Here is a 280,394-nt window from a genome sequence, read left to right as displayed (position 1 = left end):
TGATTTGAGGGATGATATGCTGATATCAAAAGAATACGATGAATGAATGAATCTAGTGGCCCGGTTTTGAACTGCTTCAATTGAATTACAGAGATATGCTTGCTTTGGAGACCCGCGGCCTGTCAATATCTTTGCATCTGAGAATAAAAGATTTATTTACTGCTGGGCGGTCATGCGGTAGCGCCTCGTTACCTACGCTGTGAATCTGCAGTGCTTGTATTTCGCGGGCTTCCTTTTTAGGCTGATACAGAAAGCTACGCGACACGCACTTTGTTGCCGCAACTCCAGCCGTTTTTTTTTTCCAAGGAGGCTCATACTTTTCAACTGTCTATTTGTTCCTACAGCACTGCAAGCGGTCTACAACAGTGGTCAGTTGAGTTTCAGTCGCATAGGGCGCTCTGCTTTTCTTAAAACCTTGATGACTTTTATGAGCTACTTTCTGAAGCCACGGTTAATAAATTGGGTTCAAAATTATACTTCCTTGGTTGTTTAAACATACGTCAGGAGCAGTACACCAAAGCTGCTTGCGCTGGGCGGTAATGCGACCAAGCGAGCACAGGATGTGAGGACTGAGCACACAAAAATGTTTTCATCGGGCTAAACCAGCCCAAGCTTCAAAATGGGGCAGATAGTACTGCCATTCTAAAGGAAAGTTGCATCGAGGTACCCTAACACAAACGTCTTCATGGCGTGACGCTCCTGTTGCGCTTGGCGTTGAGCCTGCAGAAGGTGTACTGCTACCAGCGAAGATGTTGACTGTTTTCCGTTAACTATAGGCTAACGAAATGGATTAAACGCTTCATGGTATACTTACGTTACATTAGGAAGAAACGTAATGTCGATGGTCATCGCCTTGAATGCCTAATTAGTCGGACTGAGTTGAAACTACGCGTACGAATACTGCCGAGCACGTGTTTGCTGGGGTAATTCTACCAAATGAAGTAATCTAGGAATGCGACCACCGCTTAATTTCCGACATAAACATGCCCGCTAACTTAAGCAGCTAAAATATTTAATAATTCATTTTAATTCATTAGCTGGTCGCCAACGACTTTATTTTCGCTCATCGGCAAGTTCACCATAAGAGTTGCTTAACTCTGAATACTAGTTTCTCACATAGCAAGGCATATGATGTGTATTCTATATTTTTATTCTCTCAGTTTTAATGAATATATTACGTATGTTTTGTGAATTTTCGAGCGAGTCTCAAATTTTTAGTACAACTTATTTTTCCTTTCAAGCAGTGCATATCCTGCTTTTTATTGTTAGAAAGCGACCTCTATTAGCTACTCTATTATATACTGCAATAAGGAAAGGTTTTTAATTTTTATGTGAATTAATTTTTGTGTACTCCGCCGTGAAATCGTCTCTTTTCCTGCTCTGAGGAAATAGTTAAACTGCATGCGTTAACGACCTCCATGTACTGGTCTTGGTACGTTTGGAAAGCAAAAAAAAAGTATCGGCGTAATCCGTGCTCCGCTCAGCCCATCGCACTGCAAGAACTCATGCCTGCTTACCCGTGTTCATTTGTCATGGTTTAGAGAGGCAAGCCAAATTTGTCCGTCCATCTCAAGCGTCGGGCGAAACCTCGGACAGTTGCGATCAGCGGGAGCGTAGGCATCGAGCTCTACCCCCCCCCCCCCCCCCACCCATTCACCTTTTTCTTTACAATTACTACCAAACCATATGGCTCCGCCTTCAGTCGCGAACACTCTCATCCCCTTATATTACGTCTCGCTACCATGGAACTTCCACCAACCCCTCTTTCACCCGCTGCAACCACCCCACGGCCACCCTTGCCCACATTCTATTCCAATGCCCGGTGGATCCTCCTCCGCATGGCCTGTAGTACCTCATCAGCAGGGAGGTCTGGGAGGCCCTGCTACGCTCTGAGGACCCGGCCCGGCAGGCGACCGCCACGGACCTGGCTGCCGATGTCATGGACCGTAGGAACATGAACGTTTGAGTTTAGTGGGGTCGTGCGGGGGCCCAGGGGCCTGCGTGCCCTAAACTCCTCTGTGTAAATAGAAATTGTTACCAGCAGCAGGCATCGAGTGCAGGTTCGGAAAGAGCGCATCATGTGCGGAGAGCCTGCTGGAAGAGCGTCACAGAACGTGCGCTAGAGGTGGGTCTTGACATGGAGCGCGTCTGGACGTGCGTGGTCGAGGAAAAAAAATTATTCCTGCGCGCTCAAGCGCAGCATGGAATTGAAAAGCATACATGCATGGGAAGACATTTGTACTCCGTCTACTCGAGGGAATGCCGCCTGATTGACTGGCAAGGGAACGCAGTAATTAATAAAGAGTGAAAAGAAAATCTATGCTTTCAACTTTTTGCGCACGTCACTTTTTCCAATAAATGGCACAGCGATGTCAGCGGCTTTTATTACATTAGCCAGAACAGCAACAAACTCGAGCTTCGGGAACACCAAACTGCCCCTTGTTTGGTGGCTATTGTGTCCATCAGTGTTCATACCCAACAATTCTGGACGAAAGCATTTTTGAGCAGGAAAACGTTTATGAGCGCGATTTTTCGTATAATGTAAGATTTCGCTATAACAATCAATATATCCCCACATCATTCGATGGCAGTCTTGTATTTTTTGTTCTATTGACGATTTTGCTATCGTAAAAGGTGTTCCCCATTGGTTTTTTATGGCAGTCAACTGTTCAATGCGATCGACGGAAACTCTCAAAAGAAAGATTTTGGTTCATCTCAGAAAAATGGACCATTAAATTCAATATTTCCATGAGGGTATCGTACAGTTATCCAGTTTTCAAAATTTTTCTCCCAGAATGTTGGACATGGATGCAGATGTGTTTGATTTATGTAGTCTTGGACAGGCGCTGCATGTCCTCCGTTCTTCGGCTGCCTTTTTAAGGAAACCGGCGATGTTTTCTATTGCAGCTTTTCCAACAGTTGAAGGTGGTTACGCTGAAAAAAAAAAGAAAATGTTCACATCAGATTTCTAATTAAGGTATACGGTGCTCAGTTCTGTCTGAAACAAAAAACTGCATGTGCAAAATTCACAAAAACTAATGTGCTCCTACTTACAAGATATTTGCTTTCAAGGGCGCCAGCACACTGATGACGTCATGACGTCATCCAAAAACTGGGTGGTTCAAGAAAGTTGAAAAAAAAATGCTGTATAAAAAGTATACGTAAATGACCAGCATGTCACACCTACAAAGGTCAGAAAGCGGAGAAAAGCAGTCCTACACTTTGAAAAGCTCATTTTCACCAAATGTCTTTTGGGGTCATGCATACCCGGGCAGTGCATTGCAATTTGCACGAAGACACTGTTTTCATCATCCACAATACAGGGTTGTTCACGTAAGCAAAAGAACAAAACAGTGCACAAACTATAAGTCGGTAACCAGTACTCGACACATGCAGAGATCAAAGCGCCAATAGAAAACAGCACTGATTCTCAAAAAACACACAATTACCAAATAATGTAAAGCGGTCATGCATACTTGGGTAGTTCACTGCTGCTAGCAACCAAGATGGTTTGAATCATGTTCGTTGTTTCTGATTCTGAACACATGCTTATGGATATGTCCGGAACAATGTCGTTCAAAGAGGCTGATGTAGCGGCAGTGTACACCCGTGCGCAAAAGTGGAGAGACCACGCGAACTGACAGAACTGCGCGCCAGCGCTTTTTCACGGCGCAGCGCCTGCTTTCGAGATATGCATAGGGTGCCTGACCAAATAAGTTAACCCGTCTTTCTACCCATTTCTTCCAGACACGCCTTTATACACAGACAAATCGCAACCACCGCCATTCCCGTGGTCTCTGCACTTTCGCGCACGACTGTACATGGTCACAAGAAGCGTTTAAGAAAAAAGGCAACTGACTCGCCAGAATACATAACTCAAGGCGCATGCAACGCACCACACAATGTCGCAGCAACGGCAAACGTCATCCCTGGTGTCGAATTTCTGCTAGTAACACTTCGTCCTCAACCATCTAGCCCTAGCCTCGAAAAGTAAACCACTCCCTGAGGAACCGCAAAAAAAAGTTTTCCCTTTTAGTTTTCGAATTACCCGTCCTATAGAGCTAAGGCGTCGTCTTACCCAGCATTTTCTTTTGCCAGTGAGTATTTTTTTTTTGTGATCGTACTTTGTTTTAAGCAGGGGGGTAAGAGCACAGCGCCGCCTCGCGGCACGCGGGGGAAGTTCCTCAATTAGGTTTTTTGAATGGGGCGCGCTTGGAATGGGACGGCCGGGGCAATCCCGGTCCGCGCTCGCTGATCAGGGTGGCCGTGTTCTGACGGACGGACAACAATTTGCGGACAAGGAGAGGTAAAAATGTAGTCCTTAAATGCATTCCTGCACTAGAAACGGCTGTAGGATCCTAATATAGCTGTCAAGTAGGCTGACGACTGGTAAAATACAAAATAAAACATCGACTAGGATAGGTTCTCTTTATGGCAATGAATTGCAGGACAGAGCAGTTTGGAGTGTTTCCAATGAAATGTTTCAGCAAACATGTTTGCATCTCGGTTTTTGCAGTCATGCCGCAGAGCTCACTACTGCTGATTTCATTCGGTGTCATCAACTTCTTCATTACGTGGATTTCCGTCTTCTACTGCTGCGTCAAGAGTGCCCTGTCGAGGAAGAAGGTGCGTAGACATGCATCTGCTGCAGGCTGACGTTGCGTATCTATGCACATGTGTGAAACTCCAACAAAAGCGCATACAAAATTTAAGAGACTTCATGTTTAGCTACTCCATTCTGTGCCACCCTCAGAAATCAAGTGCACAAGCGAATAGGACGTTTTCAGGGTATTTCCCGTCCTAACAACAATAAGATGTTTATGTTGCTTCTGCACGGAAGCAGAGGAACGTTATGAATGAAAATGAGTGAAAACGTTGATGATAGAATAATGTGCAAGTCGAAATTCATGCACATAATTTCATGGGGAATAACAGGGTTACCTACATATGAACGAATTTCTAGAACAACGCTGTTGTGCGTAACTTTAATATGTGCAATATAAACGAAACACACTTTACGTCAAAATAACATGAAACAGTAAGAAAAAAATTATTTTGCTTAAAATAAAACACATCCCCCCCCCTCTGAAATAAAGCAACATTTTTAATGCTAAATAACCTCTTCGGTTGTGCTGTTTGAGGGTGGTGGTGCAGCTTCCCGCTTTTTTTTATGCTTCTTTGATCGTTTTTTAGCCCCCTGGTTATCATAGTTCAATTTAGGTCGATATCTAGCGCCTCTTCAAATCAGTGGATAGCTGGGCATGCGCATTTGATTCCTCAAGCACATCATTTCTCTTTTTATTCTTTCACTTGCCAGCTAGCGCTCGTCCTGAGTCCCTCTCAAGTTCTTGTTTCTCGCACTATGCCTCACCACATATCAAATCCTAACGCAAGACTTTGGTTCTCGTTTAGTTTTCGTAGTTTAAGCACAGTGTGCAGTCTTTAGATAAGTGAAAAGCAGGCGCACTCCTTGTTAAAAGTCCTCGGGACACATGGTTCGCTTTCCAGCCGTGTAGTGGCGCACTTATAGCATTTCTCAATCTATAAAGCTTTGTATGGTGTAGAGAAACAGTCTCTCTAGCATTCAAGCCATTTTGTTGTTTAGAAGTGCCGTAAGGTCTTCCGCATTCAGATTAAGAGAAACCCTACGGCCCAAAACTTCTGTTCAGGGTTGTATACCTCTTACATGTTTAACTGTTCAGGGTTGTATACCTCTTACATGTTTAACACCGGTGCTGCGAAAAATTGTGTTAGCCAACACTAAAAATCGCAGTATTTTTTTTTTTTTGGAAGAGTCGAGTTTTTGTCACTTGACGTATTGCGGCCTACATGAGGCTGCGGCGCATAATTTGTTCAGAAAATCAGTAGCATTCCAGTGCGTAGTTCGAAAGCTTTCCCGCAAAAGCTTTCAGAAAGCTTTCCTGCAAGGAGGTTTCCATGTGTTTTTTGTGACAGGCTCATGTGGGAAAAAATGCCGCTCCTAAGGGCCGACGGTCTGCGGTAGATGTTATAGAAGCTTATCATCATATCTTCAGCTTGAAACAAATTTATCGCTGGCTGCTCCTAAAATACTCTCAAAATAATTTCCTGCTTATCGTATCGCTGCTATGTCTGATCAGGCGTTGCGGGAGGATCGCTTCGGCTCTGCCACGCCACCCATCGGCAGCGGCTCGGCCAGCGCTGGAGACGGAGCCACGGCTCAAGAGGTGTCCGCAGAGGACGACGGGTCACCAGACCTGCTCACCACCGGCGCCATGCGGTCGGAGAACGTCACGAGGGTAAGGCGCTGGCGGTTCCCGCGTACACTCCCACTGTCACGCTGAGTGCTTCAGCGTGTTTAAAGGGGACCACCTTAAATAGGGGGCAGTAGCTGACGTACTACCGTTGACAAATTATATGCATAGGGGACATTTTAGGCTGACAGAAGAAACAAACGTTGATTACGCAAGATATACAAACAAGTTACATATTATGACATAAGGGTCATGGAAATTTTAAAAAGCTAATTAGTCCAGTCGGTATTTGCTTCTTTGAGCCCTACATTATGATCTTGTTATTTTGCCGTTAGCAGCAAGAGCCCAAATGCAGCACGGCTAGGATGTAAAGAAGTACATCTGAATAGCGAAGCGAAAATCAACAACGATCAAGCGTGGACCGTATATCTGGAAAGGAAAAAAAAAAGGTGTTTAATTATGGAAAGTAAAAGCTGGTATAGGCATGCTTGTTCTCTTAAGCTGGTTTCTATTATTGTTCCCGCAGAATTTCAGTTCCCTTTCGAAGTTGCCGTCGAGCCAAATGTAAACGACTTACGACAAGTGTACGCCTGTGTACAAAGTTCGGCTAATAAGTGAAGAGATTGCTGCAATCTTGCAATTTAATTGTTGTCGCCTTCAACTTACTCCGCTTCTCTCTCTGTGCACCATTCACGACGAATTTTCTATTGTTGAACAAAGAGCTTAATGTATTCATATGTCGCCTAAATCAGGACAGGCGTCTTTTTCATCTTAACGTTATCTATAGACGGATACAATTTAAGTCTGCAGTGAAGCTTCGCCCTCATTCAGCCTCCGCGCACAGAATTCATCCACGACAAAAGAGTAGTCCGCTGCTTAAACGTTTCTTGTTACCTAAGCAAGAAGCTTATCACAAGAAAAAAAATTAGGAGCTCCAGAGTTTTTATACGGGGATTATTTGATACAGTCAAACAATAAAAACATGATTTCCTTTACTGTTGCAATCGTCCAGCGGAGTAATACAAGACGCCGCGGACCGCGGCCCAGATTTAGCAACTGCTGTTGTTTTTTAAAAAAAGACATCACGAGATAGTTGGTTTTCCATCACAACGAAAACAGCGCCTCTGTCTCGTCTCCACTTTTTGCGTCCTTCGTGAAGTTAGCGCTGTTTTCGTTGTGTTTTTTTAAAGTTGTATCCTACTATAGAGTCTGAAAGTTAGTTCTGTTCAATGAAGATTACTTTGGGAAACAGGTACTCAGACAACTAATTTTGGAGCCTAAGGAGGATGGTCGAGCACTGCGATCCTCTTTTCTGCCAGAAATTGCTATGTGGGCACAGAACTGTGAGCGGAGGCATTGTCATGGTGAAGAATACAAGCGTTGTCTTTCATATTTCCAGCCTATTCCTTCTCACTAATTCTTTAGCTTCACCAGAACCTCATGTAGTATTACTGACCGACTGTCTGTCCCGGTGACAGCCATCCTTCCATTGGTAGGCCATTGCCATTAATGAAAACAATCAGCATTGCCTTATCTTTTAACTTACTCATCGCCGCCTTTTTCATTCTCGGTGTCGTCACAGTTTTCCGGTGGATAGAGTGCCAAAACTTCCTCGTCTCGTCGCATTTGATCACCTTTTTCAGGAATATAGTATCAGCGGAGAACCCTTCCATAACCCATGCGCGCATGCGCTCCCCACCACTATTTGCATCCTGCCTACAGTGCACCCGCTCGTTCTTTATTAGCCGCACCTTGTTTACATATCTCAAGGCAAAAGATGTACGTATTCAGTGAGACTGTTTTTGCTTTTAAAGGAAGAAACAGAGCGACGAAACACGGACACACGAAGAAACGACACACACACGACCGCTGTTTCTGTCGTTTCTTCGTGTGTCCGTGTTTCGGCGCGCTGTTTCTTCCTTTAAATGCATTACCAACTAGCCCGGAACCTTGCTTTTCTGTTTTTGCTTGTACATTTAGAGGTTTGCTGAGCGATAAGTGCAGTGATCGCGAGTTTTAAACTTCTATCGTTCTTCCATGTGTTTTGAACTCCGTAGCGCTTTCAAATCGAACTCTTGTTTATAATAAAAAACCATCCACATGCATACTAATTACACTAATCTAATGCAATTCTAATCTTTGACGTTGCCGTCTTTGTTAATTAGCATAAACCGCCGTACTGTGTCTCAGGTAAGCCTGCTCTAAGGCATGTTGTCTCCACTGCTCTTTGCAGGGCGGGAGCTCCAACCGCGATCCGCTGGTGGCCTCGGTCAAAAAGAGGGACGCCGACGATTCTTCCTTCGCAGGCGGAGAATAATGCGCAGTGCAACCTCCGTCACCGAAACGGGGATCACTGTGTAGCGCCGGTGTTGTCGACGCCGCCCTTGGCCCTCTCCCCTCCTGCGGCTCATCAATATAAAGGGCTTTGTTACAACACTCGCATTATACACGTTTTAAGTAAAATGATCTGAATTTATTGCTGCTTTCATATCTACTATGCACACAGGACCTAAATAGAGCCTGCGTGGAAGATAATATTTAACCGCAACAAAACACAAACTATGTACTATGAGACAAAAACCAATAGTCAAAGCGCACTATTAAGTGTCTTACTGAAACATTTTGAAAACGGAGAACAACTGCTCGCAACGTACCAAAGCGCAAAGTCAATAGTGACACAACAGAACTTGCAACAATATGAAAATGCATGATCATCTACGCGCACCACTTAGAATGCGTCAGGCGCGAGAAAAACATGTTTAAAACTCCCTGACAAAACTGTCATGGCACACATTCGAAAAGCAGGTCGTTTTCTAAAAGGTTCTCGCAGTCTTCCGCTGTGAGCAGACAGAATATTTGCGGGAATCTTTAGGAATCATTTTTTTATTTCACACGCCGGCGATGCCTAGTTCGAGTGATGGAGATAGACTAAAATTGCGATGGAGAGCAGTTTTGTTGTGGGTTCACTTATTTCAGAATGCATATTCACCACATGGCAGCATGGTCGAACCCGTCCGTGTGTTATAGGCAGAATTTTACATACTGCAGCGAAGTGAAACTTGGCTGCCATTACTTTCAGCATCTCGTGTACGCAGTGGTGAAATGTTCAAGTTAATGTTGAAAACGGATGTAAATACTTTGTCGATATAGGTGTCCGAAACTTCAGGACCACCTCACAAAGGCGTTTATACGAAATGAGCGTCAATGCTGTTGAAGATAATGACGACCGAAGGACCGGCGATGAAAGATCCCGTGAGGAGATAAGCCTGGCATGCTTCTACTGGGCGTCCAGGCTGAATTTAGCGAAGGGTTTAAAGATAAAATATTTGAGGTAGGTCAGCGAAACCACTTACATACATTTACCAGCCAGCTTGTGCATCATAGGCAATTAATTTTTTTTTGCAATTAATTAGAAATTAAGATAATTTTTCTAACCGCGTAAATATTGACTTTAGACAGCAAATGTGAATAGCAAAGTTCGAGAGCACTTTCAGAACCCCCATTTTATTTATTTGCGACAAAGAAAGCCTCACGTGTATCGTTTTTCCGTGCTCCAAAGAAAACAGACACGTACAGTGGTGAGCAGCCTTGTCTAGAGCGCTTGAGCAGTGCGCATTTGGTAACAAAAACCGAAATTAGAGAGCAGCCCCTCATTACAGGGCAAAGTTTTCGTGCCTGCTTTGTTTACGAGGCTATCTGGCGCTACTTCCGTGCAAGCGTTGCAGCTGGACCCTAGAGGCTGCCACAAAATCTGGATTTGTTTGCAAGGAAGTGCACCGCCCGAGCGCTCTAGACAAGGCTGCTCACCACTGTACAAGTGCTAAAAAAACACGGACCGTATTTTTTAGCGCTTGTCTGTCCGTGGTTTTTTAGCGCTTGTAGTACGTGTCTGCTATGAACCAACTAGCCCAAAGGTCTGTGCTCCTGAGCTCCAAAGAAAGTCCGCGAAACAAAAAATCGCGTGACTAGCGCATTCGCCCGCCACGATTGTGCTGTTCTCAATCCTGGCTTGAGTGAACGAAATCAGCTGCTGGCAGGGCGCGACGACTGCACTGCTCCGGCAGGCCGATATGTCGATGGTTGTTGCGGCGCAACTTGCGCCGTCACGCTTGCAGACTGGCTCGCGCGGGCGTCGCAACCACCGTCGACATATGAGCCTGCCGGAGCAGTTGGGTCGTCGCGCCATACCAGCTGATGATTTCGTCCCCTCAAGCCAGGATTGAGAGCAGCCCAATCGTGGCGCGCGAATGCTCCAGTCACGTAAATTTTTTTGTATTTCGCGGACTTTCTTTGGAGCTCGGAAAAAAGATACACGTGAGGCTTTCTTTACCGCAAATAGAAAGGGGGTTTCTGAAGGTGCTCTCCAACTTTGCTATCCACATCTGCCGTCGAAAGTCAATACTTACGCATTTAGAAAAATTATCTTAATTACTCCTTAATTAATACCAATACAAAAAATTACCTAGATGCGCAAGCCGGCTGGTAGCTGTATGCAAGTGGTTTCCCTGGCCTACCTCAAATATCTTATTTTTTAACTTTTGGTTAAAGTTAGCTTGGACACCCTGTATATGCAAGCAAGTAAAAAAGCGAATCGGCTGAAAAACTGCTAGGAAGATCGATGTACTGGTAGCTGCCAAGGCTCCTAGAAAAACTAATCGGCCCAAGTGAATAGATTAGCGATATAGGGAGCCGAGAAAAGCATAATATCTGCGAAATTGTGTGTGGTAAACAATGCGTGAGTGAGAGAAAAAAAAATTGGAGCGGAATGCACTGTCCTCTGAAAGGTGTGGCACCCCGGGGTGTGCTTATGGACAAAACCAAGTGCACCTATTCCGGATAAATTGTATACCTTTATTTCCAATCCCATACGATTTCTTTCGAAGGAGCACTTACTGTTGCCTCTGTGAGATAGACTGGAGCAGGAAACCCTAAAAGCGTTTCTCATATAAATCGCAGATCCAGAAACCTGCGTCTGGCACACACCGATTGACATCACAGAAAGCTAACTGGAGATGATCGCGCTTCCGCGGTGTGAAGGTCTGAGAGGTAGTTAAGAAAGCACAAGGAACATTAGGATTTAAATCTCTACAAGTAGCTCCTATTTGAATAAGATGCGTCGGGGAGTTTGTCGGTTGGTACCTTCTTTTCTCCATCTCTTTCCCACCTCCTGTAGGCCCTAGTTTTAGGCCTATTATATGCGAGCATGTTTGGACAACCTGCCTCATTGGTGTTGTAGTTACGGTTCTTGAAACAGAGCACACCGAAAAGCAGACAAAGAAGCTAACTCGCAGCAGTTGGCTTGGCTTAGCGATGTCAGCAGAAATACGAACCCCCAAACCCATGTTTACTCCGATCACCAAACAACAGGAACAGCAATGGTGATAAGCTTGATGACTGTCCACTAATCCCCAACAAAGTTATGCACTCTTCACCTGGCTCGACATAGGCACCTGGAACATAAGTGGAAGTGCATAACAGGATTGAACAGCGCATAGTAGACAAGAACACAAGGAAGAAAACAATGTCCATTGTGCGCCGTTCAGTCCTCTCATGCAATACCATGCAATAGTGCTTCCACGCAGTAGTGAGCTTCTTAAATAATCGCCTCTCTTTTGCACCGGTTGCGCGTTTACTTGTTCGAGCAATGCGATAACTCTGCAAGAATCGCCGATGAATGCGAGCGCCAGCCTGGGGAACGGTTCACATACATCCTGTAATTGTAACAAAAGTTGGTACCAGCGGATACTAGAGACGCGTACTCAAGAAGTTAGACATGGACTGGCGCTCGACTTTCCACAGTGCTTTACTTTTCGCATCGGATGCACACGCGTTTTCAACTGCTTCCATGACACGCACATTGATGGCAGCTTTCAATTCATGCACTGGCGCTAGAACTTGGAACTCCCACTACGCTCGCCGCAACTTTGGCTGATGACGGTGGACGCAGACCAGCGGTTAGGAGGCGTTAGGCCGGCACAGGACGTAATGTCTTCCAAGTCGTGATGCTTTGTCCCGCCATTTCATGGTTCATAAACGACATGCCTTACGATGCAGGGGTAAAGTAAATAGGAAATTCGAGAAAGTAACACACAAACAGAGCCCCACGTTGGCCGTGCAGGTCTTTTTTTTTCTTCTTTCGCGGAAGAAACTATACCATACAAATGGCATTCTTATTTCAGCCGTTTGCGTCGCCCGGCTAGCTCAGTCGGTAGAGCATGAGACTCTTAATCTCAGGGTCGTGGGTTCGAGCCCCACGTTGGGCGTGCAGGTCTTTTTTTCTTCTTTCGCGGAAGAAACTATACCATACAAATGGCATTCTTATTTCAGCCGTTTGCGTCGCCCGGCTAGCTCAGTCGGTAGAGCATGAGACTCTTAATCTCAGGGTCGTGGGTTCGAGCCCCACGTTGGGCGTACAGGTCTTTTTTTCTTCTCTCGCGGAAGAAACTATACCATACAAATGGCATTCTTATTTCAGCCGTCTGCGTCGCCCAGCTAGCTCATTCTGCTTCCGGCAGCCGAGCTGAACGGATCGCAGGGTCATGGGCTCCAGCGGAGCGGCGATAGGGCCTTCGACGGCCGCGGAAACAGGATCGATGACTGCGATGATAAGGATTACCACATTATTTTGCCGACACTGCCAACAGGACGTGTTGTTTTCAACACCGTTTTTCTTCACGGCGATGTGCGAGCGAGACCGTTCCGAGTCGAGGACTTCCGTGACGCCCTGGCCGAGACCGGTACGCTCCCCGACGTGGTCGCGTTGGGGGCGTACCAAATCAACCATGTGTGGGCGGTTACCCTGCGGAGCACGGAGGCAGCTAAGAAGTTATTCGCCTTCAATGAACTGCAAGTCAAGAAACGCCGCTGCCTCATCATCGACCCCGAAGACCAGCAGGTAAAGCTACGGCTACACTGGATGCTTCACGGTGTGGCCGACGACGACATCCGGACGGCATTCGCAGCGTTTGGCAAAGTGACCGACGTTACGCGCGAGCGGTGGCGGATACAAGGCGTCAATGACAAGAGCTCAACGACAAGAACTGCCCTACTGAAATTGAAGCCCGGCTTGAAAGTGGAAGACCTGCCACACCAGGTACGCGTCGCCGGAGAGTTGGCTCTTGTTGTGGCGCCTGGACGTCCAATGCAGTGCTTGCGCTGCCATGGTACGGGCCACGTGCGGCGTGAATGCAAGGTTCCCCGCTGTACGAAATGTCGGCGGTACGGCCACGCGGATAACGAGTGTGTCCGCTCTTACGCGGTGGCCGCGGGTGGTGCGTCGAAAGACGACTCTGCGGAACTTCTCATGGATGTAGTCGAGGCCGAAGAATCTTCGAAAGGCATAGATGAACCCGAAAAGCAATCAGGCTCGACGGGCTCTTCGGGACCCTCCAGCAGCGATGCCGGACGCAAACTTGAAGGGGCAGAACCTTCTAGAAAGGAGACGGAGGCGTCGAGGGATGAAGTAAGCGCGCCAGCGCTCCAAGAAACCGAGCCAGCGACTCTGACCGAGGAGAACCTTGACCAGAGCGGCGCCCGCACGACCGGCGTCCCTGCCCCAGCGAAGCGGCCACACGCCCTGACCGGAACCGAAGGAGACAAGGCGGAAGCCCTCAGCGTCGAGGAGCCGCCGGCAAAAACGACCCAAGGACGGCGGTCGTCCATCCGGCCACGACCAAATGTGTCGACGGAGAGGAGAGCCCTTGACAAGCCGCCCCCGCTGCCAGGCCTGGCACCAGCACCGGATGGCTTCGGTGTCAATGATGTCGTCTAGCCAAGCGCTAGACGTGAAGGGTAAGCACCATGTTCCCGGCCTCTTTCTTCTGCATGAAAATGGCTCATGCGTTCCCTATGAAAGTCGGTACACTTAATGTCAGGGGACTGGCAAGTAAGAAGAAGCAGAGCCAGGTGTACCGCCTTTTAACTGAGCATGAGATCGACGTCCTGGCAGTGCAGGAAACGAAAATTGACGGGGAAGAAGAGACCGGGAGCATGGTGCGACGTTTCACGCCTAGGTTTTTTGCAGTTGTCGCCCACGCTGTAGGAACGTCTGCGGGTTGTGTCATCTTTGTAAAGAATGTACCGGGACTTGAGGTTCAGGCACATACGGCGTGTCCTTCGGGTCGATTTGTTTTGGTTGACTTCCTGTACGACAAAACATATTGGCGCATCATCTGTGTGTACGCCCCAAATGCGGTGGATGAGAGGACAGTCTTTTTTCAAAACGTACAAAAGTACTTTAGTTGTGAGAGGTCCCTGATCGTCATGGGTGACTTCAATTGCGTCCTGAGAGGCTGCGACAAAACCAGCGCAAGGGCATTTAGGGACAGAAGCACTGAAGTACTCTCAGAAATTATAGACACGTGCAACCTCGATGATGTGGCCGAATGTTTAGAAGGCGAGCGTTGTGTGAGACTCACACATTTTCAACGGTCAAGCCATGCACGGCTGGATCGCATTTATGTGTCACCGAACATTATTTCAAAATGCAGTAGCTACAATGTAGTACCGGTATCATTTTCGGATCATTGTTTAGTGCAGTGTGGGATAGGGACAAAAAAACGAGGAAATCAGTTTTCTTGGGAGATGTGGAAATTAAATAATAAGCTCATTACAGACGACATCTTTAGAAGGAAAGTAAACGAAGAAATCAGTAAATTAAAGCCGAGCGGGGAACTGAAAGTATGGCAGCAGTGGGAACCTTGCAAACAACAAATAAAAATAGCAGCAATCGAAAGGTTAAGCTGCATACGACAAGAGGAGAGGCGTGAGGAGGATAATTTAAGATCTTTACTAGCTAGACTTCTCGAAAGAGAAAGCGAAGAGCTTGGCAAATGGATGGACGACATTAGAAAAATAAAACATAAGATTGAACTCTTTGAAGAAGAACGCTATCGCGGCGCACTTGTGAGGGCTAGGGCGCAAGATATAGCTTTTGGGGAGACACCTTCAAAGCGAGCGCTAGGAATGGAAAAAACGCATGCTCAACGAAACCACATTGAAAAGATTGAATGGGGCGGGGCATTATCTGGGGACAATGGGCATATTCAGCAGGCATTTCTTGAATATTGTAGCGTGCAACGCCAAAAAGAACACCCGCGCAGAGACGAAAAACCTGCGGCGGTCTCCTAGTGGTTCGAGCGCGCGCGAGAGAGCCAACTAACTTCTTCCTCTTCTAGCGCATGCGCTACTTCTGTCTCTTCTTCGAATGCATGTATCACTGCCCCCCTCTTCTGCAGCATCGACACGATGCGGCTGGGAGTGAAAAGTCAGCGAAAGGGTAGAACACAGCTGCAGTGGACCGCAGTTCAGTCAGGTAGCCGGTCGTGGTAAGGCTTCATGCGAACAACGTGTACGACTTCAGTTCGGTGCGACCGGCGCGATGAACAAGCTGTCGGGGCGGGAGCAACTGCATAAGTCACATCACTGATGCGGCGCACTACATCGTAAGGGCCGAAGTATCGGCGCAGCAGCTTTTCAGAGAGCCCGCGGCGACGAACAGGTATCCAAATCCACACAAGGTCGCCGGGAGCATAACTGACGAAACGGCGTCCACAGTTGTAGTTAGTGGCGTCAGCCTCCTGTTGACGGTGGATGCGCAGGCGGGCCAGTTGACGCGCTTCCTCAGCACGCTGAACGAAGGTATCTACGTCGATGTCAGCGTCAGAGTCGCAGTAAGGGTCGACGGGCAACATAGCATCCAACGGAGTGGTCACCTGGCGACCGAAGACAAGCTGAAAGGGGGTCAGTCGGGTTGTTTCCTGCAGGGCGGTGTTGTACGCAAACGTTACGTACGGCAGAATGGCGTCCCAAGTTCGATGCTCGACGTCAACGTACATTGATAGCATGTCGGCTAGTGTGCGGTTGAGTCGCTCTACCAACCCGTTTGTCTGCGGGTGATACGCCGTAGCACGTCGGTGGCTCGTGTGCGTCAGAGTCATCACGGACTGGGTTAAGCGGGCCGTGAAAGCAGTTCCCCGGTCAGTAACAACAACGGCGGGTGCTCCATGACGCAAGACAATGTTGTGGACGAAGAACTGCGCCACTTCAGCAGCAGTGCCTTTGGCAAGAGACGTGGTCACAGCGTACCGTGTGAGGTAGTCAGTCGCAACGACTATCCAACGCTTTCCAGACGAAGACTTCGGAAATGGGCCAAGGAGGTCCATGCCCACTTGATGGAAAGGGGTCTTCGGTGGATCGACGGGGTGAAGAAATCCGGCCGGTTTCAATGGAGGAGTCTTCCGACGTTGGCATTCACGGCATGTTTTGACGTAGGCCCGCACCGATGGGAGTAACCTGGGCCAATAATACTTTTGTCTAATCCGCGCGAGTGTACGGCTGACTCCAAGGTGGCCGGCGGATGGTGCATCATGACAGGCACTCAAGATCTCAGACCGCAGCTGTGATGGTACGACAAGTAGGAACACTTCTTCGCTGTTGGCAAAGTTGCGCTTGTAGAGAACACCAGACCGTAAAGTGAAGGTGTGAAGCCCTCGAAGAAAAACACGCGGAATGGGAGCTTCACTGCCTTCGAGGTAATCGATGAGCGGCGCCAACTCCGTGTCCGCCCTCTGAAGCTGCGCCATTTGGGTGGTACTAACAGAGCCCAGGAAAGGAAAATCATCGGTGGTTTCTTCGGTATTGATTGGGATAGGCGCGCGCGACAGACAATCCGCATCCTGATGCTTGCGGCCAGACTTGTAAACTACTGTTAAGTCGTATTCTTGCAAGCGTAAGCTCCATCTAGCCAAGCGTCCTGAGGGGTCTTTGAGGCTCGCCAGCCAGCATAAGGAGTGGTGGTCGCTTACCACACGGAAGGGTCGTCCGTAGAGGTACGGTCGGAACTTGCAGATGGCCCATATCACTGCAAGACATTCTTTCTCCGTCGTAGAATAATTGGTCTCGGAGCGCGTAAGTGTCCGACTAGCATAACTGATGACCCGTTCTGCACCGTCTTGCCACTGGATCAGTACTGCACCAAGGCCAACATTGCTGGCGTCAGTGTGGATGTCCGTGGCAGCATGCTCGTCGAAATGTCCGAGTATCGGAGTGCTTTGCAGACGGCTGCGAAGCTCGACAAATGCAGCCTCTTCGTCGGTCCCCCACAAGAAGGGCGTGTCGTCACGGGTCAGTGCATTCAGCGGTTCCGCGATTTTCGAGAAATCTTGAATAAAGCGCCTATAATAGGAGCACAGGCCTAAAAACCGGCGAACGGCCTTCTTGTCAGTTGGGCGTGGAAAACCTGAGACGGCAGCAGTCTTGTCAGGGTCCGGGCGAACACCTTGTGCGCTGACAACGTGACCAAGAAAGCGAAGTTCCTCAAAGCCAAAATGGCATTTCTCGGCTTTGATGGTGAGTTGCGCGGATTTGAGCGCTTGTAGCACAATGCGCAACCGCTCCAAGTGTTGGTCAAAGGTGGGCGAAAATATAACGACATCGTCCAGGTACACCAGGCAGGACTGCCATTTCAAGCCGGAGAGGACAGTGTCCATCATGCGTTGGAAAGTGGCCGATGCTGAGCACAGACCAAATGGGAGCACTTTAAACTCATAGAGGCCGTCAGGCGTCACGAAAGCCGTCTTCTCCCGGTCTCTCTCGTCCACTTCGATTTGCCAGTACCCGCTTTTAAGATCCAATGACGAGAAGTATCTGGCGTTCCGCAATCGGTCGAGCGCGTCATCTATCCTGGGCAGCGGAGAGGCGAAGGGGAACGGGACTCGCGCCTTCCAGAGTAGGCAGGGTTCTGGCGTGCCCAGAGATGCTGTGCAATCTCACGCGGTCGTTCGCCGTTCTGAGGGCAGGGTGCGTCGGGATGGAAACCGCGAAGGCCCACTTGGCGGTACGGACAGGCGCGGTAGAGGTGACCAGGCTCCCCACAGTGGTAGCAGAGAGGCCTGCGGTCCGGTGTACGCCACAAATCCGACTTGCGAGGGCGTGGCCCAGCTGTAGCAGATGCGGTTGCAGAATACGTGGCGATGTTACTCACGGAGGTCGACGGGGTCACACCGTAGCCAGGCGCGCTTGCGTGACATGTGCCGATGTTGCTCACGCCAGGCGTTGGGGTAATGGGACCGTAGCCTGTCGTGCGACGTACAACAGATGCGTACGTGGGTCGGTCATCGAACCGGGATGGCGCTTCGGGGACAGGAGGTGCCTGCGCAGCCTGTCGCACCTCGTCCCTGACAACTTCGGACAGCGCTGCCAGCGGCGCAGGTGCAACCTGAGGCAGATGGATCCGTTGCAGTTCCTCCCGGACAACGGAGCGAATTAGTTCACGCAAGGTGTCTACACTGCCGCCAAGACACGACGAAAAGCCTTCGGGCACCATGCAGTTGATGTCCCGGTTGTACTGGCGGGCCCGTTGTTGCAGCGTCGTCTCCATCGTGGTCGCCTCGGTTAGAAATTCCGCCACCGTGCGGGGTGGGCTGCGCACGAGGCCCGCGAACAGCTCCTGCTTAACCCCACGCATGAGATGGCGCAGCTTCTTCTCCTCTGTCATGTTGGGGTCGGCGCGCTTGAAAAGACGGGCCATGTCTTCGGTGTACATGCGCACGCTTTCGTTCGTGCGCTGATTTCGGGAGTGCAGCGCAGCTTCGGCCTTCTCCCGGCGGTCAGCGTTGGGGAACGTAGCCAGGAGACTCCGGCAAAACGTCTCCCAGGTGGGAAGTGTAGCCTCGTGGTTTTCAAACCACGTCCGAGCAGACTCTTCCAGGGCAAAGTAGACGTTATTCAGCTTGCGCTCGTCGCACCAGCCGTTGTAGCGTGCGACCCGCTCGAACGTCTATAGCCAGTCCTCAGCGTCTTCGAACACGTCACCGTGAAAAGATGGCGGTGTTCGCGGTGGGTGGCAAAGGATCGGCGCCAGGGGCCTGGTGTCAGCGGCCATGGCAGTTGGACTCGACGGTAGAGGCTGGATCGGCGGCTGGGTCCTGGTGTCAGGGGCCATGTCAGTTGGACTCGGCGGTCGAGGCTGCGTCGTCCTTGTTGGCGGGAGAAGGGGCCCAAATTCAGGCGACTCCGCGGAGACGGCGGCTGGGTCGCTGGTGAACCGGTGTGAGGTCCGTAGTGACGCTGTACGGAGTTTGCAGGTCGGGAAGCGTACCCAGCACCTCCACCAAACTGTAGCGTGCAACGCCAAAAAGAACACCCGCGCAGAGACGAAAAACCTGCGGCGGTCTCCTAGTGGTTCGAGCGCGCGCGAGAGAGCCAACTAACTTCTTCCTCTTCTAGCGCATGCGCTACTTCTGTCTTTTCTTCGAATGCATGTATCAATATCATCAGGCGCTGTTTGCAAAGCAAGAAGTGGATGTGAGCGCAATCAAGGAAAAGTTTCTTGGTGCTTTGCCGCGATTAGATGACGAACAGAAAGAAAGGCTGGAGCTGTCGACAACTGCGTCGGAGGTCGAGCAAGCGATAGAAAATTTGAACCAGGGAAAATCTCCTGGACCAGATGGGTTAAGCGCCGCTTTTTACAAAGCATATAAACACGAAATAGTGCCAGTACTGACAGCAGTTTTCAACGAAGCCTACAAAGAAAATGAATTGCCCCCGTCTTATGGTAAATCCCATACAGTGCTAATCCCTAAATACGATGACGCAGAAAAGTTACAACAGGTCACAGCATATCGTCCTATCGCCCTCACAAACGTAGATTATAAAGTTTTCATGAAGATTTTAGCCCGTAGACTACAGTCAGTAATTCAAGATATAGTCGGTCCCCACCAGACGTGTGGGATCAAGGGACGCTCGATTGTTTTCAATATTCATAGAGCGAGGTGTGTGCTGGAATGTTGTGATAACACAAATAGCTGTGTAGCCATCCTTCAGCTAGATCTTGAGAAGGCATTTGATTGTGTTTCGCACGATATCTTGTTCTGCATACTCGACCATGTGAATGTAGGGTCCATTATTTGCGAGGGAGTGGCCTTGGCGTACCGGAGCTGCACGACAAGATTAAGTGTAAATAAGAGTTTGGGGGCCCCCATTAGCCTGCAGCGTTCGGTGCGCAAGGGTGGTCCCCTCAGCCCTCTTCTATTCTGCATTTACATTGAAGCGTTATGTTTGAATATCATGGAAAGTGAAAAAATTCGAGGCTTCCAGCTACAGGCGGCAGAAGTTAAGCTGCTGGCTTATGCGGATGATGTCGCGGTGTTCACAGTAAACCGGGAAGGTGTAACCGAGGCCGTGGCATGCGTAAAAGAATTCACCAAGGTCACCGGTAGTAAAGTGAATTGGTCAAAGTCCCTGGGGCTTTGGCACGGAGAATGGCCAACGAAGCCCGGCAATTTTGCAAACGTGTCCTGGGTGACGACCCCAGTAAAGTACTACGCGTCCCACTGGATGGTTATCGCGATAGCGTTTCATACTGGGAAGCGCAGACGCAAGCCACGCGTGAAAAGGTGGAGAGGTGTAAAGGGCGACATCTTTCAATTTTCGCAACGGCCGCAGTGTGTAATCTGTTTATTATGTCTAGGCTGTGGTACGTGATGCAAGTGTTGCATTGTGCAAGGATGAACGTACAGAGACTGCACCGGATCTTTGCCGTTTTTGTGTGGGCTGCGGACTGGGAACACTGCAGCCGGACCAATTTGTTTAGGCCGGTGAAGGACGGTGGCCTGCGTCTGGGACACTTATTTCTGCGGCAGATTGTAAGCAGATTTTCTTTTGTGCGCGATGTAAGCGATCCGTTTTTGCGTACTGTGTGCCAATTAAGGCTCGGAAATGCACTGCCGGACTTTGTTGTCTCAACCGAAAGTTTCTTGGGACGTATTTTTGGTTACTTTAGAGAGGTTGTCGCCAGTGTTCGATTCCTGTCTGTTCGATTTTCGTATGAATATTTATCTTCTGTTAGCAGGAAGAAGTTGTACAAGGATTTGTGCGATGTAGTTCTTCCACAACCTATGTACAGGGCCTTATACAATGGAGGCCTCGGACGCGACGTACTTAAGCGTGTGAAGGCGATGCAGGTGCCGCCAAGTGCAAAAACTTTTTTCTTTAAATTACATACCGGAACACTACCAGTAAAGGAATTCTTGGAAAGGAAGCATTTATTTCTACCTTGGGGATCACATTGTTTAATTTGTAAACAACCAGAAACAATAGACCACGTTTTTTTTGCACTGTTGGGAGGGGGTATACTTTTGGGACATCTTACAAAGGACTTTAAAAAAGGAATTTCCGCTCGACTCTCATGGTATTCGGTACTTCCCTGTAGAGAGTGAGGATGGGACACCATTCGGCCTTATTATGCTAATGGGCCTCCATTGTATTTGGCGCTCAAGAATGGCAGGATATCATCGCGACCCTGATGCACGGCCAGCACGGATCTATTTTCGGGAGTGCATGCATAAGTATATCGAAGTTCAGAAACTTGCTCCTGAAGCTCCCGAGTGGCTCGAAAGAGTCGAGCCTTTGGTGACGCTTAAGGAGTTTTAACGTGACGAAGCCACGCACCGCCGGGCGGATAGTGTTGTTAATTATTGCTCATTGTGCTCTGTAAGTGTATTTGTGTACTGTGGTTCTTTCCGAAGTCAGGCAATAAAGAAAAAAAAAAGCCCGGCTAGCTCAGTCGGTAGAGCATGAGACTTAATCTCAGGGTCGTGGGTTCGAGCCCCACGTTGGGCGTGCAGGTCTTTTTTTCTTCTTTCGCGAAAGAAACTATACCATACAAATGGCATTCCTATTTCCGGCGTCTGCGTCGCCCGGCTAGCTCAGTCGGTAGAGCATGAGACTCTTAATCTCAGGGTCGTGGGTTCGAGCCCCACGTTGGGCGTGCAGGTCTTTTTTTCTTCTTTCGCGAAAGAAACTATACCATACAAATGGCATTCCTATTTCGGTCGTTTGCGTCGCCCGGCTAGCTCAGTTTCTGCTTCCGGCAGCCGAGCTGAACGGATCTCAGGGTCATGGGCTCCAGCGGAGCAGCGATAGCGGCCTTTGACGGCCGCGGAAACAGGATCGATGACTGCGGTGATAAGGATTACCAGATTATTTTGCCGACACTGCCAACAGGACGTGTTGTTTTCAACACCGTTTTTCTTCACGGCGACGTGCGAGCGAGGCCGTTCCGGGTCGAGGATTTCCGTGACGCCCTGGCCGAGACTGGTACGCTCCCCGACGTGGTCGCGTTGGGGGCGTACCAAATCAACCACGTGTGGGCGGTTACCCTGCGGAACACGGAGGCAGCAAAGAAGTTGCTCGCCTTCAACGAGCTGCAAGTTAAGAAACGCCGCTGCCTCATTATCGACCCAGAAGACCAGCAGGTAAAGCTGCGGCTACACTGGATGCTTCACGGTGTGGCCGACGACGACATCCGGACGGCATTCGCGGCGTTTGGCAAAGTGACCGACGTTACGCGTGAGCGGTGGCGGATACAAGGCGTCAATGACAAGAGCTCAACGACAAGAACGGTCCTTCTGAAGTTGAAGCCCGGCTTGAAAGTGGATGACCTGCCACACCAGGTACGTGTCGCCGGAGAGTTGGCTCTTGTCGTAGCGCCTGGGCGTCCAATGCAGTGCTTGCGCTGTCATGGTACAGGCCACGTGCGGCGAGAATGCAAGGTTCCCCGCTGTACGAAATGCCGGCGGTTCGGCCACGTGGATAATGAGTGTGTCCGCACTTACGCGGTGGCTACGGGCGGGGCGTCGAAAGACGACTCTGCGGAACTCCTGATGGATGTAGTCGAGGCTGAAGAATCTGCGAAAGGCATAGAGGAACCCGAAACGCAAGCAGGATCGACGGGCTCTTCGATGCCGGACGCAAGCCGATGCCGGACGCAGCAAGCCGATGCCGGACGCAGCGATGCCGGACGCAAGCCTGAAGGGGCAGAACCTACTAGAAAGGAGACGGAGGCGTCGAGCGGTGAAGTAAGCGTGCCAGCGCTCCAAGACACCGAGCCAGCGACTCTGACCGAGGAGAACCTTGACCAGAGCGGCGCCCGCACGACCGGCGTCCCTGCCCCAGCGAAGCGGCCACACGCCCAGACCGGAACCGAAGACGACAAGGCGGAAGCCCCCAGCGTCGAAGAGCCGCCGGCAAAAACGACCCAAGGACGGCGGTCGTCCATCCGGACACGATCAAATGTGTCGACGGAGAGGAGAGCCCGTGACAAGCCGCCCCCGCTGCCAGGCCTGGCACCAGCACCGGATGGCTCCGGTGTCAATGATGTCGTCTAGCCAAGCGCTAGACGTGCAGGGTAAGCACCATGTTCCCGGCCTCTTTCTTCTGCATTAAAATGGCTCATGCGTTCCCCATGAAAGTCGGTACACTTAATGTCAGGGGAATGGCAAGTAAGAAGAAGCAGAGCCAGGTGTACCGCCTTTTAACTGAGCACGACATTGACGTCCTGGCAGTGCAGGAAACGAAAATTGAGGGGGAAGAGGAGACCGGGAGCATGGTGAGACGTTTCACGTCTAGGTTTTTTGCAGTTGTCGCCCACGGTGTAGGAACGTCTGCGGGTTGTGTCATCTTTGTAAAGAATGTACCGGGACTTGAGGTTCAGGCATATACGGCGTGTCCTTCGGGTCGATTTGTTTTGGTTGACCTCCTGTACGACAAAACATATTGGCGCATCATTTGTGTGTACGCCCCAAATGCGGTGGATGAGAGGGCAGCGTTTTTTCAACGCGTACAAAAGCACATTAGTTGTGAGAGATGCCTGATCGTAATGGGTGACTTCAATTGCGTCCTGAGGGGCTGTGACAAAACCAGTGCAAGGGCATTTAGGGACGGAAGCACTGAAGTACTCTCAGAAATTATAGACACGTGCAACCTCGATGATGTGGCCGAATGTTTAGAAGGCGAGCGTTGTGTGAGACTCACCCATTTTCAACGGTCAAGCCATGCACGGCTAGATCGCATTTATGTGTCACAGAACGTTATTTCAAAATGCAGTAGCTACAATGTAGTACCGGTATCATTTTCGGATCATTGTTTAGTGAAGTGTGGGATAGGGACAAAGAAAAGAGGAAATCAGTTTTCTTGGGAGATGTGGAAATTAAATAATAAGCTCATTACAGACGACATCTTTAGCAGGAAAGTAAACGAAGAAATCAGTAAATTAAAGCCGAGCGAGGAACTGAAAGTATGGCAGCAGTGGGAACTTTGCAAACAACAAATAAAAATAGCAGCAATCGAAAGGTCAAGCTGCATACGACAAGAGGAGAAGCGTGAGGAGGACAATTTAAGATCTTTACTAGCTAGACTTCTCGAAAGAGAAAGCGAAGAGCCGGGCAAATGGATGGATGACATTAGGAAAATAAAAAATAAGATTGAACTCTTTGAAGAAGAACGCTATCGTGGCGCACTGGTGCGGGCTAGGGCGCAAGATATAGCTGATGGGGAGACACCTTCAAAACGAGCGCTAGGAATGAAAAAAACGCATGCTCAACGAAACCACATTGAACAGATTGAATGGGGCGGGGCGTTATCTGGAGAAAGCGGGCATATCCAGCAGGCATTTCTTGAATATTATCAGGCGCTGTTTGCAAAGCAAGAAGTGGATGTGAGCGCATTCAAGGAAAAGTTTCTTGGCGCTTTGCCGCGATTAGATGACGAACAGAAAGAAATGCTGGAGCTGTCGATAACTGCGTCGGAGGTCGAGCAAGCGATAGAAAATTTGAACCTGGGAAAATCTCCTGTACCTGATGGGTTAAGCGCCGCTTTTTACAAAGCATATAAACACGAAATAGTGACAGTACTGACAGCAGTTTTTAACGAAGCCTACAAAGAAAATGAATTGCCCCCGTCTTATGGTAAATCCCATACAGTGCTAATCCCTAAATCCGATGACGCAGAAAAGTTAAAGCAGGTCACAGCATATCGTCCTATCGCCCTCACAAACGTAGATTATAAAGTGTTCATGAAGATTTTAGCCCGTAGACTACAGTCAGTAATTCAGGATATAGTCGGTCCCCACCAGACGTGTGGGATCAAGGGACGCTCTATTGTTTCCAATATTCATAAAGCGAGGTGTGTGCTGGAATGTTGTGATTACACAAATAGCTGTGTAGCCATCCTTCAGCTAGATCTTGAGAAGGCATTCGATTGTGTTTCGCACGATATCCTGTTCTGCATACTCGACCATGTGAATTTAGGGTCCATTATTTGTGAGGGAGTGGCCTTGGCGTACCGGAGCTGCACGACAAGATTAGTTGTAAATAAGAGTTTGGGGGCCCCCATTAGCCTGCAGCGTTCGGTGCGCCAGGGTTGTCCCCTCAGCCCTCTGCTATTCTGCATTTACATTGAAGCGTTGTGTTTGAATATCATGGAAAGTGAAAAAATTCGAGGATTCCAGCTACAGGCAGCAGAAGTTAAGCTGATGGCTTATGCGGATGATGTCGCGGTGTTCACAGTGAACCGGGAAGGTATAACCGAGGCCGTGGCATGCGTAAAAGAATTCACCAAGATCACCGGTAGTAAAGTGAATTGGTCAAAGTCCCTGGGGCTTTGGCACGGAGAATGGCCAACGAAGCCCGGCAATTTTGCAAACGTGTCCTGGGTGACGACCCCAGTAAAGTACTTAGGCGTCCCACTGGACGGTTATCGCGATAGCGATTCGTACTGGAAAGCACAGACGCAAGCCACGCGTGAAAAGGTGGAAAGGTGGAAAGGGCGACACCTTTCAATTTTCGCAAGGGCCACAGTGTGCAATCTGTTTTTTATGTCTAGGCTGTGGTACGTGATTCAAGTGTTGCATTGCGCAAGGATGAACGTACAGAGACTGCACCGGATCTTTGCCGTTTTTGTGTGGGCTGCGGACTGGGAACGCTGCAGCCGGACCAATTTGTTTATGCGGGTGAAGGATGGCGGCCTGAGTCTGGGACACTTATTTCTGCGGCAGATTGTAAGCAGATTTTGTTTTGTGCGCGATGTAAGCGATCCGTTTTTGCGCACTGTGTGCCAATTAAGGCTCGGAAATGCACTGCCGGACTTTGTTGTCACAACCGAAAGTTTCTCGGGACGTATCTTTGGTTACTTTAGAGAGGTTGTCGCGAGTGTTCGATTCCTGTCTGTTCGATTTTCGTATGAATATTTATCTTCTGTTAGCAGGAAGAAGTTGTATAAAGATTTGTGCCCTGTAGTTCTTCCACAACCTATGTACAGGGCCTTATACAATGGAGGCCAGGGACGCGACGTACTTAAGCGTGTGAAGGCGATGCAGGTGCCGCCAAGTGCAAAAACTTTTTTCTTTAAATTACATACCGGAACACTACCAGTAAAGGAATTCTTGGAAAGGAAGCAGTTATTTCTACCTTGGGGATCACATTGTTTAATTTGTAAACAACCAGAAACAATAGACCACGTTTTTTTGCACTGTTGGGAGGGGGTATACTTTTGGGACATCTTGCAACGGACTTTAAAAAAGGAATTTCCGCTCGACGCTCATGGTATTCGGTACTTGCCTGTAGAGAGTGAGGATGGGACACCATTCGACCTCATTATGCTAATGGGCCTCCATTGTATTTGGCGCTCCAGAATGGCAGGATATCATTGCGATCCTGATGCACGGCCAGCACGGATCTATTTTCGGGAGTGCATGCATAAGTATATTGAAGTTCAGAAACTTGCTCCTGAAGCACCCGAGTGGCTCGAAAGAGCCGAGCCTTTGGTGACGCTTAAGGAGTTTTAATATGATGAAGCCACGCACCCCCGGACGGATAGTGTTGTTAATTATTGCTCATTGCGCTCTGTAAGTGTATTTGTGTACTGTGGTTCTTGCCGAAGTCAGGCAATAATTAAAAAAAAAAAGCCCGGCTAGCTCAGTCGGTAGAGCATGAGACTCTTAATCTCAGGGTCGTGGGTTCGAGCCCCACGTTGGGCGTGCAGGTCATTTTTTCTTCTTTCGCGAATGAAACTATACCATACAAATGGCATTCCTATTTCGGTCGTCTGCGTCGCCCGGCTAGCTCAGTCTGGCCGGTGTATTGCGCTTGATTTTTGTCTGAACGGCACTGAGTGGCGCATTGTTACCGTGTACGCGCCGAATGTGGTTGAGGAAAGGGTTGCCTTTTTCCAAAGCCTCCAAGAGCGCCTTTGCACGGAGAGGCGGCTCATTGTATTAGGCGACTTCAATTGTGTTCTTAATGCGCGCGATAAGTCAAGCATCCGGGGTTTCGAGACAGGAGCACTGAAGTGTTGATGCGAATGATCGAGAACGGAAACCTTGAGGATGTGGCTGAACTTACTGAGGGTGCGCGGGCAGTGCAGTTCACTCATTTCCAGGGCTCAAGCCATGCACGGCTGGACCGCATTTACACATCAGTCGACCTTGCCCCTGACTGCAACCATTATGAAGTTGTGGGAGTCTGTCACAAAGTGCGCGCATGCTTTATTTTTCTTCTTTCTTCTCCGACCAAAGTGGCCACGGCTGGCCACGGCGCCGGTAGTATGCGGGCATGTCGCGACGCAGCGGCGATGACTTTGCCTCCCCCCGCGTGGGCATTGACCCCTCGCGACGCTGGGGGGGTCAAGACTACGCCGCCCCCCTCCTCAGGATTATCGCCGGGAAGAGAGTGCTTTCACGAGGGGGGGACGGGAAGCGGCCGGTGAAGGCCCTAGCACCCGTCCCAACCTTGAGAAGTTAACATCCCTCCTCGTTAGGACCATACCTTTCCTTCGCGTCCCCTTCCGTTTCTTCATGCTTCTTCTCCCCCCTTCTCAACATCTGTATATCGTTGGTGCACGGGGCCGAGAGGATTCGTTTGCTTTTATTTGTTTTTTTTTTGTGGTTTGTCACGTGAACACGGTGGCGGGAAAATCACGACCGAGTTAGTTGGTTTTGAGATTTCGGTGCGTGCCGACGTGTGTAGGGTCAGCCAGGGCAGTGGTCGGCAAGCGAGCCTAGGCGGTGTCTGACGCGTAGAGCGCGGCGACGGCGGCCCCGAAAGACGCGTGGAAGACGCGTAACCCGGGGCCCAAGTTCGCCCGTATCCGCACCCCCCCCCCCCCCCATCAGCACCGCGCGCTTCCGCAGCCCGACGCTCCCTGCGACCGGACCTTGCCACTACGCAGCTAAGTCACCGATTCTCACCACTCGCTCTGCTCTTTTTCTTTGTTCTGTCGCTGTTCTCGTCCTATTCTTTTGTATATTGCTTTAATCGTGTAACCTTGTTGTATAGTTCTCGCCCTGTTGTTTTCCTTCTTCTTGTTAATAGTTTGTGTTTGTGTTCTGATTTTGTGCTTGTTGTTCGCATCGCGCCTGTGCATTACCTCTATTTTGCTTGGTTTGTTTTGTAACCGTTTGTTCGTGTTCTTACCCAAGTAAAGGGGGTTGCTGAAGAACTTTGCCTATACGCCTCATGCCTCCGGTCAACGGCTAATCAGGCGTGGCCCCTATCGCCGGTCAGCAGTCTAACCTCATCTTCCGCACGCGGGGTGGAGAGGTTTGTCACTCCACCCCCTCCTAACTTACGGAGAGTGCAGTGGTGGGCAGGTTGGCCCGATTAATTATAACTTCGGCGCCAATCAAACATCAGCCGCCCACCATATCGTGACAATTGGCGTCCGCGGACAGGACTTGCTGACCATGATTAGCCCTGACCGGGAGGCGTAGGGTTCAGGCCAGACTTGACGTACGCGCCCTATTGAAAGGTGCGTAGAGTCGGCGCGATGGAGGACCTAGAAAGACTCATCGGGCGCGGAAAGGCGTTAGGTCTCGAGGGAGCAGCCCTTCGCCAATTTGTGTGCGACGAGCGGATAGCGCTACGCGAGCGTCGCCGCGAGGAGGATGAGCTAGACAAAGCGCGCTCAGCGCGCAGGCTGCTGGAGCTGCAGAGAGAACTTGAGGCTCTCCGAGCACGAAGCAAGGCTAGCTGGGGCGAAGGCTCTGATCACGCTTCAAACGGAAGCGAAGTGCCAGGTGAGGCAGCACAGAAGGTGCTTGATGCCGGCGAACGAGATTACCGGCAAGGCGACTGCAGGGCGGTAGCAGAAGTGGCACCGGCAGCAGACCAGGTGGCTTTCCGGACGCCTCCCGAGCATGGCGAGCCTACGTTCAAAGGGGGTGAACTTTGTGTCGTCAAAGGACGAGGCGGTGAGCTCGACCATGCAGTCGGGGTAGAGGTGGGTCCCGAAACACCTGAAATGAATATGCTGGAAGAGCAATTCAGCCGAGTGCAGGCACCCCCCTCAGATGTCACCACGGCGGCTACAGCGCCGCCTGACCCGGAGGATGGTACACTGGGCCAGACTTTCGGGAACAAAGATCCCGGCGAAGTCGCGGCTCCCGAGCGGCTGACCGGGCAACAAGCTATCGTGGAATGCCCCGGCCCTCATGATGTCGAGGAAAGTAAGGCCGATCTCGAAGGAGCGGTCAGAGTCGAGGAGCATTGCTCGGACGCGTCGGCTGTAGAGCCGGACCGGGAGAACGGAGCACCGTTGTGCCCCGTAGGGGAATCAGCGCATCATCATGATGCCACAGTTTCCGCGCGGCTTGAACCGCTTCATGCTTTTACGGAAGAACCATTTTGCGAGGAGCCAGCGGTACAGGTGGGAGTACAGGTCTACGTGGGGGTAGGGCGAGCCGGTTGCTGCGAGAGTGCCGTTTCCGCACAGCCAAGCGCACAACCAGCAAATGACGTAAAGTCATTAGGTACCCGCCAAGGGGACTATTCCCACGAAAGACCAGGTTACCGCACTGGGGATATGTGCAGCTCGACAAAAGCGGGCTCGCAGGTAAGCCCTGTCGGGCAGTGCCCGTCTTCCACGGCTGCCTATCAGGAAAGGGAGGAAGAAGAGCCTGCAGTGCTTCATAACAGCCTGCAAAGTATAGGGCACGTGATTTGCATGGCTCCTACCGGACTCGTGAAACGCTCACACGGCAAGAGCCGTTTTCACGCCGCGGTGAAGAGTTGGCACGACGCTCGAACGATCCCTCGCATCGACGGTCTCAGCGTCGAAGTAGGCGGGAGAAAGTTTTTGGGCGGAAAGTTCCGCACCAAGAGGTACGGTGAAGTCCCACTCAGCGCCGTAGTAAAGGGAGACGCGAGGCCGGCACTGATTATCTTTGCCGGAACCTAGATGGTCATGAGAGATCAACGCTCCACCCTTTCTGGGCAGACATTCCTTTTCCTTCCTTCATACTTTGTGGCTTGTCTTCCTATGTTTTGGGAATGCTGTGCTGCGCAAGATGTTTGTGTATGTTGCTTAACATTTCAGTGTCGACCTCTTTCGATGTAATGTGCGTATGTTGTGTGCAGTGTTGAACTGTTTCAATTCCAAGTGTTGTGTGGAACAGTCTGCAGTGACTGGGACGTGACTGCGTGAAGTGTGCAGTGCGCGACTGTGCGAGCCATCGTGGGGAACGTTGTGCGACGAAGAACTGGTGCGCGCTCCTAACAGTGAAGTGCGCGTTAATTCATCTTCGTTTGCTTGCTCGGCAAGACGCATTTGTGCATGCACGACATTTGTGTATTTGATTTTGAAATGTTATTAAGAATAACATTCTTTTCGTGGGGGTTGTGTCACAAAGTGCGCGCATGCTTTATTTTTCTTCTTTCTTCTCCGACCAAAGTGGCCACGGCTGGCCACGGCGCCGGTAGTATGCGGGCATGTCGCGACGCAGCGGCGATGACTTTGCCTCCCCCCGCGTGGGCATTGACCCCTCGCGACGCTGGGGGGGGTCAAGACTACGCCGCCCCCCTCCTCAGGATTATCGCCGGGAAGAGAGTGCTTTCACGAGGGGTGGACGGGAAGCGGCCGGTGAAGGCCCTAGCACCCGTCCCAACCTTGAGAAGTTAACATCCCTCCTCGTTAGGACCATACCTTTCCTTCGCGTCCCCTTCCGTTTCTTCATGCTTCTTCTCCCCCCTTCTCAACATCTGTATATCGTTGGTGCACGGGGCCGAGAGGATTCGTTTGCTTTTATTTGTTTTTTTTTGTGGTTTGTCACGTGAACACGGTGGCGGGAAAATCACGACCGAGTTAGTTGGTTTTGAGATTTCGGTGCGTGCCGACGTGTGTAGGGTCAGCCAGGGCAGTGGTCGGCAAGCGAGCCTATCGACGTCATGGTACACCATGGTACATGGTACATCATGGTACATGTATCGACGTCATGCTACACCGAATGCCAGGGGGAAAAGAGCGCAGCTTTATTTGAGCAACGCGTATTTATACAAATGGCTTGGACAGCAGCGTATCGGCTGTTGCGTATCAGTTGTACATTTCGAGGCCGCACTGCGCATGCTGTCCCTCACGCATACGATACATCTTCCTTCTTTTGGAAAGAAAACTAAAAACAACAACAAAGCAAAGTTGCAAGCACAACATGGGCTCAGTGCACAAAAGAATAACTTAAGACATTTGCTGAAAGTCTCTCCCGTATTCCAAGCGTCGCGGGGGTGCACGTTGTCTCTGCGATCGTCTTAACCCATGAGCGCTTGACACTGCATCACCATCAGATGTCACTGGTCGCGGCTGCTGCTGCGGCGTTCTGTCCTCAGTGGTGTCATCGCCGTCGTCGTCAAGTTCACTCAGAAATGTTTCTTTCGTAGACATGAGATGTTTTCGATTGCGACGCAGAAGTCTGCCGTCTTCTGTTAGAACATTGTAGGACCTTGGTTCAGCGCAGCGCTGCACGACCTTTGCTTTTTTGTCCCAGACAACTTTCTTCACGCGCACAACGTCACCTTGTCTCAGGGGTGGTAGGGGTTGCCGGTCTCTCTTACTCTGGCGATGCTTGGCAATATGCAAACTGGGACCTTCTTGAGTGTCTGGTAGCGTTGTTCGTAGCTTTCTGGCCTGAAGAATCTCTGCGGGTGCCGCAGAACCTTCCAGTGGGGTTGTCCTGTAAGCGAGCAAACCAAGCCAGAAATCTTGATTGGCTTCAGCAGTTTTCTTTAATATTCGCTTCACCACCTGTACCCCCTTTTCTGCCAGGCCATTCGACTGTGGGTATCTAGGGCTAGAAGTAATGTGCTGGAAATCATATTCTCTTGCAAATGCAGCGAACTGGTAGCTTGAAAAAGAGGGTCCGTTGTCTGAGCATACCTCCATTGGTATGCCATATCTAGCGAAGATAGCGCTTGTTGCTTGAATGACAGTCCTGGCCGATGTATCCTGAAGTAATTCCACCTCCGGAAAGTTTGAGAGCGCATCGTAAACACAAAGATAAGGTCTACCCCCATAGTAAAAAATGTCGATTCCTACTCGGTACCACGCTTGCGTGGGCACTGAACGCATCTGCAGCGGCTCACGCGGCTGGCTGTATGCATATTTCCGGCAGACTGCGCATTTCTGGACAAAGGCTTCAATGTCACTATTCATGCCTGGCCAGAATATCGCTTCCCGGGCTCTGGATTTGCATTTGCTTATACCCAAGTGGCCTTGGTGAATTTTTTCCAGAATTTCGTGCTTCATGCTAGTGGGAATCACCACTTTGGAACCCTTTAACAAAACGCCCTGAACTTGCGAGAGCTCGCCAGTAAATGGCTTCAGCTGGCCTTCAACCGGTGCACCTTCTCTCAGACTTTTGAGTACACTGCACAGATATTCATCTTTGTTTGTCTCGGCGACCAGTCGAGTTAAAGTTCTATGGCTCACGCGAGACGAAACTACACTCACGGCGTGTACTTCTGCATCTTGGCTGTCGATGTCGGTCTTGTCACAGTTGAGTGAAGCCCGGGATAGCATATCGGCCAGGAAGAGGTGCTTTCCTGGAACAAAAACAATCTTGATATCGTAACGAAGCAGTCGCAGAAAGAAGCGTTGCAGCCTTGGCGGCATGTCACCAATCGCTTTTTGAGATATCGCTATCAAAGGTCGATGATCGGTTTCCACGATAATGTGACGACCGTATGTGAAATGATTGAATCTTTCACAACCGTACACAATCGCCATGGCTTCTTTTTCTATCTGCGAGTATCGCTGCTGGGTTTCCGTCAGAGCTTTAGACGCGTATGCGACCGGCTTCCACTCATTATCGTGAAGCTGTAATAATGCAGCACCTAAGCCGTTTTGCGATGCATCGCATGAAATTTTAGTTTCTTTTGCAGGGTCGAAAAGCGATAGGAGTGGTTGTTTACTCATGCTGTCTCAAAGCTGGTTCCACTCTTTGGCGTGGTTCGCCGTCCATTCAAACACAGTTCCCTGCTTTAGCAAACCTCGTAGTAGTGCTGTCCTGCGCGCCAACGATGGCAGAAATTTGCTGAAGTAGTTTGCTACGCCGAGCATTCTTTGCGCTGCTTGTTTGTCCTTCGGCTCAGGCATTTGCGTCATGCATTGTATCAATGAGTGGCTAGGTCTTACTCCCTCACTGCTGATTGTGTCACCTAGGAATTCTATTTCTGTCACGCCAACTGTGCATTTGGTCGGGTTGAAAGTCAAGCCAGCTCGTTCTGCCGCTTCTAACGCTAGTCTCAGCCGGTCATCGTGCTCTTTCATCGATTTGCCCCAGACTAATACGTCGTCAACGTACACTCTAACACCTTGTAGTCCATCGAAGATTTCATTCAGAATCTTTTGGAAAACCTCTGAAGCAGATGAAATCCCAAAAGGTAACCTAAGAAAACGGTACCGCCCGAAAGGCGTTGCAAATGTGCACAGTTTTGACGTTTCCTCGTCCAGGGGTATCTGGTGGAACCCGGCGTTCGCATCGAGGCGCGAAAAAACAGTTGCCCCGGTCAGCTCCGCCTCTATGTCTTCTCGCGTTGGCATCTGGTAATGTTCTCTTTTAATACATTCATTAATCTTCCTGGGGTCCATGCATACCCGAAGTTTTCCATCCTTTTTTCGTACTATCACAAGAGGGCTTACCCAGTCAGTGGGCTCCGACACCTTGGAAATGATTCCACCCTGTTCCATGCGTTGCAGCTCTTCCCGTAGTGGCTCCCGCAAGGCTAGTGGCACTCGTCGCGCTGGCTGCACTACCGGCACGGCGTCATCGCGGAGTACCATATGGTATCGACGCTCAACGCAACCTGTGCCGCTGAACAGATGACGGAATTCGTCCACCACTGTTTGTGTTGTATCTTGAGACACGGCGTGCACTTGCCGCGAAAGGAGTCTAAGGCGTTCGCAGGCTTGAAGGCCTAGTATCGCTTGCCCTTTGCGCACAATGAAAAACTGTAGAACGGCGTTGTGACCATTAAGCTTCACTTCCGTAGTGATCGTGCCAAAGTGTTGAATTTCGCTTCCGCCGAAGGACCGCAATGTCGCGCAACTGAGCTTCAGCGGTGGCTTTGGCAGCATCTTGTTTAGGACACTGAGGGGAAGAATATTGGCTTGTGAACCGGTGTCAACTTTCATGGACACCGACAAGTTGCCAACTTGTGCTTGAGCAAGCCAATCGCGCTCACGAACAGTGTTTCTGACAGCCACGTTGAGTACATCGAACTCTTCCTCGGAACCAGTGAGCTCACTTATTTGCTGCTTTGCTTTACAGCAGACCGCAAAGTGGTTTTTCCGCTGGCATTTATAACAAGTACGACCAAAAGCAGGGCAGCTTCGCGGTGCGTGCGTTCGTGCGCAGCTTTGGCAGATATAGGCGTGCTGCCTTTTACGATGGGTAGAGCTCGTTTTCTGGACTGGGTCGACCTGATGATGGTCTCGTTCCCACATTTCCTGATGCGCCGCGGCTGCTTCGGCAGCCTTGCAGATCTGTTCTGCTTTCTGGAGGGTGAGCTTGTTATCTCTCAATAACTTCTCGCGTATCTTGTCGTCAGTTATACCAAAAACAATTTGGTCTCTGATCACTGAATCGAGTGACCCGGCAAAGTTACAAAGTCGTGCTTGAGTCTTCAAATCCCTCAAAAAGTGCTCGAATGGCTCGCCGGGTTCCTGCACTCGCCTCTTGAATAAGTAGCGCTCATATACTTCATTGCTCTGGGCTGCGCAATACTCGTCAAACTTTTTGATTACCGTCGCGTAGTCACTGCTGCTTTCATCTTCCAAAAAAGTGAAGGTGTTAAATACCTCAATTGCTTCTTCACCTGCGGTAGTCAGCAGTAGCGCTGTTTTCGTTGGCTCTGGTCGAGGCTTTGCTGTTTCTGTCGCCGTCAGGAAAAGCTGGAACTTCTGCTTGAACAGCTGCCAATTCTTTGCGATGTCCCCTTTCAGGTGAAGTGCGTCCGGTGGCCTTCAGAAATCCATTTCGTGGCTTATTCCTTCGGTCTGCTCGTCGGCGTTAGCCACTTCTGACACCATGTATCGACGTCATGGTACACCGAATGCCAGGGGGAAAAGAGCGCAGCTTTATTTGAGCAACGCGTATTTATACAAATGGCTTGGACAGCAGCGTATCGGCTGTTGCGTATCAGTTGTACATTTCGAGGCCGCACTGCGCATGCTGTCCCTCACGCATACGATACATCTTCCTTCTTTTGGAAAGAAAACTAAAAACAACAACAAAGCAAAGTTGCAAGCACAACATGGGCTCAGTGCACAAAAGAATAACTTAAGACATTTGCTGAAAGTCTCTCCCGTATTCCAAGCGTCGCGGGGGTGCACGTTGTCTCTGCAATCGTCTTAACCCATGAGCGCTTGACACTGCATCACCATCAGATGTCACTGGTCGCGGCTGCTGCTGCGGCGTTCTGTCCTCAGTGGTGTCATCGCCGTCGTCGTCAAGTTCACTCAGAAATGTTTCTTTCGTAGACATGAGATGTTTTCGATTGCGACGCAGAAGTCTGCCGTCTTCTGTTAGAACATTGTAGGACCTTGGTTCAGCGCAGCGCTGCACGACCTTTGCTTTTTTGTCCCAGACAACTTTCTTCACGCGCACAACGTCACCTTGTCTCAGGGGTGGTAGGGGTTGCCGGTCTCTCTTACTCTGGCGATGCTTGGCAATATGCAAACTGGGACCTTCTTGAGTGTCTGGTAGCGTTGTTCGTAGCTTTCTGGCCTGAAGAATCTCTGCGGGTGCCGCAGAACCTTCCAGTGGGGTTGTCCTGTAAGCGAGCAAACCAAGCCAGAAATCTTGATTGGCTTCAGCAGTTTTCTTTAATATTCGCTTCACCACCTGTACCCCCTTTTCTGCCAGGCCATTCGACTGTGGGTATCTAGGGCTAGAAGTAATGTGCTGGAAATCATATTCTCTTGCAAATGCAGCGAACTGGTAGCTTGAAAAAGAGGGTCCGTTGTCTGAGCATACCTCCATTGGTATGCCATATCTAGCGAAGATAGCGCTTGTTGCTTGAATGACAGTCCTGGCCGATGTATCCTGAAGTAATTCCACCTCCGGAAAGTTTGAGAGCGCATCGTAAACACAAAGATAAGGTCTACCCCCATAGTAAAAAATGTCGATTCCTACTCGGTACCACGCTTGCGTGGGCACTGAACGCATCTGCAGCGGCTCACGCGGCTGGCTGTATGCATATTTCCGGCAGACTGCGCATTTCTGGACAAAGGCTTCAATGTCACTATTCATGCCTGGCCAGAATATCGCTTCCCGGGCTCTGGATTTGCATTTGCTTATACCCAAGTGGCCTTGGTGAATTTTTTCCAGAATTTCGTGCTTCATGCTAGTGGGAATCACCACTTTGGAACCCTTTAACAAAACGCCCTGAACTTGCGAGAGCTCGCCAGTAAATGGCTTCAGCTGGCCTTCAACCGGTGCACCTTCTCTCAGACTTTTGAGTACACTGCACAGATATTCATCTTTGTTTGTCTCGGCGACCAGTCGAGTTAAAGTTCTATGGCTCACGCGAGACGAAACTACACTCACGGCGTGTACTTCTGCATCTTGGCTGTCGATGTCGGTCTTGTCACAGTTGAGTGAAGCCCGGGATAGCATATCGGCCAGGAAGAGGTGCTTTCCTGGAACAAAAACAATCTTGATATCGTAACGAAGCAGTCGCAGAAAGAAGCGTTGCAGCCTTGGCGGCATGTCACCAATCGCTTTTTGAGATATCGCTATCAAAGGTCGATGATCGGTTTCCACGATAATGTGACGACCGTATGTGAAATGATTGAATCTTTCACAACCGTACACAATCGCCATGGCTTCTTTTTCTATCTGCGAGTATCGCTGCTGGGTTTCCGTCAGAGCTTTAGACGCGTATGCGACCGGCTTCCACTCATTATCGTGAAGCTGTAATAATGCAGCACCTAAGCCGTTTTGCGATGCATCGCATGAAATTTTAGTTTCTTTTGCAGGGTCGAAAAGCGATAGGAGTGGTTGTTTACTCATGCTGTCTCAAAGCTGGTTCCACTCTTTGGCGTGGTTCGCCGTCCATTCAAACACAGTTCCCTGCTTTAGCAAACCTCGTAGTAGTGCTGTCCTGCGCGCCAACGATGGCAGAAATTTGCTGAAGTAGTTTGCTACGCCGAGCATTCTTTGCGCTGCTTGTTTGTCCTTCGGCTCAGGCATTTGCGTCATGCATTGTATCAATGAGTGGCTAGGTCTTACTCCCTCACTGCTGATTGTGTCACCTAGGAATTCTATTTCTGTCACGCCAACTGTGCATTTGGTCGGGTTGAAAGTCAAGCCAGCTCGTTCTGCCGCTTCTAACGCTAGTCTCAGCCGGTCATCGTGCTCTTTCATCGATTTGCCCCAGACTAATACGTCGTCAACGTACACTCTAACACCTTGTAGTCCATCGAAGATTTCATTCAGAATCTTTTGGAAAACCTCTGAAGCAGATGAAATCCCAAAAGGTAACCTAAGAAAACGGTACCGCCCGAAAGGCGTTGCAAATGTGCACAGTTTTGACGTTTCCTCGTCCAGGGGTATCTGGTGGAACCCGGCGTTCGCATCGAGGCGCGAAAAAACAGTTGCCCCGGTCAGCTCCGCCTCTATGTCTTCTCGCGTTGGCATCTGGTAATGTTCTCTTTTAATACATTCATTAATCTTCCTGGGGTCCATGCATACCCGAAGTTTTCCATCCTTTTTTCGTACTATCACAAGAGGGCTTACCCAGTCAGTGGGCTCCGACACCTTGGAAATGATTCCACCCTGTTCCATGCGTTGCAGCTCTTCCCGTAGTGGCTCCCGCAAGGCTAGTGGCACTCGTCGCGCTGGCTGCACTACCGGCACGGCGTCATCGCGGAGTACCATATGGTATCGACGCTCAACGCAACCTGTGCCGCTGAACAGATGACGGAATTCGTCCACCACTGTTTGTGTTGTATCTTGAGACACGGCGTGCACTTGCCGCGAAAGGAGTCTAAGGCGTTCGCAGGCTTGAAGGCCTAGTATCGCTTGCCCTTTGCGCACAATGAAAAACTGTAGAACGGCGTTGTGACCATTAAGCTTCACTTCCGTAGTGATCGTGCCAAAGTGTTGAATTTCGCTTCCGCCGAAGGACCGCAATGTCGCGCAACTGAGCTTCAGCGGTGGCTTTGGCAGCATCTTGTTTAGGACACTGAGGGGAAGAATATTGGCTTGTGAACCGGTGTCAACTTTCATGGACACCGACAAGTTGCCAACTTGTGCTTGAGCAAGCCAATCGCGCTCACGAACAGTGTTTCTGACAGCCACGTTGAGTACATCGAACTCTTCCTCGGAACCAGTGAGCTCACTTATTTGCTGCTTTGCTTTACAGCAGACCGCAAAGTGGTTTTTCCGCTGGCATTTATAACAAGTACGACCAAAAGCAGGGCAGCTTCGCGGTGCGTGCGTTCGTGCGCAGCTTTGGCAGATATAGGCGTGCTGCCTTTTACGATGGGTAGAGCTCGTTTTCTGGACTGGGTCGACCTGATGATGGTCTCGTTCCCACATTTCCTGATGCGCCGCGGCTGCTTCGGCAGCCTTGCAGATCTGTTCTGCTTTCTGGAGGGTGAGCTTGTTATCTCTCAATAACTTCTCGCGTATCTTGTCGTCAGTTATACCAAAAACAATTTGGTCTCTGATCACTGAATCGAGTGACCCGGCAAAGTTACAAAGTCGTGCTTGAGTCTTCAAATCCCTCAAAAAGTGCTCGAATGGCTCGCCGGGTTCCTGCACTCGCCTCTTGAATAAGTAGCGCTCATATACTTCATTGCTCTGGGCTGCGCAATACTCGTCAAACTTTTTGATTACCGTCGCGTAGTCACTGCTGCTTTCATCTTCCAAAAAAGTGAAGGTGTTAAATACCTCAATTGCTTCTTCACCTGCGGTAGTCAGCAGTAGCGCTGTTTTCGTTGGCTCTGGTCGAGGCTTTGCTGTTTCTGTCGCCGTCAGGAAAAGCTGGAACTTCTGCTTGAACAGCTGCCAATTCTTTGCGATGTCCCCTTTCAGGTGAAGTGCGTCCGGTGGCCTTCAGAAATCCATTTCGTGGCTTATTCCTTCGGTCTGCTCGTCGGCGTTAGCCACTTCTGACACCATGTATCGACGTCATGGTACACCGAATGCCAGGGGGAAAAGAGCGCAGCTTTATTTGAGCAACGCGTATTTATACAAATGGCTTGGACAGCAGCGTATCGGCTGTTGCGTATCAGTTGTACATTTCGAGGCCGCACTGCGCATGCTGTCCCTCACGCATACGATACAGGCGGTGTCTGACGCGTAGAGCGCGGCGACGGCGGCCCCGAAAGACGCGTGGAAGACGCGTAACCCGGGGCCCAAGTTCGCCCGTATCCGCACCCCCCCCCCCCCCCCATCAGCACCGCGCGCTTCCGCAGCCCGACGCTCCCTGCGACCGGACCTTGCCACTACGCAGCTAAGTCACCGATTCTCACCACTCGCTCTGCTCTTTTTCTTTGTTCTGTCGCTGTTCTCGTCCTATTCTTTTGTATATTGCTTTAATCGTGTAACCTTGTTGTATAGTTCTCGCCCTGTTGTTTTCCTTCTTCTTGTTAATAGTTTGTGTTTGTGTTCTGATTTTGTGCTTGTTGTTCGCATCGCGCCTGTGCATTACCTCTATTTTGCTTGGTTTGTTTTGTAACCGTTTGTTCGTGTTCTTACCCAAGTAAAGGGGGTTGCTGAAGAACTTTGCCTATACGCCTCATGCCTCCGGTCAACGGCTAATCAGGCGTGGCCCCTATCGCCGGTCAGCAGTCTAACCTCATCTTCCGCACGCGGGGTGGAGAGGTTTGTCACTCCACCCCCTCCTAACTTACGGAGAGTGCAGTGGTGGGCAGGTTGGCCCGATTAATTATAACTTCGGCGCCAATCAAACATCAGCCGCCCACCATATCGTGACAGAGTCTCCTTCTCAGACCACTGTTTAGTTGAGTTCTGCCTGGGAAGTGTGAACCGAAGCAAGGCATTTTCGTGGGAAATGTGGAAGCTAAACAACGCGCTTCTTCACGACGATATCTACTGCAGAGCAGTAAAGGATGAAATAGGAAAAATAAACCCGCGCAAGAACCTGAAGATTTCGCAACAATGGGAGCTAAGTAAAGAATCTTTAAAAATCAAAGCAATAGAAAGGGCGACATGTATCCATTATAAGGAAAAACAAGACGAAGCTGAGCTAAGGGCACTGCTTCAAACGCTGATGAAGCAGGAATGCAAAGAGCCTGGGAAATGGATAGAAGATGTCAGGAAAACAAAACAAAAGGTAGAGCTTATGGAAGAACGGCGTTATCGCGGAGCACTAGTGAGGGCGAGAGCGGAAGACACAGCTGCTGGCGAAACGCCATCGAAACGTGCTCTTGGTCTAGAAAAAGCGCGCGCTGAAAGAAATCACATCGATAAAATAGATTGGGGGGGGGGGGGGGGTATCTTATCGGCAGACACTGACCACATCAAAGAAGCTTTTAATGAATACTACCAGAGGCTTTTTTCATCGACTCCTGTAGACGCAGTAGCCTTTACGCATCAGTTTCTGGGTGCAATGCCACGGCTTGACGAAGAAAGCAAAAAGATAATGGAACTAGCAATAACTCACAGCGAGGTAGAGCACGCGATAGATCAGTTAAACCTAGGAAAATCACCAGGACCAGATGGACTCAGTGCGGCGTTTTATAAAGAATTTAAGCACGAAATTGCCCCAGTGCTGTGTACAATGTTCAATGAAGCCTATGAAATAAACGTATTGCCTCCGTCTTTTGGGACCTCCCATACAGTGCTCATACCTAAAATGGATGATATAGAGAAATTACAATGGGTTACAGCGTATTGACCGATAGCACTCACTAATGTGGACTACAAAATTTTTATGAAGATATTGGCGCGAAGACTGCAGACAGTGATATCGGATATTGTTGGACCCCACCAGACATGTGGAATCAAAGGGCGCTCAATTTTTTCCAATATTCACAAAGCGCGCAGTGTGCTTGAAAGCTGTGACGACATCAGTGGGCGAGTAGCGATGCTTCAGATTGATCTCGAAAAGGCATTTGATTGTGTTTCCCATTAAATTTTGTTTACCGTTTTAGACCATGTGAACGTCAGTTCAGTTATCCGTAAGGGTGTAGCCCTGGCGTATCGAAACTGCACGACAAGACTGATCGTTAACAAGAGTCTGGGGGCCCCCATTAGCGTGCAGCGTTCGGTGCGTCAGGGCTGCCCCCTCAGCCCTCTCTTGTTTTGTATTTACATCGAAACGCTGTGCATGAAAATCATAGAAAACAATAGTATTAATGGCTTTAGGCTACAAGCAGCTGAAGTTAAGCTGCTGGCCTATGCAGATGACGTTGCAGTATTTACGGTTGATCAGGGGAGCATAAGTGAAGCTGTCGGGTGTGTACGCGCGTTCAGCGAAATCACAGGTAGCGGGGTTAACTGGTCGAAGTGCCTCGGGCTCTGGCATGGATGGTGGCCATCCCACCGGGACCATTTCGCCAACGTACCGTGGGCGACGACCCCGGGCAAGTATTTGGGCGTTCCGCTCGATGCTTATCGCGATAGCGAGGAGTATTGGAAAGAGCAAATTAAAGACGCACGTGACCGAGCTGGGAAATGGAAAGGCACCAGCCTTTCAATTTTCGCCAGAGCTACAGTCTGTAATCTTTTTTTTATTAGCAAACTCTGGTATGTGATGCAGGTTTTGCATTGCTCGCGTGTGAACGTTCAGAAGCTACACAGGATTTTTGCAGTTTTCATATGGGCGTCCGAATGGGAACGTTGTAGCAGAACGAACCTGTTCCGGCGGGTAAAAGACGGGGGCCTAGGGCTAGGGCACCTCTTTTTAAGGCAGCTGGTGAACCGTTTTTTTGTTTTTTCGCGACGACACAGACCCGTTCTTGCGCACCGTGTGCCAAGTGAAGCTGCGGCGATTGCTGCCGGAGTTTGTGGTATCCACAGAAGAGCTCTCTGGTGGAACTTTTGGTTAATACAAAGAGATTGTAGCAAGCGTTCCGTTTCTTTCGGCACGTTTTTCCACCGATTATTTGTGGAAAAGTAAAAGGAAAAAGTTGTACAATGATCTTTGTGATATTGTTTTCCCAGAGCCCATGTACAGGGCCTTGTACAGTGGAGGCCCGGGAGGGGATGTTTTAGAAAGGGTGAAGAAAATGCAGGTGCCACCAGGAGTAAAGACTTCCTTTTTTAAGGTACACACCGGGACGTTACCAGTTAAAAGGTTTCTAGAGGGAAAGGATTTATTTTTACCGTGGGGATCGAACTGCTTAATTTGTAGACAGCCTGAAACAATAGACCATGTTTTTTTGCATTGCTGGGAAGGGGTTTATTTTTGGGACGTGTTACAAAGGACCATAAAGAAAGAGCTACCACTTGACGTGCACGTAATTCGCTATTTAAGCACTGATAATGAGGATGGGGCACCTTTTGATCTCATAATGCTCTTGGGCCTCAACTGTATATGGCGCTCCAGAATGGCAGGCTACCATTGTGACAAAGACGCACGACCGGCCCGAATTTATTTTCGGGAAAGAATGGACTGGTTTCTTGCCATCCAAAAAGCAGCTGCGGAGCCTCCCGAGTGGCTCTCAAGACTAGAGCCGTTGTGTATGTTGCGGGAATTTTAATCTGACGAAGCCAGTCTCGTGCTGGCTGACCACGACAGTGTCGTATGTATATAGCGTTATGTGTATTTTTGTTGTGCAATGTCATGAGCCAAAGCCAGGCAATAAAAAAAAAAGTCCGGCTAGCTCAGTCGGTAGAGCATGAGACTCTTAATCTCGGGGTCGTGGGTTCGAGCCCCACGTTGGGCGTGCAGGTCTTTTTTTCTTCTTTCGCGAAAGAAACTATACCATACAAATGGCATTCCTATTTCGGTCGTCTGCGTCGCCCGGCTAGCTCAGTCGGTAGAGCATGAGACTCTTAATCTCAGGGTCGTGGGTTCGAGCCCCACGTTGGGCGTGCAGGTCCTTTTTTCTTCTTTCGCGAAAGAAACTATACAATACAAATGGCATTCCTATTTCGGTCGTCTGCGTCGCCCGGCTGGCTCAGTCGGTAGAGCATGAGACTCTTAATCTCAGGGTCGTGGGTTCGAGCCCCACGTTGGGCGTGCAGGTTTTTTTTCTTCTTTCGCGAAAGAAACTATACCATACAAATGGCATTCCTATTTCGGTCGTCTGCGTCGCCCGGCTAGCTCAGTCGGTAGAGCATTAGACTCTTAATCTCAGGGTCGCGGGTTCGAGCCCTGCGTTGGGCGTGCGGGTCTTTTTTTCTTCTTTCGCGAAAGAAACTATACCATACAAATGGCATTCCTATTTCGGGCGTCTGCGTCGCCCGGCTAGCTCCGTCGGTAGAGCATGAGACTCTTAATCTCAGGGTCGTGGGTTCGAGCCCCACGTTGGGCGTGCAGGTCTTTTTTTTCTTCTTTCGCGAAAGAAACTATACCATACAAATGGCATTCCTATTTCGGGCGTCTGCGTCGCCCGGCTAGCTCAGTGGATTTCATTTCCGGACGCCGAGGCGAACGGACGTGTGTGTCATGGGCTCCGTAGGAGCGGCTTCAGCGGCCCAGCAGGGCCGCGGTAACAGGATTTCTGGCTCTGATGACCGGGATTATCAAGTGCTTTTGCCTCAGCTACCTACAGGGCGAGTTGTTTTTTGAACACACTTTTTTTGCATGCCGATGTGCGTGAAAGGCCATATCGTGTGGAAGACTTCCGTGACACCCTGGCTAGCCTAGGCCTGCTGTCTGAAGTTATCGCCCTGGGGGCGTATCAGATGAGTCATGTATGGGCTGTAACCTTCAAAAACGGAGAAGGCGTGCAAAAACTTTTGGCTTTGAAGGAATTGATTGTGAAGGAAAGGCGGCGCGTTGTGATAGACCCTAACAACCAAGCCTTGCGTGTCAAGCTTCACTGGATGCTTCACAACGTACTGGACGATGACATACGTACGGCGCTCTTGCCGTACGGAAGAGTGACGGACGTCTCCCGGGAACGGTGGCGTGCTCAAGGTGTGCAAGACAAAGCGTCCTCGACGCGCTTGGTGGCCTTAAATTTGAAGACGGGCGTGACGGTGGACGACTTCCCACATCAGATCCGTGTTGCAGGTGAACTGGCGCTTGTTGTGGTGCCCGGCAGGGCCCCGCTATGCTTGCGCTCTCGCAATACCGGCCACATTCGACGTGACTGCCGCGTGCCACGCTTCGCACTATGCCACCGATACGGCCACGGAGAAGAGCAGTGCGAGAAGACGTATGCCTCTGTCACGCAGAAAGCTACGAGGGAATTAGACGTCAACGACCTGTTGATGGATGAAGCCGAAGTTGAAGAATTTTTGAAAAGAGCAGAGGAGAAGAGTGGCGAGGACGCGAAGTCTCCAGAACAGAAGTCCGGAGATGACCACAAGGCCAAGGCCAGTGATTCTGCGTCTCCCACTACTTCTAAACTGGAGCACGCTACGTCGAATGCGTCTACGGGTGCAAGCTCTCTAAGCTCGAACGGCGGAACAGTTCCAACAGACGATGCTGAGGCAATGGATGCCAGCGAGAAAGGCACAAGTGTGGTGGTGAAGAGAACTCATGATGAGTTAGCTACCCAGGATGGGCAAGCAAACGAGCCGAATAACGGTGAACCCCCTCCAAAGACGCCGGGGGTGCGACGGGCGACGCTACGCCCGAAACCGAACATCCCGCCGGATAGAAGTTTGGCGGTGACGCCCACTTAGCGGACAAGCTTGGTGCCGTCGAAGGTGCCGGACTTGTTCTGATTCGAAATGGAAGAAACAACGGAAACTTCGAGCAACACATTCGAGGTACGGTTGAAGATTTCACTGGACTTGGTTATGCTGAGTCATTTTGTAATTTTTCACCTTAGAATTGATAGAACAGTGCCAGTCATGTTTGTAATGACACCATTCGTATCTTCTTGCTTGATTTACTTGATTCAAAATGGCGAATAACTTAAATTCTTCCCTACGCATAGCGACAATTAATGTCAGAGGCTTGGCTGCAAGACGACGGCAATACCAGCTTAGCCGCCTTTGCATGGAAAACGAGCTAGACCTAATTACTTTACAAGAAACAAAGGTGGAAGAACAAGAGCAGACTGATCGTATGGTGTCACCTTTCACAACGCGTTATAATGTCTGTGTATGCCATGCCGTAGGAAGATCTGCCGGCTGTGCTGTATTGATGCGCAAAAGTGTGGGGATTATTGAGGAAATGATTACTGTGTCTGAAAATGGTCGCCTCATCGTCTTGGACTTTTCGTTGATGGGGGCAAAGTGGCGTCTGGTTTGTGTCTATGCCCCCAGCAATGTCAATGAGAGATGTATTTTCTTTGAACAACTTAATCAGTATCTGCCTTGTGAAAGAAATGTTATTCTGCTGGGAGACTTTAATTGTGTTTGCTTTTCGGAGGATAGATCGAAAGTGGCCTACGTACATGATCGAAGCGCCGACTTACTTAGGTCCTTGGTGGATGACTATAACTTGCAGGATGTAGGTCACACAATAACAAGCGGCGGGCGGCCACAATTCACTCACGCCCAGCAAGGGAGTCAAGCAAGGCTTGACAGAGTTTACGTGTCCCTAGCTCTAATCCCCCACTGCAATAGCTACAATGTTATACCTGTTTCATTCTCTGATCACAGCCTCGTAAGTTTCGTCATTGGCAATAAGCAAAAGCAGCCACGATTTAACTGGCACCTGTGGAAGTTGAACGCTAAATTGCCCAATGATGAACCCTTTGTTAAAGGAGTTGAAGGAAAACTAGGGCGGCTAGTGAATGATGAGCCCGAAAATTACTCGGCTGCCTGGGAACAATTTAAAAATGAAGTAAAAATGGCTGCGATTGAACTAGCAAGCATCAAGCGTCGAAATGAGATGAAGAATGAGAAAGCTCTGCAGCGCAAGCTAGAATACTTGTTAAACGCTGTGAGTTTGGAGCCTGAAAAAGTGGCAGACGAAATAAGAATAACCAAAAGTGAACTTGAGGTGATAGACAATGAAAGATAAAAGGCAGCTATGATTCGTGCACGAGGCGAACGATTATGGCTTGGGGAAGCACCGAATTAAAGCACTCTTACTGACGAGAAAAGGCATGCATCAAAAAATGAAATCAAACAGATCCGCTATAAGAACGAGGTGGCGGGTGAGCAGGAAAAGATAGAGCATTCGTTCGTGGAATATTATCGCGAGTTGTTTAGCAACGTTACTCGTGTCAGCGACACTTTCATCACGGAATTCATGACTGGTATGCCAAAGATAGCAGATGACGTCAGAGACAGTCTTGAGGAAGAGATAAGTGTCCGCGAAATCGAGGCCGCTATCGGCGAACTGCCGGCAGGAAAGTCCCCTGGACCAGATGGCTTAGGAGCCACATTTTACAAAGCGTTCGCCCATCAGCTAGCATATATGTTGCATCGCGTTAGAAATGAGGCGTATAAAACAAGGCGGGTGCCACCGTCCTTCAGAGCTGCTCATATCGTCTTGATTCCTAAGACGAATGATCGTGACAAGCTGCTGTCAGTAGGTTCATACAGGTCTATCAGCCTTACGAACACCAAACAAAGTGTTTATGAAAGTGCTCGCGAAGCGGATGCAAGGTGTGATCCAAGCACTTAGTTGGGCCGCATCAAACATGCGGCATCAAAGGTCGAACAATCTTCACGAACACTCACGTAGCCAGAAATGTGTTAAAATGCCGCGACGACATGGACGGCCAAGTTGCCATGTTGCAACTCGATTTGGCGAAAGCTTTCGACAGGGTGCCACACGAAGTCCTCTTCTGCATATTGAAGCATGCAAATGTAGGCAGCACAATTTTAGACGGTGTAATAACGGCCTATCGCGATTGTTGTACCCAGCTCATAATAAACAAGTCACTAACGGAAAGGGTTCTAGTGCAATCTTCAGTAAGACAAGGATGTCCACTGTCTCCTCTTCTGTTTGCTATATATGTCGAACCCTTTTGTTTAGCAGTGATTCATCAAACAGCAATACGAGGTTTCAGAATGCATTCTACTGAGGTAAAACTGTTGGCGTACGCTGACGACATAACCGTATTCTGTCAATATCGCGAGAGTGTGTTGGAAGTGGTCAACCTCGCTAAGGCTTTCTGTAAGCTGACGGGCTCAGAGATAAACTGGGAAGAAAGTGTTGGTATATGGCATGGTAACTGGGACATCAAGCCAGAAAGGTTTGCTTGTACGACATGGACAGGCACACCTACGACGTATCTTGGTGTGCCATTCGAGCACTATCAGGAACCCGCAAGGTACTGGAGTGATGCAACGGAGAAAATGAAGGAGAGGACGGGACACTGGCAGGGTCGCGGCCTTTCAATGTTTGCGCGTGCCTCTGCTTGCAATTTGTTCTTGATAGCCAAAGTTTGGTATGTGTTGCAAGTGCTGTGTATGACCCGCGCAAATGTGCAGAAAATGCATCGGGCTTTTGCTGTGTTCATATGGGGCTCAACTTGGGAGAGGGTGAGTCGGACCAACCTTTTCCGCTCAGTCCGCGATGGAGGCCTGCGTCTTTCTCATTTGTTTATTAGGCAGATTGTGTCACGTTTCTTTTTTATGTGCGACCAAAGCGACAGTTTTTTGCGCACAGTCGTACAAGTTCGACTTGCGAAAGCGCTTCCTGAATTTATTGTGACTACAAGTGATATAAGATGTCGCCGTGTGACCGGTTGCTTTCATGAAATTGTTGTTTCCCTCTGCTTGTTGCATTCAAGGTTTTCAATGGATTACCTATGCTCTGTTACAAAAAAGCAACTGTATGCAGACTTAATTGAAAATCAACTGCCGACACCGATGTACAGGTCTGTTTACTGTGGGGGCCCAGAAAGGGATGTTTTAAAACGGGTAAAAAAATGCCGGTAACACTTTCAGTCAAATCCTTTTTCTTTAAGCTGCACACGAACACACTACCTGCAAAAGCATGGCTAGATCAGAAGGGGATATTTGTACCCTGGACAATTACCTGCTTACTCTGCAAAAAGCCAGAACCTATTGAACACGTATTTGTTGACTGCTGGGACCCTATATTCCATTGGGACATACTGCAGCGAACTTTAAAGAAACAGCTGCCTAGTCAAGTGTGATGAAGACATTCCCTTTGATATGTTTATGCTACTGGGCCTCCACAGTCTCTGGCAAACCAGAATGGCAGTCCGCCATGCTGATGTTAATGTTCGGTCTGTACGCGAAAATTTTATTCAGCATATGGTCTATCAGGCGTTACCCGAGCCCCTGAGTGGATTAATGTATTTGATGGAATGGTGTGTCTGAAGAAATTTTAAGGCGGAAGCTTTTAATGCCTCATCGTTGTAAGCAGCAGTTTTCGACAGAAATGTCACGCTTTTCAATTGGTCGAAACGGTCGTGACGTCACAGTGCGCGAATTTTCAAACAGGGCTAATTGTACTTTGGCTAGTAATCATGAAACCAATTAAAGGGATCGTATAGTGTTGCTCCGAGTAAGTGAGACTGAGTTTAGTTAATTGCCTAATTACCCAGGTAACCTAATTAATCATTCCAGTCAGGCCAGATAAATAAATAAACCGAGTAATAAATTGGTCGAGTTCGGGAATCGAACCCCGGTCTCCGGAGTGCGAGACGAGCACGCTACCACTCCGCCATGCCAGCTCGGTGGTTTGGAATGAACAAAGGCGCGTCTAGAGCATACGGTGTCTTCGTTCACTCCCATCTTCCTCCCCGTTACGGCGAGGATCAGGTGTCCACCGAGATATGCGAACAGATACATTTCCTTTCCTCAAAAACCAATTTACCGACGAGAAAGGCGTAGAACCGAACGGACGATGGCGTTCTGTGGACTCCCTGGCAGCGTTTTAAGACGCTTTCGCGTTTCACTCTTACAGGCCAAGCCTAACATCTTAACAACGCATCAATGACACAAGCAGCAACACTGTGCGTAAGGCTTCCGCCTCACCGCACTTTAGATCAACAAAGTGCCCTCTTGAATTTTGACTGTATTCCGCCAGCCGAAGTCAGGCTGATGTGTTTTGTCTGTATTTGAATGCCATGCTACTACTACTACTACTACTACTACTCATGATGCCGGTAATAAAGAAAAAAAAACCCGGCTAGCTCAGTCGGTGGGGTTCGAGCCCCACGTTGGGCGTGCTGGTATTTTTTTTCTTCGGAGCAAGCAGCTGGGCGTATAAATGGTATTCTTATTCCTGCCGTCCGCGTCGCCCAGCTAGCTCAGTCATTCCACTTCCGGCTTTCGAGCGATACGGTCGCGGGGTGTCTGGCTCGTCACGAGCGATATCAGCGGCCCAGCCGGGCCGCGGGAACAGGTTTTTTGATGCCTGGGCCGACGAGTATCAGGTTATTCTACCAAGTTTGCCAACCGGGCGTATCGTGCTGAATACTGTTTTCATGCATGGTGATGTTAGGGCTCGGCCGTACCGAGTCGAAGATTTCAGGGACGCTTTGGTTCAGCTTGGTGTGCTCCAAGACGTGGTTGCGCTGGGGGCGTACCAAATGAATCACGTTTGGGCGGTGACGTTGAAGGACACCGAGGCGACACGGAAGCTACTAGCCTTCAACGAGGCGAAGGTAAAGGATCACCGATGCCTAATCGTCGATCCGAATAACCAGGCTGTTCGTTTGAAGATGCGCTGGTTTCTTTATGGCGTGGAAGATGAAGATATACGTGCAGCGCTGTTGCCGTTCGGGAAAGTGACGAACATCACCAGAGAAAGGTGGCGTGCACCGGGCGTAAGTGAAAAGGGCTCGACCACACGCACCGTGTCCCTCAATCTTAAGGCCGGTGTGAAGCTTGACGATATCCCTCATCAGCTAAAGGTAGCAGGTGAGCTTGCTCTTCTCGTCGTGCCTGGCAGGGCGCCGCTCTGCCTCCGCTGCAAGACCACTAGGCACATCCGTAAGGGTTGCCAGGTGCCGCGTTGCGCTCTTTGCCGCAGGTACGGTCACGACGAGACGCAGTGCGTCAAGACGTACGCGAATGTAACCGGGCCTGCGACGAGTGACATTTCAGAGCTCCTCATGGATTAGGCGGATGCCGAAGAAGCAGCTGGCCAGAAAAGCGACAAGGCTGCAGTAAAAGGGTCTCTTACGCCTCTGACCCCTTCATCTGAGACTAAAGCCATCGGAGAAATTGGCAAGGAGCCACAAGTTCCTGTGGCTGGTGTGGCTACGTCAAGCGGGTCCAAAATCAGCGACGCGGCTGCAGGCGCAGGTGACAGTTGGCAGCCTCTGAGGTAGCAGCCATGGAGGACGTCGAGGCAGCGAGCAGCGGTGCTGCATCAAAGCGTGCTCATGAGGACAGTGCGGACGAAACTGAGACCCCCGAGACAGTGGCCGACGAGGAACCACCCACAAAAGCGGCTTTTCCGACGCGGCGGGCACCTTTTCGGCCTCGGCCGAACGTGCTCTCAGAGAACCGGGTGGCGGGGGCGCCACCCCCTTCTCAGTCCTGAGGCGGCTGTGACGGCGTGGCGCCAAGCCACTGCCTCGGCTAAAGGTATGACCATGCTCCCGGCTTTTCTCCCATAAGCGATGATACGGCTCGAAAGAGCAGTTCGATCTGCGAAAAGGAAGCAAAATCAGTTGTTCCGTTTGTTTAGCGAGCAGGAGTTGGACATAGTCGCTGTACAGGAAACAAAAGTTGATGGTGAGGAGGAAACCGGGAGAATGGTTAGTCAGTTTACAACGATGTACAATGCTGTTGTTAGCCATGCTGTCGGAGCGTCAGCAGGATGTGTTCTTTGTGCGCCAGTGTCTTGATGCCGTGATTCAGTCCGTCATGACATGTGGGTCGGGTCGTCTGGTGGTTTGCGATGTATCGTTGGGATCTTGTGAATGGCGTGTGATCTGTGTGTACGCGCCAAATAACATGAATGATAGACGCGAGTTTTTTTAAAGCTTTCGCCAATGTTGCAACTGCCAGAGGCTTGTTGTTATGTTTGGAGATTTCAACTGTGTGCTTTCAGCGGAAGACAAAAAGGGTAGCCAATCGTTCAGTGCTGCTAGCACAACTGTTCTTGCTGATCTGATAAATGAGTGTGGTCTGGAACACGTGGCGGAATGCTTGGGGGCTGGACGAGCTGTTCAGTTCACACATTTCCAGGCATCTAGTCATGCTCGCTTAGATAGGGCATATGTATCCCTTGACCTTGTACCTTTGTGTATGGAGTATCAGGTACGCCCAGTGTCATTTAGTGATCACTGTTTGGTCACATTCACAAGCGGTAATAAGGAAAACAATAGAAAGAAATTCAACTGGCAAATGTAGAAACTAAACTCGAAATTATTGGAGGATGACAGCTTTATGACTGATGTAGAAAGACTTGTTGCGAATATGAATCAGGAGAGGGTAACAAAACTTGCAGCAAAGTGGGAGGGTTTTAAACAAGAATTTAAAGTAATGGCAGTGGAACTAGGAAGCGCAGTGGCAAGAGAAAAACGAGCTGAAGAAAATGCATTGTGCGCAAACCTGCAACGCCTAATGCAAGAAGAGTGCAAGAGACCGGGTTTGTTCATCGCAGATATTCGAGAGCTCAAACACAATCTTCAGACGTTAGATGCGGAGCGATATCGTGGTGCACTTGTCAGAGCGAGATCTGAACACCTGATAAGGGGAGAAGCGCCTACAAAAAGAGCGTTAAGCACAGAAAAGTGGCACGCTCGTAGAAATCACATTGCAGAAGTGGAATGGAAAGGGCGTGTCACGAGCGATTGGAAGGAAATAGAACAGGCTTTTTTTTAATATTATGCAGAGCTGTTCTCTCGAAGTACAGTTGAAGTTGAGCGCTTCAAAGCAGAGTATATGCCCTTGCTGCCGCGGCTCGATGAGACCACCAAAGAATTGTTGGAACAGCCTATTACGCTGCAAGAAGTGGACAGTGCAATCGAAAACCTAAATCCCGGTAAGTCGCCGGGGCAAGACGGGATTAGCGCAGCCTTTTACAAAGCGTGTAAAGGACTGCTGTCGCTAGTTCTCCAAGCGGTCTTTAACGAAGCGTATGATCTGAAAGCCCTGCCTCCATCATTTGCTTCATCCCACAGTTTTATTTCCAAAGACAGATGACATAAATGAGCTACGTAGGGTCAAATCGTACCGACCAATAAGTCTAACCAATATTGATTATAAGATTTTGATGAAAGTACTAGCTAAAAGACTACAAACCGTGATAAAGGATATTGTGGGAGACCATCAAACATGTGGAATTAAAAGCAGATCTATTTTCACCAACATTCACGTCACCCGTAGTATTCTAGAATGTTGCGATGCTGCAGGAGATGGAGTAGCAATACTCCAGATTGATTTTGAGAAGGCATTGGATAAAGTGCCCCATGATGTTCTTCTCTGTATACTAGACCATGCTAATGTGCCAACCAAGAAACACGTACCAACTAGCTCAACTCTCCGTTTTATTGAAGTTTATTTCTTGTACATTGAGCCCTATTCCTTGTGTTAACCCCGCTTCTCTTAACAACCAGTCTGCATTGGCTTCACTAATCGCTCTGTGTGCTTTCAAGGCACGGCTAGCTTCGTGGCATGCGAATCGTGCGCTGTGCCCGGTTGAGGTCCAGGTGTTGTGCGGCGGGATGCTTCCTTCAAAGCGCCACAGCCGCAGGATCCCAACAAACACAAAACCTCCTCAGAAACTCCAAAAAAGGATGGAATGTCCCAGTCCCAGTACAACGTTTATCAAACGTTTCCAGACCATAGAGGCACGACATAGAAACACAAGCAAAAAGGCAGTGCTCCCACTAAAGGTCTAGAAACGTTTTTTCTGGAGTGTTAAGCAGCAACAAAAGCGAGTTAATGCATTTTCGTCCCAGAAATGTAACTGGGCATAACGTTTTGGGACCAATGATTTTCAACAAGAAATAAAAATCGACTGCTCGCGCTCTCTTTTCTCTCTCCTTCGCGCCACAAGCTGCTGGGAAAGAAGGTTTTGCTCTTGCACTCGTCGTTTTGAGAGATGAAACGGCAGTTTCATTAGAACAGCCGAAGGAAGCGGTTAACCCCGCATCTCTCTCGGTGCATGCGTTTCTCGCACGTGGGCCGTCGGCTCCGTGCTGCAGGCAGGCGGCGGCGGTCTGCATTTTCATCGCGCCGCCGGCAGCGGCGGTCAACATCTTTCCCGTCTTCTAGCGTTTTCCCAGCTTGCGCCCAACTTCAAAATTGTGTGGTGGTCCCTCCAGGCGTCTCCGACTATCGGCACTCCTCGCTGCGCCGCTGTCTAGCAGAAGTGCGGTAATGGCCTCCCGTCGCTCGCCCGGCTTCCTCGCTGGACGGACGCCATTTTGCGCACGCTTATTCGCGCTGCCCCAGACGTTCGAGCACAAGCCCCAGCGCGCGGCAGTTCTTGCTCTCGTCACTGCGCCAACTGGGCTGTCGTGGACTTCGTAGCTACGGATTCACGGAAGTTTTCCCGCGCACCTCGGCGTGCCCACACCATTCCTTTTGGAACTGATGCCGCGGCTGCGCATCGCAAGTCCTTTGCGCAGCTCCACGGCCCTACTGATGCCGCTGTTCGAGGCGGCGTTTGTGGCAGCGGAGTTCGTGGTAATAGGTGACTCCTCGCACGCACCCTGCATTCCTCAGCGCCTCCGACGACTGCAGCACGTTGGTGGTGGCAGCGTGGCCGTCTACTACGGTCTGAGGCGGGAAGGACCTTCCGAGACCCACCACTCTCTTTCTGCGAGTGCCCATGGATTAGCCTGCTCTACCAACTTCGCCACCGCGCAGCCATCCTGCCGCAGCGGTATAGTTTGTGCAGTGTTCGCGTGGTTATATTGACTCTCTCCCACTGGATTAATCGTGCCTCGACTCCCACGCTGGACTGTGCCGCATGCGCGGTCTGCCGCACCATGGATGCAGCGCGCCACCGCACGTACCTGAGCACGTTCACCTTCCCGCCTGGCTCCAAGCAGTCTTATCCCCACACTTAGTCACAAAAAAATAAAACTCCCAGGATCGTTACGAGGGTGTAACGTGTAGTTTGAGCGCTCGCTGTGCTGTGAGAAGGCGCAGGACAGAAGCCTGCGTTTAATTTATGGTTTCAGCTGTTGCAGCCTTGTATTTCATCCCTGGGTTTTCGTAGGCAACGTCGTCAAGGTATGTTGGTTTATTTTAATTATTTATTTAATTTATTTATTTAAGCATACTGCAGGCCCTTTTCGCATTTTTTTTAATTTTCGCCTAGTAGAACTAATATTTTTTTTCTGTTTTGATAACACGTCGCTGAAGCTTGCTCCGAGTCTCTAAGCGTGAGGGGGGTTTCAACTTGAAGAAAATCCGTGACCTGAAACTGCATGTCTGCAGCGTACGCCCATCTCGTCTTTTCTTTTGTCACCGAAGTTGCTCTTTACATACGTTTGCTTTTGCATGTGCATATCTGCTTTTGAAGCCCTTAGAATGCTCGTTTAAGGCCTGCATCAACTTTCAGCCTGTATTCTGTTTTACTTGCTTCATATTGCAGATTTCTCAGGGCTGGAGAAAAAAGTGGCCATCATATGCATGGCGCCGTGGTGTTATGTACACTGTGTATTAAATGGTGCATAAGTTTGCGTCTGCTGTTTGTATTCATTCAGATTTGCGCCGTTGAACGTAAGTTTTTCGGCACGGACTTTCAATTCGGTCTGTATTGTTTTTCTTTGACTGAAACATGAATGCATTTTGATTGTGGTGGTGTATGGTGCGGTCGCCGGCATGGACGACAGGATGCAATTCGTGCTAAGAGCACACCTAGTAAACTGAAATTACTTCTGTATGGCGCTGCTATTTGCTCTTATATGAGCCAAATCGGGTGACTTTTTGAGTTCATATTTCCTTTGTGTGCAAAATGCTAGGACATTTCACGTAAACGGATAAGTACAGAACGGCCGAGCCAGCACGCATTCAGACGAGTGGAAAGGTGGATTACACCACCTGTAACGTAAGTATGCACCTGAAATTTGGCACATATGTGCGCTTGGATGCCTGCAGGCTGCACGAAAAATGAGGAATTATTTTATTGAACCAGAGCTGAGAAATCGAGCATTAACCTTTTGGGGCTTTCCATGGGACGCACAACTTTTTGGACATTGCTAGTTGTGGGGACGTTTTTTAGATGTGTTCGGGAAAAATGAGCACCTCCTGGGGAGATTCCAAATGTCCCGATGGGTCATTTTTGGGAGATTTTGAGGAGGTTTTGTGTTTGTTGGGATGTGCCGGATAATATCTTCTGAGTGGTGGTGACAGCATCCCTTTTACAAGGACTGCCTCTGGGTAGCATGCGGCCAGGATCCTCTTCACGCCCGGCGCTTCCGTGAGTGGTGTGAAGTGGCGAACATCCTTTGGTACTCGTCCCGCCCTTGGGCGCCTACGAAAATGAAGCCCACCAATCCTGAAGGGAAGCTACTGGTGTTGGGTGAGCAGCGAGTGCCAGAGAGGTTCCAGGAGGTGCTGAAGGTCGGTCCGAAGTTTTGCTTCCAGCCGACGCTTGACAAAGAGGAAAAACTGGTTCTAGGAAGGTCCATCTCACGTCTTGTCCCGCAGAGGAGCGGCCCAGGTGCGTCGTTGAATGTGTTGATGCTCTGAAAAGGACTCAGGACGTGCCGGGAAAAAGTCGTAACTTAGCGCCATTGGTTAGTTTTCTGGAGTCTGAAAAGTTGAGGCTGACTGTTTCCGTTAAAGAGGGGAATTTTGTCATTCTCCCGGAAAAACTCTTTACTGAAAAAGCCAGAGTAGCCATCGCAAAGAACTTTAAACCATTGTCTGCAAATGTTAAACAGCAAAAGCGAGAAGCCTTGAAGTTACTGGGGGAAATGAATCTACAGTTGCTCCACTCGTCTGTTAAGAATGCTAAAGAAGACTGCCTGGATGTATTTTTTTCAGCAAAAACGCACAAGCCCGATGTTCCATTCCGCTGTATTGTTACAGAGAAAGCAACATGGCAATATGAGGTGTCAAGTTTCTTACAGAAATACCTTAGTTCACTAACAATTGTTGATCCGTTTCTTGTGTCTAATTCCCTGGCTGTTGTTGACTATTTGAAGTGTCATAATCCGGGTTTGTGCAGTATGTTCAGCATAGATGTTCAGGACTTATTTTATTCACTTCCGCACAATAGCCTGCTAGAATATGTTAGCAAGTGCATAATAGACGATAATGATGACAGTGATTTCATTTCGAAATGCGGGATCTCTGTGGGTGCCTTTTTGGAGCTTTTGTCTTTTTATCTTAAGTCCACCTTTATTGAATGAGAAGGGAAGTTGTACACTCAAAAACAGGGGGTCTGTATTGGTTCAAAAGTGGCTCCTGTACTAAGTAACATCTTTCTCAGTTATGTAGATCAGGCTATTAAAAGTAAGTTGGGCGTCAGTATAAAACGCATCTTTAGATATGTGGATGATTATCTTGTTTTTGTCGAACATCATAACTTCAATAGGCAGGTCGATGAGGTGTTAAAGATTTTAGACGCAAGCGGGCACGGACTAACTTTCACCTTTGAAAAACCTCACAACAACGAGCTGCAGTTTTTAGATATAAGATTGACAACGAAGCAAGATCACGTGTGCTGGTCCTTCCTTCAGAGATCAGAGAAGCCTTTGCTCAGTTTTCGTTCAGCGCATTCCAAGGTTGTTAAATGTGGCATAGCAGTTTCTTGCTTAGGTGCTGCCATAACCAAGTCATGCGTGCATGCCATCAGTACAAGTTTTAATCAGCAGGTTCAGAGGCTAAGAAGTGCGGGCTTTCCAGATGATGTTTTATTACTTGCTTGCAGTAAGATAATTAAAAGGGTCAAAAGGCATGAACCACAGGAACCTTCAAAAAGGGAAAAAAAGAAATTCGTTGTTCTACCGTACATTCACCAAATGTCACACCGTTTGAAGCAAGTAGGCAGCAGATATGGCATTGACGTTCTTTTTTCGGCACCAAACAGGCTCGGCAAATTGTGCGCCATTGTAGATAGAAGGGCCAGGGAAGAGGAAAAGAAACGAAGAAAAACAAAAAAAGGTTGCCAGATTAAGCATGACCGGCTGTTTGTCCCTTGTGCTGAAGGGGTTGTGTATCGAGTGCCGTTCACGTGCGGGAAGACCTATATAGGTCAAACAGGAAGGTGCTTGAACACCCGCTGAAGAGACCACAACACTTCATTAAGGGGGGCTCCGTCGTCAAACTTGGCCTTGCATTATAGGAACTGTTCCCAGAATAACCAACCTGATTCTTCTGAAAAATCTTGTACACCCATTTTTAACGAAACTAAGATTCTGTACAAACACAAAGATAAACTAACACGGGAAATCAGTGAAGCCTTTCATATTCAAAAAAACAGTGACTCGTGCGTGAGCATCCCCTCTGTAACAGTTCATGACTGTGAACTGAAGTATCTGGATCCAGGTGATTGATGTATCATTGTAGCTTTTGGTGTTGCCATGCGTTCTTGGTTGTCATTGGAGTATATATTGCGTGTTGTTCCTAATAAAGCCTTCAGTTGATAGTCAGCGCCGGTCCTGTTGTACTCTTTTTCGTTGTCCTTTCGTTTAGCGCTGTTTTTTCCAAGAAACATGCTAATGTCGGGAATGTTATTAAAGAGGGAGTGGCCATGGCTTACGAGGCCTGCACAACCAGGCTGATAGTAAACAAGTCCGTGGGGGAGAGAATTGAAGTACAGCGCTCAGTACGCCAGGGCTGCCCCCTCTCTCCCCTCCTATTTTGTTTGTTTTTAGAATCGTTTTGTCTGAGCATCATAAATCACGAGCAAATACGAGGTTTCCAACTACAGCAAGCAGTAGTGAAAGTACTTGCTTATGCAGATGATGTCGCGGTTTTTTGTACTGATTACAACAGCATCACACAGGTTGTAAAAACTGCAAGAGATTTTTGTGCTGCAAGCGGGAACTCAGTTAACTGGGCAAACTGCTTGGGTTTCTGTCATGGCGACTGGTCTGTGACCCCCGGTATTTTCGCCAGTATTAGCTTTGTGACGACCTCCGTCAGTTACCTCGGAGCTCCACTAGGATTCTATCGAGACAGTGACCCATACTGGAGAAGTCAATCGACTGAACTTCAGGAGAAAGTTCGGAAATGGAAAGGGTGGAACTGGTCAATATTTTCTAGAGCAACTACTTGCAACTTATTTTTAATCAGCAACATTTGGTACGTACTGCAAGTACTACACTGCTCGAGAGTCAATGCTCAGAAGTTGCACCGTGTGTTCGCTGTTTATGTGTGGGGGTCCTCTTGGGAGAGGACAAGTAGGACAAACCTTTTTCGGCGAGTCAGTTCAGGAGGCCTTGGGCTTGCTCACATTTTTCTGCGCCAAATCGTCCATCGTTTTATGTTTCTCAGAGAAACAAAGGACCCGTTTCTCCGTACCGTCTGTCAGTTGCGCTTGGGACGAGCTCTACTGAATCTCGTTGCCTCGACTGACTACATACCAGGAGGCATTTATGGCTTCCAAAAGGAAGTTGTTTTGGCTGGCAGATTTTTGACTGTCCGTTTTTCGTTACAATATTTGTGTGGTGTCAGTCGGAAAAAGCTGTACAAAGATTTGTGTGATGTTGTGCTTCCTGAGCCATTGTGTAGGACGATGTTTTCTTTCCAAAAAGGGAAAAATGTTTTGAAAAGAGTTAAGAGGATGCCGGTGCCGGCTGGGGCTAAGACGTTCTTTTTTAAGCTCCACACCAGTACGCTAACGGTCAAGAAGTGCATGGACCAGAAAGGACTTTTTGTGCCTTGGGGGGTGCACTGCATCATATTCCGAAAAGACGAAACCATCGAGCATGTGTTTCTGGAGTGCTGGGACGCCATTTTTCTTTGGGATGTTCTCCAGCGGACACTCAAAAAAGAACTCTCCCTCAGCCCACATGGCATCCGGTTCCTCCCTGTAGAGAGTGATGATGGCCCACCTTTCGATCTTATCATGTTATTTGCCTTGCATAGCATATGGAAAAGCGGAATGTCTGTTGAGAATGGTGACATTGATGCTCGTTCAGCACGAAAGTTCTTTAGGGAAAGTATTAGAAGCTATGTAAATGAGCAAAAAGTGCAGAAATGTGTACCTGAATGGCTGGAACGCGTGGGAGTGCTGATAAATCTCAGGGACCTTTAATCGCACAAATTCAGCCGAAGGAGGGCTGAAGAATATTATGATTGTGATATGAAAGCTTGTCCTTCCTTTCTGTGATCTTGTTTGGCGTTTGGATGAACAATTCAGGCAATAAAGAAAAAAAAGCCCGGCTAGCTCAGTCGGTAGAGCCTGAGACTGTTGGGCGTGCTGGTCTTATTTTTTTCTTCGGAGCAAGCAGCTGGGCTGGGCGTATAAATGGTATTCTTATTCCAGCCTTGCGCGCCGCCCGGCTAGCTCAGTCGGTAGAGCATGAGACTCTTAATCTGAGGGTCGTGGGTTCGAGCCCCACATTGGGCGTGCTGGTCTTTTTTTTTTTCTTCGGAGTAGCAAGCAGCTGGGCGTGTACAGGATCTGTTCTGAAAGTAGTAGGACTGGTTTTTTTCCTGGGCGAACGGGCGGACGAGAGGTGGTCTGCGCGTGCAGGATCGTTGAAGGGGGATATCGGGAATGCTGGGGAAAATCGGCAGTCGGCTCTCGGCCGTTGAAGAGAGGGTTCGCTTGTACTGTGAAGCCCTGTCGAAACGTCTCGTCATGCAGAATCGTCGAGCGTTTACTGGATCAGCGATACGCGATCAAATTTTGAGTAAATCTTGGTAAAACGGGCAAAGAGACTCACAACATGAGTAAGGAGGCGTACGGTGACACTTCCATGGGTAGATCAGGTGTTTTTTGAGTGGCACAAGCTGCTCCGAGAAGGTAAGGAAAGTGTGGAGGAAGACGACCGCTCCAGACGCCCTTCGACCAGCAAGACCAACGAAAATGTGTAGCGAGTGAAACATTTACTTAACAGTGATCGTAGAATGAGTATCAGAATGATTGCTGATGAATTGAGCATTCCTCAAACCCAAGTTTTCGATATCGTGACAGAAAACTTATCCATGAGGAAAGCGTGCGCGAAGTTGGTGCCGGGAGTGTTGTCAGAGGAGGAAAAGGCCAACCGGTAGGATCTGCTTCATCATGTGAATGAGGACCCCGATTTTTTGCCCAGCACAAGGCGGCAACGCTGCCTCAGCCCCCCTACAGCCTCGACTTGGCCCCGCCAGACTTTTTTCTATTCCCGAGAATAAAATCGATGCTCGAGGGGAAACATCACGGATCGGTAGAGGTGGTTCAACAGGCCGTGACGAGGGAGCTAAACAGCATTCCGGTCCAAACGTTCCTGGAGGCATACGAAAACTGTAAAACTCATTGGCAGCATAGTCTAGGTGCGGAAGGGTGCTACCTTGAAAAATTGTAATCATTTGCAGTATTCCCTTGAATAAATTTTGTTTAAAAAAATGAGTCCTACTACTTTCAGAACAGACCATGTAAATGGTATTCTTATTCCTGCCGTACGCGTCGCCCGGCTAGCTCAGTCGGTAGAGCATGAGACTCTTAATCTCAGGGTCGTGGGTTCCAGCCCCACGTTGGGCGTGCTGGTCTTTTTTTTTCTTCGGAGCAAGCAGCTGGGCGTATAAATGGCATTCTTATTTCGGCCATCTGCGTCACCCGGCTAGCTCAGTCGGTAGAGCATGAGACTCTTGATTCTACTTCCGGCCACCGAGCGTGACGGACGCAGGATCATGAGCTCCAGCGGAGCGGCGATAGCGGCCCTTTCCAGCCGCGGAAACAGGCTCGAGGACAATGAAGATAGCGACTATCAGATTATTCTGCCAACTTTGCCCACCGGACGCGTTGTTTTTAACACGCTTTTTTTGCACGGCGATGTGCGGGTTAGGCCATACAGGGTCGAGGATTTCCGCGACGCCCTTGCCAACGTTGGTGCGCTCCCCGACGTGTTGGCGTTGGGGGCGTATCAGATCAACCATGTGTGGGCTGTCACCTTAACCAGCACAGAAGCAACAAAGAAGCTGGCGGCGTTCAAGGAACTGGAAGTTAAAGGTCGCCGCTGCCTCATCATCGATCCCGAAGACCAACAAGTGAAGCTGCGACTCCACTGGATGTTGCACGGCGTGGCAGATGATGACATCCGGACGGCCTTTGCGGCTTTTGGGAACGTGACCGAAGTGACCCGGGAGAGGTGGCGAGTTCAAGGCGTCAAGGAGAAGGGGTCCACCACGAGGGCGGTGCTCCTGAAATTGAAGCCGGGCATCAAGGTAGATGACTTACCGCACCAGCTGCGAGTCGCCGGGGAATTAGCCCTTGTCGTTGTGCCTGGGCGGGCGATGCAGTGCTTACGCTGTCGAGGCACGGGACACGTCCGCCGCGAATGTAAGGTGCCCCGATGTTCGAAATGTAGGCGCTACGGACATGAGGAGGCTGACTGTGTGCTCACGTACGCTTCGGCCGCGGGACCTGGAACGAGGGAGCGGTCGGCAGAGCTCACTATGGACGTAGTCGAGGCAGAGGAGGCGGCAAAGGGAACCGGAGAAGAGCGTACGCAGGCACAGGAGACAGACTCGTCGGGAGACTCCCCTCGAGACATCAATGCTGCCAGCGGTGCGGGGAGGAGTGACGCTACACCTGACCTCCCTAGGTCAGAGGAAGAGACGTCACCTCAGCCGGCAGACGACATGGAGCAGGATAACGGTGAGGAGCACCCGGACACCAGCGGTACTCGTTCGCCAAGCGTCACAGCCCCAGCCAAGCGACCCCACACACAGACCGATCTCGAAGGTGACAAGGCAACAGTCCCCGGTGTCGACGAGCCGCCAGCAAAAACAGTCCAACCCCGGCGGTCCACACTACGTCCGCGGCCAAACCTTTCTTCGGAGAGGCGTGCAGCGGACAAAGCGCCCCCGCTGCCAGTTCAGCCGCTCGCACCAGACGGAGGCGGTTCCAACGACGGCGTCTAGCCGCGCGCTAGACGAGGAAGGTAAGCACCATGCTCTCGGTCTTTTCACCCTTTATGAAAATGGCGCCTGAAACCCCTTTGAGTGTAGCCACGTTAAATGTCAGGGGACTGGCAGCCAAAAAGAAGCAGAGCCAAGTACACCGCCTGCTAAGTGACCATGATATCGACGTGCTTGCCGTACAAGAAACAAAGGTTGATGGGGAGGAAGAGACCGGGAGCATGGTGCAGCGTTTCACGGCTAGATTTTACGCCATTGTGAGCCACGCGGTAGGGACATCGGCTGGGTGTGTATTGTTTGTTAAAAAGCTGCCCGGACTGATTGTACAGGCTCACTACTCATGTCTGTCAGGACGGTGTGTTGTAGCCGATTTTGCATATTCCAATGCTGAGTGGCGCATTATTTGTGTGTATGGCCCTAACATTGTTGAGGAAAGAGCAGTGTTTTTCGAGAATGTTATGCAGCAGTTAAGTACGGAGAGGCAGGTTCTAATGCTGGGCGATTTCAACTGTGTACTGAATGCTCGGGACAAAACCAGCACACGCGGCTTCAGAGACAAGAGTACTGATGTGTTGTGCCAGTTAACAAGCGAGTGGAATATGGAAGATGTGGCTGAGTACCTGGGGGGAGCGCGCGCCGTACAGTACACGCACTTCCAAGGTGCGAGCCACGCGCGCCTTGACAGAATTTATGTGTCGCTGGATTTGATTCCCGTATGTAATGAATACCAAGTTTTGCCCATGACATTCACGGATCACTGCTTAGTGAAATGCGTATTCGGCACCAGAAAACGAAGGAATGCATTTAGCTGGGAGTTATGGAAATTTAACAACAAATTGCTCAGTGATGAAGCCTTTAGACAGGTTGTACTAAATGAACTCATTAAAGTAAGGCCGGGCACATTGTACGAAATCTGGAAGCAATGGGAGATGTGCAAAGAACAGATTAAAATAAAGGCCATTGATAGGTCCAGTTGCCTGCGGTATCAGGAGAAAATTAAAGAAACCCAGCTAAAGGTTTTGCTGGAAAAACTACATGAGCAAGAATGTAAGGCACCCGGCAAATGGATAGCAGATATTAGGAAAATAAAAGAACAGCTTGCGTTGATGGAAGAAGACAGATACCAAGGAGCGTTAGTGAGGGCAAGGGCGGAAAGCTGGAGCATGGGCGAGACGCCCTCGAAAAGAGCACTGGCATTAGAAAAGGCTCATGCAGAGAAAAATCATATTGATAAGATTGCATGGGGTGGCATGCTATCGTCAGATGACGAACATATCAGACAAGGCTTCTTCCAATATTATCAGCAGCTTTTTAACAAACAGGACGTCGACATAAACTTGTTCAAAGAAAAGTTTCTTAAGGCTATGCCACGACTAGACGAGGACACGAAGAAAAGATTAGAGATGCCAATCACAGAACTCGAGGTCGAAAAAGCAATCGATAGTTTAAATATGGGAAAGTCGCCTGGGCCAGACGGCTTAAGTGCAGCTTTCTATAAGGGGTTTAAGAACGAAATAGCGCCAATATTGACTGCGTTGTTCCAAGAAGCCTACGAAATAAACAGATTGCCGCTGTCATACGGGTTATCTCACACTATTCTAATTCCCAAGACAAATAACGAGGAAAAGCTCCAGCAGGTCACAGCTTACAGGCCAATTTCCTTGACTAATGTCGATTATAAAATTTTAATGAAAGTGCTAGCAAGGAGGCTGCAGTCAGTAATTCAGGATATTGTCGGCCCTCATCAAACGTGCGGGATAAAGGGGAGATCAATTATGACTAACATACACACGGCAAGATCGGTTCTGGAGTGTTGTGATCTGACTAATGAATGTGTGGCCATCCTCCAACTAGACCTCGAAAAAGCATTTGACTGTGTCGCCCACGAAATTTTGCTCAGTATTCTGGACCACGCGAATGTAGGTTCCGTAATTCGAGAGGGCGTGGCCATGGCGTACCGCAGCTGCACTACGAGATTAATTATAAACAAGAGTCTGGGGGCCCCCATTCGGGTGCAACGTTCGGTACGCCAGGGCTGCCCCCTCAGTCCACTTTTGTTTGCCATTTACATAGAGACACTATGTTTGAACATTATTAAGAACGAGGCTGTTCAAGGTTTTAGGTTGCAGGCAGCTGAAGTCAAGTTGCTTGCGTACGCGGATGACCTAGCGGTGTTTGCTGTGAATCAGCAGAGCATACGGGAGGCTGTTGTGTCAGTTGACAGTTTCAGGAAGGCAACCGGAAGTAAAGTGAACTGGGCAAAGTGCCAGGGACTTTGGCATGGGGGTTGGCCATCAACCCCAGATCTTTTTGCAAATGTGACCAGGGTAACTATCCCCCCAAAATACCTAGGAGTGCCACTAAATTGCTACCGGGACAGTGATGCATATTGGAAAGAACAAGCGCACGAACTACGGGAAAAATCAGATAGATGGAAGGGGGCACATTTATCAATCTTTGCGAGAGCGACGGTGTGTAACTTGTTCTTTTTAAGCAAACTGTGGTACGTCATGCAAGTGTTGCACTGTTCCCGGGCAAATGTACAGAAGATACATCGCATTTTAGCTGTTTTTGTTTGGTCCTCGACCTGGGAACGGTGCCGACGGACGAATTTGTTTAGACATGTGAAAGATGGTGGCCTTGGGCTAGGACATCTGTTTCTGCGCCAGCTTGTAAACAGGTTTTTCTTTTTCCGAGATGTGCGTGACCCTTTTTTGAGAACTATGTGTCAACTGAGGTTGACCCGTGTTTTGCCTGATTTTGTTGTGGGAACAAATTATTTTTCCGGAAGAACTTTAGGTTACTTCAGAGAAGTTGCTGATAGCGTTAAATTTCTTGTTGTGCGTTTTTCGAGAGAATATTTAAGTGACGTGAAGCGGAAAAAGCTATACGCAGATCTGTGTGATGTTGTTTTTCCAGTGCCCATGTACAGAGCTTTGTACGATGGAGGCCACGGAGGGGATGTTCTGAAAAGAGTAAAAAGAATGCAAGTACAGCCAGGAACCAAAACTTTCTTCTTCAAGTTACATACAGAAACACTATCAGTTAAAAGGTTTTTAGAGGGAAGGGGTTTATTCCTACCGTGGGGTTCGCATTGCCTAATCTGCAAGTGTCCCGAAACAATAGACCATGTGTTTCTTCACTGTTGGGAGGGGGTGTTTTTTTGGGACGTTTTGCAACGAACAATTAAAAAAGAGCTCCCGCTTCATCCCTACGGTATCAGATATTTGGCAATTGAAAACCAGGACGGGTTCCCGTTTGATCAGGTAATGCTCTGGGGCCTCCATAGTATATGGCGCTCCAGAATGGCGGGGTATTACTGCGATTCTGACGCGAGACCAGCCCGCATGTATTTTCGGGAAAATGTACGTAGATTTGTTGAAGTGATGAAACTGCAAGCTTGTGTACCCGATTGGCTACCCAGGATGGAAAATTTGACTCTGTTGAGAGAATTTTAAACTTGACATGGCCTGCCAGGAAGATCTGGCAGGTTGCTGGTTTTCAAAGTTTGGTTTCTGTAATTTTTGTGTTGTTTTCTCGAAGGCAATAAAGAAAAAAAAAAAAGAGCATGAGACTCTTAATCTCACGGTTGTGGGTTCGAGCCCCACATTGGGCGTGCTGGTCTTTTTCTTTCTTCGGAGCAAGCAGCTGGGCGTATAAATGGTATTCTTATTCCTGCCGTCTGCGTCGCCCGGCTAGCTCAGGGATTCGACTTCCGGCCACCGAGCGTGACGGACGTGTGTATCATGGGCTCCCAAGGAGCGGATTCAGCGGCCCAGCCGGGCCGCGGTATCAGGAGTACGATCAAACCGAACGAGGACTACCATCTGATTTTGCCGCATTTGCCAACAGGTTCGAGTGTTTTGCATACTGTTTTTTTGCATGGTGACGTCCAAGCCGGGCCATACCGTGTTGAAAACTTTCGTGACGCTCTTGAGCGTCTAGTCATTGCTGCCGGAAGTGGTTGCCCTCGGGGCGTATCAGATGAATCATGTTTGGGCCGTGACATTCTTCAATGAAGAAGGAAAAAACAAAATGCTACAGGCGGAGGCGTTTAACGTCAAGGACCACCTCGGTGTGGTCATTGACGCATGCAACCAGGGCGTCAGGCTGAAGCTGTTCTGGCTGCTACACGGCGTGCAAGATGGCAGCTCTGGCGGCTTTTGGAAAAGTGACCGACATAACTCGGGACAAGTGGAGAGTCAAAGGCTGCGTTGACAAGTCGTCTACTACGCGCTCAGTGACATTGGAGCTGAAGGTGGGCGTTACCATCGAGGACTTACCGCACCAGCTGCGTGCTGGAGAGGACGTCGCACTCGTCCACGTTCCTGGCAGAGCTCCGCTCTGCCTCCGGTGCCGCGGCACCGGCCACATACGTCGGGAGTGCTGTGTGCCACGTTGCGGGCTCTGTCGTCGCTTCGGCCACGACGGCGCCCAGTGCGTGCGAACATATGCCACCGTAGCTGGTCCTGGTCGTAGGGATACTACTGATGAGCATATTATGGACGAAGTCGACGCGGTAGAGGCGACCCGTGAGAGTCGGGAAGACGCAGTACCGAAAAGCATAGCCTCAGAAAAAGCAACGCTTCCCACGGAACATGAGGCTGCCAACTCAGAAGAACCATCTGTGCCTGACACCAGAACTGAGGCGGACGCGTGAAAAGCAGATGATGCTGCGGTAGGTGCACCTGAGGCGGTTTTGGAATCGACCGACGAGAAGGACATTGACACGGAGATGCCCGCGGCGTCAACTTTGCCAGCGAAGAGGACGCACGACGGAGCTGATGACAAGGCGACGAGCTACGACGGGACGGACCATGAGGAACCTCTTCCCAAAGCACCTCCTGTTCGACGTGCGGCCTACAAGCCCAGGCCGAACGTCCCTCCTGATCGTAGGACTTCGTCGGCTGTCCCTCCGCCTTAGCGGAGGTGCCTTGCAGGATCTTCGTGTTGGTAATCCGGTCTTCGATCGGGTTCAGTGCTGACACCGCCGTACTTTGCAAGCTGAAAGGATTTTTGATGAGGTGAGCTGCAAACCGATGTCACCTCGAGAGCGGCGAATCCCAACCATTTAGATGGATGGCGTCTCAACTAACATCTTGCTTGCGTATTGCTACACTGAACGTGAGAGGTCTTTCTGCGCGAAGGAGGCAAAATCATCTTAAGCGTCTCCTGTTCGAAAACGAAACCGATCTGTTGGCTGTTCAAGAGAGAAAAATTGAAAGCGAAGAGTTGACAGATGCGATGGCTGAAATTTACCGTGCACAGTTCAGTGTTGGCGTGTGCCATGCAAAAGGAAAGTCGGGAGGGTGTCTGATTTTAACTCGAAACTGCAAAGTCGCCGTGGAAACTGTGTTTTCCTGTGAAAGTGGCTGGATTGTAGCATGCGATTTTTACTTTTCTGGTGTAGAGTGGAGAGCTGTGTGTGTATATGCACCTAATAGAATTCCCGAACGAGATGCCTTTTTTCGCCGTGTTCAACCTTTCCTGCTGACAGAAGAGCGTGTACTATTGATTGGAGATTTTAACTGCGTGTGTAGACCTGAAGATAGAACAAGGAACAAAACCCTGCAGGACACGAGTGCCGAACTGCTGTCTGAGATGATTAATGAAGCAGAATTGGAAGACATTGGCATTATAATGCAAGGTTCAGAACAAGCACAGTACACGCATTTCCAAGGCGTTAGTCACGCAAGGCTGGACAGAATTTATGTTTCTTCTGAGGTTGTGCCCTTGTGTTCCCAGTACCAGACTGTGCACGTCAGCTTCAGTGATCATTCTTTAGTCGTGATCACACTCGGGGAGAGAAAAAGGACTGTTAAGTTTAGTTGGGAATTATGGAAATTTAATGACACATTGTTGGAGGATGAGGAGTTTAGCAAGAAACTAAAAGACTCAGTCAAAAGCTTGTTAGAAAAAGAGTCAGACTTTATACAAACATGAGAACAATTTAAATTCGACGTGAAAGTGGCCGCTATAGAAAGAGCATGTGTTTTAAAGCGTAAAGAAAAACAGCAAGAAAAGGAACTTCGTACCGAGCTTGATTTCATGCTCAGCATGGAAGGCGTCAAGCCGGGGTTGTACAGACAAGAAATAAGAGACCAAAACTAAGCTTGAACTAATAGATGAAACGAAATATCGAGGTGCTGTGATAAGGGCGCGCAGCGAAAGATTTTGGCTTGGGGAGACGCCCACAAAAAGGGCGCTCAGCGACGAAAAACAGTATGCAGTTTCGAAAGAGATAAAGGAAATTTGTTATCGCAATGACGTAACTTCCGAATCTGAGATGACTGAAAGGGCGTTTCTGGAATATTACCAAAACCTGTTCAGCCTTAAAACGCCCGATGTTGAACACTGTAAAACTGCATTCCTGTCGCTAATGCCAAGAGTCGAGGATGACCTGGCGCAGGTACTTGAGGAGCCCATAACGGCAGCAGAAATCGAAGCTGCAATACAGCAGCTGAGCTTAAACAAGTCGCCTGGGCCGGACGGCCTCGGTGCCGCACTTTACAAGGCTTTGAAACCAGAAATGGCAATAGCATTGCAACGCGTAATAAGCGAGTGTTACGAAAGAAAGTTAACTCCGCCGTCTTTTCGAACTTCCCACGTGGTGTTCATCCCAAAATCGGACGACCCGAGTAGGTTGCAGTCAGTTGAGTGTTACCGCCCAATAAGCTTAACTAACGTAGACTACAAAATTTATATGAAAGCGCTAGCCGGACGACTCCTAACAGTAATTAAAACCCTTGTTGGCCAACATCAGACCTGTGGCATAAAATACAGATCCATTTTTACTAACATACACGTAGCTAGGAGTGTCCTTGAATGCTGTGATGCAACGGAGGGTCGTGTCGCCATGATGCAACTAGACCTGCATAAGGCGTTTGATAAAGTTGTGCATGAAATTTTGTTCGTGCTTTTGGAACATGTGAATGTAGGATGTATCATCACTGATGGCGTTAAAATGGTTTATAGTGGCTGTACATCAAGTTTCATAATTAATAAGTGCCTGAGTAATAGTATTGCTGTCTTGTCGTCAGTGAGGCAGAGTTGCCCTCTATCCCCACGGCTTTTTTCACTTTAACTGGAGCCTTCTTGTTTAAAGCTGTTAACTACTCAAAACATTCGAGGTTACGCCTTTTGTCATGATGAAGTGAAGGTATTGGCATATGCAGATGATATAGTAGTGTTCTGCAGAGACCAGGAAAACGTGCAAGAAGTGGTGAGAGAAGCCGTAAATTTTTGTGATGCAAGTGGCTGTGCGATAAAGCTGGCAGTAATGTTTTGGTTTTTGGCATGGAAAGTGACAGGCCACGCCAGAAGTATTCTGTCGAATGAAGTGGGTAGACACGCCAGAAAAGTACCTCGTTGTGCCGCTAACGAACTACAGAGAAAGCAAAGAATATTGGGCCCATGAAGCCGAACGAGTCAAAGCTCAGACAAGCAAATGGGGCAGTCACAACTTTTCCATGTTTGCAAGAGCTACGGTGTGCAACATGTTTTTAGTAGCGAGGACTTTTTATGTTCTGCAAGCGTTAACTTTGCCAAGGACTTCAATACAAAGGTTGCACAGAGTGTTTGCAACGTTTATTTGGTCGTCAACATGGGAACGTACCAGCCAATGCAATCTGTTCCACAAGGTGCGGAACGGTGGGCTAGGGTTATCAAATTTATTTCTCAGACATATAGTGACTAGATTCTTTTTCTTGCGTCAAGATAATCATTTTCTGCGAACTGTTATACAAGTGCGATTGTCAGAATCACTGCCTTATTATGTTGTGTCATCCATGTCTGCAGGTCGGAGTGGGTTAAGTGCTTTTTTGCAAGAAGTTGTTGCAGCAGTCCGTATTCTTCGGTCAAAATTTTCCGATGAGTATCTAACCATTGTAACAAGGAAAAAGATGTACAAGGACCTGCTTGATGTGTTTCTGCCAGTGCCTGTTTATCGCAGTGCTTATCTTCTGGGTCTCGAAAGGGATGTGCTAAAAAGAGTCAAAAGAATGCCAGTGAAGCCTTCAGTGCGTTCTTTCTTTTTTCAGTTGCATACTGGAACCTTCCCAGTGAAGCCATGGTTGCAAAGCAAGGGCCTTTTTGTACCTTGGTCAGTAGAGTGTCTTATTTGCAAGAAAGTGGAAACTGTAGAACATATGTTTCTCGACTGTCATGACGCTGTTTTTCTTTGGGATGTGTTGAAGCGCACACTGAAAAAAGATTTTCCCCTGACTCCTTTTGGAATACGCTTCCTACCATGTGCAGAGCCAGGTGAAGTGCCTTGCGACCTGCTAATGTTGCTCTGCATGCACAGCCTATGGCGTACGCGAATGGATGTCAGGCATGAACATGTTGTTGTGAATCCGGCTCATCAGTATTTCATTGAGAGCATCATGTATACTCAGGAAGTTTTCGGACAGCAAGCTCCTCAGCCTGAGTGGCTGCCTGTCCTCGACCAACTAAAATCATTTAACCCATTTTATCATCGTGCACTAGCTAGAAACTGACCTGTGCTTTTATTGTCATGTCATTGTATTTTTGTTTTGTTTGCCCGGCCAAGTCGGTAATAAAGAAAAAAAAAGCCCGGCTAGCTCAGTCGGTAGAGCATGAGACTCTTAATCTCAGGGTCGTGGGTTCGAGCCCCACGTTGGGCGTGCTGGTTTTTTTTTTCTTCGGAGCAAGCAGCTGGGCGTATAAATGGTATTCTTATTACTGCCGTACGCGTCGCCCGGCTTTCCGAATGGTTTCCGAATAATGGGCCACGAACTGAAGGTATTGGCTTATGCAGATGACCTTGCATTTTTTTGTACTGATAAGCCAAGCATCGATGAGGTTATTCGTTTAACGGAGGACTTTGGTTTGGTGTCAGGAAGTCGGATTAATCGCTCTAAGAGTTGCGGTCTTTGGTTTGGTAGCTGGGGTTCGACACCTGCTGAATATGCTGGTATAACATGGACATGCAGGCCACCACACCCGGCAGATAGTGTCACGTTTCATGTTTTTCCGTGGCGTCCCTCTGAGTGCCTATAAGCATAGCGCACATTATTGGAAAGACCGCGTGTCAACTCTTCAGCGCTATGCTCAAACGTTTGTCCCCCATGGCCTCTCAATTTTTGGCAGGGCGACCGCCTGTAATCTGTTTCTCGCCACTAAAACATATTATGTACCGCAAATTATTCATTGCGCAAGACTTCCTATCCAGCGTTTTCACAGGGTTTTCGCTACTTTTGTGTGGGATTCGTCTTTTGAATCCATGAGGCGTGATAACCTTTTTCGGCCTGTAAGCGCTGGCGGCCTTGCTCTAGTTCACCTGTATGTCCGACAGATAGTGTCACGTTTCATGTTTTTCCGTGACACTACACACCCAATAGTACGTTCATTCCTGCAAACAAATTTAGTTCATGTTTTGCCCAACCTCATTGTGTCTTCCAATGTTTGTGACCGTCCGTGTTTGTGGGGCATAATGCAAGAGGTGTATTTGGCTGTCCGTTTCCTACTTGTTCGTTTTTCTCCTGAGTTCCTTTTTTTGGTGTCGAGGAAAAAGTTGTATAAGGATTTGATTAGTATGCTCTTCCCTCCGCCCATGTACCGCTCTCTGTATGTTGGTTTACCGGGGCATGACGTACTCAAAAGAGTACGTAAGATGCCAGTCTCGCCGTGTACAAAGACCTTTTTCTTTAAGTTACACACCGGTACGTTGCCCGTTAGAACATGGTTAGATAAAAAGGGCATTTTTGTGTCTACCGTTAACTGCCGCCTTTGTGATGAACCAGAAACAATTGAGCATTGTTTCATCAGTTGCAAAGATGCAGTACTCTTCTGGGATATCCTGCAACGCACATTTAAAACAAGAATTCATCTGACTCCCCATTGTGTTCGCTATCTCACTGCGCTGCCATTTGTTGATGAACCCCTGGACATGTTCTTTCTGATTGGACTGCACAGCCTCTGGAAAACCCGCATGATGGACAGACACTGTGAACCTGTTGTGTCTACAAAGGATCACTTCAGTCGAATGGTTGTTCATTTAAGAGACGTGTATGCCCAGACTGAGTACGAACCGGAGTGGCACTCACTATTAGGGATGTGCTCTGCATTGCCAAAGGTAAAAACTTGCGCAAACAGTAGAAGAAGAAGGAGACGGTACAACAGGACAGAGCGCAACAGGACAGAGTTGTACCGTCTCCTTCTTCTTCTACTGTTTGCGCAAGTTTTTACCTTTGGAAATTATGAACCAACTCGCCCAGAAGAAAGTACTTATTGATCTGCATTGCCCCTTTTCTAGTGTATGTCTTTTGAATATGTATTGATTACCACTGTTTTCGTAATGGCTTGTATATAGTTCGTGTACATAGAACATTACATCACTGTAATAAATACCATGTTGAAGAAAAAAAAAGCCCGGCTAGCTTAGTCGGTAGAGCATGAGACTCTTAATCTCAGGGTCGTGGGTTCGAGCCCCACGTTGGGCGTGCTGGTTTTTTTTTTCTTCGGAGCAAGCAGCTGGGCGTATAAATGGTATTCTTATTCCTGCCGTACGCGTCGCCCGGCTAGCTCAGTAGAGAGTGGGCTTCCGGCCACCGAGCGTGACAGACGTGCGATGACGGGCTCCGTTGGAGCGGCTACAGCGGCCATGTCTGGCCGCGGAAACAGGATTTTTGCCTCGGAAGATGAATATCAGGTGATTCTGCCTACCCTTCCTACAGGAAATGTTGTGTTAAACACAGTCTTTTTGCACGCTGACGTGCGGGCCCGCCCCTATCGGGTCGAAGATTTCAGGGATGCGCTGGCTCAGCTGATGCTGCTCCCCGAGGTTGTCGCCTTGGGGGCGTATCGCATGAGCAATGTGTGGGCTATTACCTTCACCAGTGCTGATGCGGTGAAGAAAATTCTTGCTGCCCGGGAAGTGAAAGTGAAGGACCGCCGCTGTCTAGTCATCGACCCGGCAAACCAAGACGTCCGCGTCAAGCTACACTGGCTGCTACACAACGTGCCCGACGAAGACGTGAGGGTAGCCTTCGCCCCGTACGGCAAGGTGAGCGAAGTCACCAAGGAACGGTGGCGCGTCCAGGGTGTCGCCAGCAAGGGGTCGACGCGGCACAACTCACAGGCGTCGCCTCGGCTCATGGTTACGCGCACACACAGCCACAAACACAAACACATGTACACAAGCACGTGCGCGGACGTCGGCGACAACGATCCCCTCATCAGAAGCGTCCAGAGGCGCCGCGGCGAGGGTCAAAGGGTGCACTTTCCGCCCCCCATCGCCCCAAACGCCCCGCCAACCTCCCCTCCATACGGGCCACACAAAACTCGCACCGCGACACACGGCTCCTTAACGAGCCAACCACCCACAGTCGGGCCGGAAATGAAAAAAAGGCGCGCTGTACAAACGACACCTAATCCAATCTATTCCTTCTAGAAGATAAGAGCAAGCACGAGCGGGCTGAAGTTTGCCTATGTACATCTCGGTACGTTAGACAAAAACAGACGAGCAAGCGGGAAACGAAAGTGGCTAGAAACTGACTCAAACAAAACAAATAAATAAACTGATAAACACACAAGGCTGGAACTGAGCATGCTGCAAAAACAAAAAAAAAATAACACACCGTGCTTCGCCTAGGTAGGGCCTGACGAGAAAGCTCGCCAGCTAGCTGAGGCTGCGTGCCTTCGGTTGCGGAAAAGTCCGCCGTCCGGCATTAATCACACCGGTGACCGTCGCCTCAGATTGTACCGGTGCTCCGTACGCTTGCGTTCCGCAGCACCAGTTGTGCCTTTGCGCTTGCCTTTGATACCAATGAGTACCGGCGCAAGCTCGTCAGACCGTGACGCGTAGGCCTTCAGGTCATTGAACCCCTGCTTGCTCCTGGGGAAAGGCCCCATCAAATCGCAGGTGGCCATCTGCCACGGACGCACACTGTCAAACGGTTTCATCATTCCAGGCGGCTTGCCGCCCCGTGACTTCACCGCTTGACAGACATGGCAGGAACGGCAATAGCGGAAAATGTCACGCTTCATGCCAGGCCACGTCACCGAATGACTCAGTTTTGCAAAAACTTTGGAGCCACTCAGATGACCGGCCAGTGGTTCGTCATGAGAGAATCGCAAAAGTGCGCCTCTCAGACTTTTGGGGATAACCACCTAGAACGGGTCGATGGACTCGTCATCGGTGGCTATGTACTTCAGCACGAGCCCGTCATGGTCCAGCAAATATGACTCCCGGGGTTCGCCGCGACACACGCTGGCTTCTGCCCCCCCTGCGCCCGCTACAATACAAGTAGCGTCACGGAGCTCCGTCTCCCTGAGACCGTCGCTCACCTCGCGACAAAAGGGGTCATTTTGCTGGGCTTTCAGTAGCTCTTACGGCTGAAAACGATTCCAGTCATCCCAGAGGGGAGCATGGTCTCGTCCCCACTCAGGTTTGCAGCCAAAATTTCCGTTCGCGTCGGCAACTCCGAGGCGCTCACTAAGAGCTTTGCCTCTCGTCCGCTTTGCGAAGCGCTGCTCGCCTGGTTAGCGGAATGGGTTAACCCGTTTGCGGGCTCCCCCTCCTTGCCGCCCGGCGGCTCGTCCGCTGTTTCGCCCCCTCCGCTTACAGGCGTCAAGGCGCCGCTGGCGAGTGGGGCACGGGATAGCGCGTCAGCTACCACGTTCGTGCTCCCCTTTCGATACTGCACGGAAAAGTCGTAATGCTGTATCAGGAGAGCCCAGCGCGCCAGCCGACCCGCAGGCTCGCGGAGCCGCATCAGCCAACTGAGCGCACTGTGGTCTGTCTGCACCACGAATTGCGTTCCATCAAGGTAGACGTCAAATTTACGCAGTGCAAACACGATGGCGAGGCACTCCTTCTCGGTCACGGAATAATTCCTCTCCGAGGGCAGCAAGGAGCGGCTGGCAAAGGCCAGCGGTTGCAGCACGCCATCGAATTCCTGTAGGAGAACTGCTCCTAAACCCAGATCGCTCGCGTCAGTCTGGACTACGAACTGTCTGGTCAGGTCGGGTAGCCTGAGCTGTGCTGTCTCGACAATGGCATTAGACAGGAGGCGAAAGGATCGCTCTTGCTCGGGCTCCCATCGCCACGCGGCAGTCTTTTCCAAGAGCTAGGTCAAGGGTGCCTGCACGCGGTCACAGGACGATAAAAGGTGGCCATTCCCACACAACGGCGCAGGCCGCGTACGTCCTTGGGCGCGGGAAATTCGAGTATGGCTCGAAGTTTCTCCGCATCTGGCTCAATGGAGCCCCGGCCTCAGCGACTGCACCCCTGCCTCAGTGGAGGCTTGGGCGGGCTGCACGAACGAGGGAGGCAAGGCTCCTAGTTCGATGAGCGGCGCGGTTTCCACAGGGAACCGGCCAGCGCCTCGCCGTTCCCAGAGCAGAATTGACTGCTCGCGGGGCACGGCTGCTGCTGTTCGAAACTGCCGGTTGCGGCAGCGTGACACGAACTGCTTTCGCACTGGGCGGAAAGCGTGCACAGCTGAGGCATGTGACCAGCGGATGCACCGCAGGGTGCTTCCGATACAGCTCCAATGGGAGCCACGTGGTCAACATTTTGGGTTGTGTCACCGTAAACCCCAATGGGGGCCGCGGCCAACCACGGTGTCTAGCTATTCGAAGGAACAGCAGCCAGCGGATCAAACGACGCTACAACTCCGTAGGGAGCCGACATGTAGCTGCCGAGTGCCGCGCTGGGGGTGGTAGACACGGTGCGCAAGCGTGATCGTCAAGGCGACCTGCTCGGCTAATGTGCCATCAAAGGCGTAAGCGCCAATGACTTAGCACGTTGGGCGCCAGTTGTGGGTTTCTGAGTGGACACAGGCCACCACCCACCGCGGGTTCGAGCTTCGCGCGAGCCAAGGGCCCCGATCAGCCGTCACCACACACACACACACTGGGACACCGATGCAGTGCACTCAGCCTCCGCTGGGAGGAGAGCGATTCGCCGCAAAGAAATAGGCCTCCAAGTTCACAAAGGAGACGTTTATTCACATCGTCCTCCAGCTGATACACACACACTCAATAGTCACCCCGTCCCGGGGGCGCGCGAGGAGCCAGGCTCCGCTGCGCGCACGAAGCGACTCGAGTAATGCGCACCGCTAGCACGCCGCTGCAGGAGAATGTCCCCGCGGCAGTGCTGTGATCTCTCTCTCGTGTCGACCGTTGGGCCGGTTGCGAGAGAGAGTGGGCATTCAACGCAAGGTACGCCTGTCAGAGGTCGCTGGACCCCGCTGGACAGGCTCGAGCCGCTGCAGGTCAGAGGACACGTGCGGGCGAGCTCGAGTAAGCACTGGTCCGAACGGCAAAGGCCGGCACGGACAAACAGTAACGTACGCACCTTACGCTGTCTCAGAGGGATCTCTCTGGGCCCCGCTCGGACGGTCGCGGGATGCGCGGCCGCCAAAACGGGTCCCGGATTCCCGCCAAAAGGCGCCAATGGCAAAGGCCCTTGGGGAGCCGGGGCGGAGCTGTGGCTAAATGACAGTGATTAGTCACCCAGCCGCCTCTCCACCGCCTGAGGCGGGAGCAAGGGAAAGAGGCGAAACAACGCGGGCGGCCGGCACAGCCGCGCAAAGGCGACGGCGGAAAGCCAGATTCCCACAAGCTCTGCTTCAAAGTGATAGGGTGGTTGGTTTTAAGCTTCAGGACGCTCATGTTAAGGTCCTAGCCTATGCGGATGACATCGCTGTTTTCTGTTCAGATAAAGATAGTATACGTGAAGTTGTTACTATTGTAGGGAAATACTGCAAACAGACTGGGTGCCAAATTAACTGGGAAAAAAGTTCAGGCTTTTGGCACGGGCACTGGGACAACAGGCCGGAATACTTCGCTCTGATGAAGTGGTCGCTATTGCCTACAAAGTACCTCGGTGTACCACTGTGCTGTTACCGAGACACTCAGCGGTACTGGACAGAAGAAACAAATCGAGTACGTGAAAAAGCGGAAGGATGGCAGGGCAGAGATTTATCTATGTTTTCGCGAGCTAGTATCTGTAACGTTTTTCTAGTTTCCAAAATATGGTATATCATGAATGTTTTGTCTGTGTCACGTGTCAATATCCAGAAAGTTCATCGTGTTTTTGCTGTTTTTATTTGGACTTCTACTTGGGAAAGAATGAGCCTCACAAATTTGTTTCGACCTCTCAGAAGCGGAGGCTTAGGTCTCGTTCATTTGTTTCTACGCCAGATAGTATCGCGGTTTCTATATCTTCGAGACCAGCATGACCCGTTTTTGCGAACTGTTTTGCAAGTGAGGATGCGTAAAATGTTACCCCAGTTCATTGTATCATCCTGCACAGAAGCAGGTGCAGCAATCACTGGCTACCTACGCGAGACGGTATGTGCGTTTAGAATGTTGAGTGTCCGATTTTCGATGGAATATCTTTCTTCCGTTTCAAGACGTCAACTCTATGCAGACCTCCTTGATGTCATGTTACCTGTGCCTGTGTACCGTTCTGTGTACTATGGAGGTCCTGGAAGCGACGTTTTAAAAAGAGTAAGGCCGATGCCAGTTTAAGCAGCGGCGAAATCCTTTTTCTTCAAATTACATACTGGGACACTTCCAGTGAAAACTTGGCTTCAGAAAAAAGGAATATTTGTCCCGTAGACAACGAATTGTCTTCTGTGCAAGAAACCAGAGATAATTGAACATGTTTTCATAGACTGTTGGGACCCAATATTTCATTGGGATGTTCTTCAAAGAACGATAAAAAAGGAACTCCCAATAGATCCCTATGTCATCCGATTTCTACCTGTCGACAACAAAGAAGTACCGTACGATATGATAATGCTCCTTGCCCTCCATAGTTTATGGAAGACCAGAATGCAGGTACGGCACGCAGACGTCAATACACGTCCCGTCCGAGAAAACTTCATTGAGACCGTGGCGTATATCAGAGATGTATACCGAGCCCAATCTAATCCACCGGATTGGCTGAATGTACTTGACGATTTGGTTACTATGAAACAATTTTAAACCGCACGTGTCGGCCAAAGGACTGGCGGCACTTTTATCAGTTTTCTTCATGATCTGTATTGTTGTTGTGAGCCTGGCAAAAAAGAAAAAAAAAAAGCCTGGCTAGCTCAGTCGGTAGAGCATGAGACTCTTAATCTCAGGGTAGTGGGTTCGAGCCCCACGTTGGGCGTGGTGGTTTTTTTTTTTTTTTTGCTTCGGAGCAAGGAGCTGTGCGTATAAATGGGACTCTTATGGCGACCGTCTTCGTCGCCCGGCTAGCTCAGTCGGTAGAGCATGAGACTCTTAATCTCAGGGTCGTGGGTTCGAGCCCCACGTTGGGCGTCCAGGTCTTTTTTTTTTTTGCTTCGGAGCAAGGAGCTGGGCGTATAAATGGGACTCTTATTGCGGCCGTGTTCGTCGCCCGGCTAGCTCAGTCGGTAGAGCATGAGACTCTTAATCTCAGGGTCGTGGGTTTCAGCCCCACGCTGGGCGTGTTTTTGCTTCGGAGCAAGGAGCTGGGCGTATAAATGGGACTCTTATGGCGGCCGTCTTCGTCGCCCGGCTAGCTCAGGGATTCGGCTTCCGGCCACCGAGCGTGACGGACGTGCGATGACGGGCTCCGTTGGAGCGGCTACAGCGGCCATGTCTGGCCGCGGAAACAGGATTTTTGCCTCGGAAGATGAATATCAGGTGATTCTGCCTACCCTTCCTACAGGAAATGTTGTGTTAAACACAGTTTTTTTGCACGCTGACGTGCGGGCCCGCCCTTATCGGGTCGAAGATTTCAGGGATGCGCTGGCTCAGCTGATGCTGCTCCCCGAGGTTATCGCCTTGGGGGCGTATCGCATGAGCCATGTGTGGGCTATTACCTTCACCAGTGCTGATGCGGTGAAGAAAATTCTTTCTGCCCGGGAAGTGAAAGTGAAGGACCGCCGCTGTCTAGTCATCGACCCGGCAAACCAAGACGTCCGCGTCAAGCTGCACTGGTTGCTGCACAACGTGCCCGACGAAGACGTGAGGGTAGCCTTCGCCCCGTACGGCAAGGTGAGCGAAGTCACCAAGGAACGGTGGCGCGTCCAGGGTGTCGCCAGCAAGGGGTCAACGACGCGCCTGGTTTCATTGAAAATGAATCCTGGCGTGAAATTGGAAGACCTCCCTCACGAAGTCAGGGTTGGCGGTGAGCTGGCTCTCGTGGTTGTACCGGGCAGAGCTCCGCTATGTCTGCGCTGCCACGGTACTGGACACATTCGCCGTGAGTGCAAAGTCCCAAGGTGCGGCGCCTGTCGCCGTTACGGACATGAGGATAGCAGCTGTGTACGTAGTACGTACGCGAGCGCTGCCGTCCCAGTCAACAATGACGTCTCGTCCGAGCTTGTCATGGACGAGGCTGACGCGGAAGACGCTGCAGCAGAGGCAGGTGACGGAGCGGAGAAGGAGAAATCCCCGGCTTTGTCGACTCCTGGAACATCCGCAACCGCGGAGACGCTCAGCAGTAAACTGCAGCAACAGGAAGCGCCGCCTGCAGAAGTTAAGGCGTCAAAGAACGAAGTCTTCTCGGGGAGTGGGGCGTCAGCTCCCGGCGTTCCCCAACATGCTGAAAGCATGGAAGTGACGGATGCGTCAACCAGAAACCAGGGAGGAATGCGACCGCACGAGCACAGTGCGAATGGAGAGCCTAAAGCGAGCGAGGGCGACGAGCCACCGCCGAAGACTGTTGGTGTGAGGCGAGCGACGCTGAAACCGCGGCCGAATATACCGGCCGATCAACGAGCGGCGGCTAAGCCGCCGCCTTAGTTGAGTGAGTGCGTTGTGTGTGGCTTCTGTGGACGCGAGATGGCCTTTTTCGGTGACGGACACCATGGGCTGGGTTTCCAGTCCGTACGCATGAGGCAGAGGTGCAAGAGACTTTGGAATACCGGCACTGTACCCATCGAGCTCCATGGACTAGGCAAGTCGCCCTCCACCGTCGCCTTGTGTCCTGAGGTACGCACCATACGGCTCCTGTACTTAAACTAGATGGCTTCGACACCTGTTAGAGCGTTGCGCATTGCAACAATTAATGTTAGGGGACTGGCTTCTAAAAAACGTCAGTACCAACTAAGCCGGTTGTTCCTCGATAATGACCTAGACATAATAGCCGTTCAGGAGACCAAAGTCGAAGGACAGGAACAGACGGACCGTATGGTGCAGCCTTTTACGACACGTTACAATATTTGTGTGTGCCATTCGTCTGGCACATCGGGGGGTTGTGCTGTCTTTATTAAGAATTCCATGGGGATTGTCGAACAGAATTTAACTGTGTGTCAAACTGGCCGTTTGCTCGTAGTTGATTTTCTTTATTCCAATTTACTATGGAGGATCATATGTGTGTATGCCCCTAACAAAGAGAACGAGCGAGAGGAATTTTTTGAGCGTCTTGAACAATATGTATGCTGTGAGCGTTTAATTGTGCTTTTGGGTGACTTTAACTGCGTATGTAAAGCAGAGGACAGAACTACAAAAAGACTTGTCCGCGACAAAAGTGCGGAATCGTTGAATGCGCTTGTACACGAAAATGGTTTAGATGATGTTGCCGAAGTTCTTTCGGTAGCATCGCATTTTACTCACTTTCAGGGTGAAAGTCACGCGAGATTGGACAGAGCGTATGTTTCCCTTGATCTTGTTCCTTTGTGCAACAGCTACGAGGTGAAAAACATGTCTTTTACCGACCACAGCTTAGTTACGTTTACCCTGGGGAAAAAAGAAAAGAAATCTAGTTTCTCGTGGGACCTTTGGAAGTTTAACGCACAGCTAGTCGAGGATGAACGTGTTGGTAGTAAGGTTAATGAATGTATTAAAGCATTGCTATCAGCAGAGCCTGGGAACTGGGTAATTAGATGGGAAGACTTCAAACAGCAAGTGAAAATGAACGCGATTGAAAGAGCAAGCGTTATTTGCCATGATAAACGTGCTGAAGAAAAAGAACTACATTGCCAACTTGACTTGCTCGTAAGCCTGGAAAGTTCCCAGCCGGGAAGATATAAGAAAGAGATAAGAGAAACAAAAAGTAAACTTGAGATTATCGAAAAAAACAAGTATACAGCTGCCGTGATAAGGGCGCGTGCTGAACGTCTATGGCTTGACAAAGTGCCTACTAAACGCTCGCTTAGTGATGAAAAGAAGTACGCGACTCAAAATGAAATAAAACAAATCAGGTATAGAAACGAGGTAACGAATGATAGCAAGGTGATTCAGTTAGCTTTTGTTGAGCAGTATAGGGAATTGTTTGGGCGCCGTCAGCTTGTAGAAGAGGGCTTTACAGAGACGTTCTTGTCTCGTATGCCAAAGCTTGGAGATGAAATAAAACAAGGGCTGGAGGCACCAATCAGCGTAAGCGAAGTGGGAAGAGCAATCGAAGAGCTGAGTGCCGGAAAATCTCCTGGTCCTGATGGCTTAGGCAGTGATTTTTATAAGAGTTTCAAAGCCGAACTCACCCATGCTCTGCACTGCGTCTTCACCGAAATTTATGAAACAAAGAAAATGCCTCCGTCATTTAAAACAGCACACGTGGTTTTAGTACCCAAGAGTGAAGACCAGGCTAAACTGCTGTCCGTTGGGGCTTATCGGCCGATAAGCCTGACCAACGTCGACTATAAAGTGTTTATGAAGATTCTTGCCAATAGACTGCAAAAGGTTATAAAGGACCTTGTAGGGCCGCACCAAACGTGCGGTATTAAAGGTCGCACCATAGGAACGAATGTGCACATTGCTAGAACTGTTCTTGAATGTTGCGATGCGTTCGTGGGACGAGTTGCCATGATGCAGCTTGACCTGGCGAAAGCCTTCGATCGCGTGTCACACGATATTCTTTTCGCCGTTCTAGAATATGCCAACGTCGGCTCTGTAATATTACAAGGTGTACAGATGGCGTACGAAAACTGTGTTACGCGTATCATAGTGAACAAACAGCTTACTGAACCTGTGCCTGTCTGTTCCTCGGTCAGGCAGGGCTGCCCGCTCTCGCCCCTGCTCTTCGCGATCTATCTTGAGCCTTTTCTGTTATCGCTGTTACACAATGATGGGATCTGCGGATTCACTCTTCAGTCGGTGCAAGTAAAAGTGCTTGCTTACGCTGATGATATTGCTGTTTTTTGCGCGGACCAAGAAAGCGTTAAAGAAGTTGTGAAAGTTGCGGGGGCCTATTGCAAAAAGACCGGGTGCGTAGTTAACTGGGATAAGTGCATTGGGTTTTGGCACGGTGATTGGGAGAGCACACCACCAGTGTTTGCCAACATGCAATGGACGACCTCCCCTGCGAAGTATTTGGGGGTACCCTTAGAGCACTATAAGAACAGTACAGAGTTGTGGGGTGAGGTAACGCAGAGTGCAAGGAAAAAAGCGGATGGATGGAAAGGACGTGACCTGTCTGTTTTCGCGCGTGCAAGTGTGTGCAATGTATTTTTGATAGCCAGAATTTGGTATTTTTTGCAGTTTTTGCTCATCACCAGAGCAAACGTGCAGAAGCTGCATAGAGTGTTTGCTGTTTTTATTTGGAGCTCGAATTGGGAGCGAACTGGTCGAGCTAATTTGTTCCTACCGGTCAAAAAAGGTGGCCTTGGACTTTCCAACTTGTTTCTGAAACAAGTTGTCTCAAGATTTTTGTTTCTACGTGATCAAACCGATCCTTTGTTGCGCACAATGTTGCAGGTGCGCTTAGGAAATGTGTTACCGGAATTTGTTGTGTCCAGTTTCCCAGCCACGAATCGTGCTGTAACTGGTTTTTTACGTGAAGTTGTGGCTGCCTTTCACATTTTGAGCTCTCATTTTTCGACAGAGTATCTGACTTCTGTACCCAGGAAAAAATTGCACAAGGATTTGCTAGATATCTTTATACCTGTACCCTTATACCGATCCTTTTACTGCGGAGGCCCAGGCAAAGATGTGCTAAATCGAGTTAAGAAGATGCTGGTAAGACCGAACGTCAAATCCTTTTTCTTTAAACTACACACTGGTACCCTTCCGGTGAAAACATGGCTAAACGATAAGGGCATTTTCGTACCATGGAACGTCGACTGCACACTGTGCAAAAAACCCGAGACCATCGAACATGTCTTTATCGACTGCTGGGACCCGGTTTTCCACTGGGATGTCTTGCAAAGAACATTAAAAAAAGAGCTACCTGTTACTCCATATGGCATCCGGTTCCTACCTATAGAAAATGACGAAGTGCCATACGATATGTTTATGCTACTGGGCCTCCACAGCATCTGGAAAACTAGGATGGCGGCTAGGCGCGCAGACGCAAATGTGCGACCTGTCAGGGAAAACTTCATAGAAAGTGTAGCCTCTCTGAGAGATGTTCTCCGCAGTCAACCTCAACCACCGGACTGGGTGGCAGTTATGGACAAATTGATCGAAATGGAAATGTTTTAATCCGTCGCCTTAGCCAAAGTCTGGCTAGCGACTTTTTACGCCTGCGCATGTATTGTTTTCTGGCAATAAAGAAAAAAAAAGCCCGGCTAGCTCAGTCGGTAGAGCATGAGACTCTTAATCTCAGGGTCGTGGGTTCGAGCCCCACGTTGGGCGTGCAGGTCTTTTTTTTTTGCTTCGGAGCAAGGAGCTGGGAGTATAAATGGGACTCTTATTGCGGCCGTGTTCGTCGCCCGGCTAGCTCAGTCGGTAGAGCATGAGACTCTTAATCTCAGGGTCGTGGGTTCGAGCCCCACGTTGGGCGTGCAGGTCTTTTTTTTGCTTCGGAGCAAGGAGCTGGGCGTATAAATGGGACTCTTATGGCGGCCTTCTTCGTCGCCCGGCTAGCTCAGTCGGTAGAGCATGAGACTCTTAATCTCAGGGTCGTGGGTTCGAGCCCCACGTTGGGCGTGCAGGTCTTTTTTTTTTTTTGCTTCGGAGCAAGGAGCTGGGCGTATAAATGGGACTCTTATTGCGGCCGTGTTCGTCGCCCGGCAAGCTCAGTCGGTAGAGCATGAGACTCTTAATCTCAGGGTCGTGGGTTTCAGCCCCACGTTGGGCGTGTTTTTGCTTCGGAGCAAGGAGCTGGGCGTATAACTGGGACTCTTATGGCGGCCGTCTTCGTCGCCCGGCTAGCTCACTTCATAGCGCGTGCACACTGGCAAAAGATCAGTGGAAACATACAGTCTATCGAGTCTCGCATGGCTTGTTCGCTGGAAGTGCGTGAACTCTGGTATATCACCACTGGATAAAGCGTATCCAATGTCCTCCAAGTCATTTTCAAGCATCAGTTCGCTCAATAAATGCGCACTCTTGTCTCGAACAGCTTGACTACCAACTCTGTCTTCGGCTCTGCATACGCAGTTGAAGTCTCCAAGAAAAATAACGTATCTGTCACATTTCAGGTAAGGCCCTACGTTTGCAAAGAACAATCTACGTTCTTCCTCCCTATTTGGCGCATAAACGCAGATACTTCGCCATTCAACGTTTGACAAAGAAAAATCACAGACAATAAATCTACCATTTTCACACACAGTCAATGCTTCAAATTGGACAGCCAAGGATTTGCGAACAAATAACGCACAGCCTCCCGAAGACCCAACAGCATGGCACACACACACGTCGTATCTTTCTCTAAAAGGCTCGACCATGCGGTTCGTCTGCTCTTCACTTTCAACCTTGGTCTCTTGCACTGCAATTAAATCTAGGTTGTTTTCTAAAAAAGCACGTCTCACTTGATACTGCTTACGCCTCGCAGACAGCCCTCGCACGTTCAAAGTGGCTACACGCAGTGCTGTGATGGTATTTGCTGCCATTTTCGCTACGAGTGAAACGAGCCGCATGGTCTTACCTTGAGCTCGTCGGCAAATAGAGACGTCCCATGTGCCGCAACACCGCTCCAATGGTCTAGTGGTTGGCGCCTCGGCAACTGCTTAGGTGTATCGGCCCCGTCACCGTTTTGGCGGACAACCCAACGTTTTGGCGGACAAGCGTGCCGGCGATAAGGCAGCCCCGCGGCAAGGTCAGGGGCCTGCACCGGATGGCTCCGGTGGCAACGACGGCGTCTAGCCATGTGCTAGACGGGTGGGGTAAGCACCATGCTCTTGGCCTCTTCACTATTTGCGACAATGGCTTCTGTAACCCCGTTGAAAGTAGCCACACTCAATGTTAGAGGCTTGGCAGGAAAGAAAAAGCAAAGCCAAGTTTACCGGCTTTTAACAGAGCACGATATTGACTTACTGGCCGTGCAGGAGACAAAAGTAGAAGGGGAAGAAGAGACCGGGAGCATGGTGCGACGTTTCACGTCTAGATTCTACGCTGTAGTGAGTCATGCGATAGGTACATCTGCTGGCAGCGTCCTTTTTGTAAAGAAGTTGCCGGGTCTTGTCGTGCAAGCTCATTTCTCGTGTCCGTCAGGTCGCTGTGTCGCTATCGATTTTACATTGAAGAACATTGAGTGGCGAATTGTCTGTGTGTACGCACCAAATGTTACGGACGAAAGGGCTGCGTTTTTTTCAAAGTGTTGAACAGCGTCTTTGTTCCGAGAAACAGCTTATCACCATGGGCGACTTCAACTGCGTCCTAAGTGGCTGCGATAAGACCAGTGCAAGGGTGTTCAGGGACGCGAGTACGAAGATACTGTCGCAAATCATAGATAAATGGAACCTTGAGGATGTGGCAGAGTGTTTGCAAGGCGCGCGCGGCGTGAAGTACACACACTTTCAGAGGACAAGCCATGCTCGGCTTGACCGCATTTATGTATCGCTGGATGTGATTCCAAAATGTAACAGTTACCATGTAGTGCCGGTGGCTTTTTCGGACCACTGTTTAGTAGTATGTGGGATAGGATTGAAAAAACGGGGCAGTGCTTTTAGTTGGGATATGTGGAAAATAAATAACAAGCTAATTAAGGACGATGAATTTAGCTGTGCAGTAATTGAAGAAATAAGCAAAATAGAGCCTAGTAGTGAACTGAGAATATGGCAACAGTGGGAACTTTGCAAAGAACAGGTTAAAATTAAAGCAGTCGAACGATCTAGTGCCATTGCGTACGAAGAGAATCTAAACGAACGCAATCTAAGATGTATGCTTGCAAAACTGCTAGAAAAGGAAAGTGAAGCGCCAGGTAAATGGATCGATGACATTAGGAAAATAAAGCAGAAAATTCAACTAATAAAAGAGGACCGTTATCGTGGAGCATTGGTGCGGGCCAGAGCGGAAGATATAGCAGCAGGGGAGACGCCGTCGAAACGAGCGTTGGGAATTGAAAACGCTCATGCTCGGCGAAATCACATTGATAACATAGAATGGGGTGGCATCTTATCAGACGAAAGCGAACATATACAGTGTGCGCTTTTTGAGTACTATGAGGCGCTCTTCGCATTACAGGATGCAGACATAAATACGTTTAAGAACAGGTTTCTTGGGGCACTGCCGCGACTCAGCGACGAGCAGAAAGACGTTTTAGAGCTGGCAATAACCGAATCAGAGGTAGAAATGGCAATAGACAATTTAAATTCTGGGAGGTCACCAGGACCAGACGGGTTGAGCGCGGCGTTTCACAAATCATTTAAGAGCAGAATCGCGCCAGTGTTGAAGACGGTCTTTAATGAAGCTTACGACGTACGTGAATTGCCTCCGTCTTATGGTAAATCACATACTGTCCTAATTCCGAAAACGGATGAAGCTGACAAGTTACGACACGTAACAGGGTACAGGCCAATTGCTCTCACAAATGTCGATTATAAAATTTATATGAAGGTGTTGGCGCAAAGGTTACAGAGTGTAATCCAGGAAATTGTTGGCCCCCACCAAACGTGCGGGATAAAAGGCCGGTCTATTCTTTCTAACATACACAAGGCAAGATGTGTGCTCGAGTGCTGTGATTTTACAAATAGTCGCGTTGCCATCTTGCAGCTTGACCTCGAAAAGGCGTTCGACTGTGTCGCGCATAAAATTTTGCTGTGCATACTGGATTATGTGAATGTTGGATATGTTATCCGGGAGGGAGTCGCCTTGGCGTATCGGAACTGTACGACGAGATTGATTGTTAACCAGAGTCTGGGGGCCCCCATTCGTGTGCAGCGTTCGGTACGTCAAGGCTGCCCCCTCAGCCCTCTTCTGTTTGCTATCTACATCGAGACTTTGTGTTTAGACATCATCAAAACGAGAGAATAACTGGTTTTCGGCTGCAAGGTGCGGAGATGAAGCTGCTGGCATATGCGGATGATTTAGCGGTTTTTTCCGTTAATCGAGAAGGTGTAACAGAGGCCGTTAAATGTGTCGCTGAATTCTGCAAAACCTCTGGCAGCAGAGTGAACTGGTCTAAGTCAGTGGGGCTCTGGCACGGAGCATGGCAAACGACGATGGACCACTTCGCAAACGTACCCTGGGTGAAGACCCCAACGAAGTACCTTGGAGTACCGCTGGAAAGCTATCGCGATAGCGAAACGTATTGGACAGTGCAGACCCAGGATGCGCGTGAGAAGGCGGAAAGATGGAAAGGAACAGGCTTATCAATTTTCGCTAGAGCCACCGTGTGCAACCTTTTCTTTATCAGTAAGGTGTGGTATGCGATGCAAGTGTTGCATTGTGGAAGAATGAGCATACAAAAGCTACATCGAATTTTTGCTGTTTTTGTGTGGGCTGCACAATGGGAAAGGTGCAGCCGGACGAATTTGTTTAGAAAAGTGAAGGATGGTGGAGTGGGTCTGTGACACCTTTTCTTGCGGCAGATTGTTAACAGATTTATGTTTCTGCGTGATGTCAGTGATCCGTTCTTGCGCACCGTGTGCCAAGTAAGGCTGGGGCGCGCGCTGCCTGACTTTGTTGTTGCAACCGAAACCCTATCGGGAGGAATTTCTGGGTACTTCAGAGAAGTTGTCGCAAGTGTCCGATTTCTCTCAACGAGGTTTTCCAACGAATATTTATCTACAGTGAACAAGCAAAAATTGTATAAGGATTTATGTGAAGTTGTCTTGCCGGAACCCATGTATAGGGCCTTGTACAGTGGAGGCCCTGGAAGGAATGTGTTAAAGAGGGTAAAGGGAATGCATGTTGACCCAGGGGTTAAAACTTTTTTTTTCAAGTTGCACACTGGAACGTTATCAGTCAAAATGTTTTTACAGGATAAGGGCTTATTTCTTCCGTGGGGTCATCACTGCCTTATCTGCAAGCAACCAGAAACGATAGATCACGTTTTTCTGCATTGTTGGGAAGGGGTTTACTTTTGGGACGTACTTCAAAGGACTATAAAGAAACAATTTCCACTTCACCCCCATGGAATACGGTATCTGCCCATTGAAAACGAGGACGGAGTACCTTTCGATCTGATAATGTTACTGGGCCTCCACAGTATTTGGCGCGCGAGAATGGCAGGATATTACTGTGATCCCGACGCGAGGCCAGCACGAATTTATTTTCGTGAAACTGTGCACCGGTTTGTTGAGAGTGTCAAATCTGTTGGCGAGGCTCCCGAGTGGCTGTCAAGGGTGGAGCCTTTGATGGCCCTAAAGGAATTTTAATGTGACGAAGCCAGCCCCTGGCAGGCTGACTATATCAACACCAAGTGTTCATTGTGTCCCGCCATTTTGTTGTGTAATGTCAAAGCCAGGCAATAAAGAAGAAAAAAAAAAAAGCCCGGCTAGCTCAGTCGGTAGAGCATGAGACTCTTAATCTCAGGGTCGTGGGTTCGAGCCCCACGTTGGGCGTTCAAGTCTTTTTTTTCTTCTTTCGCGGAAGAAACTATCATACAAATGGCATTCTTATTCCGGCCGTCCGCGTCGCCCGGCTAGCTCAGTCGGTAGAGCATGAGACTCTTAATCTCAGGGTCGTGGGTTCGAGCCCCACGTTGGGCGTACAGGTCTTTTTTTTTCTTCTTTCGCGGAAGAAACTATCATACAAATGGCATTCTTAGTCCGGCCGGCTGCGTCGCCCGGCTAGCTCAGTCGGTAGAGCATGAGACTCTTAATCTCAGGGTCGTGGGTTCGAGCTCCACGTTGGGCGTGCACGTCTTTTTTTCTTCTTTCGCGGAAGAAACTATCATACAAATGGCATTCTTAGTCCTGCCGGCTGCGTCGCCCGGCTAGCTCAGTCGGTAGATCATGAGTCTCTTAATCTCAGGGTCGTGGGTTCGAGCCGCACGTTGGGCGTGCAGGTCTTTTTTTCTTCTTTCGCGGAAAAAACTATCATACAAATGGCATTCTTATTCCGGCCGTCTGAGTTGCCCGGCTAGCTCAGTCGGTAGAGCATGAGACTCTTAGATTACCAGCATCGGTGAACTTCGTGTGAAAGAACGGCGCTGCCTGGTGATTGACCCTGCGAACCAGGACTTGCATTTGAAGCTGCACTGGCTGCTCTACAACGTGCCTGACGAGGACGTGCGTGTCGCCTTGGCGCCGTACGGAAAAGTCTCTGAAGTGGCCCGAGAGCGCTGGCGCGTACAAGCCGTGTCGGAGAAGGGCTCAACCACCAGACTCATCACACTGAAGTTAAAAGCTGGCATGAAGCTTGACGACTTGCCGCATCAGCTCAACGTCGGCGGGAAGCTAGCGCTGGTTGTTGTCCCGGGCCGGCCTCCGTTGTGCTTCCGCTGTCGAGGTACAGGCCATATCCGCAAAGAGTGTCGGGTCCCTCTGTGCGGTGCCTGCCGCCGATTCGGGCATGAAGACGGCCAGTGTGCTCGCAGTTACGTGAGCATTGCCGATCGCGGGAACAGTGAAGACTCATCTGAGTTGCTGATGGACGAGGCGGATGCTGAGGAGGCAGCCAGGGCAACTGGCAAAGTTTTAGCTCAAAAGGCGCCTTCGCTGACGCCTCTATCGAAAAAGAGTTCGACGACGAGCAGTGCTGTAAAGCCTAGTGAAGATGTGGGCCTTGAACCGAAGCAAGGAAGTGCTGACAAGGCGGAAGACGTGACGAAAGCCGCGGCCGAATCTCCGGAGAATGTGGAGGCTATCAGCACCGATGTCATGGACTTCAGCCAGGAAGCTGCTGGTCTTCCAGCCGGGAAACGCTCCCATGATGAGAGCGTCGGCGACAAGCCGCAGCCTTGTGTGGGTGGTGATGAGCCGCCGCCTAAAACATCGGGGACTCGACGCTCCACGTTGAAGCCCCGGCCGAACATTTCGGCCGAACCCCGGCAGGCGGGGAAACCGCCTCCGTAGCTACTCAATGAGGTTTCGTGTTTTGTTATTGTTTTTTCCTTTGTTGTCGTGGGAAGTACCCAGCAGACAGTGTGCCTTGGTCCGGAAAGGCTGGCGAGGGACATTCGTGTGGTTTGCTGACGTCAGCACTCGGGTTCCTGGATCAACGACCATGTACACTGCACACAGTGAGTTAGGAAATGTTGCACAATTTTGTAGAGTGGGCACTGTACGTCAAAGGCATTTTATTCCAAGTGCATGGCGATGAAAATAGACACAGCTCTGCGCGTAGCAACTTTGAACGCCTGAGGCCTTTGTGCAAGTAGGCGCCAATGTCAGCTGAATCGTCTACTTGCTGACAACGCGCTTGATATAGTAGCTGTACAGGAGACGAAAATGGAAAGTGAGGAAGCTACTGATCGTATGGTGTCCCATTTTCATCATGTCTTCAATGTTTGTGTTTGTCATTCTGTTGGCACCTCGGGCGGGTGCGTTATTTTTATGCGCAACAATCTAGGCATTATTGTAGAGTCTGTTTTCGCTTATACCGATGGACGTCTTCTTCTTGTTGATTTTACTTTTTCTAATTTGTGTTGGCGAGTTATCTGTGTGTATGCACCAAACGTTGAAGCCGAACGCCAGGAGTTTTCCAGTCGTCTTGAATATTATTTTGTTTGTGACAGAACCCTGCTGGTGTTGGGTGATTTTCCAATGTGTTTGTGTAGCGGCGGACCGTATGAAGCGCCTGCCGATGCGCGAAAAAAGTGCTGAGTTATTGAATAGTATTGTGCGTGACCATTGTTTAGAAGACATCGGTGAAATGTTTACTCACGGTAATACCCCTCAATATACACATTTCCAGCGTGACAGCCATGCTAGGTTGGATAGGCTGTATGTGTCTGCGGAACTCGTGCATCTCTGCATGGACTATGATGTTCAGCCTGTTGCATTCAGCGACCACTGCCTCGTAATCGCAACCTTTGGTGAAAAAAAAAACATACGTCCTTTAACTGGCACTTGTGGAAATTTAATATCAAGCTGTTGGAAGACGAAGATTTCATAAATGAAACTACAAATGAACTGCACAGTTTACTAGAGACGCAGACTGACAGCCTGGCTGTTCAGTGGGAAGATTTCAAAGAATGGGTGAAACGTAAAGCAACAGAAAAGAGTTGTCTTAATAAGCATAAAGAGAAAGAAAAGGAAACATAATTGAATGAGCAGTTAAAATTCATGAACCTGCATGGAAAGTTCTGAGCCCGGCCTTTTTTTGAAAGAATTGAGAGGAGTAAAAAGCCAGCTTGAACAAATAGACACAGACAAGTACAAAGCAGCCGTCATTGGCTCTAGGTCTGAGAAATGGTGGACTGGTGAAACGCCGACTAAACGGGCTTTGTCCGACGAAAAGCGTTACATTCGCCAGAAAGAAATCGCGCAGATAAGACACGGGGCTGAAGTTTCTAGCGACACGAAAGTTATCCAGAAGGTTATAATGGACCACTTTAACGGCCTTCTCGGAAATAAGCGGAAGACGGATGAAGCATTTCTGGTTCATTTTTTGCCCCTATTGCCAAGGCTTGAGGATGAAGTGAAGGTGCGCCTTGAGATGCCAATTAGTGTCGGAGAAATTGAATCCGCGATAGATGAACTGCAAAACGGAAAAGCACCTGGCCCAGATGGACTAAGCGCCAATTTCTACAAAGAATTCAAATGCATGATAGCTCCGTTTCTGCTCAATGTGCTCTCTGAGGCGTACGAGCGCAAAAAAAGTTCCACTTTCTTTTACTACATCACACATTGTCCTGATTCCCAAAACAGATGACCCGGAGAAGCGCTTGTTGGTGGGCTCTTATCGGCCGATAAGCCTCACCAACGTAGATTACAAGATATATATGAAAGTTCTAGCAAAGAGATTACAGGGCGTAATCAAAACTTTGGTTGGACCACACCAGACTTGTGGCATCAAAGGACGGAGCATCGTGACAAACATACACGTTGCACGTAGCATACTGGAATGCAGTGACGCCCTTGGGGTGCGCATTGCAATGATTCAGTTGGATCTTGCGAAGGCCTTCGATCGGGTTTCACATGACGTTCTTTTTTGCATTCTTGACCATTTGAACGTAGGGCGCTTTGTAGCGGAAGGCGTAAGAATGGCTTATGCGAACTGCAGCACGCGAGTAATCGTAAATAGGGAGTTGACGGACCGAATAGAAGTTAATTCTTCAGTGAGGCAGGGATGCCCTCTTTCGCCCCTACTGTTCGCGACTTACATAGAGCCACTCTGCTTGGCCATAATTAACAGTAACCGTATTTCCGGCTTTCAACTGCAGTCATCCCATATGAAAGTCCTCGCCTATGCAGATGATGTTGCCATTTTTTGCTCAAACAAGGACAGTGTTACTGAAGTTACCAGCCTAGTCGAAAAGTACTGTGAACAAACTGGCTGCCTGATAAACTGGGACAAGAGCTGTGGGTTTTGGCACGGTAATTGGGATGATGCACCGGAACACTTCTGTCGGTTGCAGTGGTCAAAACTGCCAACGCGGTATCTTGGCGTGCCTCTCGAATGTTATCGGGATCCCAATGACTGCTGTAACGATGAAGCGTCAAGGGCGAAGGAGAAGGCTGACTCGTGGCAAGGGAGGCAGTTATCGATGTTTTCGCGCCCCTCTGTCTGTAACATATTCCTTGTGTCAAAGATATGGCACCTAATGAATGTGTTGAGTGCATCCCGAGCCAATATTCAAAGAATTCACCGCGTCTTTGCTGTTTTTGTCTGGGCGTCGACGTGGGAGCGAACCAGTCGCACCAATTTGTCTATTCCTGTCAAAGGTGGTGGCCTTGTCTTAATCATTTGTTTTTACGCCAGGTTGTATCGTGATTCATCTTCCTCCGTGATCAATCGGAGAGCTTTTTGCGGACTGTTATTCAGCTGCGATTGCAGAGGCTGCTTCCAGAAAGTGCGGCGTCTTCGAGTGAGAATGTGCGTGGGTCCGGCGTAGGGTACATGAGAGAGGTTGTACTCTCGTCCAGGCTTCTCCAATTGCAATTTTCTCTTGACTACTTGCGTAAAGTTTCAAAGGAAAAGTTGTATAAGGTCTTGGTGGATATAATGATGCCAATTCCTCTTTACCGAAGCCTACACCGTGGGAGTCCAGGGCAGGATGTTTTAAAACGAGTTAAAAGAATGCCAGTTAACCCTTCTACAAAGACGTTTGTCTACAAATTGCATTCAAATACGCTTGCTGTTAAAATACGGCTGAACGAAAAGGGGATTTTCGTCCCCTGGACAACTAACTGCATCCTATCTAAATTCCTTTCTCTCTCTCTCTCCTGGAGTTTAGGGACGCCATCTTTCACTGGGACGTCCTCCAAAGAACTATCAAAAAAGATCTTCGCGTGGGCCCCTAGGGTATTAGGCTCTTGCCAGTTCGAAATGAAGAGCATGAGACTCGGTAGAGCATGAGACTCTTAATCTCAGGGTCGTGGGTTCGAGCCCCACGTTGGGCGTCCAGGTCTTTTTTTTTTGCTTCGGAGCAAGGAGCTGGGCGTATAAATGGGACTCTTATGGCGGCCGTCTTCGTCGCCCGGCTAGCTCAGTCGGTAGAGCATGAGACTCTTAATCTCAGGGTCGTGGGTTCGAGCCCCGCGTTGGGCGTGCAGGTCTTTTTTTTTTTGCTTCGGAGCAAGGAGCTGGGAGTATAAATGGGACTCTTATTGCGGCCGTCTTCGTCGCCCGGCTAGCTCAGTCGGTAGAGCATGAGACTCTTAATCTCAGGGTCGTGGGTTCGAGCCCCACGTTGGGCGTGCAGGTCTTTTTTCTTTGCTTCGGAGCAAGGAGCTGGGCGTATAAATGGGACTATTATTGCTGTCGTCTTCGTCGCCCGGCTAGCTCAGTCGGTAGAGCATGAGACTCTTAATCTCAGGGTCGTGGGTTCGAGCCCCACGTTGGGCGTGCAGGTCTTTTTTTTTTTTGCTTCGGAGCAAGGAGCTGGGCGTATAAATGGGACTCTTATTGCGGCCGTGTTCGTCGCCCGGCAAGCTCAGTCGGTAGAGCATGAGACTCTTAATCTCAGGGTCGTGGGTTTCAGCACCACGTTGGGCGTGTTTTTGCTTCGGAGCAAGGAGCTGGGCGTATAAATGGGACTCTTATGGCGGCCGTCTTCGTCGCCCGGCTAGCTCAGTCGGTAGAGCATGAGACTCTTAATCTCAGGGTCGTGGGTTCGAGCCCCACGTTGGGCGTGCAGGTTTTTTTTTTTTTGCTTTGGAGCAAGGAGCTCGGCGTCTAAATGGGACTCTTATTGCGGCCGTCTTCGTCGCCTGGCTAGCTCAGACATTGTGCTTCCGGCAGCCGAGCTGAACGGATCGCAGGGTCATGGGCTCCAGCGGAGCGGCGATAGCGGCCTTTGACGGCCGCGGAAACAGGATCGATGACGGCGAAGATAAGGATTACCAGATCATTTTGCCGACACTGCCAACAGGACGTGTTGTTTTCAACACCGTTTTTCTTCACGGCGACGTGCGAGCGAGGCCGTTCCGGGTCGAGGACTTCCGTGACGCCCTGGCCGAGACCGGTACGCTCCCCGACGTGGTCGCGTTGGGGGCGTACCAAATCAACCATGTGTGGGCGGTCACCCTGCGGAACACGGAGGCAGCAAAGAAGTTGCTCGCCTTCAATGAGCTGCAAGTTAAGGGACGTCGCTGCCTCATCATCGACCCGGAAGACCAGCAGGTGAAGCTGCGGCTACACTGGATGCTTCACGGTGTGGTCGACGACGACATCCGGACGGCATTCGCGGCGTTTGGCAAAGTGACCGACGTTACGCGTGAGCGGTGGCGGATACAAGGCGTCAATGACAAGAGCTCAACGACAAGAACTGTCCTATTGAAGTTGAAGCCCGGCTTGAAAGTGGAAGACCTGCCACACCAGGTACGCGTCGCTGGAGAGTTGGCTCTTGTTGTGGCGCCTGGGCGTCCAATGCAGTGCTTGCGCTGCCATGGTACGGGCCACGTGAGGTGTGAATGCAAGGTTCCCCGCTGTACGAAATGTCGGCGGTACGGCCACGCGGATAACGAGTGTGTCCGCTCTTACGCGGTGGCCGCGGGCGGTGCGTCGAAAGACGACTCTGCGGAACTTCTCATGGATGTTGTCGAGGCAAAAAGAATCTGCGAAAGGCATAGAGGAACCCGAAAAGCAAGCAGGCTCGACGGGCTCTTCGGGACCCTCTTGTCAGCATTCACATTTCTTACGAGCCACGCGGTCCCAACACGCCAGCACAGGACATTTAACGCTCCTGCTCAGCGACCACGAGGCGCCCCGCATCCCAACTTTCTCCTACGAGCGTCCCTTGACAAGCCACGATGCTGCGCCGTACGACAGCCGAGTTCTAAGGAGAAGCATCTGCAAGCAACACGCCTGGACTTGTCGCAAGAGGCCAGACAGCGAGGCGCCATTTCCTCCTTTCCCGGACGCCACCGCGCGCGGCAAAATTTGAAGCGGTTGGCCCGCGCGGTCGCTGGTTGGTCCTTTCGGACTGCCGTCGAGTGCTGCCTTTGGATTGGCCAGTTCTGAGGGGCCACCGTTCCTCAGGCTATAAAAGCCCCACCGCTGCAGCTTGGGAAGAGAGATGACCGAGAGGCGCCGACGATACGAGACGCGACGGCGAGGCCCTCCCAACTCTGCAGATCCGCCGAACCTCCTACGTATCAATAATCCAGTTATCTCATTCTTGTATCCATAAGTCTTACAATAAACCTGTTTCTTTATTCGAAAGAATCCGGCCACTTCTTGCTAACACTCCAGCAGCGATGCCGGACGGAAACCTGAAGGGGCGGAACCTTCTAAAAAGGAGACGGAGGCGTCGAGTGATGAAGCAAGCGTGCCGGCGCTCCCAGAAACCGAGCCAGCGACTCTGACCGAGGAGAACCTTGACCAGAGCGGCGCCCGCACGACCAGCGTCCCTGCTCCAGCGAAGCGGCCACACGCCCAGACCGGAACCGAAGGAGACCAGGCGGAAGCCCCCAGCGTCGAGGAGCCGCCGGCAAAAACGACCCAAGGACGGCGGTCCTCCATCCGGCCACGACCAAATGTGTCAACGGAGAGGAGAGCCCTCGAAAAACCGCCCCCGCATCCAGGCCTGGCACCAGCACCGGATGGCTCCGGTGTCAATGATGTCGTCTAGCCAAGCGCTAGACGCGAACGGTAAGCACCATGCTCCCGGCCTCTTTCTTCTGCATGAAAATGGCTCATGCGTTCCCCATAAACATCGGTACACTTAATGTCAGGGGACTGTCAAGCAAGAAGAAGCAGAGCCAGGTGTACCGCCTTTTAACTGAGCATGACATTGACTTTGTAGTGCCGGAGCTCCCATTTCGCTGGCTGGCCCCCCCTGGAAACAAGCGCTGCGCGCTCGCCGACGCTCAAAGCAGGCCCAGACTTTCTCGGACAAGTCGCGACATGCAGCGTGACTCATCCCGACGCCGCGGCGCCGACACGGACCCTTCCTCCTCTCCTCCTCTCCGTCGGTGCGAACTCCTCCGCCGCTCGACGGCTCTCGACCATTGGTCTAAATTGAATGGTGGCCAGTGATTGGAGGATTTGAACGGCTGGCTGCCGTAACCGTTTCCAGCGGCTTTAAAAGCGGAGCCGCGCTGAACCCGAGCAGCAGACGGGCAGCAGAAGAGCCATCACGCCGGAGCTACGCTCGCCGCCGGGGCCGCCCTTCTCCTGTGTGCCTGCCCGTGGTGCTCATGACCCTTGTATCATGTAAAAGCCCTTGTACATACTGTACATAAAGTTCATTTGACTCACCGTCGCCTCGACCGTTTCCTGGCTCGGACTCCTAGTCCCAACAGTGGTGGCAGAAGTGGGATGCCACAGTCCCAACAGTGGATGGCAGCTGCGGGATCGACCGGCGTCAGCTACCTCGGCGCGGTGAGTGCCTGATGTTTTCCCCTCAATTCGCCAGACTGCTCTAGCACACGTGATTGTAGTTTAGAGTAGGGCTGTGTGCGTAGCACTGTAGAGAGCTTTGCTGTTTCGAGCCAAGTCGGAGCGCTTTGAAACGAAAGCTGGTGCAGAGGGAGTTAACGAGGCGTTTTTGGAAAGAATTGCGCGTGTCATGCTAGTAGCGCTATAGTAGGGAACGGCAAGTGAATTCTAAGAAAAGGGCAAACTACAAGAGGCTATTGTGAGAGATGGAGAACTTCAAAGTGAAGGAACTCATCGAAATTTGTGAAGAATTGGGCATTGATTTGGGCCCCGCAAAACGAAAGCATGCGATTCTTGAGATCATGCGAAAGGAGAATGTAACGGCTGAGGAAGCCAATGAGGCCTGGGAAGAGATCACAGAACGCCGTGAGCGCGAGGAGGCAGAAAAACAGAGGCAGCTTCAGAATAAACGACGTGCTCGCGCTAAGAAACTGATGGACCTGGAGTTTGAAGCACACGAGATCTTTTATGAGAGAGATAGAACATTGTTCGCTCTGCGTAAGACCAACGGTCATCAGCTGAGAGACAGGCCGCAGCCCTTCGTGATCGCCGAAGATATGGCGAAATATTTGGCGGAGTTCGAGCGCGTCTGCGAGAGAAAGCGCGTTGAGCGGAATGTTTGGGCACAGAAGTTGGTATCCCTGCTTTCCAGCGAAGCGTATGACGTTGTCAAGCGCCTGTTGGACGACGGCTTGGCGGACTACGATGAGCTGAAAAGCTTCTTACTGGCGAGTTATAACGTGTCACCGCTGGACCTTCGCCAAAGGTACCTGCGAGAGAATAGCACCCCATCCTTTAACGATTTTCCGTACCAGTTTAAAGCCGACATTTTAGAGTGGCTCGAAAATGCTGAAGGGTCGGAGGATCGTGACGCAGAGGTAGAGTGCGTAGCTGTAGAGCAGAGCTGCCAGTGCGGCACAGAGGAAGGTAGTCCGTACGTGGCAGATGTAACTGCTGCTGTAACATTGGGAACTGCCCCGCATTCGCCAACTGAGAAAGCCTCTATACGATCGGAAAAGGTAGTCACAGCATCGGACGGAGTTACCGGAAAGCGAATCTCCTAGCGTGTCGAAAGCAGGAGAAGTTGCAGAACAGGGCAGAGAGGACGTCCGTCTGGACATTAATGAAAACGCCTGCGCCGACGCAAGCGAAGTAAACGAGGACGGCACACCGTGTTGTGCAGCGCATTCAACAGAAATGCAGAGACCTGAGACTCCCGATCAACGGATGCGGACGCATATAGAGTTTGCGGACGCTGAGTTGTGCGCTAGTGTTTGCAGCGAGCGATGCGAAACGAGTCCCGTGCTTTCGCACTGCTCTGAGCTTTGCGACATTCCAGAAAGCAGCTGCAGTAGCGGGAACACCGCGACTGAGTGCACAGCCGACCCTCAACCGAAATTGGCTGAAACGCGTCAGGAGCAGGACGAGAGCTGCGTGTCAGCAGTAATGTCAGTAGAAAACACTGGTTCGTCTGCGCCTGAAGAAACTAAGGTGCTGGACGACAGTGGAGAACAGAACGTTCCAGACGACATAGGGGCGGTAGACGTCAGCCCGTCCGAGAAAGATGAGGACGAATGCGCACTCAGTGACGCTGACAAGGAAGAACGCAGTTTGGAGGAGGCTAGTAAAGGCGCCAAAGACAGGCCTGATCTAGGTAGCACATATGAATCAGCTGACAATCAAAGCGACGTTGTCAGAGAGCAGAAACTTAGGCGACGGAAGCAGAATGTGCTTTCACAGGCGAAAGTGAAAGGAAAGCTCACGATAAAAAGCTGCAGACGGAAGGAAAGGCACCGCCAGTTCAGGAATGTGAGCTATCGCCACAAGGTGATAGCGAAACAAGAGAAACAGTGCTGCCGTCGAAAGGAGAGGAAAGGCAAGCTCAAGAGAGAGAGCCGTCACCGAAAGACGATGGAAGGCAGGCAAAAGAAAGAGTGGTGCCGCCGAAAGATGAAAGGCAGGCATAAGAAAGACAGGCGCCGCCGAAAAGAGAGAAAGGGCAAACGCGCGAAAACGGGTTTCCACCATCGGAAGCGCCAGCGTCGCCGGCAAAATGACTTCAGTAAAGTCAGTCACGTTGTCAGCCCTGAAACTAGCGTCAGAACCAGAGCTAAAGAAATGTGCAAGGCATTACTATCGCGCAAAGCGAAGCGCATAAGTGTGTCGGGGCACATAGGTCTGGGCAGTAGAATAAACTGCAAAAAGAAATCGTGCAAACATTCGCGCAGAAAAGTGCACCAAGGCACCAAACCGAGATTCAGGAGAGCGCTGCCCGGGAGGCGAAAAATTAAGGAGCGGGACAAGTGTGAATCTTGCCGCCAGCACAGAGAGAGCGAGACGCGCAAAGGCACGTGCTCTCATGCGGGCTCTCGCTTTCCGCTGCATTTACGGGAGAAACCGCGCTCCCACAGAAAGCGGCACGCGCGCAGAGGGAAAACGCGAGGACGGCTCAAAAAGCGAAAGATTGTACGTAGCCGTAGTGACAGAGGCAAGAAGGAACTGCCTAAGCGCTCGACCAAGCTTAGGTATCGCGATGGAAAGCCGCGAGTGGAAATAACACCATTTAGTAGGCGCAAAATCAAAAGGCCGGGTAGATGCGCACTTCGCATCGAGCGAAAATGCAAAAGGGTGCGCGAGAAATTAAAGCCTCGTGGGTCTCACTTACCGCCTGAGACAGAGAGAAAGAAAGAACGGTCCCATCGGAAGCGTTGCGCACTCGCTATGGGACGTCGCGACTGGCGCGCGAAGCGCAAAGAAAGGGACAAGTTGCCAGTCTATGAAAGCGAATCGCTCTCGTACTGTAGCTCCCGTAGAAACTGGAAAGACAAGTACAGAGAGAAAGAAAAGCGCGTATACCGCGAAAGAGGCAGAGACATTAGCTACCGCGGTAGTACAGAGAGAAACAAAAGCGCGTATACCGCGAAAGAGGCAGAGACATTAGCTACCACGGTAGTAGAGAGAGAGAGAGAAAAGCGCAGCACAGCGAAAGAGGCAGAGTCACTAGTTTCCGCTGTAGCGGGTGTCGTTTACCGTCCGTTGGAAGCGAGGAAAACGCGAACGTAGACGCACTAAGCCGTGTGTTCTAAGCAAGGCTGGCTTCGCCTCCTCGTGACCTACATTTTGTCTCTTCGCGAACAGCTGTTTTAAGTTCGCTCGTAGATCGGGGAAAAATTTATGTCCTCATTTGTGGCCTCAGCTGAGGGTTCTTCTGGCCGAGTGATCTCAAGAGAGCGAATTTATTTTGCATTCATTTCATTCCAAGTGTTGCATGTGTTTGACGCTTTGTTTGAGTTTATTACTTTCAAGTTCTCGTATCCCACATGTGTCTCTTGTTGGAGAGGGAACAAAAAGGGGACAGAAATGTAGCCAACAGAGTTTTGTGACATTGAAGTCTGGTGTTTTGACGGGTGACGGAGGGCACTTGCTCGTGTTGGGTGTTGCCTGTTGTCGGTCGGTTCTTCGCAACATGCAGAACGATCAACGATCGATGCTGAGAAGCAAGCTCTTCCGAAGGACCGAGCGAAGCTGATCCAGTCACCTGGGCGACTAAGCTGCGGAGCCGTGATCCTGTCCTGACGAGAGGGACCCGTTCTCGGGAAGGAGCCTGGAGCTACCTGCGGCTGAACACCGGACGAGAACTTAGAGGAGCCTGGCGTACGAGCGCGCCCCGCATCCGAGCCACGCGGAAGTAGCTCGTCTTCGTGGCGCATTGTCTGGCGGCGGTGGTGCTGTAGTGCCGGAGCTCCCATTTCGCTGGCTGGCCCCCCTGGAAACAAGCGCTGCGCGCTCGCCGACGCTCAAAGCAGGCCCAGACTTTCTCGGACAAGTCGCGACATGCAGCGTGACTCATCCCGACGCCGCGGCGCCGACACGGACCCTTCCTCCTCTCCTCCTCTCCGTCGGTGCGAACTCCTCCGCCGCTCGCCGACTCTCGACCATTGGTCTAAATTGAATGGTGGCCAGTGATTGGAGGATTTGAACGGCTGGCTGCCGTAACCGTTTCCAGCGGCTTTAAAAGCGGAGCCGCGCTGAACCCGAGCAGCAGACGGGCAGCAGAAGAGCCATCACGCCGGAGCTACGCTCGCCGCCGGGGCCGCTCTTCTCCTGTGTGCCTGCCCGTGGTGCTCTTGGCCCTTGTATCATGTAAAGGCCCTTGTACATACTGTACATAAAGTTCATTTGACTCACCGTCGCCTCGACCGTTTCCTGGCTCGGACTCTAAGTCCCAACAACGTCCTGGCAGTGCAGGAAACGAAAATTGACAGGGAAGAAGAGACCGGGAGCATGGTGCGACGTCTCACGTCTACGTGTTTTGCAGTAGCGGCCCACGCTGTAGGCACGTCTGCGGGTTGTCTCATTTTTGTAAAGAATGTACCGGGACTTGAGGTTCAGGCATATACGGCGTGTCCATCGGGTCGATTTGTTTTGATTGACTTCCTGTACAACAAAACATATTGGCGCATCATTTGTGTGTACGCCCCAAATGCGGTGGATGAGAGGACAGCCTTTTTTCAAAACGTTCAAAGGTACTTCAGTTGTGAGAAATCCCTGATCGTCATGGGCGACTTCAATTGCGTCCTCGGAGGCTGTGACGAAACCAGTGCACGGGCGTTTAGGGACAGAAGCACTGAGGTACTCTCAGAAATTATAGAGACGTGCAACCTCGATGATGTAGCGGAATGTTTAGAAGGCACGCGTTGTGTGAGGTTCACACATTTTCAGTGGTCAAGCCATGCGCGGCTAGATCGCATTTATGTGTCGCAGGACCCCAAGCAACCACCGATATCCATCGGACGGCCGACAGAGGTCTATTTCGGATGTTCTGTACGTCCGCTGAACATCCGCAAACAGCCGGTAGACGTCCGTCGGCCGTCCGAAAGGTGGCCAAAGGTATACGGTTCGCCCGCCGACGGACGTCCTGTTGAGTACGTCCATTGGCGGATCTTTCTCGAATATTCACTCCGCGCTTCACTCACTCCGCGCAATGCAATAAAACCAAAAACAATTTGATGCATAGCACGCATATTTTATTGTGGTTGATGATACATCAGCAGAGCAATGGGTTACATTCGGAAAATTTCTTAAATGTGACTCTTCAAATGTGGCAAGCTTGGGACACACATCCGTAATCTTCCCACCCACAGGATTTCTGAAATAAAAAAGAACGCAGCAAACATCAGTCATGTGAAACAAATGGCACAATGCAGTAGCCCAAGTAAAAACATTGGAACCAATTAATAGAAGTGTTTAATGCTGCAAGTATAACAGACAATGCACTTTAACAAACACCTCAATAAGTATAAGGCAATAACAGCTCCCACTTTTCCACACCATATTTGACAATGTATCTGTTCTTTATTTATTTTCATGGCCTTAAGGCACTAACCTGCGGAGCACTATACGCGACTGTGCACAGAAAGGCGCAAAGCTTCCGTTGCGAACCACTGCGACCTCACGTGCTTCCTATGTTCTGCCTTTCGCGCGTTGTCACTCTTTATATCGGCACAGTGAACATAGCGATGCCTTAAAAATTAACAAGATGCCAAAACACTCCGTCCCGCAACTTTGAAGAGGAGTGGGAATTAGTCGCGCGAGTTGAGGGCTCCCGCAGCTGTGTGATGTAGGCTCCCGAAAGTGTGAGAACAGCACGCACTTGGGGAAGCCATCTCCTCGCGCTTACTGCTCCCACTGTCCTGTGAACGAATGTTATATGAGCATGCTGCATTGTCCTAGAAGCAAAGTTCCAAGAAGTGTACTGGATACATACCTTCGTAGGCAATCACATGTGCACTAAGCCTTCATTACACCAAGGTCGACGCAGTACGGAATTCCGGTGTTCCAGAAGAGCTTCAGGCGCTTCCCGTATCTTTCGAATTGCTTAATTTACATACAACTTTCGTCCACAGACCGAACAAAGCCACATTTTATAATAACAGAGCTATAAAGATCTGCGCGACAACACTACGCGACATATAAACAACAGCGCTACGGAGCCGTACTGATGGATTGGATTGGTCTGACCGCGAACTGACATCTATGATGATGGTGATAGCAGAATGCACGGGAGTTTTGATGCTTACGAATGGTTTCAATGGCAAGATTAGCTAGCAAAACAGTGGACATGTCGCGCAACTCCTCTACTTTGGAGAAGTTTTATAAATATTCATTGAGTTCTTGCAAAATTCTGCAACACCTGCTTGTCCTCTTAGATAAATTTAGCTCGTTGGCGGCTCTTGCACTGCAGGTAGGAGTGGAATCGTACCAATTTACAAACGTCTTCGCGTCAAACCCTCCAACTGATGCAAATAAAACAGTATACATACACGAAAGACTCCAATTTTCTGTGAAATAAAAAACGTCCATACTCATAGCCTGGGAAAATACTCGACCTTACATCCTTCGGACGTCCACCTCGTCTTTCATGCGGATGTACAAAAGTGGGCACTGTCCGTACGTCCAGCGGATGTACGAATACGGATATCCGAAATCGGATTGTGCTCGTACGTCCGATGGACGTCCGATCTCGGCAAAGGACGTTCGGATCTAGCTCGTACGTCCGACGGATATCTGTGGTTGCTTGGGACGTTATTACAAAACGCAGTAGCTACAGTGTAGTACCGGTATCATTTTCTGATCATTGTTTAGTGTTGTGTGGGATAGGGACAAAGAAACGAGAAAATCAGTTTTCTTGGGAGATGTGGAAATTAAATAATAAGCTCATTACAGACGACATCTTTAGCAGAAAAGTAAACGAAGAAATCAGCAAATTAAAGCCGAGCGGGGAACTGAAAGTATGGCAGCAGTGGGAACTGTGCAAACAACAACTAAAGATAGCAGCAATCGAAAGGTCAAACTGTATACGACAAGAGGAAAGGCGTGAGGAGGATAATTTAAGATCCTTACTGGCTAAACTTCTCGAAAAAGAAAGCGAACAGCCAGGCAAATGGATGGACGACATTAGAAAAATAAAACACAAAATTGAACTCTTCGAGGAAGAACGCTATCGTGGCGCACTTGTGCGGGCTAGGGTGCAAGATTTAGCTGTTGGGGAGACACCTTCAAAACGAGCTCTAGGAATCGAAAAAACGCACGCTCAGCCAAACCACATTGAAAAGATTGAATGGGGCGGGGCGTTATCTGGGGACAGCGGGCATATCCAGCAGGCATTTCTTGAATATTATCAGGCGCTGTTTGCGAAGCAAGAAGTGGATGTGAGCGCATTCAAGGAAAAGCTTCTTGGTGCTTTACCGCGATTAGATGACGAACAGTAAGAAAGGCGGGAGCTGTCGATAACTGCGTCAGAGGTCGAGCACGCGATACAAAATTTGAACCTGGGAAGATCTCCTGGACCTGATGGGTTAAGCGCGGCTTTTTACAAAGCATACAAACACGAAATAGTGCCAGTACTGACAGCAGTGTATAATGAAGCCTACAAAGTAAATGAATTGCCCCCGTCTTATGGTAAATTCCATACAGTGCTAATCCCTAAATCCGATGAAGCAGAAAAGTTAAAGCAGGTCACAGCATATCGTCCTATCGCCCTCACAGACGTAGATTATAAAGTTTTCATGAAGATTTTAGCCCGTAGACTACAGTCATTAATTCAAGATACAGTCGGTCCCCACCAGACGTGTGGGATTAAGGGACGCTCTATTGTTTCCAATATTCATAGAGCGAGGTGTGTGCTGGAATGTTGTGATAACACAAATAGCTGTGTAGCCATCCTTCAGCTAGATCTTGAGAAGGCATTTGATTGTGTTTCGCACGATATCTTGTTCTGCATACTCGACCATGTGAATGTAGGGTCCATTATTTGCGAGGGAGTGGCCTTGGCGTACCGGAGCTGCACGACAAGATTAATTGTAAATAAGAGTTTGGGGGCCCCCATTAGCCTGCAGCGTTCGGTGCGCCAGGGTTGTCCCCTCAGCCCTCTTCTATTCTGCATTTACATTGAAGCGTTATGTTTGAATATCATGGAAAGTGAAAAAATTCGAGGCTTCCAGCTACAGGCGGCAGAAGTTAAGCTGCTGGCTTATGCGGATGATGTCGCGGTGTTCACAGTGAACCGGGAAGGTGTAACCGAGGCCGTGGCATGCGTAAAAGAATTCACCAAGGTCACCGGTAGTAAAGTGAATTGGTCAAAGTCCCTGGGGCTTTTGCACGGAGAATGGCCAACGAAGCCCGGCAATTTTGCAAACGTGTCCTGGGTGACGACCCCAGTAAAGTACTTAGGCGTCCCACTGGATGGTTATCGCGATAGCCATTCGTACTGGAAAGCCCAGACGCAAGCCACGCGTGCAAAGGTGGAAAGGTGGAAAGCGCGACATCTTTCAATTTTCGCAAGGGCCACAGTGTGTAATCTGTTTTTTATGTCTAGGCTGTGGTACGTGATGCAAGTGTTGCATTGTGCAAGGTTGAACGTACAGAGACTGCACCGGATCTTTGCCGTTTTTGTGTGGGCTGCGGACTGGGAACGATGCAGCCGGACCAATTTGTTTAGGCGGGTGAAGGACGGTGGCCTGAGTCTGGGACACTCATTTCTGCGGCAGATTGTAAGCAGATTTTGTTTTGTGCGCGATGTAAGCGATCCGTTTTTGCGCACTGTGTGCCAATTAAGGCTCGGAAATGCACTGCCGGACTTTGTTGTCTCAACCGAAAGTTTCTCGGGACGTATTTTTGGTTACTTCAGAGAGGTTGTCGCGAGTGTTCGATTCCTGTCTGTTCGATTTTCGTATTAATATTTATCTTCTGTTAACAGGAAGAAGTTGTACAAGGATTTGTGCGATGTAGTTCTTCCACAACCTATTTACAGGGCCTTATACAATGGAGGCCTGGGACGCGACGTACTTAAGCGTATGAAGGCGATGCAGGTGCCACCAAGTGCAAAAACATTTTTCTTTAAATTACATACCGGAACACTACCAGTAAAGAAATTTTTGGAAGGGAAGCATTTATTTCTACCTTGGGGATCCCATTGTTTAATTTGTAAACAACCAGAAACAATAGACCACGTTTTTTTGCACTGTTGGGAGGGGGTATACTTTTGGGACATCTTACAAAGGACTTTAAAAAAGGAATTACCGCTGGACTCTCATGGTATTCGGTACTTGCCTGTAGAGAGTGAGGATGGGACACCATTCGACGTTATTATGCTAATGGGCCTCCATTGTATTTGGCGCTCCAGAATGGCAGGATATCATCGCGATCCTGATGCACGGCCAGCACGCATCTATTTTCGGGAGTGCATGCATAGGTATATTGAACGTCAGAAACTTGCTCCTGAAGCTCCCGAGTGGCTCGAAAGAGTCGAGCCTTTGGTGACGCTTAAAGAGTTTTAACGTGACGAAGCCACGCCCCGTCAGGCGGATAGTGTTGTTAATTATTGCTCATTGTGCTCTGTAAGTGTATTTGTGTATTGTGGTTCTTGCCGAAGTCAGGCAATAAAGAAAAAAAAAATCCCGGCTAGCTCAGTCGGTAGAGCATGAGACTCTTAATCTCAGGGTTGTGGGTTCGAGCCCCCCGTTGGGCGTACAGATCTTTTTTTTCTTCTTTCGCGGAAGAAACTATCATACAAATGGCATTCTTATTCCGGCCAATTGCGTCGCCCGGCTAGCTCAGTCGGTAGAGCATGAGACTCTTAATCTCAGGGTCGTGGGTTCGAGCCCCACGTTGGGCGTGCAGGTCTTTTTTTCTTCTTTCGCGGAAGAAACTATCATACAAATGGCATTCTTATTCCGGCCAATTGCGTCGCCCGGCTAGCTCAGTCGGTAGAGCATGAGACTCTTAATCTCAGGGTCGTGGGTTCGAGCCCAACGTTGGGCGTGTAGGTCTTTTTTTTCTTCTTTCGCGGAAGAAACTATCATACAAATGGCATTCTTATTTCGGCCAATTGCGTCGCCCGGCTAGCTCAGTCGGTAGAGCATGAGACTCTTAATCTCAGGGTCGTGGGTTCGAGCTCCACGTTGGGCGTACAGGTCTTTTTTTTTCTTCTTTCGCGGAAGAAACTATCATACAAATGGCATTCTTATTTCGGCCAATTGCGTCGCCCGGCTAGCTCAGTGATTAGGCTTCCGGCCACCGAGCGTGACGGACGTGCGATGACGGGCTCCGTTGGAGCGGCTACAGCGGCCATGTCAGGCCGCGGAAACAGGATTTTTGCCTCGGAAGATGAATATCAGGTGATTCTGCCTACCCTTCCTACAGGAAATATTGTGTTAAACACAGTCTTTTTGCACGCTGACGTGCGGGCCCGCCCCTATCGGGTCGAAGATTTCAGGGATGCGCTGGCTCAGCTGATGCTGCTCCCCGAGGTTATCGCCTTGGGGGCGTATCGCATGAGCCATGTGTGGGCTATTACCTTCACCAGTGCTGATGCGGTGAAGAAAATTCTTTCTGCCCGGGAAGTGAAAGTGAAGGACCGCCGCTGTCTAGTCATCGACCCGGCAAACCAAGACGTCCGCGTCAAGCTGCACTGGTTGCTGCACAACGTGCCCGACGAAGACGTGAGGGTAGCCTTCGCCCCGTACGGCAAGGTGAGCGAAGTCACCAAGGAACGGTGGCGCGTCCAGGGTGTCGCCAGCAAGGGGTCAACGACGCGCCTGGTTTCATTGAAAATGAATCCTGGCGTGAAATTGGAAGACCTCCCTCACGAAGTCAGGGTTGGCGGTGAGCTGGCTCTCGTGGTTGTACCGGGCAGAGCTCCGCTGTGTCTGCGCTGCCACGGTACTGGGCACATTCGCCGTGAGTGCAAAGTTCCAAGGTGCGGCGCCTGTCGCCGTTACGGACATGAGGATAGCAGCTGTGTACGTACGTACGCGAGCGCTGCCGTCCCAGTCAACAATGACGTCTCGTCCGAGCTTGTCATGGATGAGGCTGACGCGGAAGACGCTGCAGCAGAGGCAGGTGACGGAGCGGAGAAGGAGAAATCCCCGGCTTTGTCGACTCCTGGAACATCCGCAACCGCGGAGACGCTCAGCAGTACGCTGCAGCAACAGGAAGCGCCGCCTGCAGATGTTAATACGTCAAACAGCGAAGTCCTCTCGGGGAGTGGGGCGTCACCCCCCGTCGTTCCCCAACATGCTTAAAGCATGGAAGTGACGGATGCGTCAACCAGCAACCAAGGAGGAAAGCGACCGCACGAGCACAGTGCGAATGGAGAGCCTAAAGCGAGCGTGGGCGACGAGCCACCGCAGAAGACTGTTGGTGTGAGGCGAGCGACGCTGAAACCGCGGCCGAATATACCGGCCGATCAACGAGCGGCGGCTAAGCCGCCGCCTTAGTTGAGTGAGTGCGTTGTGTGTGGCTTCTGTGGACGCGAGATGGCCTTTTTCGGTGACGGACTGCATGGGCTGGGTTTCCAGTCCGTACGCATGAGGCAGAGGTGCAAGAGACGTTGGAATACCGGCACTGTACCCATCGAGCTCCATGGACTAGGCAAGTCGCCCTCCACCGTCGCCTTGTGTCCTGAGGTACGCACCATACAGCTCCTGTACGTAAACTAGATGGCTTCTACACCTGTTAGAGCGTTGCGCATTGCAACAATTAATGTCAGGGGACTGGCTTCTAAAAAACGTCAGTACCAACTAAGCCGGTTGTTCCTCGATAATGACCTAGACATAATAGCCGTCCAGGAGACAAAAGTCGAAGGACAGGAACAGACGGACCGTATGGTGCAGCCTTTTACGACACGTTACAATATTTGTGTGTGCCATTCGTCTGGCACATCGGGGGGTTGTGCTGTCTTTATTAGGAATTCCATGGGGATTGTCGAACAGAATTTAACTGTGTGTCAAACTGGCCGTTTGCTTGTAGTTGATTTTCTTTATTGCAATTTACTGTGGAGGATCATATGTGTGTATGCCCCTAACAAAGAGAACGAGCGCGAGGAATTTTTTGAGCGTCTTGAACAATACGTATGCTGTGAGCGGTTAATTGTGCTTTTGGGTGACTTTAACTGCGTATGTAAAGCAGAGGACAGAACTACAAAAAGACTTGTCCGCGACAAAAGTGCGGAATTGTTGAATTCGCTTGTACACGAAAATGGTTTAGATGATGTTGCTGAAGTTCTTTCGATAGCATCGCATTTTACTCACTTTCAGGGTGAAAGTCACGCGAGATTGGACAGAGCGTATGTGTCCCTTGATCTTGTTCCTTTGTGCAACAGCTACGAGGTGAAAAACATGTCTTTTACCGACCACAGCTTAGTTACGTTTACCCTGGGGAAAAAGGAAAAGAAGTCTCGTTTCCCGTGGGATCTTTGGAAGTTTAATGCACAGCTACTCGAGGATGAACATTTTGGTAGTAAAGTTAATGACTGTATTAAAGCATTGCTATCAGCAGAGCCTGGGAACTGGGTAATTAGATGGGAAGATTTCAAACAGCAAGTGAAAATGAACGCGATTGAAAGAGCAAGCGTTATCTGCCATGATAAACGTGTTAAAGAAAAAGAACTACATTGCCAACTTGACTTGCTCGTAAGCCTGGAAAGTTCCCAGCCGGGAAGATATAAGAAAGAGATAAGAGAAACAAAAAGTAAACTTGAGATTATCGAAAAAAAAAAAACAAGTATGCAGCTGCCGTGATAAGGGCGCGTGCTGAACGTCTCTGGCTTGACCAAGTGCCTACTAAACGCTCGCTTAGTGACGAAAAGAAGTACGCGATTCAAAATGAAATAAAACAAATTAGGTACAGAAACGAGGTAACGAATGATAGCAAGGTTATTCAGTTAGCTTTTGTTGAGCAGTACAGGGAATTGTTTGGGCGCCGTCAGCTTGAAGAAGAGCGCTTTACATATACGTTCTTGTCTCGTATGCCAAAGCTTGGAGATGAAATAAAACAAGGGCTGGAGGTACCAATCAGCGTAAACGAAGTGGGAAGAGCAATCGAAGAACTGAGTTCCGGAAAATCTCCTGGTCCTGACGGCCTAGGCAGTGATTTTTATAAGAGTTTCAAAGCCGAACTCACTCATGCTCTGCACTGCGTCTTCACCGAAATTTATGAAACAAAGAAAATGCCGCCGTCATTTAAAACAGCACACGTGGTTTTAGTGCCCAAGAGTGAAGACCACGCTAAACTGCTGTCCGTTGGGGCTTATCGGCCGATAAGCCTTACCAACGTCGACTACAAAGTGTTTATGAAGATTCTTGCCAATAGACTGCAAAAGGTTATAAAGGACCTTGTAGGGCCGCACCAAACGTGCGGTATTAAAGGTCGCATCATTGGAACGAATGTGCACATTGCTAGAACTGTTCTTGAATGTTGCGATGCGTTCGTGGGACGAGTTGCCATGATGCAGCTTGACTTGGCGAAGGCCTTCGATCGCGTGTCACACGAAATTCGTTTCGCCGTTCTAGAATATGCCAACGTCGGCTCTGTAATATTACAAGGTGTACAGATGGCGTACGAAAATTGTGTTACGCGTATTATAGTGAACAAACAGCTTACTGAACCTGTGCCTGTCTTTTCCTCGGTCAGGCAGGGCTGCCCGCTCTCGCCTCTGCTCTTTGCGATCTATCTTGAGCCTTTTCTGTTATCGCTGTTACACAATGATGAGATCTGTGGTTTCACCCTTCAGTCGGTGCAAGTAAAAGTGCTTGCTTACGCTGATGATATTGCTGTTTTTTGCGCGGACCAAGAAAGCGTTAAAGAAGTTGTCAAAGTTGCGCGGGCCTATTGCAAAAAGACCGGGTGCGAAGTTAACTGGGATAAGTGCATTGGATCTTGGCACGGTGATTGGGAGAGCACACCCGCAGTGTTTGCTAACATGCAATGGACGACCTCCCCTGCGAAGTATTTGGGGGTACCCTTAGAGCACTATAAGAACAGTACAGAGTTGTGAGGTAACGCAGAGTGCAAGGAAAAAAGCGGATGGATGGAAAGGACGTGACATTTCTGTTTTCGCGCGTGCAAGTGTGTGCAATGTATTTTTAATAGCCAGAATTTGGTATTTGTTGCAGTTCTTGCTCATCACCCGAGCAAACGTGCAGAAGCTGCATAGAGCTGCTGTTTTTATTTGGAGCTCGAATTGGGAGCGAACTAGTCGAGCTAATCTGTTCCTTCCGGTCAAAAGGGGTGGCCTTGGACTTTCCAACTTGTTTCTGAAACAAGTTGTCTCAAGATTTTTGTTTCTACGTGATCAAACCGATCCTCTGTTGCGCACAATGTTGCAGATGCGCTTAGGCAGTGTGTTACCGGAATTTGTTGTGTCCAGTTTCCCAGCCACGAATCGTGCTGTAACTGGGTTTTTACGCGAAGTTGTGGCTGCATTTCACATTTTGAGCTCTCATTTTTCGACAGAGCATCTGACTTCTGTACCAAGGAAAAAATTGTACAAGGATTTGCTAGATATCTTTATACCTGTACCGTTATACCGATCCTTTTACTGCGGAGGCCCAGGCCAAGATGTGCTAAATCGAGTTAAAAAGATGCCGGTAAGACCGAACGTCAAATCCTTTTTCTTTAAACTACACTCTGGTACCCTTCCGGTGAAAACATGGCTAAACGATAAAGGCGTTTTCGTACCATGGAACGTCGACTGCACACTGTGCAAAAAACCCGAGACCATTGAACATGTTTTTATCGACTGCTGGAACCCGGTTTTCCACTGGGACATCTTGCAAAGAACTTTAAAAAAAGAACTACCTGTTACTCCTTACGGCATCCGGTTTCTGCCTATAGAAAGTGACGAAGTGCCATATGACATGTTTATGCTACTGGGCCTCCACAGCATCTGGAAAACGAGGATGGCGGCTAGGCACGCAGACGGAAATGTACGACCAGTCAGAGAAAACTTTATAGAAAGTGTAGCCTCTCTGAGAGATGTTCTCCGCAGTCAACCTCAGCCACCAGACTGGATGGCAGTTATGGACAAACTGATCGACATGAAAATGTTTTAATCCGTCGCCTCAGCCAACGTTTGGCTAGCGATTTTTATTCCTGTGCATGTATTGTTTACCGGCAATAAAGAAAAAAAAAAGCCCGGCTAGCCCAGTCGGTAGAGCATGAGACTCTTAATATCAGGGTCGTGGGTTCAAGCCCCACGTTGGGCGTGCTGGTCTTTTTTTTTCTTCGGAGCAAGCAGCTGGGCGTATAAATGGTATTCTTACTCCTGCCCTACGCGTCGCCCGGCTAGCTCAGCCATTCTGCTTCCGGCCGCGCTAGCGAACGGACGCGTTATCATGAGCTCCGTCGGAGCGGTGTCAGCGGCCCAGCAGGGCCGCGGTAACAGGTTTTTTGCTGAAGAAAGCCAGGATTATCAAGTTGTTCTACCGCCACTGCCAATAGGTGCGTCTGTTATGAATACTGTTTTTCTTTACGGGGATTTGAAAGCCAGGCCTTACCGGGTGGAAGACTTTCGGGTCATGTTAGTTCATCTCGGAGTGCTCCCTGAAGTGATAGCTCTGGGGGCGTTCCAGATGAACCATGTTTGGGCCGTCACTTTTAAAAGTGCCGAAGCTGCTAAGAAGATGGTGCAAACCGGCGAAGTAAAGATGAAAGAGAAACGGTGCCTTGTTGTCGACCCTGAAAACCAAGAAGTACGTGTCAAGCTTTACTGGGTGCTACATAACGTAGCGGAAGAAGTGCGCTCTGCGCTGGCACCGTACGGAAAGATGACTGATGTCTACAAGGAACGCTTGCGAGTACAAGGAATTGCAGACAAAGGCTCGTCTACGCGCACAGTTGGCCTGAAGCTCAAGCCTGGTGCGACGATAGAAGATCTGCCCCATCAGCTGCGAGTCGCAGGAATCGTGGCTCTTCTCGTCGTTCCTGGACGGCCCCCGCTGTGCTTGAGGTGCCATGCTACGGGTCATATTAGGCGTGACTGCCGAGTGCCACGTTGTACCAAGTGTCGGTGATATGGCCATGATGAAAGCACATGCGTGCGTACCTACGCAAACGTGGCAAGCCGGAAAGCAAACGAGGAACTGTCGACAGAGCATCTAATGGATGAGGCAGACGCGGCAGAAACTATGCCTGAGGCAGATACCTCGCTAACTCTTGGCGAAGGTAGGGCTGCACAGGCGCACGAAGTGGATGCAGCTTCAAATGAGAAAGTGAATACCAACGCTTCGACCGATACCAAAGAGGCTCTGCTGACGAGTGACCCAATGAACAGAGGCAATGCACCGTGTGAAGAGGTCGAGGGAGTGCCTGAACTAACAGACGTGACCATGACTAATGCCAGCAGTCTTGCGTCAAAACGACTGCATGAAGACGACAAAGACGGGCACAAGACCAGCCAGACTGCAACGGATGAGCCGCCGGTGAAGACCACGCCCACTCGAAGGCCAACCCTGAAGCCAGCGCCAAAAATACCGCTCGAGCTACGGCCCGAGCGGAAACCGCCGGCACCACCGGCGACGTGACGTGGAGTCTTTTTTCCAGCCGGACAGTGGCAACACAGGAACCGACCAGAGAGACAGTGAGTCGAGGCCACAACGGCGAACTCGAAGTGTCAGCCAAAATGGCTCGAGCGGGTGGAATATGCTCTAAAGATGTGAGTGTTTGGCTGTCTCGTGATAATCAAAGTGCTACCATGCGATTACTCCAAAGAACTTTAAAAAAAATGGCTGAGGTTTAGCTTAGGTTAAGCCTAGTCAGATGCGAAGCATATTGTCGCCGAGTTGCATATCGAGCACGCCGCTTGGCTAGACGTTCTTCACGCTCTTCATCAGTCTCTGTAGCACGCCGCAACTTTTGCTTCTCATTCCAACGAGCAGCCCTGTCTCCAGGAGGCATCTCTATCCCGTGTACGCCTAGCAGAGGCAGGCGCACCCCCTTGTATACCGCCGCTCCAGCATCACGTGTTCACTACAGCGCACCTAGCGGCAGAAGCAGGAAACACATTGGTCGCGACGCCTCGCGCGACGGCGCGAGCTGGGCCCCTGTTTCTCATCTGCTGCGACGTCATGCACCACGTGGTCATCCTTGGTCACGACGCCTCGCGCGACGGCGCGAGTTGGGCCCCGTTTTTCATCTGCTGTGACGTCACGCATCACGTGGTATGACATGGAGGTCACGAAAGGTCAATGGTAACGACACCGCCGCGCTCGAGGAGCTGGGTTGGGCTATTTTAGTATGCTTCGCATAAAACAGTTTCCCCTGGATCCGTACGGCATACGTTTCTTGCCTGTGAATACCTCAGAGGAAATACCTTATGACCTCATTATGGTCCTGGGCCTCCACGCAGTGTGGAAAACACGAATGCAGTTCGAACACGCGGACTTGGTTGATCGCCCGGTTCGAGAACATTTCATTGAGAGCGTTGTGTGCTTAAGAAATGTGTACAACGCACTGCCTGATCCACCACAATGGATGTCTGTACTTGATGGATTAATGTCGCTCAAAAAATTTTAAAGTCGTGTTGGCCAAAGTGTGGCTGCCACGTTTTATTTCTTGTAACCTCTTGATTTGAACGTCAAAATCGGGAATAAAGAAGAAAAAAGCCCGGCTAGCTCAGTCGGTAGAGCATGAGACTCTTAATCTCAGGGTCGTGGGTTCGAGCCCCACGTTGGGCGTGCTGGTCTTTTTTTTTTGCCTCGGAGCAAGGAGCTGGGCGTATAAATGGGACTCTTATGGCGGCCGTCTTTGTCGCCCGGCTAGCTCAGTCGGTAGAGCATGAGACTCTTAATCTCAGGGTCGTGGGTTCGAGCCCCACGTTGGGCATGCTGGTCTTTTTTTTTTGCTTCGGAGCAAGGAGCTGGGCGTATAAATGGGACTCTTATGGCGGCCGTCTTTGTCGCCCGGCTAGCTCAGTCGGTAGAGCATGAGTCTTAATCTCAGGGTCGTGGGTTCGAGCCCCACGTTGGGCGTGCTGGTCTTTTTTTTTGCTTCGGAGCAAGGAGCTGGGCGTATAAATGGGACTCTTATGGCGGCCGTGTTTGTCGCCCGGCTAGCTCAGTCGGTAGAGCATGAGACTCTTAATCTCAGGATCGCAGGGTCATGGGCTCCAGCGGAGCAGCGATAGCGGCCTTTGACGGCCGCGGAAACAGGATCGATGACTGCGGTGATAAGGATTACCAGATTATTTTGCCGACACTGCCAACAGGACGTGTTGTTTTCAACACCGTTTTTCTTCACGGCGACGTGCGAGCGAGGCCGTTCAGGGTCGAGGATTTCCGGGACGCCCTGGCCGAGACCGGTATGCTCCCCGACGTGGTCGCGTTGGGGGCGTACCAAATCAACCACGTGTGGGCGGTTACCCTGCGGAACACGGAGGCAGCAAAGAAGTTGCTCGCCTTCAACGAGCTGCAAGTTAAGAAACGCCGCTGCCTCATTATCGACCCGGAAGACCAGCAGGTAAAGCTGCGGCTGCACTGGATGCTTCACGGTGTGGCCGACGACGACATTCGGACGGCATTCGCGGCGTTTGGCAAAGTGACCGACGTTACGCGTGAGCGGTGGCGGATACAAGTCGTCAATGACAAGAGCTCAACGACAAGAACGGTCCTACTGAAGTTGAAGCCCGGCTTGAAAGTGGATGACCTGCCACACCAGGTACGTGTCGCCGGAGAGTTGGCTCTTGTCGTAGCGCCTGGGCGTCCAATGCAGTGCTTGCGCTGCCATGGTACAGGCCACGTGCGGCGTGAATGCAAGGTTCCCCGCTGTACGAAATGCCGGCGGTACGGCCACGCGGATAATGAGTGTGTCCGCACTTACGCGGTGGCTACGGGCGGGGCGTCGAAAGACGACTCTGCGGAACTCCTGATGGATGTAGTCGAGGCTGAAGAATCAGCGAAAGGTATAGAGGAACCCGAAACGCAAGCAGGATTGACGGGCTCTTCGGGACCCTCCAGCAGCGATGCAGGACGCAAGCCTGAAGGGACAGAACCTACTAGAAAGGAGGCGAAGGCGTCGAGCGGTGAAGTAAGCGTGCCAGCGTCTCTGACCGAGGAGAACCTTGACCAGAGCGGCGCCCGCACGACCGGCGTCCCTGCCCCAGCGAAGCGGCCACACGCCCAGACTGGAACCGAAGACGCCAAGGCGGAGGCCCCCAGCGTCGAAGAGCCGCCGGCAAAAACGACCCAAGGACGGCGGTCGTCCATCCGGCTACGATCAAATGTGTCGACGGAGAGGAGAGCCCTTGACAAGCCGCCCCCACTGCCAGGCCTGGCACCAGCACCGGATGGCTCCGGTGTCAATGATGTCGTCTAGCCAAGCGCTAGACGTGAAGGGTAAGCTCCATATCCCCGGCCTCTTTCTTCTGCATTAAAATGGCTCATGCGTTCCCCATGAAAGTCGGTACACTTAATGTCAGGGGACTGGCAAGTAAGAAGAAGCAGAGCCAGGTGTACCGCCTTTTAACTGAGCACGACATTGACGTCTTGGCAGTGCAGGAAACGAAAATTGACGGGGAAGAGCAGACCGGGGACATGGTGAGACGTTTCACGTCTAGGTTTTTTGCAGTTGTTGCCCACGCTGTAGGAACGTCTGCGGGTTGTGTCATCTTTGTAAAGAATTTACCGGGACTTGAGGTTCAGGCATATACGGCGTGTCCTTCGGGTCGATTTGTTTTGGTTGACCCCCTGTACGACAAAACATATTGGCGCATCATTTGTGTGTACGCCCCAAATGCGGTGGATGAGAGAACAGCGTTTTTTCAACGCGTACAAAAGCACTTCAGTTGTGAGAAATGCCTGATCGTAATGGGCGACTTCAATTGCGTCCTGAGAGGCTGTGACAAAACCAGTGCAACGGCATTTAGGGACAGAAGCACTGAAGTACTCTCAGAAATTATAGACACGTGCAACCTCGATGATGTGGCCGAGTGTTTAGAGGGCGAGCGTTGTGTGAGACTCACCCATTTTCAACGGTCAGGCCATGCACGGCTAGATCGCATTTATGTGTCACCGAACGTTATTTCAAAATGCAGTAGCTACAATGTAGTACCGGTATCATTTTCGGATCATTGTTTAGTGCAGTGTGGGATAGGGACAAAGAAACGAGGAAATCAGTTTTCTTGGGAGATGTGGAAATTAAATAATAAGCTTATTACAGACGAATATCTTTAGCAGGAAAGTCAACGAAGAAATCAGTAAATTAAAGCCGAGCGGGGAACTGAAAGTATGGCAGCAGTGGGAACTTTGCAAACAACAAATAAAAATAGCAGCAATCGAAAGGTCAAGCTGCATACGACAAGAGGAGAAGCGTGAGGAGGACAATTTAAGATCTTTACTAGCTAGACTTCTCGAAAGAGAAAGCGAAGAGCCTGGAAAATGGATGGATGACATTAGGAAAATAAAAAATAAGATTGAACTCTTTGAAGAAGAACGCTATCGTGGCGCACTGGTGCGGGCTAGGGCGCAAGATATAGCTGATGGGGAGACACCTTCAAAACGAGCGCTAGGAATGGAAAAAACGCATGCTCAACGAAACCACATTGAACAGATTGAATGGGGCGGGGCGTTATCTGGAGAAAGCGGGCATATCCAGCAGGCATTTCTTGAATATTATCAGGCGCTGTTTGCAAAGCAAGAAGTCGATGTGAGCGCATTCAAGGAAAAGTTTCTTGGCGCTTTGCCGCGATTAGATGACGAACAGAAAGAAAGGCTGGAGCTGTCGATAACTGCGTCAGAGGTCGAGCAAGCGATAGAAAATTTGAACCTGGGAAAATCTCCTGGACCTGATGGGTTAAGCGCCGCTTTTTACAAAGCATATAAACACGAAATAGTGCCAGTACTGACAGCAGTTTTTAACGAAGCCTACAAAGAAAATGAATTGCCCCCGTCTTATGGTAAATCACATACAGTGCTAATCCCTAAATCTGGTGACGCAGAAAAGTTAAAGCAGGTCACAGCATATCGTCCTATCGCCCTCACAAACGTGGATTATAAAGTTTTCATGAAGATTTTAGCCCGTAGACTACAGTCAGTAATTCAGGATATAGTCGGTCCCCACCAGACGTGTGGGATCAAGGGACGCTCTATTGTTTCCAATATTCATAAAGCGAGGTGTGTGCTGGAATGTTGTGATTACACAAATAGCTGTGTAGCCATCCTTCAGCTAGATCTTGAGAAGGCATTCGATTGTGTGTCGCACGATATCCTGTTCTGCATACTCGACCATGTGAATTTAGGGTCCATTATTTGCGAGGGAGTGGCCTTGGCGTACCGGAGCTGCACGACAAGATTAATTGTAAATAAGAGTTTGGGGGCCCCCATTAGCCTGCAGCGTTCGGTGCGCCAGGGTTGTCCCCTCAGCCCTCTTCTATTCTGCATTTACATTGAAGCGTTGTGTTTGAATATCATAGAAAGTGAAAAAATTCGAGGATTCCAGCTACAGGCAGCAGAAGTTAAGCTGCTGGCTTATGCGGATGATGTCGCGGTGTTCACAGTGAACCGGGAAGGTATAACCGAGGCCGTGGCATGCGTAAAAGAATTCACCACGATCACCGGTAGTAAAGTGAATTGGTCAAAGTCCCTGGGGCTTTGGCGCGGTGAATGGCCAACGAAGCCCGGTAATTTTGCAAACGTGTCCTGGGTGACGACCCCAGTAAAGTACTTAGGCGTCCCACTGGACGGTTATCGCGATAGCGATTCGTACTGGAAAGCACAGACGCAAGCCACGCGTGAAAAGGTGGAAAGGTGGAAAGGGCGACACCTTTCAATTTTCGCAAGGGCCACAGTGTGCAATCTGTTTTTTATGTCTAGGCTGTGGTACGTGATGCAAGTGTTGCATTGTGCAAGGATGAACGTACAGAGACTGCACCGGATCTTTGCCGTTTTTGTGTGGGCTGCGGACTGGGAACGCTGCAGCCGGACCAATTTGTTTAGGCGGGTGAAGGATGGCGGCCTGAGTCTGGGACACTTATTTCTGCGGCAGATTGTAAGCAGATTTTGTTTTGTGCGCGATGTAAGCGATCCGTTTTTGCGCACTGTGTGCCAATTAAGGCTCGGAAATGCACTGCCGGACATTGTTGTCACAACCGAAAGTTTCTCGGGACGTATTTTTGGTTACTTTAGAGAGGTTGTCGCGAGTGTTCGATTCCTGTCGGTTCGATTTTCGTATGAATATTTATCTTCTGTTAACAGGAAAAAGTTGTATAAAGATTTGTGCGATGTAGTTCTTCCACAACCTATGTACAGGGCCCTATACAATGGAGGCCAGGGACGCGACGTACTTAAGTGTGTGAAGGCGATGCAGGTGCCGCCAAGTGCAAAAACTTTTTTCTTTAAATTACATACCGGAACACTACCAGTAAAGGAATTCTTGGAAAGGAAGCAGTTATTTCTACCTTGGGGATCACATTGTTTAATTTGTAAACAACCAGACACAATAGACCACGTTTTTTTGCACTGTTGGGAGGGGGTATACTTTTGGGACATCTTGCAACGGACTTTAAAAAAGGAATTTCCGCTCGACGCTCATGGTATCCGGTACTTGCCTGTAGAGAGTGAGGATGGGACACCATTCGACCTCATTATGCTAATGGGCCTCCATTGTATTTGGCGCTCCAGAATGGCAGGATATCATTGCGATCCTGATGCACGGCCAGCACGGATCTATTTTCGGGAGTGCATGCATAAGTATATTGAAGTTCAGAAACTTGCTCCTGAAGCTCCCGAGTGGCTCGAAAGAGTCGAGCCTTTGGTGACGCTTAAGGAGTTTTAATATGACGAAGCCACGCACCCCCGGGCGGATAGTGTTGTTAATTATTGCTCATTGCGCTCTGTAAGTGTATTTGTGTACTGTATTTGTATTTGTGTATTTGTATGTGTGTATTTGTGTGTGTGAAGTCAGGCAATAAATAAAAAAAAAAGCCCGGCTAGCTGAGTCGGTAGAGCATGAGACTCTTAATCTCAGGGTCGTGGGTTCGAGCCCCACGTTGGGCGTGCAGGTCTTTTTTTTTTTGCTTCGGAGCAAGGAGCTGGGCGTATAAATGGGATTCTTATGGCGGCCGTCTTCGTCGCCCGGCTAGCTCAGTCGGTAGAGCATTCTACTTCCGGCTACCGTTCGGTGCGGACGCAGGATCGTGAGCTCCGGCGGAGCGGCGATGGCGGCCCTGGCTGGCCGCGGAAACAGGATCACCGATAGCGAGGACGGCGATTATCAGCTTATACTGCCCCAACTGCCAACAGGAAACATCGTTCTGAACACCGTGTTTTTGCATGGTGACGTGCGAGCGCGGCCCTACAGGGTTGAAGTTTTAAGAGACGCCCTCCTGCTGACTGGTTTGCTGCCGGACGTGGTGGCTCTGGGAGCCTACCAGGTCAATCACGTGTGGGCAGTCACCCTTAATGGCGCGGAGGCTACAAAGCGGCTGCTGGCCTTTAAGGAACTAAACGTGAAGAAGCGTCGCTGCGTCATCATCGACCCACAGGATCAGCAGGTGAGGCTTAGGCTTCACTGGCTGTTGCACGGTGTGGCTGACGACGACGTGCGGACCGCGTTAGCGGCGTTTGGGACCGCCATGGACGTTAGTAGGGAGCGGTGGCGTGTGCAAGGTGTGAGCGACAAGGGTTCCACGACGAGGACCGTCGTTCTGAAGCTAAAGAGGGGCATGACAGTTGAAGACTTGCCGCATCAAATACGGGTTGGAGGAGAGTTGGCCTTAGTCGTCGCACCCGGTCGTCCGATGCAGTGCTTGCCCTGTCACGGCACCGGCCACGTCAGGAGAGAGTGCAAGGTGCCGCGCTGCTCGAGCTGCAGGCGTTTTGGACACGAGGACTCCCAGTTCATCCGTACGTATGCCTCGGCAATGGGACCGAGTGCAAGGGAAGAAGCCGAGCACTTAATGGACGCGACCGAAGCAGAGGACGCGGCGAAGGGAACGGGTGAGCCGGTGCCTAGTGCAGCGGCAGAACTATCAGCCCTCGCTGGGGCACCGCAAGACCCAAGTGCAGACCGTCCCAGTCAGCCGGTGGCTGGTCCACCACCGGTGCAGCAGGACCTTGATAAAAGCGGAGCGAGTCGTCAAGCGCAACTGCCTCTATCGACCAAGGGACAGGATGCACCAGTCAATGGCGCTTCCGTTACAACGGGTACCGGTACGGCAACGAAACGCCCCCACGAAGTCTCCGGGGACCACAACAAGGTGCTCGCAGGCAGCGTTGACGAGCCGCCAGTGAAAGCGGCGCAAGGACGGCGGGCTACCATCAAGCCGCGACCAAACGTCAACGTGGACAGGAAGCCTGCCGACAAGCCTCCCCCGTCGAAAAGCGACAGCAGCCAACCGGACGGCCCCGGAGGCGTCTAGCGTTTTGCTAGATGCTAAAGGTAAGCACCATGCTCCGGGCCTCCCTCCTACGGCAAACCTAAATGGCTCCTGAACCGTCTCTATGTGTAGCTACTTTAAATGTCAGAGGGTTGGCACAAAAACGAAAACAAAGTCAATTGTATCGGCTGGTAACAGAAAATGACATTGACATTCTAGCTGTTCAGGAGACAAAAGTCGAGGGAGAGGGGGAGACTGCGAGCATGGTGCTGCGTTTCACAGCGAGGTACTACGCCGTCGTTAGTCACGCTGTTGGGTTGTCAGCAGGATGTGTACTCTTTGTGAAAAAGTTACCCGGTCTTACTGTTCAAAGCATCATGTCATGCCCGTCTGGGAGATTAATAGTGTGTGACTTCCTTCTGTGTGAAGTGTAATATCGGGTGATTTGTGTGTATGTGCCTAATACAGTGGAGGAAAGATATAATTCCTTTGCCTATGTCCGACAGTACGTGATGCCTGAAAAACGCCTCATTATTTTCGGTGACTTTAACTGCGTGCTTAGGTCTGCAGACAAAACCAGTTGCACAACTTTTCGAGACAAGAGTACAGATTTATTAGCAGAGGTCATTGCCGAAGCGGAATTAACAGATGTAGCTGAATGCCTGCAGAGCGCACGCGCTGTAAAGTACACTCATTTCCAAGGTGCTAGCCACGCACGCCTGGATCGCATCTACGTCTCTCTGGATGTGATCCCGAGGTGCCGTAGTTACGACGTTGTACCGATGTGTTTTACTGATCACTGCCTGGTTAAATGCGCAATAGGAACAAAGAAACAATTTAAACACTTTTTATGGGACATGTGCAAAATGAACTCTAAGCCACTTGGCGACGAACAATTCGTAGCAAAAGCATTAGAAGAAATTAACAGACTAAAACCGAACAGTAGCCTGAATCTCGGTCAGCAGTGGGAACTATGCAAGCAGCAGATTAAAGTCACAGCAATTGACAGGGCCAGTGCGATTCGCTTCCACGAAAAAATGAAGGAAACAGAGCTGCGAACAACATTGCAGAAACTGATAGCAGAGGAGTGCAAAACGCCCGGTATTTTCAAAGATGACGTCAGGAATCTAAAGCAGAAACTGCAGTTGATCGAGGAAGAACGTTATCGGGGTGCGCTGGTGCGCGCGGGAACAAATTCACTGAAAGCAGGCGAGGTGCCTACGAAGCGGGCTTTAGAATTTGAAAAGACAAACGCCCGACGAAACCACATAGCAGAGATAGAGCGGAATGGCGTCGTTGTGAATGATAATGAGGGCATTGGGCGAGAGTTTTCTGAGCACTATCAGGCGCTATTTGCGGTCCATCCTGCCGACTTGAACGGGTTTAAAAAGACGTTTCTTGCCCACATGCCGAGATTGGACGATCAGATAAGGGAATTTTTGGAGCGACCAATAACTGAAGGTGAAGTGTGCGTTGCCATTGAAAACTTAAACAACGGAAAGCCGCCTGGGCCCGATGGCTTGTCCGCCTCCTTTTATAAGTTTTTCAAAGAAAAGCTGTCTGCAGTGCTCACGGAAGTGTTCAATGAGGCGTACCGAATGAAAGCTCTACCACAGTCCTATAGTACATCACACACTGTTCTTATTCCTAAGACCGATGATGAGGAAAGACTTAGACTTGTGACTTATTACAGGCCAATCTCTTTAACCAACGTAGACTACAAAATTTTAATGAAGGTTTTAGCGAGCAGACTCCAAACAGTGATTAAAGACCTAGTAGGCTGCCACCAGACCTGTGGAATCAGGGGCAGGTCTATAGTCAGTAACATACATAAGATACGGTGCGTGCTTGAGTGCTGTGACATCATGAAAGCTTCTGTCGCTGTGCTGCAGCTCGACCTAGAGAAGGCCTTTGACTGCGTCCCACATGTTATTTTGTTCGCTATTCTTGATCATATTAATGTCGGCTCGATTATCAAAGAGGGAGTGGTCATGGCGTACAGAAATTGCACCACGCAGCTAATCATAAACAAGTCATTGGGGGCCCCTATTGCGGTGCAGCGTTCGGAGCGCCAGGGCTGCCCCCTCAGCCCACTTTTATTTTGTCTGTACATTGAAACGCTATGCTTGGGTATCATTCAGAATGATTCAATTCGTGGGTTTCAACTGCAACCGTCTGAAGTAAAGCTCTTAGCATATGCCGACGATGTCAACGTATGCTGCATCGACCAAGGAAGTATTACAGCAACGGTTGAAGTAGTGAAGTGTTTCCGGGATCTCACGGGCAGTTTAATTAACTGGGGTAAATGCCTGGGATTCTGGCATGGAGAATGGCCTACAACCCCAGACACATTCGCTGGCGTGACGTGGGTGAACACCCCAGCGAAGTACCTGGGTGTCCAATTGGAATTCTGCAAAAACAATGACGACCTCTGGCTAAGCCAGATGCAGGAAACGCGAGAAAAAGCAGACAGGTGGAAGGGGGTTCCTCTATCGTTCTTTGCCAGGGCCACGGTGTGCAACCTTTTTTTGTAAGTAAGCTATGGTATCTGATGCAGGTACTGCACTGCTCACGGCTGAATGTGCAAAGGCTGCACAGAGTGTTCGCCACCTTTATATGGGCATCGCAATGGGAAAGGTGTAGCCGAACGAATTTGTTCAGAAGGGTGAAGGATGGTGGTCTCAGTCTGTCGCATCTCTTTGTACGACAACTTGTAAATAGGTTTATGTTTTTTCGTGACACAAGCTATCCTTTTTTGCGCACAGTGTGCCAAGTTAGATTAAGAAGTGCGCTGCCTAGTTTTGTTGTTGGCACAAATGGGATGTCCGGACCCATTTCAGGATTTTTCAAAGAGGTGGAGACTAGTATACGGTTTTTGTCGACGCGTTTTTCAAATGGTTATCTTTTTTCAGTGAAAAGAACAACACTGTACAAATATGTATGTGACAACATTTTTCCAGAACCATTGTACAGAGCCTTGCATAGTGGACAGCCCGGTCAGAATGTTTTAAAAAGGGTAAAGAGAATGCAGGTGACACCTGGCATGAAATCCTTTTTCTTCAAGCTACATACGGAAACACTGCCAGTAAAGAAATTTCTAGAGCAACGGGGTTTTTTCTTACCGTGGGGAGCTGACTGTCTGATATGCAAACAGCCCGAAACTATAGACCATGTTTTTCTGCATTGCTGGGAAGGTGTGTACTTTTGGGATGTTCTACAGAGAACGGTCAAAAAAGATTTCCCACTGCACCCTCACGGCATTAGATACCTAGCAGTAAATAATGAAGACGGGATTCCATTTGACCTCATAATGCTGGCTGGCCTCCACTCTGTATGGCGTTCTCGCATGGCCGGTTTCCATTGTGATCCGGACGCGAGGCCCGCACGGATGTATTTTCGCGAGAGTATATCCAGATTTGTTGAAGTTCAGACATCTCTTGAGTGTGTACCACAGTGGTTGCCGAGAGTAGAAGCCTTGACAGCGCTGAAGGTATTTTAATGCGACAATGTCAGTGCAAAGCTGACTGCTACTGCATTTTTTGTTTTTTTCTGTTTTTTGTTTTAGTGTATCGTCCTGTATTACTGCTCACTGTCGGAGACCGGCAATAAAGAAAAAAAAACTCAGTCGGTAGAGCATGAGGCTCTTAATCTCAGGGTCGTGGGTTCGAGCCCCACGTTAGACGTGCTGGTCTTTTTTTTTTTGCTTCGGAGCAAGGAGCTGGGCGTATAAATGGGACTCTTATTGCGGCCGTCTTCGTCGCCCGGCTAGCTCAGTCATTCTACTTCCGGCCACCGAGCGTGAGGGACGCTTGTAGAATGGGCACCACTGGAGCAGCGATTGCGGCCCGTGCCGGCCGCGGAAACAGGATTGCTGAAACTGCTGATAACGAGTATAAGGTTCTTTCATAGAGTAACATAAAAGTAAAGAGCGGACACTCGGGCCCTTTCGCGGCCGAGTTCGGCGCTTCCCCGTTTCCGCCAGACGGCACTGAACGTGCAAATAAAAAAAAAAGAAAAAGAGTATGGTCCTGGCATGTCTTGGCTTCCTTCTGCGGAGTGACTGATGCGCTCATTGTCACCCTGACAGAATGCACGTAGTAGGTTCACTGCCGCTTGCCAAGCGCACGCGATGCGTGGCATAACGCCTTTGCGGCTTGTGGGTGACGTGTTCGCCGCGGCGTCCAGGCAAGCGATCAAAGCCAAACGCTTTTGACGAGCGTTGCACGTCGAAACCTGGATAATCGTTGCGTGCTCCGTAATCGTCACGCTGGTGGCCGGCTGTTCAGCTGGGCAATGTGACACCGCCTCCTCCGCGAGAGTGGGGAACGCACAAGACGCAATGAAAGTAGAGCCTCCAAGATTCCTGTTTTAATCTATCATCTCTGAGGCCAGTGCGTTTCCCCGGGTCCGCTAGGTGCGCTGTGCACAAAAGTCGGCCGCTGGGGCCTACGGGAGTGTCCGCTCTTTACTTCTATATTACTCTATGGTTCTTTTGCCAACTTTGCCTACCGGACGGCTGGTGTTAAACACTGTTTTTCTTCATGGCGATGTGCGACGGCGGCCTTTCAAAGTCGAAGACTTCCGTGATGCCCTGGTCAAGAACGGAACTCTCCCTGACGTGATAGCGGTGGGGGCGTACCAGGTTAACCACGTATGGGCGGTGACCCTCAGCCATGGAGGAAGGAAAGAAGGAGAGGCCCTGACGTCACTTTTTGTGAAGCCGCCCCGCAACCGGAAGTTGGCTCGGCTCTCCTCACTATCTTCTTTCTCCACCGAGCTACGGGGCGGGATTCGTGCGCGGCTCGCAAGCGCTTCGTAAAAGAAAGGTATAAAAAAAAACGCGCCGCTCGCCGCTACACTCCTACACCTCCCTCCTCGTAAACACGCACCTAAACACAAACCGGCGCACAGGTGCGGTGAACCTTTTCCGACGCCAGGCGAAGAAAGACAGCTCACCATCCTCCTCGGGCTACCGTACACCCGCCGTGGCCTTCGAAACGCAGCTCAGCATCGCCGAGAGCGGCTTCATGTTTCTGTACTGTTTGGTGAGGTGCGAAAGTTCGCTGATCAAAACAATCAACGCTTCTTCGCGTGTCGAAGCGCGGTTCCGGAGTGCCACCTTTTCGCGAGATTCATTTCAATGCATCGATCGCTCCGCGTAACGACACCAAGTTTGACGAACAAAATATCAAATGAGCGGTTATTTGCTGCATTTAAAAGCAATCTTAGATGCGTGCGTAACGTCGCGACGCCAGGCATGTAGACTTTAACACGCAAGGCCGAACACACCGTGCCGAAAGCCCGTCCACCGCCACCGAGAAACACTCGGGCCCCTAGCAACAACGACGCCGTACGCCGTTGCTAGTGGCCCGAGTTTTCTTAGCAACAACGACAACGTTGCTAGTGGCCCGACTTTTTAAGCCTAAATTTTGACGTCACTTCCGCCACATTCTCGCCAATGCATTGGGAATACGAAGGGCCTCTCCTTAGTTTTCCTTCCTCCATGCCCTCAGCACTCCCGAGGCAACCAAGCGGCTGCTCGCCGTGAAGGAAATGCAAGTGAAAGGGGGCCGGTGCATGATCATCGACCCTGAGGACCAGCACGTCAAACTACGGCTGCATTGGATGCTGCCCGGCGTCGATGACGAGGACATCAGAACGGCATTTACAGCGTTCGGAAAGATCACCGCAGTGACCCGCGAAAGGTGGCGAGTTCAAGGAATGACTGAAAAGGCCTCTACTACAAGGACTGTTTTATTGAAGATGAAGCCTGGCGTAACAGTCGAAGACATTCCTCATCAGCTGAGGGTGGCGGGAGAGCTTGCGCTTGTGGTTGTGCCTGGTAGGCCAATGCAATGTCTGCGCTGTCGCGGCACTGGACACGTACGGCGGGAATGCAAAATTCCTCGCTGTCAGAAATGTAAGCGATTCGGTCATGGTGAGGCTGATTGCATTCGCACCTACGCATCGGCCACGGGAGCTGCGTTGGAGGACGAAAAGGCGGAGATGCAAATGGATGCCGCTGAAGCTGAGGAGGCGGCTAAGGGGGCAGGGGGAGCGGGGAAGGTAGCAGCAGCCACCATCTCCTCACCTGCTTCCGCGGAGGACACCGAGACGCCCAGCGACCAAGGGAAGGAGCCTGAACTTCCAGGCGCCGCGGCGACCGAAACGGCAGGGGACGGCGGATCTGCAGGTGCTTCAAAAACCGAGGTGCCCGAACCTATGTGCAGCGACGAGGGCAGGGATGACGGCGACAGCCGCATGGCGACCGTTAGTGCTCCCGTCAAGCGCCCTCACAATCTGACTCTCAACCAAGGGACCAACGATACTACCACCACTGCAGAGGAGCCTCCAACGAAAGCCGCGCAGGCCCGGAGGCCTGCATTCAAGCCGCGCCCCAACGTTTCATCTGAAAGACGAGTCGCCGCAAGTTCACCTTTGCGGCAAGGCCACGGCGACCGACCTGAGGACCCTGGCGTCACACAAAGCGTCTAGCGATACGCTGGACGTGAGAGGTAAGCGCCATGCTCTCGGTCTCTACACCTTTTTGTCGAAATGGCTCCGCTATGTTGTCTGAAAATAGCCACACTTAATGCAAGGGGGTTGGCGGGGAAAAGAAAACAGAGTCAAGTATATCGACTTATAACAGACTGTGACATTGACCTGTTGGCGGTACAAGAAACTAAAGTAGACGGGGAGGAAGAGACCGGGAGCATGGTGCAGCGTTTCAAGTGTAGGTATTACGCAGTAGTGGCTCATGCAGTTGGAACGCCGGCTGGGTGTGTGCTCTTCGTCAAAAAGCTGACGGGCCTGGTTGTTCAGGCTTATGCAACATGTTCTCATGGACGATTTACTGTGCTTGATTATGCTTACATGAATGTGGAGTGAAGAATGATCTACCTTTACGCACCTAGCAAAGTTGACGAGAGGGCAGCGTTTTTTGGAAAAGTTGAGGAGTACTTCACTGTCGAAAGGCAAATGATCGTCATGGGTGATTTCAACTGTGTCTTGGCTGCGCGTGACAAAACAAGTGATAGAATATTCAGAGACATAAGCACCGAAAGACTGTCCGAGTTAGTGGAAAAATGGAATATTGAAGATGTGGCTGACTGTTTAGAGGGTGAGCGGGATGTGCAATTCACGCACTTTCAGCGTACGAGTCACGCACGTCTAGACCGTATTTATATGGCGGTAGACTTGCTGCCAAAATGCAACAATTACAAGGTTGAACCTGTGTCCTTCTCGGACCACTGTTTGGTACAGTGCAGGATAGGAACAGCAAAACGGGACAATGCTTTTAATTGGGACTTGTGGAAATTTAGTGATAAGCTGTTAAAGTGTGAACGTTTTTGTGACAATATAAAAGAAGAAATTGGCAAAGTAGACCCAAATTCAAGATAAAAGTTATGGGAGCAGTGGGAACTATGTAAGCAGCAAATTAAAATATACGCAATTGAAAAGGCTAGCTGCTTGAAAAAAGAGGAAAAAATAAAGGAAAAGGATTTAAGAGAACTGCTGCGGAAACTAATTGAGCAGGAGAGTAAAGCTCCTGGTAAGTGGATTGAGGACGTAAAGAAAATTAAACAAAAGCTTGAAGTTATGGAACAAGAGCGTTATCGCGGTGCGCTGGTGCGTGCGAGAGCCGAAGAGGCGGTTTTCGGTGAAACACCAACAAAACGAGCATTGGGCATGGAAAAAGCACGGGCTGAGCGCAATAGGATTGATAAAATTGAATGGGGAGGTGTCGTAGCAGATGACGAAACGCATATAAAGCAAGCTTTTGCTGAATTCTATCAGGCGCTTTTCGCAAAACACGACGTAGACATCGACACATTCAAGGGAAGGTTTCTAGGAGCGATGCCAAGATTAGATGACGAACAGAAACAGAGATTAGAGGCACCAATTACTGAATCCGAAGTGCAAACAGCAATAGGAAATTTAAACTCGGGTAAGTCGCCTGGACCAGACGGTTTAAGTGCGGCTTTCTATAAAGCCTTTAAGCAAGACATTTCCCCTTTGTTAACGGTACTCTTTAATGACGCATATGAATTAAAAGCACTACCTCCTTCCTTTGGCGTATCTTACACTGTCCTAATTCCGAAAACGGAAGATAGTGAAAAGTTAAAGCATGTTACAGCCTACAGGCCGATTCCACTTACGAACGTGGACTACAAGATATTCATGAAGGTGCTAGCAAGGCGGTTACAAAGCGTAATGAATGTGATAGTTGGTTCTCATCAGACGTGCGGCATCAAAGGTCGTTCTATTGTGTCTAATATTCATAAAGCAAGATGTGTTCTTGAGTGTTGTCATATTACGAACAGTCCTGTTGCTATCCTTCAGTTAGACCTGGAAAAAGCGTTTGACTGCGTGGCACATGAACTTTTGTTTTTAATTTTGGATCACGTGAATGTCGGGTCAGTCATCAGGAAGGGAGTGGCCATGGCGTACCGAAACTGCACAACGAGACTAATAGTAAATAAGAGTTTGGGGGCCCCCATAAGCGTGAAGCGTTCGGTGCGCCAAGGCTGCCACCTAAGCCCTCTTTTGTTTGGGGTATACATAGAATCCCTGTGTTTGAGCATAATACAGAATGACGGTATTCAAGGTTTTAAGTTACAAGCGACAGAAATTATGTTGCTGGCTTATGCGGATGACGTAGCTGTTTTCGCTACTGATTATGAGAGCATAAGGAAGGCCATTGATTGTGTTCGGCAATTTAGTCAATCGACAGGAAGTCGAGTCAACTGGGCCACATGTATTGGCTTCTGGCATGGTGAGTGGCCAACCACTCCTGTTAACTTTGCGAATGTGTCCTGGGTGACGATCTCAGTGAAGTATTTAGGTGTCCCACTGGAATGTTATCGAGATAGCGAACCGCATTGGAAAAGGCAGCTGGAAGACACCCGTGCAAAAACTGACAAGTGGAAAGGGGCTAGGTTATCTACATTTGCCAGAGCTACAGTGTGCAACTTATTCTTCATCAGCAAGTTGTGGTACGTGATGCAGGTACTGCACTGTTCGCGAGTTAACGTGCAAAAACTGCACCGCATCTTTGCAGTGTTTGTCTGGGCCTCGAGCTGGGAACGATGCAGCCGGACAAATTTGTTCAGAAGTGTAAAAGACGGAGGACTAGGGCTCGGCCATCTGTTTTTGCGCCAAATTGTCAGCAGATTTTTATTCTTTCGAGACGCGAGTGACCCGTTCTTGCGCACAATCTGTCAAGTAAGGCTGGGCCATGCATTACCGGAATGGATTGTTGGAACAGATAACATTCAAGGTCGTATTTTTGGATACACCAGAGAAGTGGTTATGAGTGTTAGATTTCTAGCTGCTCGTTTTTCGCAGCAGTACCTCTCGACTGTAAAAAAGAAAACACTCTATCGGGATTTACGAGATGTTGTTCTGCCTGAACCATTGTACAGGGCCACATACCGTGGAGGCCAGGGCGGTAATGTGTTGAAGAGGTTGAAGAAAATGCAGGTACCAGCAGCAGCCAAAAGCTTCTTTTTCAGATTACACACAGAAACACTGGACGTCAAAGCATTTATGGAGAAAAAGGGAATGTTTCTTCCTTGGGGTTCAGATTGTCTGATATGTAAGAAGCCAGAGACAATCGATCATGTATTCTTGCACTGCTGGGAAGGCGTCTACTTCTGGGACGTCTTGCAAAGAACGCTGAAGAAAGACTTGCCTCTAGACACGTATGGAATACGGTATCTCCCTCTACAGAACGAAGAGGGAGTGCCTTATGATGCAATACTGCTGCTGGGCCTCCACGCTATTTGGCGCTCACGAATGGCTGGATACCACTGTGAACCGGATGCGAGGCCTGCACGAATTTACTTCCGCGAGAGTGTGCACTGGTTTGTTGAAATACAGAAAACGGGTGCTCACGTTCCTGAGTGGCTCTCGAGGGTAGAGCCCTTGGTGTCCTTAAAGGACTTTTAGCATGACGATGCCTGCAGCAGACGGTTGAGTGTGAGTACCACCTGAAAGGGGTACAATGTAAATTTCCTTTTGTGTTTGTGTACCGTGTCGGAGCCCGGCAATAAAGAAAAAAAAAGCCCGGCTAGCTCAGTCGGTAGAGCATGAGACTCTTAATCTCAGGGTCGTGGGTTCGAGCCCCACGTTGGGCGTGCAGGTCTTTTTTTTTTTGCTTCGGAGCAAGGAGCTGGGCGTATAAATGGGATTCTTATGGCGGCCGTCTTCGTCGCCCGGCTAGCTCAGTCGGTAGAGCATGAGACTCTTAATCTCAGGGTCGTGGGTTCGAGCCCCACGTTGGGCGTGCTGGTCTTTTTTTTTTTGCTTCGGAGCAAGGAGCTGGGCGTATAAATGGGACTCTTATTGCGGCCGTCTTCGTCGCCCGGCTAGCTCAGGAAATTCCATTTCCGGCTTTCGAGCAGGACGTCCGGTCACGGAATGTCTGGCTCGTCAGGAGCGGTTTCAGCGGCCCAGCCGGGCCGCGGTACTAGGGGTGTTGCCAACGACGACAAGGAATATCAAGTGCTTCTTCCTCAGCTACCAGCAGGTCGTGTTGTTTTAAATACCATTTTTTTGCATGCAGATGTGCGGTATCGACCATATCGTGTGGAACATTTCCGAGATGCGCTGGCTGGCTGATCGCTGCTGTCCGAGGTAGTCGCCCTGGGGGCGTATCAAATGAGCCATGTGTGGGCAGTGACATTCAAAAGCGGCGAAGGTGTGAAGAAGATACTCAGCGAGGGCGACATAAAAGTGAAAGAGCGGCGCTGTGGGGTCATCGACCCCACCAATCAAGACATTCATCTGAAGCTACACTGGATGCTGCATAACGTGCCTGATGAAGACATACGCCATGCCTTTTCATCATATGGAAAGGTCACTGAAGTTGCAAGGGAACGGTGGCGAGTTCAAGGCGTACAGGACAAATGGTCGTCGACGCGACTGGTGACTCTTAGGCTCAAAACGGGCCTGTCGGTCGACGATTTGCCCCATCAGGTGCGCATTGGTGGGGAGCAGGCACTAGTTGTTGTCCCGGGGAGGGCTCCGCTTTGCCTTCGGTGCCGCAACAAAGGCCACGTACGGCGAGAATGTCGTGTACCGCGTTGTGCGCTTTGCCGGCGCTACGGGCATGACGAGTCCGAGTGTGTCAGGGCGTACGCCAGTGTCACTGGACTGAGAGGGAAAGCGGATGTTTCCGAACTGCTCATGGACGAGGCTGACGCCGAAGAAGCTTCAGGTGGTAACGACAGCGTGCCGAAGGCTGCACCTGAACTGCCTCCTGAGAGCGCCAATACGGAGAAAAAGCAGGAGGAGGTCGAGCACTACAAAGAAGGTTCCAGCAACCAGGAAGCCAAGGTACGAGAGAGGAGACAGTGTTGGATATGTATTACTGTATGCTGCACGCAAAGAGCATTTCTGACTGCTGTTACGCGCCATACGTCTTTCTCCACTGCACGATCTGTCTGTTCCTGCTCTTAAACGATAGCTAAAATGCAGAAAACACTAAGGATTGCCACCATTAATGTTCGAGGTCTTTCAGCAAGGCGGCGGCAATACCAGCTCAGCCGCATCTGCCTAGACAATGAGCTTGACATCGTGGCTGTGCAAGAAACGAAAGTTGAGAGCCAGGAGCAGACGGATCGTATGGTTGCAGCGTTTACGGCGCATTATAATGTTTCTATTTGCCATGCTGTAGGTACATCTGGTGGTTGTGCCGTCTTAACACGTAAATGCGCTGGCATTTTCGAGGAGTCTCTAACTGTCAGTGAAAACGGGCGACTGATTGTTTTGAATTTTCTCTTTGCCGGTTCGCAATGGCGTCTGATATGTGTGTATGCACCAAATGATATGCAAGAACGAATTATTTTTTTCGATAACCTTGAACCCTACATAAAATGCAACAGTGCTGTTATTCTTTGGGGTGATTTTAACTGTATTTGTTGTGTGGAAGATCGTGCAAACAACCCCCACGTTAGAGATAAAAGCGCTGAACTTTTGAACACGCTAATCAATGAACATAACCTCGAAGATGTTGGCATGCTTTTATCGAACGCGGGAAAACGAGAATACACACATTTTCAGGGGAAAAGTCATGCCAGACTAGACCGAGCGTATCTGTCACTGGATCTGATACCTCTTTGTAACTGCTATTCCGTTACACCTGTATCCTTTAGTGACCACTCTATAGTGTCCTTTACGCTAGGGACGAAAAGAAAGCAGTCGAAATTTAATTGGCAACTGTGGAAGCTTAATGCTAAACTGCTCGAAGATGACACTTTCGTTAATAGTGTAAAAGAAAACATCGACGATGTGTTGACAAGGGAGCCTGCGCAGTACGCGGTCGCATGGGAGGAACTAAAAATCCAAGTAAAAATGATGGCGATTGAAAGGGGCACTATCCGACGCTACAACAAAACGTTAAAAGAAAAAGAGCTCAAACGGCAGCTTGAATGGCTAGTAAGGATGGGAGGAGAGCAACCCGGCGCGTACACTGCTGAAGTAAGCAAAGTTAAAAGCGAATTGGAAGTGCTTGATGTGGAAAAATACAAAGCAGCAGTGATTCGCGCACGCGCAGAAAGGTTATGGCTGCGGGAAAGCCCAAATAGACGGGCGCTGGGCGATGAAAAGCGATACGCTACGAAGAAGGAAATCAAACAGATATCTTATCAAAATGAAATCAGTTCTGATAGCGCGGTAATTGCTAGGGCATTCGTCGAGCACTATAGGTATCTTTTTGGCGGCGCAAAACAAGTGCAAAGTGGATTTGAAGAACAGTTTCTTGCTTACATGCCGAAGTTAGACGATGAAACTAAAGAGAGCCTAGAAGGTGCTGTAAGCACGGACGAAATTGTGACGGCGATAAAGGAATTACCTGTAGGCAAGTCACCCGGGCCCGATGGCTTAAGTGCAGCCTTTTACAAGGCTTTTACGCCCGAACTGTCAGTGATTTTACAGCGTGTGTACGCAAAGCGTACGAGGAAAATAGACTGTCCCCGTCTTTTAGGACAAGTCACATGGTACTAATACCAAAAACAGAAGACCCAGAGAAGCTGTTGTCGGTTGAGTCATACAGGCCAATTACATTAACAAACACCGATTATAAAATTTTAATGAAAGTTTTGGCGAAGAGAACACAAACAGTAATTAAAAGTCTTGTGGAGCCTCACCAAACATGCGGAATCAAGGGCCGCACGATCACAACTAATACTCATATTGCGAGAAGTGTTTTAGAGTGCTGCGACGCGTTCACAGGCCGAGTCGCTATGCTGCAGCTTGACCTGGCGAAGGCTTTTGATCAGGTCTCGCATGAAATAATGTTTGAGGTACGAAAACATACCAATATCGGCAGCGTGATTATTGAAGGTGTCAGGATGGCTTACAGCGACTGTACAACGCGTATTGTAATAAACAGAACGCTCAGCGAACTTGTTCCTGTTCAATCATCAGTGAGGCAAGGCTGCCCACTCTCCCCACTGTTGTTCACCTTGTACCTTGAACCCTTTTGTGTTGCTCTGTTGCGCCATGCAAGCATTCATGGCTTCAAACTGCAGTCATAAGAAGTTAAAGTGTTAGCTTACGCGGATGACATCGCTGTATTTTGCGAGGACAGAAGTAGTGTCCTTGAGGTGGTTCAATAGCCGACAAATTTTGCAAACAGACGGGCTCCCAGATTAATTGGGAAAAGAGCGTTGGCTTCTGGCATGGCAACTGGGACATGACTCCGGGCTATTTTGCAAATATGACTTGGACGGCGACACCAGCAAAATACCTGGGAGTCCCACTACAGTATTACAAAGGAAATAACGAATATTGGAAGGGAGAAATGGAGACTTAGAAAGAAAAGACTGCATCATGGCAAGGTCGCGGTTTCTCGATGTTTGCGCGGGCTACAGTGTGCAATGTATTTCTTGTCGCAAAGATTTGGTATGTATTGCAAGTTCTCTTCATGTCACGGGCGAATGTGCAAAAAATGCACAGGGCTTTTGCAGTATTCATTTGGGGCTCGAGTTGGGAGAGGGTTAGTCGTTCAAATCTTTTTCGATCTGTTCGCAGTGGCGGACTTGGCTTATCCAACTTGTTTGTTAGACAAATTGTGTCGCGGTTCTTTTTCTTACGAGACCAAAGTGATGGTTTTTTGCGCACAATGTTACATGTTCGACTGGCTAAAACTTTACCTGATTTCATTGTTACCACTGGTGATGCTGTGAATCGTGGTGTAACTGGTTATCTGCACGAAATTATTGTGTCATATCGCGTACTAACAGCTCGGTTTTTTTTTGCAGTACTTGTCTTTGGTTAACAAAAAGAAATTGTACAAAGATTTAATTGACGTCATGATGCCAGTCCCACTGTACAGAACGGTGTACTGCGGAGGCCCAGGAGATGATGTCTTGAAAAGAGTGAAAAAGATGTCAATAAGAGGTTCTATTAAAACTTTTTTTTTTCAAGCTGCACACTAATACTCTTCCAGTAAAGACATGGCTCGAGGACAAAGGAATTTTTGTGCCCTGGACAGTAAGCTGTCTTTTGTGCAAAAAAACCAGAAACCATTGAACACGTTTTCATTGAATGCTGGGATCCGATCTTTCTCTGGGACATTCTACAACGCACACTTAAAAAAGAACTACCAATTACCCCTTCAGGAATCAGGTTTTTAACTGCAGAGACTGATGATGACACACCGTATGACATGTTCATGCTCCTGGGCCTCCACAGTTTGTGGAAGACAAGGATGGCGGTTCGACATGCGGACATCGTTGTTCGTTCTCCCCGTGAAAATTTTATTGAGAGTGTGACATACGTTGCGGAGGTGTATCGCGCACTAGCGGAGCCGCCGCAATGGATGGCTGTTCTTGAGGATTTGGTGAACCTAAAAAATTTTAACCACGCCAGGTCTGCCTGTACTGGCGTGTTTTATTCGTGTCTGTATTGTTTGAACTGTTGTCTAAGGAGGCAATAAAGAAAAAAAAAAGACCGGCTAGCTCAGTCGGTAGAGCATGAGACTCTTAATCTCAGGGTCGTGGGTTCGAGCCCCACGTTGGGCGTGCTGGTCTTTTTTTTGCTTCGGAGCAAGGAGCTGGGCGTATAAATGGGACTCTTATTGCGGCCGTCTTCGTCGCCCGGCTAGCTCAGTCGGTAGAGCATGAGACTCTTAATCTAAGGGTCGTGGGTTCGGGCCCCACGTTGGGCGTACAGGTCTTTTTTTGCTTCGGAGCAAGGAGCTGGGCGTATAAATGGGACTCTTATTGCGGCCGTCTTCGTCGCCCGGCTAGCTCAGATCCTCGGCGCTCCAGATCAAGGAGAAAGGGCGTCAACTCTAGAGAGGTCTCACCTTCCGGAGTGATGCCCCCAGACACCGTGGGTGCCTGATTGAAGCTCCAGTTAGCCACCATGGCGTCTAACCAGCAGTTGACTGTCGCAACACTCAACATATGTGGACTCCGTTCAAGGCAGAAACAGGTACAGTTACGCCGATTGCTTTGGGGCAATCGGCTAGACATTGTCGCTATTCAAGAAACTAAGATAGAAAGTGAAGTGGATACAGAGATAGCTGCGACCTTTCCTAACAGATTACAACGTCTGTGTGGCACTCAGTGGGTCTTTCGTCAGGTTGATTTCTTTTCTTAAAGAAGAGTCTACCTATTTCTGACTTTAAGTACCAGGTTGACATAGAAGGGCGTCTGATATGTTGTGACTTTCGACTGCATAGCGAGTCGTGGAGGGTTATCAATGTGTATGCTTCAAATAATCCGGTGCAACGAGCAGTTTTTTTTCATGCCATTGCAACTCTCCTAGGATGTGATCGTTATGTCGTTTTCATGGGTGACTTCAACTGTGCGTGCGACCCACGCGATCGCACAGGTCCTAACCAAAACGCCGATAAGAGCTCTGGTATATTATTGTCTAATACCGAAAACGCAGGTTTAATTGATGCCGGATTGCCATCCGCCTTCACATACATCAGAGGAGCCTCACATTCACGCCTTGATCGCATTTACGTTTCCGTAGATCTCCTTAAACGGCACATTTCATGTGATGTCAAGCCCGTTTCTTTCTCAGATCATGCTATGGTCATTGCGCGGATTGGAGAATGCGCCCGTCCCAAATTTCAGCCGCAGTGGGAACTGTGGAAGCTTAATTCCGAGCTTCTAAATGATGAGCATTTTCAGCAGCGAGTGATGACAGCTTTGGAATCTTCCTTGGTCATGGATGTCCCATTATTTGCAGCTTGGGAGATGTTTAAGCTAGAAGTTCGTAGCATAGCTATTGAGATCGGCTCCGTGAAGTCTTATCCCAAGCATGGTGAGGAGAAACGGTTACTTCAGAGTCTTTATAATCTGCATGCGCTTGAATGTGAGGCTCCTGGCTTATACACAGAGGAAATTGGTGCTGTTAAGTGCAACCTTCAGAAGTTTGATGCAGAACGCTATCGTGCGGCCCGTGTACGATCCCGCAGCAACCGTGCTCTGCACTCTGAGGAGCCTACTAGACAGGCCTTGCTAGATGAGCGTCGTCAAGTGGCTGCCAAGCGAATTTCTGAGCTCTACTGTGGTGGTGCCCTCGTCACAAGTACAGATGTCATAGTTACCGAGTTTGAAAACCACTATAGCTCTCTGTTTGCTGCCACGTCTAGCACTGCTGATGATGATCATATAGCGCGATTAGTGTCCATGATTAACCCACTCAATGAGGATGAGTGCAAGGCAATAAGTGGCTCTTTAAGCTTGGGTGAATTGCAAGATGCAATTGATCAATTGCCGCTCTCGAAAACTCCGGGGCCTGACGGCCTCTCAGGAGAATTTTACAAGGCATTTAAATCCGTTCTAGCCCCTGTCCTGCTCCAAATTTTTGAGACAAGTATTGATGTTGAATTTCTGCCTCAGTCATTTACGAAAAGTCATATTGTCTTTATACCAAAAACCGATGATAAGGAAAAACTTCGATTTGTAGATGGCTACAGACCAATCACGCTTTCTAATGTAGATTATAAGATTTTTGCTAAAGTACTGTCAAATCGGCTGCAGCTTGCAATGTCTACTTTGATTGGGCCTCATCAAACATGTGGCTTGCGGGGACGATCAATACAATCTAACCTACATGTAGCGCGTACGGTGTTGCAGTATTGCAGTGACGCTCAAGAACAAGTAGCAATGCTGCAAATTGACCTGGCAAAGGCATTTGATCGAGTGTGCCATTCATTTCTTTTTGCACTTTTAAATCACGTCAATCTCGGTTCAATACTTTCTACTGGCATACGCCTTTGTTACAAATCCTGTACCACGCGCTTGATTGTTAATGGCTGTCTCTCGCAACCAGTCCCAATTCAGTCTTCGGTGAAACAAGGGTGCCCACTGTCTCCGCTCCTGTTCGCATTATACTTGGAGCCACTTTGCATAAGTGTTATAAACAGTAGAGCTGTCAATGGTTTCCGAATAATGGGCCACGAACTGAAGGTATTGGCTTATGCAGATGACCTTGCGTTTTTTTGTACTGATAAGCCAAGCATCGATGAGGTTATTCGTTTAACGGAGGACTTTGGTTCGGTGTCAGGAAGTCGGATTAATCGCTCTAAGAGTTGCGGTCTTTGGTTTGGTATCTGGGGTTCGACACCTGCTGAATATGCTGGTATAACATGGACATGCAGGCCACCAAAGTACCTTGGCGTCCCTCTGAGTGCCTATAAGCATAGCGCACATTACTGGAAAGACCGCGTGTCAACTCTTCAGCGCTATGCTCTAACGTTTGTCCCCCATGGACTCTCAATTTTTGGCAGGGCGACCGCCTGTAATCTGTTTCTCGCCACTAAAATATATTATGTACTGCAAATTATTCGTTGCGCAAGACTTCCTATCCAGCGTTTTCACAGGGTTTTCGCTACTTTTGTGTGGGATTCGTCTTTTGAATCCATGAGGCGTGATAACCTTTTTCGGCCTGTAAGCGCTGGCGGCCTTGGTCTAGTTCACCTGTATGTCCGACAGATAGTGTCACGTTTCATGTTTTTCCGTGACACTACACACCCAATAGTACGTTCATTCCTGCTGCAAACAAATTTAGTTCATGTTTTACCCAACCTCATTGTGTCTTCCAATATTTGTGACCGTCCGTGTTTGTGGGGCATAATGCAAGAGGTGTATTTGGCTGTCCGTTTCCTACTTGTTCGTTTTTCTGCTGAGTTCCTTTTTTTAGTGTCGAGGAAAAAGTTGTATAAGGATTTGATTAGTATGCTCTTCCCTCCGCCCATGTACCGCTCTCTGTATGTTGGTTTACCGGGGCATGACGTACTCAAAAGAGTACGTAAGATGCCAGTCTCGCCGTGTACAAAGACATTTTTCTTTAAGTTACACACCGGTACGTTGCCCGTTAGAACATGGTTAGATAAAAAGGGCATTTTTGTGTCTACCGTTAATTGCCGCCTTTGTGATGAACCAGAAACAATTGAGCATTGTTTCATCAGTTGCAAAGATGCAGTACTCTTCTGGGATATCCTGCAACGCACATTTAAAAAAAGAATTCATCTGACTCCACATTCTGTTCGCTATCTCACTGCGCTGCCATTTGTTGATGAACCCCTGGACATGTTCTTTCTGATTGGACTGCACGGCCTCTGGAAAACCCGCATGATGGACAGACACTGTGAACCTGTTGTGTCTACAAAGGATCACTTCAGTCGAATGGTTGTTAATTTAAGAGGCGTGTATGCCCAGACTGAGTACGGACCGGAGTGGCACTCACTATTAGTGATGTGCTCTGCATTGCCCCTTTTCTAGTGTATGTCTTTTGAATATGTATTGATTACCACTGTTTTCATAATGGTTTGTATATAGTTCATGTACATAGAACATAACATCACTGTAATAAATACCATGTTGAAGAAAAAAAAAGCCCGGCTAGCTCAGTCGGTAGAGCATGAGACTCTTAATCTCAGGGTCGTGGGTTCGAGCCCCACGTTGGGCGTGCAGATCTTTTTTTTGCTTCGGAGCAAGGAGCTGGGCGTATAAATGGGACTCTTATTGCGGCCGTCTTCGTCGCCCGGCTAGCTCAGGGATTCGGCTTCCGGCCACCGAGCGTGACAGACGTGCGATGACGGGCTCCGTTGGAGCGGCTACAGCGGCCATGTCTGGCCGCGGAAACAGGATTCTTGCCTCGGAAGATGACTATCAGGTGATTCTGCCTACCCTTCCTACAGGAAATGTTGTGTTAAACACAGTCTTTTTGCACGCTGACGTGCGGGCCCGCCCCTATCGGGTCGAAGATTTCAGGGATGCGCTGGCTCAGCTGATGCTGCTCCCCGAGGTTATCGCCTTGGGGGCGTATCGCATGAGCCATGTGTGGGCTATTACTTTCACCAGTGCTGATGCGGTGAAGAAAATTCTTGCTGCCCGGGAAGTAAAAGTGAAGGACCGCCGTTGTTTAGTTATTGACCCGGCAAACCAAGACGTCCGCGTCAAGCTACACTGGCTGCTGCACAACGTGCCCGACGAAGACGTGAGGGTAGCCTTCGCCCCGTACGGCAAGGTGAGCGAAGTCACCAAGGAACGGTGGCGCGTCCAGGGTGTCGCCAGCAAGGGGTCGACGACGCGCTTGGTTTCATTGAAAATGAATCCTGGCGTGAAACTGGCCTCCCTCACGAAGTCAGGGTTGGCGGTGAGCTGGCTCTCGTGGTTGTACCGTGCAGAGCTCCGCTCTGTCTGCGCTGCCACGGTACTGGGCACATTCGTCGTGAGTGCAAAGTTCCAAGGTGCGGCGCCTGTCGCCGTTACGGACATGAGGATAGCAGCTGTGTACGCACGTACGCGAGCGCTGCCGTCCCAGTCAACAATGACATCTCGTCCGAGCTTGTCATGGACGAGGCTGACGCGGAAGACGCTGCAGCAGAGGCAGGCGACGGAGCGGAGAAGGAAAAATCCCCGGCTGTGTCGACTCCTGGAACATCCGCAACCGCGGAGACGCTCAGCAGTAAGCTGCAGCAACAGGAAGCGCCGCCTGCAGATGTTAAGACGTCAAAGAGCGAAGTCCTCTCGGGGAGTGGGACGTCAGTTCCCGTCGTTCCCCAACATGCTGAAAGCATGGAAGTGACGGATGCGTCAACCAGCAACCAGGGAGGAAAGCGACCGCACGAGCACAGTGCGAACGGAGAGCCTAAGGCGAGCGAGGGCGACGAGCCACCGCCGAAGACTGTTGGTGTGAGGCGAGCGACGCTGAAACCGCGGCCGAATATACCGGCCGATCAACGAGCGGCGGCTAAGCCGCCGCCTTAGTTGAGTGAGTGCGTTGTGTGTGGCTTCTGTGGACGCGAGATGGCCTTTTTTGGTGACGGACTGCATGGGCTGGGTCTCCAGTCCGTACGCATGAGGCAGAGGTGCAAGAGACGTTGGAATACCGGCACTGTACCCATCGAGCACCATGGACTAGGCAAATCGCCCTCCGCCGTCGCTTTGTGTCCTCAGGTACGCACCATACGGCTCCTGTACTTAAACTAGATGGCTTCGACACCTGTTGGAGCGTTGCGCATTGCAACAATTAATGTCAGGGGACTGGCTTCTAAAAAACGTCAGTATCAACTAAGCCGGTTGTTCCTCGATAATGACCTCGACATAATAGCCGTCCAGGAGACCAAAGTCGAAGGACAGGAACAGACGGACCGTATGGTGCAGCCTTTTACGACACGTTACAATATTTGTGTGTGCCATTCGTCTGGCACATCGGGGGGTTGTGCTGTCTTTATTAGGAATTCCATGGGGATTGTCGAACAGAATTTAACTGTGTGTCAAACTGGCCGTTTGCTTGTAGTTGATTTTCTTCATTGCAATTTACTGTGGAGGATCATATGTGTGTATGCCCCTAACAAAGAGAACGAGCGCGGGGAATTTTTTGAGCGTCTTGAACAATACGTATGCTGTGAGCGGTTAATTGTGCTGTTGGGTGACTTTAACTGCGTATGTAAAGCACAGGACAGAACTACAAAAAGACTTGTCCGCGACAAAAGTGCGGAATTGTTGAATTCGCTTGTACACGAAAATGGTTTAGATGATGTTGCTGAAGTTCTTTCGGTAGCATCGCATTTTACTCACTTTCAGGGTGAAAGTCACGCGAGATTGGACAGAGCGTATGTGTCCCTTGATCTTGTTCCTTTGTGCAACAGCTACGACGTGAAAAACATGTCTTTTACCGACCACAGCTTAGTTGCGTTTACCCTGGGGAAAAAAGAAAAGAAATCTCGTTTCTCGTGGGATCTTTGGAAGTTTAACGCACAGTTACTCGAGGATGAACTTTTTGGTAGTAAAGTTAATGAATGTATTAAAGCATTGCTATCAGCAGAGCCTGGGAACTGGGTAATTAGATGGGAAGATTTCAAACAGCAAGTGAAAATGAACGCGATTGAAAGAGCAAGCGTTATTTGCCATGATAAACGTGTTAAAGAAAAAGAACTACATTGCCAACTTGACTTGCTCGTAAGCCTGGAAAGTTCCCAGCCGGGAAGATATAAGAAAGAGATAAGAGAAACAAAAAGTAAACTTGAGATTATCGAAAAAAAAACAAGTATGCAGCTGCCGTGATAAGGGCGCGTGCTGAACGTCTCTGGCTTGACCAAGTGCCTACTAAACGCTCGCTTAGTGACGAAAAGAAGTATGCGACTCAAAATGAAATAAAACAAATTAGGTACAGAAACGAGGTAACGAATGATAGCAAGATGATTCAGTTAGCTTTTGTTGAACAGTATAGGGAATTGTTTGGGCGCCGTCAGCTTGAAGAAGAGGGCTTTACAGAAACGTTCTTGTCTCGTATGCCAAAGCTTGGAGATGAAATAAAACAAGGGCTGGAGGTACCATTCAGCGTAAGCGAAGTGGGAAGAGCGATCGAAGAACTGAGTACCGGAAAATCTCCTGGTCCTGACGGCCTAGGCAGTGATTTTTATAAGAGTTTCAAAGCCGAACTCACTTATGCTCTGCACTGCGTCTTCACTGAAATGTATGAAATAAAGAACATGCCGCCGTCATTTAAAACAGCACACGTGGTTTTAGTGCCCAAGAGTGAAGACCAGGCTAAACTGCTGTCCGTTGGGGCTTATCGGCCGATAAGCCTGACCAACGTCGACTATAAAGTGTTTATGAAGATTCTTGCCAATAGACTGCAAAAGGTTATAAAGGACCTTGTAGGGCCGCACCAAACGTGCGGTATTAAAGGTCGCACCATTGGAACGAATGTGCACATTGCTAGAACTGTACTTGAATGTTGCGATGCGTTCGTGGGACGAGTTGCCATGATGCAGCTTGACTTGGCGAAGGCCTTCGATCGCGTGTCACACGAAATTCTTTTCGCCGTTCTAGAATATGCCAACGTCGGCTCTGTAATATTACAAGGTGTACAGATGGCGTACGAAAACTGTGTTACGCGTATTATAGTGAACAAACAGCTTACTGAACCTGTGCCTGTCTGTTCCTCGGTCAGGCAGGGCTGCCCGCTCTCGCCTCTGCTCTTTGCGATCTATCTTGAGCCTTTTCTGTTATCGCTGTTACACAATGATGGGATCTGTGGTTTCACTCTTCAGTCGGTGCAAGTAAAAGTGCTTGCTTACGCTGATGATATTGCTGTTTTTTGCGCGGACCAAGAAAGCGTTAAAGAAGTTGTCAAAGTTGCGCGGGCCTATTGCAAAAAGACCGGGTGCGAAGTTAACTGGGATAAGTGCATTGGATTTTGGCACGGTGATTGGGAGAGCACACCCGCAGTGTTTGCTAACATGCAATGGACGACCTCCCCTGCGAAGTATTTGGGGGTACCCTTAGAGCACTATAAGAACAGTACAGAGTTGTGGGGTGAGGTAACGCAGAGTGCAAGGAAAAAAGCGGATGGATGGAAAGGACGTGACCTTTCTGTTTTCGCGCGTGCAAGTGTGTGCAATGTATTTTTGATAGCCAGAATTTGGTATTTTTTGCAGTTTTTGCTCATCACCAGAGCAAACGTGCAGAAGCTGCATAGAGTGTTTGCTGTTTTTATTTGGAGCTCGAATTGGGAGCGAACTAGTCGAGCTAATTTGTTCCTACCGGTCAAAAGAGGTGGCCTTGGACTTTCCAACTTGTTTCTGAAACAAGTTGTCTCAAGATTTTTGTTTCTACGTGATCAAACCGATCCTTTGTTGCGCACAATGTTGCAGGTGCGCTTAGGAAATGTGTTACCGGAATTTGTTGTGTCTAGTTTCCCAGCCACGAATCGTGCTGTAACTGGGTTTTTACGTGAAGTTGTGGCTGCCTTTCACATTTTGAGCTCTCATTTTTCGACTGAATATCTGGCTGCTGTACCCAGGAAAAAATTGTACAAGGATTTGTTAGATATCTTTATACCTGTACCCTTATACCGATCCTTTTACTGCGGAGGCCCAGGCAAAGATGTGCTAAATCGAGTTAAGAAGATGCCGGTAAGACCGAACGTCAAATCCTTTTTCTTTAAATTACACTCGGGTACCCTTCCGGTGAAAACATGGCTAAACGATAAAGGCATTTTCGTACCATGGAACGTCGACTGCACACTGTGCAAAAAACCCGAGACCATCGAACATGTCTTTATCGACTGCTGGGACCCGGTTTTCCACTGGGATATCTTGCAAAGAACTTTAAAAAAAGAGCTACCTGTTACTCCATATGGCATCCGGTTCCTGCCTATAGAAAGTGGCGAAGTGCCATACGATATGTTTATGCTACTGGGCCTCCACAGCATCTGGAAAACTAGGATGGCGGCTAGGCACGCAGACGCAAATGTGAAACCAGTCAGGGAAAACTTTATAGAAAGTGTAGTTTCTCTGAGAGATGTTCTCCGCAGTCAACCTCAGCCACCGGACTGGGTGGCAGTTATGGACAAATTGATCGAAATGAAAATGTTTTAATCCGTCGCCTTAGCCAAAGTCTGGCTAGCGACTTTTTATGCCTGCGCATGTATTGTTTTCCGGCAATAAAGAAAAAAAAAAAGCCCAGCTAGCTCAGTCGGTAGAGCATGAGACTCTTAATCTCAGGGTCGTGGGTTCGAGCCCCACGTTGGGCGTGCTGGTCTTTTTTTTTTTGCTTCGGAGCGAGGAGCTGGGCGTATAAATGGGACTCTTATGGCGGCTGTCTTCGTCGCCCGGCTAGCTCACATTCCACTTCCGGCTTCCGTGGGAGACGGTCGTGTGATGGGAAGCTCGGAGCGCGCTTCGTTATCGGTCATGTCTGGCCGAGGTTTCGGTGAGCGACGCCCACCAGTGGGCTATCGCTTAGTTTTGCCTACGCTGCCTTCGGGAGACGCAATGAAGACAGCGGTTTTCCTTCACTGCGATATTGCCGGGCGGCCTTATCGCATACAGGATTTTCGTGAGCCTTTGGAAACTGCCGGTGTTCTACCTTTCGTGGCTGGCATTGGGGCCTTTCAAATGTCGCATGTGTGGATGTTGAAGCTCAAAACTGCGGAAGCGAAGGAACGACTGCTGAAAGAAGGAGCACTTGAAGTGAAAAAACGCTATTGTGCGGTCATAGACCCCAACAAACGTGAGTTGGCCTTCAGGGTGCACTGGGTGCCCTTCTACGTGTCGAATGAATCTGTGCAGAAGGCTTTTGAAGAATTTGGAGAGGTTACAGACGTCAACCGCGAGCAGTGGAACAGTCCCGGTTTTGAAGACGTCGAATCGACCACCCGTCTGGTGCGTATGGTTCTGAAGGAGGGGCTCTCTATCGATGATTTGCCCCACATGCTCAAGTTCTACGGAGGACAAGTGTTGGTGGTGGTGCCTGGACGGCCACCAATATGCCTACGGTGCAAAAGGACGGGGCATATTCGACGCGACTGCCGCACGCCAAGATGCAGTTTGTGTCACGCCTTCGGACACGAACGGGAAGGGTGCGTTCGCACGTATGCGCGTGTGGCCACGGGTACTGCTCCGCCGCAAGACGACGGCAGCGAGCTGCTCATGGACCAGGAGGAACTGGAGAACGCTGGAGCACCGCCCCCTCCAGGACTCAGCGACGGCCCTGTTTCCCAGCAGCCGGAGCTTCCCGCTGGCGACGAGAAGTCACAAGGTGACCCCGCTGCAGAAACGACTGGCAAGAAGGCGGATGCTGCTGCGGCGCCAGAAGAGCCAACGAGGGCGAGCACTTCAGGCGACCACGACTCTGAGGCACCGATGGATGCGACAGTCGCTTCCATTAAGCGACCTCGTGACTACGAAAAGGCACCGGCTACGGAACGAGAACTTCGTCGGCTAGAAAGGCATTGGAGAGGGGAGGGAGCCAAGAAAGGCAAGTTAGCCTTGTCGCGGTCCTCGTCGCTAACTCGCGACGAGAGGCCGAAGCAGTGAGCCTTAGTCACTGTTGTTTGTTTGCTGTGTGCACGCTATGGCTTATTTGAAGAAACCGCTAAAAGTTGGCACTCTGAACGTACGAGGGCTTGCCTCGAAGCGTAAGCAAGTGCAGTTGAACCGACTGTTCGGGGAGTTAGATCTAGATATCGCGGCTATTCAAGAAACAAAAGTTGATGATGAGCAGCAAACAGATAACATGGTGCTTGGTTTTCGTTCGCATTTCAATGTTTGTGTAAGCCATGCGGCTGGTTTGTCGGCGGGATGCTGTCTTTTCCTGAGGAAAAACATAGGCATAGTGGAGGAACAAATAATAACTTGTGCAAGGGGGCGGTTTATCGTGTGTGACTTCACATATGAAACATTCGCGTTGAGGGTTGTTGTCCTGTATGCTCCCACGATACAAAAGGAACGGCGCGGTTTTTTTGAACAGTTAGCCTCGTTCCTTGATTGCAGTCGAGTGCTCATAGTATTGGGAGACTTCAATTGCGTTTTGGACCCTAAAGATCGTTCAAATGTAAAGGACGTAAAAGACCCGAGTGTTGATTTCTTGAAGAGTGTCCTCAACGAGTGCAGCTTGGAGGATGTAATAGGCCTGGCGAAGAGTCAGAATCACGTGCATTTTACGCATTTTCAAGGTAGTAGCCACGCACGACTGGACAGAATATATGTGTCGCCGGAGTTTTCACCTTCCTGTGAGCAGTATGAAGTGAAGCAAGTGTCATTTAGTGACCACTGCCTAGTTACGGTAACTTTGGGAGGAAGGAAGCAGCGTAAAGCAAAAATGAACTGGGATATGTGGAAACTAAACTCAAGGCTTATAGAAGACGACATATTTTTAAGAAAAGTTAAGGAAAGCATGGATATGTTTAATAATAGTAAAACAGGACGTATTGAATCTTGGGAATGCTTTAAGCAGGAGTTGAAAATGCATGCCATTGAGCGTTCAACCATAAGAAAATATGAGGAAAAAAAAGAAGAAAAGCATTTGCGTGAGCTTTTGGCGAATTTAGGGCACGAAGAGGAAAAAACGCCGGGCATGTTCATGCATGATATAAAAGGCGTCAAAGTTAGGCTAGAAGCTTTAGATGCTCAGAAGTACAGAGGAGCAGCGATAAGAGCACGCACGGAAAAATGGCTTACTGGTGAAATGCCTACAAAACGCGCGCTCACAGATGAAAAGCGATACGCGCGGTCAAACGAGATATCAGTTATCGAATACAAAGGACGAATCCTCAGTGAACAAAGTGAAATTTCGAGTGCATTCGTGGAACAGTACCGTGAGCTGTTTTCACGCAAAGCACCAAGTGAAGAAGGGTTTCGGGAAAACTTTTTGCCACTTATGCCAATATTAGGAAATGAGATAACTGAAGAACTAGAGAGCGAAATAAGTATTAAGGAAATAGAGACAGCAATTGAGGAATTGAATGCCGGAAAGTCGCCGGGACCTGACGGTTTGACTGCTGCCTTTTATAAGAGCTTTAAATATGACATTGCTGCTATGCTACATAAGCTTTTCAAAGAGTGTTCTGAGGTCGGTAGGCTGCCACCTTCGTTTAGCAATGCTCATACGGTCTTAATTCCTAAGACAGACGACCCTGCCAAGCTGGTAAAAGTAACAAGCTATAGACCGATCACGTTAACAAACGTTGATTATAAAATCCTGATGAAAGTGTTAGCTAAGCGATTGCAATACGTCATAAAGGATATTGTAGGGCCTCACCAAACGTGTGGCATAAAAACAAGAAGCATATTTAAAAATATTCATGTAGCACGCAGCGTGCTCGAGTGCTGCGATGCTTTAAATAAGAAAGTGGCTATGGTTCAAATTGACTTTGAAAAAGCATTTGATCGGGTGTCTCATGAAATACTCTATTGTTTGTTGGAACATATTGGTATTGGTTCGGTTGTTCTCAATGGGGTAAAAATGGCTTATGCATGTTGCTCGACACGACTTATGGTAAACAAAATATTATCTGAAAGAATTGATGTGAGGGCTTCTGTTCGACAAGGATGTCCACTGTCCCCTCTACTTTTTGCAATTCATTTGGAGCCTTTTTGTAGGATGATAACTGCGAGCGAGCACATCTGAGGTTTTAGGTTGGGAGCGTGTGAGGTGCGAATACTGGCATATGCAGATGATGTTGCCCTCTTTTGTGAAGATCGCAAAAGTATTGTAGAAGCGTTACAAGTAACCGAAAGGTTTTGCAGGCAAACTGGTAGCGCTGTTAATCTCGATAAATGTCTCGGAGTCTGGCATGGGCAATGGGACTTGGAACCAGAATTGTTCTGCGGGGTCCGATGGGCTACAACTCCCGGAGTTTATTTGGGAGTCCCGCTGGACAGATATGGGGAAAATACCAATTACTGGAATGAAAAAGCGGAAGAAATGCGGGACCGGACCAAGGGATGGATGGGCCGTAATCTTTCTATTTTCGCGCGCGCAACTGTATGTAACACCTTTCTTGTGGCAAGGATCATGTATTTACTTCAAGTATTATATTGTGCACGAACCAATATCCAAAGGTTTCATCGGGTTTTTGCGGTCTTCATTTGGGCGTCCAATTGGGAACGAATTCGCAGAGATAATCTCTTCCGGAGAGTAAAGGTCGGGGGACTGTCTCTAATGCATCTCTATGTACGGCAGGTTGTTTTAAGGTTTTGTTTCCTGCGTGACCAAAATGACCACTTCCTGCGAACATTCATACAAACCATGTTATCCAGTGCACTTCCAGAATTCATTGTCTCTTCGTGCAAGGCTCGGCGGTACACAGTGTCTCGCTTCCTGCGAGAGGTTGTCTGGTCATTCAGGTTTTTGCAAGTGCGGTTCTCCCTAGAGTATTTAGCGAATGTAACGCCGAAGCGCTTATACAAGGATCTTATTGAACAGTTGTTTCCAGCGCCACTGTACAGAACCTTATACTGTGAATGCCCTGGGAAAGACGTTCTCAGGCGAGTTAAAAAGATGACTGTTCCACCTGGCGTCAAAACATTCTTTTTTAAATTACACACAGGAACGCTACCAGTAAAAACATGGCTAGAGGAAAAGGGCCTTTTTGTTCCTTGGGGCTCGAACTGTCTCCTGTGTAGAAAACCGGAGACGGTAGAACACGTGTTCCTCGATTGTTGGGATGCGGTGTTCTACTGGGATGTTTTGCAAAGAACCCTAAAAAAGGACTTGCCATTGACACCGCGCGGAATTCGGTACTTGACCACTGAAAGTGATGTTGCACAGTATTGCTGCATTGACGGGTTGGACGGCATAGTGGTGGCTCGAAGCTGACGACCGCTGCGGAGGTCCAGGGCAGGGTCCCGGTGTGATACCCAGCACCTCCACCAAATATTACGGGGGGTTAGCCCAGCGGCAGACGGTACAGGCCACAGTCAGAAGGCACACCGAGCTAAATCACTCCAGCACAAACTGCCACGTCCTCGTCGTCGTTCACTGCCGAACGTCCCAAAACAACGTCGTCTTCTCCTAGCAACTATGCACCGTAACAGTATGACCAGATTATGTTATTGGGCCTTCACAGCATTTGGAGGAGTAGAATGGCTGTAAGACATTGTGACTTGGATGCACGATCGGTATGTGGTTATTTTGTGGAACATGTGTATAAGTTAAGAGAAGTCTTGAAGCAACAAGATTGCGCGGATGATGTATTGAGTCTGATGGACCAACTTGTGTTAATGAAAGTCCATTAGACACGGTTGTCTGCCAAGGGGCACGACAACTACGATATTTTATTGATGTATTCATTCATGCAATAAAGAAAAAAAAAGCCCGGCTAGCTCAGTCGGTAGAGCATGAGACTCTTAATCTCAGGGTCGTGGGTTCGAGCCCCACGTTGGGCGTGCAGGTCTTTTTTTTTTGCTTCGGAGCAAGGAGCTGGGCGTATAAATGGAACTCTTATTGCGACCGTCTTCGTCGCCCGGCTAGCTCAGTCGGTAGAGCATGAGACTCTTAATCTCAGGGTCGTGGGTTCGAGCCCCACGTTGGGCGTGCTGGTCTTTTTTTTGCTTCGGAGCAAGGAGCTGGGCGTATAAATGGGACTCTTATTGCGGCTGTCTTCGTCGCCCAGCTAGCTCAGTCGGTAAAGCATGAGACTCTTAATCTCAGGGTCGTGGGTTCGAGCCCCACGTTGGGCGTGCAGGTCTTTTTTTGCTTCGGAGCAAGGAGCTGGGCGTATAAATGGGACTCTTATTGCGGCCGTCTTCGTCGCCCGGCTAGCTCAGTCGGTAGAGCATGAGACTCTTAATCTCAGGGTCGTGGGTTCGAGCCCCACGTTGGGCGTGCTGGTCTTTTTTTTGCTTCGGAGCAAGGAGCTGGGCGTATAAATGGGACTCTTATTGCGTCCGTCTTCGTCGCCCGGCTAGCTCAGTCGGTAGAGCATGAGACTCTTAATCTCAGGGTCGTGGGTTCGAGCCCCACGTTGGGCGTGCTGGTCTTTTTTTTGCTTCGGAGCAAGGAGCTGGGCGTATAAATGGGACTCTTATTGCGGCCGTCTTCGTCGCCCGGCTAGCTCAGTCGGTAGAGCATGAGACTCTTAATCTCAGGGTCGTGGGTTCGAGCCCCACGTTGGGCGTGCTGGTCTTTTTTTTGCTTCGGAGCAAGGAGCTGGGCGTATAAATGGGACTCTTATTGCGTCCGTCTTCGTCGCCCGGCTAGCTCAGTCGGTAGAGCATGAGACTCTTAATCTCAGGGTCGTGGGTTCGAGCCCCACGTTGGGCGTGCTGGTCTTTTTTTTGCTTCGGAGCAAGGAGCTGGGCGTATAAATGGGACTCTTATTGCGTCCGTCTTCGTCGCCCGGCTAGCTCAGTCGGTAGAGCATGAGACTCTTAATCTCAGGGTCGTGGGTTCGAGCCCCACGTTGGGCGTGCTGGTCTTTTTTTTGCTTCGGAGCAAGGAGCTGGGCGTATAAATGGGACTCTTATTGCGTCCGTCTTCGTCGCCCGGCTAGCTCAGTCGGTAGAGCATGAGACTCTTAATCTCAGGGTCGTGGGTTCGAGCCCCACGTTGGGCGTGCAGGTCTTTTTTTTGCTTCGGAGCAAGGAGCTGGGCGTATAAATGGGACTCTTATTGCGGCCGTCTTCGTCGCCCGGCTAGCTCAGTCGGTAGAGCATGAGACTCTTAATCTCAGGGTCGTGGGTTCGAGCCCCACGTTGGGCGTGCTGGTCTTTTTTTTGCTTCGGAGCAAGGAGCTGGGCGTATAAATGGGACTCTTATTGCGTCCGTCTTCGTCGCCCGGCTAGCTCAGTCGGTAGAGCATGAGACTCTTAATCTCAGGGTCGTGGGTTCGAGCCCCACGTTGGGCGTGCAGGTCTTTTTTTTGCTTCGGAGCAAGGAGCTGGGCGTATAAATGGGACTCTTATTGCGGCTGTCTTCGTCGCCCGGCTAGCTCAGTCGGTAGAGCATGAGACTCTTAATCTCAGGGTCGTGGGTTCGAGCCCCACGTTGGGCGTGCAGGTCTTTTTATTTCTTCTTTCGCGCAAGAATCTAACCACATAAATGGTATTCTTATTTCGGCCGTCTGCTTCACCCGGCTAGTTCAGAGGCCTTTGTGCAAGGAGGCGCCAATGTCAGCTGAATCGACTATGCTGGCAGCGCGCTTGATATAGTAGCTATCCAGGAGACGAAAATAGAAAGTGAGGAAGCTACTGATTGTATGGTGTCCCACTTTTGTCCAGTCTTCAGTGTTTGTGCTTGTCATTCAGTTGGCACCCCGGGCTGGTGGGTTTTTCTTATGCGAAACAATCTGGGCATTATTGTAGAGCCTGCTTTCTCTTGTTGCGGTGGACGTCTTATTGTCGTTGAGTTAACTTTTTCTAATGTATGTTGGCGAATTATCTGTATGTATGCACCAAACGTAGAATCCGAACGCCAAGAGTTTTTCAATCGCCTTGAATATTACTTTGTTTGCGACAGAACCCTGCTGGTGTTGGGAGATTTCAACTGTGTTGATGTAGCGGCGGACCGTATGAAGCGCCTGCCGGTGCGCGAGAGAAGTGCTCAATTATTGAATAGTATTGTGCATGACCACTGTTTAGAATACATTGGCGAAATGTTTACTTACCGTAATAGCTCCCAATATACACATTTCCAGCGTGACAGCCTTCAGCCTTGCTAGGTTGGATAGGCTGTATGTATCTGCGGAACTCGTGCATCTTTGCATGAACTATAATGTTAAACCTGTTGCATTCAGCGACCACTGCCTCGTAATCGCAGCCTCTGGTGCGAAAAAAGGACATACGCCTTTTAACTGGCACTTGTGTAAATTTAATATCAAGCTGTTGGAAGATTAAGGTTTGAAACTACAAACGTACTGCACAGCTTACTAGAGACACAGCCTGACAGCTTGACTGTTCAGTGGAAAATTTTCAAAGTATAGGTGAAACGAAAAGCAATAGAAAACAGATGTCTTAATAGGCATGAACAGAAAGGAAAGGAAACTGAACTGAATGAGCAGTTAAAATTCCTGATCTCCATGGAAAGTTCTGAGCCCGGCCATTTTTTGAAAGAATTGAGAGAAGTAAAAAGCCAGCTTGAACAAATAGACACAGACAGGTACAAAGCAGCCGTCATTTGCTCTAGGTCTGAGAAATTGTGGACCGGTGAAAGGCCGACTAAACGGGCTTTGTCCGACGAAAAGCGTTACATTCGCCTGAAGGAAATCGCGCAGATAAGGCACAGGGTTGAAGTTTCTAGCGATACCAAAGTTGTCAAGAAGGTTATAATGGACCACTTTAACGGCCTTCTCGGACATAAGCGCGACATGGATGAAGCATTTCTGGTTCAGTTTTTGCCCCTATTGCTAAGGCTTGAGGATGAAGTGAAAGTGCGCCTTGAGATGCCCATTAGTGTGGGAGAAATTGAATCCGCAATAGATGAATTGCAAAGCGGAAAAGCACATGACCCAGATGGACTAAGAGCCGATTTCTGCAACGAATTCAAGCACATGATAGCTCCTGATCCCCAAAAGAGATGGCCCGAAGAAACGCTTGTTGGTGGGCTCTTATCGGCCGATAAGCCTCACCAACGTAGATTACAAGATATATATGAAAGTTTTAGCAAAGAGATTACAGGGCGTAAACAAAACATTGGTTGGACCGCACCAGACTTGTGGCATCAAAGGACGCAGTATCGCGACAAACATACACGTTGCACGTAGCATACTGGAATGCTGTGACGCCCTTGGGGAGCGCATTGCAATGATTCAGCTGGATCTTGCGAAGGCCTTCGATCGGGTCTCACATAACGTTCGTTTCTGCATTCTTGATCATTTGAACGTAGGGCGCGTAGTTTGGTTTTTGGTTTTTATGGGGTTTAACGTCCCAAAGTGACTCAGGCTATGAGAGACGCCGTAGTGAAGGGCTCTGGAAATTTCGACCACCTGGGGTTCTTTAACGTGCACTGACATCGCACAGTACACGGGCCTCTAGAATTTCTCCTCGAAAGAAATTCCGCCGCCGCGTCCGGGATCGAACCCGCGTCCTTTGGGTCAGCAGCCGAGCACCATAACCACTGAGCCACCGCGGCGGCGTAGGGCGCGTAGTAGCGGATGGCGTGAGAATGGCTTATGCGAACTGCACCGCACGAATAATCGTAAATAGCGAGTTGACACAGTCTGAAAGCATTCTTCTGTTAGACAGGGACGCCGTCTGTCGCCCCTACTGCTCACGACTTACATAGAGTCACTCTGCTTAGCCATAATTAACAGTAATCGTGTTTCCGGCTTTCAACTGCACTCATCCCACGTTAAAGTCGTCGCCTACGCACATGATATTACCATTTTTTGCAAAAAACAAGGACAGTGTTACTGAAGTTACCAACCGAGTCGAAAAGTACTGTCCAAAATTGGCTGAGGCTTAGCTTGGTTAAGCCCGGTAATTGCGAAAGCAATTTCCCCTGGCTGCGCCTAGCTTGGCTGGTGGTGTGTCTTGGTGGTGCTCTTAGTAAGGGTTATGTTATCAAAGTTAGTTAATGACGCTTAGGCTTCGCCTTTAGGAGTGGAACGCGACAGCGTGTTGTAGCGCTGCCAGGCAGTCCACGGAACGCCACCACCCGTTCGGCGCGATGCCTTGCCCTTTGAACGCGTCGGTTTTCGAGAAAAGGAAATTACGCAGTAATTCTCTGTCACCTCGGTGGACGCCCGAACCGCACCGTACAGGAAGGGAGGAACGCCACCACCCGTTCAGCGCGATGCCTTGCCCTTAGAAAGCAAGGCTATAGTCCTTGCTGCGCCTGGTTTGGCTGGTCACGCAGAGCGAGCGCCTCCCCCACGGCAGCGGCGCGTGGAGGATTCGCTGGGACGATCGCCACGAGCCGATTTGGGGCCCCGCTTTTCCACAGCTGGTATGACGTCACACATAGGTCATGCTAACGGTGGGCGGCATCGTCGCGAAGCAATGTTAAGCCGCTGGTGGTCGGCACAGCTACTGCTTACTAGCGACTTGAGTTGAGCCTAATCTCTTCGGCGTAACTAAAGCCCCTCAATGAAACAAAAGTAGCGAAGAGCTTTGCACTTTCCGACACTCCTTCCGTATTTGTGTTGCTGCAGCTGGATTCCTGGGCTCACGAACTCGATACTAAAGGGGCGGTACTCGCTGTTTGAGCCTACGCTGCTCATGCTGCTCGCGGTGCAGGTTTAGCTTTCATGTTGAACGCATCGCTAGACGTATTTGTTTTGTTACAGTTGCACTCCTTCGCTCACGAACTCGACACCAAAGGTGTGGTACTTGCTGTTGAAGCTCCTGCTGCTCATGCTGCTTGCGATTAAGGTCTAGCTTTCATGTTGCACGCATTGCTAAACGTATTTTTCAAGCAGGGTTCTAAACCTAAATCGGGCGTTACTGTGCCTAGGCACATTAACGCACCTGTCGCTTGAATACTCGATACCTGCGTGGGTAATACTTGAGAATGCAAGCAAGGACCTCTGTAAAACATGGTTTCAGACATCTTGGGTTTAGGCCGTCGTCGCTGCCGCGAATTTCTGCGAAAATCACGCTGCGTGGAGTTATGTAACGTGGATAAGTGGTGTCAAATGAATCACTAACGCAGGGTCGTGCGCAATGATCCAGACCATTTCCAAAGTTCGACATTGTAAAGGCTCCTCATGGCCTTTAATGCGGAGTGATGACGTGTTAACACTTGTGTATTATTTTTTCAGTTATGAAAGGTCACGCTCTATATTTTTTTTTCGTGCCTTGTATCTCCCACGCCACAATCTCAATGGGGCCGAATCTGAGGCAGAAAATGCAACAAAAATCATGCGGGCGCGTGGTCCACTGCGCGCCAAAGCGTGAGCGACGAGAAAGCCACTCGTCGAGCGATGGTAGCCACTCCAGTGTCGCGAACTCACTCGCGCGCGCCACTTCCAACGTGTGCTCCGCAGTCAAAGCGATCGAAGAACAAAACGTTTCTATAAAGCTGTGCAACGTTGGTCTGGGCAGTTATTACAGTAACTGATTTTTCAATCTCTCATTTCATGATGTCATTTTAACCGAAGCCAAGGCAGAAAACGCAACACAAAGTTCATTCGGGCGCGCGGTCTGCCGGGCGCCAAACGGCGACGGTTGGGAGCCTCTGCTAGCTTCTCCCGGCCTAGGTGCCGCCACCGTCGGCGCCCGGGAGAAGCCAAGAGAAGGAGCGCTGGCATAGGAGGAGGAGAGAGGAGATGTCGCTACTTTTAGTTTATTTAGGGGCTTTAGGCGTAACGCCACAATTGCGCTCCTAGCGGAGAGCGCAGGAGTTAGGCGCCGGTGAAGGCACCGCCGCTTCTTCCGACGGCGCGAGATGGTCGCCCAGCTCTTCGGCGTGACGTCACAACACCTGTTGCGCTCCTAGCGGAGAGCGCAGGAGTTAGGCGCCGGTGAAGGCACCGCCGCTTCCTCCGACGGCCCGAGATGGTCGCCCAGCTCTTCGGCGTGACGTCACAACACCTGTTGCGCTCCTAGCGGAGAGCGCAGGAGTTAGGCGCCGGTGAAGGCACCACCGCTTCCTCCGACGGCGCGAGATGGTCGCCCAGCTCTTCGGCGTTACGTCACGCATGACGTCACACGGGGTTCATCTAAAGGTCATTCATGGCACCGCCGCGTCACGGCAAAGGCTTGAAAGTAGGGGTGTGCGAATATCAAAATTTTCGAATACGAATCGAATACGAATACTTGGTTCCGAATATCGAATCGAATATCGAATAATCAAGGACAGACGCATTTAACCACAACAAAACATTTATTTGAGCTCCCAAGAACATCACAGTTCAACTATCAGTGATGAAATGAGCACAAAAGGTGTGTGTGGCTGCACAAAAAGTATCAAAGTCTCGAACATTGTTTTTAGAAGAGTGGAAATATCAGAGAAGATGGCTAGTACACAGCATTGATCAAGGCTAGCTTGCCATAAGGACAAAAGCGCGTTACTGGGATGAACATGAAAGGTTGTCGTGAAGGAAAACCGGCTGCTCCACATGGTCAGGCAGAAGTAGTTCCCTTCTAGCTGAAACGACTTCTCCAGCCACAGAAAATGTCCTCTCAATTGACACTGAACTGGCTCGAATTGCGAGGTATTTCGTGCACAGCTCTGACTATACCAGCTTCGCAGGTGTAGTCACAAAAAAGCTCACCAGTACAGTCAGCTACTGCATGGCCCAACGTTATGCATTGCTTTGGGCTCCGCCATGTTGTTATGTCTCTGTCGATAGGACTTGCGGGCCGAAATGAACGCCGGTGCTCGCAATAGAATATTCGGCTAGGTACGAATATTCGCGTCGTGTCGAATATTCGAAACAACGCGAATACTTGAACTTCGAATCGAATACGAATACTAAAAATATAATATTCGAATTATATGCGAAAATTTCGAATATTCGCACACCCCTACTTGAAAGTGCAAGTAGTATTGCTTTCGCAATAACAAACTGGCTGCCTGATAAACTGGGACAAGAGCTGTGGGTTTTGCCACGGTAATTGGAATGATGCGCCGGAACACTTCTGTCCGTTGCAGTGGCCAAAACTGCCAACGCGGTATCTTGGCGTGCCTCTCGAATATTATCGTGACCCCAATGACCGCTGGAACGATGAACCGTAAAGGGCGAAGGAGAAGGCCGACTGGTGGCAAGGGAGGCAGTTATCGATGTTTTCGCGCGCCTCTGTCTGTAACATTTTCCTTGTGTCAAAGATATGGTACCTAATGAATGTGTTGAGTGCATCCTGAGCCAATATTCAAAAAATTCACCACGTCTTTGCTGTTTTTGTCTGAGCGTCGACATGGGAGCGTACCAGTCGCACCAATTTGTTTATTCCTGTCAAAGGTGGTGGCCTTGGTCTTGTTCATTTGTTTTTACGCCAGGTTGTATCGCGATTCATGCTCCTCCGTGACCAGTCGGACAGCTTTTTGCGGACTGTTATTCAGCTGCGATTACAGAAGCTACTTCCCGAAACTGTGGCGTCTTCGAGTGAGAATGTGCGTCCATGGGTCCGTCGTGGGGTACATGAGAGAGGTTGTACTCTTGTTCAGGCTTCTCCAAGTGCAATCTTCTTTTGACTACTTGCGTAAAGTTTCAAAGAAAAAGTTGTATAAGGTCTTGGCGGATATAATGATGCCAATTACTCTTTACCTAAGCCTACACCGTGGGAGTCCGGGGCAGGATGTTTTAACTCTTTCGCTACCGCGCCATAGGCGATCGTTCGCATATGATCGATTCAAATCGCCCGCGCAAAAAAGCTAATTTTGGAGCGTTGTGGACGTGCTCTGCCATCTAGTTAGCGAGCTCAACAACTGCTCTTTCGATTGCAGCCTTGGTTTCAGTGTTTTGACATGAGGGGGGGCCGTGAAAAATAAAACTTTGAACGGCCACAGCACCGTCAGCCGGAGAAAATGGCGTCCGCGTCGCCGCGCGCTCCTCGGAAACGAAAGCTGACACCGAGCACGTCGGCCGGTTTCGGTTTCGTTTTTTGCGACGAAAGCAGCGGTTATTAGTCGGGCAACAATGTACAAACGTTGGATTTCGGTTTCTGCAGCGAGACTTTGCCTCGGGAGCGTGGAACGTCAGCGCGTACTTGCATGTAAGTTCTGTTTTCGTTCGCTGTGTGTTTTCTGCGGTGCATACGGTTTGTAATTGATGACAGTGGTTTATTTTTGTGCTTCAGGGTCTTGACAACGTATGGCGAAGACAGTTTGCCAAATGCTCAAGGTCGCGTCGCGTTTTTCAACCAAGACGACAGCTCGGTGTCCATATTGGCACATCGCTGCGGAGCGGCGCTCGGAGATTCGCTCGACTTCTCGACTTTTTTTTTGATGCTCTTCACAGCGGAAATGATGAAGATCGTGTGCGGAAACACTAATAAGTATGCATGGATGAAGATTTTCAGCAAATTCGGCGTGACGGCTCATGGGAAGACGTGAATCTGTTGGAGATTCTGATGTTCATTGGAATCATCATATACATTGGAATTGTTGACCTGCCACGACTGTATCTCTACTGAAATACCAGAATAATCTATTCTGGCCCTCTGCCATCAAAAATCATTTCTCAAAATTGGTTTTTCGCTTTTTTTGTTTTTGTTTTTTTGCACGTAACGGACCCGGATGATTCAGTGGCGGCAGCTTCTATTGGCAACACTTGAAAAGTGTCCTGGCTTTTGAACCACATCGATAAAACTCATTTCATCGATCCTGATGATTTAGAGCTTGCCTAAAACGCCAAATTTTATCAGCTGGTTTTCAGGGAGTAGCTCATTCAAGAAATCTTCGGGTATGATGAGGGAAAAGAAGTCCACGCCCCCAATCCTCCCATAGAATCCATTCAACACCAACCGAAAAGAATGAAAAAAAGAAGAAACTACAAGCTCGACTATCAGAGGACAAGGGAGGAACAAAAATAAAACCTTATGTGAAGCGCTTGTCAGTCTACCTCTGCTTCACATCTTCACCTCTGATTGCTCTTCACAGTGGCACCACAGTCATGACCCCTGACTTGACAAGCCATGGAAAGTGCAGTAAATTTTTCTCATACCTGAAACTGTGAATAATGACAGCTATAAACATGTGCAACAGTTTGTATATTCCAGTTTTCCTCTAATCAAGTTCGGGCTTAGTGCAGCCGGTAATTTTTGTTTTTGCGATATACTTTTTTCGTGTTTTTAGCAAATTTCACAAATAAATGTTCATTTACTTTTGCACACAAAACTCTGGTGTTTGTTTCATTCAGAAGTATAACTAATAAGCTACAATTTCATGCATTGCAATATGTGCTGGGTGTATTAGTTCTTGAGAAAAAAAATTTTCTTTCAGTACGCTCCAAATCGTGCATTTTTCCGTGGTAGCGAAAGAGTTAAAGGGACACTGAGGAGAGCACTATTAATATTGGTTTTATATTAAAATCCGATAGTTCGGCATGTCATGGCTTTGTTGCCACTTGGCCGGCAGCGAAAGATGCATTTATTTCTAAGAAATTTGGATTCGAAGTTGAAAAAGTTTTTCCCGCCGCTCTGATTCAAACTTGGGATTCGTCTTGGGACGACAGAGGACTAAGAGACGTGAAACATGACGTGCACATGACGTAACGCAGACTCCGTGATTTCTGGCTGCCAGCAGTGCGGCCTAGCAGCAGCCGAAAAGAAAGCTACCGCCGGCCGCACGTTGAAGGCATCTCTCGGCTATTGCGGCCGTCGCTACAGTCGCTTCGATTACGTTTGCACTGGCGTTTTGCCAGCGTTACGATGGATCTCGTTCTCGAAGTCGTCAACGAAGTTCTCGCAAATAGACACCTTCAGCAGACCGTGTACCTTGTTAACGCTAGCGGAATACCGGGAGCCCGCCTACCGCCGGAAAACAGGCGCTGATTTGTCCCGATGCTTCAGGAGCGCGCGTAGCAGCCGGGCATGTGGCGCCATCTGGCGACGTCAAGGAGATTTGCGCATGCATTGGCTGCGCCTCAGTGATGCATGGTTTCTGGGTTCCTGGTGTTGCTAGAACCATTCGTTCTAGCAACACTGTTTTGTTCTATGATCTCATCACGCTTGTACTTGCGAGTTTGGCCTGTGGCGGCGATACCTGTATTTTGGTTCTTGCTCTTTTCTACGTTACAAGAGCTTTGTTGTCAGCATGAGTGGCGTTTTTGTAATCAGGAGCTGGTATTCTGTCGATACAAGCCAACTTCAATTTCTCCTCAGTGTCCCTTTAAAACGAGTTAAAGGAATGCCAGTGCTACAAAAACGTTTTTCTACAAATTACATTCAAATACGCTCCCTGTTAAAACATGGCTGAACGAAAAGGGGATTTTCGTCCCCTGTGCAACTAACTGTATCATATGCAAGACGTCCGAGGCAATAGAGCACGTATTCCTAGAGTGTTGGGACCCCAACTTTCACTGGGACGTCCTCCAAAGAACTATCAAGAAGGATCTACCCCTGTACCCCTACGGTATTAGACTTTTGGCAATTCAAAATGAAACAGGAGTGGCCTTACGACTTACTCATGCTGCTAAGCCTCCGCAACTTGCGGAAAACCGGATTGCAGATGCGGCATGCAGATCTAAACGTGCGTTCTGTGCGAGAAAACTGCCAGGTCGTACCAGGTCAAATACGAGTTCTCTTCCTGACCTGATATTTATATCAGACCCTGTTAGTCAATTGGGCTTTCCGACAGATGTCTTTCCCGGAATATCAGACCATGAAGCGGTGCTCTTTAAAAGCGAATTGATTCGACCAGTAATTGTTCATCAGGCAGGAAAAGCGTTTCGCGACTTTAACAATGCTCAGGATGAAAGCGTTCTAGACCAGCTTGAACTGACGTATGAATCCTTTGCTAAAAAATACACTGATGGGCGTACAAGTGTGAACGACTTGTGGTTAGAATTCAAAAGTACGGTTCATCAATGTATCAACAAGTACGTGCCGCTTAAACATAAGAAGCTGAAAATGGCGTGTCCCTGGATAACACGCGAGATCATACAGTTAAAACGTCGCGTGAAGCGCTTATCAAGGTCAAGCAATAAAGTTGGTGGTGCTTTGCCGGCTCTTCGGGCTGAACTGCGTTCAAAAATGAAATCTTCACGGTACCACTTTTTTAATGTCAAGATGCACAATTTTCTAAAAACTGACCCCCAAAAGTTCTGGAGGCATCTGTCACAGAATAAAGACCCGGTTAACAAACTTCTCCTTAACAACACTGTTGTTACCGACTCCCTCTGCTTAGCGACTGCCTTCAATGAGCACTTTTCTTCTGTATTCCTGAGTAACAGCAACTCAGTCTCCGAATCTCGAACTAGCCATTTCAATCTGCCAGACCTAATTATTAACGAGCAGGGTATTGTTTCGGCTCTATTGCAGTTGAACACAAAAAATCCTCTGGACCAGACGATATTCCTAACGCTTTTCTGTACAGATATGCTGAGTGGTGCGCTAAATACCTTTTCATTATTTTTACTGAAAGTCTCAGGACAGGAGAAATTCCAAACGATTGGAAAACAGCAAAGGTGATACCCATTCACAAATCAGGAGACAAGCTTTGCGTGAAGAATTACAGGCCAATTTCTTTGTTATGTACGTCCAGTAAGGTATTAGAACATTTTATTTTCAAGCACATAAGTGCCGCCGCGGTGGCTCAGCGGCTATGGTGCTCGGCTGCTGACCCAAAAGACGCGGGTTCGATCCCGGCCGCGGCGGCTAGAATTTCTTTGGAGGAGAAATTCTAGAGGCCCGTGTACTGTGCGATGTCAGTGCACGTTAAAGAACCCCAGGTGGTCGAAATTTCCGGAGCCCTCCACTACGGCGTCTCTCATAGCCTTAGTCGCTTTGGGACGTTAAACCCCATAAACCTAAACCTCAAGCACATAAGTTCATTCCTAGAGGGAAGCGGTTTTTTTATTGAAAGCCAGCACGGGTTTCGGCAAGGCTTGTCGACAGTGACGCAGCTTATTCATATCACAAATGAAATTATGATGTCACTAGACAATAATGGACAGGTAGATTTAATTTTCATTGACTTTGAAAAAGCGTTTGACCGGGTATCGCATGGCAATCTTTTGTTAAAAATAAGGTGGTGGTTAAATAATCGGCAAGTAGTACAATGGTTAGATTCCTACCTTATACACAGCGGCATCAGTTTGTTCAGATATCTGAATCTCACTCCACAAAAGCGCCGGTACTTTCAGGAGATCCCCAGGGCTCAGTCCTTGGGCCGCTTCTCTTCCTAATTTATTTGAACGACCTGTCCTTCAACTCACGCATACGCTGTCGGTTCTTCGCCGACGACTGTGTTATATACCATAGTATCACATCAGTCGAAGACCAGACACTCCTAACCGACTACTTAACAGCAGTTTCCAGCTGGTGTTGTACTTGGCAAATGGGTATAAACAGTTCAAAATGCGGAAAAATGACAGTAACACGAAAGAAACAACCGCTCCAATGCACATACAAAATCAATGGCCTTCCGATCAACTCAGTGACTCAGGTGAAATATCTTGAGGTAACCATGACATCCAACCTGAACTGGAGCGTACACATCCAGTCCATTGTCTCAGCAGCGTCCAAAAAACTTCGATTATTAAAGCACCGTCTAAAGCATTGCACGAGCAAAACTAAACTGACAGCATACACATCACTTATGCGTCCAGTGCTCGAATACGCCGATGCTGTATGCGATCCGCACACAAAAACGGATATAAAAAATCTTGAAGGCGTCCAGAGGAAAGCACTCCGGTTTATTTATCATGCTTATGGCCGGCAGGTCTCGGTATCTGATTTGCTCAACAGATCTGGGCTTCCCACGCTTGAATCCCGTCGCAAGCAGCGCCGACTAAAAATGTTGTTCAATATCATACATAATAAAACAAAACTGAATTTTCAGAGTTACATGCAAAACAACACAACACGCCCCAACCGTAACAAACACGAAAGGACTATCTTGATGCCACGATGCCGAACAAAAGAATATTCTTGTTCCTTCTTTCCACGCACCTTTTCCGAATGGAACCGACTGCCAAGCGATATCACCAACCTGGTATCTTCAGAATCTTTCTTGTCTGCTGTTTCGGCTCATGTATCGCAGTAGCGTGTCTAGTACACAGTGTATTTTGGTTTCCTTGTTTTTATTCTGTTCACTTAGTCTGTTTGACGTCGGATGATTTGCCTGTACTTTTTTTTTGCTTCCCGTTGGTCTTATGGAATTTTGTCCTCGTACTGTAATCGCCCTTTGTTGCTGTTACTTTGTTGTTACCACTTCGTAATTTTTTTTTCTTTGTGCACTCCTGCCTTCACCGCCAAAGGGCAGTCGGTAGTATTTATGAAATAAATAAATAAATAAATTGCAAGTGTCGTGTGCCTGAGAGAAGTACACCGGGCACGAGCTGAACAGCCTGAATGGCTCTCTGTACTAGCTGACTTGGCTGCATTGAAACGATTTTTAATCCCCCCTTCATCAGCCGAATTGGGCTGAGGTGCTTTATCATTTTTGTAATTTTGGTTATCTTTGTAAAAATTCCAAATAAAGAAAAAAACCCGGCTAGCTCAGTCGGTAGAACATGAGACTTAGTCTTAGGGTCGTGGGTTCGAGCCCAATGATAGGCGTGCAGGTCTTTTTTTCTTCTTCTTCTTCTGCGCAAGGAACTTGGCATATAAATGCTGTTCTTATTCCGGATTTGCATGTCGCCCGGCTAGCTCAGTCGGTAGAGCTTGAGACTCTCAATCACAGTGTAGTGAGTTGAAGCCCCACGTCGGGCGTGCGACTTTTTTTTCTTCTTCCACGCAAGGAACTTGGCATATAAATGCTGTTCTTATTCCGGATTTGCATGTCGCCCGGCTAGCTCAGTCGGTAGAGCTTGAGACTCTCAATCACAGTGTAGTGAGTTGAAGCCCCACGTCGGGCGTGCGACTTTTTTTTCTTCTTCCACGCAAGAAACTGGGCATATTGATTGTCTTCCTTTTTCAGCAATTAACGAAAAAAAAACTCCGCATGTCGACGGAAGTGCATAACCAGGCCTGGTGTGCGGCCTGATCTCGGTGAATAGAAGCAACAACGCACTCAATCATCAAAGGAGGATTTGGCCACCCTGCTGTAGTACTTGGCCACAACCTCATATGAACAAACTAATTAACTCTCGGTCCTCAGTCCCCAGCGGCTGCGGACTGACCAAGGCGGCGGTCAGGCCTGTGACGCAGCGGAGGGTGCTAAGAATCAGTGGCTCCGGACAGGCCGCCATTGGAAACTGAACCTGGCAACGTTTAACGCAAGAACCTATCCAGTGAGGCTAGCCTAGCAGTGCTGTTAGAGGAACTAGTGGGTATTAAATGGAATGTTGTAGAGCGAACAGACGAGACCTAGGTGCGGGATTCCTCATCAGTAAGGATATGTATGACAACACAGAGATGGCAACTGTCGAAATTAAGCTTAAGAAGTACAAGCTGAAGGTGATGCAGGCCTACGCACACCTACATCTAGCCATGATGACCGGATCGTTGAAAGCTTCTATGAAGATCTGGAATCGGCAATAATCACAGTACACTGTACTCATGCGCGACTTCAATGCGAAGGTATAGGCAAGAAGCAGGCAGGAGACCATGCAGTAGGCTACTATGGCGTAAGCTCCAGGAATATCGGAGGGGGGGGGGGGGGGGGAGTTATCAGTAGAGTTCGCAGAGAAACAATTCACGTCTCTTGAATGCCTTTTTCAGGAAATGCGAGAACAGGAAGTGGACATAGAAAAGCCCCAATGGTGAGGCTAAAAATTAAAGCGACCTCATACTATGCGCCCACCCTAGTATCGTGCAGGCCGTGCTGGTCTTTTTTTTTTCTTCTTCCGCACAAAGAACTGGGCATGTAGATGGTATTCTTATTCCAGCCTTCTGCGTCGCCCGGCTAGCTCAGTCGGTAGAGCATGAGACTCATTCTTAAGGTTGCGGGTTTCAGCCCCACGTTAGGCTTGGTGGTCTCTCAGTGCGACATCGTTTGTAGTGGCTATTCTCCACATTTAGCCGTTGTGTGTTTGTGTTTGCCTTAAGCGTGCTTTGTGGCAGGCTCAGGCTCACCTGCTCACTGGGTTGTGGGCAACCTGTCAGGTTGCCCAGAACCCATATATGCAACCAATATATATATATATATATATATATATATATATATTGGTAAAGTGCGCACCGTGGCAGGTGGCACTTAAATTAATCATTGGCCGCGAAAGGTTGTTCGGGAAGAGCAACCTGTGTCTCAAAAACCCCGCCGCTGGGAGGATCTGCCATCGCAGTGCAGTGGCGCATCGCTGAATCGCTGCACCAGGAGTGGTACGAGGACTCCCAAGGATCTATGAACGTAAAATATAGAATGAGCAATTCCGCATATTGATCCTTCATCGCTATTCGAGCAACTTCCATTCGTAAACAATGCATCCGAACACCGGAAGAGAAGCGAAAACCGAAGTGCCAGCGCACCTAATTCGCATTTGGTTGGTTGGTTGGTTTATGGGGTTTAACGTCCCAAAGCGACTCAGGCTATGAGAGACGCCGTAGTGGAGGGCTCCGGAAATTTCGACCACCTGGGGTTCTTTAACGTGCACTGACATCGCACAGTACACGGGCCTCTGGAATTTCTCCTCCAAAGAAATTCAACCGCCGCGGCCGGAATCGAACCCGCGACTTTCGGGTCAGCAGCCGAGCATCATAACCACTGAGCCACCGCGGCGGCTATTTCGCATTTGGCCTAACTACTCAAGTCGATCATCAGTTTCTTTTTTTTTTTACCTCCCGTTCTTCTCGCTATAGTCTACTACCCGCCTCATGCGTCAACTGAGTTTATTTTATGGGGGTTTAACGTCCCAAAACGACTCAGGCTATGAGGGACGTCGTAGTGAAGGACTCCGGAAAATGCGTTGAGCTGCCCGACACTTAAATGCGGCAGTAGACAGGCCTCTGTATGTTTAAACTTGAATAAAATCATTACTACCTTTGCATACCACCCATTTTGTTGTGTGCTTGTGCGAGGGATGAGGTCTTTCCGTTTGTTAAAGGGCAACTCCGGCGATTTTTCAGCCATTTTGAGTTAATGGCTGTTTTGTGTTCCTAAAAACCTCCTGTAATGTGTGCGGTACAGGGGTTTCAAAAGCAACCCTAAAATAATTTTTAAACAGCAAAAAACGCAAAACTCGAAACCAAAACCGGGGAGGTGCCTGTAGTAACGAAGTGATCCGTTCGGCGTTTTAATCACTCGCCACCACACACACTTTTTCTACAACATAACGACCACCATTTATTTACATGGATGAGAAAAGGCGGCACATTCCATCATCGACCACGGCAAGTCTACAACACAGCACAGACTCCCAACACACACACTGCCGACTGACTCACTCCCCGACAACCCGTCTCCGTCCCCACCGCGACCGTCCCTACCCTTTCCCAGAAAGGGCATATAATCCCCTCCGAGGTCGTCGTGCGGGGAGGTTCGGTGCGTTCGGCGCCCGCTGGTCTCAAGGTAAGGGGGTAATGCCCTGTACGGCTACCTCCGTCCGTTCTAACAGTGCCTTCGTGTGGTATTCACTGTGACGTCACTGGCTTGTTCGCCGCGCTGTGAAGTCCCCGAAGATATCACAACTACCCTGAGCCGCGCTGTCGACATGACTGAAAGCGCGGAGAACAGCTTTTCCGAGACCAGAGAATCTTTAGAAGACAACTCATTCGACGATTTTGGGCTGTACGAGTCGCCTTTCAGGTATGATCCACCGCCGCGCGAGCCAGTCGAGTCACACCACAGGCCGCGTCACCTGCAGCATGGAGACGGTCTGAACTCGGAGAAGTAAGTACTTGAGTCTTTTCTCGTGCATGCATTTGTGACACAATCGTCAGAACAAAAGTTAATGTGACACTCCCGCTGACAGCTGTTCGTGTGGCGAGTGCCGACCGACCCAGACTGATGAAAGAATCTGCTGCCGGAACGTTGCCGCGGTGCACAACGTCCTTACAGGGGCATGCATCATCAACAGTCCTCTCTTTGCGAAGCTTTGTCTCGACGGCGAGCTTTTGGAAATGAATTCACGCCAGCTACAGCTCTACAATCCAACATACTTTGAGCACGCTATCCGTGGTCCACTTCATCTTGACGGCCGCGCTTCGTTCAGCTGGCCGCTGCGATGGGCAGCTGTACTCGAATAACGTTGGCACAGAATCTGCCTTCAAGCGCCGGTTAAACGAAGCCTTAGCGAGTCCAAAGCTCTCTCTGAGGTACACGCTGTCTTCATAGCAATCTGGCGCGAAATGTTCTAAGCACAAGCGGGAATGCTCCTTCGGAGACCAGTTGACACGGCGGACAGCTCTCACCCAGTTGTCGCGAAGGTTCTTATCACTGGGAAACCTATGGTAGATATCACGCCCATTGTCACAGATGAAGAATTTGTGCACCCCACAGCACAACAGAAGTTTCTGTGACCCATCACTCTGGCGTATACATCACATCAAGCACGTTAAGACGACGCGAAATTGCACAGGTGGTGGAAATAATTCTGGAGCCCTCCACTACGGCACCTCTTTCTTCCTTTCTTCTTTCACTCCTTCCTTCCTTCTTTCACTCCTCCCTTACGTCACGGTTCGGGTGCCCGTTACTGCGTCATTTACTTTCCTCAAAACCAATTTTCAGTTTTCCCCTGCACTGCCAACGCCAGCGCGCGCCCGACCAGCTTGACACGCCGGCACGCCAGTGACGTCGCAGTACAGGGTGGCCTGTAGAAGTTGCTCGAACAATGGGTGCCGCTCGCGTCAGCTCGCGTCGAGGAGCGCTTGTCTTCAAAATTCGCTTGCGGAAACACTACGCCGCTTTCAGGTTCGAAATTTTACCTGAGACATCAGACTACCATAAAGAATACAGACCTAAAATTTCATTTCGATCGATGAACATCGAAAAATCGCCGGAATTGCTGAATTGGAGGAGTTAGAGTGGATGCCTGTATAGCAAATACAAAAAGTATGACTGGAAAAAGAGTGAAAATAAAATCCCCTGACCCATGCCACTAGGTATACAACTGCTCAGTATAACGGGTAAATTCAGTAACTATACCGGGGCATAAAACAGCAAGAAGAAAGGCCAACTACAGTGCGAAAAAAAAAGGACGAAAAACTGACTCTCTGTCCCGAAGAATGTTTGGGTCTGGTCAATTTCTCCGATTCGCGCAACACGTCTTTTTAGCACTTTTATTGCGCAGCACTTTTAGTGCGAATGCACTACTTCACGGTGTCGAACTGGCTCACCGAGTTTGTGTGACGCCTGGCCTACTTTTTTTTCCTTTTGAGCAGTGAAGAGGGATTGCCAGAACTTGGTGCTTTCGAGGGGCCGGCAGCCCGCCTTCTCTTTTGTGGCGCTCCCGATCCATGGCTTCAATGCTTACCCTTTGGGATGGGTGACCGACAGGGCAACCGGTATCAGCCTATAGTTATCCATCCCCAATCACTGCCGGCGGCGGCTGTCGAGATCGTCGCTGTTTGCGCCGACGATTCTCTCATTCGACGGCTCCAACTTTGAGGAATGCGATAAGGATCGGGACGGCATACCGTACTGTGCCCCGACTTGTCTCGTCGGAATGTGTTCGCGGAAACAAGAAGGTTCGAGGCGAGTACAGTAGGTTTTCTCCCCTCGCGGAGCACACAACGCCATCAGGTAGCAAAACAGTGCCTGACCTTCAGGGAGACCGACGTCGCTCTGGCTTGGCCGTCCCGGGATTTTGATTTCCGTCAGCAAGGCATCATCAAAGCGGACCATACCCAGCAATTCTGTATTTTTGAACGAAAAAACATTAAGAGAACACAATTTTTTTTTTTCATATTTTATAAGATTTCACTATAACAATCAATACGTCCGCAGATGTCCCCTCCGCAGGCTTGCATTTTTTTTGCCATTAACGTTTTTGCTCTCGTCAAAAACTTTCCCCGTTGATTGTTTATGGCAGTCTCAACTGCTCGATGCGAGCGATGGAAAAACTTCGAAAGAAAGATTTTGCTACTAATCGAAAGAATGGACTGTTACCTTCAATACTTCCATAATAGTACCTTACAGACCCGCCGCCGTGGCTCAGTGGTTACGGCGCTTGGCTGCTGACCCGAAAGACGCGGGTTCGATCCCGGCCGTGGCTGCCGAATTTCGATTAAGTCGAAATCCTAGGGGCCCGTGTACTGTGCGATGTCAGTGCACGTTAAAGAACCCCTAGGTGGCCGAAATTTCCGGAGCCCTTCACTACGGCGTCCCTCATAACCTTAGTTGCTTTGGGACGTTAAACCCCAAGAAACCAACTACTTTACAATATTTTATTCAAAACTTTTGTCCAGAAATGCTGGACTTGAGGGGAGTGCATAGCACAGTTGTCTCGCAGAGCAAAAGAGTGTATGCGCCAAGCACTACCGAGGACGAAAGTCTACGGGATGCGTGGAAATCGATTTAGGCAGATATATATCGTCGTATATGTCCTGCAACGGTCACCTCATTTCGCAGCTACCACAGGTTAGTCCTCACGAGTCACCCTTTCACCTCCACACGCATGACCTCGAGCCATTCCCTAATGGCGCAGCTAGCTATCAACTTCAAGTTCTGCTCATGCGTCCTCGATACGCTTGTCCCTGTAGTACATGGTCGCGGTGGTTTTAACACAGCCTGGACTGCCGGCACTCTGTTGAGGATTCAGAAAGCTGGAAATAATATGTTTCGCAATAAAACTGCCACAGTTGAACGCCGAAGTACCCTGGGCTCAGTGACAACATCAGTTCCCAGGGATATCCGAATCATATCCAAGTATCCTAACACCTTTGAGTACTTGCTAGGGATGTCCGCGGCAAGCCCTTCTTTTAGATGTCTTGACACGTCATTCGGTGGATATCCCGTTCGCGTGATATTATAGACACTAAGTTAATATGCATTCTTTTGGATCACATACATGTTATCCAGTGGATATCCCGTTCGGCTTATATTACGGACGTTTACTTGAATCACGTCTCATTACGTCTACAGAATGTTTGCGACAAAGGTGGCAGAGTGGTCGCACGTTTTTTTCACTAGTGGATATCTGCAACGTGGTCCGCTCATTTTAATTTCTTCTTTGTGTAATCATAAATTAATAACTGAATGAAGTAATATTGCTCAACGTGCAAGAGCCACTGGCTTCAAAAGGAGGGTGTTTGATTTGGAGTATATAAGCTCGTGAAAAGTTTTCATTCTGTGGATGTATATTCAGTATGTTGGCGCTGCATTCTGGTTTGCAGCGTTTTTCTAGCCTGATATCTGTTTTGCATATGCTTATTGTCAGGCATGTTCACCGTGACAGCGTGCGATGCTGTGTAGATTTTACTAGTAAAGATGTGAGCACTAGTTCAGGCAACTGCACTGTAAGGCCGCACTTCATTGAAGCCCCCATCTTTCTTTAGCTTGAGGCCGCTGCGCGCCTCCGGTCTATGCTAAGATCTCTCTGTAAAGCCACGTGCTCCGCACCCACGTGTCCCCTGCAAACACACACAAAAGCCCGGAAGTGACTGCACGCTTAGCAGCGTCGCCATGACTGCCGACTGCTAGCATTGTCGACCGCGGGTGTCCACCGGTACCACTGGGGAACCAAGAAAGCGTGCCAGCGGATTCCTGTACCATTCCGCAGAAACTTGCGAGACTTGAGTTCCGCGAAGGACCCTTTTGTTTGCTGGCATTACTGCCAGCACCAAATCATCGCGGCGCTCGTTTCCTGCCTTTGGCACGAGTCACTCCCAAGACGATTCATGCAAGTGACTCGCCCTGTTGTTCACCTAGGACACCTAGAACTCGTCATCCCTGGAAAGGCGACACGTGGGTGCGGCGGCGAGAGTGGAAAGGGGAGAGAGTGCGGATAGTGTGAGGAGTCCCGCGTGGAGAGGGTCTCCTGAATGTTCTTTTTATGTTTCTTTTTTTTTGCTAAGCCCTGGGTTCGAGGTTGTGCCCAACCTTCCAGGGCTGTGGTTACTGTATGTTAGACTTTCATTGGTTAGGGAAGTCTAGGGCGGGCCTTGAAACTTGACCGCCCTAAGTCCTTTGTTTGTAAAGCATATAAAAATGCATGCAAAACCACTGGACAGCAGTCCTAGATGAGCCCTAGACTTGTGTAGTCTCGGGAAGGACTCCGTGCTTGGCACGTGCTTCTACAAGCACCTAAGCTTTAACCGGAACCCTCCGGTCGATAAGTAAGGTCAGGTAGAGAGTTTTCTCTGTGTGAGAATTGCCCATTAAGTTGCAGTGCATTTGTGACTTTGCTTCTGTAACTCAGTTTACCTCTGTACATACTTGTAAATATAATCCTTCCTTTGACCTTCTACACCTGGCCATCTTGCTTATTGATCGCCGAATCGTCAACGATTGGAAGGGTCTGAGCCCTTCCGAAGAACTCAACGGACCATCAAGAAATTACTTGCACCTTTATAATAAGCTGTAGTCATTTCTTTCTTCAAGCCCAAATCGCACAAAATGTAAATTAGGCTTTGCAAATAGTTTTAACGGTGGGCCGAGCAAGTCATTTCTCTTGGGCCCATAAAATTTCCCGGGAAGATATACTGCTATTTGACCAATAACCAATGTCCTTGCTAATGTCTATAGAAATCCTTAAGGACTTCCAATGGGCCTCCCTTGGGCACAGAAAGTGCCGCCAAAATGGGCCCAGGTCCGATCAGGAGCACCGGGTAGTAAAGCATCACGATTATTTTTTTTCCTGAGCGACGAGTACACGACACGACGTACCTAGCACGTTAACGCACACGCGCAATACGGGGCACTTAACACAACCTAGAGTGGGTAAGCAAGAGGAACGCCAAAGTTCTACTGCGCTGCTCCGTCGTCCTGCCACCCTGCGCTGCAGGTGGGCGACTGTTGACGGTCGGCGACGAAGCACACGGCAGGGTGAGTACGGCCCGGTCACCGGGGCAGGTGTCCGCGGACAACCGTCTGGCAGTAACGTTCTGGCTACCAGGAGGCCGGCATCCGCAGACAGCCGGGTGGCAGAAACAGCCTGGATAATGGGAGGCCGACATCAGCAGGCAGGAGCGTGTCGGGAATGCCCCGGCTAACAGGAGGTCGGCATCAGCAGGCAGGTGCGGCTAGCTGGCCTTGGAAAACGCAGAGCTCCAAAAGGACTTCTCGCCGTCCATCCACACAATGCCAAGACTGTCTTAACGCTGAGCTCCGTTGTTCGATCCTTCACGTATTATTATTATTGGTTTGGTTTGGTTTTATGGGGTTTAACGTCCCAAAGCGACTAAGGCTATGAGAGACGCCGCAGTGGAGGGCTCCGGAAATTTCGACCACCTGGGGTTCTTTTACGTGCACTGATATCGCACAGTACACGGGCCTCTAGAATTTCTCCTCCAAAGAAATTCAACCACCGCGGCCGGGATCGAACCCGCGTCTTTCGGGTCAGCAGCCGAGCACCATAACCACTGAGCCACCGCGGCGGCGTATTATTATTATTATTTTTATTAGCCGTACAAAAGATGGCCCATACCCACACTGTGGGATCGGCCAAGAATCGGGAGGCATAGTATACTATACACCTTTACATAATTAAGGCACGTGCACCGGCTCGCCGAGCACGCGGCCACACTTTGTCGATGTCCGCCCGGAACCACAATGTGAGGGATGTCTGCGGGAGCTTCTCCGCACTTCCTGGGGATACCCGCATGTCCTCCAGATGTCAGTGTTCTCAGTGGGGGTAGAAGGTGTGTAAATGAGGGACGCATGCACACTTAGTTTGAAAAGGAACAGAGCGCGCAGACCGAGGACGAACGAAGCGCGCAACGGCAACGCAGTTCTGTGCTTCTGTCATCCCCTCCAGCACTATTCCTTCTCAAGATGGCAAACCAGCTAGACCAGCTCGCCATCCTCTCAGGACAGAAATCGGGTAAAGATAGGCAGTTAAAAACATCCAAGAGGCGAATACGAAACAGGGGCAGGTCTTGTCACGTGCTCTGTTGGACGAAGAAGACGACCGAACAGCGCAGCACACTGTGTTTGGGTATGTGTCATCGTTTTTGAGACAACAATAACGACAACCACGCTGTGCTCGTCTGAAGCCGAAAGCACTGTCGCTGTCGGGTGATGGAGCGTTGGTGCCTGCAGGCGCCGGAGGTCCACCCACCGACGGCATGCCACTCCTGTGGAGGTGCTGCTTGGCGACGGGTGCGGCGGCAACGACGACCACTTGGCCGCACCTGCATGGAGGCCGGTCCAGACCACTCCAGGTTAGTCACCCGGTTCGGAGTGTCGTAACGAGCCAATTCCAAAATGAATCAAGGGCTCACTCTTTCGGTCACTCTTGAGAGATTTTTGCCTTAACTAAATGACGGGCTTGATAACGGCAGAGTACGCAGAATACGTGTAGTCGCTGTGCGCTGGCAGGTCTAGTTGCACTGCCGGTCTAATCGCAGCAAAGAGATGCTGTCGCCCTGTTTAGATAGCTGCATATAGCGTTAGTTCGGTTCTAGATCCGCGCGACGGAAACGTTATGTTGCAAGTTGCCTTGCGCGGATTAAGATTTTCAGCGGTTGATGGTTCATTTCGAGGAAGCTGCTGAACGAACGTTTTCGTCACTTTTATTTTTTTTTTCCTGGTGCAAGGTTAGCAGTGCGGACCGAGGCGACGTTACAAGTGGGACAGCAGCGATGAAAACATGCTCGCATGAGCGCTAGCTTCCAACTGGATTTTACTTGTCTAATAGCACACATCCAAAGAGGAATTTTATGTTTATTTTAATCTTTTGAGCACGACAGTATTATTGTATTTTGACCGATTGCTGCTGACAGCGCACTGAAGAAGGACAGTTGTTTCGTGCACCTGGTTAGTCTCACGCTCCTTCTGGAAGAGTAAAATTCAGCTGGAAATCAACTACTAGGTGCCTGCAGTGTCGTTCCTGTGCTGTAAGTGGTGGTAGTGGTATCATCCTGCTGTTTAAATTTTAGTAATATTTTGCAAACTCTCTCAAACCTGCGCCTGCATTCATTCTTTCGTTAGCTCAATGCACCGCTACCTTTTAGGGACCACAAGCCTTGCAGAACCTGCGTTGTGGTGGCTATCCAAGCCTCGCATTTCGTGACCCCACTTCTGCATTTCCTCCCTCTTTGTTTTTATTTTGGGATTTCCGACGTGTTATGCCAGCTGACCTGCATGCCAGCGCGATTCCCATTTTCACACGTCTTGCTGACGTAAAGTGAAGCAAATTCTCAATTTTATGCTCTTCATGCAGAGTGCCGCGACCTAATAGGTTTAGCAGTGTATGCTGACAATCTCGCGCCATACAGAACAGCCAGAAAGGAGCACCCAACACCACACAAATCCCTCAATAAGTTAGAAGAGAAGGCTATGGACAAACCCTTACCGGTGCTTCTATTTTGAATTTCGCGGGCATGATCGCGTCCGCAAAACACGACCGCCGAAATAAAAACTTACTCGACTGTAGCGCCACAAGCGGCACTTAAAGAGTGAAAGGCCAAGCCTTGCTGAGTCTGACAATTCTTGTTATCTTTGACAAGCCTAGAGAGAAAAAGCCCTTTCGCTCGCATTTTTTTTCCTTTTCACTCTGAAACTTCATCCGTTATCGAGGGTATCTGCGTCTACCAGCGGTGATCCGAGCAAGTGTCGAGTTTAATTTCTACTCTGTGTGTTCATTGTGGGCCGAGGACGCGAGTGTACGACCATCGTTGCACCCTTTGCCGTCGCTGGAATCAGCTGCGCGGCGGAGTGAATTTCGGTGGCTTGCGCGCGTGTGTGCAGCTTGGACGTGGTCTTGTCATGGGCCTGTCGTAGTGAACGGCGCAGGCTGGGTCTGCCGACGCTGCTATGATGGCAGGAGTGTTCGACCTGGAGCTACACGACGCCGAACATGACAGGAACGACGAGTCCAGCGACGACGCCATCGAAGTGGACGAGCAGGTACGCAATGCGCGGTGAGGCCCCGCGGCTGGCACATGGCACGGCATGGCACCGCATGCCGCCGAGTGCCAGCGACGCGACCGCGTCGAGCGGCGTGCTCGCGCAATCCCGCCGGACACCCTGCGTGTCCCTTAGCGCGTTCGGCATGCGGCGTGCTCGGAGAAGCGTACCGTATGGCGGCCGAGCGCGCGCGGGCGCCCTTGCTCGCTGCTCCACTAGCCCAGTTCAGCCGCATTCCGGCGGCAATTGCTGAGGAATTCGCCGCCGCCCGTGCTTCGGGGGGGAGGTATCGGTGGTCTTCCACCGGTGGTCGTCATCGTTTGTTTATTTTGACACGTGCTCGCAGTCCGCGGCGAAAGCCGTGGGTCTTGGGTTTCACCGCGCACGCTCTCCGAGTTCCGGCGCCGCCGGCGCGCCTTCCCAGGAAGCGTAATTGCGCGAGCCGCAGGTGTGCGGACTTTGGCTTGCGTTGGCTCCCCTCCCTCCCCCCTAATCTCTCTCCCCCTCAGAGCGATCAGCCGTTCTACGACCCCCCCCCCCCCCCCCCCTCTTTCGTCATGGGAATGCCCGAGTCCTAGTACACTACGGCACGCTACCGAGTCTGGGCCCGCCTCCCACGATACCGCGTGTGCGGATGCCCCAGTCCGGGCGGGCGGCAGCCGAAAGTGACACAAAAGACGCGGAAACGGCTCGACCTCGCTGCTTTTCGAGCGTCACGCCGTTGTCTCATGCGCGCGCGCGCGTTGTCGCGTCGACGTTGCTCACTGTCGGCGTCATATGTGCACGCGGGAGCTGAGTGAGCTGTTGCTGATTCAGAAGGTTCGACGATGCGCCATTTCCTGTTTGTTGCGCTTTTCGAGCGCGCGCGGAAAGCCCGGGCAACGGAAAGAAACCGCCGGGGCAAACAAAAACAAAACGCCGGCGTGGAACGCGATGCGCAATACTCTCGAATAAACTTGACCTCGAAATGCAGACTTGCAAAGCGCCGCTAGCCTTTCGCCCTCGCAAGGTCGCCGAGGGGAGGGGCGCAGACGCTCGCCGTGACGTACTCGCCGCCGCGGTGCGCGTAGTACAACATCTGTGCGGCTTTCCTCGCCGCGTGCATGGCTGCGCCGCTATTGCCGCTTTTGAATGATGGCGGAGTCGTGCGTTGATTGTTGCTGACAGTTGGGGCTGTTGAGAATCCGACGGCCTCCGAAACCGAAACTTAATCACATTTAATGTTCTCATCACTTTTTTTTGCAGAGCCTGTCGGTGGAGCCTAATATAAACTCCATACTAGAGTAAGTACTCTTGACATTTCCTCTTTCTTGTGCTCGTTTGCTTGTTTTTTTTTTCTGCACCTTTTTGTGTGGTGTAATTAGTTCAAAGTGTGCAGTGACTATATAATTATGTTTAAACCATGACGCGTGCTTTACAATGCATCACAATGGGAAAAATTGCGTGGTAGGTATCATCCTATTGACGTGTTCCTAAGTGAACTCTTGAACATCTAGCCGTGAGCAATCAAAACCCCCAATAAGAGGTATTCACATGTCATTCGCAAGGGGCGCTAGTGGCCTGCGCGGCATTCGCCATGTTGGTGGTCATGCACGTGGCCGCCGCAGCCAGCCACAGCGTTTAAATAGCTGGTGATGTGTGAAATGTGAGTGTATTTCGTGTCTCGCCACAGATAATTTCTGTCCGGCCCGTAACACCGTGTGACTGAGTGGGTATTCCGTGAACTGCGCGAAGCAGACAAGAGCGGGCATGCTCAAAAGGTTCCACTTTGTGAAAAGGTCGATCCGTAGGAAAACAGCTCCAGGCGCTGGCGTGGTGTGTGTGTGACGTACACGACTGCTGCCGCGTGTTGAATTCACCGGTATCGAGGCCCACCTTGTGCACGGCTTAAGTTTGCTGGCAGGCCAAGGAATGAAAGCATACCAACCTATGAGAGGGTGCGATTACTTGACAAGCGGGTGAGTCCAAGAGCCGTGCTGAGGGTGCCGACGAGCGAAGTGCAGTTTTTGGAGAGGTGAGTAATTTGAAGGGTCTGTTCGCTTTACTGTAGCTTCTTGTCATCTCTATCTGTTGACAGCGACGTGTTATTACTGAATCTAGCGGAATGGCTGCACACTGCGTTAAAGCGCTAGACGTCTTGTGCATACGAAGCAGCGCTCCGTAGCTACAATCAAAACTGCAAAACATTCTCGTTGGGTCTGCCGTTCGTGCTGCGAGCGCATGAAAGTATTTGACCGTTCTTTCGTGTAAATAAGGCAGCTATGATGCTTTGCCTTTCTGCTGAAAGACCGTCTGAGAAGCTTCAGCAGTTCGCGGACTACAGCCACTTGAATTCAGTTTCTGCGCAGCCAGTATTGGAATTTGGGTAATTAATCCTGCTGTTTATCCACAATGTGCCCTACATGGCTAGCTGACAGTTATCAACTGATATCAAAAGCTGCGAGTCGTGTGCATTCTTGCGTGCAGTGCAGCCAGCCAGTTTTGTTGACGAGTTGAGGCAGCTCTGTTATATCACGGCACAGAATTCTGCTGCAAACTTCATGCACAAGAAGTGTTCCACAAGGATAAGCGGTCACTGACGCATTTAACAACGTGCAAATATGTTACAGATCACTAACAGTTCAGGCCGGGTACCTCGCGCCGTACCGTGACACTGCGCGAGCTGGCGTGAAACGACCGCAAACATGGCGCGTTTGCCGCGACGATACTCGCGCCGTCTGGTAGCGCGGCCTCAGTGAATACCTCCTATATTTCAAGCACGAAACTGGCAGCACTTAAGGCAAAGGCCTTACTGCCTTACTGACTGCCACGTAAGTCGGCAACCTTCTGTACACATGCGTCCGACTTTGCGCATAATAGTAGCTTGGTATTACTGTTGGCCTGAAGAGCCCTGCTAGAATGACAAGTGGTATTTCTGCCAGCATTGCTGTATTTTAATGTTTGTTTTTCGCCACTTAGGTCGCCATTTTTCTCATTCTCCTCTATTCCGGTCTCCTAAACATTGGACCTGTTCCTTTCTGCACGGGCAAAAGTTGTTTGATGGCATTCCGTCTCTAAAAGCATTTTCATTCGTGCAAACTTCGAATGCATAGCACGTAACGGGCCTCAGGTGGCATCTCGGAAAGGTTTCATGATATATTTTTCTTGTCTCGAAATGGAATTTTCTCGACACTGTCATGTTCCTATGATTCAAGGGAGTTCCATGTTCGCAGCAGTTGTCATGTGACAGAGATATAAGGCCAGCACTTGCATACCCAGAAGAGTATTCATGTTATGGGAAGTAATCCTGTGAGATGCAGCTGGCACTCGGTGAGAAACTGCCAGGCTACTGCCGGATACTTTTGTGATAGAATTTACTGGTCACAGTGTTTGTTGTGCCACTTTGTTATCTATTGCAGCCCCAGTAATGTACAATAAGCAGTGCCAGGTGCAGGTTACTTTTGCTGCCTGTGATTTGTTTTTTCTGTTCTCTGAGAAGTAATTTGTCACTGCAGCGCCACCGCGGTGGCTGAGTGGTTATGGCACTCGGCTGCTGAACCGAGAGACACGGGTTTGATCCCGGCCGCGGCGGTCGAATTTCTGTGGAGGCGAAATTCTAGAGTTCCGTGTACTGTGCGATGTCAGTGCACGCTAAAGAACCCTCAGGTGGTCGAAATTTCCGGAGCCCTTCACTACGGCGTCCCTCATAGCCTGAGTCACTTTGGGACATTAAACCCCAATAAACCAAACTGAATTTGTCACTGCGGACATCATAGGGTTCAGGTTAGGATACAAGGAGGCATTTGCGTGAAGCAGTACAGGAGAGCTTACCAGAGCCGAAAACATGAGATGGCAGAATACAACGTCGGGATTTTGTGTGTGGGATGTGAAAAGGGTTGTCGCATCTGGAAATGGTGATGTGATCTAGATGAACATCATTTAGAGGATGTTTCAAGACTGTGCGTAAAACCAGCGACCAGAGGGCACTGGCTTATTGGCCAATATGCATCGAGTGGGTGCCTTGCCGTTGTGTGCAGGTATTTTCTCGTCGTAAAACAAAATGTAAAGAAATGCATGTTGTCTTGTTTAGTGGGCAACTCGGCTGTTCAGTAGAGGATCGTCCACTATCAGGGAGAACACTCCAGCACGTGGCCATGCTCTTAGGTGCACCAGTGCATCTGTTGTGGCAGCGCATAGAAGTGGCAGACGGTGAAAGCATCATATCTCCCACGTCCTCCTGCACCGTTGCCACTTTGCTTCGTTGCGCGGCTGTGTTGGACAATCCGGTGCACGGAAGAATGCAGCCACACACTGGCATGTTCACCCTAAGAGTGTATGATCTTGTACGTAAGGTGTAGCCTGGCCAGGCAGTCTCATTTCTTTAGTTATACAGGGCGAAATGGTGAGGCGTCTCTCTCCTCTTTTGGGGCGTTATCCTTTTGCTGCTGGCACCTTGCTTGTAAACTGGCTCCCAAAGGAACATTTTTGCAAGTACTCTAGTAGGATACAACTTAAAAAAGCAGTGGCTGGTAACAATGGGCCATGGTCCACGGCGTCCTGTATGGCTTTGCTGACCAGTAACAATAATAGACGAAATCAGCTTTTTAGTGTTTGGTTATATCAAACAAGCTAGAGGTACCAAAATTCTTGAGCTTGTGATTTTGTCTCGTCGTAAGCTTCTTTTTTAGGTAACAAAAGAAGCTTTAATAACGAACTACTTTTTTGTCACTGAGCTCTGTGAGGTGGTTCTGAATGTGGACGGAGCTTCACTCCATAGTTAACTCTTTCCCTACCATGGGGAAAATGACCATTTTCTGAAGGTTTCAGTAAATCTTTTTTTCTGTAAAAACTATTGCATTCAATATTTATTGCAATACCCCAAAACAGAGCTGAATAAAGGTGCTTTCTATTAATATACGTTTAAACAACAAATTCCATGTTTCAACAAAAAATTTTATTTGCTAAAAATTAGATTTTAGAAAAAAATTCAACAAAATTTGCAAAAACACTTTTGTATTCAAAAAGAAAAAATGTTAAAAATTTTCAGAAATATGCAAAATGTTCGTTACTCTATTGGCCACTCTCTGCAAAAAAAAATCAATTCTGTCTTGAATAGTATTGTTGCTACAAAATAATAACTGGAAACCCTATAGTTGTGCATCGGAGTGCGGCCGCCTGTGTTTCAGGCCGGTTTCCATCATCCTGATGTGAAAACTGAGTGATCTTCAGCACCTTGCAACATTTTCAGGCTCGTTTTTGCACAGGACGTTGATTAAATCACTCGCAGACGAAACGGAGTCCTGAGATTTGCTATGTCTTAGAGCGCGTGCCACGCATGCGGAGGCTGCCAAGCGACTTTTCAAAAAATGCGTTCAAAAATGCCGTTTTGTAGGGGTAAAAAAGTCTATATCGGAAACAAAACTTCAGTTCTCCGGCTACAAGCCAGATGCGCATCGTGCCTGTAAGCAACGCGGAAGGCTCTGAAGTCTAGCGGCGAAGGTGTCATCTGCGGGCAACATGGCGGGCAATGAACGCAGGTCCGCGTCTTCATTTCTTCGATGGATGGATGGATGGATGAATAGGAGCGCCCCCTTTGAAACGGGGTGGTGGCAATTGCCACCATGCTCAGCTTTTCTTTATTTATTATTTTTTTGTTTACTGTGTTGGCAATTCTCATTAAGATTCTCCATCAACTTTGCCTACGGTTTCCTACTATTCTAACCTTATTCCACATCTCTGCTTTTCCGCCACCAATCCTCCAATCGCTTTTTGCTGACTTCCACTGCAGATTTATTTACATGACCATTGTTATCTTTAAACCCTAGGGCCTCAGAAAGAGTGACTGTGCCTGCATCGACATCCGGATGGATACCATCACATTTGATTATGAGGTGTTCAATTGTTTCCACAGATCTACCACACACTGCACATGTGTCATCTTCTTCGTTAAATTTCTTTTTGTAGCTGCGCGTTCTAAGACACCCTGATCTAGCTTCAAAAAGTAGGGCACTGCCTCTTGAGTTATCATAGAAAAATTCTTTCCTGATCTGCCTTTTCCAGAATCGATATAGTTCTACACTATGTTTCTTTTCCATTGAATTCATCCAATTTTTAACTTCCGCGTTTTTGACCTGTCGTTTAATGCTCTTTCTTTCTCCGTCCTCATGACCGGCATACTTACTGGTTAGTTTTCTAGTTCTTTTCCGCCACTGTGAGTCAACGTTCTTTCTGTATAAATATTTAAATACCTTAGCTGCCCATCTGTTATCGTCCAATTTCCTCAGGCGTTCTTCATATAGTATTTTACTCTTAGCTTCCCGTGCCTCGAACGATGCCCAGCCCATATCCCCTTGTACTGCCTCGTTTGTGGTTTTGCCGTGGGCACCTAGTGCTAATCTTCCAACAGCTCTCTGATTTACGTCTAATCTCGACTGAACTTCTGCCCTTAAGCACAGAACCGCATTGCCGAAAGTAAGTCCCGGCACCATTATTCCTTTCCAAATACCTCTTAGTACTTCATATTTGTTGTACCCCCATAATGCCCTATGTTTCATTATCCCGGCGTCTCTTCGTCCTTTTGCCCTAAGAGCCTGTTCATGCTTTTCCGTGTATATCTGCCCTTCGTTTAGCCATATCCCGAGGTATTTGTATTCGGCCACTTTGGGTATTTCGTGGCCTTGTATTGTAAGCACCTGATCAGTTGTATCGTTAAAAATCATCACACCTGATTTAATTGCGCTAAAACTGAATCCTAGAGCGTCTCCTTCGTCTCCACAGCAATTAACCAAAGTTTGTAAATCTTCCTGGCTATCTGCTAACAGTACAATATCGTCCGCATACATTAAACCCGGGAGTCGCTGCTCAACTACATTTCCGCCTAATCTGTAAGATAGATTATAACCCAGATTACTTTCTTCTAGCCTTCTTTCCATATTTATCACGTAAAGCATGAATAGCAGCGGTGATAGAGGGCAACCTTGCCTTAATCCTTTGTGCACCCCTACAGTTGTGGTACTTTTCTTCCCTTCCCATGTAATTTCAACTTCATTATCTAGGTAGATTTCCTGTAGAAAATCAATTACCTCATCACCAATACCTAAATCTTTCAATATGCTCCACAGGAGTTCCCTGTTCACGTTATCGTATGCACCGCTTATGTCTAGAAAGGCTATAAACATAGGTCTATTTTCCGCCTTAGCTATTTCTATGCATTGGGTAAGCACGAACAGGCTATCATCTAACCGCCTACCCCTTCTGAACCCATTCTGAAGTTCTCCGAGTATCCTATTCCCTTCTACCCATGACTGCATTTTTAATTTCACCGCCTGCATTGCCAGCCTGTACATAACAGATGTTATCGTAATCGGACGGAAGGATTTTATGTTCATCTTATCTCCTTTCCCTTTATAAATCAAATTCATTTTACTCTGTCTCCAGCTCTGCGGAATTTGCTTATTTGTTATGACTGCCTCCAATGCTTTTATCAGCGCGTCCTTGCTTCTTGGGCCAAGTTCATTAATCAGCTTAATTGGAATTTCGTCTATCCCTGCGGATGTGGTTTTAGGAATATTCGCTTCCGCCTTTTCCCAGTTAAGACTAGTCAGTTCTAAGCTGTTCTCTTTTGTGCTGTCCTGTGTTGCCGCCTCATTTGGGGAGATTACCCCATTGGCGTCGCTAAAAGACGCAGCTATAAATGACGTAATGTAGTCCACAGCATCGTCTCCCTCCAAACATTTTCCCTCAGCATCTATAATCTGTTCCTGCTTTCTTTGATTTGTTTTTCCCAACCAGCTTATATGGTTCCAGAATTTTCTTGGCCCCCCTTTATTTGCCTCGCGAACTTCAGCCAGCCATTTATCAGAGGACTGCTTTATTTTAGCCTGGACTAGGACCTGAACTTGCTGTTTCTTTTGTCGATAAGATTCCCATTTTTTGCCTATTTCTTCTTCAGATAACTGCGCCCTCTTTGCTTCTCTGTGTTCCCTTGAAGCCACCCGTCGTTGTTCGATGGCCTCCTTAATTTCCATATTCCACCAGCTTCGTGGCTTCCTCTTTCCTCTCCAGCGGTTAACTCCTTTCACTTGTTTCATTTTTGTAGCGATGAGCAGTTCCAACTGATTATAATCCCAATTTTCCATGTGGCGTTTCTCAATTACTTCTTCTATATCGGCTGATATTAGCGCTATTTGTTCATCATTTAATGTTGCGTTGTCTTTTGGACTTCGTTGCATTTCTCTTTTGACTAGGGCTCCCAACTGTAGACTAATACGTTTATGATCACTTCCTAGGCTGTCCTTCCCCTCTTCGTCTATTTCCATTATTGCGAGCTTGCTATAGATGCCCTGCGACATTAGACAGTAGTCAATGGTTGTTTGCCTGTTACGGGATTCCCACGTGATTTGTCCCTCACATTTAGTTTCTCTATTGACAATAACTAAGTTGTGCCGCTCACACAAGTCTAGCATTAACTTCCCGTTACAATCTGTGTATCCATCCAGATCCTCGATGTGGCCGTTCATGTCTCCAAGCAAAATAATATCGACACCGTCTCCAATCTGCTTTATATCGTCATTGAGGCACTTAACTAGATCCTTGTTTTCTTGCCTGCATTTGTCCCCGGTCCCTAAATAAACTACCCCTAGCCATGTCCTTTTGCCAGCAATTGTACCTGATACCCAGACATGTTCTTTGCAAGTTGATTTTATTCTTTGCCAATTTGTTCCTTGATGTATCAGCATACCTACTCCTCCTCCCTTCTTCTCCGTTGTTGTTCTGTTGCACCCTTCCCAGACATAGCCATCGATGAAAGGTGGATCTTCTAGATCCCTCAGATGTGTCTCGCATAGAGCGTACACACCTACTGCTTCGTCCTTTAACTGCTGTTCTATTTCTAGCCATTTCGCTCTCTTTCTACCCCCTTGCATATTTATGTAACTGATCCTGGCGTTAAATTTCTTTTTCGTAGTTTTCTTTCTGGTCCTCCTAGTGGCCATTTTGTTGGGATCAGCCGCCATTGTTACATTTACATCGCTTCTACCTACACCTACGCCCTGAGCCACCGTGGACAGCGCGTTAGAAAGTGCCCCCTCGCGGGACAAAAGAAAACTACATGGGAAACAAAACTTTGGTTCCTGGCCTACAAATTACAACTGCAGCGCGGTCATTAGCAACGCAGAAGGTTCTGAAATCGGGGCATGAAATTATCGTTAGTGGGCTAACAATGCTCAATGGGCGCGGTAGGGAAAGAGTTAAGGTGCATCCACCTATAGGGTGTGTTAAAGGAGTACAGCTGCCTAGTTTTGGTGGCATTTCTTTTTTTGTCTTTGCAATGATGCATAAGACATTACTATATATGGATCAGCACGTGATACTCGGCTGTGACCGCTAAATAACTGATAATCGAATTTTTCTCTCGTGCTGTTTCGTTTTTGGTTTCAACAGCTCTGTGACTTCAAAGTTCCATATAGGTCACATGAGACGTGAAAAAAAAAAAACTGCAATATTGACACGTTGATTAGAGGTAGAAGAAGAAAGAGATCACAATCGGTAGAGGTAGACTACACTGAAGTGTAGGTCCGTTTTCTGGTGCCCTTGTTCCCTTGTTCGGCTCTTGGTGCGTTCAGCCGCTGCAGCTCCCTTTCAGTGTAACAACTGTTACAATACAATATTGACGCCAGCGCTCGTGCAGACGGAAGCGCCTCTCAAGAAGAAGAGGAAGTGTGTGTGTGAAAGTGAAAGTGATCTGGAAGCGCACGTCTTTTGCCCCGCTGTTGTCCCTCGGCCGCTGATTACCAACGTGACATCTGGTGGAGGTGCCGGGTACGTCGTTAATGCACCGTACACCCCCTTCATGCCGCAGTTCAAGCCCCGTACAAATACCGAAGGTAGACACGCCAGTCCCCCAGGGCAGTCGCCGATTACAGGGCTTACCTCCCGAATTTGGACTGCTCCCTGTTTCCCATTGTTCACGGAGGGCAGGTGCTACAACGATGAATCCTGCAGCTACACTGTCGCCGGTCCTGCTCCACCACCAGCTAGAGCCACCCCATTTCCACGGTCAACCACACGAGGACGCCGAAGACTGGCTGGACCAGTATGACCGGGTGGCCATCTACAATGGTTGGCGCGCTGACTGCAAGATGCGGTATGTTTATTGCGCCCTTGAAGACTACGCGAGGACATGGTTTCTGAACAATGAATCTGGATTTGGAATGTGAGATACGTTCAAAACAGAGTTCCTCTAAGCTTTCAAGGACAGCACGTTCCGCAAGGAGAAGGCCGACCTGCTTTTAAAGGCCAGACATCAACTCCCCAGCGAGAGTGTGACGGTGTATGTTGAGGAAATGAAGAGGCTCTTCCGGCGTGCGGACCCAAGCATGTCGGAGGAGAGGAAGGTGAGCTTCCTTATGAAAGGTGTCAAGGAGCAGCTGTTCGCCGGCCTGGTTCGAAGTCCTCCAGTCACTGTAGCTGACTTCGTAAAGGAGGCGAGCACCATCGAAAAGTCTTTGGACATGAGGGCCCGGCAGTACGACTGTACAACAGCGTCGATGCTCACGGCCACTGTGGAGGGCGCCACGGTGAATTCGCCAGACTCCTTACGTGAGATGATTCGATGTATCGTGAGGGAGGAACTGGCGAAGCTCTTTCCGGACAAGGAAAAACCTCAGCCTAGCACACTTGCTGACGCTGTCCGTGAGGAGGTGCAGCAAGCGCTAGGTACTTGTGCAGCACTACCTGTTCCCGGCCCTGTGCAGCCTCAGCCCCCGAATCTCAGCTACGCCGCCGTCACACGCCGTTTTATTCCATCGCAGCCGAACCGACGTTACGACACACCTGCCTCCGCCGCTGCACGAACTCCACCTCCCCAGCCGAATTCTCCACAGCGGCTACGACGCCGCAGAACGGATGTCTGGAGAGCGCCAGACAATCAGCCGCTGTGCTACCATTGCGGTGAGGCTGGACATGTTTATCATCGCTGCCCATAAAAGGAGATGGGCCTTCGAGGATTCTCCGTCCGTTGTCATCATCCGATGTATGGAGAACGAACGTAGGAGATCGCGGACTACATCTCGCAAGCGGACTCCGTACAGCGCCGTTTCTCTCGATCTCCATCACCGCGTCGCTACAGTTCCCCAGGACAAGGCCAGTCTCAGAGTCCCCGTAGGGGAAACTAGATGCAGCAGCCTCTGGAGGTGCGGCTGCTGAACGACAAAGTATACAAGATCTTCCATCGCCACAAGACAGTTCTCAACCAAAGCCGAATTCCGTAGCCGTACCGACGATTCTTGAGCCCACGTACCTCAAAACTAGCCGATGTCCTGACGCACCCCTCCATGGCCACAACGCCTTTCCTCGATGCCGACCTCCTTCGACGCACCACAGCCGAGACCGAATGCCTCGACATCCCCAAAGTAAGACACCACCAACTGCCGACTTGGAGATTTCGGTTGACAGCACTGATGTAACCGCGCTGGTGGATACTGGTGCAGATTATTCAGTACTTAGTGGACAATTCGCCGCGGCATGAAAAAAGGTCACAACCGCTTGGGATGGCCCACAGGTGCGTACTGCAGGGGGACATTTAATTACACCTACGGGAATGTGCACGTCGAGGGTAACCGTGTAAGGCCAAACATTCTTGGCAACGTTCGTAGTGTTAGCCGAGTGCTCCCGGGACGTCATACTCGGTATGGACTTTCTGACTGAAAACGGTGCAGTTATTGATCTGCAATCGCAGTCAGTCAAGTTCTCGACTGAGAAGGCCATATCCGTGGATAGTGTTCTCCCAGCGGCGCTGCACATTCTGGACGAACACATGACCGTGCCTCCACGTTCCACTGGGATGGTAACCGTCGGCTCAAAGCACATACGGCAAATTGAGGGTGTCGTCGAAAGCAAGCAGCTGTTGCTACTGGACAGAGCAATTTCCTTCGCCAGGGCGGTTGTCTTCCTTGAAGATAGCAAGGTCAACGTTCTTCTCACCAACTTCAGCAACGAACACCAACACCCTAACAAGGGAATGACTGTGGCGTATATTGACGCTCTTAGTGAAAATAGGTGTGTGCACAGTTTAACAACTGCTTCAACAACTGAGCCCGACGGACTTGCTGCTGTTAAGTACAATATTAACCCAACCCTGCCGCTCAACCAGAGAGACAAAGTGCGGGAACTGCTGAGTTGCTACCGTGGTGCCTTCGCGTCCTCGCCACGCGTCGGGCGGACGCATCTTGCGAAACATCGCATTATTACAGATAAAAATGTTCCGCCACTCCTACAGTCACCTTATCGGATGTCTACCAAAGAACGTGAGGCTATTAGCATACAGGTGAAAGAAATGCTCGCAAACAACGTTATTCGCCCTTCTAGGAGCCCGTGGGCGGCACCTGTAGTGCTTGTGAAGAAGGACGGCACCTTACGATTCTGCGTTGACTACCGTCGGTTAAACAACATCACTAAAAAGGATGTGTATCCGCTGCCCAGAATTGACGACGCCTTGGATCGCTTATGCAACACCAGATATTTTTCTTCCATGGATTTGAAGTCTGGATATTGGCAAATTGAGGTAGACGAAAGAGACCGCGAAAAGACGGCATTCACCACTCCAGACGGGTTGTACGAGTTTCAGGTGATGCCATTTGGTCTTTGCTCGGCACCTGCGACTTTCCAAAGGCTGATGGATACCGTCCTTGCGGATTTGAAGTGGCAAACTTGTCTGGTCTACCTGGACGACGTCATCGTTTTTGCCCCGTCTTTCGAGGAACACCTTTGTCGCCTTAAGGAGGTCTTGCAGGCCATAACGTCATCAGGCCTTACTCTCAAAGCCGAAAAGTGATATTTGCATATGCATACTGTATTTTCCGGTGTATAAGACGCACCCTTGTATAAGACGCACCCGTCTTATATGAAGGCTCTCATTGAAAAAGTTGGTATATAAGACGCACCCCAATTTACCCACTTAGTCTAGTGAGGGTTAATTAAACACGCTTGCTCGACCATCGCGAAATGAACCATGGATGGACTCATCTGATCGCATAAAAGCTCCTTAGCTCCGTAGGCCCGCAGCCCGATTTCCGTTTTCGGTAGCATACTCGACCGCAGATAATTTGAACTTTGCGGTGTAGCTCTTGCGCAACTTCGGTGGCATACTGTAGTAAGACTGAGCACGACAGGTGTCGGTAGTGGAAAACACACGCCGAAGTCACCAACACAGACGTAATATGTACACGGTTGTGAAGTTGCAAAGAATGACTAAAAAAGAACGCCGGCTTGGCTTGTTTTGACAATGGCGAGAAGCGCGACCGTCGCCATCTTTTGGAATTTCACATTACTTTTGCTTGCGCCTCCGAAACGACCGCGTGTTTGCGTTTCTGGAAGTCGTCATCCCCGCCGTTTCATGATAAAGTTCACCTAAAAAAAGTTGCGCACGGCGGTCCCCGTATTGAAGTATTAACCGTGTTACTACCACATCATTGGTAGTGATATTTTTTTGGCGAAAAAAGCTTGAGCATGAACCTGAGTAATTTCTCAACTCGCATATAAGACGCACCCTTTTATAGGACGCACCAGCAAGATTTTTGACAAAAAACCGCGTCTTATACACCGGAAAATACGGTATGTCATTTTGCATATGAAGAGTAGAGGAAGTGTGTGTGCGAAAGTGATGTGGAAGCGCACGTCTGTTGACCCGCTTTTGACCCTCGGCCGCTGATTACCAACGTGACAATATAACATTTGTTGCCATTCTGGTTCCTGAGGCAGGCTGGCTTTAGTGTTGTAGTGAATTAAAATGACGAAGCAGCGATTATATTGCAGTTTTTTTTTATGCCTTGTGTGACCTATACACAACTTTTAAATCACAGCCGTTGTTCGGCTTTTGAGACCGAAGCTGAAAAGCCCGAGAGTGAAATTCGATCATGAACTACGTAGCTGTCGGTAGTTGACTACTACATGGTAATCCATCTTTACTAATGCCTTTTGCATCGTTACAAAGAAGTAAACGTGTTCCTAAAATTAGGTGTCTGTACTCCTTTAAGTTCGCAAGAAAAGAGAAAAACATCTGGCTGTCTGTTTACTTCTCTATCAACATTCCACATGACGCAGGTCGTGTGACTCAATTTTTATGGTGTGTAAATGTTCAAGCTCTCCGGCCAAATCGAGAAAAAAAATGCGTTCGAAACCACTTTGGCCAGCACTGAGATTGCCCTTTAGTAGTGAGATTAGTATTTATCATCAGGAGGTGCCTCCATGCTGTTTACCACCCTTCAAGCTGTGAGGCAGTCATCTGAAGAAGCCTCGCTACTCGAAATGGGCACTGACTACCCCGAGTTCTTATGCTTGGCTTCCACTACGGCGTCTCTCATAGCCTCAGTCGCTTTGGGACGTTAAACCCCAATAAACCAAACCAAACCGAAGTCGCTGCGCATGACAGCAAGCATGCTTTGCACTCGCGGTTCTCAGCAGCACTGCACTGCCTTCCTCCCATGGCACTTACCCGTTGAAATAGTATTGCTTGTGAAAGCGGTGAACCAGATGTGGCCAGCGGTAAATTAACTTGGCCGGGCACAGCTAACCATTTTTTTTTTCAGTGGGATCGCTGCGAGTCTTTCACTTTGCATAATTTTGAGGCTTGTCCAGGCTCGGTTCTCGGTAACAATGTCCTATTTGTAATGTTGGGGCACTAATCCCTCAATTTAGTGGTATTTCGTGTTCCCCTTTATTGTTCATTTGTGAGAATTCAGTTGTCCTCACAAGAAGGAGCAAAACCTGCACCCAATGCAGGGGCGTAGCCGAGGGGGGGGGGGGGGGGGGGTTGATGTTCGAACACCCCCCGAAATTATGAGTGCTCCATCCCCCCCCTCCTTTCCGCCTTTTTTCTTTAAATGTAAAAGCAAGGATAAGAAGTTGGTGTTTTTGCGTACCATGGGAAAATATTGTCAATAGCTGCGATTTTTCATAAATGTCATTTTTTTTTTTAGAAAATAAGTGCGCTTTACGAGTCAAGTCCTTAGACCCCTATATGCACTCGTATTTTTATGTAGCTACTACAGTGAAGAAAACTAACCCTTTGGCTTTGTCAAAGCAGGAAAATGACTTAGATATTGTTTGGGCGCAGGCTCCTTTTTATTTTTTTACCGGCGGCATATAACACCCCCCAAAAAATATTTCTGGCTACGCCACTGACCCAGTGGATGCATCTTTGGTCATGCAACCACGAAAGGCACTTATGCGTGTGCGTCTAATTGGTGAGCTTCCTTTGCAAAAAAGGAAGGGACGGACATTTTCCTACTATGGTGTTTTATGGAGCCAGAGTCTTATCTGCAGTCAACACAAATGCAGCCAGCTGTGTACGTGGTGTACTGGGGCAAGCTGCAATGGCGCACATGCACAGGCTAGTGTGTTGTCGCCTGTGTGGTTGTTGCAGGCCCTGTCATCTGTTGCTCATGTTCAGTGCAGCCGCTGTCACTGCAGCTTCCAGTGTACATGTACAGTAGACACTTTGCACGAGTGTTGTTGTTGTGTGGAACGTACAGTAGCCAGGTACAAAATCTTTGAGGCTAATCCCTCACTCGATGCGACACTCTGGGCATGGGTTTATGTGCACGCGTGTTCCCTTGTCTTACGACTTGCCCCTCCGCTCCGCGTCTTGTTAATCCACTGCAGGCTGCAGGATGTGGAGAAGATCCAGCTGTCGGAGCACACAGTCAACCCGGACCAGGAGAAGACCGGCCCCAAGGACTTCGAACTGCTCAAGGTGTTGGGCAAGGGCGGCTACGGGAAGGTAAGCAGCGAGCCCCGCTTCTGGGACAGAGTGAATGCTTTGGTCATTTTTATCGCATTCACAATGACCAATTAAAAAGTGCCAAACAGTCATAGGGACAGGATAGGCGGTGTTTGTTTTGTGATGATTGGACATGGTACTTACAAGCGTGGGGACACCAAGCATAAGAAAATTTTTAAAGGAATAATGCCTCCTACCATGGAAAACATCAGTTTTCGTTTATTCTCCCTGGAATGGTACAGCGCCTGTTAAGATGCATGCAGAACATTGATGGACGACGTTGTAGCATGGCGGGACCAACAAGACAAAAGCCATGGAGGGAAGTTCTTTATTGAGATGAGACCAACTTATGAGCTCGTTGAAATGAATGTTGCTTGGCGGAGTTAGTAGTAGCACTTTCACTTGACAGCCGCCGCAGTGGCTCGGTGGTTATGGTGCTCGGCTGCTGCCCCGAAAGACGCGGGTTCGATCCCGGCCGCGGCGGTTCAATTTCTTTGGAGGAGAAATTCTAGAGGCCCGTGTACTGTGCGATGTCAGTGCACGTTAAAGAACCCCAGGTGGTCGAAATTTCCGGAGCCCTCCACTACGGCGTCTCTCATAGCCTTAGTCGCTTTGGGACGTTAAACCCCATAAACCAAACCAAACTCTCACTTGACAGTCGTTGGGATTGGCTAGATGTGTCTGTTGGCCAGTTTTCATTCGCACTCTCCAGCTAGCGTGCTTGCATAATCATAAACAGCCCTGGACACTGCATAAGCACGTGGTGGTTTATCTTTCGAGAACAATCTGCCCACGTCTTGCGAAGCTACGCCCGATAACCTGCAGCTCACCCGAGGAGCAGAAGAATGATAGGGCTGTGTGCCAGCAGTGATAAAGAAAGGGCACTGATTCAAAAAACCTAAGCTTCGAGCTTCGTAGCAGTATGTGCACTCTGTTCGGGATTGCACAGGGTGGCAAGATTCCACCAGATGCTGGTCAGTGAATGGCTAGACGTCTGTTTACTTTTTCTGGGAGTAGTGCTGAAGTCAGACTGATGTCTAACCTGCTGGTTGTGCACTTTTTCTCAATTCTGTGCCGCCAATCCTTCTTTGCTAGCTTCCGTTTTTATAGTTGCTATGGCTCTCTACAGCACTGGCCTTGGGAAGACTTAAGCTGCATTTGAATGGGCTACTTAACTGCCTAGCCAATGAGGTTTTAGTTGTTTTCCTGCTGTTTCCATTCGCTGTGCATGTGTTGGTCCTTTTGGGAAAGTCTCCTTTTGTAAGTCCTTGTTTCTAAGATGGCCAATGTTGCTGTGAAGTGTTGGGCATGGTCGCAGAAAGTTCCCTTCCAGATTTCGTTCTTTGCTTTGGTACAGGTCCATAGCCGGCTTTTTTTTTTCCTACCTATTACTCTTTTGTATTGAATTGCCCTTGGATTCCTTTCTTTTGTTCTCATTTACAATTTTGCAATTTCTTAGTACTTCCTTATTACACTTTCTGGCCAGTTTTCTAGTTGTCCTGTGCCATTGTGAACCAGCATACAGGACACTCACAGTTCAGACCTGGATATTCGTTACTTTTTATTAATTGAAACAAGATTATAATTTCTGGGTGGCATGCTGTGTTTTTAGATGTATTTAAGAGGGAAGAGGGTGTTAAGAAAACTGGGGCCTTCTTAACTGCATTTTGAAGAAGTTGGCCCACCCCAAGAATTCCAAAGGACCTCCAGAGTTTTGGAAGTATTGGGTCCACCCCACAAAATGGATTAAGGTGGATTAGCGGTGATTAGTAAAGTAGGTTATTAGGGATTTGTGGGTGGATCATGGATTAGTGGGGTTATGAGTGGATTACGGTGGATTATTGGGTCTGGTTTGCATAATCTTGTATGATAATCCAAAGGAAGGCACTGGAGCTTTCCAGCCCTCAGGTTTTCAAACATGGGTGGTGCTGATGCTGTCACATCCCTCTCGACCAATCGGGGAATATCGTTACAGAGAAACCGGTTGGCTTTTGCAAGACGACAACCTAAGTGCTGTCACATTAAAATATATTCTTTTAATAAAGTCACAACTTTGAAAATTTCAGGCAATATGTATTTTTGGGGGCTGATTCCGAAAACTTCATTTAATTTCCTGTGAAACAAGTCTTTGTTCATATCTGTAATATGTTATGCTAGTTTGGTGATGATCATGAGCCGCGGCCTCGGGCGCCATCCGTGGGTGGCACCTTGAAACTCCTGTGTGCGTGCGTGGCCTCCGTGATCAATGGCATTGCTCGCTGCCGGAGCTGATCGCGGAGGCCATGGCGCGTGCATTTAGAAGACTATTCTCGTGTGGGTCGTTGAAATTTTGGATGTGGTCCTGACACGGATCTTTTTTTGTTACATATTTTGGGAAAACGGGGTGCGGTCCGTACACGAGTGCGGCCCTTACATGTGTTTATACAGTTGTTGCCCTGCTGCGCTTGTGAAATGGGCAAAAGTATGTGAGCCACTCCGAGCACAAAGTGTTATAATGCACCATGGTGTTGCAGCACAAAAAAAAAAAAAGGAAAATGAGACAAAATGCTGATGTGTGAGTATGGAAGTGATGTGCATGTCACTTGGCCAGCTTGGCTTTTCTCAGCGTACAACATGTGACTGCTGGACTAATGTCTCCTACTTCGCCATGCCACGTAGGACTTTACCCCATCAGTCGCATTGCACCTTTTGTCATGTATCCACAAGGGAAGCACGGAGCTCTCTCTGTGGGGGAGAAATTGCTCTGCTACAGAAGTAGATGAGCCTGGAGTGGCGATTTTAATAGATGTGAAGTACTGCGAAAATCGTGCTGAGAGAAGTTTAGGCAAGAAGCGCATCCGTAGCTGGGAAAGGTGTTTCCCTGCGCGGCTCAAGGAAACCCGCTCCTCTGATCTCCCAGTAAATGGGCCAGCCCTGTGCGTAAAGACCAACAAATTATTACAGTTTTGCCATTGAGAACTGAAAGTGCTGCAGTGGCTGGGATCGTGTGTTGCAAGCAGTGATGGGGCCTACAAAAATGGTTAGTTGTGAAAATGGCAGCGATAGATGAAGTCAATTCCGTTGACCATCTGCAGACACGACTACAATGCTTGCTGCAGCAGTAAGCACTAATTGATTTTCACAATGCCAGTGAGACGGGACTATTTTTGAAGTGCTTGCTTGTCCTGACCAGCCTTTTGTCGCGAATCGGGGTGACGCGTCCCCAACTGCTGGAGGGGAATGCTTTCGCGTGCAGGTTCGAAGAAGAGAACAAACGAATCAAACAATACAAAACGAAGCTGTGTCTATATTTTAGAGGAAAGGAGCCAATAGAAGAAGCGAAAACACCAAGGAAAACACACACTAGGCATGCGTAACACACAACAGATAAAAAGGAGAGTTCACCGGCTACAAAGCGTCCCAGGTGGAGCGGGAATCCCTCGCAGGTAGCACAGAAGCGGGTTGGCGAGTTGCGATGCGTCGCTGGCGTTGAGTCCAGGGAGGCGGTGGTAGAGAGCCAGGAGATGACACGGGAGACGCTGACGAACTCCTGTCAGTCGTCCCCAAGAACTGGGCAGCTGCAGCAGGAAAACCGTGGCCAGGTCCTGTCGATGGTGTCCCGATACACCGTAGGCCTATGCAGCCCATCCAAGGAAGCCGTGGCAGCAAAGTGGAAATCGCAGTAGTTCTGCGTCGTTGATTCAAGGGAAGCACGGCAGCACAGACCCGAAGTCTGACGGCTGCCCCCTCCACGCTTGAGTAAGGTCTTGCGTCGATGATCCAAGGGAAGTCACTGGCAGCTCGGATCCTACGTCCAACAGCTGCCACTTCCACGCTTGAATGGGACTCGATGGTCTTGAGTCGATGATCCAAGGGAAGTTACTGGCAGCTCGGATCCAATGTCCGACAGCTGCCACTTCCACGCTTGAATGGGACTCGATGGTCTTGAGTCGATGATCCAAGGGAAGTTACTGGCAGCTCGGATCCTACGTCCGACAGCTGCCACTTCCACGCTTGAATGGGACTCGATGGTCTTGAGTCGATGATCCAAGGGAAGTTACTGGCAGCTCGGATCCTACGTCCGACAGCTACCACTTCCACGCTTGAATGGGACTCGATGGTCTTGAGTCGATGATCCAAGGGAAGTCACTGGCAGCTCGGATCCAATGTCCGACAGCTGCCACTTCCACGCTTGAATGACCAGATTTGTGGTGCGGTGTCTTCGTTTGCAGCTCGGTTTGCTGACACGCAGCTCTACGCTCCTCGTGCCTGCCTCGCGCACACCATCCGCAACGCGGGGCTGACACGCACAGCGCTCCGCTGTCCGACGCACCACTGCTGACACGCCGCGTTCCAAAAATCCCTCGACAGTGTGGTGTGCGCATCACACCTTTGTGTGTTGCGTGGGGGAGCACTGCACCTGCGGCAAACTGAGCAAGAAAGTGTCAGTAGTAATTGGACTTTTGAAGATCTACAGAGGCCACAAACCAAGACTTTTCATATTTGGCAAGCCAGAGCACCGACTCTCTACAAATGCATCTGGGCACTTTTACTTGCCTACATGTCAGACGTGTGTCTGGATTATGCAAGTCTTATTTGAGGACCGACTGTACAAGTTTGGTCTCGATAACAATGGGTGAAGAAGAAGGTGCTGCTTGTTCCGGACAACAACCTGACTCGTGGTTACGTGGAGGGGCTAGACCCCCAGACCAAATTAAATAGAGGAACTTACTCGTGTAGAGAATATCATTATGCGCGGCTAGTGGCATGCCATACAGCGTTCCTCTTTCGTCTTCCATTACAATGTTTGTTGATGCATGGGACTCAGTGCCATCAACCAGCATGAGGATTTGCTTCAGACATGCTGTCTCTCGAAAGACGCGGGTTCGATCCCGGCAGCGGCGGTTGAATTTCTTTGGAGGAGAAATTCGAGGCCCGTGTACTGTGCGATGTCAGTGCACGTTAAAGAACCCCAGGTGGTCGAAATTTCCGGAGCCCTCCACTACGGCGTCTCTCATAGCCTTAGGCGCTTTGGGACGTTAAACCCCACAAACAAACAAACAAACATGCTGTCTCTCTCTGGCTGCAGCAGCGACTACCGCTCCTGATTGGCCGCTTGGGGTGGTGACAAGTTTTGCTATATACATTGAGGGAGATGCGTGGGCACACCTCATGGGCATTGGAGCAGTGCCAACCACAGCTTTGTCAGGTGCCTGACTCCCGCAGCAGCCAGACGCAGGCTAGGAAATGAAACTATGTTCACTGTGAAAATGCGTTTTACTGCGGTAAGGAACGGATGAGAGGTGCTCGCATCAGATGCTGATGAAATTAAGTGAGATGCGTTCTCCATTTGGCTTTCCTTATTTCTCTGGCATTGCCACATTATATGTTGCATACAAGAGCCACGTGGTGTACTAACATCATCTCTAACGTGTGTGCTGAAATACATTTTTATTTTTCGTCATTTTTCCTGGGGATATCTTTTTGCTCTAGTCGGCATCCACTTTTGCACACTGTTATTTACTGGGTGAGCAGACGTACGGCCTGTCGTGCTTTTGGTCATTATACAGTAGCACTGAATAATATACAGTATTCATGTAGCTGGTGCCATCGATGCCTGTCCTGTACGTTGCCTGAGCAGTGAGCTTTGAGTTCAGTTAACTTTATGCTTGCGCTTCTGTGTTTTTAGTCTGGCAGTGCTACTAGACTCACTGTCCAATTTCGGGCATACTTGCGTACGTACCTCCTGAAGCCTGCTTTGTGGCAGGCGACCCACCTGTCCACCGGGTTGTGGGCAACCTGTCTGGAGTGTAAACCTGGCAGGCCTTCACCTGGGTGAAGTGTACACCTGGGTGAAGTGTACACCTGGGTGAAGTGTACACCTGGGTGAAGTGTACACCTGGGTGAAGTGTACACCTGGGTGAAGTGTACACCTGGGTGAAGTGTACACCTGGGTGAAAGCCTTCAGGGTAAATTCCTTCTGTGTAAAGACCTTTAGGTAGAAGGCCTTCATTGTAAATTCCTTCTGTGTAAAGACCTTTAGGTAGAAGGCCTTCATGGTAAATTCCTTCTGTGTAAAGACCTTTAGATAGAAGGCCTTCATGGTAAATTCCTTCTGTGTAAAGACCTTTAGATAGAAGGCCTTCATGGTAAATTCCTTCTGTGTAAAGACCTTTAGATAGAAGGCCTTCATGGTAAATTCCTTCTGTGTAAAGACCTTTAGATAGAAGGCCTTCATGGTAAAGGCGTAACTTGTAAGAACCTTAAGTGCCCACTGTAGCCTCTGCTACTGCATGCTAGACAGTTCGCTGTTTTTTTTTTTCCTTCAATCCTCGTGCACTTTCACCTTGTGCTGGCCTTGCTCAAATATGGCAGTACTTGGACCTCACTTCTCTGAGATGCCAGGGTTTGCAAAGAGTGCTTGCCATGTGCCTCTTTTGTATTGATATCAGTGTGGCTTACAGTGTTCGTCAATTTGGTACAGACACGACGCAGCAAGAACCATCGGTCATGTCAGGGAAGGAGTGGCGTGCAAAATTGAGAGAAAATGAGCATAAAATATGTTAGTAGACTAGCGTGGGGACGACACCGGATGGGGATTCGGGAAGGTGTTGAGGCCTGTTCTGTATTTGAAAAATTTTGGGCTAGACACTGAATAGTAAGGCATCTTGTTGGAAAGAAGTGATTGTTTGAAAGAATTTTCTGCGCTTACTTGGCTTCAGTGGTGTCGCTTTGCACATGTGTGCCTCTTTGCTAGTGCAGGAGGTGCAGAGGGCCACCTTTCGTGTCTTCGCCTTCTTTTCTTGTGTGGTCCTCTTTCCAAGGTTGGCCATGTTGTCCCCCTGTTTCAGGTGTTTCAGGTACGCAAGCTCACCGGCAAGGATGGCGGCCGCATTTTCGCCATGAAGGTGCTCAAGAAGGTGTGTTTCCGCCATTTTTGCTGCTTTCTGTCTCAGCGGAGCCACAAATTTGAAAGGTGTTGGTGGACATGAATGTTCTAGCCTGACCAGGTTGAAACATTACTAGTAAACAAGTCCACTGCCTAGATCAGGCCTTTGGGGCCGTCTCTGTGAATTTTAGGGGGTGAGAATTCATATTGAAGACTGTTTATGTGCTGCTCTTTCGACAAAGGCTCATCCGCTCCACTGGCATCCAAGGTGTGCAATGGCGCAGCCACTAAACTATTTCATTGCCCTTTTTGTTTTGATTCTGTGCTGAGTAACATATGTCTTGCCATCTGCTGATTGCTCGAACTCTTGTTTTTTGGTCAAATGTTTAGGGGAATCCCCCAAGGTGGAGTAAATTTGTAATAAGGGAGTAATTACTCATTGGCATCCACCCAAGCGCAGCCATACGGCTACAAAGGAAAGCTATACAGCTTTCTCGGAAACTTCGTAGTTAACAAAAAATTCGTCCTGGTCCGGGGTTCGAACCCGGGACCACCGCTTCACCGGAGCAGTCGCTCTACCAACTGAGCTAACTGGGACTGCAAGCTTATGGTAGGGCGAGAGCGAATTGATCTTTTTTTGACCAACACTGTTCCCACTTCGAGTTATTGATCAATTCGCTCTCGCCCTAGCATAAGCTTGCCGTCCCGGTTAGCTCAGTTGGTAGAGCGACTGCTCCGGTGAAGCGGTGGTCCCGGGTTCGAACCCCGGACCAGGACGAATTTTTCGTTAACTACGAAGTTTCCGAGAAAGCTGTATAGCTTTCCTTTGTAGCCGTATGGCTGCGCTTGGGTGGATGCCAATGAGTAATTGCTCCCTTATTACTCTTGTTTTTTGTGCTGTTCATTCTCATTTAAAGAGGAAGCATACGTTCTAGTTTCTTTCCTCGACTTATTTCTGCCTCTGCATGTTCTGGGTGCCGTTCGTTTGTTTACCTTGTTCGTTGTCTTCTTACTGTGTACGTGGGTGCACCACCTCTCTCAGGAAGCTGTTTGCACTTTGTTGTGCCCCAGCCATCTAGTTTTGGTAATCGCGTTTCACACATGGTGCAGTTCATTCCACTGCGGTGCTTTGAAGTGATAAGTGCATACCGGAAAGCAGGAAGTGGATATGCTGCTGCGTGCTGTCGTGGCGTGTTGCAAAACGGTGGATTAACCGTGTGCTTCATTTTCCATTACCAGGCCACCATCGTGCGAAACCAGAAGGACACTGCACACACAAAGGCGGAACGAAATATTCTGGAGGTGGTCAAGGTCAGTGGGACAGATTGCACTTGTTTTTGCCTGCTTGCCTCACGCCGTGCGCGTTACGGTGGAACCTTGTTAATTCAACCCCGTTAAATTATAAATCCGGATGATTTGGACTACGGACGTTGTCCCATCCAACGCCCGTGTGCCTATGGCATCGGACGCTGTTGATTCAGGCGCAGCTGGGCTCACGCCTTTTAATTTGGACTGGCTTTCACATGGAGGGCCGTGTTGAGGAGTCTCACAGTTCCGATACCGAAACTGCACACTTGTTGTGCTATTCGTAATTTGTGCGTAATTCGTAATGCGTGACGACACTGCTTGTGGGGAGGATGCATTGCTACCGCGTCGCATCGTGAAGGAAGCCGAGTAGGCCTTTGCCATTTTGTAGCACTTCCGGGTTGACTTTCTTGACACTGTGCACACAGTAAAGCATCAGACGGAACTGCAAAAAAATTGCTGTAGCCACGCAGTGTTCATCTCGAAAGCACCTGACCGCCACCCAGGTTTCTCTCCAAATAAATTTACTATGATAACGGTATTGGCTCGTTAATTCGGGCTGTTCGGATAATTGGTCCATTTTGCCCGGTCCCTTGAATTCTGATTTAATGAGGTCTTACTGTATGTGTGTCTCATCGTGCAAGCATTTTCCCTATGTGGCCATAGTTCCAGCTTGTAAGATGCCACTGGAGTGCAGAGCTAGATGAGTGCTTCTGAGAGCTTGTTTGTAAGCCTGCCTGAAGAAAGGACCGTTTTTAAGTCTAGGAGCGCAGTTGAGGTCACTTGCTTGCCTTTGGCCTGTTGAACATGTTTCAACGCATGGTCTCTCTGCATTGGCTGCACGTGTGTTGTTCGGGCGTACTGAGCCGGGGCGTTCTGCGTGCAGCACCCCTTCATCGTGGACCTCATCTATGCGTTCCAAACGGGTGGCAAGCTCTACCTGATCCTGGACTACCTCAGTGGCGGGGAGCTGTTCATGCACCTCGAGCGGGAGGGAATCTTCCTCGAGGACACCGCCAGGTGAGAGGTCTCCTCCTCTCCTTCACCCTGCTGCCGCCTGTGGCACATGAACATTCTGCTGCTAGGGAGTGCACTTGTAGGGTGTAGCTCAATTTCGTCGTGCCACTACATTTTCTTTGCTGGATGCCATTGTGCAGTGTGGAAACATAGCAATGCTGCAGAGGTCAGTGACGTCTCAGTAGTGTGAAGCTTGTTCTAACCTAGCTTCTCGTCGCCAGTCAAATCAAGACTGACAACTCATTCCAAACAAGATGGTTTGGCAAAGCTATCCTGCAAGTCGCGGCACGCCCTTGCTATACTTCGCGACACCTTTTTCTGGCAATGCAGTGGAAGCCGCGGAGCCGAAACACACGCTCTTCCCTACGCTGCGGAATATAGCCCCTGGTTGGAGTTGGTAGTTTTCTCTTCAGACATAATACCTTGTCAGTACTCGTTATGCACGGCTTATTTCCAACTCAGCTGCCAACTTTCGAAGTCAAAAGTCAAGGAAGAAACTTTTCTTCATTACAACAAATTCTTAGGTGCACATCTGTTTGACAAGAAGCTTCCATAGATGGTGCAACTACCCCAGCGTACCCGCCCCAGTGGCTCAGTGGTTATGCTGCTCGGCTGCTAACCCGAAGGACACTGGTTTGATCCCGGCCGCAGTGGTTGAATTTCAATGGAAGTGAAATTCTGAGGCCCATGAACTGTGCGATGTCAGTGCACGTTGAAGATCCCCAGGGGGTCGAAATTTCCGGAGCCCTTCACTACGGCGTCCCATAGCCTGAGTCACTTTGGGATGTTAGACCCCAATAAAACAAGCTACCCCAGCGCGCCAGACAGCCAGGCACTCTATCGTGCAGCCAAACTATTGGGGGGCAATGAGTTGTGGATGCTTTGCCCCCTTTCTTCCTTCATTGCCAAGAAAAGCTGTTGCCGAGTGTAGTGCGAATTTTGCCACTGTTGACCCACTCCTTGGTCGAAAATCGGTCAATTGCACACCCTTTGCAACTTGTATGGCCCTCGGCTAACAAGTCACAAGCACACTGAACACTGGCTGCATCTTCAATTTTGAAGGCGAAGAGGAGGCTTTTGATTCGGGCTTTAGAATAGATCAGATGTTGGCTGTTGCCTTGAGAAAATATAGCAACCTGTGGTCACAAACTTTTTTGAACAATAAATAGGGTAATCTCTCCGTTCGATTGCTTCTTGGTCTTGTCGCTCACTTTTGTTAGTTCAGACTTCGGTTAATTTGAACTGTTGCTGTCCTCGTGGAGCTCGATTGCGATTTTACCGCATTTATGCCAGATGTCTGTGCACTCCTCGTAAAATCTAATTGGGTGCTTCTAACCGACGGAGATACAGTCAAGTCCACTTAGAACAATACTGGTTATAACAATATATCGGATATAACAATGGTCGGTCATGGCACCATCAGCTTTGCCATGTGTTCTATGGTAAAATAAACTGCTTATAGCAATGCTGTCAAGGCACATTATTGGTTATAACAATTAAATCTGGTAATTGAGTGTCAACCATTACAGAAAAAGAAAAGAAATGCTACAACTACACCAGCAAAACCATGCTTACAACACAAAAGCGTGCACGTGTGGGGCCGACCAATGGACTAAGCTGGCGCAGCAACGCCACGAAAGCAAAAGAGGCAGGCGTCATCGCGTCAGGAGAGCTGCTGCATTGCTGCATTGGCTACACACGCCATGCGTACCCCTAATCAGTCAGTGCAGCGCGCGTGCATGCAGCCAGCACGGTTTTTCTCTTGTCAGCTGTCACCGCACCCTTGGTTCTGCATGCTTCTTGACTTTCCCGTAAGAATAGCTTCCAAAAAGCCGGCTTGATTCCTGTGACGTGAAGGTGCGCAAAGCTCCCAGTGGCGCAGTGATGGCGGTGCTTTGGTCATCGGTGAACGGTGAACATTGTTCTGGTTCCCTGAAGTTCGATTTAACGACCTTTTACAGGCATTAGAACAATCAAACCCCTCTGGGTATCTACTGTCAATAAATGCTCTGAAGTTTGTCATCCTTTCTTTTTTTTCGGCACAACCCTGTTATAACAATTATTGGTTATAACAATGGTATTTCCATGGCACTTGAATATTGTTATAAGTGGGCTTGACTGTAGAAGGCTTTTAGGAGGCGCAACTCCATGTCCCCGCGGCCGGCGCGGGCGACCAGAAAACGTCGCAGTGGAGGAGAGGAAGGGAGGTCCGTTTCCGTGGCACGCGGTAGATGGCGCTCACGCGCGGTGCTCGCTTGGGCAGCGCGAGGCACCGCGCTGCGCGGTGCGTGGCGTGGTTTCTGGACGGCGGCGGAGCGTGAAAAAAAAAAAAGCAGTGCGGGAATATATTGGTGAGGTGTTACAGGGAACCCCTCCGTTTGTGGTCTGGGGCCGCTGATGGGGTATCAAGAATGTTACCATTCCAGCCGGCTTGCACGGAGAACGGCGGCTAAGTAGTTGTAGACGTCGTGCTTCTAGCTGTGGCTAAACTAGCCAGCCCACGGACGGGTTCACAGTTTTTTTTTTTAAGCATTGCACCGCTCCCTTTTCATCCCCTGCGGTCAGAGGGACCCTGAAGCGGGCTTCCAAATGCTGTACTCTCCCTGTAAGGCGGGTCGAATCCCACGATGTATGAGCCCAGCTGGATCCTTATCTCCCCTGCCTCTTGAGCTGCAAGGGAATCGCAACGCTGTCACCGCTAATTGGGCACTGCACGTATCGATACGGCTTCGTGTAACCGAGCGGTCTCTTTCATCGTGCTGTGGAGCGGTCCATTGTAGCTGGTCGTGCCTGAGATGTCAGGCTCTTCTATTTGGGTATTCGGGGACAAAATGGGCTAGCACAATGCGTCGCTGCCCCGCTCAGACTGTCTTGAGAACGGTGAGGAAGACAGCCCTGCTTGTGCACAGTGACGGCTGGGGAAACTCCCGCCACTCCCTGCAGAGGAGCTCCGCCAAATCTTTTAGCAGCTTCGGACACAAACTGGCGGAAGGCAAGAAACCAAGAAAAAATAAATAAATAAGGAATACCGTATTTACCCAATTCCAACGCGCACCTTTTTTCGGGAAAAATAAGCCTTAAAATCGCATGCGCGTTGGATTCGGGTGCAAACCGAAACTGCCCTGCAGCTGCCCATCGTCATCGCCATCATACGATATGGGAGCTCACTAATTGCTGGCAACCATGGGAGCACATTTGCTCGTTATCTGCGTCGCAGGAGCCATTTTGCTTTTCTTTGCTTGTCGTATCTGTCAGCGAGCGTGGCACAACTGTCTCGCCTCTCTTTTGCGGCGTTTACGACGCAAGTACCAAGCTACGGCATCGTCCGTAGCGCGACGGTGGTGTTCTCCGTGCGATATCGTTTTCGGGAATGGGTACAGCGGCCACGAAGACGCGTCGTGTCCGCCATGAGAATAGCTTTAAGCGCAAAGTTATTCTGCACGCAGAACAGAGCGGCAGTAGGCATGCTGCCCGTCATTTTGGTGTGCCGGAGACTTGTGTTCGCCACTGGCGAAGACTGAACAAGTCAATCTTTGAGTGCAAGACATCAAGCAAAGGCCGCCAAGCTCCGCAGGCGGGGAGGTTTCCTGACCTTGAAGACGAGCTGGCTGATTTCATGCGGCAGCATCGCGTGGATCTCATGCCCGTCACCACCGAGGTGCTCAAGGTGAAGGCCCTTGAGCTTGCGCGTAGTCGAGGCCTGTCAAGAAGCCAATTCAAAGCGAGCGGGAATTAGAGCGCTAGATTCATGAAGCGGAAAGGATTTTCGCTTCTTAGACAGACTGGTGTGTGCCAGAAGCTGCCGGAGGCTTTTGAAGAGAAGCTGATTTCCTTTCAGCGATACGTTCTGTCGTTGCGTCACAGTAATGATTATCAACTTGGGCAGATCGCAAATGCCGACCAAACGCCTGTCTATTTTGATATGCCCGCCAGTACCACTGTGGAGTCAACAGGGGCGAAGCAAGTTAGAGTGCTTACGTCCGGCAACGAAAAGACCCGGGTAACCGCAATGTTGGCCTGTACCGCAGATCGTAGCAAGTTAGCTCCTTTTCTTGTTTTTAAGCGCAAGACACTCCCCAAGTCTGTGAACTTTCCACGAAGCGTTATAGTGCGCGCCAACGAGAAAGGTTAGATGGACTCGGATCTTGTCATCGACTGGATTGACTGTGTATGGCGCAAGAGGCCGGGTGGTAGCTTGGGGCTCCGCTCCATGCTTGTTCTAGACGCCTTCAAGTGCCACCTAGACCAGCGTGTTAAAGACAAGCTTTCAGCTTGCCACACGGACCTTGTGGTGATACCGGGTGGAATGACTTCCCAGCTGCAGCCACTTGATGTGTGTATCAACAAGCCCGCGGAAGACCGCATTCGAGCACTGTACAATGAATGGCTGCCACACCTTCACAGCCAGCAATAGGCTGAAGCGTGCCTCAATCGAGGAAATTTCCAGGTGGGTGGCCGAAGCTTGGCTTGGAATTCCATCTGTTATGGTTGTAAAGGCATTCTAGAAATGCGGAATTTCTAATGCCATGGACGGCACTGAAGACGAGATGTTGGGGTCGGAGAGTGAGAAGAAGCTGTCCGAGAGTGACAGTGTGAATGAAGTTTGGGTGAATAAACAGCCTGTTCTCACCTGAAAATATAAAACCGGTTTCAAATTATTTTCGTTCGCGGAAATCACACGCACGTTAGAAGCGGGCTTGTAGTTTTTTTTTTTTTTCGTCACCGAAATCAGGCAAGCGTTAAAATCTGGGCTTGAATTTTTTTTTTTTTTTTTGTGCCGTAAGTCGGGTGCGCGTTGGAATTGGGTAAATACGGTACTCTGTAACACGTAACACCCTCGAAACAGCGGGTGGAGTCGTGTGCTCTAGTCTCCAGAAGCTGAGTGACCGGCGTGGTAGAGTGCTCGTGCTCGAGTCCTGGTCTATCTCCGTGGACCCGGTACTTCTTACTGCCTCGCTATAGCATACGATGGGACGTAAGTGCTTCGTTCCGAACTGCAATAGCGGATACAAGTCCTGCAAAGAAAGCGTCATCTCCTTCAAGGCTCCCAGTGACTTGTTCCCAGTGACTTGTTCCCAGTGACTTGTTCCCAGTGACTTGTTCCTAGTGACTTGTTCCCAGTGACTTGTTCCCAGTGATTTGTTTCGACTGAAGAGGACACGCGAATCAGCAGGCTATTATGTACGTGTTGCCTTAATTATGACCGATGCTTGCGCCGGGAGCATATTCACCTCTTCACCTTTTCAGTTCTTCAGCAAGCTTTGCTGCATGCCTCTCTATCGTGGTCCCTAAGTCCCTGAAGGTCAGCGGACAAAGCTAAAATCCTTCGTATGCTTCATGTGTGTCCAGCCAATTTCCTTCACGACGTGAGTAAAAAGGGCAGCCATCACGCGCAGCACTGCCCACCAATAGGTGGAAGAGCGCCGCGCCGCAGGCACATTAAAGGTTAGAATTCGAATGTAAATTGCCTCCCGTGCTATGAAGCCACGTTTTACCACACGATTACCCAGGGCAGGATGACATTATTGCGAAGAAAATGTCGGCCGCGCAAATGCTCTCCCGCGGAAGCACAGAAATGCGCGCGAGTCGTCCCCGGGAACCTGACGAGGGCGGCATCCGGCGGAGGTCGAAGGAAGCAGACAGCGCCTGTGACTATCCGCGGCCGCGGGAGAGAGGCGAGTTTCGCCTCCTAAATGCTTCGATCTCCGTGTTCTAAGCTAAGGATGGTTCCCAGCACCCTTACTCCGGCATTTTTTTTGCACCCCCACGGATTTTGCTGAAACTGTCGGGGTGAGTTCCCTGCAGTTTCGTGGTCACTGGTGCCAAATTTTGTAGCCAGGCGACATCTTGTTGGAGTGCAAATATGCACTTCGTGCCCTCGATCGGGGCGATTTCTACTGCACCCTTGCGTGTGTGACGCTTGTTTTTGGTCAGTTCAGAAAAGACCCAAGCTGACACTTACAGTCGCCGATGTAGCCAATCACCTCACGCACAATAAGTTTTGGGACAGTGTCCGTGACGTTATACCGTATAAACGCGTGTAAGGGCCGCACTTTTTTTCCCAGATTCGAGGGCCAATTTTCGGGGTGCGGCCCATACACGCAATTTGCGGGAAAAAAAATTTTTTTAAAGTAAAAACACAACAACCAGGGAATGAACAGCATTTATTCTGCGTTCATTCGTCGCTCGTGGACTATTCCGACTCTTGAGCTGGTGCTGTGCTCTGGTGCACGCTCATCCCAAAAGAAGCCACGCAGCACGTCCGCTGTCAACACGTGGCTGCTGTTCCGCACTTTCATCACATAAGAGAGCAGCTCTTCTTCCATTTCGGGAAACTCGCACGGCTTGCCTCGGAAAGCGGGCTTTTTGCAGCTTGTGTTTCTCAATGCATCCTTCTGGTTGCATCATCATCGGCTGCGTCGAATTTCCTGCCCGCCGCACACTTGCGTGTTCGAGAGCTAACTCCCAGCCGTGTAGCTATTAAGGCGCTTGCCCATCGTGCTAAAACTGCAAAGCTCAGCGGCAGCATGCGAAAGTTACAACCACCACAACTACGGCGAGCACGCTAACACGCCACAAAAACAACAAAGGCTGGAGCTGGCGATGCTGATGTCTATGTGAATGGCGGGAGATCATGGCGCAGAAAAAAAAGCTTACGATGATGATGATGATGATGACCGCGGCCTCGGGCGCCATCCATGGACGGCACTTGGAAGCTCCTGTACGCATGCGCGGCCTCCGCGATCAAGTGAACTTTTGCTCGCAGCCGGAGCCGATCGCGGAGGCCGCGGCGCGTGCATTTAGAAGGCTGTGGAAAGTTCGGGTGCGGCCCTTACACGGATTTATTTTTTTTTAAACATTTCCTTCTGGAGAACGGGGTGCGGCCCTTATACGCATTTATACGGTAGTTTGGTATGTCCATGACATCATAGTTTGGCTAAAAGCCAAACTTTGGTTTTGGTTTCCTAGTCTTTTGTTTTAAAATAAATACTCGGTATTTTGAAAAACTGTTTTTAGAGCGAGAGCTCTGGTCCTCAGGGTACAACTTCCGATTTCAATGTGGATGAGATATTGACCTTCAGTGCCTCACAAGGTCAAACCGAACTTACCTGCATGACGGTATGGCCCGAGCTATGGCAGTGTGACCTCATGATCATTTGGCTATCACCATTGCATACCTGACCTTGACCTTTGACCTTGACATTCGATTTGAGCCAGTGAGCACCACATGTACAATGACCTTCAATGCCTCACAAGGTCAAACCGAACTTAACTGCATGATGGTATGGCCCAAGCTATGGCAGTATGACCTCATGATCATATGACTATGACCATTGCATACCTGACCTTGACATTTGATTTGAGCCAGTGAGCACCGCATGTGCAGTGACCTTCAATGCCTCACAAGGTCAAACCGAACAAACTGCATGGTGGTGTGGCCCAAGCTATGGTAGTGTGGCCACGTGGTCATATGACTGTGACGATTAGTTGCCTGACCTTTTACCTTGAGCTTGACGTTTGATTTAAGGCAGTGGAGACCATACATAACAGAGCTTTCGCTCATATAAACTCTGTTCAGGCTACATTGAATGCCAGGCATTTTTTTTGTACCGGAGAGAAGGCACTCTAAAGAACTTGATGTGATTATGAGCTGAAAATGTTATAGAAACCCTCGGAGTTGTCCTTTAAGAAATGCATGAATGCACTTGGTGTTGAGCTGATGCGGCAGTTTCCGTCATTGTTTGCAGCACTTTTGGCGGATTGTCTTGAACGCCTTTTCTTGGTGATAACGGAGAGGGCATTAAAAATAACTGAACTGGAGATATGCCAAGTATGCTTTGGAAGTGAATACAAACACAAGTCCCATGCACTTGTAGAACAGTTAATTATTGCTGTGTCAGCTGTGGACAACCAAAGAACTACCACAAGTGACATGGGCTCCAAAACAGCTGATGGAGTAGAAAAAGCGCCATTGTTTCTTGAGTGCTAGTGACTTGTGAACTGTTGTTTGGCGTTGCAAGGCGAGGAGACTGAAACTGGAACTGCAGGAGAAACGCTGGAGTAATATATCATTTGAAGTGCACTTGGAGATATCAGTGGAAGGCCTTGTCCCACTGTTGTTAGCACCAGAAATGGTGCCTGAAAAGAACTTGTCAGTGCTTCTTTTCAGGAGCGAGTGCCGTAGTGCATTGAATGGGAACCATTGGGGCTGCTGTTGAACTGTTGGACAACAGTGTGTTGTTCCTCCCTGCAGCTTCTACCTGTCCGAAATAGTGCTGGCGTTGGAGCACCTGCACCAAGAGGGCATCATCTACCGGGACCTGAAGCCAGAGAATGTCCTGCTTGATGCCCAGGGTGAGCGAGCAGCACTACCTCTTTGTTGACTGTAGTGACATGCTGAACTGGCGACTTTATTGCATCAGAGGAATGTTTTGGGGACTCGCGTTTATTTCACCTTGCCCGGTTAAAACTTCTGATTGATTCGAATTGAGGTCCTGGTCTCTTCAGCAATCGGCCTGGTCCCTTGAAAAGCTGTTCTTAAACAGTCCGGCGATCCAGACACTCGGTCCCTTGCTAGTCCTGCACCGGATGAACGCTGCTGCGGCCGTTTCCTTAAGAGGGGAAGCTGGCCTTAGAAAACAAGTTTTTGTTAATGAATTCACAATAGTGGAATCTTCAAGAAACGTGTTTTTGCATGCTGATTTGAAATGTGTAATTTAATTTTATGTAAAAGAAGTCCTTGTGCACTTTTATAGTACGTTCTGTAACTTTTTGTCAAGAGCTTTCAATAAATTTTTTTGCAGGGAACTTGCTAGGGCGCATGCCATTGTCTTCGCATCAAACTATGCAATAAGGGCAAAATTGTTATCCTACCTATCATAGAAGTTGAGTTACAGGGTTTTGAATTTGCCACTTCACAAACGGGATGAAATTCATGATTTCAAAATCCTATAACACACCTTCTATAACAGGCAGGATGATAATTTTACCCTTATTGTATAGCCTGATGTCAAGACAAACCAATGGCATGCAATCTAACAAGTTCTCTGCTGTAGAATTTCTTTCAAACTCTCGGCAAAAGTTACCTAACATATTGCATAACTGCACAAGGACTCTTTTTACATTAAATTACATATTTGGAATCAGCACACACAAATGCATGTTCCCTGAAGATTTCATAGTTGTGACTTCATTAGTAAAAATTTATTCCTAAGACCCTCTTCCCCCCTTAATTCAAACTCTGCGTATTGCCCGTAATAGTGAATTAAAAGGTTGGAGGAGGCCTTCCACAAGATTTGGCTGCAATTGAGTGGCGTAAATTAGTGTACTCGGTGAGCAGTGTTTGGGCTAACCCTCCCTCCACCTTGGCCCCTCTTCTGCTGCAGGTCACGTGAAGCTGACCGACTTTGGACTATGCAAGGAGTCTATCCAGGACGGTGCCATGACGCATACGTTCTGCGGCACGATAGAGTACATGTGAGTGGCCTCACCTCCTGGTGTCTCCTACTGCAGTGCTAGGACTTCTAGCAGCACAGGTGTTCACGATGCAGAACCCCACACTTTTTACCACTGGTCATTGTCCCCTAAGAGTCATCTTGAAGGAGCATAGACACCAGATTTTTGCTTGCGTGTTGTCTTCTTTCATATGATACATTAGACGTTGGTACACATGGATCACCTCGTGGTACTCATTTGCGACCGCTAAATAATTTGTAATTGAATTCTTTCCTTGATGCTGTTTCAGTTTTGGTTTTATCACCTCAATGATGGTTGTGCGGTATACTGTATAAACGCTTGCAAGGGCCGCACTTTTTTTCCCAGATTTGGGGCCAATTTTCGGGGTGCGGCCCATACATGCGATGTACGAAAAAATTTTTTTTAGGTAAAAACACACCAATCAAGGAATGAGCGGCATTTATTCTGTGTTCATTTGTCGCTCGTGGACTATTCCAACTCTTGATCTGGTGCTGTGCTCTGGTGCACGCTCATCCCACAAGAAGCCGCGCAGCATGTCCGCTGTCAACGCGTAGCCGTTGTTCCGCACTGCCACCACATAAGAGAGCAGCTCTTCTTCCAGTTCGGGAAACTCGCACGGCTTGCCTCTGAAAACATGCTTTTTGCAGCTTGTGTTTCTCTTTTGGTTGTGCCATCATCGGACGCACTTCTCGGCCACGTTGAATTCCCTGTCCACTGCACGCTTGCCACTTTCGAGAGCTAACTCCCAGCCGTGTGGCTGTTAGGTGCTTGCCCATCGTGCTAAAACACGTCACAAAAGGCTGGAGCTGGCGATACTGATGCCAATGTGGATAGTGGGAAGTGGCACCGCAGAAAAAAAAATTGACGACGATGATGATGATGACTGCGGCCTTAGAGCCTTAGGAGAGGCCTTAGGAAGTAGAGGATGAATTAAGTTTCACAGTCCCCAGCTAAAGGTGCACTAAAGGGGATTCTGAGCTCATCTTGCCACAGGAACTCAATCTACACGCTCCTAGCATTCTTGGAAACATCGAATTATTCCCCTGCACGACCGATTTATTAAACCGAAATAAACGTTGTCCTGGCTCCCGTCCTTTTTTTTTTTTTTTAAACTCTCCTTCGAAAGTAGAAGTCGGCCAGCGCGTGGAGTACCTTTAGCAGAAATATAAGAATTTTCCGAGATTTTGAATTAAGAGTTAAAATTATTAAGGTTTTTCTGTACATGTGCTATGACTAGCGTCACACGAGCGGGTAGTTGGTGCCTACGCTCACCTCTGCCCACTGTCCCCCCGCACAGGGCCCCCGAGATCCTCACCAGGACAGGCCATGCCAAGGCGGTCGACTGGTGGAGTCTGGGGGCACTCATGTACGACATGCTGACTGGAGCAGTGAGTATTTTGCCCTCTTGCGGTCCTGTTTGCACTTTGTCGCACTCGCAGTCATCACTTCACTCGCCTGTGTGCATTCTTAGCATGTTGCTCTTAGCCAGGAATAAGCTTAGGAGCACCAGCCCATGGCGATCGCAGAGCCCTTTTAGTGCATGTGTGTAGTATAGTGGGGTGAAAAGGATGAATTGGTGCATTTCAGTACAAAGCAGCGCATTGCTGACCTTTTAACTTGGTTCACAGAGCTTATTAATAGTGTGTTAATTGGTGTGACCGGTCTTTCACTCTTTTTCAGCCTCCGTACACCGCTGAGAACAGGAAAAAGACAATAGAGAAGGTGAGTGTTGTATTGTTGGATGTGGCAACATGCGCTCACCTTGTGTAGTTTGCGCCTCTGTGATAATGGTGTGCATACAATGGGTGCGCATGCGTATTATTTTTCTTTATAGAGGAAAGCGAGTTAATTTTTGCTCCATAGCTGCATTAGTGGGGGTGCTCTGGAGGAGGGCTGTGCACTGAATAGAACCCCTCAAAATTAACGTGCTTTCATAGCAGTAGTGAAAAGGCAGTCTTCCATGTCCACCTCATTACATAGAATGGAGCTGCTACTGCAGGTTACCAGTATCATGACCTCGTAGCCATAGCTTCTGTGCGACACTTCAGTGAAGCTTTAATGAACCTGGCATTGTCACTGTTTCAAGAGATTATGTTTTCTTATTGGCTGTTGAAGGCATTTATTTTGCTAGTCATTGCATTTTTTTTCACTGCCGTAATGGTGCTCGTGCTGTGCATTGCTTCTTTCAGATCCTGCGCTGTCGGCTAAACCTTCCCCCTTACCTGACGCCTGATGCACGGGATCTTCTAAGGAAGGTGAGCGCGAAGGCCAGTAGGCTGGCAGGTGGAGTGTGTTGTGCTGGTGCCTTCTCAAAAGGCACGAATCAGTCCGCTGTCTAGACTGCCGTATCTATCAGCGGTGTGTCATGGCTTTCAAGTGCAGCGAAAATGACAGGTGGTGTTATTGCGCACACTAAATGTGCTGTCATTAAAGTAGAATCTCATTGATATGATTCTCACGGGCACCAAGAATAAAATCGGTATTATCCAAAACGGACTCCGAAAGATCGTGAATAATACATACTTGGCACAGAACTTGCTTTTATTAAAGCATTTTGAAATAATCGGTCACTTTGCGCTGCACTTTTTGTTTCTCGAGGTCCTGCGCCAAGCTTTTTTGAAACTCTTAGAAACGAGTAGCAGTTTCCTCACTGAGCTCCGCAGACACGGCAAAGCCACGAAGCCCATCCAAAGCTTCGAGTGCACCGTCGGTATTTAATGGCTGACGATCGCCACTGCAATCTCCGGCGTCTTGGTTGTCATCGTCGTTGTTCTCCTCTTCAGCGGTAACATCTGCAATGATGTCTTGGACGGTGCATAATTCGCATGTTGCCAGTTGGTCGTTCGCCGAAACAAACTCTTTTGGAGACACGTCGACATTTTGTTGGCGTTTTGTTGAAGCAACGTGGCTCCTCACTCGTTCAGTTACGAATGGCACACGTTTATCGCTGCTGTCCGTGTTTACACAGAATGAAACAGTCAGATGCTGCTTACCGTGTTTGCCACCGTGGAACTTTTCATTTTTCAACGTCTTTCTTGGCAACAGCCGGTAGAAAAATGCAGTCTCATCGGCATTATAAATGTTGGCGACGTTACAACGTTCCAAAATGCCAGGGAAAGTATTATGCAACCAGTCCGCTGCTCTAATTGCGTCCGCTTGAGCAGACTCTCCACTGGCCACCTTCCCTACAGTGCCATGCCGTTCCTTGAATCGTTGCAGCCACCCACTGCTGGTCTTGAAATTGTTGCACCCAGGGGTAGAAGTGGTGTTGAGGGCATTCTGCTGAAGAATGGCCCTGCTCACGTGTATCCAGGAACCATGAGAACAGGGCTGTTTCGACGTCAATGTAAACTGCTTCCATCAGCGTTTTTCTTTGTTGCCCCGAGTCACCAGCACTGACTGCACTCATGATGCTGTCTTTCAACTTAAAATTGTTGACAGTGAGCTCGATGAAACTCCATACCTTTCTGCAACAGCCTTCTTGTTTTCGCCGCTTATCACTTCAGTGATAATTTTTTCCTTCACATCAAGGCCCAAAACCTTTTTCTTCTGAGGTGCACAGCTCATGGTAAACAGGAACAAACAGCTTATGCACAGCGAGACGATCAAAGAAACATGAGTGGCGAGTAGGCGAACGCTGTTTGTCAGCCACTTCCGGTTGGAGCTTTCCCGCTTCAACAGGCCTGTGACGTCAAGTCGTGATGCGTTCTGGATCTTCCGAAGCACTCCAGCTAGCACAAGAGGAGCGTGTCTGCTGCAGACTTCATATGTATGCAATAGATGTCGCAGTGGTACGTTCTGCTTCTGTTCTGCTCTGCTGATTGAAGCCTGGCGGCAAAATTTGTGCATTAAAGGGTGCATGCAAATCGCTGTCTGTCCCTGTTAAAGATTTCATTTTCATCTGCTTCTCAAGGGATCTCCTGGTGTGTGCGTGTGATGTGCGAGGATGTCGTTAAATCGGAAGTGCAGTATAAAACCACCTCATTTAATCAAGAGAAAAATACGCGGTTTTCATTGGGGCAGAGATTGGAAAATGAAAAAAATGCATTACTTCCCAAATTTCTTTAAATTGAGGTTCGTTATATCGAGGTTCGACTACAGGCAAGGTTCACGAATGCTGTCGGGCAAATCCACTAGTCGGCACGAGCATCTGTGCAACGCAGCCAGCCAGGCCAGCCGCAGCTTTTGCGGCCGCACCCGAAAATCTGCACCAAATGCGGTGCATTGCCTATTCTCAAAGCGAGGGCACTGTGATTATCAAGTTTTATTTCCAAGGCTTTATAAAAGGATTTGAAGGGTCGGAACACCCATTAGCCTGAAAACCTCACTCCCCACTCCAAAACTGTGCATGCATGCTCATGAAGACTCGCATGATCATGCTTGCGACGAAAAGGCAGAAAGGCTACTAAGTGCTAAGCTCCCTCCAATGAGGCCTCAGCAGCAGTGGCGGCTGAATGTGTCGTCAGGGAGGCAGTGTGATCGGCGACCCTCAGCTGAGGAGGGCAGCAGTGACAGCAGCACCAAAACTCTGTACAGGAGCGTCGTCCTGATCACCGGAATTACCGACCACTTTTACCTCAAATTGGGCTTTTCTCCGAGAGTGGTCCGCGAAATGTTTAGAAGGATTCTCTGCGTTTCGCGAGGCAAATTTCAATGTCGCGATATGTCCATTTCACAAAGTAAACTGTGGATTTTTGCGTTCTTCATTATATCGAGGTTTAACCGTATTCAGGTTGAGAAATATTTGTAAATCCGAATACTGGGCACTTGAAACTCAAATCGAGTTGTGTTGGTTATTGTCCAATTTGACTTTGATACTTGACTAATCATGCATGTTCATGCAGCGTGCTAAAAAGCGCACTGCACGAGGGTGCACGATTAGTTAAGTATCAAAGTCAAATTGGACAATAACCAACACAACCAGATTTGAGTTTCAGGTGTCTGGTATTCTGATTCACAAATATTGTTGTGGCTTGACAGTTGTCATGTTGCGATTGTTCGGCACAAATGTGTGTGCACTTTGTTGCTGCATGCTTGGTGTTATCCTGCGCGCAGCAGGTCGGAGCTTTGCACGTGCCAGTGCTGCCTGAAACTACTGTAGATCTTATGCCGCATCCCCCCCCCCCCCCAGCTGCTGCGGCGCAATGTCCTCCAGAGGCTGGGCAGTGGACCGAGGGATGCCCAGGACATCAAGGTGCACCCCTTCTTCCGGCACGTCAACTGGGAGGACGTGCTGGCCAGGCGCGTCGACCCCCCCATCAAGCCCCAGCTGGTGGGTCTTGCACCTCTGCCACCCTGGCTGACATTCCTTGGCAGTGCCGAGTGGGGTCCAGTGCTCAGTCAGCGGATGCCTTCTACCTCTCAGCTTAGAGGCAGTACCTCAGCGGAACATTTAAAAACCAAGTGGTTTCAGATTTTAACCCTTTCACCGCCACTCCCGAGATAACTTGGGCTACCACATATGCACACCCCCTGGCTCTCCCGAGTTAACTCGTTTTGGCTTTTTAACTCACCCCCTGCCGCTCCCGATAATACTCGTGTAAAAATAAACGATCCAAACATGTAGCGCCATCTATGGAGAGACGCTATAAACTCGTAGATCTTGTGGGGTAAATTTTACACAACAGATAGCAAGCATGTTTCCACATCCGAGTCGCTTCGTTTTGGTCTCCACACAGGAGCCATGTGAGGCCATGTGCCACACTCGTCCGCGCTTTGACGAACGAAGAAATTAAAAACTGCTTGTGAATTCGGAGTCCAATGATAATGAGAACGAGGAAGGAGCCCACCGAAGTGCCCTGTCGAGTGATGTCGGCGATGAAGTCCCCCTTCCACCGAAAAATTCACGTAAGAGGAGGAAGTCCGACAGGCACGATTGGTGCTGGAAGATTTGATTCAGTACAACTAATATCTATAAGATTATCCTGAATAAACATGTCTACATACCCTGCAGAGCATTTTAGTGCGTTACTAGCAAAAAATTTCCAGGAAACTAACATGCAGAGAAAACCCGGCAGGGTGTGTGCAGCTGTGTGTAAACAAACCTGGCAGTGAAAGGGTTAGGGACTCTTTACCATAAAATCCGGTGTCGGACTTTCCGGCGTCAGCGTTGCGGCGAAAAAATCACGGCATGGCTCTGGCAGGGGGTCCCCAGAGAGCCACCTGGGAGGCAGGTGGCCACCTAGGTCACGTGACCTTGCGCCATCATAACAACCTGCCCACCTATGACAGGTGGCAGTGGAATTAATGGTTGGTTGCTCGGGACGAGCAACCTGGGCCACAGCATGCAGGCCCACTGCTTGAAAGGCAGAGCCCCCTCCCATTTTTTTTCTTGCTGGGGAACCAGTGCAGTTTTGCGGCGACACTTTCTTGCGCTGTGCTGCTATGGTGCTGCAGTGGTAAGGGGGACTGTTGTGCCGGGCTCATATAAGTGGATTCAAGCACGTGACAGACTTTTTTTTTTTTTTGACAAATTCATCCAGATAAGAGATCGTCTTACTTAAGGAATACAAAAAAAAAAATAAGGAATAAGTTAGGTTTTGTTATTAAGAAAGCGCGTAAAGAATACAAGATTAAATTTTCGGCAGTTTCTAACTGCCCCAAGAAAGTTGGGAATTGCCTCAACAACCTTGTGGGAAAGGCTAGCCATATGTGTCGTTATACTGTATTATATTAATGGGGAACACACCGGTCCCGTACAGGGCATTTACCAGAGTAGGTGGGCTGCAAATTGTGTTATGTGATGAATATATATGATGTTGCACTCATTTGACTCTCATGAAGCGTGGGTATTGGCTTAGTGCAAATCTCGTCCTTAGCTTAAGGGCCGTGTGCTTGGCCTAGAGGCTGCACGCGGAGAAGGCAGTCAGGGCAGAGCGCTGCTAATGCTCTGTGGTCTCTGCTGTCCAGCTGAGCGATGAGGATGTGTCCCAGTTTGACACCAAGTTCACGAAGCAGACGCCCATTGACAGCCCCGATGACGGCATGCTCAGCGACAGCGTCAACCAGGTGTTTGTGGTGAGTGGCCCTGCTTTTGCGTCTCTCTTCCGGTGCTTCTCGCGTGCATGTCTGTGGAAAGAAAATGCCTTCGAATATTGAATATTAGTTGTGGAAGAGTGTGCATTACTAAAGGCCCTGTCACACGGCCAGTTTCAATGGCCATCGAGGCGAGGGCCTTCACGATTTTCGATCGCCGTCGGACTCGGAGTTGTGGTGCTGCTACACGGCAAATCTCAATGGCCATTGAAATGGTTCTCGCGTCTTACGCCAAGCTCGTGAGGCGCCACAATCGCTATGTTCGGTTTCGCGAAAATAACAAAAATATTTTTATAAAACCTAACCAAATATTGAAATACTTTTTTTGGAGTCATAAGGCGCGTTCACACTTGTCCAAAAAGCCGGCAAGCGAAGCGGATTCGCTCGCCGCGAAAACTAAGACCTGTTCTCATCTGTGACGTCCAGGCAAGGTGGAACTACCGCGCCGCTGCTGTTTCTCGCTTTTGCACACCACGTCGCCGCTCGCGGCGTACACAGGTACTATGAGAAAAGGGCATAAATTACGCTGTTTACGTACCGCAAGCGTGTGCATGCTTACGTACGCTAAACGCAGGCGCATTCCCACTTTTAAATTAGCGTATGCTAGCACAGACGCAAAAATAAACTCAGCCTATAGTGGCGCCATCTGGTTGTCAGGACGGGAACGATTACTGTCAACAAAGCGACTCTCCTCTTAAGCCTATCAGCGGCAGAATCGTCGCTCTAAATAAAAAATAAAGCAAATTTATATATGTTTCCTTATAGGCAAGGCGAGACGAAGCGAAAGACCGGTGCCCCATTTATGACCAGTGAACACACTGAAAAAGGCAGCAACAACGAGAATTCTGTCCGAAGCGAGGGGTCCGGCTTTGAAGGGCGCCGCCATGTTTGTCGTTTGAAGCAATGCTAGCAACACTGGGCAACGCTCAAAGGCCCTCCAAATCTCGATAGAGTTCCCTCGTTGCTCAATTGACTCGATAGACTATTGACTCGATGGCCATTCAATCTGCCCCTGTAGCAGCGCTCGATCACCTTTGTGTCGATAGACTATTGGTTCGACGGCCTTCGAAACGCCCGTGTGACAGGGGTATAAGTCTAAGCTGCCACTTGGGGCTGGCCGCATGTAGTAGGGGTTCACGTCTAGTCTAGCCCTGTTTGTACGGAGTGCATGCTCCCTCGTTTGTGCTGCAGGGCTTTACGTACGTGGCCCCCTCGGTGCTGGAGGAGCTGCACCGACCCATGGTGATCAAGGCCCGCTCACCCCGCAAGATCACCAACAGCCCCAGGGCACCCTTCAGGTACGTGCGGTCTTCCTCCGCATGCACCTCCGCTGGTCAGCGCAGGGGCTGCACGGTGAGCGTGCGTGACATTAAAGTGACGCCGTAATTTGCTGGGTGTCACGCTTGGTTACAGCGAACAGATGAGTCTTTTTTTTTAAAGCTGTTCAATATACGGTGAAAGCTCGTTAATTCGACACTGACGGGACCGCGAAAAATTGTCAAATTATCCGAATGTCGAAATATCGAATGAACAACAAAAAACAGTGTTTGCCGCAACAGGACGTACCTTTATTTGGCAAAGAAATCTGTTATCGTTGTCTGCTTTTTCGAGTGAATTTGAGCGACTACGGTAGCTCTAACAGCTGCCAGGTGCTCCGCGGCACACGCACCGTCAGGGAGTCCTCCCGCACGGACAAGGCTTCTGCGGCTTCTTTCACCGTCCACTTCGGCATTTGGGACAACTGCTCACAATCGTCACCTTCTGACGAATCGTCGTCAGCGCCCGTCACTTCAATTATTTCATCCTCGGTCAGCTGACAGGACACAAAGGCGAGGTGCGCAGGCACTGCGCGCTACCCACTCGAAAGCAGCGCGGGGAGGAGGTGAAGCGAGCTCGGCTTCGGCCGCTTATCTGTTTCTTCTGTTATCTGTGCGATCTGTGTGTTTCTGTTATCTGTGCGATGGTGTCTTATCTTTTCTCTATCTTTCCTTTGATCTTTTAACTCTCCTCTATCTGCACGTGGCAGGGGTGGTGGCGTGGCTGAGCCAGTAGGCAGGCCCGTCCAATTTCCTTTCATCCTTCTCTCAGTCGCAACAACAACAAGCAGCTCAGTAAACACGCTGACAAAACGCGCAATTACCAAAAAAGGCGCCGCCTTATGGTTAAACAACCGCGATCGTAGCAGCAAGAACACGTGGAAACGACGACACACGCCAAAACGAGACTTGCTGCCGATAGGGTTAAGCGGACGACACCAACACGACTGCTGCGACACAACAAAGCACAAAGAAAAGACGCCAGCCGCTTCGGCTGCCGGTAACCTCGCTTCCCTCGCCCTCTTTCACGCTGCTGATGATGATGACCATACGGATGGCCTATCAGCCATACAGTAGCGCCACTCGTGGCAGTGTTTTTTTCTTTTTGCTTTCGGCGCACCGGCTTGGCGGGCTGCGGAGTGAAGTCGAATTAGCCGACGCACAGCAAAATTTGTTCGAATTAACGAGAGTTTCGCCCCATAGACTCATATGTATAATTGTAGGGACCTTGCGTGCGCGTCAAATTATCCGGTTTTCCGAATTAACGGGGGTTGAATTAACGAGCTTTCACTGTAGCAGAAATTCGCAGTACAAACATTTGCCAAAAAACGCACGCAGGAGCAGTGCAATTTTGGCACTGATGGGGCAGAAAGTCGGGCAATCCCTACTGGAGAGTAGGGGAGACCTGTTCCGAAGTTATGATGCTCTTTTGAAGCCATTTGCGGTGATCTGGTGGCTACAAAAACCGAAGCACCAAGCGCCAGCTAGGTGGCATTCCTCGCACAGCACCACCAGCATGGGGCAGTGGCAAGCAGTGCTGCCACCCTTGTGCCAAACCAGATAAGCTTCACCTTCAAGATAAAAATTTCAGTAGATGTGTTCAACTACTCCAGACTCGCTGCTTCCGAATTGGGTGGCACCGTGTGCCAGATATCCAGACTAGAGCACTGCACGGGCCTCAGTCTGAGGCCCAAGCCCGGCCCGGGCCTGAGACCTGAAGCCCGAGCCTGGGCCCGCTAAATTATCGCTCTAGCGAGCCCGGCCCGTGAATCCCGAAGTGAAGCCCAGCCCGGGCCCGACCCGGCCCGTTTCACAGTAACGCTTGAGGTATACTGCTCACTCTGAGCAAGTAGACCGCTACTAGACCGATAAGAAACTGGCCGACAAAGGTTCTGAAACCACTGTTTGGCTTGCAGAAAGTTGGTTCTTTTTAACCCAGAAGGAAGTGCTTAAGAGTAGTGCTCGCCAGGCCCGTCTTTTGGACAGTGATCTCGTGTAGGTGCGCAAAGATAAACTCAGAAGTTCCGACAGCCAAACAAAAAGGGCTGCATATGCGCATAATAGGCTACTTTGCATTCCCCCATGATTTTAATCAATTATACTTTGCCGCCCGCAAAGTATAAACATTAAAGGGGGACCCTGGTCTTGAAAAAAAAATTTTATTAATCTAGATATAGTAATGAAATTTTCAGGCCACATGTATTTTTGTGTGCTGATTTTAGATATGTCATTTAATTTCGTATAAAACAATTCCTTGAGCACTTGTGCAATTTTTATGCAAGTATTTTGGGAAAAGTTTTGCAGGAAACTCGCTGAAATGCATGCCATTGGGTTCTCTTGACACTAAGGAATGCAATAGGGGTAAAATTATCATCCTGGCTATCATAGAACTTGAGTTATAGAGTTTTGAAGTTGTCGTTTCAGAAACAGGAATACACACTTTTCTTCTCATTTCTGAAGCGACAACTTCAAAACTCTATAACTCAAGCTCTATGATAGCCAGGATGATAATTTTACCCTTATTGCATTCCTTGGTGTCAAGAGAATCCAATGGCATGCATTTCAGCAAGTTTCCTGCAGCAAATTTTCTGTAAAAGTTTTCCCAAAATACTTGCATAAAAATTGCACAAGTGCTCAAGGAATTGTTTTACACAAAATTAAATGACATATCTAGAATCAGCACACAAAAATACACGTGGCCTGAAAATTTTATAACTGACTTCATTAATAAAATTTTTTTTTTTTAAGACCAGGGTCCCCCCTTAAAGCTGTCTAGCAAGCAGGAGGATGACATTTTTTTAGTGATCTCACAGGTTGAACTCATAGCCAAACTGGTCATCTTTCAGCAGAAACGAAAAGCTAAAAGGCTTGATCATTTCACGGCGTGTGTATGTGAAGACTGTGTGAAGTGTCCTAAACTAATGTTCTTCGCGAATGCATTTACAGTAGAACCCCGTTCATACGTTTTTCACCGGACCGGGAAAAAAAAAGTAACAGCCGGGAAAACGCAACAGTGAGGAAAGCACTGAAAATTAATGAAAACAGTGCAGCTTTGACTTGAAACAATTTATTTCCGCAAATTGACCCTAGGACTTTAAAAAATCGAGAATGGTGGATTGCAGTTTCTTTCGCTCTCTGGAAAGAACAACGCGTTTCTCAATAGCAAAGGCCGCATTGCTGTCAGCGTCGCTTTGCGGTGCGGCCACCCCGCACGCAGCAGTGCTGTGCAGTTCACGCGCTCACTGCAGTCCACGCTGAAGCGACGTTGTGCACAGCGTCAAGCACTGAAATTTGCGTAGGCTGCTCGCTGCGCTGCTCCGCGTAGGCCGCCCTGACTGCCTGTCGACTGCGTTTAGTACGTCCAGCTTTTCCTCAAGGGGAAGCGCCTTCCGCTTACGCAAAGCTATCACGCCATCAAAGCACGATAAAGATGTTGCGACTGAGAGAAGGATGAAAAGGAAATTGCACGGGCCTGCCGACTGACTCCAGCCGAGCCACCACCGCTGTCATTTGCAGATAGAGGAGAGTTAAAAGATAAAAAGAAAGAGTGAAAGAAAAGAAAAGACGCGTGTCGCAACAACTGCGTCCGCCCGAAGCGTACGCTGGATGAGAAAAACAGATAAGCGCCCGCAGCCGCGCCTTCTCGTCACCACCTCCCACGATAAAGATCGCGGCATTCGGCGTTCGCGAGGCAGATAGCCATCTAGTGGCGGCCTCTCCAACTCGCGTGCGGCTTCTTGCAGCCAGTTCCGTAGCCAAGCCTGGCCAAGACTCGTCAAAAATCAAAATGCCGGTTGGCGCGCATTGCCCGGGCGGGTTCGGGGAGCCCGGTTGCGACGTATCATGCGGGATCGTTTCCTCGGCTACGACGTAACAGCGGGGTTCCCAATACATTGGATCCTATGGAAGCTATGCCGGGACCGGATGAAAACGACGTAACAGCCGGGAAAACGCAGCTGTGAGGAACGTAACAGCGGGGTTCTACATAATAGCGTATGGGTATGTTTTGGGATAACGAACGATCAGTGGCCAATTAAGACCGGCTGAATTTTACTCTTACTGGTGGAGCAGAAGATAACGCGTGAACCACGTGATAACTTAGAGGGCAAAATAGTTGTCATGACAACCAGGCTGGAAGAAGCGAGGAGGGATATATGTGGTTATGAGATGAGATTTACAAACTCTTGCGAGATTTTGTGGCTATTTCATTTACGAGACGTTCCGGTCAGCTGATCAAAAAGAAAACCAAACTCGCTTTTAGTTAGTGAATTCTCTCACATGAGAAAAATATACCTATAAAATAAAAGCTGTTTTTGGAGCTTAAGGGCCCAAGGGGAGTCAGGCTGTGAGAGACACCGAATCAGAGGGCTCCGGATCATTTCGACCGCCTGGGTTTCTTCAAGTAATGATACTGCAAAGTACAAGGGCTGCCATGCTTGCCGCCTAAATAGAAATGCGTCCGCCGGGGCTAGGAGCAAACCCTGGCTCCCCGGCTCAGTAATCAAGCGCCTTGACCACCAAGCCACCTCGGCGTGGAAATAAATAAGTAATTGAATAAAGCATAGTTTTTTTCTCAGCGCGTACTATAACCCATAGCTCATCCGTGTCGCTGCTCCAATGCCGTAGTTGTGTACTTCACTCTGCAAAAGTGAATGAATAGTCGGACACCAGCCGTTTCTGCACGGACCCAAGCCCGACTCGGGTCCGCAGCTTTAAGCCCGGGCCCGGCCCGCGAGCCGGGCCCTGGGCTTTTGGGCCGGCCTGAGCCCGTGCAGTGCACTAATCCAGACAGACATAACCTTAGTTGTTGCTGCCATTTCAAAGTGTTCACATTGTTTGAAGCCACTTACAACGAATGTGACTGTCACGAGTCGTTCGTTTCTTATGTCCTGAAGTTTGCAGTAAATGGACTAATAAAAATGGAACGACGCGTCGTGCACTTTCGTGGCGCACGTTTCATGCCATATGAGCGACAAACCTTTGGACTGTGAAAGTCTTGTGGCGTGTTTTCAAGCCACTGCCAGTTGCTCTCTCGCCTAGAGAACACCAGCAGGCACATGCATTGAGGTGGAGGCCAGTCAGCATCCCCAAGCTTGCGTGTCCGTAGAACCTGCCTTGCGTCAATCAAGCGATCGAAGCTTGCATTTAATTATGGCCCAAATGTCGTTTAGTGGCACCATTCACAGGCGCAGATATGCCAGTTTCTGTGTGTTCAGCACATTGCATCTGCCTGAATGTTGTCCTTGCTGGAATATTGTCGATGATGAGGGACAGCTTTTGGGAAGAGCCCGCTACAGTGTTCCATGCTATGCTGTCAAATTTTGGGACCTAATAATTGGCAGTCTTGTAAAGTCTGTTTGTGAAAATCTCGAGGACCGTTGGCCAACGGTGAAAATGGCTGCGAGGCATGGTCTGTCCGTCCACTTTTGGCCGAGAGCAGTGCAGCTGCGTTAGTTTGCCGGCAGGCTTTCTCGGCTATGTAACGCTTGTTTTGTTATTAAGGCGAAAACCTTTAATGTCTCATCGTTGTAAGCAGCAGTTGTCGACAGAGAATGTCACGCTTTTCAGTTGGTCGAAACGGTCGTGACGTCACAGTGCGCCAATTTCAAACGGGGCCAATTGTACTTCGGCTAGTAACCATGCAACCAATTGAAGGGACCATATAGTGATGCTCCAAGTAAGTGGGACTGAGCTTAGTTAATTGCTTAATTACCAATTAGCCCAATTAACTTTTCTAGTCAGGCCATATAAATAAATAAAACCTAGTAAGAAATTGGTCGAGCTCGGGAATCGAACCCCGGTCTTCGGAGTGCGAGACGAGCATGCTATCCACTCCACCATGCCAGCTCGATGGTTTGGAATGAACAAAGGCGCGTCTAGTGAATAAGGTGTCTTCGCTCACTGCCATCCTCCTCCCTTCCCTTCCGGGGAGGTTTAGGTGTCCACCGAGATATGAGAGAGAAATCCATTTCCTTTCCTCAAAAACCAATTTACCGACAAGCGAGGCGTAGAACCGAATGAGCGATGGCGTTCTATGGACTCCCTGGCAGCGTTGCAAGACGCTCTCGCGTTCCACTCTTAGAGGTGAAGCTTAACATCTTAACCACACATTTGTTGCTGCGACCGGGCGTCTTATCTTTTCTCTTTATCTTTTCTCTTTATCTTTTCTCTTTATCTTTTCTCTTTATCTTTTCTCTTTATCTTTTCTCTTTATCTTTTCTCTTTATCTTTTCTCTTTATCTTTTCTCTTTATCTTTTCTCTTTATCTTTTCTCTTTATCTTTTCTCTTTATCTTTTCTCTTTATCTTTTCTCTTTATCTTTTCTCTTTATCTTTTCTCTTTATCTTTTCTCTTTATCTTTTCTCTTTATCTTTTAACTCTCCTCTATCTGCACTTGGCAGCTGGTGGTGGCTTGGCTCGCGCCAGTAGGCAGGCTGGTGCAATTTCCTTTTCATCCTTCTCTCAGTCACAACAACAACAACACGCAGGCCGCGCCTCCTCGGGACTCTGACTGCACAGGCTCGACGAAAAAGAGAGCAAGTGCACTTGGCGGCCTCGGCAACATTCTCTTCCGCGCAAAAAAGGAGGTGCTTAGATTCGCATGCAAAGTTTTTTTTCAGAAATTTTTTTCCGAAAATAGGGGGGGTGCTTAGATTTGGGGTGTGCTTAGAATCGCGAAAATACGGTACATCCCAGCCTGCGTTTGCTGACGACCTTTTTTGACGGACGGTACGAGCCAGACGTCGTACGAAGCGGGGTCCTTCTAAAATTTGCGTCATATAACCGAGGTTTTTAATGCATTGTCTCTATGAGGGTTTTGCCGGGACCGCACTAATTCGTCGTAAAATGCGGGTCGTCGCATGACCGGGTAACGTATAATCGAGGTTCCACTGTAACAGCAGGGTTCTACTATGTATAGCTACGAGCAACTGAGGAGAGGCTTCTGGTAGCACACTATCAGTAACCAGTTTCTCCCTGTCTGGTGACCAGGTAACCGGGTGATCATTTGGTGTTGGGAGTGTACTGGAAATGAGCGGTTATACTGACGGTCATGGTCACCTCTTCCCCCCACTCTCTGCAGCCCGGTGTCCAAGCGGCCCCAGCCACAGTTCGGCTTCAGCCCGTCTCCCCTGGTGACGTGCCGCGGAGGAGGCAGTCGGACAAACGGTGGCCTGCCTCCCTCACCGCTGGATGAGCAGATGGACACGACCAGTGGGCCTCCTCCTGCGGCCCCCGCGGTCGTCGCAGCACCTCCTCCACGCTCGCCGGCCATCCCGACGAGGAGCAAGGTGGCCCCACCACCCCGACCCAAGGCACGTGACGACGAACATCCCCGCTCCCGGTCGCGCCGCCTACTCGCGTATCTGGGTGCACCCTTCCGCTGACCACCTGGCGCACACCGTCTTTCCCTTTTCCCCCTCCTGCACTTGCACCGACAGTCTTCCTTCCAAGAGGTGGGAGTGGGTGGGGTCGGTCGACAAAGCATGTTCATCATGTGGGGGCGGTGCCTGCCTTCCTAGCCTCTCGTGTGGTTCCTTTCCTGCACTCCTGGATTTTATTGCGGCTTCTGAACATAGCCAGCAGACTTGCCTCTAGTTCGGAGCGAAGGCTTGTCTGCGAAACTTATTGAGCTCTCAACTGCCAGCATCCTCCTTCCTCAAGGAGAGTTCGGTGCAGCCCTAGTGTGGCTGCCGACCTAGCTTGAGGGAAAGGGGTGAGTCCTGCTTTCCAAGTGTGCCTTCTTTTTCGTCGATTCGCGTTCGTGCCTTCACTTTTCCACGGTATACCTAATGTAAAGATGACCGACCCTGCAGTAGCGAGCGGCTTGGGTTGCCCTGGTCTGTATTTTAGATCTCTTTTAGAGCTGGGAAACTAGCAGAGGTACTCAGTCACTCGCCTGCTGCTGTTTTCCCTGACAAGACAAATCGGGCATTAATTTCTGCGCAGTATTGTGGAAGGCAAGGGAATGCTGCACAAGGCTGCAATGTGCGGCTCTTGTCACCGTCATCGTGTGCCGCTTTTACATTTATGGTCTTGTTTTGATTCTTTTTCTGCCATCAAGCCCAAATTCCTGATTTATAGCGCACATTTCAGATTCAGAATTCCTCATTTTCTTGGTTAGAGCAGCTGCATGGCATGGGGACAGAGATCAGTTGGTCAGCCCTGCCCTTTAGTTTGTTTCAGCTGTTCACCTAGGTTTCCAGTGTTGACTGAAATGTGGTTTACAGGCTGACTACTTCATCGTTCTTTAGAGTTCTGTTTTGCATATGGTTTGTTTGGTGAGTACAGGATTCTGTGACAAGTCATCCGCACAGCTGTCCTAGCAAGACTTGCTGCCGCAGGCAGGCAGGTGTGCCTTGGCGGCCGAACTGTGCTCAGGTACCCAGCATGTTGCGCAGATTTACTCTGGCTTTGCTCATTGCTTCGGCATGGTTTTACTTCCATGTTTTTAGTGCTAGTTCATCTCACTGTAGATGCTCAGTGCCTCTCCAGTACGATTGTGGAGTGACTGGAAGAGTTTGCGGCAGTTTCCTTTCTTTTATATCAATCGTGACCATTGTCTTAGAGATTTGGGGGGGTCCGTTTTCAGAGCTGGCTCTGTCGAGATGCCATAAGGGGCTTACTTGACCTCGAGTCGACCTCTTGTGATGACCTCAGTGAAGGCTACGGCAGCTCATATTCAAGGTGCACAAGTCGTTTTCTTCAGGGCCTCATTTTTATATATACTTTGCTTGTTTTCCCCCAAGCGAAGTTGTAAATAGCAGGAGTGGAGCTAAGTGTTCGTGTTGCAGTTTTGTCACGTGTGGGACTCCAGTGTATTTCTTAGGATGGGATCTGTGGGTTAAACAGTCATACGTCTTGCTTTGCCTGGCTTCGAGAGCAAGGTAAGCTCCGGCACAGCAGGCCCTCCCTCTAGTGACGGCGCATGGACACATTCGGAGCGCATCGGTGCGGACTTTCTGCTGCAGATGGCGCTAATTGCGGTAACCCAAGGAGTGAAGCCAATACTCATCACTTGTCGGCGTCTTGAAGGCTGTCAGCTTTTACTCGATCATTGCTGTTGGTCAGCGTTGTTCCCTTGTGCCGCATTTAGTTTGCATGCACAGACAGTCTGTTGCTCGATGCTGACTCTTCGTCTCCTTCCTTCCCGATTGTCTTTCGCATGCTTCGGTCGTGTTGAATGCCTCCCCAGAATGAACCGGCGTTGCACCTGACAGATTCTGCAGATTCAAGGACAAGTGTTGCATTCGGTGGAGCAGGTTTGAGTTTTGCTGCCACTCTTGTTGTTGTTGCCACTTGCACGACGGGGGCTTTCTTTTAAGCATGCATTGGAAACTGTGTGCATTTTGTGGCTGTCGTTGTCCACAGTGGGCAAACTGTGAACGGTGATTTCAAAGTGGCGGACCTCTCCACTGCAGTGTATGTGAGGTAGATCGTGTGATATGGTTGTTGGCAAGGGTTCAAGTCGGAAATGGTGTCACTATGTCGTCACCGCAATCTCTTTGGTGCAATATTTGGGCATGTTAGGCGTAGAATGCTTGAACAGTGTTGTGGAAAAGCAAGCAGCAAGAACGCAAGGTCGTTCCTGCTTTTAGCAGTGACTGGTGTGTCTATTATTCTCACTCGAACTGTATCCCTGCATCATTCCAGCACTTTTTACGCAGCTGCAGCGCGTTGCTGTGGCACTGCAGTCACCTTTCTGCTGTCACCTTCTTTAATGTTTGTGCGGTGGGCACTTTTGTCGTTACGTCGGGTGAACCGGTGAAAATAGCCTCCATGACGGGGTGCGATGCAACGCGTTGACTTACAGATGTAGGCCATTTGCTTTGAGGATCCCATTTGGTTAGTCAATGTTGAATGTCCAGGAAATGAAGAAAATTTGTGTATCATTGGCAGGCTGTAAATAAAACGAGATTTTTTGCTTTTGATGAGGTTGTTGATTGCTGAGTAGTAGTTAGCTGCGCCACGATCGGCAAGTAGGCAAATCGGGTCGCAGCAAGCATTTCGTGACCTTGAGTCAGTGACTACCTTTTTAATTTTGCTTAGCTGCAAAGGTAAGTAATGTGTTGTGACATCAGTGCCACTGTGATGTCGTTTCACCTTGCATGCGGTAATGGGCGCAGTTTTTGTGCATGCCAGTCCAGCTTTCACATCTTTTGCCCGAAACGTGAACCGTGCCATGGTGTGCAATTGTTCACGTGCTGCAGTTCTCTATAGTTTTGTGTAGATGTTGTGCTTGGTGCCTTGAATGCTTTTATTAGCAAGAGCGTATCTTCTCGTGCTTGACAGTGAGTCTGCTTCTGGGAAGCTTCTGAGCAGTTGATTAGTTTTTGCATGATTCAGACAAGAGATGCTTGCTGTCATGTTCAACTCTGAGGGGAAGTAATGTAGTTGTCATTCTGTTTGCATGAGTTTTTTTTTTTTTTTTTTTAAGTGCACGCCATTTTCTTCATTGCTTTGTAAGAGTACTTGCCAGGAGCACATTTTGGGTTTGGTGTCTGAACAGGTGAGTTAGTCAGAGTGGTGAGAGTCAACAAAACTACCTCCATTATGGAATTCAGCATTCCCTCAGTTATAGTGTGTGTTACAGCGTGGTTTTCGCATTTGCATAAGTGGAAGAGGCATCTAGAATCCTGAAGCAACGTTCATATCTGCTTCTATTATCATTCCTTGTTCTCCTGGCAGTTCATCTTCGCCATTGATGCACTTCAGCATGTCGGCTTTTGTGCATTAGTAGTGACGGCCCTCTGTCCGCGCTGAAGGGCTGTTTGTAGTGTGGTTTCAGTATTGTATCCAGTTCTGTCATGCACGATGCCATTTTGAGGCCTAATTTTTGTGAAAATAATTTGAGCTTTAAAAATGGGTAAGTTCAGTATTCTGACGAGCGTTGGAAACACTGCTTGCGCAAAATCGAATACATTTTCTGCACTTGCAAGCTGTGGCTGCTGCTTGGGCAGGAGGGGCTCGCAGACTTTTGCAAGTCACTGCCATCTGTTTGGATCCTGGCACTCTACCGCGGTTTGCGACAGCGTTGACAAAGGATAATGGCACAACTCCGGCATGTGTGTACAGTGAAAGCTCGTTAATTCGACCCCCGTTAATTCGGAAAATCGGATAATTCGACGCGCACGCGAGGTCCCTACAATTATACATAGGAGTCTATTCTATAGGGCGAAACTCTCGTTAATTCGAACAAATTTTGCCGTGCGTAGGTTAATTCGACTTCACTCCGCAGCCCGCCAAGCCGGTGTGCCGAGAGCAAAAAGAAAAAAACACTGCCACGAGCGGGGCTACTGTATGGCTGATAGGCCATCTGTATGGTCATCGCCGTCAGCAGCGTGAGCGAGGGCTAGGGGAGCGAGGTTAGCGGCGGCCACGGCGGCCGAAGCGGCTGGCGTCTTTTTTTTTTTTTGTGCTTCGCAGCAGTCGTGTTGGTGTCGTCCACTTAACCCTATCGACAGCAAGTCTCCTTTTGGCGTGTGTCGTCATTTCCACGTGTTCTTGCTGCTACGATCGCGGTTATTTAACCATAAGGCGGCGCCTTTTTTGGTAATTGCGCGCTTTGTCAGCGTGTTTATTGGGCTGCTTGCTGTTGCTGTTTTGTTGCGACTGAGAGAAGGGTGAAAGGAAATTGCACGGGCCTGCCTACTGGCTCAGCCGAGCAACCACCACTGCCTAGTGCAGATAGAGGAGAGTTAGAAGATCAGAGGAAAGATAAAGATAAAAGATAAGACGGGTGTTGCAGCAACAACCGCGAAGGGACGCTAGCTGAAAGAACAGATAAGCGGCCGAAGCGGCGCTCGCTTTACCTCCTCCCCGCGCTGCTTTCGTGTGGGTAGCGCGCAGTGCCTGCGTGCCTTGCCTTTGTGTCCTGTCAGGTGACCGAGGATGAAATATAAGTGACAGGCGCTGACAATGACGATTTGTCGGAAGGTGACGATTGTGAGCAGTTGCCCCAAATGCCAAAGTGCACGGTGAAAGAAGCTGCAGAAGCCTTGTCCGTGCGGGAGGACTTCTGTGAAAAAATCCCTGACGGTGCGTGTGCCGCGCAGCACCTGGCAGCTGTTAGAGCTATCGTAGTCGCTCAAATTTGCTCGAAAAAGCAGGTGACGATAACAGATTTCTTTGCCAAATAAAGGTTGCGGCAAACATTGTTTTTTGTTGTTCATTCGATAATTCGACATTCGGATAATTCGACAATTTTTCGCGGTCCCGTCAGTGTCGAATTAACGAGCTTTTACTGTATAGGATTTTGTCACTGTCCACTTCGCATGCTTGACTGCTGGGAAGCCATCTTGGGCTGTGGTACGAGTATACTTTTATGCATGTTGCAGGAGCCTGCTAGGGAAGAATGGATATCGGATGCCAGTGAGATGCATTACTTATCACCGATGTCATACCACGTGCCAACTCATGTTAATGATGATTTGATTACCAAGGCACTTTGTCATCTCCGCTGCCATTCGTTTCTTGGCAGCACTGCTGTCTTTTCACGTTTAGCACATCGTGCCGTGTGTAGACTGCGGGTATTTTGCATGTCTGGAAAGGGGCTTGTTTGCTGGTGCAGTGTTTTGTGGCATCATTGGGGTTTGCCTCCTCTCGAGACGCGCGTGCACTGTGGCACGGTGCAGCTGCGCTTTCCGACTCGGATTCACGACTGTTCTCTTGTGTTACAGAGAGCATTTGTTTTGTGGTTAATCGCACTGCTGAACCTTTTGGGCAGAAAGCATGAGTTAATCTAGTGAAAGCACGGTAAGACGTCAGTTTCACTTCAACATCATAGTTCATTGTAGATAAGCATGTGACCAAACAAAGCTCACCTTCGCTTGTTAGATTGGAAAAAAAGTATACCGTCCCCTGTATATGTGCACCGTTTTTACCTTTAAGAGCACAGCGTGTGCGACTCCCGGGGTTAAAGAACTCAGTAGTTCAGGTTTATAAATTGGAGCATGTCTTTTTCCAGCTAGGTAAACCAGGTTTGTAAAGCTACAGAGAGGTTTGTAAAGCTACAGGCTTTGTTTTTATTTATTTTTCTTGCCATTCATTGGTGATTTTAAACGGCAATTGTGGGTATTCGAGTCAAATTTGGGACCTCTCCGTGCACCCTATAAATTAGAAATAATTTAGAAATAATTAGAAATAGTTTAGAAATAAGCTCGCCCCCTCTGCCCACTGACATCATGGGAGAAGGGGGTGTGCGATGAGGTGTGTCGCCCTAATCGATTGCGGATTACTGCAAGCAGCGATTTTGAAACATTACTTCTAAATTATAGCGAGCCGCCGCGGTGGCTGAGTGGTTATGGTGCTCGGCTGCTGGCCCGAAATACGCGGGTTCGATCCCGGCCGCGGCGGCTAGAATTTCTTTGGAGGAGAAATTCTAGAGGCCCGTGTACTGTGCGATGTCAGTGCACGTTAAAGAACCCCAGGTGGTCGAAATTTCCGGAGCCCTTCACTACGGCGTCTCTCATAGCCTTAGTCGCTTTGGGACGTTAAACCCCATAAACCAAACCAAATTATATCGTGCACGCAGAGCTTCCAAATTTGGCTCGAGTGCCCACAAATACCACCTCTGCAGATCGCTTGCAGTATAATATGCCCATCATTTCGGGGTCCCTTAAATTTGGCCCAAATAGAGCAAAGTATGACGTCGCAGAAGATTAACATTGGTTTTGCTGGCAGACACTTATGGCAATCTTGCTTCACATTTTGAGGAAACCAGAAGACTGGCCAGGTCAATTATTTACCTCGAGATAGATAATGGTACTGCATTATTGTTTGGCTAGGGTAAATTCACACTGCCCCATACTTAGGTGCTCTCGGGATTAGATGGCTGCGCTTTTAACAAATACACTTGCTTTAAAGTCATCTATGCGGCATTTCGACCTTGTTGGGAACAAAAAGCCGACCACTTGGACTCGGATGGTTAGCACCGCATTTAAGCTTGCAGCTATTTATATGATAGGAATAACAGTTCACAATGTAGTAACACTACTGTCCATTAAAACACTGGAAAAATAAAGCAGAAGTTGATGTTGCCTGGGATTGCACGGTTCAAAGCGAAAAGCGCTGGAATTCTTCCGCGCAGGGGCTGGTGTTTACTGTGCATGAAACTTAGACAGCATGTTTCTGAAAGGCTCACTTTTAATTGTTCGCAGTTAGTAGGCAGTACTAAAAACATATTTTGGACAAGTCAGGGGACCTTGGTTTTTGCTGTAGCTCAGTAAATGTGACATTGCGTTGCTGGTTGTGAGCTTGTTTGTAGGTTGGTATGTTCGCACTTTGGTCATTCAACATCAAGAGTGAGGGAAGTCTGCCATCCTCTAAATACTCTAAATAAAGATATTGATGTGCAAGCGGTGAACATAACTTCCTCCTTGCATTCCATTTTGGCTAGAGCTGCCCGATTTTCCACTTGGGAGAAATCTGTTGTGGACCACTTGCACATACCACCTAGTAGTTTCCCGCCGGAATCTTGAGCTGCTGCAGCTGCTTTAGTTTGCTCTTGACACTACTGAATGCCTTCGTGTGAACATACCATCGCGGTCACGGTGGCCGCGGAGGCCAGACGCCCGTATGCCAAGATTTTGGTGCATTGCCAGCTAGTTGAAATTGACTTTCGGATCTCGCGTACAGCCTGCCTCCAAGGCAAACTGCAGCTTGGTCACACAAAAACCTGCCGAAGAGAGTGTGCTTGAAAAATTCAGCTGAGTGCTTTCAGTGGTGCTCTCTATCCAGCGTGAAATGGACTTGTGTTAGTCTCTTGGGTGCCTGCAGCTCTGCTTAGCTGTTGTTGGGGCAGCTTTTGGAGCTCTCCTCTGTTGCGCTGCTGCTGTTGCGCCACTACAGAGTAACCCCTCCCAAAATCTTGCCCTGCACCAGAGTGAATGTGTGACTGTGGACAGTCTTGCCCCGCTTGGACCTGGTGTCCCTCTTTCTCTTTCTCCTTTGCAGCCGTAACAGCTACCGTGCCAGCCGGCTTCTCCTGGCTTCCAAGTCGTCCTCTAGTAGTGTCACGTGCCAAGCCGTCTTTGGGGGGGCAGCCGTTTTGGTGGCTCCTCCTAAAAAAAAAAGCGGCAGTGTCGGCGATCGGCAGTGATCGGCCGGCCTTCAGCGTGTGCATGTTCGGCCGCATCGATTGAGGCGGGTTGAGTGCGCCGTCGAACTCTGCCCCGCACCGTTGGTTGTGTGCGGGCGGAGGCATGATGCTTTGCTCAACGAGAGGCAATGCGAAGGCGCGCGGAGGAGCCACTCGTTGTATTTTTGCACCTCTTTGCTCTCGTGGCGGCAACGCTGTATATTTTGGCTCGAACAAGTACTGACGTGATGCATATCCTACGCACCACCCGGTTGGAGGGAGGGAGGGGCCTACGTTTGGGCCTGGGAGCCCACGGCACACATGCTCGCGCCCATTCCGGTGCTCCCTGCCCTAGTTGACTGTTGTTAGAAGTTTTGACCCGGTACTGTCCTGGTTTGTGCTTTTTGTTTTGTACTGTCTCGCTGCAAGCTTTTCTGCGTGTTTGTGTGTGTGTGTGCTTGTGTGTGTGTGGGCCAACAATTTGTCTTCGGCCTTATTTCATGCATAGTCTGAGATCTGTACATAGCAGGCGTTGTGTGTTTGTGTGTCTTCACTCGCGTTTGTCTACACAAGACGGTCATCTTTGCGGGGTGGTCAGCGGAAAGTCTGAACTTCTTCGCAGTGCTGGCTGTTTTAGCCGTCGGTGCGCACTTGGTTCCAAGTCTGTTGTGCGTGTGGTCCTGTAACATGTTGAAACTCTTGGCCGCTTCTCCACAACGCTTCATCTCAACTTTGGTGTTGGTCAGTGTCGGTGGATGGTCCAGCATTTTCTCTCTGGACCATCCTGGACCATTGCCAAACAAGTGTGTGTGCCTGCTTCTCTTGTGGAAGGAACCGTGTGGACACTGCGTTCACTGCTGCCACTTTGCACAGCTTTTCAATGTGCAGCGTGTTTGCAGCTGAGAAACGAAGATTAATATGGTGCTGTACATCTTTGGAGATCACCTGGCAGTTGCACATTAGCTCTCTCAGAGTAAGGAGATTTGCAACATGCCTGAATTGTTATTTTTTTATGCGCCTCCTGCAATAATGTCTCTCTTACTTTCCGGCTCTCCACTGGTGTTGAGAACGTTTTGAGTTTTGTGCACCGTGCTCTGTGGTCACATCATCTTGCGCGATCTCTGATCAAGGCAGCTGGCCGAATAAATTCCACAGCGACTGGTGCTCACATTGCCCCCTAGTGAGCTGAAGGCAGTCACTTAGACCAAGGTATAACTGCTGTGTAGGCGATATTGGTGGAAAGAAAACAACTTCATCAAATGAAGGTGCCTTACTGTGAACTGGCTGTCGGACGTAATCAGTGGCAAACTAAGGTTAGGCGGCCCAACGAGTGTGGCGTCTTGGCACTGGTGCAGGCTTGCAGAGGAGTCGTTGCTTGTGTATCCATGGACATCATTGTGCGCACATTCAGTTCTCCTTGACGACCTCTTTTTTTGTTCTTCCGAGGTTTGGTGTCTTGGATTCCGTGACACGAGTCGCTGGAAAAAAGCAGTCATCTGTTCATTTTTCTCATTTCTTGCCAGCCCATTTGCTTGTTGCTGAAGCTCCCTCCATGTAACACGCATTATGTGTAGTGTGTGGGCATCCTGGAAACAGATCTGTGTGCACTTCATTCTCATGTAAGTAGCCTTGTCTGAACAGCCGGAAGGGTATCTAGCAAATGTTCTGTTTCGTGGTGCATCTGCTGACTCGTGATAAGCGTGTGTTGCGCAAATACGCTCAACGAGGCCAACGGATCAGGATGGTGTTTGTTGCGCAGCTTTTATTTGTTCCCCTTGCTTCCATGGCTTCTTGTTGAACACTTTCCTTCATTTGGCGGACTTTTTTTGTGGGCCCGGACTGCACTTGTGAAGTTTATCGTAGTTTGCTTTGTACGAGTAATTCCATGCGCAACAGTCTCTCATTGCAGGAAGCTTGTAGGAATGGTAACCATGTGGCTCCTGGACCACCATCCGGAAGAGCGCGTAACAGTCGCTCTCCATCATTGGTTGTTCCTGCTGGGCCTTTTCTTCGGAGCAAAACTTTTCCCCCTAAACAAAGAAAAGAAAAAAAAGCACAGTGCCTTACCTTGCCGAGAACTTGCACCACTTACAGCTCGCTAACAGAGAGGCAGCAACTCCATCGACAAACGTACTGGAGGATTTGAGGCTGCGAACTGCATTGTTGATGCAGAGCAGTTTGTTCTCTCAATCAGCCTGTTTCAATCTTCCGTGAGCTTGGTGTGCCAGGTACATATGCACTCTGAAAGAGGCAGCTTTTCTGTTGTGAAGTTGTCGTCAAGTTGCACTGCTGGAGATTCCTTGGGCTACCATCGTGCTGCTTGCTGGATAGCCATGTTCAGAAGGTAGCCCATGAGTGCAGCTTCTTGACTGTCTTTGCACAAAAGCGTTGGTGCGAGCCCAGCATTGTCGGGACGGTTTTGTAGTGCCATACACGTGCTTTTGAGGCTGTGGTCCTGTGGCGTCATACTTGTCCGAGGTTTACTCGCAGCTAATTGGGCGACATGTGCGTCAGAGCTCTGACTTCCTTCTGTGAAAATGCGTTGTTTAGTGGAGCGTGCAAAGAAAATTTTTGAGTTCATTCTTTACGATGAATTCCTGCTTGAAGGTGGTGTTCTGTGCTTCTACGCTGTTATTGCAATGTTCAGAAAGGCAGTGTCTTGCAAGAGGTGCTAGGAAGCATCTGCTGCGAACGTGTTATTCGAAAGCTTTTAATGATTGGCATCTCTGTTGAAGATTGTCATGGGCACTTATGCAGTCTTAAAGTGCTTGGTTTTTTAGTATTCCATATAAATATGCAAGAAGTGGTGTGTCAGTCCGAAGTACTGTACTGCTAGTGGTGCCAAGAAACGTGGCCAAAATGTGCCGCCCGCACAAAAATGTAGGCCTCGGTGGAACTGCTTCGCAGAACAAATTTGAAGCTGCTGCCATTTTACGGGACTCTGTGGAGGAACTGGGTATCTAACTGTAGAAATTGCTGTGAAATGATATCATGTTTGTTTGTGTGAGGGTCGTAGGAAGTGTGCCTGGTCAGTGGCAGTATTCGGATGACTGCAGTCTACCGTGTTGAGGTTGCCGTCTCTGGAGGGGCAGGCGCATTCTAGCAGCAGTGCTGCCATCTAGTGCCAAGAAGTGCAGTGTTCTTTTTTTCCTCAGTTTCACAGCAGGAGCGTCTGGGCTTGCCATCAGTGGCATGCCACTAGTCGTGCGAACAGGGAGCGTTTTTGTCTCACGAGAGGCAGGCTACGAGTGTTTTTGAGTGTGGTTTAGTGACCAGGGTACGAGAGAGAGAGAGTGCTTGATAGTGTTTGGAAACTGGAGCCCCTAGCGCACACCATTGAGTTCAACGCAAGCTTTTTATTTTGTTATGGGTTAAAAGTATGTATCCTTGTTGCTGGCACAGCTGCTGAATTGCGCACACATTTCAATGGTAGTAGGAGTACAAATCCTGGGTGTCCTGAACCAGTGGCACTGTGCCTCAGAATCGGGAAAACTGCTGCTGTGTTGCTTTTAATCGTGTAAATTGGGCAGAGGTTGTTGCTTTGGCCTGCTTAAGATTTCTACAATACGGCTTTGGACACATGCATGCGCGGACCTTGTTGGCAGCACTTTGTATCAGTGGTGTTCTGTCATTGGAACTGAGAGCAAGCACTCTTTGTGACCTTGTTGTGTTGGCGTCCAAATACTGTGTTGCAGCTGGTAAACCTGGTGAAGATTTTTTCTGCTGATAATGGTCTGTGGAAATGCAGTACTCTTCATGCAGCAAACATTGTCGTGGTACTCCAGTACTACCATTGAGGCGCTTCCTGTTATAGATGGGCTGCACCAATGTCAGAGCGGCTGCCATCTTTGAGAACAGAAGCACTGCAGAAAGCTGGGTGTTTTTCTTCACCGTGCGATTGCCGCCTGCACCAATGTGCACTGTAGAAGCTATGCCTGACTCGGTCATGGCGCCCGTGATGTTTGGTGCAACCCTGATATAGCAGTTAGCTGTGTCTTGAGCTTACCGTTTGCTTTTGGAATGACGAGACACTGTGGCTCTGGGCTAGCACCCCTTTCCAATTGTCCAAGTAATACCTGCTGCCTTGGTTCTGCATAATTCCATTCGGGGAAACATAAGCATGCAGGGTAGTTGGTGGGTAGGAATCTAAGAGAAGCTAGGAGGAATACCTAATTGTGTGTGTACCGTCTGGTTGTTTGAGATTTCGGGTCTGGCTGAAAACGGCTGTGCTGTCAATGATACAATCAAAAATTTTTTTTTAAAATCGTGGAAAGAGATAGAGCGCACCAGCAAAGCAGCTGCGCAGCATGGGCTCGTGTAAAATGTGATGATGTCTAGTGATACAATGCCAACAGGCGCACGCGGTGCCAAGTGCCTCGGTATACAGACATGCCCCACTCGTTAGCTGGTGGGGCTCGTGCTGCACTCATATCATGCTGGACATGCGCACCTTCTCAAAAAGACGCCGCATATCTCGAGGTTGGGTCGTGTCGTGCGATGTCGGGGCAAGCGATGCATCGTTCCTTGATTCGACTCTGTCTGCGGTTTTGTGGCTCGTTTGCACAACTGTCGTGACCGCTGCCCAGGGTGCCGGCAGTGAAAGGTCGGGAAGGGCGAACAAATTTTGTAATGTGGCAGTTGCCTTGCAGTTGACCTTGCAGCATTGCTGCCTGGCTTGGTGCACTGGGCAGCTAGCTCTGCTGCAGATTTGTGTGCTGTCGTATCTCGTGGCTAACGGGACACATGCTTGGCTTTGCTTTCTCATGTCAGAGTAAGAAGTGTTTGCCCAAAGTGGCCACACTTGTACATTGCAGTATGTACGAAGAAAATGCTCATGAATGTGCTTGCAGTGGTATTGCCCATTTTGACAAGTGTGGAGGGATTAGAAACGAGAGGATCATAGCGGGGTGTACCGTGCCTCTTTGCAGTCTTCAGCCATCTCCTGACGTCAAGAATTCTGCATCGTCATCACGCATGTGCGTGTGCTGTAACGAGTAACACATTGTTGCCGCTGTTCTTGGCCAAGTTTGCTGCTTATGTAGGCCTTTCGAAAGAGTGCTCTCTGGGATGTCGTGTGCATGCATGGTCGCAACAATCTAAAGAGCATGTGTTTCGACTCTTGTGTGTAAACAGCAAAGAACCCTATTGGTGCTGATATATCCTTAAACCACAAATCCTTATTACAGAGTACAGGTTCAATATAGTGATATGCTCAACCTAATCTGTCAAAAAAAAAAAATTGCAGCAGTGCGGGTTTTCGTTTGTTTCGTAGAGAACTGCTCATTTTGCTGCACGAGTGCTTTCTAGTTTTTTTCTATGTTGTGTAAACTGCCAAAACCTGTGTGTGATGTCCTGCGTGAACTTGGCCGGCTATAATCGCACACACGCCCTTGTACAGCAAGGTGATGCGCTTGCCTGACCCTGGATTGTCTCGAGATCTCATCACCTGTTGTGGTGGCATAGACAGCACTGCACAAAATCCGTTGAGCGAACTGCCCCTGAATTTGAGTGCTTGCCAGGACTGGTTTAGTTTTTACTCCGCAGACAGCTGCTAGTGTAAGGCTTCTCTCGGAAAAATGCATACAGTGAAGATATCCGTGTTTGTGTGTGTGCAGTTTTTTGTTTGTGCTCCAGTTTTTAATATATTTTCAGTGCATGTTGATTTGCTGTAGTATAGGTATTACTCAGTTTTTTTTTGTTTTCATTTTTACATTTATATAAAATCGGCTTCTAAAGTGTTTTTCGATATAGCTCTTTTGTTTTTACAGTTATTTCTATATGGTCTTCATTTTCTGAGTTTTCTTTGTATTGTTACAGGAATGCTGATGTGCGTGTTTAGGTTGCAATATGTTATTGAAATAAAAGACTGATAACCTGAGATCTCCTGTCAATTTATGTAGGTGATCAGTGCACATTTCTACATTGTGTGCTGTGCATTTTTAATATTGAGCGCTCAAGAAGACTAACCTAAGCTACATCATTGTGTGCTTTCATACCTAGCACAGAGATATCTTAAAGCTGTCTTCTTTTGTCTAATGCAACTGACACCGATATCAGTTCTCGGCAACAAATTAAAAAAAAAACTGCTGTAGTGGACACCTGATAACATTCCATGTTATAAGGTCTGGCTTCGTTTTTCAGGGACCGCTCTCTAAATGGCTACTAAGAAAAGCATTGGGAAGCTTTCACAGCAGTTTCAAAGTTTACTTTCGATGTAGTTGCACCAGCCACAGTTTTGCAAAATATTCTGGTATGGATGACTTCTCTCGGCAGTAATGCTTGCATACCTAGGCTAACTTGTATTCCAGTGATTGGAACCTTTAACCATATTCTTTGTTGTGCAGTAACTCTGCAGCTCTTGACATTGCTCATAAGGTTCGGCTTTCCCTGTATCGCAGATGCAACTCGTGAGACTTTGCTGTGATGTCATAATCAGCCTGACTACGCCCATTGCAGGGCAAAGGCCTCTCCCATGTCTCTCCAATTAACCCTGTCCTTTGCCAGTTGCGGCCACCATATCTTCGTACTCTCTTAATCTCATCCGCCCACCTAACTTTCTGCTGTCCCCTGCTACGTTTGCCTTCTCTTGGAATCCACTTCGTTACCCTTAAGAACCAGCGGTTATCTTGGCTTCGCATTACATGCCCTGCCCAAGCCCATTTCTTCCTCTTGATTTCAACTAAGATGTCATTAACCCGCGTTTGTTCCCTCACCCACTCCGCCCGCTTTCGATCTCTTAACGTTACACCTATCATTTTTCTTTCCATAGCTCGCTGCATTGTCCTTAACTTAAACTGAACCCTCTTTGTAAGCCTCCACGTTTCTGCCCCATAGGTGAGTACCGGAAAGATACAGCTGTTGTATACTTTTTCTCTTGAGGGATGTTGATAAACTGCCATTCATGATTTGAGGGAACCTGCCATATGCGCTCCGCCCCATTCTTATTCTTCCAGTTATTTCCCCCTCATTATCCAGATCAGCTGTCACTACCTGCCCTAAATAGACATTCTCTTCCTACTTCCAGCACCTCGCCACCAATTGCGAACTGCTGTTCCCTTGCCAGGCTGTTGAATATTACTTTGGTTTTCTGGATGTTAATTTTCATTATCCAGATCAGCTGTCACTACCTGCCCTAAATAGACATTCTCTTCCTACTTCCAGCACCTTGCCACCAATTGCGAACTGCTGTTCCCTTGCCAGGCTGTTGAATATTACTTTGGTTTTCTGGATGTTAATTTTAGCATCATCGTTCTGCTCTGCTTGCCTAACTCATTGATCATGCTTTGCAGTCCATGTCCTGAGTGACTTAGCAAGGCAGTGTCATCATGTGGTGACATCACCCACCCTTTATTACCTTGTAGTCGCCATAATGTCAAGGCAGTTGGATCTTTCACTGAGCATTGCACTTTTGTAGAAAGCGTTGCCTTCACCTGCATCAAAAAGAGGATCATCAGGAAGCAGAACCTGCATGCACTTTTCTGAAGAGCAAGGAAGTATGGCATCTTTGTGCCAGGGAAGTCTGGCTACACTGCATTTCAGAGATGGCAGTTGTAGCTGCACCTTATTTACTCGAAAGCACAGGAACCACCTGATGGTGTACCATCCACTAATAATGTCATCTCTTCGATGTCTATCGTATGTCTTGCCAAGATGGACACCTTGTCCTTAACACCTAGTGCACTTCTGACATCTTGTAATGTGTTGCAGCAGTCTTAGTGTCATTAGAATGCACCACTGAGTTTTAGATATGAGACACCTTGCAAGGTTTTCTTCCATTGCACTCAATTACAGAAGTATTTCTCATGAAAGTATATTAAGTCTTCAAACAATAACTATTTTGCTAGTACAGTGCTCCTAGTCCAAAATCTACCTTTCTGATATTGTATGCGGAAAGATGGCAGACTTCAACAAAAAAGATAATTGAGTGAGCTAATGATACATCAATATAAGACGGCCAGCGAGTTATTTCTGACCTAGTGATGTTCTATGTTTCAACCAAAAATTCCGTCAAATAGATCCAAATTCTGATATCTGGCCCATTTCCCCTGCAGCAGGTTAAACGCTCGGCAGTGTGTGGGAAATGTGAGCAAATTCCGTTTTTTTTCCCAGAAACTCTGCAAAGATACAAAGATTACCTTTTTTTGCCAAACTTTTCTCTTTAGTTCCCTGAATGGAATACCACTGTTCTAACCATGTACTATAGTGCTCAGTGTGACTTGCAACACGTCCAGAGTTAACCAGCTGAGGTTTCCGCTTTTACAGTAAATTGGTGTGCCTTCATACGGAGCCCTCAACTTCACAGACAATGTACCTTGTTCTTTGCATTGGTGACTAAGTGCATAAGTTTCGAGCACCGTTAAGCACTCGCTGCTTTGAGAACTGAGATCCTACTACACCTTGTGCGGTACCGCTCGTATTGAGCATGATGGTGCATAGCACAGCACAGCATGATGGTACATAGCACAGCGTTTTGTAACTATGATTGCAGTGCGCTACAAGCAGTGTAGGTGGTATTTCTACTCGACTGGTCAAACAGGTATCCTGCACAAAGTGCTCCCTCATGAGCCAGTGGTGCACTGGTAACTCCAGATTATCTGGGCGATATAGTGTGTGCCATACAAGTGAACGTTTTACCTACTGTGATCTGCCTGTGCTATTTAATCACTGTAAATTTGTAGCCCATGTGCAACATTGGGATGCTAAACTCTGCATACAATACCAGAAAGTAGCAGCTATTTATATGCAGGCATCTGTGTATAAATCTCTAAACAGAGGTTGCTGAAAGAGCTTGCTTATGTATAAGTATCTAGGTGTATGGCTAAGTGAAGGGAAAAAATATCTGGAAGAGCATGAGAGGATTCTGAAGGATAAAGGTAAAAGGAATTCAGACATTATGAAGCATAGAGCACTATGGAACTATAATATAGGTATGAGGTGGTTAGAGGGGTATGGAAGGGAATCATGGTACCGGGCCTCACATTTGGAAATGCAGTCCTGTGCGTGAAATCAGAAGTACAGTCAAGTCTAGAGGTCAGACAAAGAAGTTTAGGAAGGCTAGCCTTGGGAGCCCATGGGAACACTCCGAATGAGGGAGTCCAGGGAGATATGGGTTGGGCGTCGTTCGAGGTTCGGGAGGCAATCAGCAAACTGAAATATGATCAGAGACTAACCCAAATGGAGGAAACAAGGTGGGCAAAAAAGGTGTAAAAGTATCTGTACATGAACCCGAAAGCTAAGAACGAAGTATTTACGGGTGAGGGATGGGCCGCAACAAAATACTAGCGTGAAAGCGGAGGTAAAGGAGACGGAAAGAAAGAATGCAGGAAAAATCGGCGCTAGGACACGAAAACAGGACATCAAAAAAGAGCGATTATTCGATAATTCGCGGGGCAGTTCACTGCTTTTTGAGGCTAGTACAGGGACTCTGAGAACAAAAACGGTACAGATTTGAAGAAATAGATATTTTGTGCTCTGCTTGTAAAACGGAATAATGGAGGACCATCATTTTCCTTCCCCCAAGGAGACCATTGAGCACTTGGTTCTGAGGTGCGCGGAACTCCGCCCAGACCTCCCAGAGGGGGCAGCAACAGCCATGGAGATAGCGCAGGGATTTACTGGGGAGGACGGGCGAGTGGATGGGAAAAGCGTGACATTGACGAAGGGGAGGTTGGAGGATTGGTGGCGGAAATCAAGGGAGGGGTGAATTTGGAGGGGAAAAGGATAGCCAGACTAGACATTGTAAGAGCGAAAGTGAAAGAAAGGGAAAATAAAAATAAATTAACAACGGGGGAAGTATAGGCTAGGTGGCGAAAGCTACCGCCCGTTACAACGGGTAAAGCCATTATCATCCATCCATCCATCCATCCATCCAGCGTGCACACGTGCGTAGTCGCTCTGTTTACCAGCGTTTCGCTTCGCGGCATATAGGCACCCTGCACCCGCCAGGCACCGCCACCGTCGAGGCTGCGTTCAGCTCCCCCGCGCGCCAGTTCCTCGTCCCTGTCAGGAAGGCTCGCCCCGCGACTGCGAAGGGATGGCGTCTGCTAGCGGCTGCCGCTGTTCGTAGAGGCGGGATTTCGACCTATTCATTCATGAGGCTGAAAAATTCTTTCGAGGAGCGAACATCAGGAAAGGAACGAAGCTTTTTGAAACAGGCCATGTACACACTGTGAAAGAGGTGGTGTCGTGCGACGGGAACGAAGTAGCAGCTCGGTGCATTGCGCAGACAAGCATCACTGCGCCACCGAAAACTACCAAATTAACGCTAAGAAATATTTCTGTATAATGCCTGTCAGCGCTGCACTCTCACTGAGTTTTTTTTTATGTAGCTATCTTCCAGTAGATAGCTTGTGGCCGCGAGCTGCAGTTGCAAGGCAGGCAAATGTAAACCCGCTGCTGCCGTTGCTGTGTTTTTAGAGCGGTGTGAAACGCTCTCCAAAACGAGCCGCCCGCAAGCCAGGGGTGTTCCTGCATTTAAAAAGCCTTACCCTAAACAAGACGGCCAGGCGGCATAAGATTTAAGGTAATTAGAAAACTCCAGTTTTTGAGCGAACGACGCAAACCTGACTTCATAACATTCTCGTTTGCCGCACCTTCGGTGTGCGCACTGAAAGTCATGCGGATAACGTCAAACTGTTTGATTTGGATTCTGCAAAAAAGGAGTATCCCAGCTAATTCATGCAGGATTCTTGCCGAAAGCTTGTGCTCAAGAAGCGGAATTTCATTTCAAGCTTTGTTTAATTTCAAGTGTCCTGAATATTCGACATTTAGATATATGTTTATTGTAGAAAATTATCACCCAGTCCTTCAGATGTGGAGCAAAGATTTATCAGGAACATGTTGCCATTACCCCTTAAAACGTGCCTTTAACTGTCGAAAAAGACGCTGGACGAGAAGGCGCAGTAGAAACGAGCAAGGATTCCGCGCATAACTGGAACTAAGTTAAACGATTCTTTACTGCGCAAAATTTGGGCTCCTTCAGGTGTGACTGCGGGCGAGTTTCGGCGTGGCTTTTTAAGCTTACATATTGTTGACAGCCAATTCAGTGACCGGAAATCGTGGGTGCAAGAAGAGGGAAGGGTTCCCAGAGAGCAATTAGCATTCCTCCGAGTCTGCTGAATTTGTCATGACTCAAAAACCTGTCTAGGAGGTAATGCACGAGTCAAGCAAGCGTATTCCGCACGGGTTTGACCGCTGTTTGACCAGAAACCGCGCGCTCGTGTTGCCCGTCGCGAAGGGTGGGCCATCTCTCAATCTCGCGCTGGAAATCCATGAAATCTTGTCCGAGGCGAATTTAATATGTATTATTGCATCCTACAACACAGCAATGTGTACTGCTGTTTTTATGTGCCATTTTGGGCTCGAGAAGGAGGCGTACAACTGCTTCGCGACAGCGCGCGCAACACAGCGGGAGCGGTCGGACTGTCCCCGCCTTCCTGACAGGGACGCGCGCGCCGCCGCCAGTTGCGCGCGCGTCGCGCTTGAGTTAGATGCGCAGGGTGCCTATTCTACAAGCCGATGGAGTCACATGGCAGCGTGTCTTCGGCATCGCGGCTACTGGCACCGCCGGAGGCGAAATTTCTATGCTTCAACGCTTGGGAGGTGTTCGTCTGTATCCTTTCAAACGTCGCAATTTCGCCTCCGGCGACGCTGAAGAAACGCTGCCTTGTGGTTCTGCCTGCACCGGTTGTGTAAAGGAGCTGGATGACATCGCGTTCTGTTGTGTGGTTAGCGCATTTTGCCAGACCCACGGACTATACCAGTAGTAGTAAACCACGAGCCGTGATGGTCGTCGCGCCCTCAGAAGATGCCAGCGCTGTGGTAGCCTAAAGGTAAGCGCTGCGCTGCGCCGTGCATCGCGCGGAGGAGGCGACGCCCGTGAAACGTGAGTTAAACATTTCTTTTCTTTTTTTTTTTTCCCATTGTGGTAGCTGTTGCGTTGTCAGTAGGGGGGCAGTCACTTCGGTTCCCAGGTGAAAATTTCTTACTGGGAATCTGCAGATTCCAGCAGCGCTGGTTTATGTGCACATTCCAAATAGCAGCTGGAACCAGTAGCTGATGGAACCAGTAGCTGATGTAGCCAGTAGCTGTTGGAGCCAGTATAGCTGATGGAACCAATAGCTGCTGAACCAATAGTTGACGGAATCAAGCTTCCATAGTAGCAGCGAAACATCACATTTATTCTGTTCAACTATTCACATAACTACCATTCATATTCTGACCTTTTAGCGTTAGAAACAAGTGTTAAAGAACGTAAATTCCCGAAATGTTAAGTGTACACAAAAAAAAAACAAAAAAAAAACACTTGCAACCTATGCTAAAGTTATCCTGCAGGACTGCGCTGATCTGCCAATAGTGGGAACACACTGTGGTGTTGCGTGAACACCTTAGAAGATGGCCCGGCGAGGCCCGGCGACAGAGCACCGGAACGGGCCGCTGAAGAACACTTCTCAGTTCCGAGCGGAACAAAAGCGGGCTTGCGCCTGTTCCCCACGGTTTTATTCATACAGCAAACATGGACAACCAATCACAAGGTCCCACGCCCCAACGTCACTGTTATTTGATCACATTTACAAATCAGCTAAGTGGTGCTAAAAGGTCCCCTGAATTGTGTGTCGACCCAAGAGGGCACCAAACTACATCGCCTCCCCCTAGGAAATAATGTTAACATATTGCGAAAAATACTGCTCTCTTAACATGTGCCGCAAAACAGCAAACATTCTACAATGGTCACCAAACAGAAACTCCGATTTTATGGCTGTACTATTTCTGTTATGACGTGTTGAAGGTACAAAAATGTTTTATTTCAGCAGTCATTACACATGGCAAAAGAAAGCACATTCATTATACATTGACTATGGGTACGACATACGATCAGCCTCACCCAGAAGCAACACTAGATTTGTTCATCCGCCGTAACAGATAACACTCAAGGAGATTCATCGTTATACACAACCTATCACAACATCATTGTGTGCTGAATGTGAAAACATGAGGAACTCTTACAAAGAAAAGAAAATGAGTAAAAATCACAGCGATACAGTGGTATTCATTCATTACCCGCTTTAGAAAGTCTCCATGACTGGTCCATTGGCCACGGACAGCTCAGTCGGGACTACAGGCAAAGAAAAACAGGTGTGCTACCCTTCGCTCCAGAACTACATCTGGTAGTCTACGGCCCAGAAGGGTGGTTTCCGCTGACGCACTGGGTGCCCGCGGTTGTGCGAACTGGAAGTCCCTGGGTCGCTTTGCTCAGGGAAACTACAACTGCTGTCCTCTGTAGATTCGATTCTACTGCTTAAAGAGGTGGACGTGTCGTGCTCAGTGGTGCGGCGACTTTCGGCTGACTTTGACGGCCTATATTCCTCCCCCTCCTCGTTGCGCGAAGCGTTATCCAGGGTATCTGTAACAGGAGGCGACACATTTTCAGACATTGCTGCACTTGTTTCAGCTCGAGACTTATTACGAGTTGCTGCCATTGCATTCTCAGCAGCATGTGCTAAGCCTGCATAGGAATAATCTATGCTTGGCGGGCTTGGAATATTTTCTGGGGCCAGCAGTACCCGGACCAGTTTAGAAGCATTCCAGACCTTACCACCACTCAGTAAGAAAGTGCTTGGACCAAGCTGTCGCTGAACTTTGAAAGGTCCAATGTATTTGGATGGACCTCCTCTGAATGACCGCACCTTCACTGTGTCACCGGTTTGTGCGGCCGTTGCTTTGCGCCTCTACGTCTCTCAACGTAGTTTTTCATTTGCTGCTGCTTATTTTCAACCCTATGTCGCATGTGTGTTTGCTCCGAAGATGCATGTTCCGGAGATGTTGCTGTAGCGGAAGTTTGAGGCACTTTCCAGGTGCTTTGCTGCGAATTATGAAAGGAATTACAGCTCATGTCAAGTTTCCAGCGTGGTTGCTGGCCGTGCAGCAGGACTGCGGGTGACACGCCCGTAGTTGAGTGGGGTACGATCCCAGATGTTGCAGGACAGCTTGGACTCGGCGGAATGTTCAAAGGCCCACAATGTCCATGGCTAGCTTCTGCCAGGGGCGGTCCGGCCAGGGAACTGGCTGGAGGGGTGTGAAGGATGGCTTAGCTGACTTGTCAGCTGCTTGACATATGAGACAGTGTTTGATGTATTCCTCTACCTGTTTATCAAGCTGTGGCCACCAGTAGCGTTCTCTTAACAGTTCTTTTGTGCGGACTATGCCCGGATGTGATTCATGGGCCAACTGTAGGAAAGTGGGACGAAGTACTTCAGGAATTACCACGCGATCTGCTCGCATTAGCAGACCATCTACAAAGGATAATTCCTCTTGAATGTGAAAGAATGGCACGAGGTTAACTGACAGAGCCTTCTTGTGCAACCAGCCCTTGCTGAGCTGACTGATGACCTTTTGCAGGGTAACATCAGAGGCTGTTGCATTTTGTAGTTGCCTTGTCGACTACTGGTGTTACCAGAGAAACGATTTCTTCCTCCTGATTGTCAGAATTTTCTCCGACGGGCAGCCTGGACAAGGCGTCTGCCACATTATTTTGTGTGCCCTTGCAGTACTGTACTTGGAAATTGTAGTTCAGCAACCGAGCTGTCCAGCGAGAGATGCGTAGTGGTCGGCGACCCGAATCGCCGGCGGAAAGCAAAGCAACCAATGCCTGATGATCGGTTCTGAGTGTAAAACATCTACCCCATAGATATACATGCCACTTTTCGCAAGCAAACAAACAGGCTATCGCCTCATGTTCACCAACTGAGTATTTTCTCTCAGCCGGCGACAGACCGCGTGACGCAAAAGCAATCGTATGAAGGTGCGACCCTTCTTTCTGCTGTAGTACAGCTCCCAAGCCAATGTCTGAGGCGTCAGTGGTGACTATGACAGGTAAATCCGGGTTGAACATTTGCACAACAGGTTTGCATGGCAAACCCGCCTTAACTTGATCAAAACTGTTCTGAGCTTCCACCGTCCATTCAAATGATTGACCTTGTCGGAGCATTTTCTGCAACGGTTCCACTAAATCTGCATAATGATGCAGGAACTTGACATAGTAGCCAGCTAGACCTACGAATGATTGCAGCAACTTGACATTCATAGGAGGAGGTGCATTAACTATAGCTTTGATTTTCAATTTCATGGGATAAATACCCTGGGCCGACAGGTTGTGCCCCAAGAATGTGAGTTCCCTTACTGCAAAAACACATTTCTGATTCAGTTTCATTCCTGTTGTGGAAATGCGAGACAGCACTTCCTTCAAGTTGCGATCGTTCTCCAGCTTGGTCCGTCCCCACACCAAAATGTCATCCAAATAGCACACTACGCCCGTACAGCCTTTCAACATGTGTGACATAAGCTTTTGAAGTGTAGCCGGAGCAGAAGCTAAACCAAAACAGACTCTTTTAAACCTAAATAGTCCTTCATGGGATATGAACGTTGTCAACTCACGACTTGTTTCCGTGAGTCCCACTTGATGGTATGCTGAAGCCAACTCCAGCTTTGAGAACCACGTAGCTCCTGCGAGCAACTGCAAGAGTTCCTCCGTATGCGGAAGTGGGTAGCCGCCGCCGACAAAGGCTTTGTTGGGCTCCCGCAAGTCCACACACAGGCGAAGGGAGCCATCCTTCTTTTTCACGACGACCAGCGGAGACACCCACTTCGATGCGTCGACGCGTTCAGTGACGTCCTCGCGCTCCAGGCGCACGAGTTTGTCGGGGACTTGTTGTCATAGTGCTAGCGGAAGGCATCTCAGCTTCGCACTGACAGGAGGAACATCTGGTCGGCGGTTGATTTGATGGACATAGTCCTTGACAAAACCGAGCTCACTCGAAAACAAGGCTTCCAATCCTGGCGGTGTGTTCTCCGGAACCTCGAACGGATGACAAGTGGCTTGAAGACAAGTGAGGGTTGACCCCATCACGTTGATGTGCAGTTTCTGAATGGCGTCAAGGCCCAGCAACGAAGATCCTTGTCGAGTGACATGAAAAGTCACCGATGCTTGAGTATCGTTGTACTGTATGTCAGCTTCAAAGGTGCCCAGTGTGGGAATCAACTTGCCGGAGTAGTCCCGAAGAGCCAGGGCTGACGACAACAAAATGTAGAAGTGTGCAAAATATTTCCGAAAATCAGCATTGTTGACAAGAGAAACGGCAGCCCCAGTGTCGACAAGTAGAGGGACTGGGCTTCCTTTAAACGTTACGGTAGCTACTATCTCTTTCTTATTTTGTGGCAATTCTATGCCCAGAATATGCGGAGAATTCAGGATGTGTACTTCCTCCATGGTAGAGACCGGCGCCTGCGACGCGCGAAGTGTCGTGGACTGCTGCTGTGAGCGTCAGACTAGAGCGAAGTGTCCAATTTTTCTACAATTGTTGCAACGACGATTGCGGGCTGGACAGTTTCTTGCGTTTGCATTATGTTTCGGAGAGCCACAACGATAGCAAGACGGTCGACGACCCCCCTCCTGGCTTTCTCGCTCGAACTCCGGGTGCCTTCCATCTTGGCTGCTTCTCCCTCCTTCCTCGGTTCCGGGGCCGCCATGGTGGAAACCCGACGCTGTGTAATGGCGCCATCCGCCCACTTGCTCACGAGCACGAGCGGGCGCTCGAAGTCCTGAAGTTGCTTGACGAATGCATCGCTGTTCGAACGTCAGATTTTCCGTTACAGGTTCGTCGACGTGATAAACCGGCGTTCCCTCATAAGCTGCATTTGCTTGCTGTATGGCTTCTAAAGCTTTGCCAATTTCTTCAGCCTTGGCCAGCGTAAGCGTTTGGCCAGCGTTCAGAAAACGTTCGCACAACGCTGGGTTTGCGACTTCTTCGATGATCTGATCTCGGACGCGCTCGTCGAACGTCGAGCCACAATCGCACGTCAACGCAAGTTGTTTAACTGCCGCTACATACTGGGTAAATGGCTCATCGGGCAGTTGAAGTCTTCGGAAAAAATGGTGTCTCTCAACGATGAAATTCGTTGTGTCTTCAAACAGCAGGTCCAAGCTCCCGACTAACTGTGTGTATTCATCTGTGGTCGTTGCTTCCGTGGCAGGCCCGAGCGATGAAGCCGGTACAGTTCTTACCGGGGACTGAGGAGTCTGCGGAAGTGCTTCAGCCGTTACGCCGGCGACTGCGGACGCTTGCCTAGTTTCTTCATTGTTGAAATGCTGGTGCTGTCCCTCCGCTCCGAGCAGCGTGAGAAGGAGTGCCGCTTTCCGCTCCGGTGCCCAGTCGCCACCACCAGCCGACAGGAGGTGCGCCTCGAAAAGTTTGAACCATCGCTTCCGCGGCACTGCAGGTGAACCGGGCGCAGGCAAAAACGGCGTGGGAGTGAGGCCTGACGCCATGCTGACGCAAAGTCTCTAAAGTTGCAGGAGAAGGTGGAGCGAAGCTTCAATCTTGCTTTCTTCAAATGCCCTTGTTTGAACCATGCCAAAGCTACAACTGTTTTATTTTGTAAATAATGCCTTAAGTTACGTAATTTTCATTAGTTAAACAGTGAGTGATGTCATAAATAAAGCTTAAAGCCATGCTTGATTCATTATCCCAAGAAATTGAACAAATCATGGCTTGAACGGTTGACGCACTAGAGGGCGCCGAGAATGCCTACACCTAGATCGGCTTGCTATCAGGCATTGCATAGGATATCACAGCACTCGGGACTGGTGAAGCATACGAATGGTTAAGGAACGGGCACGCAGGGGAGAATGTGGTGTGGGTTTGAATGACAAACTTGCCACCTTTAATCAAGAAATGGACAAGTGAAACACGAGAGATATGGCAGCTAGAGAAAGTACAACATTGAGAAGGCAAAGATGCATGCAAAGAAAGAAAAAAGTACAAAGCTGTCAAAGAACTTGCAACTAGCAGAACTATCAAAAGTAGCCAGTAATTCAAAGGCAAGCTGCTTAGTGAAATATACCATGGCTAGTATTGATCAAACACAAAATCATGGATGGTAAACCTAAAAGCAGTAGCAAGGAAAGGGAATGCATGCAGAAGCCATGTGTATGCAGTAGATGACGGACAGCTAGCGAGTAACCTTTGATTTGCTGATGGTGCTGTGAAGTATTTTTGAGAAGATTAATTGCAGTACTGTATCACACGAATCCTAATATTAAGCAAACAAGGAAGGGGATTGAGGGGCTCGTTATAAGTATGAGAGAAGCCAGCAGCCACTGGCTTCTCGAATCCTTCTGCTGGCTTCTCAAATCCTAATATTAGGGAGTTTTAGCAGAGCGGGCTTACAGTCTTCTCCACTCGCAGTTCCCAGCGGAGCCACAGCGGAGTGTCTCGCAAGTTTTAGCGCTGCGTCTACTCACGGTCTTCTCCCTCCGCTCAAGCAAGGCGCCTCGTTGCCCCTCCTGGTGGTTGTAACTGGACTTGCCAGAAAATGGTTATATGTAAGCGTCTCTGATTTGTGTGTGAATAAATAAATAATAGCTGTTTACGTTTTCTGCATGCTTTTTGGTAACAGCGGTGCTTTGATTTCAGCAGTGAAGTTTTCGTATTACGAAAAATTTAAAAGTGCCACTGCGAGAGTCAGTGCCGCTGACTTAAAAGTGCCACTGCGAGCATGTGCATGTATGTATGTGTTGAGTTGTATAGCGTGCGTATTCATCCTCTATGCGCGCGAGCATCGATCGTGATTGAGTTGCGTTCTCAAGTTATCCGACACTGCCTGCAGCCTGTTCGCCATGCCGAATAGACCTGCTCCTGTTGTCACAGAAGTAGTGCTGGTGGCTGCCATGTTGGATGTTTACGTTTGGTTTGGCTAGCGCTAGCCTGGAGCAGCGCGACGAGCAGGACCGAGAAGCCATTCCGCTCGCGCACTCCCGCCTGAGCGTTTCGCGCACGCGCAGTAGCACTTCCGCTAGCGCTCTCTGAGCGGAGTGAGCGCAAAAGCCTGCTCAGCTAAACTTTCCATTATGCTGTCATGATGCTGCCAGCGCAGTCCGGCAGCTCAAAATCGAATGAAGAGTCCTCACCTGGTATCGTCACCACATGCTGGTGATTGATTCCTTGAAGCGCTGCGCTATCAGTTACACTCAAAGCTAGAACGCTAACGCAGAAATTTGTGAATAACAGCGAACCTGGTATCCTCATTGCCTTTGTCTTTGCGATTTGTGGTTGTAGCGTGGGAGGCTCCTTGCGGTGGAGCCGTGCAAAGATAATTATCTCGGCGCTCATGGCGCAGCGCACAGTTCTGATCTCTTACCAGTGCACCTATACAGGGTGTTTCACCTAAAACTTTGCACAGTTTTTAAAAACAGGCTTTTTTTAGTTAGGAGCTTTTTTTTTTGCCGCAGCATTGTCAGCGGTGTAGTACATCAGAACACAGCTAAGACGTGCTAACTAGCAGGCTGGTAAACTATAATATTGAACAGTCAACTTTTTGACTAAGTGCCGGGCTCCTTAATTACTGGGAGGCTTGTAGCCCACCTAAGTAACATCCATATCCGTTTTTACAATTTCGAAAATTTCTGTTACCCTCAGCACTGTGGCCCAACGAATTATGGCTACAGTGTGGCAAAATACATGTGCTTTTGAGAAGCTTGCAGGCAAAGCAACCTCTCCAATGCATGTAACTCGTCGAAATGGCTGAAATTTGTTGGGCCACAGTGCCAGTGATGTCCTTCACTGAGACCTGTATATATAATTGTCTAGCTGTTTGTAAAAATAGAACACTGAACTAATTCTAATGAGATCCTTGCAAAAGAGATATTGGCAGCTTAATCTATTGAATAAACGATATGCGAAAATGCTTGGTGGTCTGGCAACACCGCGCCCACAACTTCCGGTTTCCATCTTGGCTCGGGCGAGCTCGTCGAGCTGGTGCATCGTTTGCTGCGTACATTCTTGTATCGGTATAGCTGTCATGAATCTTGCGTGTGAAATTTCAACAGGCAAGCTTCAACTGCTGCGTTGTTTTCACTGCTGATCTTTTACCAAATGTAGGTACTTTCAGTAAGCGCCAACTTCCTCCGACCACGTCCTGAGCTTCGCTTGAAGTCTGGCGTTGATGATAGCCAGAATCGGCGCTGGGAAGTGTGTTGGCAAGTCAAACTCTGCTCCACTGTCATTTTAATTCGCGCATTAAAGCACATATCACGGCTATTTTATTCCCAGGTAGACGCGATTTCATCTGGTGGGGTAGCGAGCGGTTATTTTGCTCTCAGTGCACAGATGTCTTGACAAACTTCTGTGACAGTGTGAACTTTCGTTCGCGCCGACGCCAGGAGCTTCGTGCATTGCAGTATATTCGCACAGGACCCTCGACCAGCTGCGTAATGTGATTCCTTTAGTGCAATGTACAATGCACATCCGCGGTTTTCAGCGTCACCGTTTCAGAGCCCGGCGTCGGCTGGTTTTCGCCGCAAATCGTTGAAACCGCGTCTTGCTTAAGACGCAGTTGAAGCGAGTATTGCGATGTTGTCAGTCGATATTAACAAGAGTAAAGTGGGCACATATAATTCAAAATATTGTAAGCAAAGACGCAGTTTTTTTTTTTCAGATAAGCACTGAGCTACCGCGGCGGCTTGATTAGAGAAAGAGCGTACAGCTGTAGGTGCCTGCACGGACTCGATACGCTGGTCAAGCTGTGTATGCGGGGGTGAAATTCGCATGTTCGGTTGCCTCTGACACTTAATTCGCTTCCTCCCAAACCTACACAAATTTCTTTGTTGCGAAGCAAGCTGTTGCAGCTTGCCACAACGATAAAATCTGATGGCCTGAAGAGTTTTCAGTGCAATGTTGCACGTACTTTCTAGCTTGGAAATGCGTCCCGCCTTCACAATAAAATAGCTTTTTTTTTTTCAGACTTTCGCCGCCGGAGATATCGAATGTATAGGAATCCTCAAAAAATAGAGCATTCGCAACTCAGTTTTTATACGTAGGATGTATTGCTTCACAAAGACGCCTTAACGCGCATGACATATGCGGGCGCGATCACGTACGACATTATAAGAAAACAATGTGTGGGATCTTGCAACAACCCCATGGTCCAGAGAGATTGCTAGCCCTTCCAAAACTAATCGAACACGGGAAAAACTTAATTGAACACGTAACAAAAGCAGTAATGTGCGTGTGGTTCTTCGAGTGCGCTTAGTACGCCACGGCATGAGCAATCGAAGTTTTTAAATGGAGCGCACTGAGTGCCCATGGCAGCGATTTACCTGCACGTTAATGAACGTGCTTCTTCGCGACTGGAATACACGCTTGAGGAACACAGGCGTAGGCTCGCTCAAAAAAATTACCTTCTCTATTACGTTGCTCAAGTATGCGTCTACATATATTCACGCCCAACCGGATAGTTAATAAATGCACTAAATCGTCTTCTAATTTTGATCAAAGGCAACAAAGGGTGTGGTCCGTATCTTAATGTAAACACAAATCACCTAGAAAGCTTTGTGAAAAATCAGAGCAGAAAGTGCAAGCTGCGCACTGAATGGCTTGCTGACATACGATACCTCACATGGCATTTGCTGTTACTGAAACGTTGGGACAGAGTTAAGAAAAAATAGAAAAGCGAAAAGCTGGAACGCACCTAGTTCTGGCACGCATCGTAGTTTCTATGCATAGTGGACAGCATAGCGTAAGAGCGCATCGTCATTCCACTTTTCAAACGAAGCGCAGCCTTTTTAACCCAACGCAGGGCCGCGGTTTCGTTTTCTGTACCGTACCAACATGGAGGACTTAGTTCTCAGAGCGCCGAGAGATGGCGCTGCGCATTTCGCATATCGTCTATTGTTCTCATCATTTCCATCATCACTGTGGGCATCCTTAATTAAAATGTGTTGAAGCGCCACTGGCTCTAGCAAGAGGGTCTTCCGATTGGGGGTATGTAACTGACTTCAGAAGTGTGTTCTCTGGATATATATGTGTATGTGTATTCAGACCACATTATTATGCAGTGTCCGACTGGCTTTCCTGTGTATGCAGGCTGGTTTGTCTTGTTTGATTTCCGTACAAACACGTAATTATAGTTTTGATTCCCTTGTAGAAATGTTGGCAGAGGTCCCAAGATCCCACTGCTTAGAATCCCCCCTGCTGTGCTGTTTAGGAACATGCTACGAAGACGTGCTGCTCTTCAGGCCTCACGATAAGGTGGCAGCACGTACTTCCTAGATGCATATCCTCCAATGTAGTACACTGGCTGTGCGTCATTGCTCAATGCAGCTGTGGTTGTCTACAGCCACCTTCACAGCATGTAACTGGTACCGCCTTCATGCTGTTTTTGCTGTCGCTTCCTTGTTCATCAAGTACTTCCTCAAAAAGCAGCAATGGCTCCGCATCTGATGACAGTTGCCACCTTTAGGACTCCTTCCCAGACTCTAGAGGCTGAGGCACCTGGATGTGGACGCCCAATAATTTGGTCGCATGTCTAAAATCTTTTCTATATAAGTTACCAAGCCTCCAAAAGGTTGCTGATGCAGTCATGCAACTTTAATACCAGAGCATATCGAATGGCCCGCGTTCGACATTGTCGTCTTCACTGAGACACCTGATTCTGTTTTCGAATGTTCCTTTGTCGCCAACACCTAATGAAAGTGCCTGTGTAAATGCCTATGGCATCATGCATGCACTGTTGTGCTCAACACAAACGGTGGCACAAATACGTATGCAAGCAGCACTTGGTGATCGCTACTAAGGTTCTAAGCTAGCCATATTAGATCGCCTAGCATGTTGCTTACATGGTGCGAAACTTTCAGATGGCATGACCGTGACATCATTGGCTCTTAAAGGGGCCCAGAAACACAATCTTAGTTGACTGTTTTGCCTGTTGATCGCATACAGGGAGTTACAATGGTGCTATTAGCGGCGGTAATACCGCATATATTCCGTTTTTTAATATTTTAATGTCCTCCCAAAACACATTCATGGCTCTGGTGGTGTCCCCACACAGTGGCGGGTTTTAGCAGCGGATATGACATCACCTGGCACGAGCTTGATGATTGAACAAACAGTAAATATACTGCAAATTGTGTGAATAAATAGAGACACATTTTGTCACCTGTCGATGTTTTATATTAGATCAACAAAAACAACTTGTTCGTCTTAGATGAAAGCCCTGCAAAGCAAGTAAAATAAAAATACACCACCAGGGGCTCTGGCATGGAAACGACGCTGCCAGTCTCAGCAAGAACGAGTTACAGAGAGCAGGCAACCATGGAGTTCAAACTTCCGCGACGTGCTCTGGCAGGCTGTTTTGATTGGTTGCGCCAGGTGCCGTCATTGGGAGAGCGAAATCGGAGTGGGAAGCCCCGCCAAAATCGAGTTGAGGGCGGCGTTTTGTTTGCTTGTATTTTGAAATTTCTTCATTGAATAACTCCCGTTCCTTTGCATCGATTCCTGTAATTCTTTTTAAGTCAGCACCTGTGTGACATGAAGAATCCACCTGAAGTATAGCCGGTATCCCCCCAAGCAGTGTTTCGCAGCCCCTTTAACTTCTGCACCAGCCCCAGGCGGTGTTGGTGAAAATGGTTGGACTGACCCTTGGGTTAACGCTGTCAATAAACCCGAGACTGTTGCGACCACAGCTGGCTCAGCTTGTTCGTAATGCAGTCGAGTAAAGAGTCGCAGATGCAAGGATACTGCCGGGGCATTCTGGGTTGGAGGCATCAGCTAGGCAATGAGGTTTTGTTTGTGATTGAGCTGTGCTTCTGATACGCCCGGCTATAAGTAGAGGGTCACAACTTTCTCATTCAATTGCACTGCTGTGTAGTGTGGAAGAGCACCATGCTGAATCTGACCAAAGAGGTGGCACGGTGCCATCCATGGCTTTCTGGTGACCTCTATTCAGCAGTTTGTGGCTGCTGGTTTGGATCTGGCATGCACAGGAACTCAGTGGCCTCCACTGTTACGATAGTCAGTACGCGAAGCTTGCACCACTGAAGCTGTCGGGCATGCCACAGCAGGTATGGCTCTTTCTCAGCCATGGCAGGCTTCAAGTGATGCAGCAGTTGTGACTCTGAACAGTGAAGTCATTGTCAAGGCAGCTCTCTATGTTGTGACTTGTTGTAGGGTTTAGAGTAGTTGGAGCCTTTTCACAGCTACGGCTTGGGCACAAGCCTCGTGCTAGTTGTGCCTGTGGACGCAAGCCTTGAGCACGCCGATGCCAGTTGAGGGTGGAAAGCGAGGGGGGGGGGGGTGGAGGGGATGAGGCCAAGATCCAAGTTGGAAGGGCAAAGGGGCATGTAGGAACAGGCAGAGTCTAGGCTACATGATGATGAAATGTGTTAGTGAGGCGTCCATCCACTTGTACCACGAGGAGTTGGAATTTTCTGGGTTGACGAGATGATTACGGTTTCTTGCCTTCGTGTTGCTGGTGCGCGTACGCTTTGTTGCTGAAGGAAGGAGGCTTTGGTGCAATAAACCGGTTATTCTGCGCTTGTCCCGTGTGCTTCTTCTCTCTTGTCCTGTCCCACCACGATTGTCCCGACCCTTTCCCAGAAAAAGCATCTGACTCCCTCCGAGGTCGTCGGGCAGGGAGGTTTGGCGCATCTGGCGCCCGCTGGCCCCAAGGTAAAGGGGTAATGCCCTGTGTAGCTACCACTGCCCGTTCTAACACTCCTTATTAGAAGCATGCTCAGCAGTTGGTGGTTGGGCCGGTGTTGAAGGTGGTTGTCGCACAGCAGCTGTCATTGTTGCATGAAGGAGAGCCCCTGCAGTCGAAACATGTAAAATTAACTTTTATGCACCGTATATCAAACTGCTGCCATACAGGTGAAGTACCTTAGTAATCCACTATCTGGAAAACTCTTGCTTGTTATATTGGCAGGTTACCGTATGCGGCTTTTAATGCTTGTTAAGAGTTGTTTTAGCGACATCATTTAAAATACTCTAAAGGCATTCACTTAACAGGGCACATAGAAATAGAAATAGAATGTAAAAGGCTTCAAAGAACTGCAGAATAGCTAACATAAATGCATGCATTAAGATAATGTTGTAGAAACATACTAGGAAGTGGCTTCCCGGGAATGTTAAGAATATCCTTGAAAGGGCAGTTTTCATAAAACTCTGCCAGATCTTTATCACTGTCGAAGATGCGTGGAATACGTAGTGGCTTATTTTTCTTGCTCTCCTGGTCAATTGTCCGCTTCTGCAACTTGAAGTTAATATCCCCCAGGGCTACCGGCACCAAATTTCTTTTAGTGCCTCGATTCCAGGCAGCTGCTCTGTCTGTGCATGCTTTTCCGGTGAGGCCCGAAGATACAGCCAGGTCAATCCTCCCCAGTAACGCACCCACATTGCTGCACACTTTTCCCTTCCCTGCCATACAAGAGCAGCCACTATTTATAATCTCTCCACTTTTGCCGCTGCACTCCCATGCTTCGTGAAGCACTTTGATACACTGTGATGCCTGTACTTGGCATTTCAGCAGTGCCTTTTGATTATCTATTGTGTGTGAGCATTCTCTACCCACCCAATCTGCAAATATGAGTAAAATTTCATGCTTCTGAACGATTTCACCTTGAGGTCACATGCTTTGTTCTCCAGCAAGTTAAAAAATTCAGGGGGGCACTTTGTTGACCTAAAGTGCAGTGAGGCGAAAGCCTTAAGCGCAGTGTTGCTGCTTGCGTCACTGATGTGTTGTTAAGATGTTAAGCTTCACCTCTAAGAGTGAAACGCGACAGCGTCTTGCAACGCTGCCAGGGAGTCCATAGAACGCCATCGCCCGTTCGGTTTTACGCCTTGCTCGTCGGTAGATTGGTTTTTGAGGAAAGGAAATGTATGTGTCTCGCATACCTCGGTGGACACCTGAACCTCGCCGTAACGGGAAGGGAGGAAGATGGGAGTGAACGAAGACTCCGTATTCACTAGACGCGCCTTTGTTCATACCAAAACATCGAGCTGGCATGGCGGAGTGGTAGCGTGCTCATCTCGCACTCTGGAGACCGGGGTTCGATTCCCGAGCTCGACCAATTTTCTACTCGGTTTTATTTATTTATCTAGTCTGACTAGTAAGGTTAACTAGGCTAATTGGTTAAGTAAGCAATTAACTAAACTACGTACCACTTACTTGGAGCATCACTATACGATCCCTTTAATTGGTTGCATGGTTAGTAGCCAAAGTACAATTGGCCCCGTTTGAAATTCACGCACTGTGACGTCACGACCGTTTCGGCCAATTGAAAAGCGTGACATTTCTGTCGACAACTGCTGCTTACAACGATGAGACATTAAAGGCTTCCGCCTTAAAATGATGTCAGGCATTTGGATCTCTTTCCACCTCTTTAAGTCGTCACTCCAGTCATTGACAGTACTTGTATGCCTGTACAGCTTGTCACCTGCAGATAAGCATGAAGGTCACAAAATCAGAGCAATGGAAGTAGATAGTTCAGATAAGCAGAAAAAAGACCCCTCCAAAATTTTTGTTACATGCTAATTATGACAGCAAATGATATGCAATATTACAGCACTGCTGAGTAATCAATACTGTCAGCAGTATCGTTACCGCGAACAGCCGGGCCTTGGCAAAAGCAAGAGCCTGCTCGTTGCACCAGTCATCAAGATACCAAAGCCTGCAAAACTTGTGTGAAGATACATAGCATGCTTAACGACGACCGCAAACGCTTGCTTGCCAAAGCACAATCGCGGTATCAACATCCAAGAAAGTTTAATGAAGATCAGTGTAACATAAGAGAACTTGTTGGGCTAGTTGGTAATCGATCGCTGTACTTTAAAGGCGCCACAACCACACACACACGAGAGAACAGAACGGGACAGGCACTCTATCCCGTTCTGTTCTCTCGTGTGTGTGTGGTTTTGGTGTCTTTAAAGTAAAATGATCAATGTAACATTTCGAAAGTTGACCCTTCAACCCATTTAAGTAAAGCGCTTTGTTTAAAAAGGAACTAGATGACTAGACAAGTACATTCCCATTGCATAAATACTGCAGTTCAGCACTACACAATGACACTTTAACACCACTTTGATGACTAGACTAACACAACTTCACTGCGAGGACAGCATTTGAGCTCTACACAAGTGGGATGATTTGAAAAACACATGACACATTGTTTGACATTTCACATATCTATTTTCAATTCCTGGTTGCTGATATTGAGCACACAGGTTCGATCCCAGCTGTGGATGCTGCGTTTTGCTTCCATGCTAGAGGTATTGTGCGATATCAGTGCATTTTAGAGAACTTCAGGTGGTTGACGTTCATCTAGAGCTCTCTGCTGCAGTGTCCCTTGGTGTGAGTCATGTTGGGACGTTAAATTTCACAAACCAAGCCAAATTTTCACTTTGAGTGCCAGCCTCACCTGTCCATCTACAATCATAAGCACACATCACTTTTTGCACAGTGCACAAAGCCATTTTTTTGCTTTTGGAGTTTTTTTCAACCTCACACATTTGAAGTGGTACCACCCTACTGGGCAGTTAAGCCCATCACAAGCAACCATTTTGCCTTCTTCTGGTCTTTTACATGAGCAGAATTCATTGATACTATTATCAGTGGAAACAGACTGGCTGCTTTGGCTGTGATCTTCCTGCATGGTGGCAGCTAAGGCTGCATTAAGTTGGTCTGCATCTGCAGGTTGATTTTCTCGGCATCTGGTAAACCAGCGACTAACAAGCTCTGGCAGCAAAACTTTGCGAAAAAATGTTTCTGCGACTCCAAAAAAAATTTTGCGATAAAGGAGTGGTCCGCTTGCACCCTCTCGACACTAATTTCCTTATTTTTCCACAAAGCAAAATCACAATACTTGCGCTGCCACACAGATAGCTGGGTTTGTATCTGGCAGTGGTAGCGATGGCTTCTGTTTAGCCGAACTTATTCTTCATTTTCGACAAGAAAGCCCTGCACTTGTAAAAGGTCAGATAACTTTCCATGGCGAACAGACGACGGGCATTTCACCTCTACGAGACCTTTGCCGCAGCATTGGCACTCGGTGAGCATATCAGGTGTTGCGGCAAGAAATACATGTTTACTGGAAACCAGCAGCTCTGCCTCTTCAAACACAACATCATCGTGAGTCATACTGCATATGCCCTACTGCATAGTAGGGCATTCGGCTCATTGTCCATTCCATAGCGGACTGCTGGAGGTGAAAACTTGTTCTCATATGGGTAGCAAAACTGCTTCACAAGGCACAAGGCTGTTAGATGCCTTGTCAATTTGTGTGTGGCAAACATCACAAAGAGTTAATGCAGTAATGTGACCTGTTCTGTAAGTATACCATTTGGTGCTGAGGCTTTGTTTTCTTGTCCTTTTTTCTATGCTGGACACAGCTTTTTCATTTACTTCCAATGTGGCGTAAATTTTGCTGCAGTGAACCGAGAGTTGATCATAAGTTAGACCGACCATAGTTCTGTCATACAGCAGACGCAGATCTGCACCCTTGCATCTTCGTACTGCAGCACTAAAGGTCACTGTACTACGGATTTGTGCTGGCCACAGCCGGTCGATGCCGTTTCGATCACTGAGGCAAAGAATTTTTGCCATTCTGTGGCCGTCGGTGCTGGCACTGTTGGTCGCGGGCATGGTTTCGGTGCACAGTCTGCGCTCTTGGATTTTTTGTCAAGGCGGCGTTTTTTCATCGTCGACAACAACAGGTCCATTTCCGACACTGAACACTTTACAATCTTCTTGATGATGGCTGGCAGCCAGGCATTGGGGCCGTCTGTAAACGATGGTTCTGACGTGCTCGCACACCAAACTCCACATAAAATACCAGGGCAGCAACATGCGAGCAGGCCTCTCCTTTGCCGGCCATGCAGGTGCAGTGTGCTGACAGAATGTGGCTGTCGCTTTTTGCGGGGACCCACACGTCCACGGGTGGCTTGTTCAAGCTTTGTGAGTGGTTCACCTGGGTGCAAATGGCAATGGCAGTGAAAGGAATTAGTACTTTACGAACAAAAAAAAAAGTTTCATGTGCTTACCTGTGTTTTGGGGATCACAGTATTGGCTATGGCCGTTTTCATCCATGTCTTGCTTGCCCATCCACTTGTGAGGAAGTTGTGCCCTTCCAAAGCTTTCCTGGCCTTAAGCTGCTGCCGAGTAACAAAACTAGTTCTCAAAACTAGAAATATCTCTTTCTATTTTCATCTCTGCTTGCAACGCTGAGCAGAGAACTGATAGTATTGTTAAGAGTCGTGGTAGCAGCATCCCACCGCTGCCACCAGTTGTTGCGGCTCAGGTAGCATGGTCGGGTCGGAGAGGGGATGAGGGAGGTCGGAGACGAGGTTACGGGAAAGACAAGAAGAAGAACTTTATACAGGCAAATTTACATTATATACAAACAGCAACTGAGAGAACGTCTCAGTAAGAGAGTCTCGATAACAAGGAGCTTGATGACGAGAAGCTACTCCGTCGTACTCGTTGCCGAGTTTTATAGCGTTTCTTTTCCCTGGGCTTTTCCACGCCCGTGACACGTGTGGGGAGAGAGAGGATGCCGTCTACGTCACGCAGACACCGGAATGTCGGAGAGCGGTGTTCCCACGCTTTTCATGTGGTCACACGTGCAGGGTTCAGGCTGCGTGCAAGTCCACGCGGTGCAGGAGAAACGCTCACTGTTAACTTCTTCCTAGAAGACGGATGCTGCTGTCAAACTTGATGACTGGACTCAGCTGGCCCCCAGGCCCCTCGGAATGTCAAGTACTGCCGACCTTGGCAGCTAACTTCTTTCTGTAGAGGAGGGTGCACTGCAGAGCTGCGCTGGCTAGTTGCGGGGTGGATTACTGACGCCGCTTCCGTGGCTAATCCAGGCACTGACCCCGCGTGCCTTTCGGGACTCATCGGCATTCCGCTGCAACCGTGCCGATTTTTCCTCACGACGAAGGCGAAACGTAACAGTATCTACCCCAGCACTGCCACCTGTAACACTGCGGGCGAGGTTGTAAAACGATACAGTTAACTGTGAGCAGAAACTGCTGTGGCGTTGGGTGGGCATTGCAGCCCGATGACATCCTCACTATGCCGAAAAAATTGTCTTGTCCTGGCTGAGCCGGGATGTCAGCATATAACTAAAGCCAATCATTTTTTTCAGGTGGTCAAGCAGCTCAAGTGAACTAGTAAGGGTCACCCTTAGCCCCTCTGCAGTGGATGCACTTAGAAACTGCTGCTTATTGGCATGAGCCTCCCATCTATTTAGGAAATCAAGCATTTCTTTTATGACTTCGACATTAGCAGAGTCTGGTTGCAAGGCTTCCGCGGCATATCTGCTAGTCATAACATCTATCAAAGACTTCATTCTCACAAAGAATTTCTCTGTAGCTTGAATGTTGCCACACCGCCTCTCAAGCTGCGTCTGGTACAAAAAAAATGCCTGCAGTGGACCGTGCCCGAATAGCTGAAAGGCGTAACTCGCTCACATTTTTTCAAAATTGTTGGGAGCTTAATGAACGGTGGTGATACCTGGCATCGCCTTCAAAGTTACTGAATCACTGTCCAGTTTGAAGGCTTCTTTCACAAAGGCCAATGAAACCTGTCCTTCTGGAGTATTAAACGAGGTTTTCAGGTGTCGGCTGCGGACATTCTTCACGAGGTGAGGAAAATCTGAAAAGGAGTGAAGAAAGCGGCTGCTGTCAACAGGGTGCACAGTTTTGCAAACCACTTCCTTCGACGAAGCATGTATGTTGAATTTCCGCCACATCGCTCTGTTTCATCCGGCTGCATCACAGGCCAAGTAGTCAACACTGCCAAAACTGTTGCCTCCAGCACGATTTTCGATAAGAGGTCACCCTTAATGTTCTCATGGCTTGTGAATGTCCCAAGCACCTGTGTCCAGCTGCCCACAAGTAGCACAAACAAGACAACAAGCCCGTGGTTGCAGGGTAGTGATTCTTGGTCCTGAGGCGTGTACTGTGCCAAATCTACAAAGCCTTCAACCTTGCCGTCGGTGCTCACAATCAGGTGCTCAGAGAACTTCATTTCATCAATGATGATACCTCCATGACGGTGCATGTTGTCAAGCTGAGCTACTTTTGATTTCAATGCGCTCAGCATCTTTTCATCGAAGCCATAGCCGGTCCTATAGTGAGCAGTGTATTTGCGTATCATTGTTGCGCTTGGAAGTGCAAGGATATTCTGCTTCCTCATGTACTGGTACAACTTTGGGCTTCGTTTTAAGCAAAATACACTCAAGCATCAATTCATTCTCATATCGCATTCCACATGAATTCTTCCTTTTTGCTGCTTCGAAGCGCTGCCTGATAGCAAGCTGCTGTTTTGAAGGTAGAGAGTTTATCTTTGCTGCTAGTGCCACTTCAGTACTTGCAGCAGATTCATTTTTCAGTTTTTGAATATCTTTTTGAAGGCTTCCTAGCATCATCAAGAGCCTCTTGTTTTTGCGCGTGCATACTTTCAGTGTGTGATAACCGTGGATATGAATGTGATTTGTTTCCGTCTCTTGCAGAGCGATGACATGGGGGGGGATTAGGGGAGTTTGCTATATATGCGGCTAGTTGTGCTTGTTTTCGGCGTATGCTGCGACAGTTCCATTGCCATATAATTGTTTCTGTTGGTGTAGGGGACTGTCGTCGCCGCCGACCTTTTCGCGTGCTATTGTTCTGCTCCAGATACTGAAGAAGCGGGTTGAACTGCGCGCTGCTTGCGAGGCAATTCCTGATGCGGTACAAGTTTGAAAAGCTTGTTGATGCCGGCTTCATGTTTTTCCAAGCGTGTGTTAATCGTAGCTTCTATCCTGTCAGCCATGGACTGTATCAACTGTGCCTGGGCTAGTATGAGCTGTTGCTGCATCACTCCGAGTTGTTCAGCAACTATAGTATTTATTATGGTAGTGATTTCTGAGCGAAATTCAGTGGAACGTATGTACTGTTTAACCGCCTCTTGAGGTGTAATAGGGGGTCAGGGTTTCGAAAAGAGGTAGGAGTGGAGGCTGCTTGGATGGACAACTCACCCTTTTTAGCAGGGCCGGCTTCTTTCTCGGGTGTAGCGTTCCGGAGTTACTGCATCTCCTGGGTCTCCTGCATGTGGGATGCGCAATCACTGGCTTTCGAGGTAGAGGCCCGTGGCTCGGTGGCGTCTGTCTCGGTACCACTGGGCCCCCGAAGGGGTTGAAGTTGTGCGAAATCGCGTTGCAAAGTTTTATATCCGGCGTTCACGGTGTCCACACTGCGCTTTTCCGTGTGGTTTTTGCAATCTTGGTTGTCCGGCGGTTCTGAGCTCTCGGTCTCCATGGCCTGCTCCAAAGGTGTCTGAGCAGCCCTGGTGGCCACTGGGTTTTCCTTCCTCAGTGGTGGGAGGGGTGGCCATTGTTCTGTGCTTTGGTTCCAAGGTTTCTTTGGATGCATGGTGAGTGCCTTGCTTTGCCCGTTGTTCTGATGCCCTTTCGTGGGAAGTGTTGTGCTGTTGCTATATTCTTGCTGTTCTCCCAGCCGGTCGGCTTGGGTTTGGTTCAACTTGGGCCAATGCTCATTCCTGGGTCAATGCTCAGGCTTGTGTTCCTGCTCAGTCTTGTTCTTCTGCGCCGTCTTTTGCTTCTGCTCAGGCTTTTGGTTCTTCTGCATTTGGCTCTGTGCAGCAATGTCTTCATAATGATGGCGTCGGATTACGGCTTCATCAGCTTTGCTTGTCTTTTTCGCTCTTGTGGTGTAGTTCTTCTGTCTTGCCGGGCAGTTCGTGTCAATGGTGGAGTGGTTCGATGTGTCGCAGACGATGCAGTACTTTTTGCAATCGACATGTCCTGGTGGAGGATTGCGTACTCCGCAATTGTAGCATCTTTTCTCCTGCGGAGTGGGACAAATGTCAGCATGGTGCCCTGTTTTCAGGCAGCATCCTCAAACCTGCATCACTGGTCGGAATGGTTTGCACCTGTATTCTATACCGCTGAGGTAGACAAACCATGGCACTGCTTTGCCTTCGAAGGTATATAGACATGCCCTTTGGTGCCGAAGGGCCTCGCTTGAATGATGTTTATTTGTTGGGGATATGTTTCCGTGCAGTTTAGTAATTCCTCTTCTGATGGTATCGGTAAGACGCCGGTAATGATGCCTTTACATGAGTTATCTGGTGAGGCTGCATAAGCGCTCATTGAATATTCCTTTCCTCCTAGACTGATTACTTGGATGTTGCATATCTGTTCAGTGAGGTCCGGATCTGGGGTGCTCAGAATAGCGATGTTTTGCTCTGGCTTGAACCTGACCCTGGCCTCGTGGGTTGATTGGCGGCTGAGCTTGAATTGCAAAGCAGCGAGAAGTGACCTACCGGAGTTCTTATGCAGCGTCGCCCCTCCACGCAGACGTATTACCACCTTGTAGTCATCATGCGGCCGCCTCGGTAATTTGATGGGGCGTGCGGGTCGTGATCTTTCGGCAGGTGTGTGTGCTTCTGCCTCCGTTACAGGTTTGAATCGTTTTTTGCGTGCGTCGATCATCCTGAACCATGGCATAGCCTTCGGGTAGGCTTCAGTCCTGTCTGGTTGCGTCCCATGCGCTAGGCCCCCCTCCGGTGTGTCGGTTGTAGAAATTCCGGGCATGGCGTCCTGGGTATCCATGTCGGCAAGTTCGTGGACTCCCTCCGTTGCCGTGGACAGTGAGCACGAGCCGCTGTGGCTGGATGGGAAGGCAGCGGCGTCAGCCATATGAAGCGTTGACGTGGAACGCTGCTCCGCCGTGCGCCGCCGAGAGGGGTTAGGCTTAGTGCGGTGACTCCGCTTCGGAGATCTTCGTAAAGTGCTTGTGCAAAATACAGCGTACTCACGGACAAAGGAGTCCTCATAAAGGTCCCTTGGGTGTTCACGAAAGCCTGAGGTAGGAATTTAGGGCGCTATGGTGGGTAATTGGGAAAATAAAGGCAAAAGTTCACAGCGCCCATGTGAAGCGCGTCCGCTCCGCTCGGCTCCCCCTGGTCGAAACTGTAAGGAGTGCTGTCACGCGTGCTTTGTTCATTTAGCTGCCGTGGCACTTCTTATTTTTAAGCACCATAGTTCTGCTCGGCAGCATCTGCCGGAACAAAGCGGTCTCGTCCATGTTGAATATGTCTCACGGTTCGTACTTTGTCACCTCGTGCCGCACCTGCTCAATCCACTTGTTGGCATTGTCCGTGTCAACTGCCTGCCTCTCTCTGGCAACGACCTTTCCAGTGGTACCATACCGGGCCTTAAACCTCTGCAGCCATCCACTGCCCCCCGCAAATCCTTCGATGTTCAAAATGCACGTGAAATATTTCGCCTTCTGCTGCAGCATGGGCCCACTGATGGGTAGGTTCTGTGCATGGATATCCACAAACCATTTGTACAGTGCTTTTTCAAGTTCGTCAGCGTAGCAGGGGACAGGTGAGATCATGAAGTTTGGTGGTTAAGGAGGCAGCAGTGGGCATGTGAACAGGTTAATTGAGAAGATACTGGAGAGGCCTTTGCTTATACAGAGACTGACTGATAATGACTGTGACAATGACACTGCTGTTACATTAAATTATAGTCTGTTTCACAAGCTTTTTGCAGCACTACACAATTGTGCTCCTATTGCTGACAGCGGAAGAGGAGAGTGCGTGCACAATCATGCAGTGTGTACTACCCTGTTTGGCTGAGATTGCCTTTATGTATCACAGTGCTGCAAACAGCCTGTGAAACGGGCTGTAGGCTGCATGGATTCTGCAGGTTCCATTCACTGCTTGGCATTGCCTTATGCAAAATGTTCTTGAATGAGCCTTGCACATGCTCTGAAGCCATCTGGCGACTGCTGGTGACTCGATGGCTGATTGTGATTGGCCAAAGGAGGTTGCTGTGATGCAGGTGGGCACAGCTCACTGAGTAGCCGCCTCAAGTTACGTAGGGCAGCACAGGCTACTGTCACGATTGGTGTTATTGTAGTATTGATTTGCAGTGTCATATCCAGGCATGGAAATATCTTCCAAATGGTGGACGCCCTTTCAACTGGGTTTCTTGTCTTAATTTGAGACTTGTTGTATTTGCATGAAGAAAAGGAAATGACTCGCATAATAAGGTGACACAGGTTGAGTATCTGGTTTCATTTATTTCAGCACTGTTGCATTTTCATTTATATACAGTGTCATTTATATGGATTGTTTGCTCGTTCAAACTACAGTAACTTGCACTTGTTGCGGAGTAAAGTTTAGGTTCTTTTTCTCCTCCTTGCACCAGGGGTGCCTTGTCAGAGACTGCTTGTTGACTCGAAGGCTGAAGGTATTCTTTGCACCACAGGTGCCCCGTCAGAGATGGTCTAGCAGACAATATTCAACAACAACAGAGAGGACTTGCAGGGGATATAAACTTATGCGTTATGTACATAAATTTACATATTTACAACAAGTTGAGCAGTGAGCCCAACAACACTGAAATAGAACTGGCTAACACTAGGGGAGGCCCCTACTCGGCATAACCGAAAGTGCATAATGTCTGACCGTAGCCCAGAACCCTTTTCCTGGGCTCCGAGACCCAGTTTTAAAGACCTATGGGCCTGGCCCACATTCTTCAGCATCCAATCATGTCAAACTCTTAATACTGTTACATGGCGGCCAGCTGAAGAATTAGGCACGGTGAACGATGAACAAGAGATGATTTAATGGCCGCTGGCCTAGCGTGAGCGCTCCATCCCGCGCCACTGCCAGCTTTGTCTTCGTCACACTAACAGGGACCACAGAGCTATCGTCCTGATCGTTGACAGATAGGAGTTTTGTACAGTAAGTAGAAAAGGGTGCAGTGCTGGCCACGATGAGAAAGATGAGAGAATGATTCCCGGTCCATGAAGCTTCCGGGCCGCAGGTTACCAGGAGCCGACGGCCGAGGCCCCAAGACATGCCGAACAGCAGGGGCAGGGGAATGGTGTCTTCACGTGTGTGCAGCATCTCGGATCGGTGGGATCGGTAGGTCATGGCGTTGGGTCCAGTTCGTCGTGTCGGGTGGCCGGGGTGTGGGGAGCAACGGCGAGGTAGGCTCAGGTCGGAATGGCTGGGGCAAGCCGGGCGATGCAGGCCATGGACTCGCGGCTGACAACTATGGCTTACACAGGACGCTGAAGCTCCAGGACCAGGATGCCGACGATTCCCCAGCACCTCACACCAAATGTTACATGGCGGCCAGCTGAAGAATGAGGCGCGATGAATGATGACCAGTCCCGCGCCACTGCCAGCTTCGTCTTCGTCACAATAAGATTGGTTATCAGCCGTGTGGCCCACCCTCCAACTTCCTTAAGGCACATAACCCTCTCTCAAGTATACATAGTGTAGAAAGGACATCAGTTCCACTTCAAACATCGTACATTCTGCGAACGGACACACAAACGGGTTGGCTCCCTTGATCGATGGGCTGGCGACCCTGTCACACCACATCAACATGAACCGTGGGGAAATGTGTCGCTGTCTCCCACCAGTTTGTGTTGGCCACATTTGCACCACTTGTTCAGAAACTCTCTAGGTCTCTTCGATTTGGCTTGCACTGGCCGCACTAGTTCTGCAGCGGTGCCAAGCAGTCACGTGAGCATGCAGCGCCAGTTCAACAAGTGCAGATACAGCCCGGACACTAGTGCGCACCGGCCACTGGCAAAACAAAGGCGCAAGTGCAGGCCTAGCCTAGCCTAGCCAACCTAGCAGCCGCCTAGCACGGTGCGCCCTTTATCTCAGGTATTGTCTGCCACTACATGACCGTGATGGTGGCACTCTACGAAGCTGCAATGGATCTATTAGACTCTGAAAGTGACGATGACTTCGATTTCAGCGACTCCAAGGAAGAATTGGACGACATGTGCATTTTGATCGCCGGCGCATTGGTGGTGTGTGAAGATGCCAATCGCATTCCTGGATATGAGAACGTTGTAAGGAGGTACCACGAGTACGAATTTAAGAGATTGTTCCCACTATCTAGGGAGACATTTGACTGGCTGAGTAGCAAATTCAAGGCTTCAGCCTTCCATCCGAAAGGGGTTCAAGGGCGTTGTCAGATACCTGCCGAAAAGACATGCCTAATTGCACTAGTGTACATCGGCTCACAGATGTCTATGTACGCCATAGGAGACAAGTTTGATATCGCCGAATCGTCTGTGCATGCTTGCGTGACTCGAGTAATCTACTTCCTGCACGCGATTAGCGACGAAGTCATATGCTGGCCCAGTAACGCAGAAATGACTCGTATCAAGGCTGGTTTCCTTGCAAAGAGCGGTGGCAAGGGACCAAGGAATGCCATCGGATGCATAGACGGGTCGCACATACAGATACTGACCCCAAATGAATTGGCACAGTCCTATTTCAACTGAAAGAAGTGGCCGTCAGTCATTCTACAAGGGATATGCGATGACAGGAACAAGTTCCTAAACGTGTTCATTGGATTTCCTGGATCAGTGCACGATGCCCGCGTCTTGAGAGAGAGCCCACTCTTCACACGTGCAGCTCTGGATTGTGGGGACAATTACATACTCGGGGACAGTGCGTACCCCTTGATGCCATGGCTCATCACCCCGTTCAGGGATAATGAAAGCACTTTTCCTGCTTGGAAAAAGAATTTTAACAAGCGACACAGTCAGTAAAGAGTGGTGATTGAAAACACTTTTGGGCTGCTCAAACAGCGCTTAGACGGCTATACCTTTGTGATGCAAAATGTGTTCTACAGTGCTGCTACATAGTTATGGGTGCGTATGTGCTGCACAACCTGTGTAATGATGAACGGGACATCCTGCACGACTTGACACCTTTGCCACAAGAAGAAGAAGGTGTGGGTAACAATGACTGTGAAGGGGATTTCGACAGCAGTGCCCCAGGTTACAGCCAAAATCTGCGGGAATTCATCGCCAAGGAGCAGTGTTAGTGGCATATCTTGGCCCTGTGAACGCAAACTGTAGTGCTTCACACAGAAGCAGTTGGTTGCACTATAAAATAAATTCAGCGTGCTGTGCACTCAAAATAGTTTTATTTGTTTTGCTACTTTTCAAGCAAATATGTCAGGCGGTCAAACCGCTGCATGCGATCATTGTGTCTCGCCTCCTTCGCTTTCTCCCTTGCTTCAAATTCTTTTTTCCTTCTGTCCTCTTGTTGGGCTTTTTTTTCCTCCAGCCGTTGCAGCGCATCCAAGAGGGGTGCAAGGTATGATTTGGTGCGTCGCCTTCTTTTTGGGGTGGTGCCACCCTCTACTGGCACCGGTAGATTTTCATTATCCAGATGTGCTTCTCCAGCTGTAGTCCTATAAAGCATACACGCACAGGTACCACATCAGTTAACGTTTTGTACAAAATGTGTAATTTTCACTTACTCTGTACTTCCGTTGGGCAAAATAACCCTTCCGGGTTCGAGCAGCAATCTCGGGTTGACGCTGTGCTCCTTCTCAAGGACTGCAGACAGCTCTCTGCATGACACACAATTGATCGGTACCACGGAACAGCTCCATAACAACAGCAACTTACTCTTCATACTTGCAGGTTGCTCGATGGTGTCCGGAAAAGCCATTGTCTTTTTTCGTTTTTGTGTAAGCCCGATGGAGCGATTTCCACTTGTTTTCCATTTGGACTGCACTCATTGTGCACTGGAATTCAGAGTTTATGAGCTCTGCAAGCTTTTGCCAGAGCAGCTTCCTTGTGCTAAACAAACAATACAGAACATACAGTAACATTATTGTGTGTAATGTAATTACCTTTATAAGGAACAGCAGCTGTCATGCCTTGCATATAGCTGTTGGAAAGATTTTTTTTTCTACTGCAGGTATTATTTACCAGAGCATGCATTCTCACTTTAGGTGCCATGTATTTGAAGCAACCTATATAGACTTAAATTTGATGCAATATTCAGTTTAAAGGTGCCCTGCGACGTATATAAAGCATGGGGTCTTTATTCTTTGTATGCAGAGTAAGGGACATTGTGAGTCTTGAACGCGCAATGAGATCGCCGAAATCAGAATATTTGATATTTTAATCTTCGCTAGAAATGCTTGTTTCGAGCCGATGGTGTCGCGATACGGTGGCCATTTGCGGCAGCAGAAATGAGGTGGCATCCAGATAGGGCGCTGCCCTTCTCATTGGTTGGGCGTCCAGTTTGCATATTGTTCCTGTATACTTGCGAAATGGATCCAAAATATTATGTCTCTGAGTACTGAAAGCTTTTCGGATGCCACAAAAACTGGAAAGAAGCAGGGAAAGTGAATGAAAACTAACAAGTATACAGCTAGGGGCGACACTTTCCATTCCGCTTCAAACCTTCGTGGCGGCCAGCGCTGTTCAAAAAACGTTGGCTCAAACCAGAAAGCGCGCGCGTCGAGACCGGCCGTGACCATACCAAGACGGCAGCGAAAAAAAAGCCAGTCGACACACCTTGCCCAAAATTGTGAAGAGAAAGGTCGGACAGGAGCCGGGAGTTGAGTTTGGGGAGGAGAGGGCTACTGCCGACAGCGTTCCAGTCCGACTAAAAAAGAAACATCGGGGAGCTTCCTTTGTTGTTGTCACCCCAAAATGCACGGGCTGCCTACAGCCCCGACAAAGAAACAACTGCATGCACGCTTCCGCTGCGTGTGCGCTAGGCGCGGTTCTGATTGGTAGCGTCCAATCTTGGTACTGGGCGAGTGAAATGCGTTTTCGCCTCAGCTTTTCATTTTGAATTTTCAGAGTGGAATAACTTTCGTTTGCATGCTCCGATTTCAATATAATTCTTTTTGCTCTGGTCTCTGGAAAGCATGGCGAATCTATTTAATGATATTAACCGGTACTGAGGAAATCATCGCGGTGCCCCTTTAAGTACCAACTGCAAGGGATTCCTTGAAACATTACTGGAACCATAAACCCCAGAGACAATATATACCAGCGTCACTAATGTTTACGTAACGTAAAATATATCATGATACGCACAACACTTTTAGAGACAAAGACAACGTACCGGAGTGCTCTCGTTTTGCCCACCAAGCCTTTCATTTCCGAGTATTTCGCAATGAAAAATCACGTCTTCCGGGTTCCACAGAGCTCTGGTGCTTCGTCTAGTGAAGCAGATGCCTCTTGAGGATCAGGGATTGACCGGCCTGCATCACCAACGTTGGCGGGAGCCGCTGGTGGTGATAACGCCGGAGAAGGTACGGCTTGCTCGGAGGCCTCACAGTGCACCGACACACGCTCTCCGTCTGCAGAGGCAAAGGCGATCACTTCAAATGTTTACACAGCACCCACCGCTACTGTTGCCGCGACCACTAATGAACACACCCTGACCGCCGGCCACGTGCTTAACGTCGTCATGCAGCATTACTTACCTATTGCTTTGTAAACGTATCCTTCCGAGCCACCATCGAGTTTATGTGAGAGGCAGGCACCCGCTGCAAAAGCAGATGCGTCGGCATGTAACCAGTATGGCGTTCGAGGGTCGGGAGTAGCTAGGACTGCAGAACACAGCGCTGCCTTGAGCTGTTCAGATGCAGCTTCAGCCTGACCTGACCATGGAATCTTGTTAGGAATTCTTTTTCCTGTCAGTTCTGTCAGCGGCCTGGCCAGTTCAGCGTAGATTGGTACTTGGTTGCAGTAGTACCTGCGCAACCCCAGTACACTATGAAGCTCCCGTTTTGTCGTTAGCGGCTTCAATCCCTTTATTTCTGCTAATGTCTCTGGGTTGGGAGCGTGCCGCCCCGAACCGACAACGTGCCCCAAGTAGCGGTTAGAAAGGTGTGCCACTTGGCACTTCTCTAGTTCGACCCTAAGTTCACCTGCCCTTGTGTCCCGAACACCTTTTCAAGATGCCTCACGTGTTCGTCGATCGTCCCACTGAACATTGCTATGTCGTCTAGATACACGCAGCAATACTCGGAGTGCAGGATTAACAGCTCATTCATTACTCGTTGGAAAGTTTGCATTGGAACTGCCCCCGATGGTAGGTGAAAAAAAGCTGTGAGCAGCTGGGCTGCCGGTGCAAGCGGCATCTGCCAATACCCTCTCTGGAGGTCCAAAAGTGTAATATATTGCGTCCCGCCCACTCTCATGATCAGTTCCTGCTGCAGCGTCATTGGGTAGTCATCGGACACGGTTCCGGCATTTAATCTGCGGAAGTCGCCATTCTAACCATGCCATCCTTAGGTAAGCAAACCAGAGGGTGTGCATATGGACTCTCACAGGGGAAGATTAACCCCCTTCCAGAAGTTCCTCGACCTGCCTTCCTACTTCCGCTCTTGGGCTCGCAGGTACGCAATACGGCAATGGCCCCTTAGGCGTGAAGCCCTCTTGCAATACTATATTATGCTGCCTTACTCGCGCCACTCCTGGTGATATTTGACTTAAATATGTCAAATATCAGCTTGGATAGCACTATGGTTTATGTGGATAAGAAGCTTTCACAGCCTCAGTTGCTTTTGCGCCATTAAAATCAATATAACTAACTAACTAACTAACTAACCATTTTTTTTAGTTCCTGTCTGGCTGGATTTGGCTCATTAAAAAAAAAAAAACTCGTGCAGGCAGCATAACAGCGGCAATGACGACAACAAAGTGACATATCTGCAGCCAGTAGTGTGACTAAGGTACTCATTAGCACAGCTCTCAGCTGAAAGAACTGTACTCAGTCATAGATCGTATGTTAAGCAATCTGCTGTTAGAAAATTCGTGAAGATAAAGCATAATAATTGAATGTACTCACTCTGCACTGCACTCGGCTCTTGGCTGGCGTCAGTGCTAGCTTGGGAACTGCGTTGTCCTTGAGCTTTGTTTGGCAAGCTCTGCCGGTAACGCTTCTATTCTTTAACACGGCAGGCTCCCACAGGCATCTCATAACTTGCCGCGTGAAAGGGTCCACTTCCACCTCTCCTCCGTAATATAGCAGTCGGACCCCAGATGGACCTGAGAAAAAAGGAGAAACCAATTGCAGCACACTACTTTTACACACATAGGATCCCACATGTACAGCATTTACAGCAAATAGCATAAGCCGTTTTGTTCTTACAGGACTATAGATTCCAAATACCATAAGCCTTTTTGCTCTTAAAGGATTCCAGGCACCATATTTTTGTTGCATGTTTTTTTTTTACAATGATGCCTTAGACATTACTATGCATGGATCAACACATGATGTTCATTTTTGAACTGTGCAAAGAACAACCACAGAGCAAAGGACACACACAGCACAAGTGCAAACCACTGTGCTTGTGTTGTGTGTCCTTTGCTCTGTGGTTGTTCTTTGCACAGTTCGAAAATGGACCTCAATCACCAACTAGCCGGCGAGAAAAACGCGGTACAACACATGACATTAACCTGGATGCTGCATCTGCAGTGAGCTTCCTGTGCACTCCATGCTCTCAGTTTAAGTTTTAGCATTGGAATTCTTCACGTTGCAGGTCTTGGAGAATAGAAGTGCTGCTCACGTTTCCATTATGCGCTGTGAATGGTAGGACTGAAGGTCACACTGCCAGCCATGACTGCAGGCAGAGATTCCTGGAATATATTGGGAACATTGGTACTAATAACAGAGAACTAACTTGTGGGTGCTCTATGAAAGTTGAGACTAAAGTTTCGCCACAAAGCGAAAAGGTGGTTCTTTTTCTCTTCCTTCCTTTCTTCCTTTGCACCAGAGGTGCCCCATCGGAGACGGCTTTTGGATGTCTTGAAGGCTGAAGGTCTAGCAGACGATATTAGGCAACAACCCAAGGGAAAAAACTTCCTCGGGCCATCGCTGGCCCATGCACAGCAGCCAACCAGGCTGACCATGGCCCAAGCTTGGCCAACTCGGTCGGCCATGCTTGGGGATTGACATTGGCCTTGCACGGGCCGATCACCGTTTGCCATCGCTGGGCCACGCTTGGGGGCCGAGGCTGGGCCGAACGCGGAGGCCAACCTTGCTTTAGTTTGCCTTAAGGCGCCTCCAAAATGGGCTTCATGCAAAAGTGTGCATGCAGGTGGTTGAAGGTGCTTGGCACTGAAGCACTGCACCATATATGAAGAAACAATCTGCATATGAAGAGAAACTTTATTACATGATACCCATATATTGATGAACCTGACAAAAATCTTTCCCAGTACAACTGATTTCTGGACAATTCCCAGTTAGTTTCAACTGAGACCAATCTAGTTTCAAATGGAACCAACTGGGAATTGTTCCATAAACCAGTTGGACTGGGAGAGATTTTTGCCAGTGGCTTAGAAATTTACTGGCTGGCAAAGCTGTCAGCAGCCAGCTGCTTCCGGCATTCCTGCAGCTGACGCCTCTGGCTGCGACCACCGTCGCGGTCAGGGGCTCCGGTTAGCCACCGCTTTATTACGCTGCTGACGTTCATAAGGCACGCCTCGTCAGGGAAGTGAGCCTTGAGGCAACCTGCATGAGCAGAAAATTTGACAAGTGGGTCAATCTTCTAAGAGTCAAAATATTAGTTGCAGTACTCATACTACAAATGCACAACCATGCCATTTGTACAAAGTACATGACCAGCAAGGCACTGACATCAATTTAGCTGTTACTATTGCAGTACAACTACAACAGGAAACCGCTCAACAGAGTTGGAGCTGTTGTAACAAATTACACTGTGCTGATATACAATAAAGTTTGTGCATTAGGTTCAGGCATTCAAATTAATTTTTCAGCCATTATAAAAGGAAAAAAATAATGTGCACCCCCCATAACTCTTATTAATATGATGAGTGAAACGAGTGCTTACTGAGGATCATGCTGTTGATATTCTTCAAATCGCCAAAAGCGTGTTTTAGGCCATGTGATCCACGCCAGCCCATCAGGCCACGCAGGAGCGCCCGGACAGCATCCTGAACATCAGTACCTCCAAAACTGGAAAAGTAGCTGACCTAAGAAGAAATAGCATTTAGGAAACACGTTTAGGAACACATGCGCGAGATGAAACCTCACCAGGTTCTCAAAGTGCTCCTCTGAGGAAATGTACGCTTCCAGATGGAGCACTTCATCTGCAGTTGTCGCAGGCAAAGCAGGGCAGTCCTCTGGGAGTTTTATCCTCTTTGAGGGCTTGTTGGATGAGATTAGCACCCTGAGGCTTCTGAGTTCCAGAAGAATCTTCATTTGATTTTCAAATGCTAAAACAAAGGAAAGACGATTAGTGACAGAAATGTATAAAGAACTGCTTTTCAAATGAAATAATCGCAGGCATACTCTTACCAGTGAAGCGGGCACTCAGGCTACATTGCATTACCATTGCATTACCAGCTCTTATCAAATGAATATGCACTAAAGGCTGCAGAGGTCTGTACTGCGGAAGCAAAATAACGTGCAGTTCCATTAAAACATACCAGATGACACCTCAGCAGGCTGCTCCGCAATACCACTGCACAAACGTGCATCCGCATTTGGTGGTCTGCCTGTCATTCAGTAAGCAAAATACATCGTGACCTTTTTCAGAAGTGCACAGTAAAATACAGTGCTCAGCAGACAATGGCCCATTTCTAATGCAGAGCATTTGACTGCAAAGGAACACCACTGCCACTGAATAAAATGAATAAAGCCATGCCAGAGCAAATAATGTGCATACACAGAATAATTTGAAACTTCAAATAATTAAAAGAAGTTCAATAAAACATACCAAATGACAGCCCAGTGTCATGATCAGTGTCAGTTTTTCTTTTTATGAAGCCTGACCCATTAGTATGCATAAATCACCACATGGAATTCGGCTGTGTCCGCTAAGTAAGTTAACTTCAATTTTTTTTATTAAATTGTTTCAGTGTCAGGCATTGTATGGTGGCTGCACGTCACAGGCAAGTTGAAACAATGTTCAGGTAACGCAAGATATATGGAACCTACGCTGAAATCGCAGCTTTGTTATTTTAAATTGCTGCAACTCCTATATAGGCCTCCCCCAGGGCTCAGAATGACAAGTGAACAAACGAACAATGCATTGCAAATTTCGTATGCCTCACGAGACTTCAATGTTCACCAACTCATCTACGATTTCATAGCCACTATTTGGCAGTGAATAACATAAAAGAAAAGATCTAGTTATAAATTATTCACTGCGCACATGTGAATTCCATTATTGGCGACACAATGCTCACTGACGTGCATCACTCCAAAAAAACAGAACACAACCAAAATTTGGTGTCCCTATAGTGTGCTCCTTTTCAACAGCACAGGTTAAGTAGTGAATCAGTGTCGAATAGTGTCAAAGCTGCTTGAAAGTCTTAAATCTTTTGAAAGCTTGTCCACATTATACTGATGGTTATTCACAGTTGGAAATAATGCAAACAGCCTTATAACCTAACCAAGACATTTCCCTCTGCATAAAGTCTCCTGAAAATCAGGAATGCCATGTTTTCTTTTTAAAAATAGCGCTTTCATAATGAATACCATTCGTACCTCCAGGGGCTGCTGTACTGCTGTCGACTCTCTGGAACTTTTCAGTGCCTCCGTGAAAGCAGTCTCCAGTTTGTCTGTGAAAATTGCATGTACAGCACTGTAGCTGGACAACTATACTGTGAGCAACACAATTTCAATGCACCGTTTGCTTATATGTTACCAACGTGAATTTGCTCAAGCCAGAACATTCTTCAACTGTTTTGCAAATTTGTACAGAGAAAGAACAATTCAGTTCATTTGTTTGATCCTGAGAAATTGATGCTGAGAAATTTCATGCAGCTACGCACTGTGCTCTTTTCTCCTTTTAAATTCATGTGGGGCAGTTGCAACACTCACTCATTCTACTGTCCAAAATGTCCTGCAGCTTATGGTTGCGCTGCACCTCTTCTAACCAGCTTTGTTCAGAGGCCCACAACCTCGGCATTTCTATTTTTTTTCGGCTATGTGCAGCACTTTAGCCGGCACTAGCTCATCGTCATCACTGCCGGTTTCCGACTCGAGTAGTTGAGCTTTCCATTTTTTTGCTGCAATGCCTTTGAGTGTCTTGTTTTTTTAGCCGCAGCAATCTTTCGCTTCTTGTCTTTGTTAGACAGGTGAACCTGATAAGGATGATGAAAATACAGCAGAAGGAAGTGGTATCGGAACATACCTAATTATGCAATCACTAAAAGAATTTGCAGTCGATACAAGCCATAAGAACCTTACCTAGGAAATCTTTGTGCCTTTGGCTACAGCTAGGTTGAGTTTTTTTTTGTTTGTTTGATGCCCAGTTAGTCGTGTGGTCGACCCTTCAATCTTTCGTCGCCGCTTGTTTATTCAGCTTGCTCCACAGTTCGGCCTGGCAATGTTCGCTGCAATACGCATCCTGCAGCAGCTGCAGACGAAGTGTCTGGCACAGCTATGTTTCTTTTCTGCATTCTGCTGATGGCGTCGCCTTTTGTGAGTGCAAAATGACAAAGGCAGAATGATAATCACTTGGATCACTTGGATATAAGAGTCCAGCTGCATGGATGTTCCAAATATTTGATACCTTAAAATAATCCTAGCTCACTTGGATATAAGAGTCCAGCTGCATGGATGTTCCAAATATTTGATACCTTAAAAAAATACTTTCCAAGTTTCAAAATGTTGAGTTTCCAGTTCAGAACCAATTATTAACTTTTATATGCCCAATTATTGATGCATTCAATATGGAAGCTGAAAAAAAACTTTATAAATACATCAATTTAAAATTTTCCAATTCGAAAGTCCATTTGGAAGACTGTTTTTTTTTCCTACTTGTGCGACACGGCGCCGAAATTTACGTGAATTTTTGCGGCAGGTCGAAGTACAGGCTATCAGCGCGCATGAATGAATTTATATAGGCTACAGTGTCTGCACATGCGAGTATATATTGACGATGGGCTGAAATTCTCCGGGGCGGAACATCGCCGCGCAGCGGTGTCTTCCAAGCTCAAAGGAAGGCATATCAAGAGATATATGTCGACGCGTCTTCGCGTAGGGAATTCAGACTGAGTGTCGCGTGCGCTTCCACAGTGACGCTGGCTGCCCGTACGGAAGACGCCTTGAATTTATACCGCGAAGTGACGCGCACGACTCCTGCGCCACAGAATTCAGTCTAGCAAGTAAGCTAGCTGCAACGAAAGAATTGTCCACGCCCACGTACCTGCAAACCTGCAGATGCATATTTGAATCATAATCAGATCAAAA

At 49.0% G+C, this 280,394-nt stretch overlaps 7 protein-coding genes, 1 long non-coding RNA gene, 49 other non-coding genes and 4 pseudogenes across 58 annotated transcripts; 60 read left to right on the top strand and 1 right to left on the bottom strand.

Annotated features, from left to right (window-relative positions):
* The first annotated feature begins 12,423 nt into the window (after nt 1–12,423).
* Nucleotides 12,424–12,496, top strand: TRNAK-CUU (transfer RNA lysine (anticodon CUU)). Its single transcript has one exon. It is a non-coding gene; the product is annotated as a tRNA-Lys (tRNA).
* Nucleotides 12,497–12,571: 75 nt separating this feature from the next.
* On the top strand, nt 12,572–12,644 carry TRNAK-CUU (transfer RNA lysine (anticodon CUU)). The gene has a single exon. It is a non-coding gene; the product is annotated as a tRNA-Lys (tRNA).
* Nucleotides 12,645–21,929: 9,285 nt separating this feature from the next.
* Nucleotides 21,930–22,002, top strand: TRNAK-CUU (transfer RNA lysine (anticodon CUU)). The gene has a single exon. It is a non-coding gene; the product is annotated as a tRNA-Lys (tRNA).
* Nucleotides 22,003–26,975: 4,973 nt separating this feature from the next.
* TRNAK-CUU (transfer RNA lysine (anticodon CUU)) lies at nt 26,976–27,048 on the top strand. Its single transcript has one exon. It is a non-coding gene; the product is annotated as a tRNA-Lys (tRNA).
* Nucleotides 27,049–43,126: 16,078 nt separating this feature from the next.
* Nucleotides 43,127–43,199, top strand: TRNAK-CUU (transfer RNA lysine (anticodon CUU)). Its single transcript has one exon. It is a non-coding gene; the product is annotated as a tRNA-Lys (tRNA).
* Nucleotides 43,200–43,274: 75 nt separating this feature from the next.
* TRNAK-CUU (transfer RNA lysine (anticodon CUU)) lies at nt 43,275–43,347 on the top strand. Its single transcript has one exon. It is a non-coding gene; the product is annotated as a tRNA-Lys (tRNA).
* Nucleotides 43,348–43,422: 75 nt separating this feature from the next.
* TRNAK-CUU (transfer RNA lysine (anticodon CUU)) lies at nt 43,423–43,495 on the top strand. The gene has a single exon. It is a non-coding gene; the product is annotated as a tRNA-Lys (tRNA).
* A 74-nt stretch (nt 43,496–43,569) lies between these two features.
* Nucleotides 43,570–43,642, top strand: TRNAK-CUU (transfer RNA lysine (anticodon CUU)). The gene has a single exon. It is a non-coding gene; the product is annotated as a tRNA-Lys (tRNA).
* A 75-nt stretch (nt 43,643–43,717) lies between these two features.
* TRNAK-CUU (transfer RNA lysine (anticodon CUU)) lies at nt 43,718–43,790 on the top strand. The gene has a single exon. It is a non-coding gene; the product is annotated as a tRNA-Lys (tRNA).
* A 3,898-nt stretch (nt 43,791–47,688) lies between these two features.
* On the top strand, nt 47,689–48,692 carry LOC149362126 (uncharacterized; annotated as a pseudogene).
* A 715-nt stretch (nt 48,693–49,407) lies between these two features.
* LOC149362125 (uncharacterized) lies at nt 49,408–50,857 on the top strand (annotated as a pseudogene).
* An 8,873-nt stretch (nt 50,858–59,730) lies between these two features.
* On the top strand, nt 59,731–59,803 carry TRNAK-CUU (transfer RNA lysine (anticodon CUU)). The gene has a single exon. It is a non-coding gene; the product is annotated as a tRNA-Lys (tRNA).
* Nucleotides 59,804–60,846: 1,043 nt separating this feature from the next.
* Nucleotides 60,847–60,919, top strand: TRNAK-CUU (transfer RNA lysine (anticodon CUU)). Its single transcript has one exon. It is a non-coding gene; the product is annotated as a tRNA-Lys (tRNA).
* A 9,951-nt stretch (nt 60,920–70,870) lies between these two features.
* TRNAK-CUU (transfer RNA lysine (anticodon CUU)) lies at nt 70,871–70,943 on the top strand. The gene has a single exon. It is a non-coding gene; the product is annotated as a tRNA-Lys (tRNA).
* Nucleotides 70,944–72,688: 1,745 nt separating this feature from the next.
* Nucleotides 72,689–72,761, top strand: TRNAK-CUU (transfer RNA lysine (anticodon CUU)). Its single transcript has one exon. It is a non-coding gene; the product is annotated as a tRNA-Lys (tRNA).
* Nucleotides 72,762–78,354: 5,593 nt separating this feature from the next.
* On the top strand, nt 78,355–78,427 carry TRNAK-CUU (transfer RNA lysine (anticodon CUU)). Its single transcript has one exon. It is a non-coding gene; the product is annotated as a tRNA-Lys (tRNA).
* Nucleotides 78,428–78,506: 79 nt separating this feature from the next.
* On the top strand, nt 78,507–78,579 carry TRNAK-CUU (transfer RNA lysine (anticodon CUU)). Its single transcript has one exon. It is a non-coding gene; the product is annotated as a tRNA-Lys (tRNA).
* A 77-nt stretch (nt 78,580–78,656) lies between these two features.
* On the top strand, nt 78,657–78,729 carry TRNAK-CUU (transfer RNA lysine (anticodon CUU)). The gene has a single exon. It is a non-coding gene; the product is annotated as a tRNA-Lys (tRNA).
* Nucleotides 78,730–78,819: 90 nt separating this feature from the next.
* LOC149362117 (uncharacterized) lies at nt 78,820–80,031 on the top strand. The gene has a single exon (XM_089568226.1). The coding sequence runs from the start codon at nt 78,847–78,849 to the stop codon at nt 80,029–80,031; it is 1,185 nt and encodes a 394-aa protein (XP_089424352.1). The 5' UTR covers nt 78,820–78,846.
* Nucleotides 80,032–82,509: 2,478 nt separating this feature from the next.
* On the top strand, nt 82,510–83,649 carry LOC149362116 (uncharacterized). The gene has a single exon (XM_089568224.1). The coding sequence runs from the start codon at nt 82,510–82,512 to the stop codon at nt 83,647–83,649; it is 1,140 nt and encodes a 379-aa protein (XP_089424350.1).
* An 80-nt stretch (nt 83,650–83,729) lies between these two features.
* TRNAK-CUU (transfer RNA lysine (anticodon CUU)) lies at nt 83,730–83,802 on the top strand. The gene has a single exon. It is a non-coding gene; the product is annotated as a tRNA-Lys (tRNA).
* A 75-nt stretch (nt 83,803–83,877) lies between these two features.
* TRNAK-CUU (transfer RNA lysine (anticodon CUU)) lies at nt 83,878–83,950 on the top strand. Its single transcript has one exon. It is a non-coding gene; the product is annotated as a tRNA-Lys (tRNA).
* Nucleotides 83,951–84,023: 73 nt separating this feature from the next.
* On the top strand, nt 84,024–84,096 carry TRNAK-CUU (transfer RNA lysine (anticodon CUU)). The gene has a single exon. It is a non-coding gene; the product is annotated as a tRNA-Lys (tRNA).
* A 4,726-nt stretch (nt 84,097–88,822) lies between these two features.
* Nucleotides 88,823–88,895, top strand: TRNAK-CUU (transfer RNA lysine (anticodon CUU)). Its single transcript has one exon. It is a non-coding gene; the product is annotated as a tRNA-Lys (tRNA).
* Nucleotides 88,896–88,969: 74 nt separating this feature from the next.
* Nucleotides 88,970–89,042, top strand: TRNAK-CUU (transfer RNA lysine (anticodon CUU)). Its single transcript has one exon. It is a non-coding gene; the product is annotated as a tRNA-Lys (tRNA).
* A 75-nt stretch (nt 89,043–89,117) lies between these two features.
* TRNAK-CUU (transfer RNA lysine (anticodon CUU)) lies at nt 89,118–89,190 on the top strand. Its single transcript has one exon. It is a non-coding gene; the product is annotated as a tRNA-Lys (tRNA).
* A 4,727-nt stretch (nt 89,191–93,917) lies between these two features.
* Nucleotides 93,918–93,990, top strand: TRNAK-CUU (transfer RNA lysine (anticodon CUU)). The gene has a single exon. It is a non-coding gene; the product is annotated as a tRNA-Lys (tRNA).
* A 76-nt stretch (nt 93,991–94,066) lies between these two features.
* Nucleotides 94,067–94,139, top strand: TRNAK-CUU (transfer RNA lysine (anticodon CUU)). Its single transcript has one exon. It is a non-coding gene; the product is annotated as a tRNA-Lys (tRNA).
* A 75-nt stretch (nt 94,140–94,214) lies between these two features.
* TRNAK-CUU (transfer RNA lysine (anticodon CUU)) lies at nt 94,215–94,287 on the top strand. The gene has a single exon. It is a non-coding gene; the product is annotated as a tRNA-Lys (tRNA).
* Nucleotides 94,288–94,501: 214 nt separating this feature from the next.
* TRNAK-CUU (transfer RNA lysine (anticodon CUU)) lies at nt 94,502–94,574 on the top strand. The gene has a single exon. It is a non-coding gene; the product is annotated as a tRNA-Lys (tRNA).
* Nucleotides 94,575–102,328: 7,754 nt separating this feature from the next.
* On the bottom strand, nt 102,329–103,282 carry LOC149362105 (uncharacterized). Its single transcript, XR_016288481.1, has 2 exons — nt 103,091–103,282; nt 102,329–102,472 (listed from the first exon to the last, which is right to left on the bottom strand). It is a non-coding gene; the product is annotated as an uncharacterized LOC149362105 (long non-coding RNA).
* Nucleotides 103,283–106,926: 3,644 nt separating this feature from the next.
* Nucleotides 106,927–106,999, top strand: TRNAK-CUU (transfer RNA lysine (anticodon CUU)). The gene has a single exon. It is a non-coding gene; the product is annotated as a tRNA-Lys (tRNA).
* A 73-nt stretch (nt 107,000–107,072) lies between these two features.
* On the top strand, nt 107,073–107,145 carry TRNAK-CUU (transfer RNA lysine (anticodon CUU)). The gene has a single exon. It is a non-coding gene; the product is annotated as a tRNA-Lys (tRNA).
* Nucleotides 107,146–107,219: 74 nt separating this feature from the next.
* On the top strand, nt 107,220–107,292 carry TRNAK-CUU (transfer RNA lysine (anticodon CUU)). The gene has a single exon. It is a non-coding gene; the product is annotated as a tRNA-Lys (tRNA).
* Nucleotides 107,293–107,420: 128 nt separating this feature from the next.
* Nucleotides 107,421–108,407, top strand: LOC149362101 (uncharacterized). The gene has a single exon (XM_089568223.1). It carries the CDS (start codon nt 107,421–107,423, stop codon nt 108,405–108,407), a length of 987 nt encoding a protein of 328 aa, XP_089424349.1.
* Nucleotides 108,408–114,766: 6,359 nt separating this feature from the next.
* TRNAK-CUU (transfer RNA lysine (anticodon CUU)) lies at nt 114,767–114,839 on the top strand. Its single transcript has one exon. It is a non-coding gene; the product is annotated as a tRNA-Lys (tRNA).
* A 75-nt stretch (nt 114,840–114,914) lies between these two features.
* Nucleotides 114,915–114,987, top strand: TRNAK-CUU (transfer RNA lysine (anticodon CUU)). The gene has a single exon. It is a non-coding gene; the product is annotated as a tRNA-Lys (tRNA).
* Nucleotides 114,988–120,079: 5,092 nt separating this feature from the next.
* On the top strand, nt 120,080–120,152 carry TRNAK-CUU (transfer RNA lysine (anticodon CUU)). The gene has a single exon. It is a non-coding gene; the product is annotated as a tRNA-Lys (tRNA).
* A 161-nt stretch (nt 120,153–120,313) lies between these two features.
* Nucleotides 120,314–121,516, top strand: LOC149362097 (uncharacterized). Its single transcript, XM_089568222.1, has one exon. The coding sequence runs from the start codon at nt 120,314–120,316 to the stop codon at nt 121,514–121,516; it is 1,203 nt and encodes a 400-aa protein (XP_089424348.1).
* A 5,520-nt stretch (nt 121,517–127,036) lies between these two features.
* LOC149362096 (uncharacterized) lies at nt 127,037–128,071 on the top strand. The gene has a single exon (XM_089569644.1). The coding sequence runs from the start codon at nt 127,052–127,054 to the stop codon at nt 127,967–127,969; it is 918 nt and encodes a 305-aa protein (XP_089425770.1). The 5' UTR covers nt 127,037–127,051; the 3' UTR covers nt 127,970–128,071.
* Nucleotides 128,072–131,540: 3,469 nt separating this feature from the next.
* On the top strand, nt 131,541–131,613 carry TRNAK-CUU (transfer RNA lysine (anticodon CUU)). The gene has a single exon. It is a non-coding gene; the product is annotated as a tRNA-Lys (tRNA).
* A 76-nt stretch (nt 131,614–131,689) lies between these two features.
* On the top strand, nt 131,690–131,762 carry TRNAK-CUU (transfer RNA lysine (anticodon CUU)). Its single transcript has one exon. It is a non-coding gene; the product is annotated as a tRNA-Lys (tRNA).
* Nucleotides 131,763–132,136: 374 nt separating this feature from the next.
* Nucleotides 132,137–140,543, top strand: LOC149362091 (uncharacterized; annotated as a pseudogene).
* Nucleotides 136,431–136,503, top strand: TRNAK-CUU (transfer RNA lysine (anticodon CUU)). Its single transcript has one exon. It is a non-coding gene; the product is annotated as a tRNA-Lys (tRNA).
* TRNAK-CUU (transfer RNA lysine (anticodon CUU)) lies at nt 140,341–140,413 on the top strand. The gene has a single exon. It is a non-coding gene; the product is annotated as a tRNA-Lys (tRNA).
* On the top strand, nt 140,540–141,843 carry LOC149362090 (uncharacterized; annotated as a pseudogene).
* Nucleotides 141,844–145,419: 3,576 nt separating this feature from the next.
* Nucleotides 145,420–145,492, top strand: TRNAK-CUU (transfer RNA lysine (anticodon CUU)). The gene has a single exon. It is a non-coding gene; the product is annotated as a tRNA-Lys (tRNA).
* Nucleotides 145,493–145,619: 127 nt separating this feature from the next.
* Nucleotides 145,620–165,494, top strand: LOC149362076 (uncharacterized). Its single transcript, XM_089568220.1, has 2 exons — nt 145,620–146,567; nt 165,450–165,494. The coding sequence occupies exons 1-2, from the start codon at nt 145,620–145,622 to the stop codon at nt 165,492–165,494; spliced, it is 993 nt and encodes a 330-aa protein (XP_089424346.1).
* On the top strand, nt 150,557–150,629 carry TRNAK-CUU (transfer RNA lysine (anticodon CUU)). Its single transcript has one exon. It is a non-coding gene; the product is annotated as a tRNA-Lys (tRNA).
* Nucleotides 150,705–150,777, top strand: TRNAK-CUU (transfer RNA lysine (anticodon CUU)). Its single transcript has one exon. It is a non-coding gene; the product is annotated as a tRNA-Lys (tRNA).
* Nucleotides 150,851–150,923, top strand: TRNAK-CUU (transfer RNA lysine (anticodon CUU)). Its single transcript has one exon. It is a non-coding gene; the product is annotated as a tRNA-Lys (tRNA).
* On the top strand, nt 150,996–151,068 carry TRNAK-CUU (transfer RNA lysine (anticodon CUU)). Its single transcript has one exon. It is a non-coding gene; the product is annotated as a tRNA-Lys (tRNA).
* TRNAK-CUU (transfer RNA lysine (anticodon CUU)) lies at nt 151,142–151,214 on the top strand. Its single transcript has one exon. It is a non-coding gene; the product is annotated as a tRNA-Lys (tRNA).
* Nucleotides 151,288–151,360, top strand: TRNAK-CUU (transfer RNA lysine (anticodon CUU)). Its single transcript has one exon. It is a non-coding gene; the product is annotated as a tRNA-Lys (tRNA).
* On the top strand, nt 151,434–151,506 carry TRNAK-CUU (transfer RNA lysine (anticodon CUU)). The gene has a single exon. It is a non-coding gene; the product is annotated as a tRNA-Lys (tRNA).
* TRNAK-CUU (transfer RNA lysine (anticodon CUU)) lies at nt 151,580–151,652 on the top strand. The gene has a single exon. It is a non-coding gene; the product is annotated as a tRNA-Lys (tRNA).
* On the top strand, nt 151,726–151,798 carry TRNAK-CUU (transfer RNA lysine (anticodon CUU)). The gene has a single exon. It is a non-coding gene; the product is annotated as a tRNA-Lys (tRNA).
* Nucleotides 151,872–151,944, top strand: TRNAK-CUU (transfer RNA lysine (anticodon CUU)). Its single transcript has one exon. It is a non-coding gene; the product is annotated as a tRNA-Lys (tRNA).
* Nucleotides 152,018–152,090, top strand: TRNAK-CUU (transfer RNA lysine (anticodon CUU)). The gene has a single exon. It is a non-coding gene; the product is annotated as a tRNA-Lys (tRNA).
* TRNAK-CUU (transfer RNA lysine (anticodon CUU)) lies at nt 152,164–152,236 on the top strand. The gene has a single exon. It is a non-coding gene; the product is annotated as a tRNA-Lys (tRNA).
* A 9,768-nt stretch (nt 165,495–175,262) lies between the features above and the next one.
* On the top strand, nt 175,263–239,403 carry LOC149362075 (ribosomal protein S6 kinase beta-1-like). Of its 2 annotated transcripts, XM_089572913.1 has the most exons (16): nt 175,263–175,674; nt 176,920–176,957; nt 191,314–191,431; nt 198,262–198,330; nt 199,539–199,610; nt 200,491–200,624; nt 208,876–208,976; nt 210,008–210,098; nt 211,396–211,486; nt 211,779–211,820; nt 212,288–212,353; nt 215,230–215,370; nt 217,008–217,115; nt 218,325–218,431; nt 225,531–225,762; nt 233,402–239,403. In XM_089572913.1, the coding sequence occupies exons 1-16, from the start codon at nt 175,582–175,584 to the stop codon at nt 233,405–233,407; spliced, it is 1,509 nt and encodes a 502-aa protein (XP_089429039.1). In that variant the 5' UTR covers nt 175,263–175,581; the 3' UTR covers nt 233,408–239,403. The 2 variants fall into 2 exon arrangements, with proteins under 2 accessions (XP_089429039.1, XP_089429038.1); XM_089572912.1 differs by having other exon boundaries at nt 225,531–239,403.
* Nucleotides 239,404–280,394: the final 40,991 nt, after the last annotated feature.

This window comes from Amblyomma mixtum, chromosome 2 (assembly GCF_055824585.1).
Source record: "Amblyomma mixtum isolate Tamu chromosome 2, ASM5582458v1, whole genome shotgun sequence".
In the NCBI taxonomy this organism is placed as follows: Eukaryota; Metazoa; Arthropoda; class Arachnida; order Ixodida; family Ixodidae; genus Amblyomma; species Amblyomma mixtum.
Note: the sequence above shows the minus strand (reverse complement) of the source record. Positions and strands in the feature narration are given on the sequence as shown.

Bases quoted from the DNA above. Each gene is read 5' to 3' on its own strand.
- LOC149362117 (XM_089568226.1), top strand. From the start codon at position 78,847: ATGACGGGCTCCGTTGGAGCGGCTACAGCGGCCATGTCTGGCCGCGGA.
- LOC149362116 (XM_089568224.1), top strand. From the start codon at position 82,510: ATGCAATGGACGACCTCCCCTGCGAAGTATTTGGGGGTACCCTTAGAG.
- LOC149362101 (XM_089568223.1), top strand. From the start codon at position 107,421: ATGACGGGCTCCGTTGGAGCGGCTACAGCGGCCATGTCAGGCCGCGGA.
- LOC149362097 (XM_089568222.1), top strand. From the start codon at position 120,314: ATGGCGGCCCTGGCTGGCCGCGGAAACAGGATCACCGATAGCGAGGAC.
- LOC149362096 (XM_089569644.1), top strand. From the start codon at position 127,052: ATGATCATCGACCCTGAGGACCAGCACGTCAAACTACGGCTGCATTGG.
- LOC149362076 (XM_089568220.1), top strand. From the start codon at position 145,620: ATGGGAAGCTCGGAGCGCGCTTCGTTATCGGTCATGTCTGGCCGAGGT. The intron at 146,568-165,449 runs GCGAGCACTTCA...TGCCTTTTTCAG, and splicing joins CGCCAGAAGAGCCAACGAGG to GAAATGCGAGAACAGGAAGT.
- LOC149362075 (XM_089572912.1), top strand. From the start codon at position 175,582: ATGATGGCAGGAGTGTTCGACCTGGAGCTACACGACGCCGAACATGAC. The intron at 175,675-176,919 runs GTACGCAATGCG...TTTTTTTTGCAG, and splicing joins CCATCGAAGTGGACGAGCAG to AGCCTGTCGGTGGAGCCTAA. The intron at 212,354-215,229 runs GTGAGCGCGAAG...CCCCCCCCCCAG, and splicing joins CACGGGATCTTCTAAGGAAG to CTGCTGCGGCGCAATGTCCT.